The sequence below is a fragment of the Rousettus aegyptiacus genome, unplaced genomic scaffold, assembly GCF_014176215.1.
Source record: "Rousettus aegyptiacus isolate mRouAeg1 unplaced genomic scaffold, mRouAeg1.p scaffold_m13_p_1, whole genome shotgun sequence".
NCBI classification, from domain to species: Eukaryota; Metazoa; Chordata; class Mammalia; order Chiroptera; family Pteropodidae; genus Rousettus; species Rousettus aegyptiacus.
In genome coordinates this window covers 97,923,327-98,166,914 of record NW_023416284.1, presented here as the reverse complement: position 1 = coordinate 98,166,914, position 243,588 = coordinate 97,923,327, and the positions used below count along the sequence as shown (strand labels likewise).

At 42.8% G+C, this 243,588-nt stretch overlaps 10 protein-coding genes across 52 annotated transcripts; 5 read left to right on the top strand and 5 right to left on the bottom strand.

Annotated features, from left to right (window-relative positions):
• Positions 1–5,980: 5,980 nt before the first annotated feature.
• On the top strand, positions 5,981–17,048 carry TREML2 (triggering receptor expressed on myeloid cells like 2). Its single transcript, XM_016122950.2, has 5 exons — positions 5,981–6,818; positions 8,789–9,109; positions 12,355–12,766; positions 13,835–13,941; positions 14,243–17,048. Exons 1-5 carry the CDS (start codon positions 6,755–6,757, stop codon positions 14,425–14,427), a joined length of 1,089 nt encoding a protein of 362 aa, XP_015978436.1. The 5' UTR covers positions 5,981–6,754; the 3' UTR covers positions 14,428–17,048.
• Positions 17,049–17,442: 394 nt separating this feature from the next.
• LOC107499098 (trem-like transcript 4 protein) lies at positions 17,443–31,268 on the bottom strand. Of its 2 annotated transcripts, none has more exons than XM_016122954.2 (7): positions 30,847–31,268; positions 29,704–29,800; positions 29,139–29,459; positions 27,662–27,737; positions 26,248–26,363; positions 24,847–24,953; positions 17,443–17,697 (listed from the first exon to the last, which is right to left on the bottom strand). In XM_016122954.2, exons 2-7 carry the CDS (start codon positions 29,759–29,761, stop codon positions 17,473–17,475), a joined length of 903 nt encoding a protein of 300 aa, XP_015978440.2. In that variant the 5' UTR covers positions 29,762–29,800; positions 30,847–31,268; the 3' UTR covers positions 17,443–17,472. The 2 variants fall into 2 exon arrangements, with proteins under 2 accessions (XP_015978440.2, XP_015978441.2); XM_016122955.2 differs by lacking the exon at positions 30,847–31,268 and having other exon boundaries at positions 29,139–29,327; positions 29,427–29,459; positions 29,704–30,839.
• A 12,833-nt stretch (positions 31,269–44,101) lies between these two features.
• TREM2 (triggering receptor expressed on myeloid cells 2) lies at positions 44,102–48,087 on the top strand. Its single transcript, XM_016122956.2, has 5 exons — positions 44,102–44,251; positions 45,365–45,715; positions 46,636–46,726; positions 47,462–47,655; positions 47,751–48,087. The coding sequence occupies exons 1-5, from the start codon at positions 44,212–44,214 to the stop codon at positions 47,765–47,767; spliced, it is 693 nt and encodes a 230-aa protein (XP_015978442.1). The 5' UTR covers positions 44,102–44,211; the 3' UTR covers positions 47,768–48,087.
• A 2,172-nt stretch (positions 48,088–50,259) lies between these two features.
• TREML1 (triggering receptor expressed on myeloid cells like 1) lies at positions 50,260–55,214 on the top strand. Its single transcript, XM_016122952.2, has 6 exons — positions 50,260–50,526; positions 50,725–51,057; positions 53,133–53,253; positions 53,657–53,742; positions 54,248–54,300; positions 54,649–55,214. Exons 1-6 carry the CDS (start codon positions 50,484–50,486, stop codon positions 54,961–54,963), a joined length of 951 nt encoding a protein of 316 aa, XP_015978438.1. The 5' UTR covers positions 50,260–50,483; the 3' UTR covers positions 54,964–55,214.
• Positions 55,215–62,681: 7,467 nt separating this feature from the next.
• Positions 62,682–100,893, bottom strand: LOC107499090 (adenylate cyclase type 10-like). Of its 17 annotated transcripts, none has more exons than XM_016122931.2 (32): positions 99,858–100,893; positions 98,819–98,923; positions 96,110–96,148; positions 95,259–95,402; positions 90,786–90,991; positions 90,413–90,503; positions 90,231–90,319; positions 89,466–89,657; positions 88,658–88,779; positions 84,223–84,299; positions 83,931–84,120; positions 83,397–83,452; positions 82,505–82,658; positions 82,158–82,347; positions 80,801–80,887; positions 79,270–79,541; positions 78,610–78,746; positions 77,809–77,940; positions 75,280–75,552; positions 74,097–74,426; positions 72,743–72,806; positions 71,319–71,538; positions 70,821–70,946; positions 68,354–68,526; positions 67,606–67,762; positions 65,863–66,067; positions 65,677–65,773; positions 65,114–65,232; positions 64,733–64,850; positions 64,123–64,321; positions 63,429–63,642; positions 62,682–62,931 (listed from the first exon to the last, which is right to left on the bottom strand). In XM_016122931.2, exons 1-32 carry the CDS (start codon positions 100,012–100,014, stop codon positions 62,864–62,866), a joined length of 4,803 nt encoding a protein of 1,600 aa, XP_015978417.2. In that variant the 5' UTR covers positions 100,015–100,893; the 3' UTR covers positions 62,682–62,863. The 17 variants fall into 17 exon arrangements, 16 of the variants coding, with proteins under 16 accessions (XP_015978417.2, XP_036073618.1, XP_036073620.1 ...); XM_036217727.1 differs by adding an exon at positions 96,990–97,154 and having other exon boundaries at positions 62,816–63,642; positions 90,786–90,990; positions 98,790–98,923; positions 99,858–99,875; XM_036217692.1 differs by having other exon boundaries at positions 62,816–63,642.
• A 120-nt stretch (positions 100,894–101,013) lies between these two features.
• On the bottom strand, positions 101,014–126,527 carry NFYA (nuclear transcription factor Y subunit alpha). Of its 11 annotated transcripts, none has more exons than XM_016122934.2 (11): positions 126,392–126,527; positions 122,022–122,108; positions 120,718–120,865; positions 119,111–119,197; positions 116,221–116,367; positions 111,828–111,959; positions 111,553–111,658; positions 110,095–110,261; positions 105,632–105,805; positions 105,086–105,187; positions 101,014–103,608 (listed from the first exon to the last, which is right to left on the bottom strand). In XM_016122934.2, the coding sequence occupies exons 3-11, from the start codon at positions 120,790–120,792 to the stop codon at positions 103,555–103,557; spliced, it is 1,044 nt and encodes a 347-aa protein (XP_015978420.1). In that variant the 5' UTR covers positions 120,793–120,865; positions 122,022–122,108; positions 126,392–126,527; the 3' UTR covers positions 101,014–103,554. The 11 variants fall into 11 exon arrangements, with proteins under 11 accessions (XP_015978420.1, XP_015978419.1, XP_015978426.1 ...); XM_016122933.2 differs by lacking the exon at positions 126,392–126,527 and adding an exon at positions 126,030–126,274; XM_016122940.2 differs by lacking the exon at positions 122,022–122,108 and having other exon boundaries at positions 119,114–119,197; positions 126,392–126,513.
• Positions 126,528–126,803: 276 nt separating this feature from the next.
• OARD1 (O-acyl-ADP-ribose deacylase 1) lies at positions 126,804–132,500 on the top strand. Of its 6 annotated transcripts, none has more exons than XM_016122947.2 (6): positions 126,804–126,946; positions 127,732–127,811; positions 128,123–128,267; positions 129,260–129,318; positions 130,337–130,449; positions 131,831–132,500. In XM_016122947.2, the coding sequence occupies exons 2-6, from the start codon at positions 127,773–127,775 to the stop codon at positions 131,931–131,933; spliced, it is 459 nt and encodes a 152-aa protein (XP_015978433.1). In that variant the 5' UTR covers positions 126,804–126,946; positions 127,732–127,772; the 3' UTR covers positions 131,934–132,500. The 6 variants fall into 6 exon arrangements, with proteins under 6 accessions (XP_015978433.1, XP_015978434.1, XP_015978432.1 ...); XM_016122948.2 differs by lacking the exon at positions 126,804–126,946 and adding an exon at positions 127,024–127,136; XM_016122946.2 differs by lacking the exon at positions 126,804–126,946 and adding an exon at positions 127,122–127,235.
• Positions 132,501–134,347: 1,847 nt separating this feature from the next.
• APOBEC2 (apolipoprotein B mRNA editing enzyme catalytic subunit 2) lies at positions 134,348–145,219 on the bottom strand. The gene is made up of 3 exons (XM_016122945.2): positions 144,945–145,219; positions 136,903–137,466; positions 134,348–134,795 (listed from the first exon to the last, which is right to left on the bottom strand). Exons 1-2 carry the CDS (start codon positions 145,073–145,075, stop codon positions 136,923–136,925), a joined length of 675 nt encoding a protein of 224 aa, XP_015978431.1. The 5' UTR covers positions 145,076–145,219; the 3' UTR covers positions 134,348–134,795; positions 136,903–136,922.
• Positions 145,220–153,760: 8,541 nt separating this feature from the next.
• On the bottom strand, positions 153,761–156,685 carry TSPO2 (translocator protein 2). Of its 8 annotated transcripts, none has more exons than XM_016122925.2 (4): positions 156,641–156,685; positions 155,239–155,415; positions 154,727–154,868; positions 153,761–154,498 (listed from the first exon to the last, which is right to left on the bottom strand). In XM_016122925.2, exons 2-4 carry the CDS (start codon positions 155,409–155,411, stop codon positions 154,298–154,300), a joined length of 516 nt encoding a protein of 171 aa, XP_015978411.1. In that variant the 5' UTR covers positions 155,412–155,415; positions 156,641–156,685; the 3' UTR covers positions 153,761–154,297. The 8 variants fall into 8 exon arrangements, with proteins under 8 accessions (XP_015978411.1, XP_015978408.1, XP_015978414.1 ...); XM_016122922.2 differs by having other exon boundaries at positions 155,239–155,431; positions 156,641–156,675; XM_016122928.2 differs by lacking the exon at positions 156,641–156,685 and adding an exon at positions 155,996–156,634.
• A 114-nt stretch (positions 156,686–156,799) lies between these two features.
• Positions 156,800–170,400, top strand: UNC5CL (unc-5 family C-terminal like). 4 transcript variants are annotated; one of them, XM_016122963.2, is made up of 10 exons: positions 156,800–157,054; positions 158,612–158,669; positions 162,312–162,734; positions 163,218–163,518; positions 164,274–164,536; positions 165,248–165,349; positions 165,623–165,690; positions 166,607–166,707; positions 166,860–166,973; positions 168,438–170,400. In XM_016122963.2, the coding sequence occupies exons 3-10, from the start codon at positions 162,350–162,352 to the stop codon at positions 168,667–168,669; spliced, it is 1,566 nt and encodes a 521-aa protein (XP_015978449.2). In that variant the 5' UTR covers positions 156,800–157,054; positions 158,612–158,669; positions 162,312–162,349; the 3' UTR covers positions 168,670–170,400. The 4 variants fall into 4 exon arrangements, with proteins under 4 accessions (XP_015978449.2, XP_015978447.2, XP_015978448.2 ...); XM_016122961.2 differs by having other exon boundaries at positions 158,389–158,669; positions 162,216–162,734; XM_016122962.2 differs by having other exon boundaries at positions 156,800–158,664.
• Positions 170,401–243,588: the final 73,188 nt, after the last annotated feature.

Below are 243,588 nucleotides of genomic sequence, written 5' to 3'. Positions count from 1 at the left end.
TCTGGTTCATGTGCCTTTCTTGACTAGTCACCTATACAACTGGAAGGCACAGAATCCGCCTTTCTCTGAGAAACCCCAGGCATTAATGGGACTCTTTGAAAGTGTCTTTCAGACTCACTGCCCCACCTGGGACGATTGCCAACAGCTTTTAATTACCTGATTCACCATGGAAGAGCAAGGACACATTTGTACTGAAACACAAAAGATAGCTGCAGGAGGGAGGAGAGTTGAGGAAGCATGGGAACAGGTTGAGGAGGAATTTCCCTCCACTCGCCCACCTGGGGACACAATTCTCAGGCAGGGAGAACGCCATTAGATCGGTACCACCAGATTCTAATTGGGGGAATTAGGATGGCTGCTTGCCAGCCAACTAAACTTTCTAAGGTAACTGAAGTTAAACAGGGACCTCAGAAATCCCCTGGAGCATCTCTTGAATGAGGTGTGCCAGGTATACACCCCCACTGATCCTGAGGCCCCTGAGAACCAGCGGGCAATTAATATAGCCTTTGCTAGTCAGGCAGCCTTTGATATCTGGCATGATTGCAAAAATTAGAAGGTTTTGCAGGGATGAACCTGTCCCAACTTGTTGAGATAGCCCAGAAGGTGTTCAACAAGAGGGAAGCACTGGATGACCCCAAACGTATGACTAAAATCCAAAGCTACTGTCATCAACCCAGCCAATCTGTTGCCAGACCTTGACCCCAAGGCCCCCGTTCATGACTGCATAAATTTTACTGATGCTGTGTGTTCCTCACAGCCAATCTCAAAGACTCCCCTTTGCCTGAGGTCGACGAAATTCTGTTCATGGTCGGGAGCAGCTTCATGCAGGAAGGAAGGAGGTATGCTGGGGCAGCGGTCATAACTCTAACTGGCACCATCTGGTCACAAGCTCTTCCTCATAGGACTTCTGCTCAAAAGGCAGAGCTCATTGCCCTCACTGAGGCACTAAGATGGGGAAAGGATAAGGCAGTCACTGTATACACTGACAGCCGATACGTCTTTGCCACTGCACATGTACACGGAGCCATCTACAAGGAAAGAGGGCATCTGACTTCAGCTGGGAAGGACATCAAGAACAAGGGGGAGATCTTAGCCTTACTTGAAGCCATATAGATGCCTAAGGCTCTTGCTATTGTTCTTCGTAAAGGGCATCAAAAAGGGAATAGTCCTGAGGCTGAGAGAAACCGATGAGTCAATGCAGAGACAAGAACAGCGGCCACAAGGCCAGTGGGGCCCCCACCACATCTACCGACTGTTGCCCCTTACCCAGAACTGCCTCCATCTCCGACCTATACAGTGGAAGAGAACATATATTTTCAAGACAAGGGAGCCACTAGGAACCAACAGGGGTGGTGGATGACCCCAGATGGAAAAATCAGGCTCTCACGGGCCCTTAGAAGAAGTCTCCTCCCCCAACTTTACCAGACCACACACCTAGGGTGAACTAAGATGCTCCAAGCTTTAGACCGCTACTTTCACTTGTTAGAAGGGAGAACCGCAGAGGAGATTGCCTCATGATGCCCGGCATGTGCTCAAGTTAATCCAAAGAAGGGGAAGATACAAGAACCTAGGCATAGGGAAAGAGGAACTGATCCAGGAAGTAGATTTCACTGAGGTAACCCCAATTGTGGGGGGTACAAATATTTACTTGTTTTTATAGACACCTGTTCAGGATGGGTAGAGGCCTTCCCTACCAGGAAAGAGACGGCCTTAGTAGTTACTAAGATACTACTACAAGAAATCCTCCCTCAATTTGGTCTCCCTGGAACTTTAGGGTCGGATAATGGGCCAGCCTTCATAGCAAAGGTATCACAACAATTGGTTAGCTACCTAAATTTGCAATGGAAACTCCACTGTGCCTAAAGGCCCCAAAGTCCGGGTCAAATATAGCAAATGAATCGGACACTAAAAGAGACATTAGTCAAGTTAGGATTAGAAACTGGTGCGCCCTGGGTAGAACTTCTCCCCTTTGCTCTTCTGTGAGCCAGGGGTACTCCATATATTAATGGATTCACCCCATTTGAAATTTTCTTTGGAAAACCCCCACTTTTAGTACCTAGAATAGAAGATAAGAAAAAGGCAGAACTATGTAACCTTGTCCTACTTAAGTCTTTACAGGCCCTTCAAAGTGTACAGAAGGAGATTTAGTCCCGAGTTTGTGCTGCCCATTCAGCCCCGGGGGACAGACTTCCCCATTAGTTTCAGCCTGGGGACTCTGTGTGGATCTGGAAGTTCACTTCCAAGGGACTAGAACCCAAATGGAAAGGACCCTTCATTGTCTACCTGATGATGCCCACTGCAGTTAAAGTAGACGGCATCCCATCATGGATTCATCACTCCCCGTGAAGGCAGCACTAGAGTGGACAGCTCAGAAAGACGAGCCCTTAAGACTAAGACTCAAGCATACATAAGTCTAACCCTCTGTTTCTTCTTTTTTTCCTCTTTATCCCAGGCCTTTGACCAGCCACAAACAAAACCAGAAGGAGCATTAATAACTTTGCTAACCACAATACACAAGGTCTTAAATAAGACTACCCCAAACATAGAACACGATTGCTGGTTGTGCCTAAACCCAAAACCCCCTTACTATGTTGGGGTAGGAATTCCCCTAAATTTAACTGAGCTCAGCAGGCTAGAACTTCAAGTCGATTCACTAGCAGAAGTAGTCTTCCAAAATAGAAGAGGTTTAGGTTTATTATTTTTAGAACAAGATACATCATGTATGGCTCTAGGTGAAACCTGTTGCTTCTATGCCAATAACTCTGGAATAATTAGAAAAAGTACAGAGAAATTTAGATGCCAGGGAAAAACAAAGACTAGAATCAGATAACTGGTTTCATAGGATGTTCTAACAACCCTCCTATCTGCTATAGCTGGACCTTTAATCCTCCTCCTCCTCTTATTAACTTTTGCCCTACGTTTCCTCAATTTCTTGTTTAGATATATAAGGAAAAGAATTAATTCCACATAAAGAATCAAGGATTTGATTTTCCTCTAGGCCAGTGGAGAATGTGCTGGCTGGAAAATTACTGTTTGGCTATTGCCCATGGGAACATAACGCTCTAACAATAAGCTTTCTGCTTCTGTACCCCCTGCTTGCACAACTGACCTGTGGGTTGACAGTTAGTAAAAAGAAGAAAAATAGACTTGTGTGTTCAAACAGGATGAAGAATGGGGTTTAGGGCTTAAAAACCCTGTACCTCTACATTTCGGGGCTTTGATATCTGCGTACTCCTGGCAGACCCAGCTGGGTGAATAAAGAGTGTGTTTCCTATAACTCACTGATTTCTGGTGGTCCGTGTGTCTATTGGGGCCTGGCGGCTACAATAATACTATTTCAAATTTCTGGTCTCCAGAACTGTCAGAGAATAAGCCACCAAGTTTACAGTAATAGGGATCTAATACAGGGTGTGACTGCTAATGGATATGGAGTTTCATTTTTGAGTGAAAATGTTGTAAAATTGGATGAGGGCAATGGTTGTGTAACTCAGTGAAGATACTAAAAACTACTCACTGTACACTTTAAATGAGTCAATTTTATAGTATGTGAATTATATTTGAAATAAGCAGTTAAATAAACCTTTGTGACCTTAGATTAAACAAAAATTTCTTAGGTCGGACACAAAAAGTATGATTTGGAAAAATGATTTCAAAATTAAAAACTTTTGCTCATGAAAGATACTAATAAGAAAATAAAAGAGCAAACCACAGATTGTGAAAAATTGGTAATACACATATTTAATTAAAGAATACATCAGAATATATAAAGAGCTCTCAAACTTCAAAAATAAGAAAACAAACAAAAATGAGGAAGAGAATTGAACAGACACTATCTTAAAGAAGATATATTGATGGCAAATAAGCACAATAAACATGCTTAATATTACTAGAGAAATGCAAAATAAAACCGCAATGAATACTACTGCACGCCAATTAGAATTGGAGGATAAAACCAACACCTGACAATATCAAATGCTAGCAAGGATAGAGAACAAAAAAATTGGAACAAATGAGAAATGGCAATAGAGAAGCAAAATGCTGGTAGAAGTGCAAAACGGTGCAGCCACATTGGAAAAGAATGTGTCAGGTCCTTTGAAATTAAACATAATCTTACCATGCCGCCCAGCGATCCAACTCTAGGTATTTCTCCAAGTGAAATGGGAACCTCTGTTCATACAGGAACCTGTGTACAAATGTTTGTAATAGTATTACCTAGAATAACCCCAAACTGGACACTAACCTGAATGTCCTTCAACTGGAATATGGATAAATAAATTTTGGTTCGCCCATACAGTGGGATCTCACTTGGCAATAAAAAGGAGCAAACTATTGATACACCCCACACGTATCTTTAATGCATTGTGTTAAGAAAGAAGCCATATGATATCATTCTCTTTTTATAACATTCTGGAGAAGGCAAAACTATAGAGGGGGGTGGGGAACCAAGTTAGAGTTTGCTACTAACAAGTTAGAGTTGGACTGAGGGTAGGAAAAGGGGATGACTACCAAGGGACATGGGGAAACTTTAGGGGGTAATAGAATGCTTCTATATGTTGAAAATGGTGGTGGTTACAAATTGCTATAGGTTTGTCAAACTCCCAGGACCTCCCACTGAAGAATGATCTTTTCTCTATGTAAATCAAACCTTACTTTTTTAATAGAAATAGGAAGAAACAGAAAACAATAACATGGTATTAAATAATTTTGTACAAAAAGCCTAATGTATACACATTTTTAGAGATTTTGATAAATTCTTCCAAATTTCGCTTAAAAAGCATTGAATCCAGTTTACACCTCCTCTGTCAGAAGAATTGAGAATGTTCTTTTATACTTTCATCAACATTGCTATCACAGTGATGGCACTTTTCACAATGCTTCACTCAGTGCTAACCACACAGCGGCAGCTTAACAGCAGGTTTGATTTCAGGCTCACAAAGTCTCTGCCCCACTCACCCCAGGGATAAATGAGATCATGTCCCTCGAAGTCATTTAGTGGGCTAATGAAGGAAAAGAAGGAAGAAAGATGCCATGTGTGTTGGGAGGTGAGATAGCCTCTGAACTCAGGGATCTGAAAACCAGGAGAGAAGAATGAAAAAGGAAGAGTGGATAAGGAAAGCATAATAGGTCTTCTGGGAGCTGAGAGGTCTGAGGTGACAACTGTATCTCATTCCTGTAACCCCAACACTTACCACCATGCATACCATGTAAGATTGTAAGAACAAACATGTAAAGGAATGAACAAATGAGTAAGTTAAAAGACTGAAAGTTTGGGGTCAGCAAAGATGAAGCTTCTTTAGTTTGGGAATGGAGTTCAAACTCAGTTTAAGACTGTGGCCATGCAAATTTGAGGACTTTTTACTCTGAGTCTCATCAAAGGAGAAGAAAGTTGGCATAGGTGAATGGGGGAGCACAAATCCTCATGGGGCTCCACTTATATCCCCACATCCCAAAGGAGCAGATGACACAGCTCTTGGCTGTCAGACGTATATCCTTCTGATTCTCAGCCCTGGGGACTAAGTGAAGGGTGGGGTCTTGGGCCAAATGCTGGGTCATTTCAGCTGGAGCCCTGGTGGCTGTATAGGAGAGATAGGGTTGAGTGAGAGGAAGTTGAGTGGGCATGCCTGTGTGCTGGCTGGGGGCCCGAGCTGGGGGAAGAAGGGGCTGGGGGCGTGGTTTCTAGTGAAGAGTTGGGGGGAGGGAAAGGTCTGATGTTGCTTTAGGAGGCTTGTGAGAGGGAGCAGGAATTTCGAGAGAACTGGTGGGCGAGTAGGCAAGACAGCAGGGCAAGTAAATAGAGGGATAGAGAGAAGGAGACATGTTAGTAGAGAAAAAAGAGAGGCAGCTTGTGTGTGTGGTTGTGTGTATGAGAGTATGTGTATATGCATGTGAGTGTGTGTGCATGTGTGAGTGCACAGGAATCCCCTACCTCCAAACCCTAATTTTAAGCTCTGAGTTTACAATTTGCCTTTTTTCCCCCCTGTCACTCTAACTGTGACAAAAATAAGATTGCATTTGAGTGTGCAGTGTTTACTTGCGAATATGAGCATGAGAAATACTTCTGACCAGCCAGGAGTGAGAGAGAGAAAGGGAGAGAGAGAGAGAGACAGACAGACAGACAGACAGACAAAAGAGAGAAGGAGAGGGGCAAGGCACCAGAGTGAATGCATTTAGTGAAGGATAAATGAATAAATGAATGAATGTGAGTTTACAAGAACCTCCTTGTGAATGTGTTTGTAAAAAATGTAGTATTCAAGATGCCTTTCCCTAGCCACATAGCTACTACCCCTGGATCTCTGAGTCCAGAAGAATCCAGGGGAGTCTATACCTGAGGTTCTAGAAACTTCCTACCAGCATCTACGTGGATCTCCTCTCTCGGAATAGAAAGCACAACTATTTGTACCAGTTTACAGGAGGGAATCCAGAAAGCCTCTGGCTCACAGAGTCTTCTGACCTTGTGAGCCCTCCCAAGGCTGGGGGCCCAGACTGGGTGGAGCAGCTGCACCTGCCTGGTTTCGAGGAAGAGGGCGGAAACAGCAGCCGGCACCGCCCTCTCATAGGCTCTGTGGGCTCCTGCGGTCTGCTGGTCACACGACTTCTTCACTTCCCTAAATGGGCAACTTCACTTTTAGAAGCCCAGGTTCTTCTCTGGCGGACCCAAGTGGCCCATCCTGCATTGGCCTGGAGCCTTAATCTTGGATCTCGGGGGTATCTTGGCCCCCTGCTGGCCTCTGACTGACTGCAACTGGATGGAGCCATGGGTCCCCCATTCCTTTCACTGTTGCTGCTGCTGCTGCCTTGGCTCCAGGGTTGCCTCTCAGGTGAGAAGGCGGGTGGGTCTGGTTAGGTGGGAGGGAATGGCCTTTCCCTGGACTCTCCCTCCCCATATTTTCTTGCCCAATGATCTTATTTCATATTTTGCAGAGTGGATGGAGGGGGAGGAGGAGGTTGGGCTAACCTAAGTAGCTCCTTACCAGAGACCAGCAAGAAGTTTCCATCTGAATTCCTGGCCCTAGGCAAAGCTAAGCCAGATATCACAAACTAAAATTAAGCTCTGGACCCTCTCTGAGGATCCCTTTATCTACCATTCCTCAGGACCTCTGACCAGGGACACTCAAGTTCCTCACGCAAAAAGCCTTCTTCCCTTGGCCTCTGCCAGGAAAGCCTTGTTTAGTTGTTATGGGAATCATTGCATCATGTGCGTGTGCTTTGAACTTGCCTTTTCTCAGAACGCTGATGCCACTACCCCCTTTCCTGAGGGGAAGCAATCCCTGAAGCCCTCTTCCACTCCACAGCAGCTGATGTTCATTGAGGGGGGCCTCACCCAATTCTGCTTCCCTTGCTACCATGGCAACCAAGTTACCACTTCCTGCTCAATTCTGGGCATGGTGGGGGTTGGCAAAACCCACTCCTCACTGTCTGTGAGAGAGGTGAAAGGTGGACAGAAATGTACACAGTACCCTGGAGACCATTTCCAAGGTCAGCCCACCCATGGCCCTTCCCTAGAGAGGCCTTTCCTGTGCTGAGCCATCTTAGGGTCTCCCTAACTTCCCACCCACCAAATAATTGAGTTGGATCATTCTGTTTAGTTAGCCTGGGAAAAAGTGATGCCTGGGGAGGGTGTTACCTTACTCCAAGCCTTAGCTATATAGCAGCTGGGTTGGAAACTGAGGCAGATGTCTTGAGTACTAGGCCCTTGGTTATCACAGCTGTGGTTTCCAGTGGAGAAGTCTGGAGCAGCCTGCATTTGGGAAAAGGTAGCATGCACTGAGCACAATGAATGTACAATGTGTTCAAGGCATTGTACTAGGGGCATAGTCCTCACAGCCAACCTGAGACACACAAAGAAACAGATGTTAAGTGATCTGCTCATGAAATTAGAACCAGAGTTTTAATCCATGTTTATTTAGACTCCAAAATGTGTGCTTTCTCTTCTGTCCTACTGGGGAGTAACTTGTGTGTATGTGTTTGTTTGCAGAAGGCTCTGGGGATATCAAGGAGCAAGCGCTGAGCTTACGGCAGGCACAGGGGTGGAGGGATCCCATCCCAGCTTTCTCCCTCTCCCTGTCCCCTGATTCCCCACCGCTGAGCTAGCTCTACTCTCTCTCCACCAGACTCCGGATTAAGAAGTGTACGGACCATGTCTTATTCCTAGACATAGAATGCAGCATATTGCAAATGAACAGTGAATAATCACAGAATTTTTTAGCTTGCACACTGTCGGGAGTTTATATGCACTTTGGGGCATATTTAACCTATGGGTTTTATGTAACTAAGAGATTTAAAAATTAAACACCACATAGAATGGATTGAGACAAGGTGCTATTTAAAAGATGTCTGTAGTGAACCTATTTGTGAAATACATAACTACTCTTAATTTTTTAAAAAATAAGATTGGGTTTTCTTCTCTACCTAAGTTGTTTATGCTCTGGAATTTTATTACTTAGTGACTTGGGTTTGTGCCTGTGCATTTGTCTCATTGAGAGCAAGTCCTGGGACTTTTCCACAAGAAGATAGGATTTAGTACTCTCCCATCTGACTAGAAAATACTGTGAAGAAAGAGGCTATGTCTGATGGGGCTTCCTGTCTGTCAGCCCTGAGGACTATGCCTGTGTCTCCGCCATCTGACTGGGAATACCATCAGAGTTGGGCTATGTTTCTCCCTCAGACTATGAGCCCCCTAACAGCAGGAGAAGAGTCACCTCCTCTCTCTTCATCACGAGTTTAAAGTTTCAAGATGCCTCCTTCTCCTCTCTTGCCAGACCTTGCTTAACAAGTTGTGTTTCCCCAGGTAACCCTGTCGAGAGTGTGTACTCCAAAGTGCAGCATTTCGAAGGGGAGACTCTGTCTGTGAAGTGCTCCTACAAGAACCGCAAAAACCATTTGGGGGGCAAGGTGTGGTGCAAAGTGAGGAAGAGGAAGTGTGAGCCCGGCTTTACCCGCGTCTGGGCACAGGGGCCGCGCTACTTGCTGCAGGATGATGTCCAGGCCAAGGTGGTCAAAATTACCATGGTGGCCCTCACGCGCCAGGACTCGGGCAAGTACTGGTGCATGCGCAACAGCTCCGGGATCCTCTACCCTCTGATGGGCTTCCAGCTGCAAGTGTCTCCAGGTGAGCAGGCCTGCTGGGACACTGGGAAGGTGGGGGTGCCCTCCGTGCCCTGCGCTCCACTGACATCAGATACAGTAAGAATAATAATCCATGAATGGGCATATTGTACAGTAGGGTTTTCATAGTTCTTTTATAGACATTACCACCATATTATAGGTGAAGAAAATGAGATCTATAAACACCTACGTGCCTCTGACCTCGTCCAAGGTCACAGAGCTAGCAAGCAGCTAGCTTTGTTTTATTCAATCATCTGTTCTACGTATATTCGTTGAGCCCCAATTATGTGCCAGCCACTATTCTAGTCTCTTAGGATAAAGTGGTGAGCAGAAACAGACACAGTTCAGCTCTGTGGAAGATGGCATGCAGTAGCACAACATCAGACGAACAATTGCAGATAGCAATAAATGCTCTTAAGAAAATAAAACGGTGTTATAAACTAGAAAGTAACTTGGTGGGAGAAGCTTGCAGAGTTGCCAGGGTTCAGAAGAGACCTTCTTGAGTAGATGACATCAAGCAGAGCCCTAAATGAGGAGAGCTAGTCAACTCTGTTGAAATGCGGGTGCTTCAAAGGGCATTCCAGGTAGAGAGAACTAAATGTGCAAAGGCCCTGAGGCGAGAAGGAGCTGGGCCCCTGTAAGGCAGGCCTGTGTGGCTAGTTCATGTTGAGTGTGGGGGCAAATGATAGGAGATAAGTTTGGAGAGTCAAAGAGCAGCTCTGAGGCCCATGATAATGAAGTCTGAGTTTTATTCTAATACAATCCAGAGCTACTGGAAAGCTTAGAGGGGTGTGTTGTAGCTTATCTTTAGGACAATAATGGCTTCTGTGTGGAGGATAGATTGTGGAAAGGTAAAAGGGATGGGCAGAGAAACCTGTTGTGGGCATCCTGACTGGAAATGACAGTGTCTTGGAATAGAATGTGGGCCCTGAAGGTGGAAGGAAGTATGTGAGGCTCAAATCTATGATGGTCAGACTTCCTGCCCACCCTGTATGTGTTCGAGGTAAGACAGGATTTGCTCATATGGGAAAAACGTAAAACATAAAAACGAGAAATCAAAGATGACTACAAGGTATTTGGTGGTACCATATATTGGGTAGGGTAGATCCAAAAGAGGACCTAATTTGGAGGGGAAAAAATTAAGAGCTCTATTTTGTCACGTTAAGTTGAAGATACCTCCTAGGACCTCAAGTGAAGAAATGAAGCAGGCAGTTGATATATCAGCCTGGAGCTTGAGTGAGAGGTCAAAGCTGCAGATATATGGAAAAGTATCTCTATAAAGATAGTTTAAAGTAAAGGGGATTAGAGAAATCTGTAGAGACAGAAAGTGGATTAGTGGATCCTTAGGGCTGGGAGGAAAAATGTGTAGTAGAGGATAATGGCTAAAGAGCGTGGCATTTCTTTTTAAGATGATGAAACTATTCTAAAATTAATCATGGTGATGGTTGCTCGACTCTGTGAATATATTAAAAAAACCATTGAATTTAACACTATAAATGCGTTTATTATGTGGGATATAAATTATATCTCAGTAAAGTTCTTTAAAAATCAAGGAGCTATAATTCTCTCGAGTATAGAAAAAGAGAGGAGGGCCAAGAACCTTGCCTCGAGGTCCTCCCATACTTATAGATAGGAAAGGGAAAAGAGCCAATGAAAGAGCGTGGAAAAAGTAGCCATGATTATGAAATTCATTATCCACTTTTTCCTGTTCCTCTAACCCAACTGCGTCCCCATTTTCTGAACTAGGCAACTGCTCTCTCTAAGATGTGGAGCCAAATCTCATTTCGCCACTCTCTAGGTCTGATTTAGACCCAGGAAGTAGTCGAAACCAGTTTATCGAAGTCTTAATTTGTAGGGATAGTGACATGAAATGGTTTTATTTTTCTCTTAGCATATCTGCCCATTGTACTGTGTCAAATCTTACATTCCATCTCTTAATGAGAATTTGGGGAAATTCTAACTTTTCAGACTTTTTCATTTATTAGGAAATAAAAAATCCTCAGCACAATGAAAAACTTGAATCTTTTAGCAATATATGTATGTTTTTTTCTACTCCCTTCTGAAGACCAGGTTTCATGGCCCAAGGTACCTCAAGTGAGGAAGGGGTTTAGCCTGCTGCATAACTCCTCCTCCTTCATCTCAGTAGGTGGGGCACGGGGCGTGTTCTTCTTGGTCATCTTTTCCTGGTCCTCCCCCTCCCAATTCCTTGGTGTACTGGGGCAGGAATGAGGAGAAGGAAATGACGTGTGATTTGATCGACCCTTGTAGGAGTTCTCTTTTTGTAGGATGTCACTTCTTTTCTGCCCAACCCTTGAGATCCTCTATGAGGTGTGTTCAAATGCTGGCTCTCCTAAGGCACCTACGTGCGAGTTCTTTGAAGTGTCCATTGGGGCCCTCCCCACTGCTGAGTAGAATGATGCGGGAGATCTGGCTCCAGGTCGGTCTCTTCCCCTACTGCTCTCACCAGTGCCACTTGTTTGGGTTCCCTTGCCCAGAAAAACAGGCACCTTACATACTGACCACCCCAACCTCAGGAACGCTTCCTTGCCATGGGATGCCTCGGCCCTCTTTTCCTCACCCTGCCACCTCTCTCCAACTTTCGTGTTCCCTGCAGAGAAAGGCCCAGCACTGCCCCCTAGATTGGATCTCAAACCCCAACTCCCTTCTCCCTCATCATCTGAATTCCAGCTTTCTTCTAGAAAATGGGATGGTTAAGGGATGGGTTGGTGGACCAGGGTGGCAAGACTGTTTGGGTGTCTCTTAGTCCCCAAGGAAGACGTCTGACCAAGTTGTTTGCAGTGTGCTTTAGAATCTGGGCCTTTGATGTTTCCTTGTCCTCATCTCTGGACCCCAGTCACCAATTATGGAGTAACTGGAAAAGTCCCTGTTCAATATCATGGTAGAGAAATCTCTGACCCACAAGAATGAGGAGGGTCTGGAAGTGGCAGGAGGGAGATGGGGAGAGGGGAGGGGAGTGTCCTCTCGGCCCAGGAGGTCTGGCAGGGGAGGCTAAAGGAAGTGTGAAAGTTTCTCCTTTTTTTACTGTGCCTATTTCTTCTCCCCGACATCACCCTCTGAACAAACACACACCTGGTTACTCAGCAAACATGATTTTGGGTCCAAAGTCAAGGAGGGGATATGAGGACGGGCCCCACCCAAGCATCCAAAGAGCTGTGTAGTTGCCAGGATCTGCTTCTAGCACCAAGGGCCCCAACTTGGTCTAACATTTCTCCCTCTCTGTCCCCTCAGCCCCCACAACCAAAAGAAACACTCCTCTTACACAGCTGGCCAACATCCTCAAGCATGGAATTGTCGTCACAACAGGCCAAGTCCCTACCTCAGGCCCTGATGCTCATTTAACCACCAGTGTGATGATGTTCACATCTGGAGTCCTCACCTTGGCGAGACCTTTGTCCTCCACTGCCTCAGAGACCATCAGACTGACCTCTATGACAGGCTATAGCTTCACCAGCCCCTCCACCCCAGGTCCTGGAAGGATCACGGGACTCCAGACTGTGACTACTTCTCCCAGCAATGACAGAGCCTCCTCCTCTGGTCCAGCATCCATCTCTACCAAAGCAGGGAACCTGCACACCAAATTGCCCACCAAGAGAATGTACCATACCAGCAGCTCTCTCCTCAACAAATTATCCCCCATCAGGTACCCGTGGGTCCTGGGGTTGAACGACATTTGACCAGGCATGGCAACAGTTCTTGGTTGCCTGAATGGACCTCAAGGTGCAAATGTCATAGCCGGCTTCCTCTTTCATACCCCAGAAACCCAGTCTGGACTGTTGCCGAATTGGGAGGTGGGAGACTGGAAGCTGGGATGGAGATATTACGTAAGGGATGGCCATGGAAAACAAGGCCAGGGGATGGGTCGGCATAAGGGTCTGTGGATGGAGAGAAGAGGGTAGGGACAGGACAAGGAGGTGGCTGGGAGAGTGGGAAATAGGAAACGGAGGATGCTTTAATTTGAGTTTCCCCAGAAGCAGACTCCAAGACTAGGATTTCTGTCATATTTGGAACACTAACTAGGAAAAGCGTGGAGAAGTGAGACAGGGAAGGCGAGGCAGCTGACAGAATACTTAAGTGCTACCACTGTGGGCAGCAAGAGCTCAGTCCCACTGGGGAAACTCTGGGGTCCAGTGTCAAGTAGCCACCTGAAGGGCCAGGGAGCCGGGGTATTTATATACCTATTCCTGTTGGTCACTGGTAGGGGGCTGCCTGCCATGTCTGGCATGAAACGCACCAGTGATAAGAGAAAGTGCTTAGGCCAAAAAATATTAAAATGGAGGTGCTGACAACAGGTATACATGGAAGTGATACAGACAAGGAATATAGGTGGGGCACCTATAGCATCTGTTATAGATGACGAAGGTGGGAAGACTCATCCTGTCACTGTAAGGAGAACAAGAACTTTGGCCTCTTTGGTCACAAATGGAGGTCTGTTAGAGTCCTTGTCATCAATGATGAGCAGATTTGGGGGAATAATGGAGGAGAGGTGCTAAAGAGATGCTCCCCTCTACCTGGAGCCTTCTTCTCCTGAACTCTGAGTACCTCACTTCCTTTTCCCACAGCTGGGTCTCCAAGTGAGAGAGTCTGTCACACCCCGCAGGGGCTGGCAGGGTTTCCCCTGGCCAAACTCCTCTCGTGTGGTGTGCAGAAAGATGTGGGTCAGTGTGGGGGAAACTGGTGCTCACATGTCCATTCTGTCCCATCTCCTCAGGCACCAGAATCCATATCCCATTGTGCTTGTGGGGGTGCTGACCTTCCTCTCGGTGCCTGTGATGTTTGTCGTGGTCTATGGGTTCTGGAAGAAGAGACACATGGGAAGTGAGTAGAGCCCATCCTCCTAGACTTCTGTGGGCAGAGAACATGGGGCTTGACACACTTTCCAAAGCTCCTGTGTGAACTTGGTCCCCAGGTGATGTGTTCTCCAATGTGTCGAGTCAGGACTGTGAGGCAACCAGGTGAGGGAAGAGGGTGGGCAGGCAGGAACAGCATAGCAAAACCCTCCAGGGCTGACATGGCAGGAAGTGGTGGGCAGAACCAGAAGAGAGGCTGGACTAGCCCAGGTGCATGGACGTTGGTGAGCACAATCCCCATCCTTCATCTTTCTTCCTGGTCCTCACAGGCTACAGCATATGCAGGAATCCCGCTAGACCCTGGAAAGACCCGCCAGGAAGACCGGAGCCTCCCTGGAAGCCTAGTTGGTCTAAGGCCACTCATGGTGTTGGGGAGCTTCTCCCAGAGGGGCCTGTGGAAGCCAGAGGAGTGAAGATGGGGACCTGTCTGGATTGGAGCCAGGTTGGGGGATGAAGACTTATGCAATACTGGACTCAGGCCTTCCCAGAACCAGATGCTGCACTTTACCTGCTCAGTCTCCCTGGGCTGCCAGGAACCTGGGGGAGGGGCCCAGAGTGGAAGGCACTAGGCAGCTAGTCCTAGGGGAAGCCACCAAGAGGGTTCTGCTCAGAGCCACAGGTCCCCCGGCCCCCACATGGATGGCAAAAAAGCCCTAATGGTGCTGTTTATACATAGAGAGCCTCAGCTCCTGTCGGCCTCAGAACCCCTTACTGTCAAGCTGAAGAAAGTGAGGGTGGGGTGGGGTGGTGGACAGCTGCCCTCTCCCCACCAGAGCCCTGTGTCCTCAGCTTCCCTCTGTTCCTCTCAAGCTTTCCCATGCACTTGGGGAAGAAAGAGTACCTGAGGCAGTGTATGTCCCAACAGCCCACCATGGAGGAGTGACTAAGAGCTGGGAGTCCACAGAGGCATCAGCAGCAGGGGACCCCAGAGCTTTCCAAGTCCCCTCTGTGCCCAACTCCCGCCCCCAGGCCATTCCTTTCAGACCTAGCCACTTAAGGGATCCTGGGAGATGAAAGAGCCCACACTCACTGCTGCCACCTTGTGGTCTGCCTTTCCTGGGAAAGCTCTGATGGGGCAGCAGAGATCAACTGCAGGACCAACCTGTCCGCAGCCTGGGGTGCACAGGCTAAACTCAGGGATCTCTCCCCCCAGTTTCCATACCTGGTCTCCAGGTCTGAGCTCCTGGAGGGTACTGAGGGCCCTACAGAGCCCACCGAAGGGGGACCGTGACTCAGAGAAAGGGGGGATCACTGCATCACCCCTAACCTCATCCCCAAGGACTCATTTTCCCCTGGGAAGAGAGGAACCTCCTGTGATACAGCAAGCACAACTCAGAGCTGACCACAGCCTGGAGGACTGCCTGGTAAGGGTGGGGCGGGGAGGGACGAGGGGAAGGATGGAGCCAAGCAGCCTGGGCCTAGTGGCCAGAGGAGTCTGGTTTATGATTCAGATTGGCCTCTCTTCAAAGGTGAAGGTTGGAGAATACAGGCTGGATTCCTCCCCTGGAAGGTGGGGGTCCGCCAGCCTGGAGTAACTGAATAAGCACCTGGGGATAGAATAAGTACTCTTGGTTCTGGGCCAGGGACCTACCACGTGGGAGAGCAAACATCATAGTCAGGAGAGTGACACAGCTGGAGCCTTGGTGGAGCCAGGATGGATATGGGGGTGGAGAGGAAGGGGCAGGGGATAATCCTAGGGGACTGCAGGAAGGAGGCACTTCTTCCCTATGTCCAAGAGAGGGCACTTGAGGAGAGACTCAGATTGAGGAACTGACTGGCCTGGTGACAGGAAACATATCTATAGGGTGGGTGTGGCCACCACTTGGTGTGTAACTAGGAATCTTAACTCACCTAGAGGAAAGTAGCTCTCCAAGAGCTCACCTCTGTCCATTACCCTATAACAGCACCCTGACTGCCCTGCCTCCTTGGGGAGCAGGATGTCTGGTGTGGGAACACTGCAGAAGGTTCAGGACTGGGGCTCAGGGGAGCCACCTGTCCTGTGTGACCCTGTGCAAGTCACTAACCTTATTGGGCCTCATTTTTTCTCTCTCGTGAAAGGGGACACTAATTCCTACCTCAAAACTGTTTTCAGAATAAAATGAAAGAACAAGAACCTTATACAATTGTGTAAGTGCCTCATGATGGTTGGTCCTTTTCAAGATCCAATATTGCTTGTCACATTTTACTTTTAAGACCTTTGGACCCTATTTCTCTGTTTTGTCCTCAATTATAAGGGGATAGGGAAGGCGGAGGGGAACATGGTCCCCAGGTGCTGGACCCAGGCAGAGGCCTTGGCTGCGCCCGGATTTTAGACAGGGTAGTTAGGGTGACCACTGTCCTTGTTTGCCCAGGATGAGGGGGTCCTGCGACCAGGCAGACTTGCATGTGCTGCCTATTTGTGGAGCCTGCTTCCACATGAATCCATGGTACGAAAGGACCCAGGGTGCTGAGGAGGAGGTGCACACCCTGTGCCCTAGCTCCCCAGCTCCTGTGGGCCCGGGTGGCCTCTTTGGACTTGCAGGTCTCTGGAACATATTCTCCAAACCCTGGTCTCTCATTTCTTCCCTCCTCTTCTCAACCTTGTCCCCAAAACTCCAAGGGGACCCAGATCTTGGCGGATCCAGGGCAGGGAGGTACCGGGCAGGTGAGGGTTTCAGGCAACCCGGAGTTCCCAGTTTAGTCACTTTTGGGGGCACATAATAAAAAAAGGCTCCCTATCTCCAGAAACGCTCCATGAAAGTGTACTTTGGCGAAGAAGGAGGCCTCCCTCACCTGCTCTGTGTGACTGAGACACAGTTAGCAGAGGGATAGTGGTTTCTGTGGAAGACGGAAGAGCCCAAGCCAGTTCTGATGGAGCTATGAGGGCCACCATAGGGAAGGAAGCTCCCCCACCCTGCCCCGCCTGACAAGGCCAAGGATTAGGGGAGACCCTTGAGTGCTGGGCACTGCCCACATACTGGCAGGGTTGTTTGTGAGCATAGGTTAGAATCAGGAGGTTAAGAAGGAGAGGAGGAGCTGGGGTAAGGGAGATAAAACTTTTCAGCCTGGCTTCAAGGACCTGAGAGGACAGCTAAAGGAGGTAACAGCCAACAACAGAAGAACTTGCACAATCTGTCACAATTTAATAGCCCTCAGTCAGGAAGGAAGTGAGGGTCAGAGAGGGAGGCGAAGGTTGGGTTACTCAGAGGCACTGGGTCCTAGACCTTGTCTAGTTGTACTGAGTCCTACTAGCACTCCCTCCAGACCCTGTGGAAGGGAGCAGGCAGGTGTCCAGAAACCTCCTTTACGGTCCCCACAGCCTGCCCATTGCAGGCCTCAAAGCCAAAGCTTCTCCCCTCTGAGTTGACTTTCCTTCCTTTGCTCTCCTTCTTTACCTCCTTTGCAGGAAGGGATGACGCTTGCTAGTTGGGGACTGTCTCTGCCACACTGAAGTCACCTCATCGCTGGGAGAGCAGCCCTGTGCCTCACACAGATGCTCATTGCCCAATGAATTCTGCCTTCACATCCTGGGCTTCTCTTCCAGGACAGCCAGCTTGGAGGCCTGGGGTCTGTTTTTAGCAATGTTGGCATATTCCACAGCCAGAAATGGGTCAGGTATGGGCTTCAGGTTGGAGCGGGTGTTGATGTAGATGGAGTCCTCAGGGCTGAAGTGGTTCAGGTGAGTGAGTGAGGCATAGCGGATGTCCTCAGTGTCCTTACCAGTGCCCATATGCTGATCAGAGCCCTGGAAATCAAAGAAGACATATGTCCACTGTATGATCACAGCTGGGAGAGGTCAGTGGCCTCCTGGGTGCCCAGAGCTGGATGGAGGACAGGGAAAGGGATAGAGTGCGAGACAGGATCCTGCAGAGCCTCTGGGAATGGCTGAAGACAGCAAGGGCACTCTCACTGATCAGACTTAAGAATAAGGAAGGCTACACAAAGTGTGGTCGGTGGACCCGCAGCACTGGCATCACCAGGTGCTTGTTAAATATGCACAATCTCAGGCTCCCGCATCGGATCTATTAAAACAAAGCCTGAGGGTCTGGGGGCCAGGAAACTCTGTTTTTAATAAACTCTCCAGTTGACCATGGTGTATACTCAAGTTTGAGTGGCATTGAGCTAGAAGAGCACTCAGTAGGGATGTCATTTGTATAGTTAATTCAGCCTTACAGAGGGTTGGACCAGATGACTTTAGAGCCTCTCAATTCTGTGATTTCGTCTCCAATTTTTATTTTTATTTATTTTATTTTTATTTTTATTTTTTGGTGGCATCAGTTAAAGAAATCCAGTAAGTTTCAGGTATACAATTTAACAGTAAGGCATATGTATATTGCATTGTGAGTTTCCTTCCCAGTTAGATTTCTTTCTGTCACTACATATTTGACCCATTTTACTTCATCCACCTCCCTCTTCCCTGCCTCCCCGCCTCCCCCCCCCACCCCCGCCCTGTCCTCTGGTAACCGCTAGTCTATTGTCCATATTCATGAGTCTCTGTTTGTTTGTCCTGTTCGTTTGTGGCTTTTAGGTTTGTATCCCACATATAAGTGATATCACGTGGTTTCAACTTTTTCTGTATGGTTTATTTCGCTTAGCATGATTATCTCAAGGTCTATCTGTGTTGTCGCAAATGGCAGTATTTCATCTCTTATGGCTAAGTAATATTTCATTGTATATATGTACCACAGCTTCTTAGCCAATCATCTATCATAGGATACATCAGTGACTTCCATGTCCTGGCCACTGTGAATAATGCTGCCATGAACACTGGTGTGTAAACATCTTTTTGGATATGGGTTTTCAAGTCTTTGGGGTAAATACCTAGTAGAGTGATTGCTGGATCATATGGTAGGTCAATTCTCAGTTTTTTGAGGAACCTCCATACTGTCTTCCACAGTGGCTTATACACCAGCAGTGTATAAGAGTTCCTTTTTCTCTGCATTCTCTCCAACATTTATTATTACTTGTCCTGTTGATTATAGCTATTCTAACAGGTGTGAGATGGTATCTCATTGTGGTTTTGATTTGCATTTCCCTAATAGCTAGTGATGTTGAGTGTCTTTTCATATATTTGTTGGTCATTTGTATGTTCTCTATGGAGAAGTGTCTGTGCAGGTCTTTTCACCATTTTTGATGGGATTATTTGTTTTTTTGTTGTTATTGAGTTGTATGAGTTTTTGTATGTTTTGGATATTAGGCCCTTATCAGAGGTGTTGCTTGAAAATGTATTTTCCCATTCAGATGGCTGTCTCTTTACCTTGTTGACGATTTCTTTTGCTGTGTAGAAGCTTTTTAGTTTAATGTAGTCCTATTTATTTATTTTAGCTTTTACTTCCCTTGCTTTTGAGGTCAAATTCATAAAACCCTCTTTAAGTTCAAGGTCCTTGAGTTTAGTTCCTATGTTTTCTTCTATGTATTTTATTTTTTCAGGTCTTATATTCAGGTCCTTAATCCATTTTGAGTTACTATTGATGTGTGGTGATAGACAACAGTCTAGTTTCATTCTTTTGCAGGTGGCTTTTCAGTTTTCCCAGCATCATTTATTGCAGAGACTTTTCTTTCTCTAGTGTATGTTTACTGCTTTTTTTGTCAAAAATTATTTGCCCATATAAATAGGGGTTTACTTCTGGACTCTCGATTCTGTTCCACTGGTCCGTGTGTCTGTTTTACTGACAATACCATGCCATTTTGATTACCCTCATTTTATAGTATAATTTGAATTCGGGCAGAGTGATGACCCCAGCCTCGTTCTTTTTTCTCAGGATGGCTTTGTCAATTCGGAATTTTTTGTGCTTCCATACAAATCTGATGATTTTTTGTTCTATTTCCTTAAAAAATACCAATGAGATTTTGATGAAGATTATATTAAATCTGTATACTGCTTTAGGTAATAAGGTCATTTTAACTATGTTGATCCTTCCAATCCAAGAACACGGAATATCTTTCCATTTCTTTGTATCTTCTTCGATTTCTTCTAGTAGGTTCTTATAGTTTTCATTATATAGGTCCTTCACATGTTTGATTAGATTTATTCCTAGGTATTTTATTCTTTTTGTTGCAATTGTGAAAGGAATTATTTTTTTCCACTTCTTTTTCTGACACTTCCTTGTTAGAGTATAGGAATGCTATGGATTTCGAATGTTGATTTTGTATCCAGATACTTTACTGCATTTGCTTATTGTTTCTAGTAGTGTTCTTGTGGAATCATGTCATCCGCAAATAGTGACAGTCTGACTTCTTTCTATTTGGATGCTTTTATATCTTTCTCTTGTCTAATTGCACTTGCTAGGACCTCCAATGTTATACTGAATAAGAGTGGTGATAGTGGACAGCCTGGCCTTGCTCTTGATCTTAGAGGAAAAGTTTTTAGTTTTTCACCATTAAGTAAAACGTTGGCTGAGGGTTTGTCATATATGGCCTTTATTATGTTAAGGTACTTTTCTTCTATACCAATTTTGTTAAGTGTTTTGATCACAAATGGATGTCATATCTTGTCGAAGGCTTTTTCAGCATCTATTGATATGATCATATGATTTTTATTTTTCAATTTGTTTATGTGGTGTATCACATTAATTGATTTATGTATGTTGAAACATCCCTGTACCTCTGGGATGAAGCCCATTTGATCGTGGTGTATAATCTTTTTAATATGTTGCTGTATTTGGTTTGCTAGTATCTTATTTAGGATTTTTGCATCTGTGTTTATGAGAATTATTGATCTGTAGTTTTCTCTTTTTGTGTTATCTTTACCAGGTTTTGGTATCAGAGTAATATTGGCCTCATAACATGCGTTGGGAAGGATAGCCTCCTCTTCGATTTTTTGGAAGAGTTTGAGGAAAATAGGTATTAAACCTTCTTTGAATGTTTGGTAGAATTCACTGGTAAAGCCATCTGGTCCTGGACTTTTACTTTTTGGTCGGTTTTGGTGATTGTTTCAATTTCCATACTGCTAATAGGTCTATTTAGATTTTCTAGTTCTCTTGGTTCAGTCTAGGAAGATTGTATTTTTCTAAGTTCTTTTCTTATAGGTTATTAAATTTGATGCTATATACTTTTTCATAGTATTTTTGTATGATCCTTTGTATTTCTGGGATAACAGTCATAATTTCCCCTCTTTCATCCCTAATTTTGTTTATTTGTGTCCTTTGTCTTTTTTCTTTAGTGAGTCTAGCCAGGAATTTGTTAATTTTATCAACCTTCTCAAAGAACCACCTCTTTATTCCATTTATTTTTCTATTTTTTTTGTTTTCAATTTCATTTATTTCTGCTCTAACTTTGATTATTTTATTCCTTCTGCTGACTTTAGGAAGAACAAATGAAGCCTAAAGTCAGCAGAAGGAATGAAATAGTCAAAATTAGAGCAGAAATAAATGAAACTGAAAACAAAACAAAACAAAATTCTAGTTTTTTAAGATGAAGCATTAGGTTGTTTATTTGGGCTCATTCTTGTTTTTTGGAGATAGGCCTGTAATGATATGAACTTTCCTCTTATGACTGCTTTTTCCATGTCCCAAAAGTTTTGATACGTTGTACTATCATTATCATTCATTTCTATGCATCTCTTGATCTCTCTTTTTATTTCTTCTTTGACCCAGTTATTTTTCAGTAGCATGTTGTTTAATCTCCATGTATTTGTGTTTCTTCCTGCTTTCTTTCTGCAGTTGATTTCTAGTTTCAAAGCATTATGATCAGAGAATATGGTTGGTATGATTTCAACCCTCTTATATTTATTGAGGCTATCTCTGTGTCCCAATATGTGGCCGATTCTTGAGAATGTTCTATGTACCCTAGAGAAGAATGCAAAAGCAGTTGTTTTGAGATGGAAGGCTCTGTAAATGTCAATTATGTCCAGTTGATCTAATGCGTCATTTAAGGATGTTATTTCCTTATTAATTTTTTGTTTGGATGATCTGTTCATATCCGACAATGGAGTATTTAGGTCCCCTACTATGATAGTGTTTTGGTCTGTTTCTCCCTTTAGTAATTGCTTTACATATTTTGGGGCTCCATGATTGGGAGCATAGACATTAATAAGTGTTACGTCTTCTTGGTGCATGATTCCCTTTATCATTACGAAGTGTCCCTCAGTATCTTTCTTTACCTTTTTTTTTTTTTGGAGTCTATTTTGTCTGATATTAGTACCACTACTCCAGCTTTTCTCTGAATGCCATTTGCTTGAAATATTATTTTCCACCCTTTCATTCTGAGTCTATATTTGTCTTTGGAGCTATGATGTGTCTCCTGGAGGCAGCATGTAGTTGGGTTTTGTTTTCTCATCTAATCTGCAGCTCTGTGCTTTTGTATTGGTTAATTCAGACTATGTACATTTAGGGTGATTATTAAAATATGAGGTTTTCTTACAGTCATTTTATCTTTTGCTTTCTGGTAGTTTGATGTTTCCATTTCTTCCTTGTCCTTGTGTGTCTGTTTTTTATTTGTTTGTTTGTTTGTTTTTGAATTTTCCCTCTGATCCTTCTTGTTTTATGTTATATACTTCAGTTCTGAATCTTTGGCATGTGGTTACCATTATGAATACGTATAGTTATATATATAATGTAGTCCATTTTCTTCTGTGTGTGCCCCTTGTGAATTTAGATCTTTGAATCCTCCCCTTTTCTGTTATTGTTGTCTCAATTCGCCCCTATGTATGCTGAACATTCATTACTATCTTGCTATAGCAAATCTCTTGTTGTTTAAGCTTATAATGCCCTGTTTTTAGTAAGGGTTGCACTCTTCTGCTTCTATCTGCCTACTAGTCACCTTACTCATAATTACGTGTGTGTGTGTATACACACACACACGCACATTTTTTGTCATTTTGTTTTACGTGAGCTGACCCCTTTCAGTATTTTTTGTAATGCAGGCCTCGTAGTGGAGAATTCCTTCAGTTTTTGTATGTCTGGAAAGGTCTTTATTTCTCCTTCATTTCTAAAGAAGAGCTTTGCTGAATACATTATTTTTGGCTGGTAGTTCTTTTCATTTAATAGTGTGAATATTTGATTCTACTCCTTTCTGGCTTGTAAAGTTTGTGCTGATAAATCCTATGATATTCTAATGGGTGTTCCTTTACAGGTTACCATCTTCTTTTCCCTGGCTGCCCTTGAGAATTCTTTTTTTGTCATTAATTTTTGATAATTTTAATACAACGTGAGTTGGAGAAAGCCTTTTTGGGTTGAGATAATTGGGTGTTCTGTTTACTTCCAAGCTCCAGTTCATTCCTTAGATTTGGGAAATTCTCATCAACTATTTGTCTAAAAATGGTTTCTAGTCCCCACTCTTTTTCCTCGCCTTCAATAATGCCCATTATTCTTACGTTTCCCCTCCTGATGGTATCAGCTAGTTCTTGTATTTCTCTTTCATTATTTTTCATTCTTTGGTTTCTCTTTTCTTCTGATTTATTTCTAGATTTCTGTCTTCGATATCACTGATTTTTTCCTCCATTTGGTCCACCCTATTTCCCAAGCTTGCTATTTCATTTTTCAACTCTTTCAGTGTGTTCTTTATCTACAGAAGTTCTATTTGGTTCTTTTGAGGGTTTCAATCTCCTTGCTAAAGAACTTATTCTGCTGACCTGGTTGTTTTTTTCAATTCCTGAAATTATTGATATGAATTGTTTTGGGTCTCATTGAGTTGTTTCTGAAGTACTATCTTGAAATCTCTGTCATTTAAATTGTATCTTTCTATGTCTGCAAGTTTATTTTCTGGAGTTTTTTCTCTTTCTTTCTGTGATGTCTTGTCACTTTGGTTGTTCATGTCATTTAATGGACTATTTCTCTGCCTGGGCATTAATGGAAGTGTCTTCTGGTTTTTTTTTTTTTCCCCCAGAAAGATTTATTATATAAAGGTCTCTCTAGCCTGTTGCAAAGAAGGCATTTTTCTTTTGGTTTGCAGTAGGTAGCATCTTAATAAATAAAGTCTTAATAATACTTTTTTTTTTATTTTTTAAGATATTCAATCATGCTCACTACCCTCAGTTTTAATCTCTGTCAGTGTTAGCAACAGTTTCGGTAGCATTTGCTCATATATCCCTGGGATCCCAGTGTTTGATCTTGGAGCATATTGGGGGAGGGTTAGGGGAGGGGGTTGCAGTTCAACCTCGTGTTTTGCATCCATGTCTGATAATAATCAACTGTTGCTTCTCTGCCATCCCCACTTCCCTGCCAACCCCACTTTTCTGCTTTCCGCCCTGATGCCTGGGGACTGGCATCAGGCTGCATGGAGCTTACAGCTCTCCCAGGCAGGACTGTTCAGGGAACCTGCCACACCTTCTCTCCTTCCCCTCCTCCTACAGGGAGTTCCAGTGGCTGTGAGAGGCAGCTTCTTTGTTTGTCCCAGTCTACCACTTGACTCCTGGGGTTCTGACCTGTGGTAGCTCTTATGTGCAAATCCCACGCTCAGACATGCTGGTGTGCAGGTTGGGTTTTTTGTTGTTGTCATTGCATTTTATCTGTTCAGCTTATTGTTGTTTCAAGGGAAGGGATCTGGGGATATATCCCACTCTACCTTGTCTGACATCACTCTCAGTCTGTGATATTTAGTAAGACGACCTACCCAAGGGAAACAGTTCCTGATGAGAAAGTGCCTGAGGGAGCCATGGTGTTTTACTGTGTGATACCATTCTCCACAGCTGATTGGACCAGTGGTGGTTGAGCCACAGTCTGGCTTATGACCCTTGAGATGAATCAGCATGAAAAGCTGTCTCCCATGGGGATGAAGGTGAACAACCTGATTAGACAGCATCTCCCTCTCTCTAAGGGGTTTGAACTGGGAAATGTAGGGGAAAGGACACACTCAGACAAGGCATTAGGGACAAAAGGAGTCATGGCTGAGTCCTGATTCCAAGTAAATAGAAATTATGAGTGAGCACAAGCCAGGAAGTTAAAAATGAAGTTACCCAGGAAAGCTGAGATTCCCTCTGTTCTGGTGAGGGGTGCTTCCTGTGCACAGCAGTCTTGTTCTCATGGGCAGAAATGTCATAGACGTCGTGGGATTCTTCCTTACCTGTGAAAAAAAGTTAGGTTTAGAGGAGGGACCTCTCCCTACCCCCAACTCCCATGGAAATTTGGGATAGGGCTGGAGGTCCTGGCTGGCAGAAAGGACCCTGATAAGAGAGAAGCTGGATGTGGTTGGGAAACAACATCCTGCTTGGGAAGATCCCGGGTGGCCAGCACAGATTTTGTCCAGGAGTAAATCAAACTGACTGCCTGAGGCTAATTCTCATCAAACCAGTAAACTTAATCAATTCCAGGTTACTGAAAGTTCCAAATTTAAACATCAAATTCAAGTATAATCTGTTTGCTGATGAAGTTATAGATATAATGTTTTTCAATTTTTTTGAACTGGAAGCCACAATGAAAAACATTGTATCTTATTACCACAGAGTCTCCCTCTCTTTCTCTCTCTTTCTCTCTCTCTGAAAATAAAAGTTCAATGAAAAATTATCCTTCTAATGTGAAAAGAATATTTTCCTTTTCCATTTTGTTTTATAAAAATAACATTGTGATCCACTAAATCAACTTTACAGTTTGAAAAATACATATATATAAATTTTATAACCCATTACTACTTTAGGATTTTTATAGCTTGAAAATCGAAAAGCAGTGAGGTCCAAGATAACTCTGATCCTCTTCCATATTTCAATCTCATTGTCAACAGACACATCACTGGGTTATGTGGTTAATACACACATAGCACCTATGTGCTGAACAACGAACTAACCAACAAAAAAACAAGGTAGAAATCATCAAAAGGCACTAATCTGATAAATCTTGCAGAAAATGCTATAGATTTTCCATGTGAGCAAAATCTTAAAACTTGAAAGATTAAAAAGTTTTCAACAAGTGCTTTTAGGAAAACAAAATTTAAACATGACAGCAATAATTAAAAAATAATATCAGTAACCAAGAAGGTCTTTAGATAAGTTCGTTTTAAAAAATCCTTAACAACACAAATCCTTAACTATAAAAAGGTGACAACATATTTTATCCCAGATGAATACTAGAATACTGTTTTAGGCAAATTGGTATTGAGTTGAATTAGCTTTGGATGAGCTGACCTTGAACCTCTGAAGGGAACTGGTTCATTCTTAGCACTATCCAGCCTGCCACTCTGGCAAAGTGGGAGGCTCCATATCCAGGGTCCATTTGGAGATCCCAAGTAATCTTGACCACTTCATCTGTCAGGCCTCATGTTTCCTTGTTGGTAAAACGAGCACAATAAGCCTGTACCACTGGCCCAAGGGTGCTTTAGGGTGGTTAAGCATGTGGTGGTCTGTTCGGAGTCAGTAATGGTTTACCTGTCCCAGCTCTTCTTCGGGCTTTCCTGAGGTACAGGGTTATGAGCAACGTGAGTGCCAGAAGCAGCAGGAGGGCCACTATTATGCTGGAGATGATAGTCCAGAGGCCTGGGGGGCTTTGGAATAAGGACAAGCCAGATGAGAAAAGTTGGAGCTAACCTTCTGCCAGGAAACCATCCTTCCCCCCATGCCTATTGTCAGGACAGATGCTCCTACTGAGCTGGCAAGGAGGCAGCCCATGGTCAAGGGCTCTGCCCCATAGGCCATATAGTCTTGCCATGTCACCCATCTCTGGGCTCGTTTCTGTCTCTGTAAAGTGGGAATGCTGACGCTATTTCCTGACTTTGCTCCTCTTCCCCTCTGACTGCTGTTTCTTTCCTGGCCTTCTGGGCCCCTGTTTTGGGATCTGTGCCCACCTTGTCTGCATCTTTACTGCTGGCCTTGGTTCCAGCTCCTCACCATTAGCCCTTCACCGTGAGATGCAGGTAGCTCTCAGAGAATACGAATGTCATTTGACAAATAGCTCTGCACATAATAAATGCATTTTAATAGATCCTATCTTAAGTCAAAGGAAGAACACAAAGGTAGAGTTTCTTACTCCACAGCAGGCTCCTAAGAAAGGTTGCGGGGGTGCCAGGGTCACGGAGGTGAGTCAGCGGCTCTAGGGACAGCTCCACTGATCAACACCCACTGATTTCTAGTATAATGCCTTGAAGAATGAACTGTGGTTTGCAGGAGCCCAGGGTTCATATACACAGTGATGGAGAGTGGGAAGAACATAGACCATAAGAAAAACGGACCAGATAAGTCCCAGGGGCTGGGGACTGGAAGCCATCATGCAGAGTAGAGAAAAAGTCAGGCCATGGGTTGTAATAACTACAGAATATGCCCTTTCTCTAGACCCTGGTGGCTCTGGGACAGCACTCACAAAAGATAGAGAAGGGCTGGGAGTAGGGAAGAGGAAAAGGAAGCAACCCTGTTAGACCTGGCATTAGACCTGGCATTAGACCTTTGTGTTCTCCAAGGCAAACTTGTCAATATCTTTAGACATTTTTGGTTGCCACAACTGGGCATCTGGGGGAGGTCTGTGCTATTGCCATCTAATGGATAGAGGCCAGGGATGCTGCTAATTATCCCACAATGCACAGGACATCCCCTCACTGGTTCAAAACGTCAATAGTGTCAAAGGGAAGAAACCCTGATGTAAGGTAGGAATGTTATTCACCCCATTTCGCCAATGAAAACACTGAGGCTCAAAGAGATGAACTGACCTGAAGTGAGTGGTGTGACTCCTATTTTATCCCCTGAGAGCCACGTGTCCATGGGAATGTGGCAATTAAAGGCATTTAGCACAGTCAGCAGTGGGTGGGAGGAAATCGAGGCCTAAGAGGACAGGGGAGGTGGGTGGTAGTACCTGTCAATGACAGGGCTGGTGGCCGAGGTCCAGGTTGTGGTCCTCTTGGCACTCTTGGTAGTAGGCGGGGTCGAAGCTATAAAAGACAACAGCGAGGGAAGTGCTCCCATCTGTTTGCTCCTCCTCCAGGGCTCCTCACTTCCAGCCCCCAAGCCCGGGTAGGAGGAGCCCACACATGGCCCTGGACCAGGTGAAGACTCTGAGAAGCACTACATGCCCTGCAAATGAATGGGAGTGTTACACTGAGTTGTGTTGGATTTCCTTCACGGCGAAGTTCCACAGGGTAAGTGGCTTTAGATTTGGTATCACACTGTCACTTGCATATTAAATATATTCTATAGTCTCTTCTATTTTCTTTGTTTATGAGCATGTCATGCATTTTCAACTTGTAATGACTCCCTCCTCCCTCCCAACCCTTTTTGACTCCCCTGGATAAATTCATACTCTTCCAGTGAGGCCCATGTAGTTCACCTCCTCTGGGGAGTCCTCCAGGAAAATCCATACCTTCTCCAGCAGCCTGACCCCTTCCTTCGCTGGGCCTCCATCCAGTAAGCTTCTGTTATGCCACCTATCACCCAACATCATAACACTTTATTTAGGTGTTTGTCTTCCTGGCTGGGCTGTGGGCTCCTCCAACACAGAATAGGGGCTCTGGTTTATGATTCCCCTTTCAGATCCTAGCCCTGTGCCCTACATGGAGTGAGCAGTGAGCCAAGGCTTGGGTGGTGAATGATGGAGCAGCTAATCTGGGAGCTCCAGGCACCCAGCTGACCAAAGGGCTAGCCAGTGCGGGTCTGGGAAGATGACTTTCAACCTCTGACCATCACAGAGAAATGCAGGTGGTGGGGTTGTGTAACTCTGAAGTTTTCTGGAGGCATACCCAGGGGCTTCAAGGGTTAGGAGTAACCTCAAGCTCCCCACTCTTAGGCTTGAGGTCTCTCAAGTATTAGGGGCATGTCCAGGGTGAGGACCCGGGCCCTCTGAGCCCTCAGCCACTCCACCTCCCAGCCTCACCCTTGAAGTGTCACATCTGCCTCATTATCTGGCCGTCTCGTGTCCATCCACACTTCTTGACCCCCCTCCAGTTACCTGTGACCCATCTCGAGTGCAGCCCTTTGAGAAGAGGTGGGAGTTTAGAGTCAAGGGTAGAGATGCCCTGGAATAGACCAATAAGCCAGTCTTGTTCAAACCTGAGGAAGCACAATGATCATTACAAATCGACTGAGGAGTCCTGTTAATAGCAACAAAAAGGTTCAGAGAAATGTATGTGGTGAGGAAGGAAGAACCAACTGGAAGCCAGCAGATCTGAATTCTGGTGCTGGTTCTGCCTTTAGCCAGCTGGTGACCTTGAGCAAGGAGCTCCAGTTTTCAGCTTTGAGAGGGTTGAAAGAAATGACTTTTAGGGTCTTTTTCGGCTCTAACAGCTTATTAGATTCAAGGAGTCTGAGAAAGACTCATAAGAAGGGAAAGAACTTACCCTGAGATACCACCAGATGAATGGTTCTGTGAGAAAAGATTCTGGAAGACTCATAGATTCCACAGGCATAGAACCCTGAGTCCTTCACCTGGAGCTCAGTAATGGTGAAAGTGAAGTAGCCATATTCGGGGTAATCTTGGATGAAGTATCGAGGATTCTGAGGCACCCTTGAGGGCCTGGGAAAGGTGACTAACAAGGTACAAACAGATGCCGGTGTTAATCTGCAACAGGCTTTCGTCTTCAAACGTTGCTGAAGTGCGTACGAGCACCTCGCAGAGACTGTCTCACCTTCCAGTTTATGCAGCTGCTGTTGCCCAGATCCTGAGAATAAACCCTCAGGTCAGGGAGCCCCCAGCTGCCACTGCAGGGCTGTGGAATAGGGACTCTCTCCCCAGTAAGTCCCTTCTTCGTGTCTACACTCGAAACGTGCCCCAAAGTGGCCTCTAGCCACAGCACCACCCTTCCCTCTGCCCTTCCCTCCACATAGTCCCCTTCGCACCCACCTCACCTTGACATCCCCCTTCCTCTTGCCCTCTTCCATCTGTCCTCCTCCCTTATGCCTCACCTGAGGCCAGGAGCACCAGCAGGACAAGTGGCAGCAGGTATGTGGCCTCCCGGGCCATGGTTCCACTTCTTGAGCTAGAGTAGGAACAGGGAAGCCCCTGAGGAGAGAGAGACCGAGCTGGGTGAGACTCAGTGTAGCCAGCACAGTCTGTCTGGGAAGAAGAGCTAAAGAAGGCAAAGGCCTCTGGTGGGGAAGTGGGGGGCCTGGGAGGAGAGAGAGACCTTAGCCTATTGGTTAGACCTTCCCCCTACAGGTGCTATGTCTGGGCCTAGAAAGAGGCATCGGGGGACTCTATATCTACTGCTTGGCTCTCTTGTGCCCAGACTCTTCCCTGTCAGGCTGTTTCCCTCCCACTGGGGCGGGGGAAGCTGTGAAAGCCCCAGAGGAAACTCTGATGAAACAGGAACCTATTTCTCCTCCCTCTTTCTCCTCTCTATCCTACCACTTCCTCCTCAGCCTCAATTTTATCTTCTCCACCCAGGAAAGACAGGGTCTGAAGGTGAATGACAGAGTTAGTGGACCCTCTGGGGATCTCTAGTAGTCAGAGGCTTCCTGCTCAGGCCTCCCCGGCAATTGGAAAGTTCTATGGGGACTGAAGGGGGACAGAAGAAGGAGATAAAGAGTCATTTCTAGTAACAGAGGTATAGGGAAGGTCCCTGGCAAGGGTGGGAGAAAGCAAAGCAGGGCATCAGAGGGGAAGGGAAGAGGAAATAGGTGCAGAAGGAGGAGAGGAGGGCTCAGGAGAAAGGAAGTCTGCCACCAAGTCACCCCTGTGTCCCTAGCTCCCAGCTTGCCATTATCACCCCGTAAGCATTTGTTGAAAGTCCACACTAATGAAACACATTTAAAAAATAATTTGTTATTAGATGAGCTACAGAAAAACAGTTGTCACAGGCTGTTTACAGTTAATAGACAACAAAGAAAGAGAAAAGCTTATAAACATGTAATGTGGCAGGTTGTATTCATAGGGAGTAGACTTTGAGGTGGAGATTAGTGCAGAGCCTTTAAAGTGCTTTGGGACCAGGTTAGGAAAGACAAGGGCAGGAAGCAGAATGGCAAAAGAATGTGGGCTGCCTTCTGCCAACAAGAAGCTCAGCCCACACTTTGAGGCATTCTGAAGACAGGCTGCCCTTCATGACTTACCTACGTGGCAGGGGGTGCTGGGTCCTTAGTCCCCTGGGTCACAGTCAGGGTGCTGGGCTGCCTTGGGAGGAAGTCTTCCACCCTCACCACTCCCAGCAGCAGGTGAGCAGTCAATCAGATCTGAAGGAGGAGCTGGGCAGCACAGCAGAGCTTCTACAGTTTGATCCACAAAGGAAACCACATTTTTCAGCCATCTAGGAGAAGTGTGAACCTCAGGCTTACTTGCAGTTGTCACAGCATGAGGTGTCAGGTGCATTTGCTGGCTCCACTCAGAAATGCCAATATCCCAAACCTCCTCTGGATGTTTGGGTTTTTTTGGTTCTTTTCCTTAGTCACAACAGGAAGCTTGCTCAGGAAGCTTGGTTGTCTCACCCACTAAAGGCCATGTGGGTCGAAGGGTTGTGTCTTGCCACATCATGGGGAAGATGGCTTGGAATTGCAGATTCATCACTTTTCAAGGGTGACATTAAAGGTCATTACATGCAACTGCCAATAGAATATCAGAACTCCCTCTGTAAAATTCCAATGTCGCGCAATCTCTGCTTCAATCTCTCCGAGGACTGGGAACTCACTGCCTCTCACTGGGGCAGTTCCTTTGTGAATGTTTCTATTAGTCCCTTGCTTGCCTTCAGTCACAGTGAAACATCAGCTTTACTCATAGGATGGGACCTGAGGGTCAGGCTGTGTCATGGCCAGAAAGGGAGTGAGGGGTAAAAGAGGAGAAAGGTAGCTGTGGGTGGTTTGAGGTCTGGCAGGCTGGAGGAAGGTGGGCTAAGTACCTGTCACTTGTGACAGCTCTGCTGCCATGATCCACTTTCTAGGTTCCCAGAGTCGAAAATGTGGCTCCATGGGGGCACAACCATGCAGATCTATAAAGATAGACACTGGGTTGAGGGAGGCAGGAGCAAGGAGGGAGCAAGATGCTCTGAGCATCACGTTGGCTCCTCAGGTCTCTGCTCTGTCCTTCCTGCCACAGTCCTTCTCCTGCAGCACAGATCTGACTGCTAGACACACGGCAATTGCTGTTTCCCAACCTCCCTCAAGACCGGACCTTGTTCTGAGAAGGTTATTGGCATTGATGTACGGCCTCATTTGATTTCTGGTCTTTCATAGCTCCAGGCTCCAGGCAGTCCCTCTGTTCTTGGTCTACATTTTAGTCTAATACTGAGGAAGCCCCTCTTCACCATGGTCTCCCCAAATTGGGTTTATTGCCTGTACTGCTCCGGCTGCAGCATCAGGAGCCATCCTAGAGGTCAGGTTCCTCACGAATTGTCAAAAACCCAAAGGATGGACTTAGACTAGAGCTCCTGGAGTTATATTCATTAGGTAAGTTCTTATGAGCGCCTGCTGATGGCCAGGCACTGCTCAGGGTTGGGGATACAGAGATTAATTGTAGTAAACCAACATCCCTCTGTATGCTTAGTGGCTCAAACATCCCTATTAGGTAAGTATTTTCCCACATTTTACAGATGGAGAAATTGAGGCACAGGAAGGTTAGATAATTTCCCAGCCATACAGCTAGTAAACGGTGGATCTTAAATCCTGAAGTTTTAACCATAATGCTTCTGGGTCTCTGTTCCTGTAAGAATCTCATTGGTGTGTGTGTGTGTGTGTGTGTGTGTGTGTGTGTGTGTGTGTGTGTACACATGTACACAGTGGATAGATGTGTGAAAAAATAATAACAATACAAAGCAATCATGGCTAGAGCTAGAGGAACACTAAAGGTGACAGGGGAGGGTGGCGGTGGGGAGCATGACCTCTTCTGATAGAAATCTCCAGGAGCTGAGAGGGAACAGCAGGAGTGTGGCTGTCTGGGGCTGGGGAGTCAAGGGGAGAGGTTCTCAATCAAGAGTGGTCCCAGATAAGAGGACTCAGGTTACCTCTTGTCCACCTCACCCCAGCATGAGGGCTGCCCTGTCTGCCACTACCCAAGGCTGTAACCTCAAGAATGTACACCCTTCCTGTATCTCAGCACTGAAGCAGCCATGACAACCATGGGGTCCGCATGGCTGTGGATAGAGAGGGTGCCCTGCTTCCTGAACTTTGGAACACCAGCATGTGTTAGGCCCATTGCATATGTACGAGCTCCCCACCATTAGAGCTAGGGTGTCATCCTTCTCCCTAAAGGTCTGTCCACCCAATGCAAAGTGGGTCTGGCCTTCATTTTGCCCCCTCTCTACCCAATTTGTGCACATGATACAATATGCGAAGATTTTATTCATCATCTTGTCTATTTTGTCTTTGGTAGTTGCTTTAAGCCACTAAGTTTCAAGATAGTTGGTTACACAACGATAAGGGACCAAAACAAATAGCTAAGATAAATTGAAGAGTAAGGCCATGGGGAAAGGAGTTGGCCTTACTGACCAGAGATCAAGGCTTACCGTGAAGTTATCATAATCACAGTGCAATCCTGGAATAGAAAATTGGCCAAGTCAAAAGAATCAAGAATTGAGAAACAGACCTGTGGATACAGGGAAACGTGATATTTGCCTGAGCAGGCATTACAAACTGGGGAGGGAGAAAGAAAGAATATGTTATGGTTTTGGCACAACTGTCTCTCCACATGGGATAAAAGAAAATTAGATTCCTACCTGTGTCTTACACAAAAATCAATTTCAGGTGAGTTATAAACCTAAATGTCATTTGCCAAACAATGAAATGTTTAGACAAAAAAAAAAATAGTTTTTATGACTTCAGGGTACAGGAGGATTCCTTTGGCAAGACATCAAAAGCACAAACTATAAAGGGAAAATGTGACATATTTGACTATATTAAAATGAAAAACCTTAGTACGAAAGAAGACACCAGAATAAAGCGGAAGATGGGCCGAAGACAGGGAGATGGCAATGGACATACTGATGCCAGAATTTATAAATCAATGAAAGAGACAGATCATTTTTCATTGGCAAGTTATAGGTTTAAAAAAATCACGCACGAGAAAATTAAAAAACTAAAGTTGCATAAATAATGTTCAACTTCACTAGCTATCAAAGAAATTCAAATCTCAACTAGATACACTTGTACCAAGTATACCAGTAGGGAGTTTCAAATATGTCTGTAATGTTTTATTTAAAAATATATGTATGTTCATAGATACATAAATAGATAGATAGATAACCTTATATTTTCTTGTTCTGAGAGTCTATGATAATAATCACACACACACACACACACACACACACACACACACACACACACACAAATCTAGTTCTGTGAACAAATTTAGGGACCCCAAGTGGCATTTGCTTTATAAAAATATATATAAGGCCAATAGGTATATGTGGTTATTAGGTTTCTGTTACACTAGAGATTTATGCAACATAGAGAGAACGACAGAAAAACAACTTAAAGAAGGCTCTATATCTAAATTTTAGTGTTAAGTAAGTTTACTGTAAAATTCCATCTACTACAATATAAGAGATAACATATGCTTTTCGTTTTCTAGATCTGAACCACTTTTTCCTCTTTATCTCTTTTCCATCTTTAAATACAGTAAATTATTAATTTGACAAAGCTGACTGGTAAAAATGTTAGCTATGTTATTCTCTATCCGTTTCTGTATGCTTAAAATATGTCTTAATTAAAAAGAAAATAGCTATTACAGAAGGCCAGGTAAGAGTCGATGTGGATAGAGCCCTGGGCGCTGGCATTTGAAGAACAGGGAGGCCACTGAGGAGGGCTGGGGGTTACCACCCAGCTTGAGGAAAGAGTGAAAGCTGTGATGGAAGCAGAGGAGTGGGGATGGATGTGAGGAAACGAGAAGGGGGGCGACAGTTCTCTGCCTGGTGTGGAAGGTGGGGCGAGGGAGGAATCGAGGAACATGCAGTGGTGCATGGCCAGTCGGACTAGAAGAGCCAGTTTGGGCAAAAGGATAATGAGTTTAGGGTGAGAAGCATTTACAATTGCAGGACAATGAATTGGAGATCAGAGTCTGGAGCTCAAAAATGAGGTTGGGAATAGGGTCACTTGCTGACCCAGAGGAAAGTGGCCAGAACAAGTCTGACTCTTGGGAGATGTTTTTGTTTAACAATGAGAGAGAGATGAGGATCCAAAGAAGAAAACAGAGAAGAAGCACTGAGAAGCAGGAGAAATACCACTATTCCACAGTGCATCAGCCAGGGTAAGCTAGCTGCTGTAATCACAACAAGAACAACAAAGAAAAACAATAAAAGTTTATTTCTCACTCCTGTCATGCTGCAGTGCAGGTTGGTGAGAAAGCTCTGCTTCCCACAGTCACTCAGGGACCCAGGTTTTTTCCAGTTAGTGGCTCTGTTATCTTCTAGTGCCTCAAAGTCCTTCATTGGATCTTCTGCATCTGGGCAGCAAATGAGACGAGAGAGAGAGAGAGAGAGAGAGAGAGAGAGAGAAAGAGAGAGACAGAGAGAGAGACAGAGAGAGAGACAGAGAGAGAGACAGAGAGAGACAGAGAGAGAGAGACAGAGAGAGAGAGACAGAGAGAGAGAGAGAGAACACTGAAGACAGCACAGGAAGCTTTATGGGCCAGGCCTGGAAGGGACAAATGTCGTTTCTTCCAGAACCCAGTCACTTGCCACCCCTAACTACAAGAGAGGCTGAACGATATAGAAGGAAATAGTCTGGTGAACAACTCCTTAGTCTCTCCTAAGAGTCAGGACATGGTGAAATAAAAGTTCTTAATGTAAATACTAAATCCTAGGGCAGCTTCCCTGGGGTTCAGAAATTTGGCTCGTCTTCTCTTTCCTAGTTGCTACTACCTCTTCTCCTGCCTGAGCTTCTTTATTCCTAGATTCCTTAATGGACTTTTCCAAACAAGTCCCTTCTTCCATCTACTGCAGCTATCACACATATAACCAATATACAAAATGGATTTCCTAGTGGTTCTGTCTTTTGAGGCATTTCATTCAAGGAAATCTAGGCTGACTCCACAAAAAGGTATCAAAATAATTTGAAGCTTTACTCTGTTCCTCAAAGAAACACACAAAAGCACATTTTCAAAGTCTAAATTTATCTTGCTGTCAATACCTGGCAGCTGCCTTCTCGTATCTCCCCATCGAATCTCTTCTTGACCCAATTTTCCTGGCTATTCAATCCTTTGCTCACCCACGGTGTTCGGTGGTTGTTAATGTCTGCATTGAAGAAGTCATGTCCCCTCTGCCAAAAACTTAGAAGTCAACAAGTTGGGCTTGAGGTAGAAGAAAACATAGATCCTCCATATCTCTTTGATCCCTGATATTTTAGATCTTGTCTTTTAAGAGTTGAGATATTTGAGTTTGCGGGACAGGAGATTGATGAAAGTTGGGTTCTGCTACATGACGGTAGCCTTGGAATTCAAAATGAGGGGACCACAAGCTGAAGCTTACTACAGCCACTAAAGTATTTCGATTCACTCCTAGTGCTACATAAAACATTGTATTTTAAGAGGCATTAATAAGTGTCATGTGAAAATAATTCATTCTAGTTTACTCCAAAAAATTTAATGTAAGCAAAAGCAATTTATGCTTATCACAATTTGAAGGAGTCAACTCTTAGAAACTCTCTTAATGTCCATTAACAGAAGGTCCATTAAATAAATTATGCTATAGCCACATCAAGGATTATTATCTAGACATTACAAAGAATGAAGTGAAACTATTTATGTTCATATAGAAAGATGTTCTGTATATATTAAATAAAAAATTATATATAAAAAATTAAATATATGTTAAATATAAGCCACAACATAATATCTAGCATGAGTGTTTGTGTTTGTCTCTGTTGTTACCACAGAAAAACGATGGGATAACACACACCAAAATATTACTAGTGATTATTTTTAGGGAATGAGATTAGTGGAGTGGAGAACAATACCACTCAACAAAATAATGAAGAGGACTGGCCTGGAGCCAGATTACTTGAATCTAAATCGAATTTCCATCTCGTACTAGCCGTGTGATCCTGGACGAGTTATTTTATTTCTCTGGGTCTTTGTTACTTGGAACAATAATATTACCTACATCACAGGTAATGATATAACACATTTAAAGTATTTAAAACAAGGCCTATCACGTAGTAAGCACTCAATACAGGCTAGCGTGTTTTAAATGGTGGAATTATGAACAACTTTTACATTTTTAGAGTAAATTTTTATATTTTCATGTAAAAATTAATCGGATATCGTTTTAAAAAGATATTTTTTTAAATGCAGAGCACATTTCATATAGTTATTCTTTTAATAGATCTACTTTCCCTTTAATGTTGTGGCCCATGTAAGGGTGCCAGGCGGTCCTAAGGGAAATCGCCTGTGGCTTGAAGGCATGATGTTTCAACTGCACAAGAAGTATTTGTCAAGTCACTATTGATAATATTGATGTATGCTATCTACTTAATAAGCACTATTGTAGCTTGAGTCTTATAATTTCAACACTAGGTCTGTAAAAATAAACTATTTTTTCTAAATTGTAATTTTTAAATCTTTGTTTAAGATTTTTTGGAGAATTGATCGAATTTTGTGGCCACTAATTTGTCTTTAGGACTATTTTTTTTTTTCTTTCTACTCTAATCTAGACACAAATACTAACTCCAGAGCTCCTGCTGATGTCTCAAAAATTTAGAGTAATTTAAAAAAGTTTTCATGGTTATGTTAACATTTCAGATGTTAGAAAGGGCTGATTTAAATACACATCGGTCTCAGGATTTATTTCCTTGTTGATCTCCCATTGTCCAACGAGCTCTGGGTGCAGGAGAAAGGACTTGTGACCTCACCTAGGCCAGGGTATTCCAGGGGAACAGCGCCACCATGTGGGGTCCTCTCAGCACTGGGGCGGGAATCAGGCCCTTTGGAGAAACTCGTTTTTTCTCTTTGGAAAGGCTGCAATCCTCTAATAACCCTCTTTTATTTTTAGGGCATTATGCTCTCAGCCATGGGAAGACCTATCTTCGGTTCGTGGATCCCTGTGGTCAAAGCCTGGTCCCCCATTTCCACCCTGATGGGTATCCTGACTTCTCAGCTCACTTTCAGATTAGATGCCCAAATGTACCTTTTTGGCTGAGGTGGCCAGATATGTCCAAAACTCCCTCTGATTACTCAATTATAGGTCCCCTTTACTCCCCAAGCCCAAGACATTGACCTTCCAGAGTCCAGCTGCTATAGATTTACAGTAACATCACTTCTAAGTTCACAACAGAGGCGGCGCCTCTTCTGTTTACTGCACCTTCCCACCACCTGGCATGCTGACTGGCACAAGGTGAGTGTTTGGAAAATATGTGTGGGATAAATCAATGTGGCCCTGGGAAGAGTGCTTCAGGCTCTCCCATTCCCTTCTGTAAGAATGTAAGTAACGTTGAGAAGGAGGGGTAACTGAAGGCCAAGTTACTTCCAGGAACAGATGCACGCACAATAGGGTTCAATTGTCAGTCATTTTAATGGAGCTCTTTACAGAGCTGTGAGCAAGGCTAAGGGAACAAGCAAGGGACGATGACGCATCCAAAGATGGGAAGCTATTAACACCCCCTAGACTTGAAAGGGTGGGGAGAGAGAACGGTGTTAATGCAGCCGTGGAAGAGGGGCCGCTAACAGCTGTGGCTACAGAGGAAAGCAGCCAGTGTCTGAACTCTAGCCAACATTTCCCTTTGGTTAGATGGAGCAGTAAGCCAGTGGGCTGGAAGCCTGGGTGATGAAGTCCAAAGGGGTCATTCTCCCAGGGACAGAGCAGGACTGAGAAGGGACAGCAAGGGTTGGAGAGGTGGGGGCAGGAGTGGAGGATGACTAGGACAGTGGTCAAGGATGTCAAAGGCAGTAGAGGGGAGGGCTGGGAGGAGGCTGTTGGTGACTTCTGGGGATCAGACTCAAAGGAGTAGTCAAAGAGCATGAATAGCAAAGCTGTCCCTAAAAGTAGAAAAAAATACATGATAATGAAAGAGCAGCAGCTGAAGGAGAAACAGAGACAAGGGAGGAGCTTTTCAAGGCATGTGAGAATGTGCCCATGTGAATGTGGACGGAAAGGTGCTGGGCGTGGATGGGTAATAGAACTTGAAAACAATGGATGAGAGAGGTTGTAGGTGAGAAGGCAAGTTCCTGGGGATTGTCCAGGGGAGAGAGAGAAAGTGAGGACGGAGAGAGGGAGAGTGGAAGAGCTGGAGAGAGAGAGAGAGAGAGAGAGAGAGAGAGAGAGAGAGAGAGAGAGAGAGAGAGAGAGAGAAGTCATATCTTAGAAAAGGAAATGAAATTCTGGGATGGAGATAGGTAGGGGGAAGAAAGGAAGAATTTTGAGAGAAATATATTAAAGAGGGAAAACAAGAATACTAGCTACTTTTTTTCGAGCACTTAACAATGTGCCATAACTTTACATAGCTAGAGAGTGAAGCCAGCCTAGAGAATTAAGAAACCTCTCCAAGGCCACAAAGCTAGTAAATAGCAGAGCTGGGCTTAAGCAGAGATTTGTAAGAACACAAAGCCTGTGCGCTTAACCCCTACTCTGTAGTTCCAGTTTCTGGCCCACCCAGCCTTCCAGTCCTCATGCTTTGACCCCATGTACAGGCTTTACATTCTCCCCAAACCCAGCCAGACTCTAGACCAGTCCTGATCCAGTCAGGTGGCAGATGAGAGTCCCTACACTTGTGTCTCAGCCTTGTAATGCCTATGATGCCTTGTACCAGGTTCAGTGCCTGGGTCCCTGCCTGTCGGCTCCTGCGTTCTTGACCAGATCTTCCCTTCAGACCTGTCATCCTGCATCACTTCACTGGGCCAACCAGCTGCTGCCAGAATGGCCTGCTGTCTGCCTGCCTGTGACCCAATCTAATCCCAGGACATGCACATGTGCATGAGTGTGTGTGTGTGCGTGTACACGCGTGTATGCACATACATACACACACACAGACACACACACACACGCTCTCACATAAACTCCCTGGGATAAGCCCTGCTCTGAAGAGAGGAATCGTTGGACTTGGACAGGGCTAGAGATCCTCGACTCAGATAGTATGAGATGGTAAGGTGTGGGAGCTGCCTCAGCTGGAAGTGCCAGAGAGTGACAGTACAAATGCAAAAAGAGAAATGTGGGAGAAGGTCAGGTCTGCAAGGCATCAGAGGTGAGAAAGAAGTTGGGGCTTAAAGGCAGGGGCTTGGATTGAGGAAGGTGAGATCAAGTAAAAAGCAGGACAAGGCCAAAGAGAGAACTTGGAAAGGAAGTCTTAAGTGGCTGCTTATCAGAAAATGACATTCGTGGGCTATGGTGTTTGAGGTGGCCAAGGGATGGTGGACGCCACCAATTACTCTGTCTAGCCTACTTCTCAGGCAAGGCTGGGCAGGGTCTTTCCCAGGTTGGGCTGATGATGTGCCCTGATGGTTTCAGTTTTTTCAGCTTTGAGAAGCCTGTTTCCAAGCTAGCTGTTCCTCCCACCCAGTCCCCAGCCCAGTATAGGCCTGGGTGCTGGCCATGGTCCTTACCAGACTCATGCTTCTCTAGCCTCTCAGGTTGGCTAGACTGGGAATGAGAGGATAATGGAGGATCTGAAAAAGGGTGAGGATGCTCACACATGACAAACTCGATTTATTCCTAGGGAAGAGGAGGGAGGTAGTTAGAAGTTTGTGTTTGAGGGTGGTGATTTGGGCCAGCTGCTATAGGGAGTTTACTAGGCAACCTCTAGAACCTCTAGGCATCCTGAAAAGGATTGCCTAGCACCTGTGAAGTTTCAGCCCAAGGCAGACAACAAGAGTATTTCTTGTGTCCAGTCATGCTCCTGGTTCTCAGTAATGATCACCATCATATCCAGGAACATCGGGCCTCCAAGAGACCTAAGTTCTCTAGCACAGTGACTGGCACATCATAGCAGCTGAATCCATGCATCAGTGAATGATGGCATTCATATGTAATGAAAGAGGGAAAAAGATCTCTGTGCCCAAATGTGAGGTGGCAGGTATCTTGGAACTCAGATTTGGAAAAGAGAAAGGAAGGACCCTGTGCTTGGGTTTTGGGTGGCACAGAAATGTTTCTGTGCTCAGATATGAGGGTCAGGGAACTGAACCATAAGTTAATCCAAGCTAAAATATGAGAAAGTTTAATATGCATGTGCCGTGAAGAATTAGAAAAGATTTCTTGGCGCCTGCTCTTTGAAATGAGGCTAAAAGGAAGAAAGGAGACCTTTTCCTCTGATAGAGTAGAAAGAGTCAGAATGGAGCATGAATGTGCCAGAACATAAAATAAATATTCATGGGACTTCTGAGTTCTACTTCTGCCTAAGACATAGAAAGCTGGAAACATTTAAAATAGCACCAAGATCATGAAATACTTAGGTAGAAATTTAATAACATATGTGCAAGATTTGTATGCTGATAATTATAAAACATTGGTGAGAGAAACTGCAGAAGAAAGAAATAAATGGAGAGCTGACTGGATCTATGAATTGGAAGACTTATTAGCATTAAGATATCTAGTTGCTACCAAATTGAGCTATAGATCCAATATAATCCCAAACAAAAGCCCCACATGTTTTCATTTTGTTGGGGTTAGGGAGGAGAAATTGACAAGCTGATTCTAAAATTTACATGGAAAAGCAAAGTAACTAGGACAACCAAAACCATTTTGAAAAAAACAATGTAGTTGGATTACTCACACCGCCCGATTTAAACACTTGTCATAAAACTACAGTGTGTAGTCAAGATGGTGTGATATTAGTGAAAAGATAGACACAAAACTCAAGGGAACAGAATGAACAGTCAAGAAATAAACCTACACATCAATTGATTTGCAAAAAGATATTAAGAAAATTCAATGGAAAAAGGATAGTTTTCTCAACAAATGATGCTGGTACAATTGGACAGCCATAGGCAAAAACGAACAAACAAACAAAAACAAAAAGCCCCGGCACAAGTCATATTTTTCATGACATGCAAAAACTAACTTGAAATGGATCGTGGACCAAAATGTAAAACCTAAAACTATAAATCTTCTAACAGAAAACAGGAGAAAATCTTTGTGACTCTGAGGTAGTCAAAATTTTCTTAGTAGAACAGAAAAATATAAATATAAATAAAAATCAATAAATTGGACTTTATCGGCATTAAAATCTTCTACCCTTTGGAAAACACTGATAAAGAAATGATAAAACAAGCTACAGACTTGAAAAAATAGTTGCAAATCAAGAATCTGATAAAATACTTGTATTTAGAATATATAAAGAAGTCTCGCAACTCAATAGTAATGATAATAATAAATAATAAAAATGGACGAAAGATTTGAACTAATACTTTGTCAAAAAAGATAAATAAATGGCAAATGAACAATGAAAGGTATTCAACTTTATTAGTTATTAGGAAAATATTAATTGAAACCATAATGAGTTATCATCATAAACTGTTTTAAATGACTTAAAAAGAAACACAACAATATCAAATTTGACAAGTATGCAAAAATGGTACAACCACTTTGAAAAAACAGTGTGGCAGCTTCTACAAAGTTAAACAAATACTTACCACTGCTAGGATTTTATCTGAGAGAAATGAAAACGTATCCACACAAGATATATGTTCATGAATGTTATTGTGGTTTTATTCATAATTGCCCCCAAGTAACTCAAATGTTCATCAGCTGGTGAATGGATAAACTACCTGTGATTCATTCACACAGTAAAATACTTAGCAATAAGAAAAAATGAACTACTGAGAAGTGCAACTTCATGCATGTTGAATACATTATGATAAGTAAAAAGAAAGCCAGACTCAAAGGACTGTATTCTATAACATTCCATGTATATGACATTCTGGAAAGTGCAGGATGCTCTAGGAACAGAAGGTAGATCAGTAGTTGCCAGGGTCTGGACTGGAGAGGAAGGAACTGGCTAAAGGGAGCACAAGGGAACTATTTTTGGCCAATAGAAATGTTCTATATTTTGATTGCGGTGGTTGTTACATAGATGTATGAGTTTGTCAAAATTCATAGAACTGGATACTCTAACAGGGCATATTAAATTATATGCCAATAATTTTTATTTTAAAGACCATAAAGGGGTCTTCTACAGTGATCGTTAGGAAGCCTCAGACCCCTCATTCCTTAGGCCCTTAGGTCAAGTCTGAGTAGTTGAGTCTTTAAGTGAAGGACTGTCTTATATTCACCATTAATTCCCCATTTCCATGCACAGACCTTGTTCATATGGTACATGCATAATAAATTTGGGTAAATGAATGAGAAAACAAATCAACTAGTGGTTGCAAGAAATTAAAGTAGACTCTGATAACCTGTTAGCGCCAGCGAGCTCTTCCAGCCTCTCTCGCTACTTCCATTAGCACAGCTCAATGTCCTGCCCCTGGGAAGTACTTCCTCTCTCACTCTCCATCCTGATTCACCTGGCCATTTTACGCCTTTGTGCCCTTGCATATGCAGCCCCGCACCCCATGCCTGGATCACCCTTCCTAGGACCTGCACCTGTGGAAAAAGCACACCCCCGTCCCCAGAACTTCGGGAAATGTCACATCCTGTCTTGTCCCATAGGATGGTGGGGAGTTCAAGGTGTGTGGGCACAACATAAGGGCCACGTGAGCATGTGCACACAGGAGGTGTCCAGCTGTGCAAAGAGGACTCACCTTGGGCAGGAGATTCTGGGTGGCAGAGAAAAGTCTCCTTCTCACAGAGAGCCCATTTTCTCTTTCCCCTACTAAGCAGGGTAAAGGTACTAGTTAATTTTGTTGAGTGCTTAGGTGTGTCAGGCCCTATTCTAAAGCTCTTTGCCTATAGAAATCCATGTAATCCTCCCAATAACCCTATACAGTATTATTATGCCTATTTTCCAGACAAAGGCACTGAATGAGACACAAAGAAATTATAAAGGTGTGGCTGCACACACAGCGGGTGAAGAAGGAGGGACTTGAAGCCATGAAGCCTGGCTCCAGAGCTGCGTTATTTACTGTTGCCACACCACAGGAATGCTGGCCCAGAGAAAAGGACTAGAAGGTGCTGGGTGATAGTCCTGTCTTCCAAGGGGAGCAGCTGTTCTCTATTCCTTGCAAGGCTGGAACCAGAGAATGGCAGGCACTGCAGCTGGAGGAGGGTCTGAACATATCTATGAGGACAGTGATCCTTGGGCTAGGCTCTATATCCCTGAACCCCAACCAGCCCCAACCCAGTGGGGCCACCCTGGCTGGCATGGACAGTGGGCTGGCCTCTCGGAGGCCTAAGATCCTCAGCCTCCTGATGCCAGGCAGCAGTGGCTGGCTCCTCCTCTCCGCTCCTCTCCTCCCCCGCCCTACAACCCCTCTCTGAATCATAAAGCCAGACCCCCGTCCTGATTATTGCTCAACCCCCAGGAGCCAGTTCCTGTGGACAGCGCCTGACATTCTCCTTTCTGTAGTTCAAGAGAAAGACGAGAGATATTGCACAAGGCACCCTGCGTCTGCCTTCCACTGGGAAGGGTGACATGGAGCTTCCTCGGCTGCTTATCCTGCTCTCAGTCACAGGTAGGATCCCCTCCTTCCACCACTGATGCCTTCTTTCCTGCCCCTTGTCTTTTCTCATTGTGGGGAGGGTGACTCCTTCTCCCTCAGAGCAATAGACAAACTTGGGTGAGAGGGAATCACCCAATGGAGCCTTGCTCTTGCAGTTTCTTAGCTGGGATGGAGTGGGGGAGAGGAGGGAGGGGGTGGCCTGCATGGAGGCAGAGGGATGGATAGGGTGACAAGTGGAGGGGGTACTGTTCATCAGATCACTTTGGTTCCAAAAGGCGGTCAACCATTTCCCCAACCCTATCTTTCAAGTTTTCGTCACCATATGGTTGAAGATGAGATGAAGAGAGGAGGACCAAGAGAGGGGAAGTTGAGGCAGAGGGTTCTGGGTGATTCCCCTGTACCCCCTTCCCTGCAGTAGATGGGTGCTGTAAGCCCATCTTCCCCACCCCAAGGAGAGCCTCCAAAATAGCAGCCTCATGTCTCCCCCAAAATAACTCTGGGACAAGTCTCTCCTGAAAGGGGAACAAAGAGACAGAAATAGGGAAGCTGAAAGCTAAAGGCCAGAAAGAAGCTGGTACCAGCGTGGGCAGAGGTAGAGAAGGCAAACATGGCTAGGACAGGGAAGGGGTGTCCAGCCCCCTGTGGAACTAGCCCCAGGCCTGAGAGAGCCACTGGCCCTTCTCTCTTGAGATGGAGAAGCGAGAGGAGAGGTCTTGGTGCCATGTGATAGGGGGAGGATGTGTGCAATAGAACTGGAGAGAACTTCAAAACCAACTGTTTTTGGAAACAGGCCCAGAGGGAGTCAGTCCTTCAACAATGTCCAGAAAGTTCAAGGATGATAAAGTCAGACCCAGGCCCCAGGTTTCCTGGTTCCCACTTTTCCATAAACACCTGCCTGGGCCGTGCCACCTTCTTCCAACTTCTAAAGAACTTGAGCTCCTTAAGAGCAGGATTTCTGCCTCTTTTGTTCAGGCAGAGGCTTTCCTGGAGGGCACCCTCTGGGCAAAGCTCAAGGGTAGAAAGGAGCTCCATTGCCCTGTCTAACCTAGTCAAGCCCGTATGGAGTAAGTGTTTGGTGAATATTCGATATATGCATGAAGGCGTGAATGAATGTCTCTTCCCCAGAGCTGTCCCGAGCTCGCAACACCACAGTGTTCCAGGGCCTGGCGGGCCAGTCCCTCCGGGTCTCCTGCCCCTATGACTCCTTGAAGCACTGGGGGAGGCGTAAAGCCTGGTGCCGCCAGCTGGGCGAAGAGGGCCTGTGCCAGCGGGTGGTCAGCACCCACAGATCATGGCTGCTGTCCTTCCTGAAGAGGCAGAATGGGAGCACTGCCATCACGGACGATGCCCTGGGTGGCACGCTGACCATCACACTGCGGAATCTTCAGGTCCATGATGGCGGCCTCTACCAGTGTCAGAGCCTCCGTGGCAGCGAGGCCGACACCCTCGGGAAAGTCCTAGTGGAGGTGCTGGAAGGTGAGTGGGTGGCTGACTGCACCCTGGCCTGCCCTTGGGCTGGGGCTCACGTCTTTGGTGTCTGTGCACATCCTACCCTTCGGGCTCTTGGGGACTCTGGGAAAATCCACGGTGTGAATCTTGTCCCCACACAGAGGGCCACTGTGGATGTTTACGCAGGTTGCTCACTGCCACAACCCAGCCCTGACTCCTCTGTCCAGGCTGCGCTCCCTGGGGCAGGGCGGTGTCACCTGCAGGAAGGGGACCATTCTCTAATTGCACAAGGCACCTCATGAGCTGGCGGTCTGTGGTCCTGCTTCCCTTTCCCTATCCCTTTTTTGATTCCTCCCTTTCCAGGCTCCTCTCCTCAGTGTGACCAGTTATGATGGAAATGAGGGTTCAGTATGGTATTTGTCTAAGGTAGGGAACTTAAGGGGAGACTGCCCGCCATAGACCTAAAACCCCACTTCCACCGCTTTTCTAAGTAGGGGGTGAGAAGGCAGAAATTTTCATTGCTGTCTGGGTCTAAGGCTCAGCTGACTCCCAAGAGGGTGGCAGGAAAATAATAATAATTTAATAAAATAATAATAATAGTAATCCATAACTTGTATAAACGGCTTGGCAGTTCACAGAGGACTTCCGAATACACCTGTTATTCCATGTGATCTTCCCAAAGATCCTGTAAGATGGGAAGATGGGAGCTGCAGTTACTGAGCTCCTAAGGAGGTGTTAGGCGCTACACAGGATGCTCCTATTGAATCCTGAACACCGTTAATAAGGAGGTGTTCCTAACTGCCCCACTTTACAGGTGAGGAAGCTAAGGCTCGGAGAGGTTAGCAACTTGACCCACACAGGGCTGGAGCCCAGAGGGCCTTGCCCCGCCTCAGCAGGCTGCCTTAAGGGGTAGGGGGCTAGAAGCTCACAGGCTCTGTCTCTCACAGAGCCTCTTGATCGCCAGGACCTTGATGATCTCTGGATCCCCGAGGAGTCCCAGAGCTTTGGGGATGCCCAGGTGGAGCACAGCATCTCCAGGTACAGCGATAGGTCTTTTCTAAGATCCCTGGCAGACTTCTACCTTGTGGTGCCTAGGCATGGGGTGGAGGCTGGGGGTCCCAGAACTACAAATTCCAGTCAGAGCATGGAAAGGCCTGCATATGACCTTGTCTAAACACCATTGCAACTGGTCATTGTGTGTTGGTATGACCGTACCAGTTGCTAATATATTGAAATATTTTCATAACAGTTTGTAAATAGATATGGCTCCAAGACTCCTGATGTTCAGTCTCCTGCACCTTCCCCGGGGGCCCTCGGACATCCCTTCTAGTCAGCAACAATGAAAGCTTTAATACTTTAGTACAAAACTCGGATCCCCAGATCTCTGCCCCTTTGATGGGACCAGAATCAGTTATGATTGGTTCATACGTGTGTACTGGTGTTAAATGTTGTTAGTATGACCACAGAGCACACATGTGTCCACCTCCTGCACACATATGCACCCCACACCACATCATCATGTAAGGCAGGAACTACTCAGCGAGGGAAGGTAATGTGTTTAAATGCACTCAGCAGGCAGATTCATGGCTAGAACTCAGTTCCTCTGACATAGGCTCCCCAATCCCCACAAAGCTCCATCCCAGGGATGGTGCTGGGTGGTGGGTATCGTGAGTCCCTGGAAGCTCCTGGTACCTCTCCATGCCTTCTCTGAGGGAAGATTCCAGACTGTAGGCCACCTCAAGGCCTCCTATGTGCTCTCCTTGTTTTTCCAAGGAGCTTCTCAGAAGAGGAGGTTTCCTTTCCACCCACTTCCATCCTTTTCCTCCTGGCCTGCATCTTTCTCAGCAAGCTTCTAGCAGCCAGTGCCCTCTGGGCTATGGCCTGGCATGGGCAGAAATGGGGGACAACCCCGGCCAGAGGGGAGGCCTGTGACCAAGACCCAGGTTACCAGCTCCAAACTCTGACAGGTAAGCTTAGAGAGCACAGGAGCGGCTTGGAGTGGATGGGTAGAGAGGGTGGGGTGGGGCTGAGAGGGGCCCTGTAAATACTCTGTCTGTCGTAGGGCTCAGAGACACCTGAGAGGAGAGGACTCTACATGAGAGGAGAGGTCTTGGAGGTCTGCAAGGACCACCCCAGCCTGCACACTCACCCTTCGGCCACCGAGACTCCTGGTTCTGCTTTGGAAAAAGGCCACTCTGGCTGTACTCTGCTTCTCCTGGCCCCTGGAAGCAAGGGTGTGTGTGTGTGCATGTGTGTGTGCATGTGTGTGTGCATGCGTGCGTGTGTGTGTGTGTGTGTGTGTGCATGTGCGTTTGTGTACACCTGCATATGCCTGGGGGTGGGAAGGACATTCAACATTCTAACAAATAAATGCAAGACTTCGGGTTTAAATGGATCATTTTGGGTGTCATGAAGGTCTTCTCTTTTGCTACATGGCTGGGAGAATGAATTTGGATCTGGCTCCTTAGGGTCTAGGGTCTTAGTCTACCATGTCCCTCCATTCTCATAGGCTCCAAACTGGTCAATATTTTTATTCTTCTCTCTCCCTTTCCTAGCTCTAATTACTAAGTCCTGCCTCCTCAGCTGGAATTTCTCTAGCATCTAGTCTTCCTCTCCTCTCCCCTCTTGCCTCCTGTCCGTAAATTCCCTAGGATTATTGCTGGCCTCTCTACTTCCTTTTTTCCCCACCCCCTCGTCCCAAGTCCATCCAGGTCCCAGCTGACTCATCCATTCATCTCTTTAGATATTTGCTTCTGTCACGTTACTTCTCTTCCAGAGAAACAACAAGAACTTGAGTTATAGAGGGCAGCACGCCAGAGCTGGGAAGTACAGATCCAAGCCCCTCGTTGTGCAGAAGGGAGAGTGAGGCTCACAAGAGAAAGGACTTACCCAAAGTCCCCAGTACAGCCTGGAAATCCAAATTTCACTTGGTGTTCAAGATGCCCTTCTAACTCCCTCTAGCTCAATCCTACTCACTTCTTCATTTATTGATTCAACGGATATTTTCTGTGCCAGTACTATTCTAAGCATTGGAGACACAATAGTGAACAAAACAGGCAAAGGTTTTGGCCCATGCTGAGCCACATTCTAGTTGGAGGAGAGAGGAGACAGGCAATTAAAAAGTTAGTCAGATGGTCAGGAGTATTGGCAGTGCAGAGGGATGGGGATGGTGCAATTCTAAAGGGTAGTCAGGAGGTAGCACTTGAGAAACACTTGCGGGGGGGCGGGGGGCGGTGCAAAGAAGTGAACCATGAGGATCTCATGGGGAAGAGTATTCACTGTGAGGAAACAGCCAGGGCAGCTCAGGGAATTTCATCTCTCTCTTCAGTACACATACCACCCAGTCCAAGAGTGAGGGGGAACGACACAGACTTTCCCTGGGTGGGCTGTTGGGAAGAGGAAGAAACGAGTTGGCTATGTCCTTGGGCAGGAGTCACTCTGCCAGTGGCCACATGTGGCTGCTTTGACCCTAACCTGGGCATGGGCATGGGCACCTGGGGGTTTGAATACCTGCCCCAGCCCTGCCTTGCCCATGCCCCCCAAGGCTGCTCCGCTGGTCCCATTGTGTTTTTCTGGCCCTCTGATTCAGCAGCTCTTGAAACTTCCTCCTCTCTCGTCCCAAGCATTGGTCAAGACTGAGCAGAGCCCAACCTGGGCCCACTCCTGCCGCCCCCTCTGGGGCACCAGTGCTGATGAGATGATGGGGAGGCTCCCTCCCAGGCTGGGGAGGCCTGCCTGGCACTGCGGCACAGCCGGAGCTTTCTTTTCTTGAGAGCGTGACTTTTTCTCTATCCTGCTCTGCCATGTTGGAGACATCTGCCTGGGGATTCAAATTGCCACTGGACTCTCTGGGGACTCAAAGTATCTCTCAGATACTTTGGTTTCAAACTTCAGCTTTACCTCCTACTAAGAAACTTTAAGCAAGTTCCCTTAACTCCTTGGAGCCCCAGCATCTTCTTCTGTTAAAAACCCAAACAAAATAACCACCCTCATCCAGGGAAGGATGCCCTAGAGATTCGTCTCTAGACTGTCTCTAGCTCCTCAGCCATGTTTGCTATTCGGTCACTCTAGGAACAGACTTCGGTCAGTGTCTTTTGCTCAGAAGGCTCAGATCAAACAAAAATGTGACAATCTTCCTGAAGAATTATCTCTCAACAGAGAGGGTAGTGTATGCCTGAAACAAAAATAATATGCTATAAATAAGAAATGTTTGGAGAATAAGAAATCCTGTAAATTAAAAACACCTAGGAACAAAGATATAAAAGACAATAGAAGGGATGGAAGGAAAAAGATGAGAATGTCTTCTAGAAATCATAACAAGTGGACAAAAAGGCAGAAAATAAGAGAAAAAAGTTGAAAGTGAGATGAATACATGAGATCCAAAATCCAACTAATTAAGGAGTTTCAGTAAAACAAAGGAGGGGACAGAGAAAATGGGGAATTATCAAAGGAATAATGTGATTCCCAGATCTTAAGAACATGGGTCCGCATTGAAAGGATCCAGAGAGCATCCAGTGGAATAAATATAGGCCAGGCCCACAATTAGGGTGGGAATTCCTATTGTGAAGTTGTACCACAGGAGAAGAACTGTCTCCTGAAAGCTTAGGTTAGCCCTGAGCTAACCAGAGTTTGGGAGAGCTCCTTATCCCCTCCCACGGAGGGGCCCACCAGTGTCTGCCTCCCACCCCATAGTCACTGAGAGCCCCACGTGACTGAGGCAGATGTTTCCTGCCCCCAAGGGAATGCTGTGTCAGTGCCCAGGCAAGCCCCAGAGCTGACATCTTCCTGTTCAGCCATGGGACCCAACCTGTTCCTGCTGCTGCTCCTGGGACTAGCAGGTAAGGTTCAGATAGAGCTGAACTCTGGGCCCCATATATTCTGTTCCATGCTTAGAAATAATTACACTGTTGTGGCAACAAGAACATGTGTAGGGCCCAGAAGACAGAGCTCTAGATGCCTGTGCCCCTGTGCCAGTGGGTGGGCTGGGAGATGCCCCCAACTTCTGTCTAACATTCCCACATCCTTTCCCTCCCTAGGCCAGGGCTCAGCTGGCAGCATCCCTGAGGTGGTGCAGGCACCAGTGGGGGACTCCATTGTGGTGCAGTGTCTTTACCGACTCCAGGATGTCAAGGCTCGGAAGATGTGGTGCCGGTTTTCGCCAGAGGGGTGCCAGCCCTTGGCGTCCTCAGCTGTGGATCGCAGAGCCCCAAGACACGGCCGCCTGTTTCTCACTGACCTGGGGAGCGGTCTGCTCCAGGTGGAGATGATCGACCTGCGGGAGGAGGATGCTGGGGAGTATGGCTGTGTGGTAGAGGGAACCACCGGGCCACAGACGGTGCACAGAGTTACTCTAGACATCCTGCCTGCAGGTGAGCTATCCTAGCCCAGCCACAGTTCCTCTGACCTGCCCTCCCCACCCCCACATGCTTCTCTTGGGTCTTTGGTGGGCGGGGGGGGGGTGGGACGTCTGGAGGAGAGGATTTGGGAGGCGATAGCCTTTTGATGGCTCTACAGAGAACGGAAACCAAACTGGGTGAGAAGTCTGAGATAAAACAGCCAAGAGGCCCCCTTCCCCCTCCTGTACAAGTGGGTCTCCCCATAGGAAGGCCTAGACTCCTCTCCCACTCACGGCCTTGGTCTCCTCAACCAACATTTCCAATATACTTGAAGCTATTTTTTTTCCTTAGAAATATTTTAAACAAAATTTTAATTTGGGCATATCAACTTGAATTATTTTGTTATGCCTTCTAGTTTTTTTTCCCCTGTAATAATAGATTGATGGCCTAAAAATTACTAAATTCATATCTTATTTCATTTTATAAGTCTTCACTGAGCATCTAGTATATGTCTCACATACAGGCAGGGCGCAAGCAATGCCTGAATTACTTCAGCTCATTCAGTTTTAAAAATGGGAGAAGTGTCAACAATATTAGGCTAATCTTTTCAAACCTAATTTCTGTATAGAAAGCATTTTATTTTTACAGATTTCATTCACATAGCCTACAACTTTCTAATGTCTAAACATTAACTAAAAGGTATTAAATCTTTTTTTCCCCAGAAAAATAGGATGTTGTAAAAAAATGTTCTAGAAAGAAAATAAGCTATCTGCTGAAGCAGTTCTCTTACGGACGCTGACATTTTTTCATTTTTAGGTCTTCCTTTTCCCAAGTAATTTGTGCCCAACCCCCAGATAGTGAAATTAAGAAAGGCATTTTTCCTTCTCTTGATTTTTCCTTCTTCTGTTAACTAAGAGGATGAACTAACTTGTCATGGGATTCCCTCTCATCTCAAGTTCATGATTACTATTTTATATTATAAATATACTCCTGTTAATCCTAGTCATCTTTGTCCTCCTTCTTCCCTGACACTTCCCTAAGGTCTAAGAACTCGAGGTTATAATTCCTTCAATAGCATATGGTGACATGACCAGCTACACTGGAAGAGGGGCAGGGAGGCAGGTACCTGCAGTGGTGCAGGTGTGGAGGACTCCAACAGCTGTAGAGCATGGATGTTCAGGCGGGCAGGCAAAGCATGGTGTCCGGGGAGGATGTGGGTTGTAGCTCAGGCAAGCTTTTAGCTTCAGAGGTTCGTCCATGGTGGCTTAAAAGGCACCAGGAAGGCAGAACATACACAGCAAGATTGGGGCCACAGCATCTTTTATTCCTGGTTTGGCATGGGGTGGGGAGTAAGAATGGTGAATCTCTTAGAAACAGGTTAAGGGCCCCACCCCAGTTTTCCGAGAGTGATCCTCAGGCCTAGGGAAGCCAACTTTGAGTCTCACAGCCATAAGTCGAACACATTGTAGGGATGACAGGAGACTTGTCAAAAAACAGAGTTTCAGAGTCTGAACAAAGCTCTTAGCAAGGCTCAGTTGGCATGTATCACATTAGGGCTGACCCTGGAGTCCCTTCGATCCTTAGGGCAGAGTTCAGGTTGGGGCTCAGCCAGCCTGCAGTGGATCCAATGGTGGCAGGTATGTGGAGAGGCCTAGCAGGCTGTGCTGAGGCCCCTTTAGAGACCAAATGATGAGAGCCAGGAGCAAGGTCACCAATGAGGATGAGAGCGAAGAACCTATTCCATGATAGAGTGAGTAGCGATGTGGGCACAGATGACCCAGGAGGTATTTTTCCAAAGTCTGAGGCACCTGATAAAACCACAGGGGTGCGGGGGAGTGGCTGGTGGAGGAGAAATGCAGGGAGAAGGGAGTGGGAGCTTGTGGTAGAGGGGAAAGTGGATATATTCATAATCAGGCAACATGCAGCGTTCCATTCCCTGGCCCCCAGAATTGGAGACCCCCAAGGAATACACCAAGCCCTCCCTCTCTGTTTTTTTACTAGAAACCTCTTCTTCTTCAGCTCTACTCCATCATCTATCAAACCTCAACAGACCCTTGAAGCCTGCCCACAATGGGTACATGCTCATTAAACATTTCCTTCTGACTCAGCTCCTGGCCAGAAAAAGGAAGAAGAGGAAGAGAGCTATGGGATTGGCGGTCTGGCTGAAGACCCTTCGTCAGACCCCGTAGGCAGTGTCAGCCCTCTAGAACCCACCCAGGATAAGAAAAGGTACTGAGAAAAACTGTGTCTGGGTGGCTAGGAAAAGGGTGGTGGTGAAGATATGGCTTGTTTAGAGCCCTGGAAAAAAAATTAAAGGGGAGACTTATGATTCCTTCCTCCCTTGGGGAACTTCTGATCAGGCAGGTAGACAGACAGGCAGGCAGACAGACAGACAGACTTCTCTATCCCAGTTCAGCAATAGTCCTTTCATCCTGGTGGGCCTTCATCCAGGATATCTTGATAATGTGTTTCTTTTTTTTTTTTCTTCCCGAGCCTGCCTTTCTCATTCCATTCTAAAAATCTCCTCTCAACTGTGGCTCACCAAGAACTGCATCCTTGTGCCACTGCTCCAAGATTCCTGGCAAGCAGCTGGGTTCAGGACTAAGCTCAACTGTTCCTTTCTGTCCCTCAGCATCCCCTTAATCTTGGGCGCTGTGCTCCTGCCGAGCCTGCTGGTGGCAGTGGTGGTGCTGTTTGCTGTGCTGGCCAAAAGGAAAGGTAGGTGGCTGTCCATCCCCCTATCCCAGCGTGGCTCCATGGATCCTATATCAGCCAGTCTTGCAGCCAAGTCTAAGAGTCTAGGTCTGCACCCCTACAGAGGGGCTTGTCTGGAATTTGGCCAGGGCCCTGAGACCCTAGAATTACCATGGCTGAGGGGAGGAAGGGAGGAAGGAGATTCAGTGGGAGCAGGCCTGGGGAAACACAGGAGCTGGAAAGGGTGGGGTCATGGGGATGGAGATAGGGGGCTGGAGGAAGTGGGGAAAGTGCTCTGGGAGCTAGGGTGAGTGTCAAGCCATATTTGGAATGGAGCTGTGGAAGTAGTAAGTGTGTGGGGAGAGTCGGGGCAGGTTGGGCTGGGAAGAGAGATGTGGGAAAGGTTTAGTGGTGGGAATGGGGAAGGTGAGCCTGGATTCAGAAAGAGGTTTCTGAAGGGAGTGAGGAGGTGGGCTTTGGGCCAGCACAGGAAGCAGACAGACTGTGCTGCTGTCCTCTGTCTTCCCAGGGAACAGGCTTGCTATCTGTGGCCGATCCCAAAGCGATGGAATTTCAGGCACGGTAAGAGGCCTCTGCAGGCTCCCAGCCAAATTCCCTCCATCTACCATTCTCACTGAACGGTCCCAGGTTGATGGGGTAGAGAAAGAACTGGGACCCAGTTGGGGTCCAAACCATCTTCCGAAGTCCTATAAAGTGGGCACCAATGGTCTCCCACCTTCCCACCTTGGTATCCCACCTTCCCAGATTTGGGGAAAAACTCGGGGCTTGAAAATCTTCAAGAAGTCCTCTTGCCCAGTGACATACTCTGGATTCGAGAGGCAGAGCCAGCGTGGTCCTGAGCTTCCCAACGAAGGGAGCTGGGGCCAAGGAAGGTGTTCTCTCTGCTTGATTTGCTGGTTTTTGTTACAGGTGCCCTCCTCAGTGGTCCACCACATCAGTGACTCTGGACTGGCTGTAGATGGGCTGTCAGATGTACCATATGTTAGGCTCGACTCGCCACCTTCCTTTGACAATACCACCTACACCAGCCTATCTCTTGAGCCCCCATCAGGGAAAACTCCACCCACAGTCCCATCCTCATCGACCCCTCTGCCTCCTAAGGTCCTGATCTCTTCTAACCCTGTGACATATGCCACGGTGATCTTCCCTGGAGGTGACAAGGGTGGAGGGGCCTCCTGGGAGCCAGCCCAGAATCCTCCTGATAGCAAGACTCCACCTAGTTAAGCTGCTCACCACACTGTGTGCTCATAGAGGCCACTCCCAAAGTTCTTACTGTACATCCATCTGGAAAGCCAATGCCCTAGATCCTTAGCATATCAGAGCAACTAGGGATTTTAGGATTTAATCTAATGTCTTGACTTTTCTGAACTGGAAAGTGATGATTGGGTGTGACTGAGGTGTCTTGGGGAAGCACCCTCCTCCATGCTGGTTCCTCTATCATTACACCACTGGGCTAAATAAATTCTGAATGATGATATATGCGTTCTTGATGGTTGAGAAGAAGAGAAAGGCCTGAGTTTGACTATACATAAGACCTATGAACTGAAAAGGCTCTTATCTAGAGTTTATGCTGTATTATCTCCCCTTCCTGTCCTGCCAATGGAGAAGTGGTTTCATTCCTTGGTCTGAATACTGCAATTAAGTTTGATTCGAGGGGAACCAAGAAAGCTTCTTCAAAAGTATTTCCTGCATTTCTCGTGATACCTGAAAGTATAGATTCATTTCCTCAAGTCTAGAAATCTCTTCTGCTTTCTGTCCTACAGCTTGTAAACAAGTGACATCTTCTGACGTGACAACATATGATGGGAGGAAGGGGATAATGATTAAAGGAGACTCAGAATAGATGGGGTTTGAGAAATGGAGCTGAAAAGAAACAAGAGTAAGGACAGAAACTGAATTATGCACCAAGACTATTCCTTGGCAGTACAAAGGGTTTTCAAGTGCCAGGAGAGAAAAGACTTTTGCAGACATCAGTATTACCAGAGTTGGCTCTCTCTCAACTTGGTGGTCATCTGGCAACACCACTCCTTTTGGTTGGAAGTCTAGAGCTTGGGAAGAGCCCAGTGGAGAAAAGGCATGGAATTGGGGGAAGGGGAATGGATAGCAAGGCCGTGGTCATGAATAAATGTAAATGAAAACTAGTCCAGGCAGGGTATGGGAGGGCCTTTATCTTTGCTGGGATTTCTTCTGAAAACTGTTCAGTTTGAAAATATTTGGCCATATTGAGGTGAGAAACTTAAGTGGGAAGGATGAGGTGCTCGGGAATGCAGTTATCTTATAATCATGGAGAGCTAGGCATAAAGAGGTTCTTCACCATCTGGAGAGGCTCTAAAGCTTAGTCTAGGCACCTTAGGAGAAGGGACTGGGTGGGGGCTGTGCGCAGAACTCCAGCTGTGTAAGCCTAGTGATGCTATTTTTAGGGAGCTCTGGCAGGATGTTCTGAGTCACCCCGATAGTCTCAGCCTGTGACAGAACCTAAATTTACTTCTGTCCCTTGTGGAAGCAGCAAGTTGCTCACCAATTGATGAAGCCCTGGTTTTCTCTGGCTAAGATGACTGAGGACTTGACTAGTGGGGAGGTGAGGGAGTGTAGAGTTGGATAGAAGGATGGCAAAGGGCAGAATAAAGTCTAAAAAGAACTATCCTGGGAAAAACTTACCCTGGTCTAAATGTATTTTGAACATTTAGAGCCTGACAGAAGCAAAAGTATATCATCTAGTAGTACAAAAGAAAATGCTAAGGAAGATAATCAACTTGTTGGTGGAGAAGAAGGAAGGAGGGAAGGGAAATACATTAATTCCATCGTTGGTCATGAAAGTCTATGGATACCATCCAAAGTCATAGTTATATGAGTGACATTTAAGATGAAAATACTGACATAAATTTTATCATAAGAAACACATGAAAATAAAGCAAAGAAAATTCAGGCAACATTGTGAGACAATTACTTCATATCAGAACCTTTGGAATTCAGCTAAAGTAGTTCTCAGAGGAAAATTCACACTCTTAACAAGAATTAAGCATCTTATTTAAATGCATAGTTAATTTTAAAGAAGAAAAATGATGTAACTAATACATAAATAAAATTAAATTAAATAAAAAAGAGATAAAGTGTTAACTGACTTACTCAAAAGAAGGATGAAATAAAAAATGACAAGGGGGACTTAATCACAGATATAATGACAGTGAAAACTAATGAGAATATTTTGTGCTGGTGGAGGTGGTGGAGTAAGAACAACTGTGAGGGAGCTGGAAAGAATTTTGGGGGGGTGATCGCAATGTTTTCTATCTTGATTGTGGTAGTGGTTACATGTATGTATAGATTTGTCAAACCCATCATTAAAATAGGTACGTTTCCTTGAATGTAAATTATGTTTTGATACAGTTGATTTAAAAGTACTTAAAAGACCATTGGGAAACCATCAAAATAATCTTAGAGAGGAAAAAACTCTTTAAAGCCGTGGTTTTCAATATTTTTGTCATCAGGGACCAATGCTTTTATAGGAATCTAATGCCTGATGATGTGAGGTGGAGCTGAGGTGGTGATGCTAGCTCTGGGGAGCAGCTGTGAATACAGATGAAGCTTCACTTGCTTCCCCCCCCCCCATTTGCTGTGTGGCCTGGTTCTTAATAGGCTACGGATCAGTATTGATCTGTGACCTGGTGGGTGGGGGTGGTGGTGGTGGAGACCTATGCTTTAAAGCATTATACAAAACTAGAAGTCATAAAAGAATTCATACACACACACACACACACACACACACACTAAAATAAATTAAGAAAAGATTGATATGAAAATAGATTAAACATTCCAATTAAAAAACAGAGACTGGCAGAATGGATTAAAAAACACATAAGCCAACTATATGCTGCCTACGGGAGACAAACTTTAGATTCAAAAATACAAGAAGTTGAAAGTAAAAGATATATCATGCAAACTAACTAAAGATAGTTGGAGTGGCTATACTAATATCAGACAAAATAGACCTAAAGAAAAAAAAATTGTTACTAGTGACTAAAAAAGGACAGTTTATAATGATAAAAGTTCACCGAGAATATATAACAATTATGAACATATGTATACCTAACAGCAAAGTTTCAAAATACATAAAACAAAAACTGACAGAACGGAATGGAAAAATAGATAAACACTAACAGTTGTAGACTTCAATATCCCATTTTCAATAATGGATAGAACGAGTAAGTAGACTATTAACAAGGAAATAGTAGACAAGAACAACGTTATAAGTAAACTAGACCTAACAGACATCTGTAGAACACTTCACCCAACAACAGCAGAATACTCATTTCTTCTCAAGTGTATACACAACATCCTCCAGGACAGACCACATGTTTGACCATAAACAAGTTTTAATAAATTTAAAAAACTGAAATTATACAAAGTATGTTTTCTGATCATAATGGAACGAAATTAGAAATAACAGAGGTAAATTTTGAAAACTCACAAATATATGGAAATATATTCCTAAATATATATTCCTAAATAACAATAGGCCAAAGAAGAAATCACAAGAGAAATTAGAAATACTTTGAAATGAATGAATACAAAAATATGATATACCTAAACTTAGGGGATCAAGCAGAGTCAGTGCTTAAAAGGAAATTTATAGCTATAAACACTTATACTAAGAAGAAAGATCCCAAATCAATAACCTATCCTTCCACCTGAAGAAAATAGAAACAGAAGAGAAATCTAAACCCAAAGTAAGCAGAAGAAAGGAAATAATAATAATAAAGAACAGAAAAACAATAGAAAAAATAAAACCAAGAGTTGGTTCTTTGAAAAGATTAATGAAATTGAAAAACCTTAGCTAGACTGTCCAAGAAAAAAAAGAGAAGACTCAAATTACTAAATCTGAAATAAAAGTGGTGGGAGAATTTCTGACCTTATGAGATAAAAAGGATTATAAGAAATACTATGAAAAATTGTGTAACAAATTAGATAACCTTGAAGAAATGAACAAATTCCTAGAAAGACACAAACTACTGAAACTGACTCAAGGAAATAGAAAATCTAAGTAGATCTACATAAAACATTTCACTGGAGAATTCTACCAAACACTGAAAGAATTTTTAAACCAATCCTTTACAAACTCTTCCAAAAAGTAGGAAGGAATATCTCCCAACTCATTCTATGAGGCCAGTTTTACCTTGATGCACAAATCAGACAGAGATCATGAGAAAATTACAGACCAACATCCCTTATGAATATAGCCCCAAAATCCTCAACAAAATACTAGCAATTAAAACCCAGCAACAGATGGAAAGGGTTATCACCATGAAAAAGTGGGATTTATCCCAGGAATGCAAGGCAAGTTTGGTTCTACATATGAAAATGAACATGATCCTTTCAATAGATGACAGAAAAAGCATTTGACAGAATCCAATGCCCTGTCATGATAAAAACATTCAATAAACTAGGAATTTCAGGAAATTTCCTTAACCTGATAAAGGACATTCACAAAAAACCCTCACAGCTAACATCATATGTAAAAGTAAAAATCTGAAAGCTCTCCCTCTAAGACTGAACACGAGACAAGAATGTTCACTCTTGCCACTTTTATCTATCATTGAATGAGATGTTCCAGCAAGTGCAATCAGGCAAAGTAAAGAAATAAAAGTCATTCAGATTAGAAAGGAAGAAGTAAAATTATTTGTTTGCAGATGACATAGTCTTGTATATAAAAAATCTTAAGAAATCCACAAAAAAACTTTGGGCTAATAAATGAGTTCAGAAAAGTTTTAGGGTACAAAGTCAATATACAAAAATCTATTTTATTTCTATACACTAGCAATGAATAATTCAAAAATGAAAGTAAGAAAACAGTTCCATTTACAGTAGTATCAATAAGAATAAAATATTGAGGTATAAATTTAACAAAAGAAGTATAAGACTTGTACATTGAAAACTATAAAACATCATTAAAAAAATTAAAGACATAAATATATGGAAAAGGTATATGCTACTTTCATGGATCAGAAAACTTAATATCATTAAGATAGCAATTCTCCCTACATTGATTTACAGATTCAACACAATCTCTATCAAAATTACAGCTGTCCTTTTTGTGGAAATTGACCCTAAAATTTATTTAGAAATGTAAGTGATCCAGAATAGCCAAAACAATCTTGAAAAGAATAATAAAGTTGGAGGACTCACATTTCCTGATTACAAAACTTACTACAAAACTACAATAATCAAGACTGTGTGTGCTGGAATAAGGATAGACATAAAGACCAATGGAATAAAATTGAGAGTTCAGAAAGAAACCCATACATTTAATAAAACCATATATCAACAAGAGTGTCAAGTTATTTAAATGGATATAGTCTAACAAATTGTACTGAGACAAGTGGATATCCACATGCAAAAGAATGAATTTGGAAACTTATCTCACACTACATGCAAAATGTGTCAAAGACCTAAATGTAAGAGCTAGAACTATAAAACTCTTAGATAAAAACAGGACTAAATCTTTATGACCTCAAATTAGGTAATGGTTTCCAAGCTATGATACTTAAAGTACAAGTAACCAACTCAAGAAAAAAAAGAGATAAACTGGACTTCATGAAAACTAAATACTCTGTGCTGCAAAACAATACTGTCATGAAGGTGAAAAGACAACTCATAGAATGAGAGAAAATATTGGTTAAGTCTGGAACTCTCACACATTGCAGATGGGAATGTAAAAAATGTAAAATGGTACAGTAACTTTGGAGAATAGTTTGACAGTCCCTTAAAAGTTAAACAGAGTTTCTGTATGACCCAACTATTCCTAGGTATATAACCAAGAGAATTGAAAACATATGTTCATATAAAACTTGTACACGAATGTTTATAGTAGCATTGTTTATAATAGCCAAAAATGGAAATAACCCAAATGTCCATTAAGTGAATGGATAAACAAAATGTGGCATATCCATACAATGGAATGTTATTCAGCCATAAAAAGAAGTGCTACAACAAGGATGGACCCTAATAAGAAAGACTATGTATGCTAAATGAAAGAAGTCAGACATAAAAAGCCACATATTATTCCATTTATATGAAATGTTCAGAATAGGCAAATCTATAGAGACAGAAAGTACACTAGTGGTTACTAGGGGTTCGGGGAAGGGGGACTTAGGAATGGACTGCTAAGGGGCACAGAGTTCCTTCTGGGGTAATAAAAATGTTCTGGAGTTAGTAGTGATGGTTGCACAACTTTGTGATACACTAAAAGCCACTGAACTGCATACCTTAAAAAGGTAAATTTTATCTTAATAAAGTTATTTAAAAATTGCCAAAGGGAAATAAATGCCAAAAAAAAAAAAAAAGAAGAAGAAGAAGAAGAAGAGTAAAGGAAAGTGCAATACAGTATGCCTTTTTAGTACTATTGTGGGAAAGAGTACAGTGAAAGGTATAGTGAATATATACTATTGATTGCGTGTGCATAGCATAATTTTTCAAGGATATGCAAGGAAGTAGTAACACAGGTCTGGGAAGGGGAACTGGTGGCTAGAGGACAGGAACGGGAAAGACTTTCACTGTTATACACTTTTGTTCCTTTGGAATTTTGTGCCACACAAATGTATTATCTGTTTTTAAATATAAAAATTAAATTGATAATAATAGCCAGCATTTACTGAGTGCTTACTATGTCCAGGGTACTGTTCCAGCACTTTATATTTAATTATGAAATGTTCTTTTGCTCTATTTTTAATACTCATTTACAGAAAAGGAGGGTGAACCATAAAAAAGATAAATCATATGCTGAAATTAACACTGCTAATAAGTAGCAGAATTCGAATTTGAACCCAGACTATCTGGTTTCTAAGTTCTTTCTTCTGACTACTGCTCTATATTGCCTCTCAGAAATTTAAAGGAGTGGAGTACAAGGACTAGGAGTGTGGGTGAGAAAGAGAAAGGAAGGAGGGATAAGAGATGGAGGAATGGAAAGGGGAGAAGGGATTCAAGGGAGAGGAAGAAGGGTAACAAGAGGAAGGAGAAAAGGGAGAGGACGGGGAAGTAGGGTATGCACAGACTAGACAGGATGATTTAAAGGGCAAGTAGAGACCTCTTTTTCTCAAACATCTCCCTGTGGTTCCTTAAAGTTATGATCTTGGTCATTTGAACAGAATACTGAAGACTGGGTACAGAATAGCCTACTATAGGCTAGGTCTCATGAAAGCCTCTATAGCCTAGTGGTAAAGAGCATAGACTCTGGAATCAAATTGGAAGTAGAATCCCGCTCCACCATTTTGTGCCTGTGTTTCTTGGAGTAAAACCTTTCTAAGCTTCAGTTTCTTCATCTGTAATACGGGGATAAAAAAAAGTGCTTGCTTCACAGAGTTGTTATAAGGATTTAAAGAATGTATTTCAAGCACTTAGCAACAGTTCCTGGCACAGAGTAGTTGAATGATAAATAGTAGCTATCATAACATTAGTTAACTGCCTCTGTGAACAATAGACGATTGCATTATAAAGTGTAAAAATCAGTGAGAAGAGCATGCTCTGTGTAAGAAAGACCATCAAACAGATAAAGGCCAAAGAGAGCATCTCCAAAAGAGAAGAATAAAGAAGAGAGCTTGAGTCATATACCCTCTGGCAATTTCACAGTGTCACATAGGAATGCCCCAAACACACAGTGCTAAGGAGAAATAGATTCCCACTATGTACCTCTCAAAAGATTCTTTGACTTCTTAGCAGTCCATTTCCATACCTGTGCCAAAAGAGGGCAACACCAAAGCATTCTCACTGCCAGCCTTCCTTAGGTAATGACCACCTCTTTATTAGGGCTGCGTTTTCTATATGTTAATGGATCCTACCTTATATGAGATAGAATCAGTTCATCACAAAGCCTCTCAGGCCTCTGGTCTACCCTTGGTTTTAATTTCTCCACAGTTGTGCTAATGACAGTTTAGAGTTAAGAAAGATCTAAGTTTCACACTTCAAAAACATAGGTTTTTATTTTGACAAAGACATAGATAGTGGTGACTGTAAAAGGCTAGTATATTTAATATGTGCACTATAATGTATCTTAAAAAGGAGAATTTGGGGCATTTCTTTGTGTTATATACAATAAGAGAGTCATGAGCCCTTCAGATGATTTTTTTTTTTCATTTCAACATATACATTCTTGAGTTTCTTCTTCTTTTTTATTCTCCTCGACATTAGCCACTCTGTCAAATCCTGAAACATAGAGAATATCACAAACACAAAGAATGTTCTCAGCAATTACAACTTTAACTAGTGAAACACTGCTGGGTCCCAAGGCAAGGAACCATCTTATTTCCTCTCTTTTTCTTGCTCGTATCTTACCATTTACCTTCATAGACATTAGATTGTGATTTCCAAGGCCTTCTTTCTCCCTTAGTGACTATCCAGATACTCTAAGGGAACAATGTAGTTGTTTAACCTGGGACCAAGGAGTAACTTTCTATGCATAAGGATTCCAGATGTTGAAACAAAGGTCTGGGAGAAGCTCTTACATTATTTAACAATATAAGGGATCTCCAACTGTTCAGGCTGGGTCCAGAACTAGAAAGAGGGCAATAAATACCTCTGAAGCACAGACTAACTCCTTATATCTATGTGTCCCTTTTTACTCTGGAGGTGATTGCTTGTGTGTAAGAATCTGAGACTATCTTTATGTTTCTCAGACAAGGGTTCCAGGAAGGAATGCTTACTCTGTATTCTTAAATTTCCTTCAATGGAGTTGTCTTCCTCCAGGAATTCTCTCTCTTCCCAAATCCCAATCAGGCAGGTGTCAAAAGGTCTGATGATGTTAGTCAAGGACATGGATTCTCTCGTTCCATATCTCATTACAGAGGCTTTAAGGTCAGAGACCCACTGATGATAGACAGGGCAGGTCACACATCGACAGAAGAACTCCTTAAAGTACTGAAAGGAGAGGAAGGTCCATGAGCTCAGGGATCGGGACCTTCTCCCCCCAATCCACACTGTACCAAAACTTACAGCAGTCCCCACTCAGCATAACCACTCAGGGCTGGGAAACAGGAGGGACTACTGATGGCAAAGTAGGCCCAGACACTTGGTTTGAGGTACAGAGGGACTGGAATGTCTTAGACACGGAAGGCTGTAGTGAGATATATCAAATTATAATGTTTTAATGGTATTGGGTAGTAGCCGTGCCAAAGCTTCCGCCTTTGGAATCCAGTCCTGACATAAATGCAAGAATATCTGAGAGGGTACATGTGGTAGGTGGAAAGACTTTCTGGGTGGAGAAACCAAAAGGGTTCCGGGGTGAAAAGAGACAGAGGCAGCAAAGATAAGACTAAGGGAAAGATGTAGCTGTCAGGAATACTACAGGGTCAAAGTATAACTTAGGTGTTAGTTGAAGGACAGAGGAGAAACAGGTACCTTGAGGATTTGATTGTGAGTCTCTAGGGGAATATGCATGAAGGCATCCTCTGGCATTTTCTGTAAAATTAGCACATGGCACTCTAGGAATCGAACAAAGCCATGTGAACCAAACAGTGAAGCATTGGTTCTTTTCACCAACTGGCGAGCCTTGCAGAAGTGATGCTCAAACAGGCTCCATTGCGAGTCCTGGGCAAACCTAGAGGGAAAGAATCACCATGGCTCTTTCACAGAACCATCATTTCTTTAAGGCTCCAAGACCTCCTGGATAGTTAAGAATTGTGATGCTGGAAAGTAGCCAAGGCTACTAACTCACATGCAAGAGGACCAATGATATTGAGCCTTGCCATAGGTTATCTAGCACTTAAATGTACCCCTAAATTTAACCCTCAACCTATAGATCTAAACCTGTTAAGGGACAAGGATAAAAGAAGAATTCTTCTAATAAAGTAGCAGGGATAGGAGGTGAAAGTTCTTTAGAAGTGGGTTAGAGATATGAAATAGTTCTGCCTGGAGGGGTAAAAGGTGATAGCTTAAACAATTTCATGGTGTCCTTCAATTTCTACCCTTTCCCATAGACCCAGAGTAAGACTCTGGTACCCCATATTACCACATGGCCAGAGAGGAGTGGACTCCCAGCATGACATTGCTCTGAGAGGTTAGAATGCGGTTGTGCTCATAGTGCTGAATGAAACTCAGACACTCCTCAAAGGGCCGACACAACAATCCTGTGGACAGAGAAGGCAACCAGATTAGTTAGTAAAGCTGTCCACATAGGAACCTGTATGGAAGGTGTGTGGAACAAGAGAGGAGACAATATCTGAAAGGTGGACACCCTGAATCACAATGTGGTTCCTACACTTTATGGAGCCAGGGACTAGGAGCAGAGGCCATGCCAGAGGACACGCTCCTGACTGTCTGTGTTCCAAAACGACATCCCCATCTGAGGTCTGAATCCCTCTTGTGCAACAGAGCCTTGTACAAGATGTACCTTTTCCATAGAGCAGCAGATCCAAGCAAGCAGAATAGAAGCAGGCCAGGCTAAGGACTTCGTGACCCTGGGAAATGAGCTCCCACTGACTCTCCAGCACGTGGACACACAGGTCAAATCTGCCAAGAGACAGAGCCACTGGGTCCAGCTAGGGAGTTGGGAGGATGGTTCAGGAGAGGAGGAGATCTTACACCTTCAAAGCAGCCTAACATTCCCTGGATCTCCTCTCTATAGCTCTATTGATATAGAAAGCATCTGTGCCTGGGATCAGAGCTGTCTCTAAACAAAGGAAGTGGGGATATGCCTCTCAGACAGTTTTGAGGGTCTTGAACTACCGCAATTCTCTATCTCCCTAAAGAAAAAGAAACAAAAAAAGTACGTAGCAGCTCAGACTCTGCACTTTCTACTCCAGACCCTCACACTTAAGACAATGTTTCCTGTAGTGACTAGAGAAGAGACAGCCCCGGTTGTGGAAATGAACAGCTTCTCCCTCTCCACTCCAGACTCCTCATACCCTCCCCTCTTAGCCAACAAATACAAGTGACAGAAAATGATCTTAATACTTTTTCTTCAGAAATGCAGATCTGAAGAGAACCGAGAGAACCAGATTCTCCAGAGCTGGTTTCTTGAGATGTCTGCATATCTCACAAGCTTGAAAACCTAAGGAGGTAAAAGAGCATTGTGTGAGGTCTAGCTGTGAGCCTGGCCTCCTTAAAAGCCCAAGGCCCACCAGCCCCAAGCCCCATTACCCAGCTTGATGGAGAAGTCAAGATGGCCGAGGCAGAGTTTGGTGTAGGCCAAGGCCTGCATAAGCTGAGCTGTGGCAAACAATCCCTCCCTGGAGAACCAACATAGGCTGCTTTTCTGAATGGCTATCTGCTCACAGTGCAGCCACTTCTTCCTGTCACCCATGTTCTGAGAGAACTGGGAGAGAGCCACATAGGTAGAGACAACCTGCAGGGCGACAAACATGGGGCAAGATATTCTGAGCGTACATTCATGCTACATCTCCATCTTGTCCTTTTCTTGCATAAGTGTACCCTCTGGTGTCTTGCTGCTCACTCAGTCAGGACGCCTGGTGTCGCTGCCACTCACCTCCACTCCAGCTATGACAACATGCACCGTCTCACCCCTACATATCTAATTTGATCATTCTCACCGCCTGTTCTTTAAACAAACCACTTTCTCTACTTGCCCCTCTTCTTTTTCTCCTATTCAAGCCTTTCCCTTTCAAAACACTGACCAAAACTCTTCCATGTTTTCTCCAGTTAAGGACTCTGATTCTTGCTCTTGGAGCTCTTCAGAACTGCTGCTGTATCTCTATAATAACTATGTGCACATTTGATTTAGTTGATGACTCCCTTCTTGAAACACTGTCTTCACTAGGTTTCCAGGACATCACACTCTCTTGGTTTTCCTCCCGTCTCTCTGCAACTTCTTAGGTTCTTTTGCTGGTTTCTCATGACTCTGACCTCTTTACGTTGGAGCTGTTAACTCAGTCCTTGGACCTTTTCTCATACCTTTGGTGATATCACTGAGTTTCATGGCTTTAAATAACATTTACACACTGATGATTCCATATTCCTATTTCTAGCCCAGACCTCTCCCGTGAACCTCACACTTACATTTTCAACTGTCTACTCAGCATCTCCACCTGGATGTCTAATGGACATCTCAAATTAAACAAAGCCTGGCTCCCAATCTTCCCTTAAATTTGTTTGTTCTGAAAACTTCTCCATCCCAATTAAGAGCATTTCTACCCCTCTAGAAGTCCAGATTGCAAATCTTGGGATTATCCTTGACTCTTCTCTCTCACACATCCATGAACTGGCCTATGAATGAATCCTGATGGCTCTCTCTTGACAGAAGACCCCACTTCCTTACTTCTGAAATCACAATAATCTAAGCCAACCATTTCTTGCCTGTATTAATGTAACAGCTTCTTAACTGGTCTCCCTGTATCCTCTCTTGCCCCCTTCAGTTTATTCTCAATATAGTAGTCAGAATGAACTTATTAAAATATAAGTAGATCTTGTCACTCTTCTCAGAACCCAGCAATGCCTTCCTATCTTCTTGCGAAAACGAGATGGAGAGAGTGAGCGAGCAAGAGATACTACAATTAGGAAGACACATTTCTCTTTTTTCTTTTTTCTTAAGTCAGCAATTCTAATCCTTTATTAGATCATGAACTTCTTTAAGAATCTAATGAAAGCTCTGACCCCTTCCCTACCCCCACCCCACTCCCTAAATGCTCTTTTGAACAAACAGAAAGTTCTAAATTCAGTTCAGGAAGTTCACAGATAGCCTCATGCTTGGAAAACTCATCTATAAACTGCAAGTTGAGAAACCCTAGTCAAGCACATGATCAGTGGTATCCTGTTAAGTCTGGGCTATTGTGGAGCCATGCAAAAGTCAAGAATCTGGCAGAGTCTCTCTTCCAGGCATTACAGGTTTCTGAGTGAGGTCTGGAGGTAAAGCAGATACTTGTTTACCTGGGCTTCATTTGCGAACTCCTCGGCTGAATTCTTCTGCATAAGAGCAGCCAAGCAGGCAAACCTGCGGCTGCTGGCTGTGGCCTCCAGGTTATAGAGCTGCCAGAGCAGGGAGAGGCAGTGCACCTGCTGCTGCAGGGCTGCCAACTTCTTCTTACTATTGTGAAGCACAAGGTGGTTAGCATATCATTATTCTTTACCAGCGCCCAACCACCCCTCCCTTCCCCGCTCCAAGTCTACTCACCATGGGGCCATCTACACACTTCCAAACTCAGAAATGTTTCTGGGATCTCACTACTTCTAACCACATAGGCCTTTTAACTCATCCCTCTTGACCAGGAAGAATTCAGAGGGGTTTTTTAAAAAGCTTCTTTCTTTGAGTTGTTTTTTGGTTGAATATATTTCCTATAAATTATTATAGCTCTATAACTAGGTAGCAATGTTATGTTTTTATATATCAGAGAATATTAAATTGCTACCTAATTATATCTGTCTATCTATCTATCTATCTATCTATCTATCATCTATCTATCTATCTTTGAAAGAGACAGGGTAACACAACACTTTGAAAACAAAAGTTCTCATTCTGTTACATTTAATTGGCCAGGCAGTAAGGTAGAACTAGAACTGCCTGTAATATGGCTGAAAAGAGGCGTCTTAGGTCAATATGGCAAAACTCTAGTCTGGGTCCTAGTTTAGTTCTCTGTGGCCCTAAAAGGGACCAGGGCAACTTGACCAGGCTTCTCACTTCTCACTAGAGTTGTTAGGAGGTTGGTTCATGGAACAGGAATGCCAATATTTTTCCAGGAATGTTTGGAAAAGAACACCAAACCAGGTCCAAGGGAAATTCCTTTTCAGCAATCGAAGGCCTTGCCTCGCCAGTTTTTTGGCCAAGGTGAACTGTCCCATGTTGAAACAGACCTGAGATGGGAAAATAAGAAATAGTAATGTAAATATGGTAAGAGTACTGTGGACAAGGTTCTGGATATAATGCACTGGGCTCCTTCATTTTGGCATGTGTACTTGGGCTCACTGAGGTGTTAGGGTGAGCTGAGTTGGAGCAGAGCCTAGCAACACTAACAATCACCAGTAGAACCATGAACAAGTAAAGGACTGAGGGAATAGGATTAAGGAGAAAGCACCCTCCTTTTTCATCTCCCATACATTTGTCAGTGAGCAGTAGAGTAAAGCTGTGATTTAGAAAGCGATGCTTCTAGACTGAGATGGAATTATCATTTGGGCAGATATTCAGATGTTTCAGATGATATGAAAAGCATCTGAAATATCACCACATCCTTTCTTCCTAAACAGGCTGCACCACCATAGTGAATGTGGGGTAGGAGGTAGGGAACTACCTTGAGGTAATCATATACCTTCACAACTAAGGGTAAATCTTCCAAGAAAGTGATCAAGTCTATGGTGATTCCTGAACAATCTTTGGAAGACTGAAAAATAACTTCTTACAAATGAAAAGAAAAATATAATTTTGTTCCGAAGACCTCTTGGTGCAAGCACAAATAATGCAATACTGTGGACAACTCTAACATTCCTTTTGGTGTTCACAGGCATATACAGATTCATTTTACTCTCCAAACCAGATTATCTTTAAGGTTTACATTAAAATTAGTTTTTACATTCTTAATTTTTAAAAATTTTAAAGCTCAGCTCTCTAACAAAACATCCCCAGTTTTATAGAATCATTATTTATAAACTACTAAATAATTATCCCAACACAATATATTCCGTTGGATTTAATAGTAATGAGGCTAAGAGAAGTCGCTGAGCTATCCCAGAGTTATTCATTCACAATAAATAAGTGTACTCCCATATGTCCTTTGTAAACAAAGTGTCTCATGGCATGCTTTCCCCGGAGTTTCTCATTTCCTGAGGAAATGTGTTATAAATGATATATGATTGTCTCTTTTAAAAAAAGCAAGATGTGAAAGGAAGGAGAAGACTATATACATGTATGTATGCTGAGCTCTCTGGTAGAACACACTGAGATACATAACACTGGGGAGGAGACAAAGTAGCTGAGTGACAGGACTGGGAACACTTTCAACTGTGTTTTTTATTTTTTATTTTTATTTCTAGCTTTATTGAGATATACTTGATGCATAACATTGTGTAAGTTTAGATGGGCAAGGTAATTTTTTTTATTGAGATGTAACTGGCATTTAACATTGTATTAGTTTTATGTTGTATTATACAACATAATGATTCTGACATATGTGTGTACTGCAGAATAATCACTGTAATAAGTTTAGTTAATGTCCATCACCTTACATAATTATACTTTTCTTGTGGTGAGAACTTTAAGAATTACTCTCTTGGCAACTTTCAAATATACAATATCATATTATTAACTATAGTCACCATGCTGTACATTCCATCCCCAGGACTTATTTCTCTTATAACTGGAAATTTGTACTTTTTGTCTGCCTTCACCTATTTTGCCCACCTCACCCCAATATAAATTAGCTTATATATACTCCAATGGACAAAGGACAAGACCAGACAATTCATAGAAAAATCAATGACCAATAAATGTATAAAAATAATGTATCTTATTAAGAGACACACACTAAAATACAATATAACTTTCATCTATGCATTAGCAAGTTTTTAGAAAACTAATAATATCTGATGTTGGTTAGGCTGTGAAGAAAAGGAAGAAGCTTGAAATTATAAACTTGAATGTAAAATCATTCATATTTTCTGCGTTAGTATTTCTCCCTGTGGAAATTTCTCTTACTGAAACACTCTTAGAAAGGAAGAAGGAGATATTTACAAGTATATTCACCATAGCAATGCTTATTATAACCTGAGATGAGAGTAACCTAAATGTACATGAAGAAGGGAATAGTTAAGTAAACTCTGATATATGCATACGATAGAGTAGCTGGCAGCCGTAACTGTGATTAGATGTAGACCAATGTGCAAATATATTCAATCTGTACTATTAAAAGTCAGCTACGGAAGAAAATGAGCAATATAATTCTATTTTAAAAACAACAAAAACAACGATATGACTATGGGTATATAGCCGGTAGAATTTGAACAAAATTACTAATTATGCTGGGGGTGGCATTAGTAAGGACTCTTTCACTTTCTATGTATTATACATTTTTATGTTTTGAATTTGTGTATCTTTTATCACATTATCACATTTATAACTGCACACACATAGACTTCAAGGTCACCCCTGCCCTCACCTCTGACTGAAGACGGCAGAAAGTGGCCTCCTCAAACTGACAGATCTTCACCTTGTGCTTTTTCCAAAATGAGAATGCGGAGGGTTGACCCAGGAGACTACTTGCCTTCCTCAAATAAAAGAAGGCCTCCAAACAAGACAAGAGATAGAGAAACTGGATTAGAATTCGGATGATGCTAGGGGTGTGATAAGGATAACGACTGGAATAAGGTTATGATGAGGGTAAAGGTTTGCATTTGAATTAGGCTGGATTCCAAGTTAGAAGGTGGGGGAGCTGGACGGCACATGCAGGGGTCGGCGCAGGGGTTGGCGGGGCTAGCAGAGTCTGTGCTCTTTCACTACTACATTCCGTTTACATTTTCTCCCGAAGCCCTTCCAGCTCCTTTCTCTCTCCTACTTTCTTCCACTTTTTACTCCAGGTTACTTGACAGTAAGAAATCTCAAATGAATTTCCCAAGTAAAAGAGCTCAGCCCAGGGCAGAGAGCAGAGCTTGCTCACCATGTAATTATCTGACAGGTCCAAGGAGGCAGCAGCAGCCTCCAGCAGGTAATAAAACGCACAAGTGGTTTCACCAATGACCAGGCAGTGCTGAGTGAGAGGTGACAGCACTAACTTCAGGATTTCCTCACAGTGACAGGGCTTCATGGTCAACATGTCTTTCTCAGGGCTGGTCTGAGCCAGCTTTTCGGTCACTTGATCCAGGAACTCTTCTTCTGTTCTTTGTGGAGAGAAGATGAAGAACTGAGAGTGGCCAGGAAGCAGCTGCTTTCGTAGGGCATTACCAGTTCTCCAAGCCACTTTTTCCAGGAAGCTTTCCTTTATAAATCATTAATTCTATGTCTATCCTTCTTCTCCTTCTTTCTATAAGTTTTTGAAAGTCAGGGACCAGTTCTATAATGGCAAAGCCCTATGATGGACATTTAAAAACCTAAGGCCAATGTCAGTATTTCATAAACTAAATGGAGGAGTGACCATACCTGAAGAGTAAACTAACAAAGTGTCAAATAAAAACATAAAAGTGATTCAAAGTAATAAGTAACAATCCATTTATCTATAATTATATTTGAACTTTGTTATGGCACATTCGAATATTATTTTATCCACCATCAATCACCATCTTATTATACAACAACCCCGTCATTCAAGCAGGCAAACGTTATCTCCCTCTTACAGATGAAGAAATTGAGGCTTTGAGAGCTTAAGTGACGTATATGGCCTCACAGCTATTGAGCAGAACCAAAACTAGAGTTCACCTCTATGACTGCTAGTTCAGTGCACTTTCCACAGGCATCACAAATACAAAAGGGGTCAGGTCTCTCTCTGAGAAAGAATGATCGAAAAAAGTGCACACTGAAGAGGGCTTTGAAAAATGATGATCATTCTGATAAGCGGAAAGATGTAGAGGCCACTTAGTATTTTAAAAAGGGAGAAATGTTGAGCCAGCCCCACAGATAAGTGTGGAGTTGAGTTATGTCAAATACGAATAAATTTCTCCAGGATATCAAGTTGGATAAGAGAGATAGGAAACTACAGAGTGGCTGGTGAACTCAAGGCAGGGACATTTAAAATTGATGGGATAGGCATTTGAAAGTCAGAAGGTACATAGTTTGGAAATACAAATTCATTTTAATTTCAACTGGGGTCAAAAATAATTGAGAAGGTAAATTTCTAGCTGAAAAAAATCTATGTATACAATGCATTTAAGAGCTAGTAAAGTTTTTCTTAACCACTAAGAAATAATTTGTCTACAAAAAATCGAAAATTGCTTTTTGAAATCTCTATTAACTTGAATTTTGGGCTGAGTGAAAAGAGTCACTACTTTTGGGTGGTCCTGAAGGTGAGGTTAAGTGCCCTCAGTTTAATGGTCATCTTTGTCTCACTTTCTGGCCCCCTCCATGACCATTCTCGGCATCGCTGTCTACCTGCAGGGTTCATTTGTGAAGGCCTCCTGACTTCTGGATGGTTTTGTCTGGAACTGAAAACTATCTGTAGGGAGATAAAGATGATTATCTTTAATTACCCATGCTTGTATTAACTGAGAACATTTTAAATTCCTTACTACCTTTCCTCTGCAGCTTACTTCAGGACCTAACTGCCTCCCCCATTATAAAAATGATAAATTTAGGTTTAATATTTGCTACACACAAAATTAATATGGTAGATCACAAGTTCCTTAATGGAAACTATTTGCGATTCAAATAATAATTCCTTTCATTTTCAAACCTCCCAAACCTGTTCCTAATTTGCAGGAGGCAATCAATGTTTGCTAAATAAATGAATAAAGAATGTGTCCATAGAATACCCATTTTTCAGAGTTGTAGGTCTTAGGTTCTGTAGTTCACTCTGATCTGTTCACAAACCTGATTGAGACATATTCAGGGATTTCAACTGTTAGAAGCAGCCATCAAACCAAAAGCTGCAAGAAGGTAGATTTCACATTGATGAACGAAGAAACTTTCTAATATCTGTTGACAGTGAAACAAACTGTCCTGCAAGGTAAGCTAACTGAAATGTTAAAACAAAGATGAAAATGTTAAAACAACTCTTATTTGGGGTGGGGTATGGTAGAAGTGTTAACAGGCTTTGGAGACCATTTATACACTAATTCAACCTTCTTTAAGTAGCTAACTCCTACTTATCCCTCAAGTTTCACTTCTGGCAGTATCTCCTTCAAGCAAGAGTCCTCTCCTACTCATTCCCTGGGCTGGGCTAATGGCCCCTTCCCTAGGTTCCCAATCCCTGTGCATGTCATTTTCATCACCTTTACCATGTCATATTGGAATTCTATGTATGTCTGTGTCACCACCCCCCAACCCCGAAACTGATAATTTCAAGGACCAAGGCTTATTCATTTTGTATTCTTAATACCTAGTTGCAGCATCTGATACACATGGATTCTATATATGTGTACTGAGTGGAATAATAATAATAATAATAATAACAACAACAACAACAACAACCACCACCACCACCAAAATGTACTGTATACTATGTGCCTGGTACCATTCAAAGCAGCCCTAAACACGTGGTATTGTTATTTTCCTCAATTAAATGAGGTTAAGTAACTTACCCAAGATTGCCAACCAAAACAAGTATGATTAAAGTTCCTTTTATTCTGAGATTGCATTTTTTCTTATCTCTGGTACTTCAGGGATAAATGGCTCTTTTCATCTATATTCTCCCTTAATGTGATTTCACGTTTTGGATGAAGAGCTCCAAGTTTATGAATAAAGACAGGTGCTGTAAATATGTCCTCTTTCTGCCCCCTGGGTTTACCTTGGGGAGAAGGAGGCTGCAATTTGTCTGTGATCACTTGTGTCAGCACTGAGCCAGTATCTTTGTAACTGCAGAACCGGGAGGTCCCACTAGAACTCTTAGGAGAACATACGGCAAAACGGTGGAAGGGGACAAAATCCCCCCTAGGGCAGCTCCCACAGCGGCAGGCCAAATCTTGAAGAAAGCAGGCACATTCGAGGTGCAGGGTTATCTGCTGTGTCTTGGGCCACAGCTCCCAAGCAGCTTCTCGTAATAGAGGCAGTCCAAATTCCAGCACCTCAGTCTGAGGCAGGGATAGTTCCTCTTGTAGCCTGAGAGGATAGCCAGCATCTGAAATACAGAAAAATCTAAGTTAGAGTATTCTTTAAAGTCCTTTTATGCTACCGTGTAGCAAATTCCCAAGTACATGCTGCTAGTTCATAAGAAACTTCACTTACAATTCTTGTTTGGTATAACTGCCTACTTTGTATAAAGAGTTTTATACCAATCTGAGCGTGATGTTGACCATATCTAGTAAAAAGCACCACAGAGGAGGAAGGATTAGTGGTGCCGAAGTATACGGGATAGATTTCTTAGTTGTTCCTCCTAAAACGAGCTTTTATTTTTTTTTCTATAATTATTATAAATGTCAAATCATCAGAAATACTTTGCTCAAATATAAGGTCCAAATATGTTTCAAAACCAGAAGGAAATTATTGTGGATTATATGTGCTTTGGGTATTCTATGCCACAGTTTATTCTTTTATGTGGAGAGTTTGAGATTGCAAGCTACTTAATGTATATCTTAATTGGTTCATATCTGTTTTAACACCACATATATTTAGCTTCTTTGTGAATTTCTAAAATTAGTAGTTTATTCTTTTTTCTTATTATTTATACCTAGAAGCTAATAAAAGGTTAAGGCAATATTTTCTGAATCCAAAATCAAAACACAAATACTTAAACACATGTGGTAAACAAGGAGCTAGAATTCTTGAAATTAAGACAATTTTGAAAAATACAGGATATTCATTCACTCTAACCATGTTCCTTCATGTTTAAACTAATTTTTCCCCCATTTCTTAGCCATATGCTTTGAGACTGAGGCCCTTGATATACAATATTGATGCTCTGTCTCAACATAGATATCCCTACCCAAAGTTCTCTGTTCAGGCCTGAGAACAAGGGAGCAGCTATTCCTCACCTGATTTTTTCTTTTTCTCTTTGGTTTCTTCAATAATCTCGATAGAAGAAGGCACTAATATTGGCTCAGCAGGAGGCTCTTGGCTCTTGCTGCACCAGCGGAGCACGTGTATTGCTACAAGAGCCCTCAGCACCTTAAGTAGCTTATGTTTATCCCAGGTAGGCAGGAGGTGCTGCAGCAGATCTATGTGGAAGGAGTGACCAATGACTGCAGCACACTTAATCAGCAACTGTTCTTCTGGACTCAGTTGATCCAGCTGGCTGACTGCTACTTCTGGAGAGAAAAAAAAAAAAAATCCACAATGAATAAGCTTTCCACAAACGGTGAATACATTATGTTGATAATCTCTTCATTTAAAAAACTAAAAGGGCTTGCTTTTTGTTCACCTCTTCTCCACTCGGCCAAACCTCTTACAATATGTCCATGTCCCATTTGCCCCCAATACATTGTTCAACCAACAATAACCAGATTTCACCACACACAGAAACTGTTCTCCCACAGTCACCAAAGCCTTTTTTTGGTAGACCCAAAGCTTTGCTCTGAATCATTCAGCTATACTAACAATTCCTCCCATTTTCATGACTCATACTCATTCCTTTTCACTTTCAACTAAACACAAAGGCCAGGCTTCCTGGTTCCAGCACTCTGATAATTATAAAGATCTTAATTAACTCCAAGCATTAGAGTAAATCTCTCCGTATTCTGAATCATACATTAAAACAGTCTGTATCAAACCCCCATAAATCACCAAGCTTCAAATCTTCGAATAATTCTAAAAATAAGAATTCCTTTTCCTCACAACCAATGGGTCACCCACTCATCCTCCTTCTAAATGTTCTTGCATGCTTCTAAATAATTTTACTATGGTCATTCTCACCTGGATCACTATAGTAATATTTTGAACATCTCCAATTTCCTCTCATCCTTATACTAAAAACATATTAGCTAGCGGCAGAGTTATATATTTAAAGTACAAATGTAATCATGTCAGTCTCCTTCTTAAATACTTTTATAACTTATGTGGCCTTTCACTATCTAGCTTTGGCCTTTCATTTTAGACCAAAGCTTTGGACATTGAGCTACTAATTTTAGCTTATGAGTTAACAAATCCTTTTTCCTTCTCTGTGGACAATGCTGACCTTGGGTTAACTTTCTAGTTGTTTCCAAGGATCATGATAAAATTAGAATGTCAGCTGAGTTATCATAAAACATGCTTACACTAAGAAAGATCCCTGATTGAAACCTGAATTTGGATTAGGAAAACTGTGAATAAACTATAAATACCTGGTGGCAAGCCACAATTCTTGGCTTCCTTAGGTATAGTAAATCTTGTAATAGGTCATATCCCTTGCAGGGCCTAAAAACTATGCTTATGGGGCTGTTATAAGAGATACCAGTTCCTAGTTGGGGCGCATTGCTTCTAAGCACCCATTTATCACGGTCCCATGCCATCACACCTAAGATGTTCCTTGAGGATCCAGAGAATAGCAGTGGAAACTGCTGTGAAGACTCTCACTGAAGAAAACCGCCTGCTGCTGTTCTGCTAGCATGTTGTTTCCTGGTTTGTATCCTCCTAAGTTAGTAAAGCCATTGCCAAGTGTAGCCTATCGTAGTTGCAAGAGTATGAACTGTCTAGATGGACCTATAACCTCCGGAGTGAATAGCTTAAAATAGGTAACATTCATTGAATATGTATTATGTACCATGATTTATTTCATTTAATTCTCAACAACCCCATGATGTAGGAGCTATTATTACCCTCATTTGAATAATGAGACCAAGACTGACATAAGTTAGTTAATTTATCTAAGGTTCCACAGGCAGTAATGGAGCCAACAGGTTTTTCTGCCTCCAGAGCCCTGGCTCTTAACTACCATGGAGTTCTGTACTGCTATCCCACATGCATGTCTCACACTCTCAGCAACAGTATACTTGACTTGAAGGTATGCATATGCATCATCATCTCCCTACAGAGGACTTAATAAATAGTACACTGCACACCAAATACCTGAATAGAATATTAAGACAAACTCATCTCTAAAAAGAACATCCTTGTCTAATTATGTCCACCTAAATCTCCTTTATCTCATCAATCATTATAAACTTACTCTGTACTTTTTATTAAACTCTTGCTATGTGCATAACACTTTCTCTTCACTAGCACCATGGATTTTCTTAAATTTTAGCAACATAATCTCCCTTACTTGCTGTCTCCTTCAGCACAGGAATATGCACAAAGGAAAACCCAGGACATAATTTTTACTAAACAATTGAAAAACTTTTCCAGGTCATCGGCTAGCCCCAAAGAGAACAATGGGCTCACTTAAGTAAACCGTTACTCAAGTAGCATTACAAGTCTCTAAACAGCTCTTTAGGTAGCTCCAGAACTTATTTCTGGAAGGCAGGTTTCTTTTTAAGAAGCAAATGAAGCTAGAGTTATAATAAGAGACCTATACTCGATCGTCCACCAAATTACTAATTAAAAATGACATCTGTTATTGGTTCAATTGAGTTCTTCAAGGGACGTGCCTTTTAACGATGGTGGGAGCAGCACTGTATCCAAATTCACATCATCCTTGACTGTGCAGACATAAAGCTCCTTCAGGTCTTCTTCAGAGCTTGCAGGAGCAATACTACACATTGTGGACTTCATGGCATTGACTGTAGAGAAAGAAGACTGTGACTGAGGAAAACACTATGCTCAGTGACCATAATTTTAAAGACACAATAATTTAGTCAAGAAACTAAAAAGATGAAGATGAATGGAATATATTACATTTAAAGTGGTTTATCCCACCCATCCTGCCTGTTTTCTAATTTTCTCTAAGAAACTAACATTTCCTGCACTGCATAGTATCTAGCATTTTCACTCTTCTAATAGCCCTCACTTCTATTATATCACAGCTCTAGAATGCCTTTCTGGATTTACATATACTTCTACTCCTTTCCTCCTCTCCTACCTTCCTCCCTTCTCCCATTTCCCCCAATCCAAATCCTCATCATCACATTCTCTATTGTACTTTCATGTTTATAAATCTCCTCTAGCAGACTGTCATGTTTTTATAGATCCTATTTTCCTGTCCCCACCTCCTATGCTGCTTTAAGAGGAACAATAGTAGATTGATTGACTCAATTAAGTTATCTGAGGCAGGTATTTAGTGTTTTCACCATAGTTGCATATTATTTGTATAGTGTATTTAGGCAGGAAGGCCTAATTTGCCTATAATGTCAGCAAACAATAGGTATGTGCCTTATAAGGGCTGGGTGATGCCACGTGAAGATGAATTCCAGCAGCTAGACCAGGGAAGAACCCTGGGAAGCTACGCTTACCTGAGAGGGTCTCCCACTTGCTGTTCTCCTCTTCCACCTTTTGTAGGTCATGAAAGAGCAATATGTCCTTAGAGAGAAGGTCCTGGCATAGGACCTCACAGTAGAGGGGGTTTCCAAAGCACCTGTGGGTAAGGTAGCTGTAGAGAGGTAAGTAGGGGATTGCTGACTAAAGATGCCCACTTGAAGAGAGCCAAGCATAGGGTATTTCATAATAGAAATAGTTCATTATAGTGAGCTCTTGATACGCACTAACAGAGGGAAGACAGCAGCACAGAAATGTAAACAAAAAATTCTGATTGGCTTTAAAATGTATTTTGGCAGTAACTTTTCTAATTATTTTGTTTCTATTGATGTCAAAGGAATTCATGTCCCTTGCTAAAGGGCCTGGCAGAAACTGGCCTGACCATATATAACTGACATGTTAAGCAAGCCATCCAAGTGGCTAACTGTCCTATGAAAACCTGGGTGGAGAGCCCAGGGAAGTAGCCCCTTACTAGCATACCAAGAGACTGCCTACCCTTAAATCTAGTCTTGGGCCTCATCATGGTTACTAATACCATTCTCTTCCCCAACTCGGATAAAGTGAGACCTCAGCCTTCTCACTTATTATGGCACAGGATCCTCCCTTAATGAAGTGCCCAGCTAGCCCTAGCCACTCACATCTGCAGCTCTTGGGGGATGCTCACCACCCTCAGTTCCCAACATGCCATTCTCAACAGTGAGTTCGCTGCTAACTTGGAAATGGGCACCAGGATAGTCTGAGGGCTTTGCAGGAAGTGCTGGGCCCAGCTGCACGGGGTAAAAGTAGGCGTCAATGTCATCACCATGATGATGGGCGCACTGGAGAGCAATGTTTCCAAAAACTCCCAGGAAGCTGCATCCATATGCTGGGCCTCATCAATGAGGAAAATCAGTGGTGTTTCCCTCGCTGCCTGGAAATAGCAGCAAAGAAACAATGACAACCTCTGATTAGAAATAAAATCACCTGATTTGCAAATCTACTGTGGATTTCCCATTAACAATTTAAATAAAATGTCAACACAGGCTGGGGTTTTCAGAATAAAATGTATCTGAAGTCCAATATCCTAAGTAATATTTTACTTTATAAATATAAAATGTAGCATGCATATCTAATTTCTAAAGAAATGTACTGAGTTTCTTTGGACAAGAAAATATTCTAATGAAAAAATGAAATAAGCATCAAAATATTTTCCAAATCAAGCTTAAAGCTTTCGAATTTTTCATTTTGGCAAAAGCTTCAAACAGTGTGCTAATTCATAATACTTTAAACCAGTAATTTCCAAACCGGGATGCACACCAGAATCACCTGGGAGTGCTTGATAAAACTATCAATTACTATGTCCCTGCTCGTGGAGACTTAAAAAAAATGTATTCACTTTTATACACATTCCCACACCCATTCCACTCTCTAATGCCCCAGGTAACCATTTTAATGTTTATCATTTTTGTTTGTATTTTATTCTTATAAAATGTGCATAATTGTTTTGCCAAGAAAATAGCTTTTATATATATATATACACACACACACACACACACACACGGTACTGTATTACAGATCTCTCTCTCTCTTTATCCGGGACTGTTTTTAAGAGCACTCTGTGTTGCTATGTTTTCATCTATTTCCTTCCTTCTAACTTCCAAATTATACTCCGCAGTGTTCATCCATGAGTTTGTACTGATGCTTCCCTAGACTCTACAAACAAACTGCAATATAAAGACTCCCTGGGATATATATCCAGGAGAGAATTGCTGAGTTTAGAAGATGCACGTTGTTAAAATTTGGCTCATTACGTCTAGATTGCTTTCCAGAATGGCTACAACAGTTTCTGCTCATATAGCTTTTTGATTCTGTAATCCCGAGTTAGGGCCTGAGTACCTGAATTTTTAATAGCTATCCACCTGCATTTAGAAACCACTGTTTTAAATTAAACAAGATCAGGACAGAGCAAAGACCTTAGAGCAAAGATAGATTTTAGTTTAGTTTTTTTTTTTAAATTATATGCTGTGCTATATGATGGATTAAAAGTTAAAGATAGATAAAAACAATGAAAATATCAATAAATAGGCAGGTCAAGAAATGCCCAAGTCAAGGTGTGATGTGGATAGATTAAAATGAGCATAAACCATCTCCACATATTAAGAATTAATGGTATGTAGCAAAAGTACCCACCTCCTGTAGCACTTGAAAAAAAAATGCTTTAATTTTCCTTTGTCGGGCCAGGTCATCCATGCGTGAAACTTTGAAGGACAAGGGAAACTGACCAAGAAAATTATTCATAATTAGCATTAAAAATGACAATCTTATAAAAATTTACAGTTCTCCAAAGGGAATAGCAAATACTTCTACTTTGAGCGAGAATGGGTTTCTGTAGTATTGGGCATAGTGTTACAAAAATCAATATATAGTTCAGAGGGTGAGATTAAAGCCCACTTGTGGTTAAAGAGAGATAGTTCCTTTCCATACCAGCCTTTGGCAAATGCTTAAAGGGTCATGACTAAGGAATAAAATGACAAGTCAGACTTAGCAATGCCACTTTGGACAGCCCCAATAGTATCCCAGTTATTCCAAGTATACCAGGATGAATGTGTGCATGAGACTCATGAGAAACAATTGCAGTGGACATCTCCTAATACCGTTTCCTGTGCTAGGCCAAGGCACATTAGCTACCACGGACCTGAGAGCCAAAGTGGGGTTGCTCTTCAATCACTTTGGCCAGGGCCAGGACCAGGGCCAGAGCCCCAAACAAGGCCTGTCCTAGGTTAGGGCTCTACTGAGGGATTGGGCAGATTTTAGTCTTCTCTATTTTTCATTAAGTATAATGTCTTGCAGGCTGGGTAGATTAGGAGAAGTGATAGAAGATAAAAACCAACCCCCCCCCCCCCAAAAAAAAACACGAATTGTGGACCAGGGAATTCTTAGCCTACTCTCTATTGGGTACTACATACACCCTAGACCACTGGAAACTTTTGAGATTCAGATGCTTATTCAAGTGGCATACTCCCAGTCTAAGAAAAGGGAAGGTATGTTTAAAGAACAAAACATTGCAAACTGAGTCAAGAACACATGGAAAAATTGCTAGGGGTGCTCAGCTGGTCAGGATCATCTTGATGGATTTATTATTGTCACATTTACAATGCAATCTCTTACATACCATCTCCTTTAAAATCCACACAAAAACCATACAAATGTTATATTCCTCATTTAAAAGGTGAAAAAATTAAAGTGCAGAGAGGCTAAGTGATTTGTGCCAGGATATACAACTAGCAAGTGTCAGAGTCAGTTCTGGAATTCACTAACCTCAAAAAAGAGAAAGCCTGAGTTTTGGTGGCAAAGGGATTTCAAATTTCAATCCTGCCCTTGCCACCTATGTGTTCTTAGGAGAAACACACACACACACACACACACACACACACACACACACACACACACACCCCATAAGGGTTTTAGATTAAAGACAATCCTGGGTCTAACTACCCACGAAGTATAACATCAGTAATACAGTTCAGAAGGCCACTGCCTTCATTACCTTTACAAAGAAGAGGTCATTAAAAAGGCAGTGAAGTTGTTCCTCCACCATTCCATGGAGCTGTTTGTGTAGGTATTCCTGTCGGTAACAGGCTGGGCATGAATCAATCTCAAAGAAGATAGCCATGAGGGTCTGGATGGCATAGAAGTACTGCTTGGAATCTGCTTCCTTCAACATCAATGGCAACACCCTGGTGAATGTTACTATGGTCACTGGGAGTCTGGTGACCCATAGACTTACTCTTCCAGCCCACGGATGCTGAATCTAATAATACAAGAGTCTCACACCAGCAAGAGAAAGGAGCCTCAAGAGAAAGAGATGCTAAGTCAGAAAGCAGGAATCTTTACCTATGCCCTTCATTCTGGGCTAGAAAGTTTATTTCAGCCAACAGCTGACTTTTTCCATAGCCTCTTCCACCTTCATACAGAACTGCTTGTCCCTTCTTCTGGTGCAAACGCCCCTGCTGTGCCATTCGGAAGGCTTCCAGTTCTTTCTCCCGGTCTATAGAGAGACACGAAGCACCTAAGACTCCTGTGCTTTTTAGTAGGCACTCTATTTTTTAAAATTAATTTACAAAGTTAAGTCTCTAAATGACTCTTCCCACCCCCGATCCTTGGCAGAATCCCAGTCTTTGAAGAGGCTCCATTTCTCTTTCCAGAAAATTAATTGGACTATATAAACATGTGTGTTGGGCTTGGTGGTTTGCTTCAGAGCCTAAGTAAGGACAATGAGGCACCACATAGACATGAGGCTACTCTATCTTCTTAGCTTTTTGTAAAACTTTCCATAATAACAATTTAGTCTTTGAAGTCTGAAACTGCTATGTAAAGATAATGGACTAGCAGATAGAGATAAAAAAATATATATATATATAAAAATAGAGAATTTATAACATGTGTGGCAACAGTCTTGGTGTTATCTTCACTTTCTAAGGATGCAGGATTTCCCTCTAAAGATGACCACAACAAGCTGGTCAGATCTCAATAGCTGAACTCTGACTTACAAAGATTCTCACTAAATGTTGGTACTTTTTGGGCAAAGTGGTAAAACTCCACTTGAACTTTAGACATTCAACATGGAGAAGAAATGGACAGTCCTCTTTAAAATTACTATAAATTCATCAAGAAGGCTGCTTTCTATTTTTTAACACAAGCTTTGAAGCATTTAGTTTTGAATTTTTTTAAAATCACATTTAACCATTGACAGTGGAAAAAACATAAGGTAGGAAAGAAAACTCACCCAACAAAAGGTGATTTAAATTTTTCTCTCTGGCCAAATGTCTCTTCCCAAACATTCTAAGAAAAAAGACAAATGGAAATGTCTCTATTAGAAATTGATTGGGATAGAAAGGTAATAAATCACTAAATAGAGGAGAAATTGTTCTCAAAAGCAAGTATATTCAGATAACTCAAGAGATACAGAATTCTGTATAAAAAGTTTTTAAAAAAACTAAAGAATTTTGAGAGAAGGGAGGTGAGAAGTATTATTGTTTGTTCCAGGTTCAGGGAAGTAAATACATTCTGAAGCACATGTAGATTAATGACCTATTGCTATTCTCTTTGTTGGATAGCAAGAAGTTCACTGAGAAACTAGGTAAGAGCTAAACAAAAGCAGACGATCTCAGACACTAAACCCTCCTCTTATGCCTCTTATTCCAACAGGCCAATACTAGGAGCATCTTTCTTTCTAATTTCATACAATCAAACACTGATTATTCCTACATCTTGATTCTGGAAAAGAGATTGGAATGAAGTACCACACAATGACACTCACACACATCTTCTATGGCCAAGAAATTCATACATCTTCCCTGGGTTGGAGACGTTTTTCATCATTTTCTCTGGTAGTTTTTTGAAGTTGTAAGTAGGCAGCATAGATCTTAGATAGGTTACCTCATCACAGGACACCAAACCTGGATAAGCAGTTATCATTCTGGCTACAAGGCTCACTTTTGGGCCAATAACTGTGTTGAGGAGACAGTAAAAAAAGATAGAGAATTTTTGGATCACCTCCTCTACCTTTACCCACTAAGTTATAGAACCAACAGTCCAGTGTCCTATTCTACCTGTATATTCATGTCTTGCTACTGCCCCAACCACGCCACAGAATACTGGTCCATTGGTGATACTGATGGAAACAAGCCTGGGGATCAGAAAAGCAACAGTGAATGAATACACAGTCAGAAGCCTCTAGGTCAGGTACTAGATCTGCCACTACTTAGATCCAGAAGTCTAGTTTTAGAGCTCAGAATGGAAAAGACCAGAGATTGTTGTCAATCTATATCATGTGATAGAAACAAAATGGTCCCCTTACTCTAGGAGTTTTAGTTGGGGAGTAATTATTAGTAAAAAGACTAAAAATACCTTATATCTGTCAGATACTTTATATATGCTTTTTGGAGTACTTTCAAACTGATTACCTTTTCTGATCCTTTAAGGGATAATTAACGACAAACACATGAGGTGTGTAGGGTAAATATTTGAACCCCATTTGACAAAGGAGAAAAACTGAAGGAATTAACTTGCCTAGAGTTATACAGCAAAAGTCAATAGTAGAGTCAGAATGAGAATCTAGACCTCCTGACTTTTAGATCAATGTTATTTCCATCATATTGTGCTGCCTCAGATAAAACCCCTAATTAAATAGATCAACAGATGTCAGAATAGGGTTAATGGATCAAATAATGCTAGAATGTCAGAATAAAGGAATAATTAGAATACCAGACTGCTAATGGAAGGCTTTGTGAAACAAACTAGTCTTTAGAATAAGGTTTTTTCAAATGACTAATAGTTTTTTCCATTCTTGCATACATTCATTCATTTAATAAGCATTGAAAAAAAATGTATGTTACGAAGCACTAAGCTGCATGTTTATACAATATGACCTGTATAAAAATACCCTGCCCTGAATAAGTTTAGTCTGGGGTGAAGGGTGATAGGGACTGAAGGAGGTGGAAAGATGTATTTATAAGTTAGCAAGACAAATACTACATATGAGAGATTGGTATAGCAAATTAACAGAATAAACAGAAGGGACGCATTAACCGGAGAGTAGTAAAGGAGAGGATATAAGATGGGGTTTTGAAACGATGTACTGGCAAAGTGGGGCGACAGCATTCTGTCTAAAAGGAAAAGGCATAGGCTTTGGAAAGCCTGGCATGTTTCTGCAAAATAAATAGTTCAAAAAGGCTAGAGCACAGAAGGTGCTTGGAGTAGGGAGAGGTGAAGGGAGAAGTGGTTCTATCTAGGCCATGAAATGGAAAAGTACTGGAAACATGAATTATTTAAAAAGAGGGCATATCCCATTCCAGGTGAAGCAAAAGCTCAAAGGAAGCAATGAACAATTAATATGTAATAGAGAATAAGTAGATTTACTTGACCAGTGTGAAAATTTCTTGTGACAGATAACAAGATGTAGATAGAGAAAGAGGATGCCATGAGCATAGTTTTAAGTTAAATCTACAAATGGTCATAGAGCATGAAGAGTGGCAATGATCCTAACATTATTGTCTCTGAAACATTAAAATTCTTTTGGCTTCCTGTAAGGACAGGATTGAAGACTCACTATTCATTCACTGGGTGCATTGCTCAGGGCGAATAAAAGAGACACCCAAGACAAGAACCAGGCAGTTGGTTCTACTGCCATACTAAGAACAAGACTAAAAATCTTATCATATTTCATGATGCTTCCTTTGTCTAAAATGCTCTTTCCCACGTTCTCCACCTACTGAACTCCTTTCCCTTTCAACTTCACTCAAAAGTTAACTCTATAGTTAAGGCTTCCCTGGTACCCCTGATGAAAATTAACTTCCCATAGCACTTTGTTGTAGTTCCTACGGCATTTTATTCCTGCACTTAAATTTCACTGCATTAAAGATAATTATTTACTTAGCTAAGGAAGTAGTATCTTATTTGTCATCATGCCCATTACACCTAGCTTACTGTGTGTTTAACAAATGCTTGCTGAATGAGTGCATTTATACATGTGAGGAACTCAGTTATTAACAAGATGATGATAATGAAACAATACTTTTCTCACTTGGTTATTTCTTGTTTCTTTCTGTTGTACTTTATATAATCTCCTTTGCTCTTCCTACCAATCCATGTTCCTTCCTTCTTTTAAAAATGCTCTTCATTGATGAAGAATATATACTTTCTTCAATATATATAAATATACATAAAGTATACTATATAGAGAGAGGGGGGAAGAGAGAGAGAGAGTGAGAGAGAGGGAGAGACAGGAAGCGGGGGGGGGGGCGGAGAGAGAGAGAGAGAGAATGAATATGAATGAGAATATTTCTGGTGCTGAAAAACTATGAGTTTCTGAGATTGCACTCCATGGCTCTCATAAATATCCTAGAGAAAAACCCTGATCAGTCACTGGACACAAAAAAATCATCTTTCGTCTGTAAATGAGCTGAAAATTGAAGGTATTTCTTAGATTAGAAAGAATTTTGAAGATGATTCAAGGTGAAGAGGGTCATTGAAAAAGGAGACATCAGATGTGGTTTGGGGTCTGGAAGAGGCTGATAGGATGCAGCAGCATGAGCAATAGTATTTGCTACCAGTGTGACACAGGTACTTCTGAGACCGTGTCTCTGTACTTGAGTTATGGTGAAGAAGGCAAGCTTCAGCATCTGGTTAGCACAGCATTTCCCAAAATACGCTCCTCAGAACATTCATTCTTCTTGATGTTGATAGGTCTTTCTTGAGAAAAGTGTTTGGTGATCAAGTAAATTTGGGGCATATTGAGTAAAACAACATGTAATAAATTTATTTATTGTAAGACTACTTAGAACTTTTGATGTTAATGTCTATTGTGAACCTTCAAGAAGGAAAAATAAGTTTGCATCACTTCCCAAACATATCTGGCCATGAAACTCTTTTTTTATGAGTTATTAAGGGATTGATATTCTACCAAACATACTTTAGAAAATTATTGAACTAGTAATTATCTTCAAGGAAAAAAACACTGACCTTGAAACTAGTTTTCAGGCTCTGGCATTGTCAAGTATTTGGTTTATCAACATAACCTCTGGATCTTATTTTCCTTAAATTAAAGAGATCAGATTTGATGAACTCTAAGATCCTATCTAGCGCTACATATCTACTATATTCTAAACTAAATAAGACTAAAAGAACCAAGAGGCATAAGAGTCATAAAAGGCATCCTTAAGAGCATTGTAAGATATCCTTTAAAAGCCAAAGAAATGATTATCTCATTAAGGAGTAAGGGTCAAGGACAAGATTCTTGAAGGCCACAGGTCAATGCAGAATTTACAAGCAGAATAGACTAGTACTGGAAGGATGGCCCAGCACACCTATATTGCAGATAAGATTGGAAAGTAAGCTGTAGGAGTATCTGCAGATCCCACCCAGACTGAAAGAAGTGCCAACGAATGTCTGTCTTGGGCTAAGAGTCTGCGTATCTAAATGAAGCAACTGTAGCATCTCTTTACCTGTAGAATAAGGAGTTGGATCAGATAATCTAAATTCTTTTTCAGTACTAACATTCTATGAGTGTACCTCTATTATTATATTACATTAGTAATATATGTTATCCTTTTGGGGTGTATTTGTATTTTATAAGAGGCAGCTGTGGAATAATGAAAATGACACAGAACTTGAGGACAGAAGATCTAGGTTTCATTACCAGCTCTGCTATATGCTACAAGTGGCTTTACAAGTAGCAGAGTTTAAGTTTAGTTTCCTCATGTGTAAAAAAAGGATAAAAATTTTCACACTGGTAGCATATATTAAAGTATTCCATAAATGTTAAAATACTGTATAAAAATGTGCGATATAATTTTATTCACCTTGAATAAGTATAGCAAGAAAACAAATCTTTGACTCAATATCAGAAATAACTGTTTTTCGAATCCATTTTTTCTAGTAGGAAAAAAGGTCATTTGAAAAATTCCAACCCATCTTGTTATAGTGAAACTAGTGGGGAAATGAAATTTTCTATACTTTCATTAGGACTAGGCTTTTATAGAATGTGGGAGGGCAAGGGTGATCTTATCAATGTGAATTCCAGAAAAACCAATGAGACTGGGAAAGACCAAGAGCAAAAGCCAAAAGGAGAGAATTAACCAGCTGTGGTCCCTTCCTACCTAGGTAACTGCCCCACTCCTCCATTCCCTATAGACAGGCAGCGTTTGTTCTACATTTTATCCACATACAGATACGTGATTTATATTATATTAATTAACACATTTACTTGTTCTTTTGTAGTGCTCTTGAATCTTGCTATGTGTTCCTCCCCTTCTCCTACCCCATTGTGTGGAAACTCGTCTTCATTTATTTTTGGTATCTAGTACGTTGTTCTGTAACTAGTGATTGCTTAACAGATCTTGTTTTCTGGCTACCCTTAGTATGTTCTCTTTCCTTTAGGCAGATTCTGGATGCCCTTAAACTCTGCTACTTGTAATTACCTCCTACCCTGCCTAAAGAGGCCCCTGGGGCCTGAGAAGCTCCTCTCTGCCCCATCTTCCTCCTCACTTGATCTCAGCAAGACTCTCCCAGCAGAAGCTAAAGATGCTGAAGGAGCTCTCCAGGGCATATGCACACTCATCTGGCTTCTTTTCTCCAGGAAGGCCAAAAACACAGAGGAACATGCAGCTCTGGAACAGATGACAAAGAAAGAAAAGAAAGTTTGTCTTGGGAAAGAATATGGCTTGCCTTAACTGAACCCGCTTCCCCAAAGGAAGCCAGATTCTTTCCTTACTGGTCTTCTATTAGGAATGTTGGATTCTACATGATTCATGAAATGAACACTCTGGGCCACATCAATATGGAGATTTAATAAAGAAATAAAATATTAATTTAACTATTCAAAGAACTAAAATTTAAAATGTAAGAAAAATTAACGCCAAGAACTTTTCAAAAATTTAACCTCTAGTGTATGTCTTGAGCTAAGTCTATGTGACCACATTTTCTTCATCCATAATGCCAAGTATTATTATATTGCTCTCTTTCAAGCTCTTCAATTATCTAAATAAGATCTGATTACATTTACTTTACTAATAGAGCTAGAAAAACATTTTTATGCTTTCTTTCACAAGGATTTTCAACAATAATTGAATCAAAAAGGATATAGAGAGTAATCCTCAATTACCCTGACAATTAAATTAATTAGAAAAATCCCATTTCTTAACTATCATTAGTTGAAATTTTAATATAAAACAGCTTGTTACAAAATAAATAGCAGGGAATCTGTTCTTACGTTATATGAAAGGTAAATTGTCATACAAAACTATTATTCCTCATTCACCTTAAAGGCTGATGAGTCAAGTGCCTTTGTACTTACTTTTTCGAACATAAAGATCTGGATCAGCTGGCCACCCCCTTTCTCTACGACTGTGGAGATATATAATGCAGCCTCCTGGATAAGATGACAGAAATGCAACATCCATGCTGTCTTGTGGAACTCTAGGTTGACCAAAACCATAGTCACAGTACGGGATTCAGATATATACTCCATAGGCTGGCCTTCGTCAATCTACAAAGACACAGTGAGTTACCTTGCCCATATCTTCGACTCTCAGTACCATGTTTAGGAATTTTAATTCCATATTCCATAATGAGTATGAGAAAATAAGGGTGTCAGACAAAAACCCAGTGCACTTGGAATAAAAACTATTTTGACTTTAAACTTAATTTACTGATGACACTTGCCAGGCTATTATATTTTCTAAGAGTTAGTTTGATATTTCCAATTCCATTAGTCATTATAGCACTTTTAAGGTACTCATATATATTTATGTATATACAATCAGTCAACACATATTTACTAAGGATATACTTACTCTATACCCTGCTATACAGTGTATTAGTATCTTGAGGGACAAACTGAAAAGCAAATACGGCTTTTACTTTCCAGAATTGAGAAATCTAACTAGTGATAAGACATGCCATCACAGTAATTGATGCAGATGGGGAAATCTGCTGGTATTGCAATGAGGGCAGGAGACTAACTGGATCAATATGGAAAGACTGTCACATGTAAATGTACACATGTTTACATAAACACACACACACGGTCTACATAATGTCTCAAGAACTAGGAAATAACCTTCTTCAAAAGGTTTTTCATTATGTGCTTCCGCAGTGTTTGCTCAAGTGCAGAGTCTGGATCCAACTCCAGGGCAGTTCTTAAAGTATCTGAGAAAAGGAAAACACACAAAATGTCTCCAGCCATGTGGAAAATTAATCTTTAAAATTTGGGGCTTGGGGATAAAGGACAAAGTAACTTACCAGCACTTGTTCTGTAATGTGGCAGATAATTGAGGCACTTGTCAAAATGCTCATCGAAATCAAATGGGTCAATGATCCGCACATCTCTTAACTATAAACAAAAAAATGACTCAATTCTGTGCTTATCCACCAACTAGATTACCTTTGGTTCCTTAACAAAGGGGCTAAGGATGCCATCTCCCTTATTTAGCATTATATTTCCAGCCTTATTGTTCTGCCTCATCTATCTTTCCGGGAGAGTATCCACCACCTCCCTCCAAAATAGAGTTCCAATGGTTGTTGGTTTGGCAAGGCAGTATGTGACCACCACCAGAGGACTCCCTGGTGTAGTAGGCCTCTTTAAAACGTGCAATAGATAGGGCCAGCCTCCTACCTTCACAGCTTCATCCTCCTTCATGATTTCCACTTCAAACATGTACTGTTCACAGAGCTTCCAGCAGTTCCAGGACAAGACAATCTCATTTGCTTGTGCTAAACGCTGAGCTAACTGGACATCATCTACATCCTGCCCAAACACTAAGAGGTACTGTCGCTGCTCATCTCCAACAATAACCTGGGAAATCTGACCTGCGGACAGACCTATCCAGAAAAAGGAGACAAGTGGTGAACAGCTAAACTCAACTGGAAAACTATGCAAAAGGAAGGGTCTGGAATCCTTACATTGCTCTATGCATCATGCAAATCTTATTATTGCCCACAGTTGTAGAAGTATTAGGTGAGCGTACCTTGAAAAATAATACCTTGCTCCAGATTTCCTTCTGTCTCAAACATACCTTGAGATAGACATTGAAACAAGCTTGGGTTGTATGGATGAAGAAACAAGAGATCCTAAGCTTCTAAGAGTCTTGTCTCTAAATTGTTCTTCTAATGGATATCTAGAATCTGATGACAGAGACCTAATGGTTATGCTCAGAAACTGCTGTCCCAGTGACCACACCATTTCTCTTTACATGCAATCATATTAAACCAGACTTGGGCTTTGCCATATACTTTTATTCCACCTCCAGTCTTTCTTGCCCTACAGGATTGCCTACTGCAAATATAGCTGAAAAAATAGTGTTCTTGTTGGGGGAAAAGTGACTATAACCAAGAGAGGCCTACCCATAGCTAAGTCACCCAATCTAAGCTAAAAACAAGGGGAAAATAGTTTTAAGGGAATGGCAGAGACATAGGCTTCTGGCCAAGATGGAAATCAGGCAGTGAATTTACCACAAAGCTTGGAATAACTAATAAATTGTGAAAAATACATGAAACAATTTTCAAGATATTGAGATGTCAGGTAATGGAGGACAATGATGCCTGAGAAATGGGAAACAAGGTGAATGCCTGATACTCCAGCTTACTGTCTGGAGAGCCTCCCAGACACATCTCAGGGAGTGGAAACCTAGGTATAACCCAGAGGACTCCTGAGAAGACAGAGCTAGAAGTCGGAAGAGGGCAAGGTGGGTAGAGTTCACAGAATGTGAGTACTGGAGAAAAGTGTACAGAGAGAACTCTGGCAATCTGTACAGGGTCCCCACCTCAAGTTTTTCATTGGGCACAGATAGGTGCATTAATGTGAGGAACCCACCAAATGCCAGAGAAAGAACCATTTGAAAAGATTAGAAAGAACAACCCCCAATATCACACAGGGGCTGGGAACAGGTTCCCACTAGCCAGAGTGTCAAACTTAATAATTCATAGTACTCAGAAGGGGTTTGCCTCAGGAATGGGGTAAAGTAGCCCTAAATTAAACACAGCTCTGGTCCCATCCAACAAAGTTTAAAAGCAAAACCTGAGAGAATCAAGCTAACCATACTCCAGAATGAAGCTCAAGAATATTGTACTTAAAAAATCAGCACCCAATGAGGTAAAATTCACAATGTCTGGTACCTATCAGAAGTTACCAAATATGCAAAGAAAAAGGGAAATGTGACCTACGATGAGGATTAAAATCAATCAATCAAACTCAACTAAGGATAATACAAATGATAAAGTTAGTAGACAGGGACATTACGCAAGTTATAACTACATTCTATATATTCAAGACTCTAGGGAACCTAAACAAGTAGAGACATGGAAGATTTAAAAAAAGACCCAAGTCAAAGTTCTAAGGAAAAAATCCCACAAGGCTTGAGATGAAAAATACACTAAACAGGATCAAAGACAAATTAGACATTGCAAAAGAAAAGGTCTGTAAACTTGAAAACATATCAAAGACACTATCCAAAATGAAAGGCAGGGAGAAAAAAGAAAACAGTGAGGATAGCACCAGTGATTCATGGGGCAATTTCAAGCAGCCTAATGTGTGTGATTGGACAGAGGAGGAGGGAAACAGGAAAAATTATTTGAAGACTTGGGGGCTGGGAGAGAGGGTTGAAAGGTTAAAGAAGTACAAATTAGAAGCTGATAGATAGTCACAGGGATGAGAAGCATGGCATAGGGAATGTAGTCAGCAGTAATGTAATGGCTATATGTAAGCCAGAGGGGTGATACAGTAATTGGGGGGATGATTTCATAAACTATATAGATGTCTAACCAGTGTTCTGTATACTTGAAACTAACAATAAAATAAATGCCAAAAAAAGAGATAAAAGCAAACTTCAACAACAAAACAACAAAAATTATTTGAAGAAATAATAGCAGAACATTTTTTAAATTTGATAAAAACTAAAAACCAAATAAAAAAGGTCAATGAATCCTAAGCGCGCACACACACACACACACACACAAAATTGAAGAAAACTATACCAAGGCACATCATTATCAGATTGTCTAAAACCACTAATAAAGGAAAAATCTTAAAGGCAGCTAGAAGAAAAAAAAGACACATTACATACAAAGAAACAAGCTTAAATCAGATTTCCTGTTGGAAACATTGCAAGGTAGAAAACAGAACAGCAACTTTAACGTAAGAGAAAAAAATCCCTGTCAACCTAGAATTCTATACCAATGAAAATACCTTTCAAAAACAGAGGTAAAATAAAGATTCGTTTTCAGACATAAAAAACTGAATAAACACATCTCCAGCAAAGTTATACTAAGAGAAATGTTAAAAGTTCTTCAGACAATAGTAAGTATTGAGAATGACATAAAGAAACTGGAACCCTCATGCATTGCTAATGTGAATATAAAATGCTACCACCACTTTGGAAAAAAGATTAGCAATTTCTTAAAAAGGTAAACATATATCTACCATATGATCAAGACCTTCCACTCCTAGGTATTTACCAAAGAAAAATGAATGCATATGTTCATACAAAGACCTGCACACAAATGTTCATAATGGCTTTATTTCTAATAGACAAAAACTGACAATTCAATTGCCTATCAAAAGTGAATGGATAAACAAATTGTGGTATATCCAAACAACAGACTACTACTTAGTAACAAAAAGGAATAAACTATTGATATATGCTACACGAATGAATCTCAAAATAATTATGCTGAATTAAAGTAGCCAAAAAGTATATACTGTATTATTCCACTTATATAACTTTCTTTAGAAATGTAAAATAATCTCTAATACTAGACATGAGATCAGTGGTTCCTTGGGGATGAAGTGGGGAGTGGTGTGAGGGTTTATACATAGGCACAAGGAACCTTTTGTGAGTGACAGACATGTTCATTATCTTGATTGCGGTGATGATCTCGAAAGTATAAATATGCCTACATTCAGTATTAATTATGGATTACCCCCCAATAATACACTAAACAAAAGAATAAAAAAGAATTATGACAGGAGAGATGCTATATAAAACAGAAATGATTCTTCACTACTGCTCCTCAAAATATAAATAGGAAAAAGTGGCAGACAACTTTTGCCCTTAACTCAGAGACCCTTTGAGTTTTCTAAAGTCCTGTGAAGGAACTTTATGTATAGAGCTTCTCCTCCAGTACTGCCTCTTTGTACAGCTTTATAATTTTTATTGTATTTTAGATTATGTAAGAAAATAACATAGTTCAAAACCAAACTATATAAAAAATATACATTAAAAAGTCTTGATCCACCTATATACCCATCTATACTATTTTCCTCCAGTAGGTAAGTTTTATAGTTTCTTATATATCTTTATATGAATATAAACAAATAAGAAAGTCTTATGTTCCCTCCTTATATGAAAGGTAGTACACTAAACACAGTACTTTCCACCTTATTTTTTCTCAACTATATTCTGGAGATATTACTATAACAAAATACCTTTTTTAAAAATTGCAGAGAATCTAGGTAGACATATTAATATTTATTTAACCAGTCTCCTATAGATTGTTATCAACCTTTTATTATAAATCATATTTCAATCAATAATCTTGTACATGTGACATTTCATATATGCTTAGGTATAGTTATAAATGTTTACAAATAGGATAGTTGGGCTGAAGAATAATGCTTTTGTAATCCTAATAGAGATTACTGAGTTACCATCCATAAAATTGTATCACTGTTGATTCCCACCAGCAATGTATGAGAAAGGCTTACTCTTCACAGCCTCAACAACAATATGTTCAACATCTAAATTTTTGTGTATCTGTAGATGAGAAACGATCTCAGTGTACTTTCAACTGGTATTTTTCATATTGTGAAGTTAACTATCTTTTCACATGTTAAAAAAGATGTATTTCTTTGTCTATGTACTATTTATTCATATCTTTTACTCATTTTTCTCTTAGAATGTTAGCCTTTTCTTGATTTCTATGTGTTCTTTAAAAAAAAATTCTGTTCTTTCTGTATTAGAAAAATTCACCCTTTGTTTACATGAGTTGCAAATGCCTCCCCCCCCAATTTATCATTTATCATTTGAATATTTTATAGTGGCTGGGTTCTTTTCTTTGTTTTTCTAATTAGATCTCTTTTAGTAGATACTACCTATCTTTAGCTGCAGGTCCTGGCCTTCTCTGGTATGGTAGACTCCAAATTTCTCCTGTATCTCCAGACTGCATTTTGCGACCAAAGTAATGATGTCACTCAGCTGATTCTGTTCTACTGTCCAGAGTGCCAGGAGCACATTCCCTGCAGAGACAAAAGATAGGGTGACAGAGGTTAAATATCTGGACTCACTTGGCCAGAACAGTCTCCCATAATGCAGAAGATATCATGCAAGCTGTTAGGCAAGGTTTCTTGGCCCTATCCATTATATACTAGGTGAAAATATTGTTTTAGATCCTCAAAACCATTGAGCATATAAAAACATGACAAGGTAGAAGCTGAAATTCTCTTAAAGTTTAAGGACAGTTTTGGTAATCTTCCCTCCACCAGTATACTAAAAGAAGGGGAGGCTACTAGCAAAGAGGTTCACGAAATGTTAAGTTGATGTTTATATCTAATTTTATGGCTGGCTTAATTTAAATAAAAAGATAGGCCAACTCTGTGGCAAAAAAGCTTGCTAATGATCCTAAGATTTCTCCAGATAGACTTTTGACTCCTCTATATCTTACATTTAGCTTCTGCTACTAATGACCAAGTTTCTCATTGGTTTTCTCACAAATGCTTTATAGGTACGTGTTTTTCTGTCATTCAATCTAAATGAAATGTAAAGACTATCTGAGCTTAATATGGGCAAAGTTTTTCCATTAGATTGGGAGATTGTTTGAAGTAGAGATTGTGTCTTCTACATCTTTGTTTCTCCAGGCCCAGCACATAAACAGACATGCCAAAGTCCACCTAAATACAGTCTTCTTCACTTAGTCCTTTAAATATTCAGAAAAACTGATCAATACCTGTGATATTTAGGATATCCCCTCCAAAGCAGAGCACATCTGAAATTGAGTAAGGGAGAGAGAAGAAGAAAAGTCAGTCAGAGGTACATCAGATCATGGCAGAATCATATATGATCTAAAGAATGTCCTACTGAGTTTTTCCTCATATCTTTTCTGGTCTATTTGTGTACTCCAAGGTTCAGGCCCCTTCTTCTTTTTTCCTAGCTTCTCCTCAAATCTGTCTGTACTTACACTCATTTTCTCTAAAATGGAAGAAGTACTTCTGTTCTCTTCAAAGCTACTCACTTATTTGTGCTCTGGATCCTAGCCCTATTTACTCTCTTCCCTTATGTTCTTTCTACTGGATCATTCCTATCAATATTTTAAAAAACAAAAACAAAACACACCAAAATTAACCCTCCTGTTCTTGACTTTAACTTCTTCTGTAGTTATTAGGGCTTTTTCTCCTATATTTCCGGAAAAAAAAAATTCTCAAGGACTACATACAATTTTCTCCTGATATCCTATTCCGTCAAATTTTTACTCTGCCATTCTCTTCTCAGCTTACTCCAATCTGACTTCGATCTCTGCACTTCATTAAAATTATCAAGGTCATCATCTTGCTCAATTTAGTATTTTCTGACCTCCCTGTATTTGGTATCTTTCATTTTCAACCCAGTTTGCTACCACCCTCTTCTTCTAGAAACACGATATCCTCTTTGGTTTCAGGAATACCACAATATCCTACCTCACTGGCTGTCTCACGGTCTCTTTTGTAGGTCTTTTCTCCCTAATCATAATGCTCTCCTACAGCTCCTCAAATTTCGTTATTAGGCTCTTTCTCTTTATTTATACTCTCCCCATCAATTCACATTTTGATTTCTTTATTTGAATAACTTACTGGAATCTCAAACTCAATGTATTCAAAACAGAACTCCTGATTTTCTTTCCAAAGCCCAGACTTTCCCATTTCAGTAAGTGATGCCACCATCAATTCAGTTACGAAAGCCGAAAGCTTGAGAATCCCTTTCCTCTCCACTCCCCACTGAAATCCTGTCTGTTGAACCTGAAAAATATATTTCAAATCAATCCATCTCCATACGGCTCCACTTTGATATCTTTAGATCAACATTTTTAACCTTGCTGAACAATGGAATTGCCTTTGAGAATTTTAAAAATCCCTATTCCTGGGCCTACCTCAAGATAGTCTGATTTAATTGGTCTAGGGTAAATGCTAGACATCAGGATTTTTTAAAATCTCCACAACTGGTAATGTAATGTGTTGCCAAGATTAAAAACCATTAACCTAGACCAAATCTCTATCATCTCTCTACAGCTGCTCCAATTACCTCTTTCAGCTTCCATTCTTACTACCTACCCTCCACTAGTTTCCTATAATCTAACCTCTATGAAGCAGCTAAACAGCTTCTAAAAAATGTAAATCAGATCACATCATTCCCTTCCTTAGAATTTTCCAGTTTCCCTTTGTACAAACATATAATCCAAACTCTTTACTAAGGCCTACAGTTTGATGATCTCCAATCTGACCTCAAGCCGCTCTTCCCCCACTAGCTCTGCTTTAGCCACTCTGGCCTTCTCAGTTGACAGAGCCTGCCAAACTTTCTCCCACCTCAGAATATTTGTACTGGGCAGTCTTCCATCTGAAATGCTTTACCCTTGGCCCTTCCCTCTCATCATTTATGTCTGAGTTTAACCGCCACCTTCTCAGAGGAGCCTCCTATGATTGCCTTAAAACAGAAACTCTCTTGCTCTACAATTATTTTTTTACAACTACACCCTATTTATTTCCTTTGTAGAATGTATAATCTATAATTATCTTGGTTACTTATTATCTGCCACTCCCACTAAAATAGCTCCACAAGGGCAGGTATTATATCTTATTTTCCAATATGTTTCCATTACCCAGCAGTTCCTGATGTTCTAATTATCATATAATACATAATTTTTATCTCCCTCTTTCATTTAAACTTGATGAGAAAAATCGAAAGACATTTTATACTTGTTCCTCAGGGGTAAGGGATGAGTCAAAAAATCACATTTCTAAAGGAGATGCCACAAAGTAAGTATTCTGGTAAATCTCAGAACAATGGACATAACCATATGGGGCACTGTCAGGAAAGAAAGGGAATATTATACAGTACTAAAGGATGTAGGACCAGAGTAATTTCTGCTGGTTAGGCCTAACTAGACTGAAAGATGCTTGGGTCAGTTTTCCCACCCTCTGCACCTATTACAGTATGTCACAAAACAGGTACTAAAAATGTGTTCACTGCACAAATAAGCTTTTATGTTTTCTTTCATTCTTTTTAGGTAAATATCTACAAGCTTAATTCATGGCAGATAATAAAGAAAAAAGTCATTCCTACCTTACAGGATGCAATACTAGAATGGGAAAGTGTTTTGTAAATTATATCTGATATACACATGAGGCACATTACATTGGAAGAGACAACCTGAGGAATACTTTATTTTGAAATAAAATACAAACATGAAGTTAAAATTAGCTTTTCCCCCTTAGTCAATAGGATGTGAAACTGGGTACAATGGCAGATAGAAAGATCTAGCTTGTCAGTAGCAACCTGAAGAAGTTGAGTAATACTAAAAGACTGACCCTTTAGTATCCCTTTTAAAGTACCCCAGACCCCCTTCCGTTAAAACTCCCAGGAACCCGGTACCACACCTCCTTGCTCCCCTACAATGGTCACTCACGCTCCACGATGTCACTAATGTAATAACTGAAGATGTGGGCCAGTTTGTCCACGTCATGTTCCGACTTGCCGGTCAGGCTGAACCTGTCCATTAATGCTGTAAACCCTGACCAACAAGGCAGAAATTACTGTTAGCTGAAAATCCTAAATTTTTAGGCCCTATTCCCTCCATGCATCGGACCAGTGTAAAAGCAGCAGATCTCTTGGAGTACTCCCTTATCCCTTAACACGGTGTTACTAAGGAAGTACTCAGGGCCAGGCTGGTTGCTGCTGCCTCAGGGAATCCAGAGGGCCACCCTCTCCACGTTTCCACAAGCCGCATATGAAGAAGATTCACCCACAAGCCCCTTTTCATCTGAAGCCAGTGACCCCTCCTTTCCTACCATCCTCTAAGGCTCCTTGGCGGGGGGGGGGGGGGGGGGGGGGGGGGGGGGGGGGGTGGCGGCTATAGAACCTCTCCCACGTGAGGAATACAAAAACTACGGACAAGCAGAACGGATTAAAGCTTTACGGAGAACTCCTACTTTGAGCCCCTTGAGGGAAGACACCTTGTTATCACTCATCTTCATATCTATTAACATATACGCTCCATAAATATTTGTTAAATGAAAGACTCTCAAACTACCTGGTAGTTCTCTAACTCCAAGACCACACTTGTGGGCCCAAAGAATGAATTAATCGAGCGAATACAATAACTGCATGAGGAAATAGGCTTATTGAAAAATGTTCGGGCCTGGGAGAACCTTGGACTCAAAGCCTGCTGTGTGACCTCGGAAAAGTTTTTTTTCCCTTTTTGAGTCTCAATTTCACTGTTTTTGAAGAGAACTCAAGGGCTAAGCCAGATCATTCTTAAAGGTGTCCTCCTGTTCTGAAAACGACCCTCAAAGTTTTCCTGCGGAAGCAGCAACCTGTAGTTGAACAGCGCCTTAGCCCGTCCGGGGCCGGGGCCAGACCGTAAGCGCGGCAGCCTCTAAGAGCTGAGGACCAACGGCCGCCCCTTTGGCAAGCCGGGCGAGCGACGCACCTCCCCTCGCCCTCACCCGTCACGTGCACGCCGAGGAGGACGCCCTGGGCCGTGGCAAGTTCGGGTTCCAATCCCCGGGGCTTTCTGAAGACCAGCAGGTCGGGAAGCAGTGCCGCCAACCGAGCCTCCACAGACCACAAAAGTGGAACCCCCATCCGCTCGCCGGTCGCCATTGCGGCGGCGGTTGCCTGCTAAGCTACCGGAAAGAGTCCCTCCATTTTACAGCCAATCTGCACCGACGGCCCTGGCGAGGCCCTCCCACAAACCAATCAGGATGGGTTTCCTTATGGCAGTGTTAACCGAAGGCTGCGTGGCCCCGCCCACGTGCTTCTCACCTCCTTAGCTCTTGCTCTGGCTTCCTGGCAGGGAGGCAGGGCAGGGAAGCGCCACGCAGTCAAGCAGAAAAGTAGACGTTTTTAAAATCCTGAAATGTGATAGTGAGGCTACTTCTAAATTAAAACAGACCTGGGATTAATTATCAATAGGGTGGTCTTTATACCACCGGAGTAGAAACCCGGGTGATGGGACAAGTTCCATCGGCATCTAAGGCAAACTTGGCATGCCTTTTAAATTTAACACCATTGGACTAAGGCTATCTCACTGTCGGTCGGTTTCAGTGGTTAGGGCGAGTTTTTTCTATTTCTGTCGTCTGCCAGGGCAGGTCTATTGGGTCTCTCATTGGAGGGCTCCCCAGGCCGTTTTTCTGTCAATTCCTGGTTCCAAGGTTTGTATGATAATGGTACAGTTTAGGTTGCTATTTTGTTGCTCAGATTCATGGAGATCACAAAGCAGTAACAAAACGAGAATGTTGTGAATTCTTAATCAGAAAAGTACTTTTTCTGCAAAAATAAATAAATCTAAATATTACATCTTCGCTATCGACAGTTCTACATACAACACTTAATCAATGCCCTTTTGGTGGGCTAATTTTACTTGTGGAATTACTTCTTTGCATTTTGGTTAGCACTTCCAGTAGTAAGACCAAATATCTTCAGGTGACAGAAAATCTCTCCTCAGTAGGTTGGAGGGGCCAAAGGGAAGGAAAAGAGATTAATAAGTGATTAAGAGGCCTGGACACTATAAGTTTGACATTGTCCACACAAGTCATAATTTCGACATTGTAAACACAATTTAGAACCCAGGAAATGTAGACTCCTCCAAATACAAATCACTTTTTAGTATTTTTAAAAATTTATTTTAAAAAATAACAATTGCAATGACATCAATGATCAATCACCTGTACTCCCCCTACTGTTGATGGGGGGAAAACCTTCTGTGTAGTTGAGTCCCAAAGGAAAATCAAGACATTATTATCAGGCACCCAAAAGCCAGAAAATGCTGTTGGTCCAGTGGCATAGACACTGACATATTCAATGTACCAGTGTAATTAAAATATATATTTACAATTATCCTGCAAAAAAAAAAAAAAAAAGCACTCAAGAATTGAAATAACTGCATTAAACCAATTATTCATTCACTCTCTGCATCTATGGAGTCATCACTAGTCACAAGGACAAATGAATAAAAGAACTTTTAGTAACAACAAAAAAATCCAAACCTCAACCCACTTTGTGGGTTATTATGGGGTGCTAAAATAACCACAATCAAGGGCCATGAGTTAGTTGAAATGCAATGACAAAATGACAACTGACGTATGTCATCTCAAATACTCAAATTCAGAAAAAAATAAATTCTGCAACAATATGAGGTTGGTATTACTATGTACAAACTTACAGACACAAATAAATAGTATTTTAGAACTGCTGCTGGCTTAAGGACTAAAAATTAGGTCTGGGGACTTTCTGAACTCTGCATCTTAAAGACTCCTAAATAAACCAAGGGATATAAACTCCTCATTGCTTTTAGTAACCTATCTGAAAAACTTGGGGCTTACTGAATAAAATATCTCAAACTCATGTAAAGAGCCAGAAGTTTCTAGTGAACCTACGAAAGCATCATAAGCCTCTCTCGATAATTGGAAGCCAGGACAGATGATTAGATTCCAGAATGAGGAAGATACTTCACTTCCTGCTTCCTTTGCATAGCTCTGTACCTCTATCTATTTCTATCATTACAATGATTTCCCTTTGTGGTGTTTTCTTCAGAGCGTTTAGTATCTTTTCCCTCTTAATACAATTATTTAAAAAGAGCCAATCTTTACTCTTGGTATTTAAGTCGAACCCAAATGTTCTTCGAAAGAATTAAGTTTTCCTTCTTTGCTTCCAGAGAAGGCAGCAACTCTTCCGAAATATTATCTTACTTCTCCCAGGGTTTAACATGTAGAAAGGAAATAGATTTCTGAGGCACAATCCATTCTAGGAACTGTGGCCTAGTTCCTGACACTGCAGGAATCTCATACCGCAGGCACCATTATTTCCAGTCTGCAGTTTATCTTCAGAATGTGAAAACCTTTGTGCACAAGGTCTATGAGGAAAAGTGGGAAACAAATGGAAACTGGCACCAAAAAGTCAACTGCCATGGGAAGAACGAAAATGTTCAAAGCGCTGTAGGAGTGAAGCCAGCATCCATCTCAAGCTCTAGTGGGTAACCTGGAGTATGTCCAGGACAGTTCGACTGAACAGTGCTTTCCAGAAATTCTCAAGGACCAAATCTCAGACTTCTCCCTTTCCATGCTTGTTAAAAGGTTACTGTAAATGTAAATTAGTCTCTTCATCTTAATGATCCATCCTAGGCATCCATCCACTGGAGAATCATGCTATATGACAACACATGGGTATATATACTACTCTCTCTCTTCTTGTAGACTTAAACACACACAAACCCTTCTACTTCCCAAATGCTGTCACACCAAGCCTATGATTGAAAACCTGTAGTTTGGCTCTGTTTAAGAGTTATTACAAATGTCCTCAGAACTTCAGCAGAGAAATCATTGTACTGTTTTCTTCTCTACTTAGGAAAGGCAGTTTCAAAGTCCAATACTTTCTAAATTCTCTTAAAAGTAGCCATAGTCAGAACTATGGTCCAGATGACCTGTCAACAGATGGACAAGTAGACCACAACTTGTCAAAGCTAAAAAAGATTCAGCAATTATATTTTTAGTGCTTTAGTCTTTTATCATTCTATCTCCGGAATTAGATTTTTCTTGGTTGAAGTCCAAAAATGACAACCTATCATCTGGGCAGACAGATTCTTATTACCACAGATTAGATGAATGCATCTCAGAGAATTTATTGTTTCCGTATCATGAGATGGAACTTCCTTGCCTGGAAGTCATCTCTGAATACAAACTGTCCATTCGCTTAGCCTGAGATCCCTCATTAGAGGGATGGATGATGTTTAGATTCCATGGGAAGGAGAGGGCTGCAGCTTCCCTGATTGCAGTTTAGGTTGAGAAGGTTGTTCTTCCCTGTTGAGATGGCTGGCTGGCTTTACCAGTCAACGTAAGTGCTATGTGTGGTACTGCAGGGCTGGCATGGGTCCCTTGCATCATCCTAATCCATGAAATGTCAATGTCATCAACAGTCTAAAATAGGTCCTGACTGAAAGGGTGAGACAAAGGTTTGCAACTTCAATTTGCCAGATACCACTGCAATCATACTGAGCCACTTGTTAAAACTAAGAAGGTTTCTGTCCTGTAGAAAAGGGCAGAATGTTTTCATCGGTGTCCCATTGGAAGATCTGATCAATTTCCTAGAACAGTAGGAAACAGTGGCGAAGAACATGATCTTGTTCAGCTCCATCATGGCTTGGGGTTAGGACACTCGGATGATCTGTGTCATTGCTTCTTCATCTGCTTGGTTTGGATCCTAGAGACAAAGAAAGTATAATAATGATTACAGTTCTTTGCAAAAGCAACAGGAAACTTGTGGCTCTCACTATATTACCAAGGGAATAGAAACAACTTTGCCAAGTAAACTAAAGGCCTGTAATGCCCTGGAGTCTGCATACATGGATTAAAATGCAGCTCCATTAGGCAACAAGAGACAATACAAACACTCCAGAGTTGATGGTATATCTCTTTCCCAAGTACCTGTGTTATGCTTTACCCTTAAAATTTAAGGGTCCTTATAGGTGGCTTAAGAAAAAGACCCAGAGAAACCACGTCAAGCTGTATTTGTGTGTCATGTTTTCATACTTAAACACTACCACTTAGCTAGAAACAGACACTCAGATTTAAACCCAACCTAAAAGATAAGGTAGTAGCCATGAAGTTGGGAGTGAAAAGCTTTATAGATTGGCTATTTTAAAGACAAAGGTCCTAATGGCAGGAGACAGACCAATGAACAGTATAGGAAGAGCATAAAGACCAAGGAATAGGAAGAAATGAAGCCAGAGGTAGGCAGGAGCTAGATCATGCAGGACTTTACTATCTACGGTGAACACTTTGGATTTTAGTCTAAGTGCCAAAAAATAAGGAAAGGGCAGGAGTGAAAGGGGTTTACACAAGACAATGACGTGATATGATATACATTTTAAAAAGATCACACTAAGATGTGGATAATGGAGAGGAGCACAGAGTGGGAGAAGGGGGACCAGTAGGCAGCTATAATATTAATCAAAACAAAAGAAGAGAGGATTAGATCAGGCTGAGAGTGGATGGAAAGGAAAAAAGTTAACTGATTCAGTTATATTTTAGAGGTAAACCAAGAAGATTCTTCAAAAATTGGACAATTCTAGCTTTAGTAACTGTGACGATAAATATGTTACTTGTTGAGATCAGTGGCTGGTTTAGGCATTAAAAAGAAAAAAAAAAGTTCTATTTTGACTATTGACTCAGAAATGTCAATAAGATAAAATCACAGACTCGGATGTAAGAATCATTATAATAGAGTAGTTACAGAGTAAGTCTTGGAATTATACTGCTGGCTTTGAATTTCAGTTGTACCATTTTATTAGGTAGTTTACCTTAGGCAAACTGCTTAACCTCTCTAAATCTCAGATTCAACTACCAAATGGAAACATTCTGCCCTCATGGGGTTTGTAAAGATTCAGTGAAAAAAAAAAAAAGCTTATGAAAAGTGCTTAACATATTGCCTGACACATAGTGTTTGCTGCTGTCCTTTGAAAATCAAGAAAAGTGAGAATTTCTGACAAAGATCAAGGGGGAAAAAAACACTTTAGTATTTTTAAGATGAAAGGGAATATAAGAGACACAATGTTGCATTCAATTTAAAAATGTCATCAGTCCCTAATGAGAAAAGAATAAGAAGACACTGTAAAGGCTTCTTTCTACCCAAGAAAAACAAGGCAATAAAAAGAATGAAAAGTAGTAAGTCTTCTTACCTGCATATGAGGACTATCCTTTTCCTTTGGGGAGAAAAATCGTCCACCTTCACCACGCTTCCGTGCCATGGCATGACGGTGCCGAGACTCATGCAGGTATTTCTAAAACAAAAGAAATAAAACCATTCCTAGCCTAATTTGCAGGTAAGTGTGGCCATGTAATTAAATTTTGGCTGAGATGTATGGAATTAACCAAAAACTTCCTTAAAAGAGAGGTGCCTTTTTATTTCCTTTGCTCCTAAGCTAGAGCCCAAGCAGCCTATTTGGACTACAAATAGCATACTTAAGAATATTAGAATAAGATAGGAGGAGAATGGGTCTGAATACTGTGGAAATGTGCTACCTGCCCTGGACTTCTTTTATGTAAGAAAGAAGATCTTATTTAAACTACCGTTATATTTTGTTTTTGTACTAACTTTCACAAAAGACAACAGCTTTAACCTGCCCTTAATTGTTTAGAAGGTGCCCAAGGAACAAACCATGTAAAAGGTAATTCCAACAGTAATAAGTATTCTCTTCCTGTATCCTTCCCAATGACAGACATACCCTTCTTTCCTTTGGAATCTTCCCTTCTGCCTCTAGTTTGGCCCGGGCTTGCCTCCTCTTAAGTATGCGGTGGTACTGTTTGGCATTCACATAGAGAGGCTCTTCTTCAAGCATCTCTGCCCCAGGTAGAGGGATTCTTTGGATAGCAGGCACAGATCCAGCACCAGGCACCATCTGTGTAAAGAGAAAACTAGAGTTTATTAAATAGTAACATGACATATGGACATAGGATACAGTTTTCTTTAAAAACAAAACAAAACAAAACCTTTATTGAGGTATAATTTAGATACTATACAGCATCTACTCTTTAATTTAACCACAATACCTTTACTTACTATTAAGTATTTATTGGTATTTACACCTCAGATTTTTTTCAATTATTTACATTATATTGATTTCAGATGTACAACAGTGATTAGACATTTATATAATTTCCAAAGTGATCATCCCAATAAATCTAGTGCCCACCTGACACCAGTTATTACACTATTATTTTCCTCATGCTATACTCTACATCCCCGTGACTATTTGTTAATTACCCATTTGCACCTTTTCATACCTTCATCTTCTCCTATCCCCCATCCCCAATCCAGCAAACATCAAAATACTCTCTATATCTAAGTTTGTTTCTGTTGTTTATCCTGTTCTCTAGATTGCACATGTAAGTGAAATCATGACATTTGCTTTTCTCTGACTTACTCCAATCAGTACAATACCTTCTAGGTCCACCCATGTTGTTACAGATGACAAGATTTCATTCCATTCTATTGATGAGTAATATTCCACTGTATGTATATGGACCATCTCTTTTTTATCCATTCATATGGATGTATATGTCCCTTCAAAGAAGTGTTTTGGGGCTTGTTTCTTTAGATAAACACCCAGAAGTGGGATTACTGGGTCCTTGTCTCTTATTAGACCTTTTGTTTTAAAGTCTACTTGGACTGGTATTAGTATTGCTACGAAGTTTTCTTTTTCACATTTCCATTTTTATGAAATATCTATCCCTTTACTTTCATCTGTTTTCTGATCTGAAGTCTTTTGTAGGCAGCATACCAAAAAAAAATTGTTTCTTTATATATTCAGCCACCATATGTCTTTTGATTGGAGCATTTAATCCATTTACTGTGAAAAGTAATTGACAGATATGTAGCTGCTGCCATTTTATTATTCTTTTTTTTTTTTTATTTTTTCTTCTTCTTTAAGAAGTCCCTCTAACATTTCTTGTAATACTGGTTTGGTGGTGATCAACAACTTCAGCTTTTTCTTATCTGGTAAGCTCTTTATCTGTTCTCTAATTCTCAATTATAGCTCTGTTAGGTAATTTTGGTTGTAGGTCCTTGCTTTCCCTCACTCCGAATATTTTGTGCCAGTCCCTCCTGGCCTACAAAGTTTCTGCTGAGAAAATCAGCTGACAGACTTATGGGAGCTCCCTTGTAGGTAACTGCTTTAAGATTCTGTCTTTATTTAACCTTTGGCATTTTAATTATAATGTATCTTGGTGAGGGCCTTTTTGGTTCATCTTGTTTGGGACTCCCTGTGCTTCTTGGGCTTATACATCTACTTCTTTTGCCAGATTAGGGGCGTTTTCCGTCATTATTTCTTCAAAGAGGTTTTCAACTCCTTGCTTTCTCTCTTCTTCTGGTACCCTATCATGCATGTCGGTAAACTTGATGTCCCAGAGGCCCCTTAAATTATTTTTTTTTTCCTTGTTGCTGTTCTGATTGAATGTTTTCTGCTACCTTATCTTCTAAATCGCTGATTTGATCCTCTGCTTCATCTTAATCTACTGCTGATTCCCTCTAATGTATTATTTCAGTTATTGATTTCCTCATTTCTAAATGGTTATGTTTCTTATCTCTCTGTTAAAGTTCTTACTGAGATCACTGAGCATCCTTGTAACAAGTATTTTGAACTCTGCATCTAGTAGACTGCTTGTCTACCATTTGTTTCTTTTTCTGGAACCTTTTTCTGTTCTCCTCATTTTGGCTGCCTCCCTCTATTTGTTTCTATGTATTAGTGAGAGCTGCTGTATCTCTGGTCTTAGTACAGTGTCCTTATGCAACCAGTGTCCTATAAGGCCCACTAGCACAGTCTTCCTGGTTACCTGAGCTGGGTGTGCCATAAGTGTCCCTTGTATGAGTTGTGTGTGCCCTCCCATTGCAGTTGAGCCTTGGTTGCTGTTTGCATGGCAATAGGAGGGAATGACCCTCAGGCTGACTGTGAAAACTGACAGTGACTATAATAGGGAAGCTGTTGTGCAGGGACTGACCCTTTTACAAAGCAGGATTTGCTTTAAGCAGAGCTCTGGTACTTGCTGGTTCTGTCATTTGCGGAGGCAGCTGGGCTGGGTGGCACTCCAGCTCAGTCCAGCCTCCTGGGAGGGGCCCCGCTGCAAGCCAAGTTCAGCTGCTGCCCGCGCCCTGCCCAGTGCCACCTGGCAAGAGCTACAAAATACACAGATGTCTGCCACCAGTGCTTGGCTTGGAGATGCCGGGGGGGGGGCGGGGGGTGGTTAAACTGAAAATCGAGGTTGGCTGCCACTAGTACCTGGCTTGGGGCTGCTTAGCAAGAGGTATGGGGCATGCCGAGGCCAGGTGCTATTTGTTTGGGGTTTGTGAATCTTTCCAAGACTTCAGGAAATTTGCAACAAGACTACAGACAGGCCATTTTATGGAAAAGCCACTTGAAGTGGCTTGGGTGGACCCACAAGTAGGGTGGGGCAGGGTTTCGGGGAATCACCTAGGTGGGTTGACAGAGATTCAGATATGGCAGTTACATGCAAAGAGTGGGAAGGGCTCAGCAAGGAAACAATGCCTTCTACCAGCACTTCTGTTTGGGAGAAAGCTGCCCCTCAAGCACTTACCCCAAAGCTAGACAATTCAGTTCCTCCTTTTATGTCCCTGGCACCTTTCCTGTTGCTGCTCCAGTGCTGGACTGAGTCTGTCAGCAAGTCAATGTGCAGGCCCTTCTTTTAAGAGGAATGCCTGGGACTCCTGTAGCCCTCTGTCTCACTAAGTAACAAATTCTGTTGGTTTTCATAGTCAGAAGTTGTGCGGACTTGTCTTCTTGGTACTGGTGCTTTGGGCTGAGGGGTCTGGTGTGGGAGTGGGACCCCTCATTCCTTTGGGGCACCTCCATAGCCAAGATACCCCTCCTGATTATCTACCACCACACAGAGGTGTGAGGCCAATCCATTCAGCGTCTCTGCCCCTCTTACCACTCTCAATGTGGCTTCTTCTGTACATCCTTAGTTATAGGACTTCTGTTCAGCTAGACTTCAGGTGATTCTCAATGACGGCTGTTTTGTAACTTAGTTGTAATTCTGATGTGGTTGTAAGAGAATGCCAGCACGGCATTCACCTACTCCATTGTCATATGAGGAAACAGTTCCTTGACCCCTATTAATCTATTTTCTTTGGAGGTTAAAAAGAGTAGCTTTTATAGGGTGTTCAGTGAAATGTGGTTCCTGGGAAACATTTACATAAAATGTCTTCATTTTAACAAACGTTTCAGATGATTATGTCAGAGGGGGGCGAGGAACCACATTAAGAACTGACATAACCTGGTCCACATTCTTGTCCACCCATGGCTCTATTTTCTAGGGGTGTCTGACGCCATCTAATGGTCAGGAATAGTAATTGTAGAACAGTAAAACAGTACAAAAGGAAAAGAGGTACAAATTTACTGTGTTACTACAAATGCCTATAAGCTATTTAACTAATTAAATAGTTAGCTTACTATATAATTCAATCCTAATTTTTCTAAACCAATAAAAATATAACAGAGTACGACATTTATGAGGCAAGAAGTTACAGTCTCCTGTGCCTCACTCTCTCCCCAAATGTAACAAAAGTGAATGTCTGCACTGTTTCTTCTGGTAATTTCCCCTATCTTTGTGTAGGCTTCTATTACTTAATTCTTAAACTAACCATTTTTAATATGTACTAGCATCCTATTTGTACACATAAGGATATAGATTTCACACACACAACCCAATAACTCTCCTTCTCTATCTTCCCAACATATTTGTATCACACATAATTTGTTTTCTTTGATTACAATCTTTCTAATTTTTAGCTTACTTCTTATTTCATCTACTATGGACAATATATTTTCTAATTCCCAAAGATTAGTAGTCTAACACTCCCTTCACTATTTGAATTCTTCCAGATAATATAAAAACAAACACCTACATCTGTTTAACCAGTGTTATATCTCCATCACCGAGAATACCAATGGTACATGCTAGATACTCAGAATGAATTTTTAGTTTGTTGTAATGTTTATTGTACAAGTAGATCTCTGTAAATGCCTTAAGGATCAATCTCAATCCCAGGAGGTCAACATTATAAATAAGCTTTATGAGAGAAATCAAAATTCAAGTTAAAGAATTTTTCAAAGACAGAGATAAACAGAAAATTACAGATAAAAATAGTGAGCTGAAGAATCCATTTTCTTACCATGACCATCCCTCCTGAATTGACCACATTGCCTGCCACTGGTAGTGTCACAGTGACAGTCCCTTGTCCACTGCTGGTTGTATTGGTGTTGGCTCCTGTCTGAACAATCTGGGCTCCTGCCAAACTGGCTGCTGGGATGGTGATCATGCCTGAAACAGGGACTGTAACTTTAAGAAAATAAAACATAAAACAAAGAAAAAACAGGTACACAGAAAGGGAACACAGTTAGTCCCTCTTCTATCTGGCACATGCTCATTCACACTGGGAAAACATACTAAACAGCACAAGGGGAGAAAAAGCACTCACCCATTCTCTGCTTGGCTTACTACATAAAATCCAAGTAATCAATCTTTAAAATTCTATTAACTATCTGGGTTCCAGTTCTGAATAAATCTATCCTTGAATGGATACTTTCCTAGGCATTACAATAATAGTTTTCAATGGATGGTAAGACAGTTTGGAGGCTCCTCTTCTATGGGTCAGTCTGAATAGAGCTATATCCACTGTTTCTGTGCATGTGAATGACCTGCTTAAGGATGAAGATTTCAATAACTTATAATCTGTTTTATCCTAAACTGACAATGAGTCAGCCAGCTGCAGGACTAAAACAAAATTAAATCAAGCACTACATATCCCCAAACTATCAACAGCAGCACTTGAGGTTGTGCCCAATCCAGTGCAAGCCCCCTTCTGAGTCATATGAGAGCATACTGGTACTCTATTTGTATATTGCTAAGTTTTAATCACAAGTCAAATCTTTAGTCACAGAATCTAAGTGAGACGTCCTTTAAGATTTAACTATTTGACGAATCCTTCCGAAAGTTCTCAAGTTCAGATTGAGCCATCTCCTTCTCTCTGAAGTACATTCTCTTCTCAAGCCATATTTTATCTCTTCTTTATGCATCATCTTCTTCTTTACCTCTTCTTTATGCATCATCTTCTTCTGGAACATATCTCTATAAAGGCCCTGCACTATATTTATTTGTTCACATGCATGTCTCACTTACTAGAAGCCCTTTAAGAAAGCTTTTTTTCTTAGCAAAGTGCTATACAGTAGACATATAAGAAGTCTTTCTGAAATAAGCAATGAAGTGGCCCTGAGAAAAACAAACAAACAAAAAACCTAAACAGCAATAATATTCCAGGTGCCAATTTGACTTCTGATCTATTTCTCCCAACAAAGTAACTCATTTCCAATCTCCGAGGGATTAAAGTTTATTCAATCCCTAGGACTGCTCTTTTAACCACTGTAGGAATTGTAGTGGTTAATTAAATCAACATTGGTCATGTATTGGTGACAAGGAACCAACAATCAATAGAGACTTTTAGAGGAAATCTTATTTTGTGCTCAAAATTATGTCATGTTGAGGTCACTACAAAATTTATGAAGCAGTCATTTGCTCAATGGATGAAAAGGGTGTCCCTCAAAGTCCCACAGAAATGAATGAGCACACTTACCTTGCTGGAGAATGGTGCCATCTGCATTAACTGGCTGATAGACAATGGTCTGCCCTTCAGCAGTCTGTGCCACTTGCTGCCCCTGCACAGCAATCTGCTGCTGTGTCTGCAGGAAATAAATCATGACACATTTTACAGATTCCAGATACCACAAAGAAAAGGACCATGTAGTCCTTTATATAAAAAAAAAAAAAAAAAAAAAAAAAAAAAAAAAAAAAAAAAGAGAGAGAGAGAGAGAGAGAAAAAAAGAGAAAAAGAAAAAAGAAAAAAATTACCTGGGTCTGGCCAGCAGTGACGGCTGTCTGGGGCTGCTGGATGATGATCTGCTGGGTCTGGCCCTGCTGGCCCTGCACCTGCACAGCCTGCCCACCCTGGATCTGGATCTGTCCAGGTGGGACCAATTGAATCTGTGAAAGAGAACATGAAGAAAGGTTAGTACCCCACTGACACTGGTCTCTTTCGGTTCTGGAGTGTTACCCAAATTCCTCTTGAAAGCAGGAAAATACTCTCTATTATGAGATAACTTGTTTTCCACTTATGAAACAAAGGGGGAAATTCTGATCACTGTCTGGATACTGAATCATTAAGTAATCAATATCAGTTATTTTTAAAGCATGTTCATTTAAAAGTACATCCTGAAGTATTTTTTACAGATAAAATGATATTTTATATATTAGGAATAATTCTTGAGAGCAGAATACAGATGAAACTAGAAAGAAAATTGATTATGTGTTGATAACTGTTGACGGGTATGGTGATTCATACCATTCTTTTTTGTCCATGTTTAAAGTTTTCTATAATTATATTTTTTAAAAAATTAAGTTATTTCTAATTTCCAACTCTAAGCTGAGATCATATAAATATGTATATACAAAAGCCTTAAACACACAGAAAAGTAGAGACTACCATATCAGATACTCCTGTAGTCACCATGTATATTTAACAAGTTAACATTTGCCATATTTCTCATTTAACATTCCCTTCCCAACTAAAAGGTAATCGCTATAGTAAAACTGGTGACATTCCTTACAGAACATATTTTATACATGTATATCCATCCATAAATATACATGATACTGCTTTATATTAAAAAATTTCAAATAAACGGCACCATATTTTATCTTTTTACAGTTAGCATTGTTTCAAAGATATAGCCAGCTGAAATAGAATTAGTTCATTAATTTATTTGGTGTAAAGTACCACATTAAGTAATTATAATATAATTTATTCATCCATTCCCATTAATATTTGGGTTTGATACTATCCGTGGTTTTTGGCATCCACTAGAGGTCTTGGAACATATTACCCACAAATAAGGTAATATGTTTCTTGAATCTATGTCTTGGGTCTGTACTCCAGGTCCGTGGGACCTTAACCTAAAACTGCATGTAAAATTTTGCATATATATGGACAACTGCATCTTTTCTAAAGGCGGGGGGCAGGGCAAAGGTTTCACTGGAATGCTAAAATAGAGGATGTAATCCAAAAAATGTTAAGTACTCTCCGAAAAGAAATGGTTGTTCAAAAAACACTAATGAGAAGTGACTTCTTCTAAAAAGGAATTGAAACCTTAAGCATTCTGAGGAAGGCTATGGAATCTGACCTAGAGCCTTATATACGTTAACAGAAAATAATTCTTCCAGGATGGTTAGATTACTTATGGTCCTGCTTGGAGGAAGGAGAATAAAGAAACTTGCCTAAACTCTTAAAGGCCCCCTATATACAACATACATACATACATAACCATAAAAATCACAGAATTTAGAGTTGTAATGGACCCTAGAAATCATCTGATATAAACTGCATTTTCGAATGAGGAAACTGACAATCAAATGACGTGGTCAAGATTAGAAAGCTTTTAATGGCACATCTGAGAATGACAGTCAGGTCACTACACTTCCAGTATACTATTTTTAGCACTATACCACAGTGTCCATTTAAGAGTGGAGAGGAAGGTGGGGCAAGGGGGGACTGGAGAGGAGGCAATGAGGAAGGACAGAAATAAAATAGCTGTGTGAAATAGAGTAAAGTATACATACTGGGAATATATTTATAGTTTCATACATTTATGCATGGAGAAATGTGTAAACTATTTTTAATTCTAACTACAACTTTATCATGGCAAAAATGTGCCAATGGCTTTTAAATATATACAATGTTCCCACCCCTTAACAAATTGCCCTAAAAATGAATTCAACTGAAAAATAAAACTACCATGCTCAAATACATTTATAGTAACCTTACCATAAAAGCAAAAAAAAACCCCCAAAAAACAAAACAAAAAAATAAAACAAAAAAAAAACAAACAAAAAGAAAACTAAATAGTTTGCAAACTGTAAATTCTGATTCATCAAACTGATTGACCATTACGAAGGAATTAAAAAATAAGAAAATCATGTGGAAGTAATTTTACACAAAGAAAAACAAAATAAAAACAAAACTACATGCATGGCACAGCGGTGCCCAGAAAGTATGTATAACAATCACAGGGAATATGCAAAAATTAAGTTTGATTTATCAAGTAATGTGATCATGGCGGTTTCCCTCCTGCCCCCCAATATATGTAATTCCTCCAGAAAAACTAACACATTAATGTGATCATCCTGTTAAAAACAAAATATATGCATATAGTAAAAAGTCAATAGTTCCTCCTCATCCTCATTTCCATGCTAATAAACACATATACCCATAGGGGTTTGCCTATTAATTACAAAGATGAGATTGGTTTATACTTCTCTGCAAATTATTTTTTCCCATGTCACCCTTTTTAACAACACACCATTAATGTATAAATATGATATAACTTAACACAACCATTTCCTTACTCTTATTAATGGACATTCAGGATACAAAAAAATGTTTGATTTTTTTTGCTGGTACAATGCTGCAATAAATGTTTTTGTTTATTTCTTCCTACATATCTATGCTTTTCTTCTAATAGGATAGATTTTCAGAGATGGGACGGGTAAATCAAAGGTTTATATATTTAATAGTGAGATGCCTTTCCATAATGAATTTAGAATTTAAATTTAGAACTGGGTTTAATTATTCTTTCTTCTACATCCTTGTCTTGTTTACCTTTATTTTCTGCTTCTGAATCAGTCTTTCCAGTGGATTTATCTAATATCTAATTGATCTGTTTAAAGAATAGGCTATTATTTACCCTTTCTACATTTTTGTTAAGTTTTCTACTTAATTTTAACCTGGTTTTTGATCATTTTGTTCTTTTTCTCGCTTAAGAGATATGCCATTTTCGATTTTTTAAAAAAATAAAGTATTTAAGGTTATAGATTTTGCTCTAAATACAGTGTTAGGTGTGTGCAGTGGGTATGGACTAAAGGTTTTCTTTTTCATCACTTGCTAGATAACTCAAATTATAAATTAAATGGAAATGTTGCAGGATGTGGAGACTGCTGGTGGGACTGCAAATTGGTACAGCCACTTTGGAAAACAGTATGGAGGATTTTCCACAAAAAACTTAGAACTGATCTACCATATGATCCAGCTATCCTTCTACTGGGTATTTACCCCAAAGACTTAGATATTTGTACACTGATGTTCATAGCAGCATTATTCACAGTGGCCAGGACATGGAAGCAACTGAAATGTCCTTTGATAGATGACTGGCTAAAGAAACTGTGGTGCATATATACAATGGAATATTACTCAGCCATAAGAAGAGATGAAACACTGCCACTTGCAACAACATGGATGGACCCTGAAATAATCATACTAAGTGAAATAAGTCAGACAGAAAAGGTTGAAAATCACGTAACACTTATATGTATATAAACCTAAAACCAACAAGTGAACAGGACAAACAAAGACTCATGGATATGGACAATGGACTAGTGGTTACAAGAAAGGAGTGGGGAAGGGAAAAAAATAAAATGTTTTCAAAAAAATAAGCAAAAAAAAAAAAAAAAAAAAAAGGAAAAGAAAATTTCCCATGGCAAAGAAAAAGGAAAAACTAGTTTGTGATATTGTGTAAGTTTACTGTCAAATAGTAACCATTTCAATAAATAACCATTATAAATTTTTTTTTAAAAGTTCCCTTCTACTCCTATTTTTTATTTTATTTTTTTTTTTAGCATTTTCGTCATGCAAGACTTTTAGACTCTGTCAAATAAAATGCTTTTTCTGCATTGATTGCAATGATTAATTGTGGTTTTGCCCCCTTTATTCTATTAATGTGACTGTGAGATAATAGAAACTATATATATTTATTGGTCTCTGCCCCCAGTTCCTGGCACAGAGCTCCTAAAACCCTTGCAATTCCCTAAACAATAAACACACAGACTAAATAGAAAGAAATGAAAAAGGACAATATTTCTGACCAAAACCAACAATATCCAAAGCAGAATTCCCTCCTTCAGTGAGAAGTGCCAACAAAGGTCACACCAAGAATTACTGTTATTAAACCAGATTCTCATCTCTTTGTATTCTTTATATCGATTAATCATGCCTCATTTTTTTCTTACTAGGGAAGTACACTTTCTGTACAGTTCTGCTTTATCACTGGTACTACAAAGGTGGAATAGCAACTAAATGCAAATAGAGAACAGGAAGCAATTAAATGCAATATCAACTGTTAAAACGGTTTGCCATAACTACTCTTTAAAAACTTCTATACTGATATAGTCTAGACATTTTTTTCATACCACTCACCTGCTGCAAACCCTGTGTCCCAGATACAGGTACTTGCATGATGGTTTGACCTTGTCCACCAGGGACAGCCTGGACCATGATGGGTTGGCCAGTTGATGTGATTAACTGGCCTCCACTGACCTGTACCATTAATGGCTGCCCCTGGACCTAGAACGAAGGAAAATAAGGACAATGAAATAACATTAAGATACAAAATGGTTTTACTAAAAGACAATCACTGGAACTATTTCTCTGCCTTGCGAGAGAGAGAAAAGTTAGGAGAGACTCTAAAAAAATAAGTCTCAAGTACTTATCCTCAAATTCTATCTCCTTCAAACACCTATGGTACCTTTGACTAAAGGTCAACCTGACTCCTTTAAAGTCAGACATAATGGAGTATATCCAGTCTTTGGAAAGTCTCAACAGACCTAAAATATTTGCCACCAAATACAGGCTAAATCTATGAGTAGCATTTGATCAAAATGTCAAGACTATTTGCCTTTTGAGACTAATATTCAGGAATGGTGTCTATTAAGGGCTGAAGATAAGGTAATGAGAGGGGTAGCTGATAGTGCTGATGATGGTGATTTCAAGTTCTAAATAACCTGGAGGGAGTAAATCGAACTATACCCAGTAATGACTCCATGAGGCTGGGTAGCAAGCAGTTCTGGAATTTTATGTGGAAGACCCTTTCTCCCCATAGTTGCTCAAGCATAAATGAAATGTACATCTTTTACCCTCTTCACCTTACTCTGGGAATTCTAGTTTGGTTGTTCAAAGAGCCCACTAGTAAAAACTGCCTAGAAATATTTTCCGGTCAGTCTGCAGCATCTGTGGTGAAATTCCTCACACTGGAAGCACTCATTTTAAATTTAAAAGAAGCGTTGACAAATGTGAAAATTATAAAGAGCACTCGCATATACTAAAAAATTCCCAACTTTCAAGCTCCCATGAATAAACGGAATATTCTAGGAGCCAGGACATTGGACATTGTAAGTGCTCTGTTACATATGAAGTCCCAATATACCTAGCTAATAGAATGCCTACTAGAAGCCAAAAAATAAGTCATTTTAAAAGTGAAATGGAATATTCAACAGAAGAACTAGAAGTCAAAAACATTCATTTTCAGATTCTATCTTTGTTTTGAGGAATTATTTGTAACAGAACGAAATATTTGTATGATGAAAAATTCACTCTTAATGCCAGTGAAAGTAGGTTCAAATAACAAAAATTAGTTAAAGGACCAATCAGTCCTAAAGGAGATTAGATAGATATTAAGTAACCCCCCAACAAAATGTATCAGAATCTTTAGGAATATTCAAAACCCTAGCTTTTGTTAGACTGTTCATTGAGAAATTCCACTTTACTTTTAAGGACTTTACAATCTGATTCTCCCAATCCTAAATAGAATTCCCTTTGCTATACCAATGTCTGCATATGCTCTCTGAAGAAAGATTTTTCAGAATATTTATTGCATGAATACCTGAAAGAACTATTTACAATTCTCCAAAATAATGAGACCCCTAAGGAGCAGTTTCCATTATTTCCAGAAACTTCTTTTAAATAAAATCTACACAGGTAAAAAATACAAATTTTAAGGCATAACTTAATAATTTTCTGGCTAGCCAATCATCTTAACATCTCCACTATTAACATGCTAAAAATGCACATGATAAACCTTTTGAGACTCCAAGGAGCCCTCTATATTTACAACATGATTACAAGGACACATGCATCAGACAAGAAGCCATACAGTTAAGAGCATGTTGCATTCCCATTCCACAAGTGGTTAATGACAATACTGTTTTACATATCAATAAGATGAAGCATGAGAAACATAAATTACAAGCTATTGAACTCTGAGATTCCAATATATTTTGGAATAACCTACAAGCTTAGCTTCTTGCAGCCTAATTTAGGTTCAGCATTAGCTGTATATCACCATCGAACACTATAGGTGGCAGATGTGGAGGTGGGGCCAAAAGAGTAAAATAAAACGATTTCAATAAGGGGTAGTTAATTGTAGGATGTTTAGCAGCACTAGCAATAAAGTGAGTTTTGAGTTCTACATTCTAAGTCCTACTTTGAATCATTTCCATTCGACGATGAAAAAAAGGTAGGGTACCCCAAATCTTGACAGTTTCTCAAAAATATGGTCATTTTAGTCAAAGAAACCTACAGACACAACAAAGACTATAATTAAGAGCTTATCTTCCTAATTATATCCTTAGGATATTTAACTTGGCTATACATAATGTTAGGGAACTGCATTACTTAAGTAAGAATTCTTATAGTGGCTACAATACTTAAGACCTACAGAAAACATATCCTACACACGTCCAACCAAGAGGTATGGTAAAATCTTTGCAGATCTAATAAGACAGATTACTACTTCTCCAGGAAAGGTAGTAAAAAGGCAACAGTTAAGAGATTAACAAAATTTAGTCATTAGATAAACCTTGCCAAGTATAATAATTATTTTGCAGCTGATCTGCCCTTTTAATAAAAAATAAAGCACAATCTGGCCCAGTTAATATGCATATATATTTCCTCTACTATTATACAAATTCATGAAATTTTACCATCCAATCTGATTAGAGTTTGAGCTCTAAATAGGTTCTAATGTCGTTCCTAAGAAATTCTTCTTGTCACTTACACCTCTTCTTTCCAAGGCATTCCCAAAAAAACATACTAACCAAATGCAATTTTCAGAAAATTGACACTGGGGTCACTACATGACTTGACATGAAACATTAGAAAACCAGCATGTTATAAGCCTTAAAGACAAGTTAGCATCAAAGACATGCAACTAATTTTGCCATTCCTCCTTGAGATCCTACCACAAACAGCACCAGACATGAGGAAAGGAAACGTTCATGCAGTGCTTACAGAGAATCAGAGAGAGCACCACTACCTGGAGGGTCTGGACTTGCTGGCCTGAGGCGGATGCCACCTGGGCCTCAGTCTGCAACTGGACAGCAGTGACACCACCCTGCTGCTGAGAACAGGAACAGGAAGAGCTTGAAATGTGTCAGGAAGAAAATGTATGGTTCAAGACATGAGATCACCTTACCTCTTATAGGAGAGGGAGTGAGTCGTCTTTCAACAGCTCTACCCTATACAGGGCTGTGAAATTGCACAGACTCCCTATACTGAAGTTGTTTTATTGAAAGTAGTAGGATTAAAGATATTAATCAGCCCTTTGTCCCCAGGGTAGAACTCAAAACACACTTCTGTGACTTAGAAACATCAGAATAGTCATCATTAACAAAAAAAATTTTAACACAATCCTTCTCTCCAGAAACAGGAATTTGGTCCTTTTACCTACAAAGTTATCTTAATGCTCTTTTTATTTCCTCAAATGAGTTCACAAGAACAAAGGTTTTAACAGCTTTGAAGCTACAATGAAGAATTTCTGGGGCTTAAATGCAATCACCAGAAAAAAGAACAAAGCAATCATTGTGAACCAAAATCATTTTCATGAGGTCACTGCCCTGATGTCCCAAAACTAAGATTAGTTCTACTCAACTAGACTGCCTTAGAAGCAACATTTTCAGTGATTCAAGCGAATTTTTATGTCCTCTAATGACAAAGTGACAGAAAAAGAATTCACCCACCAGGGCACTGGTATGGATGGAATGCCCTTTGTGGAATCCTCTTTACTAAGGCAACTGAAGGAAGCTACCAGAGTCACAGCAGCTGTATGGAAGGAAAAGCCAGCAAGGAAGTTTAAATAATTATTCTCTTAATTAAGAGTAGCTTCCTCCTTTGATCATTAGATAGGACAACTCACCATCAAAACTTCTCATGCTCTCTCTACTAACCATTTTTCTATATTATCTAAGTTCCATTTTGGAAACAAAATAGTCCCAATTTTGGCCTAAGGTGAAATTGTTGCGTAATAGATATCTTCTAGGGAGAAAAATAAAATAAAGCCAGGTATAAAGCATCAGAAAATATAAACTGTGTATAATTCAAGAAAGCACCAATTTAATTAGGAATAAACCAGGAGCCAGGAATTCCTTTCTAATATGTGCTTTTCCAGAAGGGTGGCTGTCTATTATCCTCATGGTGAACTAGAAATTTTCAGAATAAGCACGGTGATGGATCAAATCAAAGAACAGAGGATTCCTTGGAAGCTGACTATCTTGGTTTATGTATTGTGGCCAAAGCCTTACTAGATCATAAACTAGCTTAAATCAAGAAGAAAAACAACCAAATTGAATCCATAATAAAACAAAAACTCCAAACTTCCATCTGAAAATAGACTAGGTGTTTTAACTTTTAATAAGATAAAAGGGGCAATTTACTATTAAAACAGGCTCAATAAAGAGTGATCACGGACTGGACACAGAGAACAGGAGAAAAAACGCAAGAAATTCAATCTCCAAAAGGTACTTCAGAGCAAGTCTTCGGACTCATTATTTATAAGATCTGGCACCTCAAATAATTCCCCAGTTGAGTAGTGCTGTTATCAGCTCCATTGCTTTGATGTTCAGAGCAGTTTTATTTCCATACCTGCTGCTGAATCTGTCCAGCTTGTACAACAATCTGCTCTGTTGAACTATTGCTGTTTGCTGTGTACTGCTCCATGGTCCCTCCAAATTAGAATACTGTACACGGTGAATTTCACACTGGAGATCCTAGAAGACTGCAAGATGCACTCCTATTAGAATTGTTGGGAAAGAAACAAGATTGTCAATAAAGGCCTTGGCAGATGATTAACCTTGATAACTTATTGCTATACGTGAAATCAGGATAAGATAATAAATGTTTATATCGGTATCATTTTTAACTAAGATTACATGGCACAATCATAACAATATCATAAAGCTATTTCATGTTTTAGAAAACAGTTTTAGCCATTTCTTACTGGTAACTTTACTTTTCAATACTACAACCTGTAGAGCAACACTTACACCTTTGAAATAATAAGCTACAATATCACTTTACTACAAGGCTTATTTAACACTGATTTTCAGGTCTGCACACATACTTTAGAGAATATACAGTTTCTTTAACTTGTAACGAACATTTGTTGCCCACCAAACTCTCCTTTGTCCATCATATACAGTAAACAATTTAAACCTTATTATTTAGTAAGTTATTTACTAAAGCCTGAAGTCAAACATTTTACTTATCAAAATCTCCATTAAGTAGTGCTAAGTAAGAAAGTCCTAGAAGATGATTTAGGAATTTGCATTTTAATCCAGAGTAAGAAATAAAAAGGAATTATAGTAATGGCAAAATGATTATTTATTAAAGGAAAAACTTTAAATGACATGATTTTCTCTAAAAAGAACTTCGTTTCCCCCAGTCTTGAGTTTGAATGCCTAATAAATATGCTACACACCCTTAATTTTAACTTCTTATTATGGCAATCATCAAATATATGTAACAGTAGCAAGAGCATTAAAATGAAACCTCCTGGCTGTCACCCAACTTCAACAATTCTCAACCCATAGTCAATCTTATTTCACATATATCTCATCCACTTTCCACCCACCCCTGGATTATTTTGAGGCAAATCCCAGATACCATATTATTCTCCAAATCCATAAATGCTTTAGCAGCTCTAAAGAGTAAAGATTCTTTTGTCCTTATCATTTTATCATGACATTGTCTCCAAATCATTTCAAACATTAAAAAATTAGTTAAGTCCTTAACATCATCAAATATTTAGCCAATGTCCAAATTTATCATTCTTCTACACTTTAACAGTTAAAGACTCCTTCCTTTTTGAAATAAGGACACAATTAGGTAAATAGAAATGGTATCTGAGAACTTTGAAAAGACTTGATAAAAAATTGTAGCGTATTCACCTTGGAAATATGGGGGAGGTACAGGTATATACAGACAAAATAGAGTTAAATCTTTTCCCTCAATTTTTCTCCAGATCTTCATAAATCCTAAAATTCAAATAATAAAATTATGTGAGCTAAGCTGCACATTACAATAGCAAAGCAAGGCACCACTTTCCATAAATCCACACGTGGTGGATGAGATGAATCACTTGTGAGGTATCTCAATATTGTGGGAAAGAAATCAAAATATATTCAAGTATATGCTCAAATATTGAGGAAGTGTACTAATATGTAAACTTTGAAATGTATCAAAAATAAGATAGATTATTGGATTAATGGGTGGAAAGATGGAGATAGCTGATAAGACAGGTACGGTAAATGTTAACGGTAGACTCTAGGTGGTGAGCAGACAAATGTTTAATGTAAAATTCTTTCAACTTTATGCTTGAAAATTTTTATACTAAAATGTTGGAGGAAAAAATCTAACAAAAATTAACCAAGCATATCACTCATAACCAAAATAGTATGTAGTTAAGAGTATAAGAGCCATAAATGACAGGTTGACTATGCCATCATAGTCATCTGGTCATATGGTCCTCCAACTCACTACCCTTGTTCTAATGAAATGCTCATCAAGCAAATATCTAACATCATTTGGATCAGCAACACAAGTAAATTTGATAGTTATTTTTCATTGCACACTGACAACCTGTCTTTCTGATTTTTACAGCAGTTTCTTCTGAATTGGTTGACTCAGTGAGCTCCAAAATGATAGTGGGAACAGTATAGAAAATTTTAGTTAGGTTTTCAGCCAGACCAAGTGGCTCTGCCAGAGAAGTAACTGGTCTTCTCTAAACTCTTTATCTTGTCTCTAAATGCAGTACACACAATACACTCAGGGTTCTTTCTAAACTAATAAAATTAAAGAATTAAGGGTTATGATACGAAAAACTATATATGATTCCATTTATATGAAACCCTGAAAAGACAAGAGTAATCTAGAGACAGAGAACACGTCGGTAGTTCCCTGGGACTGGAGAAGTGGTGGGAGGCAGGGGAGGTAAAACTGGGAGGTTGATTGATTGGGATAGAGTACCTGCAGCTTTCTGGGGTGATAAAAATGTTTTATATATTCATTTTGGTGCATAGATGTATAAATTTGTAAAAACTCACCAAAATATAAACTTAAAATGATTACCCTTTCCATCTATATCTCAATAAAGTTGATTTAAAGAAATAAGGTTTATGAAAGAATGTCCTCTTTATTTCGACACTTCCCCAACCCCCAAACCCTCTTACTATATGAGATTCTTTCCTGGACTAATTTCCAGAAATTTACAACTTACTCAAAGAGCATGGAAATTACTAATAAATATGTCATGCAGATTTTCTTAACTAGTTTAAATATAAAAGCATTTAAATACACTTTGAAGGGTAAAAAAGGAAGCAGCTTCAAATCTAACAAATTCTCTCACTAATGTGGAAGGTGATTCAGCTAGGAGCATATTGAGATTGTTAATGTTAAGTACTGTAATGCAACTGGCTTCAGCAAAGCCATATGTTCCTACTACTATGAGCTTCAGTTAGAACTGCAGTAAAATCTGACTGTCTTTCCTCAAGTGCTTCTCTGCCCAAGATTCTGACATTAAGTCAGCCATATTTAGTCTGTCTAGCTCTTGCTTCTAACTCAGTTTCCAACGCTTTTCCTTCAGAGACTGTGTGTTTATTCTGGCTAGCATGAAAATTTTATTCCTCACACTTCAAGATTCAGAACCTGAAATGTAGCTAACTACTAGGAACTCATTCTATGTGGAACTATACACACTTCAAAGATAAAACTTCCATGAAGTCAACTATAAGCATGTGAAAAGCCCCTCAAAATTACCATATTTGACCACTGCTACCAGGAAAAGCCTAGAATAGTAGCTTTCAAACTTCTTTGACCACATGCACAGTAAGAAACACATTTCCTATCACAAGTCACTGCACATGTAACATATTAAAGAGTCTTTAAGTTTTGCAAGGAGTAAAAATCTGTACTGGAACCCTAAGAGAAACACAGTAATATGGGAGTCTGAAGGATAGAGATTTCTTCCAGCTGGAGATAGATAAAACAAGGAAGGCTTTTGAAAAACGTGGCATCTGATCTGGTCTTAAGTATGAGAAAGAATAATATATGTGTGATGATGTGGGAGGGGGTGGAGTACTCCAAATGAAGAGCCAGCATTAAAAAAAGGGACAAATTTCTGCATATGAACAGCAGATTAAAAGGTCCCGTTAGTCAAGTGACTAGACAGAGGTCACACTACTCTCTCAAAATTCCAGGTAAAGAAGTTCTTTTGCAGACAGGTGGAGGCCCTAAAAGTGGTTAACAACGAAAAATAACCTTTACAATGTGTAGCAAAAGTGTTTGGTGGTTTTAAAGTGATCAGATATATAAATGCTTTTTAAAACAATCTAAGACACTACCCCATCTATTAATGTGGATAATAAGAATTAAATGAATTTTTTAAAATGACAATAAAAATCCTCACTCTACAAAGTGAAAATGAAAACTGTCTCCCAAGTTTTAGCAGTAAAAAGAACACTGGTCTAGGAGTTTTCTGAAACGTAGCAGTTGTATGGCCTCAGTAAACATGATTATAAAAATGGGCACCATATACCAAAGACCTACTCTCTATGTGCCAGGGGCTGCACTAGGTGCTTCACATAAGTAAAAAAATTTAAAGTCCTAGGGAAGAAATCTTCCTTTCTTCCCTCAAAGAAGCCAGCCACTGTTATGGGACTGAATCCCACAAGTCAGAAACTTGTTTTTCCAACCTGAGAAAATATTCTGTATTAAGATGTACAAGGGCTTTTACCAACTGGGCTGTCCAGCCTAAATAAACTCTCACTACTACTGCCCAATGCCCTGTCCTATCTTCTTCCTCAGGCACACAGAACAATTTGGTGCCTGTGCTCATCTCTTCTGTCGGAAAAAAAATCCCATTACTCTTGGAGGCCAATCAGTGTGGCTGTTAAGCCTTCCACCGAGGCTGCTGGTAGTTCACAAACCAGTACTGTATTTCACAGAACTGAACTTGGCCTCATTAGAGGTCTAACAGGTAGGTATCAATTAGTTGTTAACATATTAAATCACCACCAGGCAGGGAAGGTTCTTATTTACCTCTACCTACTCTCTTCTGAGCATACAGACTGATGCTTGGTACATACTAACTGCTCCATACTTGGTTGTCAACGGAGATTTCTTCTCGCCCTAACGAAAACCCCACATCTGATGAAGAAATATTAACATGGACAGTATGAGAAAAATAAATAAATCAAGAGATACACGTTCTAAGTGACACACAAAAGGTAGAAGAAAAACGAATCGCACATTCTCGAGGGAGAGCTCACTAGATGAGCAATGGATGAGACCAACAATATGAAAACCAAGTTGTGCAGCATCCAGGAAAGGAATGCTCAGGGCTAGCAATCTTCCAAGAGTGAGGTTCCCGGAACCGAATGGACTGGCCTTAGCGCCCAAGGAAGAAAGGGAGACCGCTTGGTTGAGCTCCAAGACTGAGGTGTGCGGTTCTGCCCTGGCGGGCGGAGAGAAGAGGAAATGACGAGCCAAAAGGGGGTGGTAACGGAGCCGGGCCGGAGACCCGGGCCAGGCGTGTTGGGAGGGGCTCAGCAGGGCAGCCGGAGTGGGCGCACTGGCTGACTGACTCCCCCCTACCCCCAGCCAGAGAGACAGCGTGGGCGGCCCCGCAAAGCGCGGAGGTAGAGACAAGCGGGGCGGCCCCCTCTCCACGCCGCACTCGGAGCCCTGTGGCCGCGGCACGCTTCTTCCCTAGGCCTTCCCGCCGACCCAAGAGGGCTGCAGACAGACCGACCCAGCTCTCGGAGGACTGGGGACGTGGGGCCCGCGAGAGGGTGGCTTCCTGTCCCGAGGGTCGGAGCGTGGAGAATGCAAAGGCAGACTTAAGTGTGAGGCCGGAACGACCAAGAGGAAACTGCCAAGGCGGGCGCGCGTGTGTGTACCTGAGTGCAGGGGCATTCATGGTAGACAAGCCCACCACTCCCGAGCCTAAGGCCTAAGAGTCTGGGGAACCGGGACGCATCCCCAACTGGCACTGTCACCGTGCAAGGGTCTGAACCCCGAGGTGCCTGCCCCCGGGGGCGCCATGTCCGCGCGGGGCGGCCCCCTGCAGGCCTCTGCCGGGAGTGTCCCGCGGAGCTCGCAGACTCCAGGCCGGGGCCGCCAGCCGCCCAGCTCGGCTAGGCTCAGCTCGACTCCCGGGGCTCGACGGGCGCCTGGGCCTCTCCTGAGTGGTCAGCAAGACCCGCCAATCGGGGCGCTGGGGCCGGCTCTGGGCCGCTGGATATTGGCTCCTCACACTCACCGTGCCTCGCTCCCCCGGTTCGCTGCCCGCGCTGATTGGCTCCAGTACCGGACTCCGAAACCCAATCAGAGGCTCCAGCCGCCGCTGCCGCCGCCACTGCCGCTGCCTCGCAAAATGGCGAACCCGAACAAAGGGGAATCGGGCCTCCCTCCAACCGCCTCCGCGCAGGCGCCTCTGAGACCACGCCCCCTAATCTCCTTTGGGCTCACCCCATTCCCAGTTGAAAGAGCACTGCGCAGGCGTCCCCTGAAGCCACGCCCACTTCCCTGATTAGCTACCACCCGCGACCTAAGGAATACGCAGGCGCCCTCTGGACGTACCAGACGCTTCGACTCAAACACCGCCCTGGACATAGTACCACGCAGGCGCTAACTAGCTCCTCTGCTAACTTCCCACCCCCTTCTCTGCGGCCACTGGAGATGCATCCCTGAGGCTAATGCGCAAGCGCAGTTCCCCGCTCGCGGTCGGCTGTCGCCTTACGCATGCCCGGGTGGCGGCGGGAAACTCCACGGAATTTACCGCCGGAAGTTCGGCGTACATCACCAAAGAGTGCAGGTTCGGCTAGCTAGCTAGAGGGGCTCGGTTCCGCGTCGCTCCCAGGTGGTGGGCGGCCATCTTAGATGCGTGCAATTAAGAGCTGTGGCGGGATTGGTTCCGCGTCTGGGCTCTTCTGCTGCTCCCCACCTACCAGGGCCGGATTTGGAGCCCTTCCCCGCGGGGCGGGACCTTCTAACCGCTGACTCAGGTGAAGGGTACCCTGGTTGTTGGGATTTTGAGCGAGCCTCCGCGCTCTTTCCAGTGGGATTCCAGGACAAGCTCTACATCCTCTGTGACTCGCCCTAGGGTAGGAGACAGAATGGGAGGCTCGCTAGACTCCTTCCTTCTACCCCCCAAAAGAGGGGAACGAGCCTTTCTTAATAGGCCGCCTTCCCTCTTCTCCCCGCAGCCTGCAGTGCACTCCCCCTGGCCCTACTCTCCCTAATCCTCAAGTCCCTCCTTTTTTCTTCTAGGCCAAACCCACTGAGTTTAAGGAAACTGTCTTAAAAGCGCCTGGCGCGGGCACGGGTAAAGGAGGAGCCGTGCCTTAGGGCCGCCTTTTCTACTTTAGTTGCGCGCAGCTCTCCAGGAGAGCGCGAAATGGCGAGCGCGGCACGGCTGCCTCAGAACCGATGCATTCTCCCCTTTTCTTGTCCCCAGATGAGGTTTGTATTACCTCCCAGAGACCGAACGAACTTACATTCAGCAATAAACGCTAGAGAAAGATTAATCAGTGGGTAATCAGGGCGATCTGAATATAATATATTCAGGCTACCTAAGAATTTCTACTTCCTTTCTCGTAGCTGAAGAAACATTTAAATTCTGGGGATAGCAACTCAGTATCATGGCCGGCAGCCCTAATGAAGATCCAGAAGGAAGCAGAGTGCGTAAAACTATTAACTTATTGGTGAACTGAAATTCTGAATAATTGAGGTCAAAAGCATAAACACTTTTTAATTAAACCAATAATTGAATTATCTGTTTTTCTTCTCTAGCCGATTTACTTCAGAAAAGCTGATACAACTTAGAGACCGTCTATGACTTTTTCACATTTTGTAATTCGTTTTAGTTAACTCCTTAAATTTTGAGGTTTTGGCTTTAAACCAAAGAGGGAAGGTAGAAGGGTGGGTGAAAGAAGTAGGTTAGTATTTTTCTGTACTAATAAAACAGTTTCTTTCCCTTTGCACATTTTAGATAACTTATGTGAAAGGAGACCTTTTTACATGCCCCAAAACAGACTCTCTAGCCCACTGTATCAGTGAGGATTGTCGAATGGGCGCTGGGATAGCTGTACTCTTCAAGAAGAAATTTGGAGGGGTGCAGGAACTGTTAAATCAACGTGAGTTTTGAAACAGCTTAACTCTTCTGCCCTGGCTAGAGCACCTTTTGACCACTTGTTATACAAGATAATATATGCAAAGAGGAGTTTCCTAACCACTGAGTACTTTTGGATTAAGTTTTTCCTCTACAGGAAAGGCCTCTACTTTGGGTCCTTAATCACACCAAACCTGAGTTCTTGTAAAAGTTTCGAATCTCTTCCTCCTCTATCATAAAACTTTGATAATACTCCACTTCTGTGAAATCCTTAACTCTGAATTGCTTAGCCAAGTCTGCAGGTATTAACTTGGCATTCAACAAACTGTTCACTCAGATTGTATTTAGGAGTTAGAATCCTCTTTACAGACACCTCCCATCACTTCCTACCAATGATTTCAAACCAGGGATATGTATTAGAATCATGTAGGGCTTCTAAAACAGTTGCTCATACCACAGTCTAGGCTTAATCAGCGTCTCCACTGGTGATTATGATCCCAGCCTTTAAAAAAGCAATTTCTTTTTTGCTTTGTATTGTTATTTGTAAACGTGGCACCACCTCTTGATTGAAAACTCATGATTAGGCACTGTTTTATACACCTGTGGTCCCCATAATGCTTAAATATTAGCTCTTTGTATGTGAAAAGATCAATATTAAGTGAACACACATTTGGCAAATAATGCAATATATTCTAAAAACATGTCATGGCAGTAGACATTAAAGATTTTTAGGTGGACAAGTAAGGGCATATTCGAAAATAAGGATAGGACAAAAGATAAGGTGTAAAGAAAACATGAATGAGAAAAACATGATTAAGAAAGCTGGAATTAAGGAATATAGTATTTAAGAAGGCTGATGGGCATAGTGTTCGTAAGAGACAATAGGTTTCTTCAGAGTTCAAAATTATTTTTAGTTCTGAGGTAAACTCAGATCTAAAGGTTTTTTTACATCTAAGAATGGAGATCAGTGTTTTGATTTCCTTTTTCCTTTCTACTATTAAATAACTCTTTTCTTAGAAAAGACATCTGGAGAAGTGGCTGTTCTGAAGAGAGATGGGCGATATATATATTACTTGGTAAGATGGGGCCAATTCTCTGCATTCTAAGGATTGGTGACTAGATAGATGGGCTGTGCCGAATTTGTGTTGATCATGATGTTCTCGACAAGGATGTCAAAAAAGCTTCTGATCTCATGCCAGCTCAGATCTAGTGGCGGTGGCTGGAGCTCTGAGTTAGAAAGGAACATGAAGCTGCATCCTAGCTCCATGGGAAAGAATACTGTGACATTAACCAAAGACTTGTGTTCTAAGACTTGCAAAAATTAGGGATGCCACCCATACTTTTAATTCCTTCATAGTCATAGTGAGATAGAAACAATAATAATGTCTCAAGAGACAGGTTGCTCAAATGAAGTTTTCTCTCATTCTTCCCTATGAAATACACTCAGCAGCTTTCCCACCTGCTGTCTCCATGTGGAGTTCTTCCACTGTCCAAAAGGTTTTTGTCCCCAGAAAGTGTGGCATTGTAGTGATGGTGCTGGGTGACTTAGAGCCAATTCACTATAAGCTTGATTGGGACAGCACACTGAGTGGGATCACGTCCAGGCCCCTTTGAAATCTGTCTTTAAGACTGATATGACTTCCAATATTTGGGACTACAAGTTTCACTCTTTTATAGAGAAACAAAAAGCAAGCAAGCACAGTTTCTAAATAAGTGGGCTTAACAGGAAATTTTCAGGTAGTATGTATGAGTTCTTCCTAGTTACAGAAACGTAGCTTATCTTGTGGAAGTGGCACAAAGATTTTCACCTACTTGCTTAAAAACAATACACAACAGGCACAGCCTGTTAACCTCCTGGGCTTCTTGAGTAAAGCAGAGATTGTTACATGGCAATGTCTGGGTTTCTCAGCCCCTTTTTAGTTGATTTTCCTGAGAACTTCACATAACTGGAAGTGACCCTGACATTTGTCATCCCTGCTCTAGACTATTCTGTAAAAATACATTTATTTTAATAGGTTGTTGGGAAAATGTGATGGTTTTTCTTTGGCTATAATTTTGGACTAAAAAAAGTTTGAATTCTTTCTTTGTATTCAGATTACAAAGAAAAGGGCTTCACACAAGCCAACTTACAAAAATTTACAGAAGAGTTTAGAGGCCATGAAGTCCCATTGTTTGAAGAATGGAGTCACCAACCTCTCCATGCCCAGGCAAGGAAATCCAGAGCCCTAAATGAAGACTTGATTGATGGGGTTTACTGTCTCACCAAAGACAAATGACTTAAAAACTTAATCGAAAATACAGACTTCAAGGTGGACAAATTTCAAAACATGAAAAAAATCACCAGTGAACCAGTTGTCAGACTCTAGGCCAGGGCATCCCCATTTCTTAGCCTGGGTTGAATGAATCAGAATAATTAACTTAAAAAACACACTTGCCTCAACCTATGTAGTAGAGAGGAGTCATTATTCAGTAACATTTGTTAAACTCCTAGCATCCTCTGCCTAAAGCATAGCCTCTGTTCCTGAAGCAATATAAACTTAAGAACCAAGACTAAGCTATTGTGATTTCCCTCTGGGTCATTTCTGGCTTCCTAAACCTATTCTGTGGAAAGAAAGTTGTAAATCGTTACTACCTTTTAAACTGCATGCTTGTTTGTGGTCACAGTGGGCAGTAGCCAGAGGATATGTCCCTAATGCAATGTCTTAGATCCTACCTGTTGGGAACTTAAGGAATGATGTTGGGGTTCAGTATCTCCTTTGCTTCCTTTTAAGGAAATAGGCTTGGAGTCACTTCTCTTCCTGTTAGTCTACTTTTGAGTCAGTGCTGGTCATCCATGCAGGTTTATTCTAAGCTTCAAGTTAACTTATGTGGCTACAGAGTCTCTCGTCTTACACTGGTCTTTAGTATATTTATGAATTATGCACCAGAAACTTTTTTAATCACAATTTTTTTCGGGGACTTAATCATCACATTGTATGAAATTAGCAGTTTTAAGCCCCCCCCCCCCCTCCTGTGTTGAGGATCAATAAAGTAACATCTTAGAAGAAGGGTGCTAAGTAGTAGAGTTTTTTGGGCTGATTGAGGTTTCTCACCAGGGCATTGCAAATACCTGAATTGGCAGTCAGCTTGGTATTTCTTAACATTCCCTCTTGACGACTTTCTTGCAGAGATCCTATCCTTTGTCTCCTTTTTATCTTCCTTAACTTTCCATTATCATACGTGTATTTTTAAAATATCAAACTTTTCCCATCTACCCACAACTAAATTTTCATCAGTAGACATGGAAGGATGGTGAGTCTCCCATGTCACAGCAGAGTTACCTGTTGCTAAATATAGCTTGAAATAATTGACAAGTGGTAACCTTATTAGACAAAAGAGAAGTGATAGCTGTGGGATGTTAGGGCTGTCTAGGAATAGCCTTGGGTGACTCAACAGGAGTTAACTTTCAAACTCCCACCCTGGCTGCCCTTAGGTGTCAAATGAGATATTTGTCCTTAGGCTCTGGATGAATGTGGCTTAAGGAAGAGGGAAGGAATGATTTCTTACATATCTTCATCACAACCAATGGAGATGTTTTATCTTTTTCAGGATTGGGTGTGGTCTTGATCGTCTGCAATGGGAAAATGTATCTGCAATGATTGAGGAGGTATTTGAGGCAACAGACATCAGAATTACTGTGTACACACTCTGAACAGATGAGCATTTTGGATATGTCCATGTTTTCCTGTGTCATCCCTACTGGGCCGTAGGACTGGGCAAACTGACCTTAAAATTGTTAAAAGAAAGTTTCATGTGAGGGAGTCAGTGTCATAGTCCAGGTTTGGGTTTCTGTCATTCTATGATTGGGCTGAGACTCTGAAGGAGGAATTGCTTGGGAAATGTTGCTGTGATTCCCTCCTCCCCCCCACCCCCCACTCCAGGAAGGTAGGTAATAGATAGCCTGATATTAGATAGGGAACCAGATGATCCCTGTTTTGCTCCAGGATGTTACCTGATTTGTTTGGCTTGCCACTGTGTGGCAGCATTGATTCTACTTCTCTGCTGTTTAAGAGAAATTTCAGGAAGGATGAATATTTTAATTTTGCATCTTTTATCATTTGTGCATTTACTTGATGTTATCCCTATGTCAAAATTCATCATAGAGAATTTTGAGGGTTTTTTTTGTTTGTTTGTTTAAACTACAAAAATAGTTTTTTACATTGTTAACAAGGAATTTGTGACAAAAATGGAAAAATAAATATCTTTTTCTTGGGCTTCAGTGGGGTTCTCTGTACATGCCTGCATTGTTCTAGACTTGGATAACTGGATTTACCTGCAACCTTATTTGGAAAACTCAGAGGGCGGGCGTCCAGTGGGAAAAGCAAGAAGGTGAGAAATCAGAAATGAGAATGGATGGGAACTGCTGACCAGGCAGGAAAGGCAGGTTGTTAAAAATCTGCTCGTGATGAACTCTTCTGTACACTACATAGTTTCTGTGACTGAACCTGTTTAAATTCAATCACGAAAAAAATGAAATAGTATATGTTAAATGCCTCGCAAAGTGTTTAGTGTGGAGTAATGACTCAGTTCTCAAAATTCATGTGCATCCTAAAGCCCCACTTCTAAAAAAATTCTAGTTTGGTAGTTGTGGGGGTTAGGGAGGATGGCCAGGTTTCTTTGCATTGTTAAGCTCCAGAGGATTCTGAGGTGTAACCAACTGGGATCAAGAACAGTAAATATTAGTCCCCTTTTCTTTTTAAGAGAACAGCAATTCGTTTGCCCTTATTTTTGTGATGGGAGAAGAAAGTTTATTTAGCCAGTGGGGTTAGTATTGGTTCTGGAACAACTAGTAGCATTTTCCATTTTTCCCTCCTTAACTGTGGTGTTAGGAGTTAAAATAGACCTATTACTGATTTTCTGCCTAGAGTGAATTCTGGGTCTTCACAGGACTTGCTGCTTTCCCAAATATAAAAGAACTAGATTTTAGAATGGGCTTGTTAAAATACCAGGAAAAATCCTGGTTAAATGTAATCTTTGTACTTTAGACTCATGTTCTTATCACATTGCAGCCTGATATGAAGCAGCAGTTTAAAAAGTATTTCACTTCCTTTGTATTTCTGTGTGGAACATACATACAGGTTCTCCATGTTGTTGGGATGGATTAGTGTAGGAACAAGTTCATTATCAAACTTTTAGACTGAAGCTTTTCTTAAAGCTTCACTTTTGTCCACATGCAGACAGTGAAAAGTTGAAGGGAGGAAATGATGAGAAAGAATGTCTAAATACACAAAACTGAAAATGAGGTGGGGTGATAAGGGGAAAGTTAAAGTATTTTGCTAACTGCAACTAAATCTTTAAGACTTGGGTTAAAACATTGGTTTTGTAGGCTTCTACATTGAGAGGGATTAGGGTGAATTTTTTTCATGGAGTTTGAACCTTGATTCTTTTAACAGCTTGGTCTCGCTGAGGACTGGATATAAGTGGAATTCTGGGACTCAGCAGGGATGTGATAAAGTGCTTTGTCATTTGCAGATAGTCTTGGGGTCAAATTCCAGTGATTTATCACACTCAAAGCCTGGGGAAAGGAGGTATTGGCTGATAATCAGAATGAACATGTTATTCCTGGAAACCTAGTTAGAGTTTGACAAATACCAAGAAATTCACATGTGAAATTTTACTTCTATATAGGCCTCAAACCTTTTAAAAAATAAGACTTTGACATTATCCTGCCTTCACCATTAAGTACCACATGTTGACTACTCTTACATTATGTGTATACCTCACCTTCTCTTGAATTAAGAGGCTAATTGCTTAGTAATTGGCCTTTGGGAGATAGATATCAACAAATTGTCATGCTTTTTATTTCACCCTCTGCCATATTCTTTGTCTTCAGAGAAGGGAAAGGGCACTCACAAATAATCTCAGAAGAAAATATTTTATGAAAGTTAAGACCAAGGTGGGAAGTCTATATGGGAGAGTTAGTATCCTGTGTTTCCTACACAAGTCCTGGTTTAAGTCACCCTCCCACTTTATAATCATGGCTTGGTTCATAGCTTGGGACATCCCTATTCCTGGGATTTGATTGCTCTCCGTAGCAACTTACATGAAACGTCCAAGTTCCTTAAATCTGGTCACAGAAAAGTCACACCACTTCTTTTATTAATGTCGCTGGGGTGTGTGTGTGTGTGTGTGTGTGTGTGTGTGTGTGTTAACCAATTTAACATAAATTGCATTTCTAGACACATTTCAAAGATGTGGGCAGATCTTGGGTCTGAGGCTCTTTGCCTTAAATGGCTCGTTTGGGGGAATAGGATCCTCGGCCCCACGGACACCTTGCGTCCATAATGATTACTATTTCTTCTTGCAACTCTCTTCTTTCCCAAGGACAGCTTTAGAAAGAGAGGCACAGCTAAAATGATTTACAGCATAAGAAGTGTATTTTGAGTCCTCAGAGGGCTTGTTGCAGTGGGATTGGTTGGTGTCGAATGCTGTCCAGCTCCAAGTGGTATTAGGAAGTCAGGCATGTCCCAGATGGCCATACATGTCACTGCTGTCTCGGTAGCAGCAGACACACCTTGGTGAGAAAACGGAGAGCATGTTACTGAGAACTCTGCTGGCCCAAACAATGAAGAGTTTTCAAACTAGGGTTTCCGTGTGCCCTTCCTAACAAGTCCCTGAATTTCTCTTCCATAATCTCCTGTGATTCCTGGTTTAGCCAGGATTGGATTTGTTTCATTCATGTTTTCATGTGGTTCACAGAGAAAGTCCCAGAAGAGATCTGCTTTAACTGTTCTCGAGTTGAATATGTTATTAAACCCTATTCCGTCATTTTTTTTTTTTAAGATGGAATAAGAAATAGGTAAATTTTCTTTAACAGATGCCCATTTTGGGGGAGTATTTTAATTAAGCAGATCTTTTGGGCTTTTAGATTACAACTCTTTCATGCTATCTTTTTTTAACTTGGCACATTTTAACCTTTTCCTTCAGGAACATGAGCAACTTGAATACAGGGAAGCATGTTAATGGGTCCGGATAGTACAGTTATATACATTACTGGAGGCTTGTAACGAGAAACATATCTAATAATATTTTATTAAGAATAATTTGACTTAGAAATGGACTTTTCCCTCAAACTGATTTACCTATTTTACTTATGTTAGATTACCATAAGATACAACCCTCAATTATCCCAAATTAAAAGCTCTTTTTAATCCTCCTTGAAATGCTTAATTTTTATAGCAGATTTAGTTATCCGATTATTTGACTTAATGGGGAAAACTGCCCCCCCACCCCAGGACTTGCTAGTTAGGCAGCTGGGAAGCTGGAAGAAGTGGCCAGTGACTCCGAAAGATGTTTAAGAAGAAAGAAAGTATACTAGGGTTAAAATTAAGTTACTAGTCATCATTCTGTAGAATCTGTGTAGGGTTTATAATTATAGTGATAGCACCTACTCAAATAAAATCAAGGAATTTAAAAGTTAATTTTGTATCTTCAGAGGTCACCCTTAGGTCTGTTTATTACCACTCACCACCACTCATATGAGCAGAGTACCACATGACATTACCTGACCATAATGATCTCACTGAATTCAGTGAATAGGTCCTGCTTCTTGTAAGAAATGGCTGAAAATTGTGTCTTTGTGGACTGAGGATTACTCAGCTGGAGAATTATCAGGCACCCTGAGTGCATGTCTGATATCGAATACCTGCTCCAGAACTGATATTTTCACAATATGTCTGTGAAGTGACAAGAGTATTAAGAGTGAGAGACACCACAAATGAATATCTTCATGGAAGCATACTGTTTTTGTGTTTTAGTGATATGAGTTGTTTAAGAATTAAAGTTGTTTAAAAGGTGAAGACTCTCTGTTACTGGAAGACTGACTGATCAGTAACTCAGAATTTTAACTTATTTTAAAGGGCTTAGTCATAGTATTGCTGTGGCAGCAAACTAGACCAGACCAAATTCAAAAAAAAGATAGTAAAGGACTATCTCCCTCTATCCTGGGAGTAATCGGCCTGTTTCTGTAAGAGTCTTAATTTACCCTCAGCAAGAAGCCAAATTGGCCTTAATTTTGTCCTAATTATTTGCTTAAACAGCTAATTTTTACTTCCAGCTCTCATCACATCTTGGTATCTGTAGCAAGTTATTTTTGAGCTGCTGCCTAATTTACAAACAGCTTTTTTAACCCTTCAAACATTCCTGCATGGAAGAACTTGTTCTATTATCCCCATTCCTGCATTTGGCATTTTTCTATGACTTATGCTGAGGTCTTCTCAGCATAAGAAAAATCTTGCATTATACATCCATATAGTAATTACTGGTCTCCCTCAAAGCAGAACCATTTTGAAAACATGAAAGCTGTTCTGGCCAAAAAACGTTGACTACAAACCTGCTTGGGGAATTTTCAGAAATACCAAAAATGAAAAAAAGAAATTGCCCCTGATGGAATGAAACACCTGCTTTAGAGAAAGATAGAATGGTAGGATTGCAAATGGGAGTGAGAGCAGAGCATCTACAAGGTGTCCAGAATTAGATGGGATCTTCTAAAATGTTTTTACAACCAACCAAAAGCAGGGAAATGAAGTTCTTCTAAAGAAAATTCAAACATACCACTCGATCCACCCGACCTGAAGCCTAACCAAGGTGACAGTTAATAGAGTGATAGTGCTGTAACTCACGTGAGGCTGAGCCTAGTGGCCTACTTCAGGATGTCTGCCAACTTCTCCTCATAGTACAGGAAGTTTTCCTGAATGTCCTCCCAGGGCTCAAAGGCCTTGGATTCTCCCTCTTCTTGCTCCACAAAATTCTTCCAGATGTACTCGAAGTCCTGGGACTTCATGATGCGCAGTCTGCAGCCAGCCTCTTTCAGCTTCCTCAGAGCAGCCTGGATCTCGGGTTCCTCCCACATGAAGAGGCGTCCTACCAGAATGAGCAGGCGCAGGTTCTTGGTCTTGCCGAGGGTTTTGATGATGCGGTCAGCGCAAGCCACACAGGGGCTAGAGGACACGTACCAGGTGACGTTGTACCGCAGTGCTGGGTCGAAGGTTGGCACAATGGTATTGAAGAAGGCTTCCTCTGCATGGGCAGTAGCATGCTCATCCTCCAGGTATCCCCGGGATGCCTGCACTTGGCCTCCCTTGTCCTGCACTTCTATCACATAGCAGAGGAAGGTCTTGTTTCGCCCAGAACTGTACTCCACATTCCGGAACTGAAACTTAAAGTAGTTGACAGGCAGCCGCTCTCTGTGGGTCAAGGAGACAAGGGGACAAGGAAGAAGAGAGAATGGTAAGTTCTTGTTTGTAGGACCAGCCTAGAGTGGATAGCTCTCCAAGAGCTCCTCAGACACACATTCGCTCTTACTTTTAGAACAGGCCTTGCCTAGATGACAAAAGAACAAGAAAGAATCCAGAAGTGTTTATCTGGGGGAGAGGAATTTGGAATGAGGTGCACTCTGGTCAGTCCATTAGGAAGGCTCTCTAAACACTCCAATCCTAACACGTAACACATATCTACATTTCTAAATCAGTGACTCTTTAACCTGGCTCTACATTAGAATCACCTAGAGGACTCTACAAACATTAATGCCTAGTGCCCAACCGAATTTAAATCACAACACCTAGAAGGGGTGCCCAGGCACCAGCATTTTAAAAGGCTCTGCAGATAATCCTAATAATTGGCCAGGTTTGAAAAGCAGTGTTCAAACTAATTTTGATGAGTAGCAAGCATGTAAAATCTCTCATGATGGAGTGAGACAAAGATTTTGCAGAACATTTCATACTTTCATTCCTCCTGTCACTCATGTACATTGTATCCCAAGATGGCATATACCTACAACTTGCAGTGTCATACTCTCCAAGTGACTCTTAAGCCTATCTTTTTCCCTCAGGTGAAAGAAGGGTTGTCACATAAGTGTCTAACAATTTTTATCTTTGAGGCCACACTACCTAAGGGCATCTTGATATGTTTGAGCTTGTATAAAGTATTGAGTCATTTCAAAATCATGAAAGATTTGGCCTCTGCCCTCCAGATGCTTATAATCTAGCAGTTAGATTCTAGCTGGATAGAGAAGTAAATAAGATAGTCGAGAACAATAGCAAACTGCTAAAAAGGAGTAGATAGAGTGAAAGATATGGGATAAAGTCTCTTGAAAATTTAGCCATGACTCAGGAGGCAGTAGAGAATCGTTACAGGTTCTTGAGTAAAGAAAGGCATAATAAAAGTCGTGTCCACAGAAGAGGACTGGTGGCTTTAAGCAGACAGAATGAAGCTGGGTAAAGCCTGAAATAAAGACAATCCACTTGGTGTCTTAGGAAACCAGACTTGGTGATGAATATGGTCAGTGGCTTCCAAGGAGAGATGGATGATTAGAAAAGGAAAGCAGCAGAAAAAGGCCAGTTTTTTGTTTTGTTTTGTTTTTTAAGAAAAGTTTACTAGTAAGAAGGAGATAAAAAAAAAAAAAAAGGGCTAGAGAGGGCATAAGAGTTGAAGATTGTTTTGATCTTTTTGTGTATGTGTGTGTTTTTCTAAATAGGGAAGATGTGTGCAGGTTCAAAGGCCAAGGAGAATGAGGAGGCTTTAACAGGAGAGATTGAAAATGCCAGAAGGAGAGCAGGGGATAAGTATCTGCTGGACAGGTTGAATGTTTTCTTTTTTCAAAATATAATCTCTGGCTGCCCCAAAAGATACCCTGTGGCAACCATTAACTCTGCTGTTGCTTCTCTCCCCAACTTCTGTTTTCTCAGGGAGGTCACCCAACTTCCCTGGGCTGCAAGGGAATCCCTGATGTCCCAGGGCCATGGCTTCTTAGGGATAAGCAGCAGGTGCCAAAGAGCTGAGTAAACTTGAGCTATTTTCCTGTGGTGCTCCCCTCCCCCCATCATCCATTTTTCTTTATCCAAGTTTCCATGTCACTTGCTGTCAAGTTAAATATCCACTGTGGAGATAGATGTGTTTGAGGACCGAGCCCCAGAGATTCTTTTGCATACTATACTTAGCTCTCTAAACCCCCTCTGTCCCTGGTTAGATGTGTTTATTATTTACTTAACATTTTGAGAGAATGGATGGCCTACAAATTCCCCTCTCCTTTCAATCCCTACCAGGATTAGCTCTCCCTAATTAAACTCACTCCACCAGACTACTCCTGAACTCTATAGGTTGCTACATGAATCCTTCTCTTCCCGGAGTCGGAGTTGCTTTTTCCTCCCGAGGAGTCTACCTTTCTTGCCCAAACCCTTTTTTTTTTGCTATTTAAGGCCTTTTGCCAGACCACTCCCACTCCCACCTCAAGTCTAATCCAGAGCCACCTGTATGATGGATTCTCAGGTGAAATCTTTGGAATTATAGGATATCCTTACTTAACTCCATCAATAATAAGTTCTGCTCCTTTAAGGGAAAAAACATATAAGGAAAACAATTTTACCATAGTCTAATGGATATAAATAAAGACTTAAGTTCCTATAAGATCTCACCAATGTTATAATGAAATGTCATTGAAGAAATGATGTTAGTGGAGAACCTGCTGTATTCATGAGTGCATGATTGGCTTGGGGGCTTCAATGATAGCGGCCTCCTATGTGGTTCCTCGGGTTTCCTTCTGGAACCCCCAAATGTATTGCTTCAACTTTGCCAAGTACGTCCCAGCTAAGAGTGTAAATTTGGCCCATCATGCAAATGCAAATTGGCTGGATGGTCTGAGATTGCTAATTTTCTCAGCCCCTCTTAAACTCTGATTTTTTTCCCCTCCTCCTCTTTCCTGGGCAAGGGTAGAGGACCCAGAGAAACATGAAACCAAAGGGAGAGGAAGAAAGTTCACCTCTCTATAAATATCTTTACCAACCACTCTGGCTAGCAGCCTTATGGTCTACCCTATCCCTCTACAGAGACAATAGAATAAGACAGAATAGGAGCCTCAGGAAGGGAAGTGATTTCAAGGGACAAAGGAAAGTCAGGGAAGTCTTGGCTCCCAGTCTTTGCTTTAGGCTTCCTCAGAGACTGAACTTGCTTGGCTTATTTTTGGTCTTCTGGGAGGAGCATAAAGGTTGAATGAGGTTTTTATAAGGCCTTCCACCAGAGAAATCAGGAGAACAGAGTGAGTAGGGGTCTGAAACTTCTTTATGGAGCTAAGACAACATGGTCATCTTGGGTGATATCATCAAATCACAAAATAAGTCAACACTATTATGCCTACTAGTAGAAGGAAAGAAATAGTGACATTAACTTCTTAGATAATAGACATCATTTTCTTTTTTTTTTTTTTTCCAGTAGCAAGTAAATATGGTATGCCTGAGGACCATATTTTCTTAAACTCTCAACCCCTGCAGGTATTTTACTGGGAAAGTGGGATGTGTGCTTGTCTGCCGAGTGGTGGTCAGGAAAGAGATGCTGATGGTAGAGTTTTTTACCTGGACTCAGACACTTCTTCAGGCACAGAGGTGGACACATTGTTCCTACCCCCTACCTTCAGGCTCAAATAGCACCTCTTTAAACATGACTTCCTCATACTTCCAGCAAACAAGGCTATTTACACTTCATCTGCTAGACCCAGTCTATTGGGCATTGCAATTCTCTAGGCAGGAAACTGAGATTCCTAATACCTAGAAAAAATCGAGAATATGGTCCACTTGCTGGAGGAAGAAGGGATGTGAGTAAATTTGTATGTGTACATATATGCATGTTTTTTTCTCACATTTACATTTAAAAACATTTGCACTTCCTAAACATAAATCTATACAGTGAAAAGAAGCAACCTTGAGGGCAGTAAAAGCTGGTCTGAGATTAAACATTTGCTCAAAGGTAAGCCATGGAGCAGAAAACTCACAGGTAATTGAGTGTTGACTCATTTTAGCTTTCCTCACTAGACCTTTCATGACATGCTCGGCCTGTGTCAAGTTCCTTTTCTCTTTTTCAGACCACTTTCAAAGTTGATGCTCAGGAGTGGGCCTAGTCAGAAGGAGGAGTGTAGAGAAGCAGAGAGTTCTAACAGACTGACTTCCTAGAGCTGAGAACGGGTTTGATGGACTGCTTACTCCAGGTTTGCAGTTCTGGATAGGATTCTGCCCAAGGCAAGCCTGGAGCCTGCCCCTTTTCCCTGGAAGGCACTATCTTTACACTGAGCTTTGACCCTCCACCAGCCCTCAGTGGAGCCCAGGGTGGTCAGAGTCAGTGGCTGTCTTCTATCTTTATGGAACAAACCCTCCCAGCATGCTCCAGAGTCCAGGGTAAGGGGGAGGGGCTTGTGGCATTAACAGTGGTGTTGAAGTTCCCTCATTCCTTGCCTGTCCCTTTCCCTCTGAACCTTACCTTGTCTGTCTATGTTCCTCACATGGTCGGAAGCTAAAGAAGTGGTTGGAAGGAGAATCACTGCCTGTGCCATTTATCTCTGTTCCATGATAACCCCTTTGAGAGCAGGTTCAGCTTTATGCAAAATTATGTACAATATAACTCAAAACAAACACACAGGTGTTGCCAGGAAGAGCCATGGTTTCTCATCCCTGGGATGGAGATATGGGGAGACAACCAATTCTGGTGCCTTAGAACTTCCCTAAAGCATACTGAGTCCAGAGGCAGCCATGAAACAGTGAAATTCTCTTCTAAGCTTTGTGCTGCTTGGATCGTCATATGTCCTGAACCTTTCTCCTTAAGTTCTCCCCACAATAATTCCCTTATCTCAATGCCTGGCAGAGAACCCAACACACAATAGTTCACTAGTTCATTCATTTATTAAAAAACAAATATTTATTGAGTACCTATTAGAGGCTGGGCACTATTCCTGGTGTTAGGGGTAAAGCAGTTAAAAGACAAAGTCCCTGTCCACATGGAAGTTAAACACTAGTTGAAACAGGCAGTAAAGAAATGATTCCTATTTTGTAAATATTTTTTGACCATAAAAAGACCCCTCTTTATGGTATTTTTTAGACACAGTGTGAATATTTGGAGTCTGACAGCTCTATTCCATCCACTAGCTTTGGGCGAGTTATACATCCCTCTAAGTCTTGGTTTCCTCATCGAAAAGATAGGTCGAGTAATCCAACCCTTCAGATTTTGAAAAATAGTCAATATTCACAAAATTAAACCTAGTATTAATGAGTGGTGCCTTCTCTGGGCCTCAGATCTCTTCCCTTAGAGTTCTATCTTAAGCACAACCAAACCTTGTCCCTTCTCTACTCTTCCTTTCATTTTCAGAGGATCCTCTCTTACAGTGGTGTGCTAGCTTAGCATCCAGTAAACTGACAGAAAGGAAAAAAAACTCTGACTTCTAACATTTGCTGATTTCTGTAAACACTCTCATTATGGAGATTTCAAGAAACCAATGTGAAGTAACTGAACATAGAGTTGGGAAGAGACGCACACAATCGACTTCCAGCCAATGTGAGCTGGCTTGGCTGCAGAGACATACCACTGCGGCTTTAGACCTTTTCCTAGCACTTTCTAACACATTATTTTGTTAACGTTGTTATGTCAGTTTCCTATCCTGAGTGCCCTATTTCAAACTAGAATCATGACAAGGAGGGCATCTCTCTCTTTGTTTCTAACCGATACTCCCTTCTCACCTTAGATTGTTTCCTGAAAGGCCTCCTGCTCTACTGCTAGTTTGTGGCCCAAATATACGGAGCACAGACCCATCTCCTGTGGGAGTCCAGGCTAAGAGAGGACCTGCTTGGGACCCCTTTGACTCCAGGGCATCTGGAGAAGGAAAGAGGGGCAAGCTGTTCCCTCATCCTGTCCCTGCACAGACACAGCTGCACCTCTGGGCTATTTTAAACCATCTGTTTACCCAGAGAGGCCCAGGAGACAGATCTCCACAGCTGTTACTTGTGGCTGGGAAACACTCAGGGCTCCACCTCCCTCCTTAGCTACTCTCAGAGGACCCAGAAAGCTGCCCTGCTGTGCCTCTTTTTCTGAGCCTTGGGTCAGAGAAGTCTCTGAACCTCACTAACTTGCAGGTAGAAATAAGTGGAGCTGTCTAGGAAACCTGGGACCGAGAATGAATAAGAGATCAGTGGAAAGGACGCTTGGCTATAGTCAGAAGTCCTGCAGCTTACTGATTCTGAGGTCTTGGACAAGTCACTCAATCTCCCTGACTAGTTTCCCCATCTGAGAGTGGCAACAATATATCTCCTTCTCCTAGCACCATGCTGAGGGTTGAATGAGCTCATGAATGTGAAAGTATGCCGTGATTATAAAGCCTCAGACATATCTAGCTTACATAAGGGGATTTAACCCTTTAGGATCCGCTGCCCTGGGACCCCAAAGCCTGTTCAACTCAGCAAACCTAGTCTAATTCTGTTCCGGACCTACCTTGCCCACGTGCTGGGGAGATTGCAACACTGCAGCATGGGCATGCACATGCATGTCTGTGTGACCAGGACAGCATGGGCCAGTGTGCTGAGGTGTTAGTAAAAGGATCTCCTTTCATAGACAGCAGTTGGAATCAAGGACTCTCCCTCCTGGTAGCCTAGGTTCTCCTTATGTCTATATTAACCTTATTAACCTGTGTCTGTTGTTTTTTTCAACCTTGCGCTGAGGGTGGCAGTTGGTTGGGCATGGGCGAATGCAAGTTTAGGGGCTCTACCCCGAACTCTTGCCTCAGGTTTTAGGATGCATTTTTCCCCTTAGGTTCTCTTAGAAATCACAAAATATCTGAAATGGAAGGGAAGTTAGGAATCAACTGGTGTAACTTCTTCATGTTACAAATGAAAAGCTGAGTCTGGGCCTGGAAAATCACTTGCCAAGCTAAAGGAGCAGGTCCAAATTGCCACCCAGGGCTCCTTCTCCCCTTGAAGGCATCACGCCTCCATTCTTCCTGAAAATTCTCTTAGTGTGGCCCCCACTCTGCCTGCGGGCTTTGCTGGAGACTCCCTGGAAGGAAACCTTGGTGTTCAGGAGGAAATGTGGCCCCATGTATCCTCTTCTTATTCTTTGCTTAGGAATTTAGCAGGGTCTTCTACTAAAGGGACACAGAGGACAGAGGAGGAACACTACTTGGTGTTATTCCTGGTGATGGCATGATCTGGACAACAGAGGGACCCTGTAGGCAGGGGGCCTCGAGACCCTTTGCTTTGGGTCCTGGTTGCTCCAGGCTGTGGCTGAGGGGGTTGGAACGCCTCTGTCCAGAAGCTCTGGCTCCTGGCCTGTGTTACCTGGACTGTAACTTTTTTCTCTCCCCAGGGGTGGATGTGGACAGCCCTGAGGAAACTCGGAACAGATTGAACAAGATAAAAAAATTGCTTCTTAGGCTTAGGAAAGGATGTGTCTGTCTTCCTTGCCTTAGGATCTTCTACTCCAAAGGGTAGCACTAAAGAAAGAGCAAGGGACATATAGATAGAGGAAAGGCCCATTCAGAAGCAGAGAGAGAAGTGAAGGGAGTAGGTCCTTTGGGGCCATATTTAAATGTGCTAGTGTCATTCTGTGTTCTTACGAAATCCCTGGGACTAAAGAGAGGCAAGTGATGTCCCAAGACCAGGAGGCCTTGGGGGTGGTTTCATTCTCCGGGCCCTTCTTCCAAGAAGCTCCTCCTACCTCCCCTGATCAGAGGGTCCATGGTGTCACCCCGAGAAGCCAAGACAGGTTCACTACTGTGTCCCTGGAAGCCCCTACAATGCATACCTGTGCACTTTCGCAGTTGGTCTTGACTCCTACTATTACCATCCTAACTTCCCCCAGCCTGACCCCAGCCCGTGCTCCTCTAGGGAGGAGGACCCTAGACCACACCAGCTCTCACCCTGTGACGATCTCAAAGGGTGGCAGCTCAATCAGCTCCTTCAGTTTCTCGGGGTTCTCCAGGTCCTCCAGATCCTCGCCATTCTGTGAGGCAGGCGCAGAAGCCTCAGCGGCCTCTTCTTTCTGGGCCATGGATGGGCTGTGGCTGGGGAGTCACTGAGAGAGAGGAGAGACAGCAGTCTGGGCCAGGGGCTGGCAGCAGAGTCCCAAGCAGCTGTCAGCAGCTAAATCTGCTGGGAGATGACAGACAGAGGACTGGGCAGGCCAGCCTGAGTGTGCTTACCCTCTCTCCACAGGCTTTATAACCAGAGGCCTCCTGCCCCTCCCCCAGGTCCTCTCCCTCTATCTTTTTTTAATTGAGTGACAGCGGGTGCCGGGATGGGGGGGAATGGAAAATCTGGCCATTAGTATCCCCTATTTATCAGTAGGCAAAAACAGGAAGCTGGCAGGTGGGGATGGCTTGACCTACTCTCCCTTCCCCCACCAGTTCACATGTAAATTCATATTCTCTCTCTCCTCTTTCAACTTTTATCCTTCCCTTTGTTTCCTATCCAACTTTCCTAGCTTTATTAGGGAGATTGTGGAAGGGGCCCAGAGCACACATCCTAAAATTTGGTAAGGAAGCTCTCTCAGAGATTTAAGCAGGGTGAGGCTTGTGTTGAGGTGGTTGCAAAGGCCAGTTGATTAGGGAAACAGGTTCAGGGTAAGATAAGAACTGCCAATTTGGAAAGGAACTGTGAATTGTTAAAAGGAGAAGATGCTGATTTGCCTGTTATGGATGCAAAATGCAACATCAAATCTACTGGGAAACTTCAGTAGTAATAATATTGCCATTTACTAAGCTTAGAGTTTTTGAAATTGGCCAGACAGTGAGTTTAGTGGTTTGCATGTGAAATTGGACTTAATTCTCTTAACAGTTCGGGAGGCGATGTATATTATCCCCATGTTACACATGGGAAAACCAAGACTCACGGAAGGTTAAGGACCTTGCTTAAGCTCATACATAAACCCGTAAGTGGCAGAGATAAGGTTAAAACACAGCTTTTTTTTTTTTTTTTTTTACTCCAAAGGCCATTCAATCACCCTGCTATGTTTGCTCTTAGTTGGTCCTTTGTTCATTTAACAAATATTTATAGAGCATCCGCTATGTACTAGGTGCTGTTGCAGGTACTGGGGATATGGCAAAGAATAAAACAAATGAAAACTGCCCTCATGGAGACTGAGGGGTTTGGTCAACAACAGGATAAGTAATATATATGATCTATTTGGTGGGGCTAACTGCTAAAGAGAAAGGCAGGGAAGGGGGATAGAGTGATGGGAGGAGTGTTCCATTTTTCTAGGGTGACCAGAGAAGGATTTGAAAAGGAGACAATTGAAAAAAGAGCGGAAGGAGGTGAGGGAAATAATCATATGGATATCTAAGGGGAAATTGTGCCAAGGAGGGGAAGAGCAGGTGGAAAGGGCCTGAAGTAGAATAAACAAGAACACCTGTGTATCTGGAGAGGCCTAGGAGATGCGGCCAGAGAGATAAATGGCTAAATAGGCTGGGGGGCTTTATGGGCTTGTTATAGGGACCTCTGAGTGAGATGGGAAGCTACTGTCTTTGAATAGAGGAGACACATGATCCGACATATGTTTTTACAGGGTTACCCTTGCTGCTTATTTGAGAATAGACCAAAGGTGGGAAAGAGCAGCAGCAGAGGGACCAGTTAGAAGCTAATTGAAACTGAGAGATGACTGGAGCCCCTAGAAAAATCCCTGAGTTGGAAAAGCATTGAAAAGTGGGTGGGATAGTTTTTGCAAGTCACAGGACAAATGCTTAGCAGGGGCCACAGGTTTTCATGTTTGGGGCAGTGAGAACACTCTAGGACATTCCTAGGGGAATGAAGGGATAGGGTCACGATCGCCTGGAGTTTGAAAGTGAGGAACATAAGAACATTGGGGAATTGGTCTGAATATAGCTCCCAGTGGACTTGGGTGGTGGAGAAGAGAAGGTAGGGACCCTTTATGTGGTCTGACTAGAGAACAGGAGTCAGGATGGTTTGGAGGGTCTGGGACTCTCTCCTCCAGAGAGTTCTGAGCAGCACAGTTCCCTAAGATGTCCAAGCATTTTGATTTGGCTAGGACAGTCATAATTTATACCTGTTGTCCAGGAATGATTACTACTAGCACCCCTTTCACCTCCAAAGTGCTCCAGCATAGACAATAAACTATATGGTCAGCCTTCCAATATATTGGGTTTATTACTAAAAGCATTCTTATCCAGAGATTTTTTTCCAGGCATTTTTCCAGGGGCGTAAGGCACTTATTATTATTATTATTATTATCACCACACAAACACATATTTAAACAAAGAGTTGGCTTCATTCTTTTATTTGATCCACATTTATTCCTATGTACCAGGCACTATAGTAAATACCAAGATTACAAAGATGAAGAAGGCACTGCCTCACCAGGAGCTCCCAGTCTTTATAATATTTGGAACACCATCAAGCATTCCAGCGTGCATTATGCATTTAGTGCTCACACCAATCTCACACGGGCATGTATCATTGGCCTCATTTTGCAGGTTAGTGACATACAGCTCAGAAATTGAAGGGATTTGTAAAAGGTTATGTGAGGGGTTAAATCCAGGTCTTCTGAGCCTAAGTTCTTATTTCCAGGGCTGCACCTAGCTTTTTCTGATGAATATATCACTATCGCATTATCAATGTGCATCCTTCTCCCATTTCTGAGTCAAAGCTACCATGAGGTACTTGGATCAAAAGAAGAAAGCAAGGAGGAGGGGTTCTTTCAGTCCACTGTTTGCTTGGGGAAAAACTTCCTCCCTGTGGACAGGTTCTTATGCTTGGTTGTCATGTATAACCCTGGATTGGAAGGAAAGAAAAAAAATCTATGTTTATATTCCTATTTCAGCCCTTGATTCACTGTATGATTTTGGCCAAATCACTTAGCATCTCTGGGCCTTAGTGTGACACAGGCTGAGCTATTGCTCTGTGTTCCAGGATGGTCAAAGGGATGGAAATGAAGAAGCAGGTCTGGCTCTCAAGGACCTGCGCGGTGGAGATGAACAGTGAGACGAAAACTTTCTGTCTCTGAGCAATGTTGGGAGATGGTGCAGTGGAGGTCCCAGGCTGGTTCTCTCTGAAAAGATGACCCCTCACCCCTACCACACCCATATACAGTTTTTCCTTTGACACTTGAGTTAGTGCCCTAGACCCTCCCTTGGACTGATGACTGACAGCTTCCTTTTTCCACTGTTCCTTTCCAGTGTCCCCCCCCCACCCCAACCCTCTGACAGCTCTGGCTATTTATGGCACCTCCTGGGGGCCTGAATTCCTTACTGGGCCCAGGCTTTTCTTTCCAAGTTAGACTAGTTTCCCCTGCCAGCCTCAGAGTACAACCTAATCTGGGGGATCAGGTGCCAGGAGCCTGACTCCTCCTCCTCCAGCTGCCACTATATTCTTTTTAGGGCAGGCATTCCCCATCCACCACGTTAGCATTACTGGGTAAGTTTCTATCAATATACCCCCTCCTGCAAAGGAGGAAACTGGGAAATAAGGTACCTAGTTTGACATATAAGGAGTCAGTGGGGTGCTGGGATTTGAACCCCGGTCTTTCAACCTCCAAGTGCCATGCTTTTCCCACTGTGTTTTGCTGTCTGGAATTCATCAACAGTGAGAGCTGATACTAGCACAGCCCTTACTGGGGGCCTGACACTAGCCTAAGAAGGTCACATAAATTAACTCGTTTGGTCCTCACAAGGGTGTTAGGGTAGGGAGTAGTATTAACCTTACTGTTCTGGTGAGGACAGTGAGACCAGAAAGGTTAAGTGACTTGCCCAAGATCACATAGCTAGTGAGAGCTATGTGCCTCCACAGTCATGCTCTTAACCCCTTCACCATTCAGTCCCTACCACTACCAAGACTAGAGAGGCTGGGCTTTGAGGGAGGAGGGGCAAGAAGGGGACTGGGGAAGAAAAAGTTCTTGCAGGGAGATTGGGCTCTGGAAGCAATTGGCATAAGAGGGAGGGTGTTTATGTGTGTAGGGGGTATCGGCATAAGGACACCAGACAGCTGGTGAGTGGGTTTGGAAACCAAAAAGGGAATTTTCCCAATCTGTGCCTATAGGCCCCAGCCCCCTCTGTCCAGGTGGCAGCGGCTGGAAGGAGTTGGGTTGGGCCCAGGAGAAGCCGCAGCCTGCCTCTCCCTGTCCCATTTCCCATGGTCATTTCAGGAAACATTCGGAGGTACTAGGAGGTTGCAGAGGAGGAGGGGATAGGGCCAGGCACAGCTACTCCTTGGGGCTGGATGCCAAGCTGACCTCACGGGGAAGGGAGTAGAGAGGCCGGGAGGGGGCTGGTGGAAAATAGTAGCCGCATCAGGGGGAAGGTTTAAATTCTCACCCTGTGAAAGAAGACACCTCAGGAGCACATTGATGGAGTGGGTGCTTTATGTGCAGAGACAGCTGGGATCCCAACAGCACGTTGCCCCAGAGACCCATGCCTGCCCCTTGGTCACTACTGAGACGAAGTACACAAACAACAGGCTAGACACCCCTTGGCAGGCAGGAGCCTGACCCTCCAGCAACCGCTCTGTTGACATAAACACAGTGGTGTCCAGAGCTTTAGCAGGGTAGGGGAAGGGGCCAAGGGTCTCCCAGAATTTAAGGCTGAGATAGGACAAGGAACTAGAATCACAGGGAGGCCAGGGTTTATAATCTCCTGTGCAGGACACAATGCTTGGCTTGCCATGCGGGACACGCTGCCTGGAACCAAATGGTGACACCCAGGATTTTAGTCCTGGTCACGGAGGTCCTCCATTCCAGCGGCCACTCCCAGCACAGCCTGGCTCCCTGGCACGGAGTCTCCGAGAAATGTGATTTGATAAGAATCATGTCTATTATGGTGACTAATAGAGTTCTTCTTTGAAGGAGTGTTTGCAGGACCAAAGAACCTATTTGGAGAAAGTGAGAAACTTAATCAACTTTTCAGAGGAAAATTTCAGCCATCAGAACGTTTAGTGCTTAGAAATGTGTTGGAGTAAGTGCAGGTGGAGGAGAGAGGGGCTTTTCTGGTGCTCCCCTGAGCAAATAATTTCTTGGGTTGCTAGGGATCTCAGAATATAGACAGAAGAGGGACAAATGAAGCTGAATAGACACAACTGCGGCTCCTGGTGTGACAGAGAGGGCTTCTTGTAGCTTGCACACTAGAAGAGGGACCTAAGTGTGTGAAGGGTCCTTGAAAGCCAGGGAAGTTGGGAAGGGGAATCTCTGGACTCTGCTTGAGGATGTAAGAGGGAGTCCAGATCCAAGGGGGTCTCGACCACAGCCAGGCTTTGTTTGGATGGGTAACTTCTTAGCTACTAATGAGGATCAACAATGCATCCTTAAAACAATAGGATCCTGTGCTTGTTTCCTAGAACTATGAGAAAGGAGAATTCTGGGAAGACTCTGAAACTGGGCTTAGGAGATAGAATGGTGGCGGACACCGCAAAGGAAGACAGACTGCCTCAGAATGACTTTTCATATCATCCTTCATGTGTCATTCCAAGGTTTCTTCATGAGTCATTCCAAGTTTGCTAGTCCATACTACAGTGCCTTGCAAAAGCACCACATGAATAAAGCAATAAAATTAGACTGTTAAAAAAAAAAAAAAAAGAAAAGCCCTAGTCCAGGCCTGACAGCACTCAGGGAGGCCTTACATTTTACTACAGCATCACCTCTACCGGCCCATAGGCAGGAGGGGCCAGAGATGCACAGAGAAAACACTTCTTGCATTTTGCATCACCCTCAGCCCAGACGAATAACCTTTGTCCACCGGACATATGCCTACCAGTCTGCCCTCCTCAACTTGCCCTTGGGCATCTCCATTTTGCATACGTGGGCACTAGGAGGAAGAATGAAGGACTCAGGGGAGGAAAGGAGGAACTAGGGTACAGTAGAATGAGACATACTGCCCCTGGGGCTGCTGTTTTACCTCGTGCTGCTCCCAAGCTCTCCAGACATTGGGTGGGAGAGCAGCACAGCCAGAGAAGAGCTGTCTTTCCCCCTCCCCACCAAGTGAATCATCTTCAGACACTATGTGCCCACTCAGAGGCAAGTGGAAAAACACTGCCCAAGGACAGAGAAGCACACACACACATGATTTGGATGGTGGAATCTTGGAACACATCTGGCAAAGACAGAAGGCAGCTTTGACTCTATTTAGGCACAACACTAGGTAGGAAGAGAGGAGGGGTTGAGGGCAGCATGTGCTCCAGGCCAGGTTTGCAACTGGGAGGTAGGCTAGAGGAAGAGGCCCAGGTAGACTGGGGGATTAGAGGCTCCCACTCAGAAACCAAGGAACTGATGTAGAGGGAAATTTTAAGGACAATTTTGGCGTCAGAGGATGCGGGTTTGAGGTTGGGATCCCGCCCTTTCCAGGGATTTCTGCACAAGGCCAGGAAGCCCTTTAGTTTGGCTCATGCCATATCAGGCATCCATGCTATTCCAGGGCTTGGGACAGTGCCCAAATCAAACTTCCTTCTAGGCACATGTAGAAGCATCTGAACCCCTGGGTTTGTGGCATGCGCTCACCCTGGAGAAATCAAAGTCACACCATTGGCATGGTGCATCTTCTTGGAGGGTCAGTTTAACTTTTAAAATTAGTAACATGAATACAATTTGTAGCAAATATTTATAATGCCAATATGAAATGATGATGATAATGATAATGACAAATACTTCTAGGGTATTCACTTGTCTAAGGTCATACAGCAATAGTGGGGCCAAGATAAGAACTCAAGCAGTGTGGCTCCCAAGCCCATCCGCAATCAATATTTATAGGTTATATTTATAATTTAAAAGTTACATGTATAAACGGAGTTATAACTTCAACTAAAACAGCTCTTAAAAATTGAGTTGAAGACAAAATCCACATGAATGTGTAAGGTAAAGAGCCAGTCATTTTGCGTGTTTGGCACTGATCAGGCCAAACAGAACTAAGTTCACAGAACTAAGAAGCTGGTTTCTCATTCTTCTGGCTCTTAAGAGGTTTGGGAAGTACTGCTGGGGCCTCGAAGTAGGGCAGATCTCCATCTGTAGCATGAATCAGAATCACTCATGCTTTTTAAACAGGTGGTCTCCTGGGTTCCCCTTCTAGAACAGCTAACATTTATTAAGAACTTTCTCTGTGCCAGATACCTTTTTACTCATTATCTCATTTATTCTCCCCCAACAATTCTATGAGGTCCCCATTTTACAGATGAAAAAAAACAAAGCACAGACAGTAAATTATACCAGGTTACCAGTTAATAAATAACAGAGCCAGTATCCAAGTCCAGGTCTGTCTGTCTCCAGGGCCAGAACTGCAAACCACTGCATCCTATGGCCCTCATTCCCCCAGATGATCTGATTCACTAGGTCTGGAGTCCAGTGTCCCTGGAGGTCACTGGGCCATACTGAGAAGCAATGCCCTGTGGCAGCTGTTTTTAATCTGATGGCACATTAGAACCACCTGAGAAGTTTCAAAAACTATTAATGCGCTTCCCTCCTCCAAAGAGAGGCTTTCTTAATTATTAGAGTGAAGTGTTGGTGGGTGTGGGCTGGTATTCTTTTAATGGGACAATGTATTTATTCATTCTATCTGTCTGTCTATCTATCTATCTATCTATCTATCTATCTATCTATCTATCTATCTATCTATCAATCTATCTATCTAATCGCCTATCTATCATCTATCTATCTGCAAAAATGTGTGAACACCTGCTCTGTGCCCTTTGCTGCACTGGGGCTAGAGACACAAAGGTGAGTGGGATGCTGTGTGTGTTCTCCAGGCGTGCAGGTGACCGACCTGCACATTGAGCATGCTTTCAGTGTGGAGGCGGGGAAGGTGCAGATTCCTTCTCACACGTTCTCCCTTGGTGAGCTCCAGAAAGAGCCAGTTTCCTTCTCAAATGATGATGTCCTTCTGGCTTCTCCCCCTCTATGGTCCTTGGCCCCCACCTGAGAGGATACAGAACTCAGCTCACAGAACCACAGGTTTTCAAAGTGAAAGGGCCCCAAGAGACCCTCCAAGCCTGGAGCTCTCAAAATTTAGGCAGCAGCTGACAGAAGTGTTGGGAGCTTATTAGATCTAAAGATGCCTGGAGTCCACCCCACAGTTCTGATTTGTAGTTCTTGGTGGGGTCTGAGGAATATGCATTTTTAACAAGCTTCCAATGGCTCTGGTACACACTCAGCAACGGTTCTCAGGGCTGCACCTGAGGGAGCCCTGGGGAGTTTTAGAAACACTGATGTCCCGGTCCATCCCTAGAGAGTCTGGTCAATATTTTCTAAAGCTTCAGTGCTAGAGTTCAGGCTAGCTTTCAGCTGGTTTTGCTGAGGATTTGGGGAGGCAGCCTAGGGGCAGTCACTACTTGCTACCTTCAGGGCTTTGAACCAAGAGAAGAAAACAAGAGACCAGAATAGAAAAAAATGCCAATGAGAAGGTTTAAAAAAAGAAGGCTGGACAAGAAGCTCCTACTGAATTCACTTGTCAGCAACAAAGCTTACATCTTTTTTCAATGCTTTTTCTTATTATAATAGTTATTAATCAGTGTAAAAAACTAATAGTATATGAAAACAAAAATAAAAGTGATCTATAATATTACTTATATTAATGATATAAGGCCTTAGTATGGCATATACAATGTATAATGTAATATATTGTATAACCATATTATACATTAAATATAGTTAATATATTAATTAAAATAAGTTAATTAAATAAAATTAATATTATAGTATATACTATATAAGAAAAATATAGAAACTTGACATGTAAAATTATCCTTTTTTTGTTATTCCATTTTTCTGTTTTGCTTTTCTGTGACTTTTCAAAAAGATTTTGTTTTTCAGATAATTAAAAACCTAAGCCCTAAATTTTTCAGCCCGATTTTGGAGGGCGCGTGAGTGGAGTGGATGGAGATGGTGCGTCACCCTCCTCACACATGCATTTGCATGTTCATTCACGTGTGCACACTTACACACATATACGGACACTTCTATTACCACATTGCCGCCCTAGACGTCATACCCTCAAAGTTAGTAACAGAATTTTATTAACCGATATTACTAAATTAATATTTATTAATACAGGATTTGTTAATTTATATTAAGTGTAAAATAAATTTCCTTCGTCTTTCCTATTTCTCTGAATTCTAATGAAAACTGGCACTAGGGGACCCAAGACAGTGGCCACATTGGAGTGAATCACCTTCAGGGGCTCGTCAGTCCCTGGCCACCTCCCACTCCCCCGTCTCCCCACCCGAGCCCCACGGTCTGCCTCTTCCACCTCTGTCCAGGCCTCCTCCTCCTCTCCTGTGCCCTGGTGCCTCAGTCGCTCTTCTGTCCCATGGGCTGAGGCTGGTGCTCTGAACAAAGGCTGTCCCTCCACAGGTGGTAGGCGATGGAAGCAGTCACAGTGAGCCAGGCCAGGTAGGGCAGCAGGAGCAGGGCGGCCAGCTTGTTGATAGGGTGCCAGATCAGCGCCGTGCTCACGACCAGCCCGTAGAGCAGCAGCAGGTGAAGCAGGGCCTGAGCAGGGGCAGGACAGACAGGAAGGCTGCCCTGAGGACGGGGCCCTCAAACTTTCTGCAGCACCCTGGACCCCATGAGCCAAGTTCCTGGGGCTCTGTGCACTCCCCCGGAGCGCAGAGAAGTCTGCCCACCTGTTACCTGCCTGCCCCTGATTGATCTGCTGTTACTGCTTCTGGGAGTCTCACCTGCCCTTATATTAATACTGCTGAGCACTATGCACCTTACCAGGCCAGGGGTGTGGGCTGCGAAAAGGAGAATCAGGACGGTCCAGCTGATGGCGAGCTGCACAGCATAGAGGCCAAGAGGCAGGGCCAGGGGCCGCCCAAAGCCCCCTCCCAGGTCTTTCCACACCAGGTAGGAAGCATAGCTGTGGAGGGATGGTGGCAGAAATGCTCAGAGGGAGGATGCTCCATGGCAAATGGAGGAAGCCCTCTGACATCAGGACTCCTGGTTACAAAGAGGAAACCCTTGTGGGCTGAAATGGGGGCAAGTGGGTGTAAGCATCATTTGAGGGCCAGGGGTGGGGGTGATGGTGGGAGCGGTTGGGCATGATGAGGTGGGAGGGGTGGGAGACTTGGAGAGGATGGAAGAAGAGGGCTGGCTGGAATCCTAGGCAGGCACAGAAGGGACCCACCATAAGAAGCAAGGTGGGGTGCCATCCCTTTGCAAGTCAATATGCAGTAGTAGTTCCCATCCCAGTGGGTATCAGGGCCATACCCTGAGAAATGGGTGCTCACCCCATGACAGAGTAGATGGTTGTCCACACAAGCAACAAGACTTTGTGGGGTGGGCACCAGGGCAGCTTCCTCGGGGCATCACACCAACCAGATATCCGATGAGGGGCAAGCAGCCAGACCAGGACAGGCCCCAGGTGGGGCAGGGCCACAAAGATGGCCCCTTGAGGCCACATTTTCCTAGAGGAGGCAAAATCTGTGGAGCAGAGAACCTGCTAACAGTGAGCCTTCCGCTTAGTCCCTTCCCCTTAGTCCCTCCTTTCTGAAACTATTCCTTGGCCTGACTCTTACCCCACATCGTAGGAGGCATAGGCATGCTGATGCTATCTCCTGTCCTGCTCCTGTGAGCCCATTCTGCCTTGCCCCTTTTATGACTTCCCTGGACTTATTTTTCCCACACCTTGCATTTGGCACTCAGAGGATAATGTCAGATATTGGTAACTGAATCTGAATGAAAGTCTCCTTACCCCAACATGTATCTGAATCCTGGTGATGAGGTCTATGTATTACCATCTTTTCTACCTCCCACAGCAGGCTGCACTTGGCCAGGTACATAGTAGGCCCTCAACGGGGATGGTACCTTAGACTGAACTCAACCAAACTGACAAAACCCACCTGGCAGGAGACAGAGTTCCCTGGGGGTATTTCTAGTCAACAGTGGGCCAGGCCATCTGCCCCAGGCTTATCTCACTATACCAGACTGGCAAACTCCAGGGGCCCACCCAGCCTGAGCTCCCGTTCGAATTCAAACTCAGCCAACTGGCGCTGCAGGTTGTGGTTCCGTTCTCTGAAGCCTCAGGTCTCATGTACCCCTCAGGGGCTGTGGGAGGTTCCCCTACATCTCTCTACTTCCAGAGGGTAGGGGCTGCAAACACACATAACCAGATTTCTTGTGGGTTGACTCTTCAAGGAAACAACTGCCTGGTCTTTTATTAAGAAGCTGCCATACTCATTTGCATGTTGTTTTGGATGTCATTTCCATGTGGGAAGATGCACAGACCCTCCGCCAACCAAGGCCCCCACCCAATATCATTCTTCTCATTTGCACATGCTAATTTGGCCTCTTCTCCACAAAAGACATATAGGATTGGAGAGAGAAAAAAGATGGTTATTCTCAGTGTCCCGGAGTAACTGCCTTCACCATCCTTTCCTGTCAAGGGCCCCTGACCATGTCCAGGAGGTTCTAGGGTCAGGGCTGACCAGCCTGCCTGCCTGTGCATCTTTTGTTTATCTTTCTCTGCTCTTCACTGTTCATTTTCTGCTTTTCTGCCTCTCTATCTCTGTGTTTTCTATTTTCCAGCCAGTGTTGGAGACCCTCCTCCTGCCCTACTCCTTCTCATCCTCTTTTCTCCTATTTTCCACCACTCCCGGTGCCTCCTTCTTCCCAGGTCTGTGTTCCCCTTACCTCAGGCAGCACACCTCCCAGACCGGGTGCCCAGTGATATATGATGTGTGGAAGGCAGAGGAGGGTGGGGGGTGGGTGGGAAGGGTGGAGCCGGACTTGCAGCTGGCCGGCCTGTCTCCAATAACAAGGGTGGTGACATTGGCTGGGGAGTCCAGTTGCTGCCTGCATGGCCCTGAAGGGTTCTCTCAGCAGGGGTCCCTGGTCTGCTAGGCTTGGCTTTCTGGAGGGGCCCCTTGATGGATGGTTGAAGCTTTGGTGCTATGATACCCACACCTTTTGAGACTGCTCAGCCTCAGGCTGCAAGACTACTTATGCCTGTGATCTCTGCATTCTGTGAACCAGTTTTGTGTCCTTGGGGTTTGTGGGAACCCTGAGATTTCCCCGGAACCTTTTTGCCACTGGGACTGTACCCAGGTAAGGCAAGCACAAGCTTTGGACACAGCCCCTCTTTATAGCCTGCTAGTGTAGTTGGCTTGGAACTTGAGCTTGACAGGTCTTTTACAACCCCCCTAGAACTTTATGACTCAGAGGAGAAGGCAGCCTCCTGTGTGACTCAGACAGAGCTTTGTACAGCAAAGATTATAATCTCCCCTTTTCATCCCCATACGAGTTCTGAGCATTTGTCTTTGCTCATCCTTTAAGGTCCTCTTCCTGGGTTGGCTGCCCTTTGCCATTCCTTTGCCCTTCTCTCTACTTCGGGGACCCTGAAGGGTATTTACTCCATCAATCTCCTCTCCCCTAGGGAAGGCAGCAGAGGGGAGGCATTGCAGTCAGGGAGGAACAAGAGGCTAGAGAATCATTAACTGAGATGGAAGCAGCAGCAGTTACTTATTTTTATGGGAGATAATGACTAGGGGAGCTCACCCCTGTTCCTCAATTGCAGGAGGCCAGATCATGGAGGTAACAGCTACCACTTATTGAGCACCCATTTCGTGGTGGGCGCTTTATATTTATTAGCTCAGTAATGACAATAATTACCCCTCACAAGGTAGATACTATTAACCACACTTGACCGACAAGAAAAGTGAGGCTCAGAGAGGTTGTGTAACTTGCCTAAGATTATGGAGCTGACAGATGGGTCACCAGAGTTTGGTGTTGGCAGTCTGGAACCAAAATGCATCCTTTTTTCTCTCAGTTGGACTACCCATTCATTCAACAAGTATTGTAAACACTTGTGCGGATCAGGCTGTAACAGGAGCTGAGAATACAGCAGCAAACATCTTTAAAAAAACCCATCTCTTTTCACAGGAAGTTGTCATTCTAGTGGCAACATCTTCCCTAGGCAGAGTTTCTAAGGAAGGATTCGGGCTGGAAATGGCCTGAAGTTCAGCTCTCCAAGTGGCAGTGTCCCTACCAGCTCTGAGTGTGGGCAGTGGGAAGAGCCTTGGACAGGGAGCAGACATGGGCACACCCAACGCCACCAGCAAGTTGTGATTTATTGCCCATCTCCGTGCCTCCTCTGCCATCTCTGTGCAGGAATGGGGTGGAACTACATACTAAGCTCCCTGGACCAGCCCCATTGGAAGCACCTGGGAGCTTCTTAGAGATGCAGAATCTCAGACTCCACCCCAGATCTACAGAATCAGAACCCACATTTTAACAAGATCCCTAGGTGGCTTGTTTGAGAGGCTCTGTTCTGGCTAGGGACAGCCACTCACCAGTAGAGGGAATGATAGGAAGGGCTTTCACCCATACCCAGGGGCTGCATCTGTATGGAGGTTGTCTCCTCTCTGTCCCCTCCCTCCTAGACCCTACACTGGCAAGTCAACTGACCTCTGGGATCATTGGCTACTCCCTCACCTTGGCTGGACTTTGCCAACAGACAGGGGCAGGCTGCGCTATTCTTCTGTAGGGTGGCTGGGAGGCAGGACTCTGCCGGGAAGCACCAGGCCACTCCTGCCTGATTCCCCGCCCACCTGCAGTCGTCTGCTGGCCTGGTGACAGGGTCTGGCTGACCTCTCTGTTTCTCAGAGAAGAAACTACAATTCCCGGAGAAGCCACCAGCCTTTGGAAGCACCTGCATGGTAAGGTGAGCTCACCCCTGGGGCAGCTGGGGTTGGGGTGGGCATTGCTTTTGGGCCCCCTGGGGTCAGAGAAGTCAGGTCAGCTCAGCCAGGCCTACCAGAGAGTGGAGACCCTCTGCTGGAGGAGGAGAGGAAGAAGGGGCTTGGTAGAGGCCTACTGCTCTGTAGGTGCGAGGACCCAAGTGGCAGTGGGATGATTCTCTGCACTGAGGACGTGTATGCTCTGCTGATGAGTGCTGCCTAGGACTGAAGTTTGAACTCAACTGTCGGGTACTTTTTATGTCCTTCAATAGCTGGAGATCTGTTAGGGTTGAACAGGCATGGTAAGAACCAGTGACGTGGGAGATGGTTTGAGCGTTTCCTCAAAGGGGATGAACAGAGTTTTGTAGAAGGAGCATGGATCTTTGTGTTAAAGGAGGTGATTCCCTAGGGACAGCTAATGGCTGAATTCCAAAGGACCCCTCATCATGGGGAACTGGTACCCAAGATGATCTGGGATTTGGGACAAGGCACACTGGAGGCATGGGTAATAATGAGTCAGGCATGGGGTTGGGAAGCTCCACTCTACATTGAGCTGGTTGCCATGCTGTCAGTATGGGACCCTTACCACTGCTGGGGCAAGGGAGAGGATAGAGTGAGGGCCAAGGCAGCCTGAAGAGAGCTGTCAGCCAGGGAAACAGGGGCTGAGCTAGGGGAGGAGTTAACCTGCTCCAGGGCTCCACATGGGAGGCTCAGCAGGGCTTTAGGGCTTGTAGATTACCAACTGCTTCAGGTTGGGAGGCTGGGCAAGGGAACTTGGCTGAGCCACCTAATGGGGTGGAAGGGATTTGCACTCTGGTCTTTTGGGGCCCCAGGAAGGTGGTTTCTACAGAAATAGCGCAGAGCCTCTCCTTTCACATTAGCTGGCCCATCCTCTGCTGCTGGTGCCTTGGTGGGCAGGGGGTGAGGGTAGGGCAGTTATCACTCACTGAGGAAAGAAGGATGTGCCTTTATTTCCGTATATTTATTTTTACTTTATTTTTGTTACTTTCTCTTTGACCTTCATTTCTTCTAGAAGGGGAAAGGAGGAGACCTAGGGGAAAAAGAAGGGCCAGGGGAAAAAAGCGAATATTTCTAGAAGTCTGTGTCATCCCTGCTCATTCTCCCTTCTGCTTTAGTTGCAGCTTAATAATCCCCCATCCATCTTCATTGTAGCGAGAAAACTTGGCTTCCTTCTCTGTGAAATGGAAATAAATATAACACCTAGCCCGAAGGCTACTGTGAGGATCAGATGAGCGAGGCCACCTAGAGTATTTTAACTGAGGTGCAGAGTAAAGCTCTGTAAATATTAGCTCTTATCATTACAGTTATAATTTCAGGTATCTTTAGTGTGAAACAACCCAAAGGCATGGAGGGGATGTAAAAGGAAGCTTGTTGCTCCAACCCTATTCCCATCAGAGTTGGGGCTTGGTCAACTCAACTACTTCACATGTGTGCCCTTTAGAGGCCTGCTGTCCTGTCTGCATGGTTGGGTTCTAAGGCAAAAGGAATAATGCCGACCTTCCCTTTCTGTCTACATTTTCAGTGAGGACACAGGGAGACAGATCCTGTCCCAGTCCTCAGTCCTGAAGATACAGAGGAGCTTCTGCCCCTGTCTGGGAGGAGCTAGGAAGGGGGCTTAGACTTTAGGGGTGCCAAAGAAGGAAGGAGCAGGAGGCTAGGGTTGGGGGGAGGCAAGGTCTCAGCTCCCTGTGTGTGGTATGGGTGAAGGGAGGGGGAGGCATGGATGCCAGAAGTTTTCTAGTGCAGAAAATCACCCACAGAGAGAATGAGTCCCCTTCCCTCAGAAGCTCCTTGAGATCCGAATAAGATGCCATCTTCAGCAGGACTGAACTTCCCACTGTGCCTGGTACACAGCTGGTGCTCAGAAAACATTCATCCGAGTGGGTAAAACACACATGACAGTGTAATTAAAAACCACTCAGTATGGTGGGATGGCAATGAAGAGAGATTTTGGAGGCACGAGACCGCCAAGGGCTAGCGAGCTGGAGGCGTGGTGGGATGGGGCTGCCCCTTGAGCAAGAGGGATTCAGGTGGGGCAGATGAGACAGGTGGGAGCACAGGTGAGGACTGAAAGAGAACAGCATGAGCAAAAGCCGAAAGCGAGAATTAACAAGGTGTGAGGACTCCAGTCTGGGGGGTGTAGGTGGTGGAAATTAAGGGAGGAAGAGGGAAAGTAGGAAGGAGAGGTGGTAGGCTCTGGAGGGCCTCAGGAAGAGCTGACATCTGTGCAGGAGGCCGTTGGAAGGCCAAGGTCCCAGTCTGAGGCCCCCGCTGGGTAGCCAGGTAGCCAGGTGCACAGGTAGCCAGGTGCACTGGCAGTCAGTGTATGCTTTTGCCCTGCCTCATTCCAGCCTCACTGGAGGCCCCCACTTTTGTTTTTCTTTCTCTTTTTGCTTTCACTTTTAACTTTTGTTACTCTTGTATTTCATGCATCCCTGTAAGCTCTCTTTCAACTTTTCTGGCAGAAGGAGGGGCACAAATAAACAGGCGTATTTGGACAGTGCTTTATCATCTTCAAATGCTTTTCGCATGCTCTCACGCCATCCTCGCGATCACTCTGAGAGGAAATTTTTTTTCACTTGTAATAGCTTTTGAAAAGAATTGTAAAGTTAATAAAAAACACATGCCTGGTGTGAAACTTTCAAAGGCTACAGAAAAAAAGAGAGTTTAAGGCATTTGAAAACCCTGGTTCACACCTTCTACCCTCTCAATTTACCATCTCTTTCGGTAATGACCAATGGGAATAGCTTGGGGTATATTCTCCCAGATCTGCAAGGCAGGAATCACTAGCACATGCGGCCACCAGGGACTTGAAACAGAGCAAGTCTCAGGTGCGATGTGCTGTAAGTGTAAAATACACATGGGGTCCAAAGACTTAGTGTGAAAAAAGAATGTCAATCATTAATGACTTTATATTGGTTAACTGTTGAAATGATACTATTTTAAATATATTGGATAAAATAAAATATATTATTAAAGTACATTTCTACTGTTTTTTTCTTTTTTTACTTAATGTGGCCCCTGGAAAGTTTAAAATTATGTATGTGTTCGTATTATATTTTTATTGCACAGCACTGCTTCAGACCTTTCTCTATAATTTACATTTATATACCTATCAATGTGTATCTATACTTGTATATAGTTTTGTTATTTATATTAATGAGGTCAGAGGCTGTCTAAGCGCTCTGTGATTTGCTTTTCCACTTAAAGATTTTTTTCTATATAAGCACATGGAGATCAAGGTAGATATTCTGACAGATGAGGAAACTTATTCACATTAAGCAATGCGACAAGCTTGGCCAGTGACCAATGTGGTGTCTGAACTCTCAGTCCCTAACTCCAAACCCAAGCTCTTTTTGCCTCAGGGGAGTTTAATTTGATGTTGAGATCACGAAGGTCTACTATAGATTCTTACATAAGAGGGCTAGGTGAAGTTCTGTTAAAGGAATTGATCTGACTGGAGTGGGCGGGGGCCACTGGAATAAGGACAGTTTGCTTCCTCATTGCAGCTGCTTGGAAGCCAAGTCTTGGCCTCCATGACACTGAAAAGGCTTGGCCTGGCACTGACTCCTCCCCCTCCCCGCCCTTGGCCTTGGCTGGCACAGGGGTGCAGGCGAGCTGGCAGCATCGAGTGACCAGGCCGATGTGCTCCCATGAGAGTTCCTTCCAACCGGCCCAGTTCCTGCTGTTGGTGGGAGTTCCAGTGGCGAGTGTCCTCCTTCTGGTCCAGTGCCTTCGATGGCACTGTCCTCGCTGGCTGCCGCGGGCCCGTTGGAAGCTGGATAGCCAAGAGGAGCCAGTGTCTGATCCTACTCCCTTACCAGAAAATGAGTCCCCAAGGCAGTGCCCGCCGGCTACCCTACCGGAGATGGCTGCCTTCTACCAGGAACTGCACACGCCCACCCAGGGCCAGACCATTGTCCGTCAGCTGATGCACAAGCTGTTGGTGTTTTCGGCTCGAGAGGTGGATCACCGTGGAGGCTGCCTGATACTCCAGGATATGGGCATCTCTCTGCTCATCCCGCCAGGTAACAGCGCCCAGCTCCCTTCTCAGCACGTAGGTGTTCAGATTGTGCGTTGTATGAGGGCACCACATTGAAGGGAGCATCATCCACAGACATCTGCATAACTTTGAAAATTGTTCATACTTTTAGTATGACTTTATTAACTCCAAAGATGGATATATTACGTATTTTTATGACAACTTCCTGGTAGGTGGAAGTAAGGTGCTTTGAACAGTATGTTGTGACAGTCTCCAATAAAGGAAAATAAAGTAGACAAAGAGCACGATTTGCAAATTTACGGTAGTCCTGGAAGGAAGGCGAGTGACTGGCACAAGATGACACCACACGTCAGCTCACAATCATCTTGCTCTCCTTCTGTACTGCCTTCCTATGTGTGTATCCTCTCTCCTGGGCGCCTGCTCCACCTCCCCTCCCATCTGGCCTGGCCTCCCCTGGGACAGGGGTACACCTGCCTGCCAGGCCCATCTCAGCTCTCTGTCTTCCCAGGTGCTGTGGCTGTGGGCCGCCAGGAGCGAGTGTCACTGATTCTGGTGTGGGACTTGTCGGACGCCCCGTCATTGTCCAAAGCCCAAGCACTAGTGAGTCCCGTGGTGGCATGTGGCCCCCACGGGGCCTCCTTTCTGAAGCCCTGCACCCTCACGTTCAAGCATTGTGCCCAGCAATCCAGCCATGCCTGCACCTACAGCAGCAACACAAACCTGCTCGATGCCAAGGCCTGGAAGCCTCTGGGGCAGTCAGGGAGTCACACCTCCCTGGACGAGTGTCGCATCCACCTCTCCCACTTCAGGTAGGCAGGAGCCCAACAGCCTGTCCTTCCTGTTCCTTTTCTCTGTCTGCCTCATTATCTGGCCCAGATGGCCTGCAAATCCCTTATTCCCATGTGTCGCTTCTCGGTCCTTCTATGCTGGTGTCTATGGCAGCTTGTGCCACTCCAACCCTGACCGAGACTGAGCATCTCCCCTTGGTTTCTCTGCCTGTCTAGAGGGTCTGACTCAACCCCAGCCCTCTGTCCAGAGGGGGCCTGTCCCACCCCTGCCTTTGTCTCTCTAAAATTGTCTATGTCCTGTGCTCCGGTTCAGGACTGTCCCCCAACTCTCTAGGGCTGTTTGTTCCCTCCAGTTCTCTAACACGCCATCCCAACTCTTGCCTGTCCTCACTGTCTTCCTAGAATCTTAGGCCCTTATTCCTCTCATTCTCCTTGCCACCCATTAACCAGAACAGTGCCAGCCATCTGTGGGACCCCTCCAAAGCACAGTGGCCCTGAGCCCACCTTTCCTCTCTCCCACCCCAGAGGATTTTTGCTGGTTCTTTGCCCACTCTGTGATGGTCACTGCATGTGACTCACTTTTTGTCCCTCTCTCAACTCCTCCCTCCCACCCCGTACCCCAGTTCCTCCCTATACATGCCCTGGACTGCTCTCCTCAGCTCCTGGGAGGGCCTCCACAGATTCCCTTGGCACAGCAGGAGCTGGGCGGCCGGCGCACTGGCGTCCCATTTTCTCCCACACCCTGTCCCTGCCACCATCTCCCTTCTACTCTGCAGCCTCTACACCTGTGTGCTGGAGGCACCGGTGGGCCACGAAGCTCGCAAATGGCTGCAGCTGGCTGTTTTCTGCTCGCCGCTGGCGCCGGGGCAGTCCCACCTGCAGCTGCGAGTCTACTTCCTCAACAACACGCCCTGCGCCCTGCAGTGGGCTCTGACCAACGAGCAGCCCCACGGTGGGCGCCTGCGCGGGCCCTGCCAACTCTTCGACTTCACTGGGGCCCGAGGGGACCAGTGCCTGAAGCTCAAGTACATCTCTGAGGGTGAGGGAGGTGGGGGGCCTAGGGACAGGGCAATAGGGAGCACCACTAGAGGGAGGGGTCTGGGCGTCCCTCTGGGGTGAAAATCTGGGATCCCCAAGTTCCTTTTGGAGACTCCTGGGCAGGCAGCAGTGTCTAGGCAATCCTCTGGCTTCTGCTACTGCCTCCAGGAGTCTCCAGGCTCTGCCTACTTTCTTCCTCTGTGGCTCACTCAGCCCTGGTTCCTCCATGGGAGGACAGTGATGCAGGATGGGAAGAAAGAGAGGTTTGGTACCCCTAGGAGGAAAGGGGAGGCTTTTATTTATTGTCTCATCTGGATGGAGCTGGTGTTGGAGGAGGAGTTTCACACTTCCGTGCTTGGGCCCTCTTTCCTTCATGGCATGGGCTGTGGGAATTTTCCATGGGGCCCAGGACACTTGTGTGGGTGTGGAGCAGGCACACACTCATGGCTGCTCCTCGGGGTAGTGGATGGGAGGGTGAAGATTGGAGGGGAGGGTCCAAGAGTGGGAAGGCATATGTGTGTGTGTAGGAGTGTATGGTGGTAGAAGGAAAGCCGCTTTGGGAACTTTCGCTCACTTGAGACACCATCCAGACTTTGCCCCCTCAGTGTTGTTCACCACAGCACCCTGTATGGCGCCTGCCACAGAGTAGCCTTCCTTACACACTTGTGGAGGCCCTGCTCTCTGAGGCCCTCTGTGTCTGTCTTCTTTCCAGGTTGGGAGAATGTGGATGACAGCAGTTGCCAGCTCGTCCCCCACCTTCACATCTGGCATGGAAAGTGCCCCTTCCGCTCCTTCTGCTTCCGGAGAAAAGCAGGTAGTCCAGGAGCCCAAGTCCACCTCCTGCCCTCTCCTCTTCTCTCCCTACCTCGTCACCTTGGAGCTCTGCAGCTCCTCATTCAGCCATGCAATACAGACTTTTCAAAGGTGAGGAACCACAACGGATCTTTGCAGAGAGAAAGATGGTGCAGGCTGCTCAGCTTCTTCAGATTTCCAAAGCCTCACTCACTGTAGAGTCCTTTTCACTTCTCCTGCTCTCGTATGCCAGGCCTTGTCCTCTCTCACCTGCCTTGTCCTCTCCTTTTTGCAGCCAATGAGAATGAGGACTGCTCAGCACTAACCAATGAGATCATCGTCACCATGCACACCTTCCAGGATGTGAGTTGGAGCTGAGGGGCAGAGGAAGGGCAGGGCCTGGGGGAACTCCTAGGCAAAGTTGGAGAGGGGTCTGGAGCCCAGTAAGTATGGCCCTAATTAGATAATCAATCAGGTGAAGATGGCACTTGGCCTCCAAGTTACTTTTCATCCCTGACTCTCTCTTGTCTCTCCATGGATGAATTCAGTAGGAGGGTGTTCTCAGAGGGGAGAATCAAAGACACCCAGTCTTTGAAACCAAACCTTACATTAACCCCTTCTCTCCACCCAGAGGAACTTGGGCATCAAAGAGAAGTGGTTTCTTTCTAGGCTGATTACCTGCATCTAAATGATGATGTGTATTTTTGAGTGGAGATTGACCACGAAGGGGGTTTTTAGAAGGTGGGGTGAGAGTTAGATATCCTATTCTCCCAAGGAAAGGTATGAAGGAATCAGGGTTGAGAGTCTTTGGGGAACCATATGGCATCTTAGTGGAGAGTAGGCAGATACCCCTCATGGGTGTCACTTGGGGAGGAGGAACCAAAGAAAGGAGGAATGGAGGGAAGGGGACACGTATGCCTGAGTGTTCAGTGTCTCTGTTTTTGGATGACCTTCCCCCAGCCCCAGAACCTCCCTCCTCTCCACTCTCCCCCCGCTACCACCGCCGCCTCTGCGAACTTCTCCTGGTATCTTAGTTATACACGCTGTTTGATTTTCATGTCCCAGGTCCCAAAGAGCTCAGGAGGCAAACTGAGGGTTTTGGGGGCAGCAAAGCAGAGGGTAGAGGGTCTAGCATGGAGTGAGGCTGAGTCTCCTGGTAAAGTGGCTTTGGGTAACAGACTTAAGGAAAGACACGAGGAATGAAGATGGGTTCCCAGCTTCTTGCTCAGGGGATGGCTTATGATCCCTAAGTGTGTTCCTGGCCCCTCTACTGGCTCAGGGCTTGGAGACCAAGTACATGGAAATCCTCAGATTCCAGGCATCAGAGGAAGAATCTTGGGCAGCGCCGCCCCCTGTCTCCCAGCCGCCCCCATGCAATAGGTGAGGTGAGGGTTGCTTGGGCTGCTTCCTGGGGGGTGTTCGGGATTCCTGCCCAGTGCCTATTGGGCAAGTATAGCATTTGGGGTATGTGTGGATCCAGACTGGGTGTCTTTGATCCTCCCTTCTGCGAACACCCTTTCCCCTGGCCTCAGGCTGCCTCCTGAGCTCTTTGAGCAGCTGCAAATGTTGCTGGAGCCAACCAGCATCACTGGCAATGACTGGCGTCGACTGGCCTCCCACATGGGCCTCTGTGGCATGAAGATCCGGTAAGAGGGGTGATGTCTGCGAATGGGAGAGGAGCGGGGATCTCAGGACCCTAGATAAGAGAGCAACTTAAAAGGCAGAGAATGGCTTTTCCCACCTTACTCCTCATAAAAGGGAAGCTCTTTCTATTTATCATTGTATTCTCAGTACCTAGGACGATGCCTGGTTTTTAGTAGGTGTTCAATAAATACTTAAAAATGTATCAGTTAACATGTAAGTCATCTGGTATATATTGAATGCCTGAAAAGCTGTGCCCTGAAGGGTAGAATGACAGACTATAAGATAATGCATATAAAGCATGTAGCTGAGCAACTGGCACATGTTAATTCAATAAATGTTAGCAATAATAGGGATGATATAACCATGGTCTCTGTCAAGAGAAATCAGTAGAAGAATAAGTCTGAGCTAAGCCGCAGAACCCTGACTATAAGTACAGTGGTCAGGGAAGACTTCACCCAGAAGATGGGACTAGAACCGCACCCAGCTGGAAGCAGGGTGGATTTTAAAATCACCCATTTATTACACATTTATCAATACCTACTATGTCTTGGAAAACTGTGCTAAGCTTAGGAACACAGGATGAATGGTCCTAGCTCCTGGGAGCTCACACTCTAGTAAGGGATACAGAGTGCTTAACAGAATAAAGGCGGATGTTCCTTGAGCCATACTGTATGTATCCACTATTGCAGAGTAAACTGAAAACAGACAGAGACAGAAAAGCAAGAATAACGAAGACATGTGGAAGTTATGATCAGAAGTCCGAACTGAGGGGTGCGGAATGGTCTCCTTCCCCTGGGAGATGGAAATTAGAAAGGGCTACAGGGAAGTGGGAAAGACAGCCCAGGGGCCCAGGCGTTCTGAAAGGGAGGAGTAACGGAGTTGGTTGTGGGTGGGGCATGTACAAAGTGGGAAAGGGATAGGCCTTGAAAAGTAAGGTTCAGGATGAGAGCAGGTGGAAACGGTTAGAAAGAACAGAGTGAGGCCAAGTGGTAGATGAGCCAGAAAGTCAGGGGCGTGGGTTTGGTTAGTAGGCAAAAGAGACTGGAATGTTTTCGAGCAGGGGAGAGTCTTGCTAAAAGCCATGGTTTAGAACAACTGTTTGCCCAGTAGTGGGCAGGCAGGATGTCGTGTCCTGGGAGACAGAGAGGAGGTGGAGAGAGTGCGTTTAAGGCAGGGAAGGTAAAGAGGGCAATTACAGAACATCAGTGCTGACAGCAACCTTAGAGGTCCTCTCATCCAAGCCCTGGGTGTACGAAGAGGAAACTGAGGCTTGGAGAGGAATTGTCTTTGAGCCAGCGCAATCTCGGGTTTCAAAGTCCTGGGACCTTATACCCATAAGTCTCCTGGAAGGCAGACAACAGCAGGATACAGACCAGAGCTTGGGGCCCGGGGGATGGAGGTGGGGGGTGGAGGATCTCACTGAAGTCCCTCCCTCCTCTCCCCTGCTCCCACCCGCTCCTGGCCAGATTCATGTCGTGCCAGCGCAGTCCCGCTGCGGCAATTCTGGAGCTGTTTGAGGAGCAGAACGGCAGCCTGCAGGAGCTGCACTACCTCATGACCCTCATGGAGCGTTTGGACTGCGCCTCCGTCATCCAGAACTACCTGAGCGGGACGCACAGTGCCAGCCCAGGCTCCGTAGTACGTGGGGGCTCCTGGGAGAACCGGGGCCTGGAGCTGGAGCTGGACGAGAAGTTCTGAGCGCCGCGTTCGGGTGGGGCAGGGTGGGGTGCAGTCTGCAGCACTCTGGGCGCTGGGAGGCCGTGGGGTGTGCCCAGACACCTAGGAAGGACATAGAAGCTGTTTCTTGCTGTGCCCACCACTTTATCAGAACCCTTGGAAGGTGCCGGGGGCCCCCGTGAGGCTGGAGTGCCGCTGTTAGCCTCCCCCGGTCAGGACCACCTTTGCGACCTGCTTTGTCTTCCTGCAGATCCCCTCCTGGACAGCAGGGGGCGCAGGAGCCCAGGAGATGGCCCAGCGTGGCCAGACTCCAGAAAGCTATTTACGAATAGACTGAGGTTGCCCTGTTGGCACCCCTTAGGGGACTGGTCAGTACATAAGTATTCACTGAGCATTTAGTGATAACCAGTATTGGACTGGGTATCATGGGGAATCCTGGAATATATGAGAAAATTTGGAGCCTTGACAAGCCCACAGTTCTCCTGTGAGAGTCAAGATATGCTCACATGAGCTGAGGACAAACTCTAAAATGATACATATCCTGAGGTTAGGGGATGTGGGTGTGGTATGCACTGTACTGCTTTAGGAGTTGAGGAGGGAGGGAGCTGAGTATGGGCTGGAGCAGTGAGAAAGCTTCATGGAGAATGTTGGAGGGAAGATTTGGACAGGCAAAGATGGGTTCAGAGATCTTTAGATGAGGGTAGAGGGAGATGGTTGGTTGGACCCATGTTAGGAGCCAAGAGTGAGTATGGAGTGCTGAGGCAATAAGGAGCCCGGTTTGGTGGGTGTGAGGTGAGGATAGCACAAGGGTTCAAGGCCAGATCTAAAGATGAGCAGTAGTACCTTTGCCTTCCTTTGTCTCCTTATCTGTACCTTGTCTTCCTTTCTTTGCCATAATGTCTGCTATAAAACATCGAAGCTGAAAAGAAACCATTTCTGTCCAACCTTTTTTTATCTCTAACTGTGAGTTTTAAGTCTCTCTGACTTCATTTTGCTGTCACTATCTTCTGCAATCTTCCATCCCTGATTCTGTCTCTTTGTTACTCTACATTTTAGCATTGTTTTGTCTCTACCTCAGACTGTGCCTGCATTTGTGTGTTTCTTTCTCTGAAACCCTCAGTCATTCCCCTCAGGCAGGTGTCTCTAAACCAATGTTATGTATCAAAGGCTATTGAAAGACACTGAGCCACCCTAGGGATGGGTGGGTGGGGATTTTACCCTATAAATCAAGGTCCAGTTGAGGGTCAGGAAATATAGGATAGGGATTAAGGAACACCCCAATCGGTCAACAAATATTTGTTTAGCTCCTACTATGTGTTAGACACTGTAGAGAAGAGATTAATAGCTGGGTCCTGAAAAGAGAGCAAATGGTTTGATTCAACTCTAGCATTCTTTTGTTTGCAAACGGGTGTTAGTTTTTTCAAGGGCAGGTGAACAATCTCTCCGGCAACACTAAATAATTTGCTTCTGTATTTAATTAAAAATATTAAGCCTTTTCCTATGATGAACATTGTTGTATAATAAAATATGAAAATTGCTTTTCTTTGTTGCTAACTGTATTATGCTGATTGATAAATTTGGGTGTTGGTATGAATGGTTTTATTTGGTAACACTGTACTGATGGGGGCAGGATGGAAGAGGCATTTTGGAAGCAACTTTCATGCTTCCAGTCTGGCTCCAGCATGGTAAATCATGGAGGTTCGCTTCTCTTTCTACTAGAAGCAAGTTGGGCTCTTCAACACTCTCCCTCTTCCCTCAGCTTCATCCATCCTCTCCCACCCTTCTAGTTACTGCTCCCACCCCACCAGGGGCTGGCAGACACTCCAGATTGGTGCCTTGGCCTCCTCTCCCTGCACTTGGCTCAGGATTGGTCTGCCAAGAGCATCTTTCTCCCCTGGAGTCCCAGCATGGTTTTCCTTCTTTCTCCCATCATCTCTTCCTTGCTTTCCATGCCAGCCAAAGGCATCTTTATTTTGTGTTCCTCCCTACCCTGGAACAATTTAAGTTTCACTTCTTCTGGAATTGTGAATAGAAACCACAAGGGTTTCTGTGATGGGATGAATGCCTTTTGAATCCCTGCCGTAATTCCTCAGAATGGGCTTGCAGTGCTGGGAAGGGGAGGCTTGGAAATCTTGGGGTAGGTGGCAGGCTGCCTGATCCCTGTAGAGCGCATCCTGTGTTTCCTAAATCAAGCCCATTTGGCATGTATTTGTGGGCGCCGAAAGCTGAGAGAGAGTGTGTTCTGCGGGTGTTAGGAGACTTAGTGCTCAGCCTGGCTTCAGTGTATTTACCCTTGGAATGAAACGACCACGTTCCAAGCACTCCAAGGGCCTTTTGATTCCATGGGCCTAGGCAGAGATGGCACACTGGTGACCCAGGGGACAGTCACTTGGGAATTTATTCTTTGCACATAGCCTTTAAATAGAGGATTTGGTCACTGCTCCGGCCTTATCTCTAGCCTTTTTTCATGGTAGGTTATCTACGTGGTCCCTAAAAACTCCAAATTTGTGACTTCTGCTCTTAACACATGTTGAAGAGGCCCATGACTAAACTTCCTGTTGGGTTTAGAGCTTAGAGGGGAATAAGCAGGAGATACCCAGCCTTGGTCTGTATGTTTAGAGGCTTCAGTGCTTAGACGTTATATGTGTCCTTGGTACCCCATTTGCCGGCTGAGTGACATTCATGTCAGTGTCCAGATCCATGCTGGCCAACAGAAATACAATGAAAGCTGCATATTTAATTTTATATTTTCTAGTAGTAACATCAAAAAATATATTAAAAAAACAGTGAAGTCAGTTTTAACATATATTGTTCAACCTAACATCCAGAGTATTATGATTCCACATGTGACCAATATAAAAGTTATTAATGACGTATTTTATATTCTTTTTCTCATAAAGTATTGAAATTTGGTGTGTATTTTGCAATTATAGCACATCCCAATTTGTGTCAAAAATGTACTAAATTTTCATTGGAAATATTTGATCTGTATTTAGCTTTCATAAAATTTACAGAAGAAAAGTACATTTACATACACAAGCTAAAAGTTTTTCAAATATGAAATTAAGTATAAATTAGAAAAAATTTTTTTTTAATTGCCTACAGCACCTAGTCTTTCTAGGTGGTCTCCCATCCAAGTACTAACCAGGCCCGACCCTGCTTAGCTTCTGAGATCAGACTAAATTTTAAAATTTAAATCAGTTGCAATAAAATTAAATAAAAATGCAGTTCCTTAATTGTACTAGCCACATTTCAAGCGCTCGGTAGCTATATGTGGCTAATACGTACTGTCGTGAACAGTGTAGGTATGGATTATAGATCCACCTGGGCATAACTTTATAGTGTACTCAGTCATTCATTCATCAAATATTTGCTGAATACCCATCCTGCACAAAGTGTTGGTGATAAAAATTCAGTGAAGAAAAGCATTCTTGTTTTGTAGGAGCTCCTGGAATGGTGTCAACCAGAGAGAAGGGCATTTCCTTTCTATCCTTTTCTACACATCTCTCAAAAAGGAAATGAATGAGGTCCAGTCAGATCCACTCTGCTACAGGAATGGTTCATACTGAGGGTAGTGGAGAGGCCATGCATTCAGAGTCAGGTGTTCTTGGCTCACCCAGCACATCAGGTAGGGTTTGGTTCCCGACAATAGAATTGACTCTGGATGGTTGAGGCAGACAGGGGATTTTAAACTAAAGGATAAACATTTGGAGGCCTGAGAAATAGAACTAAGGTAAAGTTTCCAGTAATGATGACCTAACTAAACTGTGCTGTAGAACCAGCCCAAAGTTGTGGCCAGGGGAGTACTGGCATATTCATGGCTACTGCTGCTGAGAACTAGATCTCAGAAACTCAGCTTTACTGCAGCCGTTCCTGCCCCATTGCTGCCATTTCCAAGTTGGGAACCAGACCTTACCACCCATCTGAAAGCTGAGGCCTCTGCTGCCATCCACGTCAGCAAAAATGGAAGCTCTGTATACAGCACTGCCTGCTTCTTCATGCTATCTTTTTCTGGAACCACCTCAAGTGTGGGCATCAGCTTGTCAGAGCCCAGATCACATGCTGAATCCTAGCTGCAAAGGGGTCTGGAAATTTGAATTCTGACTTTAATATTGGGGAAGTGGGACTCATTACATGAAAATATTCCCAAATATTGAAAAATCTACTCAAAAGTTGATGAACAGCCATGAATAGGACAGATTTCCACTATGCCCAGGATGTAGTTAATGCTCTGGCCTCAAACAGCAAACTCTTCACAAGAAGAATCATGACTAGAGCAGGTATTGGTGTTATTCCCCTGATCTTCAGAATCTTCTCAATGAAGCATGACTATACACATCCCTCAAAACATACCTCTGATTCCACAGTCCAGTATCAGACCTCAACACATTTCATGAGAATGCAGAAAAAGCTCACCAACAGTAGTTAACCGATTTACTCAATGCCTTCTCCAGCCTCATGTGACTTCTTGTCCTGCAGAGGCTAAAAAGTCGACCTACATTTTCCAGACTCCTGGGCAGATGGGGATCTAGATTGGTTCTGCCAATAAGCTGAACTCATGTAGGACCTTGCTTTGGTATTAAATAGTGTGGGGAGCTAAACAGGGCATGTGGCTGGTGGTTATTTTGAGGCATGTGACTGGTCTGGTAGCCAATAGCTATGGCAGCATCTTCCTGACTTGGCAGCTTCTTTGGTGGCTTTTTTCTGTGCTGTGGTTTGGAGAAGTTCTCCTCAGAGTCTGTTCCTTCAGCCCTTCCAATGATTCTATGGACTATCTATCTCGGTAATATATTGTTCTCTGCTTAAACTAGCTAGAGAGGTATTCTGTAATGTACAACTAAGAACCCTATCCTGTGTGTCCATGATTTTTTCTTTGGAAAGACTGTCTCTTATTCTGTGATCATACTTTCCCTTCTTTGTTGGTGTCAAGGGGTCTATTATCTTATGAAAGGACAGTAATAGAGATGATAGTTTTATTAACATGTCTTTACTTAGCAAAATAAAAAGGTAGTTAATCCTATATTGATTTCCTCTTCCCAAATTAAAAACAAAACAAAAAAATTATTAGTCTTTGAACTACAAAAGCCTGAGAAATCTCTTTTATGAGAACTGCCATCCTTACTCATCCTTTTTAAAGCCTTACACAGGTATGTTTATTCATCTGCTCAGCATATATTTGACTACTTATTATGTGCTTAGAATCATGATGTTCTCTCATTTATTTTCTCACCTTCAGGTAATCTTTCTCATACTGTCTTCATTCTAGCCTATGCTAGTTTCTTGTTGGGGGACATGTTATAGCTCCTGGACAACAGAAAGCGCACGTCAATACTAGCTGGTTAGTATCATAATATCATAAAGACATTAGCCCGAGGACAGAAATGTGCTATATTAGCTAGCAAACTGCAGGTGAGAGTAGATTTCTTTTCCAAATAAACTAGGAAAAATGCAATAAGAAAATTACTAATATTTAGGAAATGCTGAAGTGGGTGAAAATGGGATTTCAGAAACATTTCTTAGTGGAGTAGAGAGTAGAATGGGGGTAAAGGAGAGGCTAACACATGATCTGGGGAGGAATCAGCTATCCTGCCCCTAGAAATACCAGAAAAACATGAGGAGAATATGTATCAGAGAAGGAGACTCAGTGACATCAATCATCTCAGAAATCTACCAGGAAAACCTTCGCATATTGCTTGTGCCCATTGTATACCCACCCATGGGCTTCCCCAGAGTTGGGCTCTTGAACTGGAGCTGAAGATGCCTTCTGTGGCTAGGTGGCAGAAGTGGACAACTTTCAGTGTATACACTCTGAGTCCCTGGGAAGCTCCCATTTCTGAAGACTCTTTTTTTGTGGGTGCTGTTCTTTCTGCCTGTGACTACCCCCTTCTTTCTGGGCCAAGCTGGTCAGATAGTACTCTGGTAACTTCCCCGCTGGGAGAAGACCAGGCCACTTCCTTACTTTAGCCTTTGTCTCTTTCTTTTAATGAACTCCTTTTAAATTTATTTGGTTCCATCGAAGCAGAATGTGGTTCCATTTCCTTGAGCTCAGTCTTGAAAGCCTGGTAATATAGGTCAAAGTAAGGACTCTGGAACCCCACAAACTTGAACTTAAAAACAAGCTCCATCATTTTCCGTGAAGACTTGGGCAAGTTACTTAATGTGTTTGAGGTTCCATCTCTGTGTCTGGATGATGGGGATGATAAAACCCTCTTTGAAAGACGTTGTGAGAATTAATGAGGCCGTGAATGTAAAAACACTCAGCCTACTGTCTACACATCATTTGGCTCAATAACATTTGAGGTCTTCCTCTTGTAGAACTACGCAGTGACCCCTGGGCTGGACATTTATTGGTTTCCACTGCAGAACATCCCATCTCCCTCTTCAATAGCACCCTAATTTCCTTTCAGGAATCATTTCCCCCCAACTGGAAGTAGTCTTTAGAGGGAAATGATGCCAAAGAGGCAGATCTTTTCTCTTCTGCCCTTGGTGTAGCCACAGGGCTGAGACATGACCCATGCCATTGTCACTCCAGACATTGAATCCCGAGAAAGTAGATAGTAGATAGTGCTATGCACTGAATGTTTGTGGCCCCCTAGAATTCATATTTTAAAATCCAAACCCTCAATATGATGGCATTAAAAAATGGGGCCTTTGGGTAATTAAGTCATGAATGAGGTCATGAATGGGAGTAGTATCCTTATAAGAAGAGGCATGAGAGCTTTTGCTTCCCCTCTCTCTGCTCTGCTCTCAGCCACATGAGGATACAACAAGAAGCCTGTATGAAACCAGGGAGAGAGCTCTCTCTTGACACCAGATGGCTGGCACCTTTATCTTGTACCTCCTAGGCTGTAGAATTGTGAGAATTCAATGTTTCTTGTTAAGCTACCAAGTCTATGGTATTCTATTATAGCAGTCTGAACTAAGTCAGATAGGATGTGTTAGTGGCTCTTCAGAGCCATGGAGATGCCAGGGGCCCCTTCCAGAAAATTTCTTTTTGGCTTATGTTAGCCAGAATTGGTTTATTTTGCTTAGAACCAAGAGCCCAGTATAATACTTATTAACCTTATAAGCCATGAAATAGTCTAGACTCTGTATGAGCAGTTATCTACTGCTGTGTAACAAATTACCCCCAAACTTAGTGGTTTACAAAAAACAATAAGCCATTTATTAACTCTCAGTTTCTATGTAGTTTTTGGTTCAGGGTCTCTCTTGTGGTTACATCACCTGAAGGTTTGACTGAGACTGGAGGATCAACTTCCATAGTGACCCATTCACATGGCTGGCAGGTTGGTGACAGTTACTGGCTAGGGGTCTCAGTTCCTCTGCCCATGGGGCTCTCATAGAACTTCTGAGAATCTTCACAGCCTAACAGTTGTGTTGTTGATTCTAGATGTTGTGATGGAGTGTCAGAGATAAAAGCAGCCGTGACCTCTGGGGCTTGGAACTGTTTTCTGCCAGACAAGTCAACATTCTTCCTCTGAAGTTTCTAAGTAAAAAAGGTTTATTTTAACTTTGGCTACTCCTAACAGTTCTGTTCTCCAGCTGCCTAAAGTATGATCATCTTAGGAAAACTTGGAGCAATACTGTTTAATCCTTTTTCATAAGGTTTTGTAAGTTCACAGTACTCCTTGGCAACCATTTCTCAGTAGGTCCTCACAAAAACCCTATAAGGCAAACAGGGACAGATGCAGTGACCCCATTTCACAAATGAAGCTGAGGCCTATGGTCAATAGGTGTTAGTCAGGCCCAGTGGTTAAAGGAACAGTGTCTGGAAACAGAGAGGGCTGGATTTCAAATCCAAGTCTGCCATTTACTAGCGTGACCTTGAGTAAGTTGCTTCACATCTGTCTGCCTCTGTTTTTGCCTCTGTAAAGTGGAGCTAACAATAGTTGGTGCCAGTCTTCAGAGTTGTTAGAGTTAAATCAGATTATGTGTGTAAAACACATAGCATAGTGTTTGGCACTTCATAAGCACTCAGCAAATGTGAGTTGCTGTAATGAACATTAGCTCAGGCTAGGCCACATTATACGTTAGTAACCTGCACAGTGAGTTGGTTTGTTCTCATTGGCAAACACACTCTTTGGTGCTTGGAAATTAGGATAATGAACCTCTCTTCAATTCCCACCTACCTCGCCAATGGCTTCTTCTTCTCCTTCTTCCTCAGTTATCTTTTATATTACCCAAATATTTGAAGAAGGCAGGGTTGTAAAAATTTATAGGGTTCCTGTGTAGTATCCAATTTATAGCAGGCCTTCAGGAAACTGTTCAATAAGTACTTGTTAACTCAATCAGAAATCAAGTCATCCACGTGGGTAAATGATTAGCTGCCCAACTGGCTGAGCAGTGCGCACATGCTCCTGCCAAGCTCCTTCTGGCTCACCTGTTCATCTTAAACCCAGACTGTGGTCAGTGCCACCTGTGGCCTTCCCAAGAGGCAACTTTGGTGGTAGGATGTGCAGGTCCCCTCAGACAAAAAATAATACCCGCCAATTGACAACACTTCTCAGCTTAATAGGCCACGCCACTTTCATTATCTTCTTGGATTCTCTTTTACAGAGAACTCAGGCCTGAGAGGTTCAGTGATTTTCCTAAGCAAAGGCTCTAGACTCATATTCAAGCTTCCTTTTCCTAAATCCTGGACAGTGATGTCACTTAAAAAGTCTACCCAAGCCAACACCCCTGTTAGAGCCAAGTCTTACATCTTCATTAGATCCCTGTTAATAAAACATGCAAAACACACATTTTATCTGAAGGGGATCCAGCTCTACTTCAATAGTTAAAATTAGTTTGTCAGAGAAGATCACTATTATCTAGGGTGAGCATTTATCCATATGATCATCTTTGGGTGTGACTGACTGGAGGCTGAGAGCTGTCTACCAGAACACATTTCCCTCTTCGTCGTTGTAACAGAATTGTGTTGGGAACACATTTCCTAGTCTCACTGCAGTTAGGCTAGGCCATGTAATGAAGTTCTCACCAACAGAATGTGTGTGGGTGATATAGGAGACTTCTAGGCCCAGTGCCTTAGGGCAATTGGCATGCTTTCTCCATGCTCCCTTTCTCCTTCCCATTGACTGAAAACAAACATGCCAGTGACCCAGCTTACACCATGAGAATGAAGACCATGTTTTAGGGAATGGCAGAGAAACAAGCTGGTTGGATCCCGGGTCACTTACTCTCTGCCTGAAGCAGAGCTATCTGCTGACCAGGAAGGCTTCCTCAGACATTATATGAGAAAAAAACCTGTAACTTCTTTAAGCCACTGGATTATTGATGGGTCTCTTTGTGACAGCAGACTACCTACCTGTCGGACTTATGTGAGTTTACACACATGAACTGCTTTGCATAGAGACTGGCACATAGTAAATTCTCAGTAAATGTTAGCCCTTACTATGCTTTACTTGTGTATTAGAGCTTTGTTTCATTGCTAAGTCTGAGTGGAGAATTCAGCAGCAGTTTTCACAGGGGCTCTGTTAGACGTGGCTGCTCTGCTCTGGTGTAGGGCACTGGGGTGGGCATCTGCTCTCCTAATTGCATGGAACCTTGCAAGGCTCCAGGCAAGAGGAGTCCAGTGGACTTGCTTAGGCTTGCTGACATCAGGAGGTAGCTTCTTGAATTCACTCCTTAGTGACCTTCACCCCTGGTAGAAGGACCCCAGTGAGGCAACATCCTGGAGTAACTGACAACAGAGGGCATCTACAGATGGGATAGGAGTGAGGCACAGAATACAGCAGACAACCAGTGGTCTTGTGGGAGAAACCTCCAGAGGTCCCCAGTAATAACTGGGTGAAATTTGGGGTGAGGTAGGAGCTCTGTAATAGTGAGTAGGGGCAAAAACTGGTGAAACATGGGTGACACAAGTAATTGTGAACCTCTCTGTAGACAGGTGAGGCTGGAAAACTTGGGTTACCCTGAAATAAAGTTACCCTAAAATAAAAACATCTACAAAGTGAGAGGGCATCTATGACATTTTATATTTATCACGTTTGAAACAAAGGCTCCTATTGCACTATTCATGTTTTTGTGCTGTTCTCTACTTGTTAGGAACTATTAAGAATCTCCCCACCCCCATGCTGGCCTTATATTTTTAACAGGATGTTTCTATATGTATTTAAATTTTTTTTTTGTTTAGTTTTTTACTTTGAAGAAATTGTAGACTCATAAGAAGTGGCATAAGGAGTCAGAGAGCTCTGACAGCCTCATCATCCACACCCCCCAGCGGTGGTATCTTACTAACTATAGTGCCTCGTTGAAACCAGAGAATTAGCGTTGGCATAGTACGATCAACTAGACCACAGACCTTACTCGAATTTCATCAGTTTTGGCAAGTACTCATTGTTTTGTATGTCTTTGTGCATAATTTTATATTTTATCACATTCATGGATTCCTATAACACTGCTATCACCACATCTCAATATCTTTTGCTTCATAGCAGCAACACATATATTAAAAACCTACAGTGCAGTGAGGAAGAGCATGTGAGCTTTGTCAACAGGCAGACCTGGTTTAGAATTTTGGATTTTTCATGTGATAGTTGTATGACGTCAGACAGGAATGAAACTTAATCTTTCTGAACCTGTTTCCCCATCTAGAGTGGGGATAATACAAATAGTACCTGCTCCCTGGGTTGTCTTGGAGATTGAATGGGATTTTTACCAGCAGAGTACATATTCTATGTTCTGCTGTTATCAGTATCTTGGTGTCAGTGCCTTTTGACTTTACGACTCAGGGTTGTTGACTCTGCTTCTGGGATAGTTAAGAAAGAAAAAAAATGTAGGCGAATCTGCATGTGATGTCCCCAGCACACTGGGGCTATACTTCTCAGCTCCCCTCCTTAACACTTGCCTGTGATAACTGCATGGCAAGGTCCCTGCCATCAGCCTTGCTGACACATGTCCCCTTGTGGCCCCTCCTGATGGATGCCATGGAAAAGAAGTTTCTTAAAGGCCCCATTTGACTCTCCTCCATCATTCTTTATCTTTGAAAAACCTCTCCTGTTTTGCATCTGCCTTATTACTTTTTCCCCTTCCTTCCTCCCACCTCCTTATCTTTTAATCATGGCCAATGGGAGCAATTGCCATTGTACACATGAGACCATTATATACAGAAATACACATGTGATAATGAGGACTTTATTTAAGGAAAACTTGGTTGAAGAGAGGTTATATACTCACATTAACATCTCTCATTAGGCTGTGAGCTCTTTGAAGCCAAAGATTCTTTATTTGAGTTGTTAAGGCACTTTTTGGGCACTCGTGCATGCCAACCCGCCAAATAATAATCCAGCACAAATAATGATAGCTTCCATTGGCTGAGCCCTTACTATTTCCTTGTCAGAGTGCCTGAAGCACTAATTCATATAACATCTTACAAAGTAGGTATTATGATGATCTCCATATTGTGACTACAGAAACTGAGTATCAGTACAATTAAATGACTAGCCAGAACTTGTTCTGTTTTCTCCCCAGAACAAATGCACTCTATACTTTGATATGCCACTTCTCCATTCATATCTGCTTGATTAATAGCACAAAGACCCACTGCAGTTCCCTTTAATAGTGCCATATATAAAATGGTGTTATGAGACTTTGTTTTGTTCATGTCACAGGATCCTTAGTGAGAATCCAATGATCTGTGATGTGGGGACTGCCCACTGAAGGGACTTGCTGTCTTCTGCTATTTGTAGGGTAGATACTTCTTACTTTTATTTCTCTTTTATTCCACCTACTGTCAGTTACTAACCTCACCCTGCAATGTTCTCCTAGGCACAAAGGAAAAAATAAATTCGGATGCATCTTATAGACATCAGAATGGTGGGTACGAGAGGAGAAGGGGTGGTGGAGGGTGAAGAGGGTAAAGGAGGTTAAGCACAAGATGATAGAAGGAGACGACTTCAAGTGAGGAGCACATAATAGAGTATACAGATTTATTATAAAGTCGTACACCTGAAATTTATATAATGTTATTAACCAATGTTACCCCATAAATTTGATAAAAATTATAACTAAACAAAAGAGCAAAAAACCCAATAAATTCAGATTCTTCTTACATATACTGAAAACTTTCTTTGCTGTAGCCACTTTCACATGGAGTATATATATTTTTTAATACAGTCTCAGTGAATGCTCCTAAGAACTCTGAGAAATAGGTATTATTTTCATCTTTTATGTATGGAAAACCAAGGCTCAAAGAGATTAAAGTGACCCACCTAACATCACACAACAGGAAGATTTGAATTTTTAAGTCAGGTCTATGTTCTTAGAAGTCTATGTATTTTCAATAGTTTTAAAATTCAAAATGTACAAAAGACAAGTCAGTGACCATCTGGTCTGTTGGCCTCTTGGTTCTCTTCCTTAGAGATAGTATTATCATTTCTTGAGTTTTCTTCCAGAGTTATTCTAAACATAGTAACAAGATATGGGAGCATATTTCTTTTTCTCACTTTTCCTACATTGTTCTGCATTCTGCTTTTTTTCACTTTACAATAGATCTTGCGATCTTTTCATAATTGACTTATAGAAATTTTAAAATATTTTTCTACAATTGCATAATATTCCTTTGTATTGATGGACCACAATTTATTGAACAAATTAATGAATATTTAGATTGTTTCCAATCTCTTCTGTATAAATAATCCTGCAGTGCATCTTGCACTTACATCATTCTGCTTGTACATGAGCATATTTAAAAAAAAAATCACGGAAGTAAAATTTGGGGTCAAAGGGGAACACGCATTTGAAAATCGAAAAATTCTTAGCATTTTGCTTTATGTAGCGGTTATATCAATTTACATTTCCCCAGTGAGCCTGCCTCTGCATTATGCCATCTCAGAAAATTTGCCAAGCTCAAGGAAAGTGGGATGTGCTATTGGGACATGTTCCTCTTGCTCTGCTCCCTGGCACAACTAGGCTTTCTACCTTCTTGTATTCAACCCTCTCCTCTACCAGGGAAGTCACTAGCTATTTTACTGCTGAAGAAGGGAAGATGTTTCCCCCTCAAAAGAAGACACAAATGTATGTGTTTATAAGTGACTCACACCCAGAGCATCAATGAATTCTAAGATCTTTGAAAGACTCCAAAGGAAGCTCACAGCTGAAGATGCTGGTGGTGGAGACAGGCCACAGGCTTTAGATAAACATTAATTATATTGAACATATATTGTGCTTTTCTTCAGTGCTGGGAAATGTGCTAAGCACCTTACATGGGTTATCTCGCCAATGCCTCTAGATGACCCTACAAAATGCATTCTGTCATTATCCCCATTTTAAGAATACAAAAGTGGAGATAATAGGATTGAGTGTTTCTCAAGAGCACATTATTAGCAAATGGCACCATTGAGATTTGAGTCCCCATTCTCAGATTTCACACTCAATCACTATCCCAGACAACGATTCCTAGAAGAGCAGAGAATGACCTTTCTGACTCTTTCCCTCGCTTTTGCTTAGTTTCCATCCTTTCAAGAGACATTCTCCCTTTTCCCCCTCCTCAGCTATCCCAGGTTGCCTTTTCTCTGCTGAGACTCAGCTTATCCCGTCTCCTTTCCCTCCACCAGCACAATTGATCTCTCCTTTGTCTCAGTTCCCGCCTTTTAAATCCTAGCTTCAGAGGTGCAGTGTTTATATTGATAAACAATAAGAATTACATAGGTCTCCAGTGGACCTTAGCCTGGTAGAATTCAGATGCCAAGATAAGCCACTCGGAAAGATCTTTTTGAGATGGTGTGTGTGTGCGTGCATGCGTGTGTGTGTGTGTGTGTGTGTGTGCGCGCGCGCGCGTGTGTGTGTGTGTGTGTGTCTTTTCTGTCTTAAATCATATTATGTGAGCAGCTGTCACAGTGAGAATGTTGGCTGAGGGGCTGTTGGCAAGGTGAGGAGTTAGTTCAGGAAGGCTCTGCCTCTGTAGCAACAATGGCTAACAAAGAGCTCTCTAATTGCTGGCCCCAACCCTCCACCTATTGGCCTGAACATCCCATCAGCCAGCTAAGGTGATGTTGGGAAGGGCAGAGGGCAACGCCTAGGTCAGCCTGGTGTCAATGGAGCAAAAGACATGGAAGGAGATGGCAATGTTGAGGGTGGTTTCGTCTCTATCTTCCAATATTCCTACATCTATCCTCTCCTCCCATCAATGATGAAAGCTTTGTATAGTGGTTGAGAAAGGCCAACTTTGGAATTTATTGACGGTGTGGCCTCTGGCAGAATGGTTACTCATTGTAACTCAAAGTGGGCTTTATAATGCCATTCTCACAGGATAGCCAAGGACGGATTGAGCTGAGCTGAGCTAAGACAATATCAATACATGTACTGCATTTGACCCAGGGCCTGGCACAAAACCAGAGCTGAATAAATGGTTGTTATTGTGGTTGCTATTATGTTATTCAATGAGTTTAATTCTTTCTTCTATTTTAGCCAAGTCCTTCCCTGCTCCTGAATATTTTTTCTTCTTTCCTTTCCTTTGGTTAACTGGGAATCCTGGAATGCTTGCATGACCCTCTCGTTGTGCAAAGCCATCAAAGCCTCACTGGGTACATGTCCTGACGTTCCTGAGAAAGAAGGACTCTCGGGGGGATGGTGGGCTCACCACCACTCTGGAACCTAGAGTGAGGGCTTGAGAAGTAGGAAAATCCTCTGCCTTGTTCCCAGTGATAAACAGAAGGACATTTCTTCCCCAGTTTTACTGACAAATAATTGACATATGTCACTGTAAGTTTAAGGCATACATCATAATGGTTTGACTTACATATGTTGTAAAATGATTACAATAGGTTCAGCTAACACTCATCACCTTATATAGGTACAACAAAAGAAAAAAAAAGAGAAAAAAAGGAAAAACTTCTTGTGATGAGCATTCTTAGAATTTACTCTCCTAACAACTTTCCTATGTATCATTCAGCAGTGTTAGCTCTGGTCATCAAACTGTATATCACTTCCCTAGTACTTATTTATAAGTACCCTTTTGACTGGAAGGTTGTACCTTTCAAGCACCTTTCTTCATTTCTCTTCCCCCACCCTCCACCTCTGATAATCACAAGTCTGATCTCTTTTTCTGAGTTTTGCTTTCCAAGCCCAGGTACCAAATGTAAAAGAGATCATATAGTATTTGTCTTTGTCTGTGTCTGTCTTATTTCACTTAGCATAATGCCTTCAAGGTCCATCCATGTTGTCACAATACGTAGGATTTCTTCATTTTTATGGCTGAGTGATATTTTAGTGTGTGTGTGTGTGTGCGCGCATGGTGTATAGTCACATTTTCTTTATTCATTAATCTACCAACGGACACTTAGGTCACTTCCATATCTTAGCTACGTAAATAATGCTGCTATGAACATGAGGGTGCAGATAGCTTTTTGAGTTAGTTTTAAAATGTCTTTTGGATATTTTCCCAGAAGTGGAATTGCTGGATCATATGGTAGTTCTATTTTTAATTTTTTGGGGGAATCTCCATACTGTTTTCCACACTGTCTGTTCTAATTTACATCCCCACTGACAGTGTACGAGGTTCCATTTTCTCCACATCCATGCTAGCATTTGTTACTCTTCTCTTTTTCATGATGGCCATTCTAACAGGTGCGAGGTGATACATCATGGTAGTTTTAATTTGCATTTCTCTAGTGATTAGTGATGTTTAGTGCATTTTCATGTACCCATCGGTCTTTCTTATATCCAGAAGGACATTTTAACTGATTTCAACTTAGTAGGTTTTGACTGAGAATAAATTATGTGTGCAGGAGACCCAGAGACAAAAGAAACACGAACATGCCACCCTTATTTTACAGATAAGGAAACTGAAGCAGAGAGGCTACACAGCTTGTGTGTGATAGCCAAGATCCTAGCCCTGGTCTGTGCTCAGTCTGCCTGCCTCTCCCCCACCTCCAGACTGGGCATCTAGGAAGGTTTACGGAAGAAGCATTTGAGTTTGACCTTGTGTATGGATGAGCCTCATCCTTAGCTACTAGGAGTTATGAGGGCCACCCTCTCTGCCCAGCCCACTCTTGGCAGACACTACCTTGGAAAAGAAAGCCAGACACTCGTCACTTGGAGCTTCATTTTTCAGGCCTGGAAGCCGGAAAAGACCAGCAGCTCCAGTGTGAGGTTCTTTACTAGCTGCTGTTGCTGGGGGAGGGGGATTCTAGTAGAATAGACAGCCTTTCTTCCTGGGCGTTTTGCAGGCTCAGGTAGTGAGGAGAGCAGCTTGGATGCAAGTAGCATGTTCAAATGCTATGGCCTGAAGGCTGTCCCCCACAAAACTCAGATGTTGAAGTCCTAACTCTCAATGCGAGTATCTTCAGGAAGTAATTAGGGTAGGGTGGGTCATGAAAAGATTAATGTCCTTATAAGAAGAGATGCCAGAGTGCCCTCCTCTCCCCACCTGCTGTGTGAATGTACCAAGGAAAAGCCACATGAGCACGCACCAAGAAAGCTGCCGTCTTCAAGCCAGAAAGAGTTCTCATTAGAAACTGAGTTGGCCAGCATCTTGATCTTGAACTTTCTAGACTCCAGACTGTGAGAAATAAATTCCTATTGTTGAAACCACCCAGTCTGTGGTATGTTCTTATGGCAGCCTGAGCTAAAACATCAACTGTCTCCATTTGCTGGGACTGAGGGTTTCCCAGGGTATGAGACTTTCAATGCTAAAAGAAGGAAAGTCCTGGGATAATAGGGACTAAGTGGTCACCCTAGCTATGTGTACCCCTAGCCACAGTGTACTGGATGGGGGGTGGAAGGTGTGTGTAGACTTTTCTGCCTCTCTTTTCTCAACCCTTCCTTACACACCCCCTTACCCCACAAGAAGGCAAAGTTTTCACACCTTTAATTGGGGAGGTCTGTGTATAAGAGCAGGCCTCTGACATGCCCTGGGGACACGCACAGTTCTCTTTGTACATAGGAAGGCTCCAATATGAGCAGAGAGATTTCTGGCAACACACAGCACTTGGGATGGGGAGGCAGCAGGGCTTTTCAAGGGAAGAGTGCAGTGTAGCAGAAATTGGCTGAGGTCCCAGAGACTGGTTTCAAATCCTGAGACCATTGCTTATTGGCAGTGTAACCTTGGGTAAGTCACTCTGGGTCCTGCACAGCACAACTCTGGGGGTGTATCTGGTCCTTTAACAGACTCTGTTTGCCATTTACACAAAACACAGTGCAAATGGTGGTGGTACCTTTTAGCCTTGTGTAATGTGACAAAACTGAATCACTTTATGTCAGAGTCCATTTGCTGAGCTTCCTCAGAAGAAAAGAGCTACTCCCTGAGTTTGCAGAGAGATTTCAACAAGATAATGTCTTAGTAGGTGTTTGATAAATATTAGCTTTTGCTTTCCTTCCCTTTCCTTAACGTCCTCTCCATAGTCAGTAAGGTACAGCACACTGGTTAAAACTGTGGGCCCTGGTTCCAGATTGCTAGTGTTCAAACTGTGTGATGATGGGTAAGTTAATCAATCTTTCTGGGCCTCATTCTGAGCGGTGTAAAATGAGGGTGACAGTAGTACCTACTTCATAAGCCTGGCCTTTGGGTGGCTTTCATGAGATATCACCAGTAGAGCACTACTGCAGTGCCTGCGCCCTTTAGAAAGGGCCAACACAGTGTGGGCGATTGTGACTCTGTTCTTTGCGGAAGACTCTTCCATCCTACATTTTTCTCTTTTATTCTTTGACTTTCTGCCTCTGGACTTTTCTGGAGAAAATAAAATTCTTTCTTTAAGATCATGTGCTTTTTCACTGTCCCCCACCAAGGGATGCGGTACGAATGAGCTTACCAGGCTCATGATTACTTAAAGCGTATCAGGCAAGGCCCTCTGTGTGAGATTAGTGGGTAGAAGACACAGCCTCAGCCTAGAGGTTCTTAAACACAGCTCTGAGGGGCAGCATGAGGGAGTGTCTCAGAGAGCAGGGGCCTTTTTGAAGGGAGAGGCCTTCCAGTGGAAGGAACCAGGAGAACCTAAATGTGATAAGGGTTCCTGTGTGAAGTAGAAGCTTCTACAAACTCTCTCCTCTGCCTGGGCTTCTGAGTCAGAGCTGCGAAGGCCAGCTGGAGACTCAGATGCCACTGTGACCTTTAAGGGACCTATTGCCAGAGTCCTTGGATGCTGGGGGAAGATGGCAGGGGTGAAGGACGCCATGATGAATAAAGTAGGTCAGGGTTTTCTGAAGAACTAGAGATTTTGATTTAAATATATACACAGTAGTTTTAGAATCACTACACGACAAATACTACAAACAACAAACCCACTAAGTTAGATCTGAGGCTTCTTTGTAGTTCTTTTTTCTTTAGAATGTAATCCGTTAAGGGTATATAGTCAGGGTACTGTGTTAAAAAGTACTTGAAATATGTTTTTTTTTCTATATGATTTTATATAGAGTTAGTTGTTGGTTTAAAATTATTTTTTAAACATGCAACACATTTAAATAATTGAAAATTAAAAAAATATGAAAAAGAATATATGAAGAAAAGTCTCATTATTTCCACTACATTTCTACACACCTCTTAAAGGTAATTATTTTCACTAGATTGTCATTCCTGACATTGCTGTTGTCTTAAAAAAGCTTTGATCCAACCGAAGAGGGAAAAGGGGACTTCAGTTGAAGAAATTGGGTAAATCTCTCTTATGGTCTAGATAAAAAAAGGATAATACAAAAATAGAAGGAAAAATAGCAGTAGGAAATGGGCGTATATATAAGATAGAAGCCATGGAACCAGGGGTTTGCTCAGGTTAGGGGTATCTCAAAAATTCGGATGACCCCAAAGACAGTTGCCTGGGGGCTAACCTTTCAGGATGTAAATGCTTCCTGGGGTCAGGTGGGTCTCCCCTCAAGGTGATAGAAGGGGTCATTTCATGAGCCCTGCCCTCAGGAATGAAAGCTAAGGGGATTGAAGTCTGGGCTGAGGATTATGGCTGAGAACTATTTAGTCAGGCTCTTAAAAGGGGAAACAACAAGGGATAAAGGAGGAACAGTTATCGGTAAGAGAAACAACAGGCTGGGTTCCAAAATAGTGGCCCTGGAGGTTAGGTTTTTATGAAATGGCCCTCAGGGTCTCCTAAATGACACAGGATGAGGGCTATACCCTGAAATGTGTCTCTATTTAAGACCCAAGACAGGAATTCTAATGCCTTGGATGAGAATTCTATGAAGAATGCCATTTATCTCTGTTGAGCATGCAAAGATTAAGGGCAGGCATTGCTTGGACAAAATGAGTTAATGTTCAGGGCTAAAAACAAAGTAAGAACAGTGCTGCCTAATTACTATTTTACTTCCTTCTTTGCCAGAGAGGAAAAAATGGTCTTCCACTTAGAAAGGGTAAGGACAATGCTGCAAAGAGGAGATTGAAGTTAAGGACAGGTGTGGAGGCAGAAAAGCCAGCTGAAGCAGCTGTATTAAACTCAGGATCTGAGACTGATGAATTATGTCTTGTGGTTTTGGAGGAACTCGACATGTGATTTCAAAGCCACTGTCATTAATCTTTGATAAATTATAGAGGAGGGGAATTGTGCTCAAAGACAAAAGATGGGCATATGTTCTCTTAACATTCAAAAAGGGGAAAAGAGTGAATCCTGGAGGTTGCAGTGCAGTGGGCTGAAATGTTCTCACCAGAAGAATTCTGGGAAGGTATGTGTGCCTTCAAGAAAGTTAGTTTTGAGTCCCAGCTCTGGTCCTGGACTGGGGCCAGGGCAGGAATTTGGAAGTTAGGTCCCCACTTTCAGGACCAGGGAGGTCTGGAAAGGGTCAAACTAGGGGAAAGATGAGCATGTTGAGGGTATTCTCATTGCCCCTTCTGTTGTGATACCTGATTTACCACTGTGGCTCTCTGGCAGCCATGTTTGTCTATCTCAGGTTGGGTACCCCAGAAGCAGACTCTGAGTTGAAGGTTTGTGTAAAAGTGTTAAGAAAGGTTCCCAGGAAAAACTCAGTGGGGGTGTGAGGAAGTGGCATGGGGCCGAGAAGGGAGTATAAAGCAAAGTCCCATGGAAACCTTAGGTCATTTCCCCAGGGGGAACTCTCGAAATAGTGTAGGTCTCACTTTGGAGTTGTCTTGATTGGAAAGGGGACTGCAGTATGTTTACTCCTCATTTTGTCACTTATTGATTAATGCCCTAGGGTGATGTGAATTCCTTGGGGTGAGGCAGCCTGAGAATAGTCCTCTGACAAAGAGACTCAGGTGCTAGATGAGTCAGGAGGACCACACCAGGAGTTGGTCAAAGGCTCTGAGGAGACGTAGGTAGGGCACCGACAGTCTTCACATACTAGCAGACCTGGTCAAGCTAGTGAGCCTGTGAGAGCACCTGATCCAAGTTCAGCCAATCAGATATCCTCTCCTGGCAGCTTGGAGCAGGGCCGAAGATCTGCAGGGTGGAGACTGGGCTCTGCGCGGCAGCCATGCTCCGCTATTTGGGTCCCAGAGGCATGTGTCATATCGCCTGACTGCTTGGTGCCTTTTGAATACTGTTCTTTCTAATGCTTGCTGGAGTTCCTGATGTGTGGGACTGCTGTCCAAGGCACAACCCAAAAGAAGTGGAATTTTTAGCATCCTTTGTAGCTGTGGCCAGGCATGCGACTCAGGCTGTGCCAGTCAGGAGACCCTACACAAGACTCCAATTGGAAGTAGATACAGAGCTCTGCATGGGATACCCATTTTACTGGTGCTGCTGATATGTCAAATTCCTAACACAGAGGTGGCAGCAACAAGGTTGCAGTAGCATTGAATTCCTGGCATCCAGGGCTAATCTAGTTCCTTTTAAGGGAAGCATTAAGAGTGAAAGATCTGAGCAATGCTGTGAGTAGAGGCTCCTTGGGTTCCAGAGAGACATTTTACCAAGTGTCATGGCCCTCCCAGTGAACAAATGGTGGAAATGTGGTGGGCTAAACACTGGTTCGACCATATCAACGGAAAAAAGTGACTAATATGTTGATAGTGGCTGGAAAGGAATCTAGTGGATCTATGTTAGCTGTGTCCTTTCGAGATTGCTATCACTGGCCTAAATGAAGACATGGAAGGTGTGCTCCTTGACACCGTGGGTAACACAAAGCTGAGAGGACTGAAAAATGCATCAGGTCACAGAATCCATTTTCAAGGCAATCTTGATAACCTTGAAAACGAGGATGAAAATAAAACCTAATGGACTAGGCATTAGTTCTACACTGAGTTAAGAAAAAGGAAGCAAGGGCGTAAGATAGACTTGATAACCGGGTGAAGAAAAATCTTTGGAGGCAGAGGGAAACAGTATTCTTCTTTATATATTTTACCCCACTTATTTCACAAAGAATTTTAGGGGGCTCATAAAAATATGTGAAATGGAAAAAGTTGAAAGATAGCTGAGAGAATTGTGGCAGAGTTAAATGTAGAAAAATACTAAAAGCACAGTTAAAAAGAAGTCCCAGATATGCATATCCCTCGGTTCTCTGGATGTTACAGGAGGTCCCCTGAGGTCCCCTGTGGCTGAAGCAAAGAGGGAAACTTGATCTAATTGGAAATTTTCTAGTACACTTGAAAGATGAACAAACTATTTATCCAGTAGAAGCACTGCATTTCTTTAGAGTGAGACCTGAAAGTTTTTCTCTGGGTCTTCATAAAAAGAACACCTTATAAGGCAGGAAATGACATCCTTAAAAGGCAGGCTATCAAAGCAAATTCAGTGAAAGCAACTCTACTTGGATCCAGAAAAATGTTGTCTAAGCACCACCTCTAGATTGGGTGGAAATGTCTGTCTAACTCATTGCTTCTAAACTTTTCCTCATTGTTACTACCCTCAGGAAATAGTTTCACTTTATTTCATTTTTGTCTACCTTACATAAATTAAATACTAAATATTTTAGTGGACAGAGCTGAATATTTTAGGATCACAAAACTTTGAAAATATCTAAGATTTTTGGCTCTCTTTCTCTAAGAACCAATTTTCTCCCCCATGGGGGCTGCATTGTCCCTGGGTACACACTCTAAAGGCATGGGGACCACATGTCACACGTCCTTCAGCGATCCTCCTCAGTAATAGTGACTCAAGGCATACACTCTCTAGAAAGAATTTATTTATTTGGTAAATTCCCCTTCCTGGTTTTTTTTTTTTTTTTTTTTTTTTGGTATGTTTGTTTGTTTGTTTACTGATTTGACTCAATGTGGTATAATTAGGATGTGGCTTTATTTTCTCCCAACTCTTATTTTCAAGTCCTCCATTGCATTTCGCTTCCTCACCCCTTGACCTTATCTCAGGCAGAGCCCATAGTTTTTGACCTCCTTCAGTTATACTAACTAGCCTTATTTTGGCTGCTTCAGCTCTATTTCAGTGAAAGGTCCACTACAGGTTAAATCAAAACTTCAGTTTCACACCTAACTCAAGGCTTGTCCTTGCCACACCCCTCAGCTCATGCCTGAGCTGGGACTTGCCTTGGGCAGGAGGCACAGTCTGCTTTTTACACCATCTCCCCCACACTGCCTGTAGTTTCTGGGCTTCTTTTTGGGTGGAAGTGTTATCACATGCCTGGAGGAAGGAATATATGCTGCAGAGGCCATGTGGTCCAGTTGTCACACCAAAGGATGAGAGGGGAAGCGGCCCCCTTGTCCTCTGATCTCTGCCACTGCAGGTCACTCTAACCAGGTTCCCACATTCCTTATGGTTCTCTGGGCAAGAAGCAAGTGCCAGCCTCCCTGTTCCAGACCCCGGAGGGCAAGGACGAGGGCACTCCCCAAGCTCCTGTCCAGTGTGAACACATGGCAGCCTATGGGTTTCTGTGGCTGAGCCAGCATCTGGCTGGGTATTAGACTCTCTCCCTCCTCCTGAAGGCTTCCCAGCCTCTGAGCTCTTCTCCTGGGCTTCTATGCTTCCCTGGAGGGCTGGCAGAAGCATCTCCTTCTCTACCTTCATGGGGAGGGGAGGGATGGGAGACACCTCATTCTTTTTTATTAGGCTGGCAACTCTCTGTTCTCAGAAATGCCCCCTACTTCAATGAACTCTCTGAAATAGTCGTCTTCTCTTGGGGTGCTAGAGGTGGGGGTGGCAGGACTGGATCACACACCTGTGAATGAATCTTGCAGGTATGTTCTGATCACTTCCTATTTGAAACGAGGGAGGCACTTTTGCCCACTGTCCTCCATTTTGGGACATTATAGCAAAAATTCTGAGACTGCAGGAAAAGTCCCATTTAATATCTCATTAAGTGCTCAAACTTCCTCTTTGTCCAGTCGCTCTTCCCAGAACTCGCTTGGCAAGCCGTGTCCAACCCATGGCTCAGGGCAGCCCCCTCCAGTGGTTATAGGAACCAGAAAAACAGCTGCAGCCACAGCTGCTCCCTGGCTTAGTGATTGCTCCAGACCCTGCCTTTCCACAATTTCCCAGCGCTGTTAAGGTTCCACAACTTCCTCTCTGCTGCTGCTGTTAAGGCTAATTTCCTACTCGAGCTTCTCCATTCTGCTGTGCATACCAAGTTAGTTACAAACAAAATACTAGAAGAATTTAGAGCCTTTTCTTCTCCTGCGCTCATCTAAGGAGGTCATATGTTGGCTCAGCTCCCTTGACCAACCCAGCTGATTGGGATGATGTGTAAGGAGGATAACCTGAGGAAGGTGAGTCTAGTAATACGTGAAAGAGAATGATAAGAAAGGAGTTGGGAAAATAGATGGTGGGTGAGAAAGCCAGACCTTTTTTTTTTTCAAATTAGAATCTTCTAAAGTTCTAAATGTAGGAATAAGATTTGGTTTCGTCATTTTGTTTTGGGTTAAATTAGAAACGGTGAGTTAGTTCCAACCTGGCATTTCTGTGCCGGTTCTAGGGTACCAAACCCCACCAAGTAGCAGGGCTGCAGAGCCTCCAGCTGTGATTTCCTAGAAAGGAGAGTCAGCTGGACACCATGTCTGACTCTAAATTGGCTGTCGTAATGACTTTCCCCTAATGGTGAGACTGTGGCCAGGGGGTGAGAAGGCTTGAGTAAGGACATCTCTGGCTACATTTTAGTCCCATGGGAGGTGCATTAGTCAGCTAGGTTAGGTTTTGCTGTAATAACAGCAAACAACCACAAACAACCACAAATCTCTATGGCTTACAACAGAGCTTTATCTTTCACCCATGCTGCATGTCCTGTGTGATCCAGTTGCAGCTTCGCTCCACGTTTTCTCCTTTTGGAGACAAGGGCTGTTGGATACAGCCCTATCTAAAACATTAACGGTCCCTGGGATAGCAGGAGAAAGAAAAGCCAGAAAAATGTGCTAGCTCTAAGAACGTATACCCAAAAGTCACATGTGTGACTTCTGCTCATTTCACGGGCCAAAGCAAGTCATAAGGCCATGGCTACATACAAGAGGGCGGAGGATTATATTTCCCCCACAGGGAGGGGCAATGGATATTTGCGGCGATAATGCAGTCTGTCACAGGAGGCTTCCAATTCTGCTTGATACAGAGCAGTTGCTTGCCATTGCATGTCTGACAAACAAGACTGTCAGAACAGATCTGAAGGAAGCTGCCATGTGGGGGATTGTATTTTTTCCTGCTAAAGATTACTTCATGCTTGTTGGATCCATCATATTCTGAAATCCTTTTGCTGCCCAACCAGTATTGATGGGTCGAAACTATTTAGTCACATAACTATTCGCCATATCCCTCTATAACTCCTTGACATATACCTACTGGCTGGCTTAATTTTATCCCAATTTCTGTGTCCCTGAGTCTCCATTCTCCCCCAACACCCCTCCCCCTTTTTTGTCCTCCTTCATTTCTTTTCCGATCTCCAAAACCCAGAGGACTGTGACTTCTCTGTATTCATCGAAGCTTTTCTGACTCCCCTCTTAGAAGCTGATAATTTTCATTGGGGGTTTTCCTACAATTTGTCCAGCTGAGCAGTGGGGTCTCGAATTCTTTCTGTCCGAGGAGCTGAATTTTTACTATAGAGGTGATTCACTGGCAGAGAGAAGAGCATGCTTTTTTTTTCTCTTTATTTTATTAAATCATCTGACCAGAGAAGACTAAATGACTAAAAATTATAGCTATAAAAGCACTTTAACAAAATAGATACCTGGGTGCTTTTCTCATGACTTCTTCCTTTTGCAAGCCCCAGCTAATTCTCACTCTTGATTTCTGTGAGAATTGGATACCGAAGTGTCTGTCGTATTCCTGTAGGGCCAGCGCACTCTGTTGAGGCTCTAGGACCTCTCACTAGCAGCAATCAGAAACCTTTCCTGGGGAGAGGCTTTTGTTCTACAGGTAGGGATGTTTCTGGGCCACAGCCACAGGCAGCCCATTCTCTTCCTGGTGCATGAAAGAGGCAGTTCTATTTCACGTTTTTTGCCTCCTTATCAACTGGGACAGTTTGTTTTTCCCTCTGACTCATAGATACAGAATTTCAGGACTGGAAAGGGGCTCTCCTGCTGTTTTCTTCAAGTGACAAAAACACAAAGGTAGAGTGTAGCTACCTAGTGTGCATCATTACATTTCAGTGTGAAGAATGTTTATAATTGTCTTTTCCAATCAGACATTTTCCTAGGCAGTTTATTTACCTTATTTTGATTTTGAGGAAGCCCATTTCCTACCTCGTTTTTTTTTTTTACTGGCCTTAGCTGTTTTTTTTTTTTTTGTAAGCTGGTAATTTGCTCTCTGGTCTCTTAGCAACCAGGAACTTTTCCAGCTCACCACTGAATCAGACTTTGGAGTTACAAAGTTTATAAGAGAACCTGCTGAAAGACTGTATCTCTGCCAGAGCTAACAATTTTAAACCAATGTTAAACAAGAACATTAACCAGGGTTTCAGGACATGTACATTCATAAAGGCAACAACTAAGAAAACACATGCCTGGCTCTCCAGAATGGTCCGATTCTCTTCTGGTCTCAGTCTCAGCTGGCTGAGTTCTCTCCAGCCTTCTTTGTCCCTCACTGCTGCACAAGGCATTTCCCCTCCCTGGCTGTTGGGCTGATGGGAAGCAGATAAAGCCTGCCTGGAGAGGAAACAGCCATGGAAGACAAGGAGGAGGTCCTGAGCCTGCTGATCAAAGGGTCTTGGTCAGTTTCATTCCACACACATTGATATTTTTTGAACTGTATGGTAACTGTGTTATGATAAATTGGGTAACCTTTTTTAAATAAAAAATTATTGGAGTGACATTAATTAATAAAATCAAATAAGTTTCAAGTATCTCATTCAACAGTAAGTCATACATGTATAATGCATTTTGTGTTTACCACCCAGAGTTAGATACTTTTTCCGTCACCAAATATTTGGCCCCCTTTTCCCCCGTCTACCTCCTGCTGCCCCACCTTCTCTCTGGTAACCAATAATCCACTGCCTGTGACCATGCCACACACATCGATCTTGTGCTCTCTCTGTGTGAGGCACTGGCCTAGGAATGCACAGAATACAGCTGTGCCCCCTGTGCAGCTCACTGTCTAGTGAAGACAGACAAAAATAAATCAGTTACTATCCATCGTGGTGAGCCTGACATTCACGATATGCACGAAGGACTGCTGGAGCGGAGAGGAGAACTTGGCCTGGAGAGTGGGAGGAAAGTGTGAGAATGACTGTACTGGAGGGTGGGGGGCCTGAGGTGTGAGGAGGCAAGGGCTACCTCTCTTACCTTCTGCATGTGTGCTGTGAATCACAGACTTCTGGCACTGGTCACACAGGGGCAGGGAGCCCCGAGCTCAGTTATTAGCCAGTGTGAAGGTTTATTAATTATCTATGGCTATGTTAAAACCACACCCAAAAGTAGAGTATGAAAAAGCCATCGTTTTACTGTGCTCTCAGATTCTGTGGGTCAGGAGTTAGGGGTGTGAAGGACGAGGTGGGGGGGCCTCCAGTACCCCCGCCATTCAGGTCCTCTCCCAATACCCCTTGGTGCCTAGGGTATTGGGGGAGGACCTGAATGGTGGGGGTGCTGGAGGCCACTTCCAATATAGTTTTTTCACTCATATGTCTGGCAGCTGGGCTAGGCCAGTGAAGGCAAGGGCATTGCTGAGACTGTTGTCTCAATTGTCTACATGTGGCCTCTCCAGCATGGAGGTCTCAGGATGGTCGGACTTCTTTCATGGAGGTTCAGGGCTCTATGAGCAAATAGCTGTTCTCTGAGGGCAAGGCAGAAACGGCATGGCCTTTTTCGTCCTTGCCTTGGCAGTCACATAGCATGACTTCCATGTTCAGTCAGTTCTCACTTAATGTCACTGATAGGTTCTGTGAGTTTAAGCAAAACGACATATACTAAAACCAATTTTACTATAGGCTAATTGATACAAACAAGTTAAGTTCCTGTGGCATCTCATCAACGTTATAACAAAATGATGTTGAACAAATAGATTGTTATTTGAGGACTTCCTGTACTCTACTGGTAGAAGCAGTCAAAGTCCCACCAGATGAAGAATAGGGGACATAGACCCACCTCTCAAAGGAAGGAGGGTCAAATATTTGCAGTCATGCTTAAGACACCGCATAAAGAGCCAGTAGTCATGAGTTTAAGGCTGGCTCTGACCCTCACTCACTGTGTAACCTTGGGTTAGCTTCTTCTCCTCTCTGGGCTTGACCTCATCAACTGTACAATAGAGGATTCACCAGGTTAATGAGGAGCAGCTGCATAGCAAGTACGCTTTCTTACCCACTGACAGGAGTGAACTAAATTTAGTTATGGAAATGGGTCTCCAGTTGAATCATGTGGATCATTAGGTACATTTGATTTTTAGAATTTTGACACTGAAAAGGATTTCAGGAACCATGGTCTAGCTCTCTTATTTTACAGATGAGGAAACTTATATCTAGAGGGGCTAAAGGTCTAGTAGCAGGTTAATAATGATGGACAGTAACTGAATAAGAGAACTTGGGTCACAGAATCCATTTCCCTGTGTGTTTCCCACTCACCTATCACATCTGGAATTACATGTGAAATTTCATTCAAACATCTGCCTTTGGGAAGACATCTCTTACACAAACTGAAGAATATCTGTCAGTAGCTGTCTCAAACTTTTCCATTGTGTCCAACCTGAGAAATTGATTGGGCTTGAGGTTTGTTGGCCAGATCCATGCTCACTGGTTGGCCTTCTGGGGGCATTGGCCCTGGACTGGAGCAAAATGGCAATGGAGTTGGGAGGCGGGTTGAGAAGAGGTGAGTTTGCTTCTGGTTTGGATCCTACTTTTTTTTTCATACCAGCCATATTCAGATAGGGTTCTTGTGCATATAAAATAGGATGATTGAGTTAAATAACAAATGACAAGAGAGGCCATGGGAGGTGGTAAAGCAAAGGCAAGGGAGAAGTCTGATTTCAGCTTCAATTGGAAAGGACACTTTGCTGCTGAGAGAGGGAGATGGGCTGATAGAAGGGCCTATGGTAACAGGAACACAAAGAGAACTGGCTAAAAGAGCCATGTAGATCTTTATAGCCCCAGGAAGGCTGAGAGAGAGGGCGCAAGCTCTGTGTAATGTAAACCGATGTCAGGCGTTAAAAACACAGAGGACCTCGAAGTCATATTGAGTGCTAGGGAATAAAGAAAAAACGGAGTAGGTCATGAAGTTTTGAATCATTACGATAATGAAATTTCCTGAACTGGGTCAATCACAAACATGGCCTTAAATAGGGTCAACAGGGCAGGGCTGATTTTATCATGTTGCTGGCCATCGATGGAGAATAAAGCTCATCCATACTCGGCCATCAGTAGGGATCCTGGGAGGATGGAGGACAGGAAACATTGAAGAAGCCAGCTGGTTTTTATGGAAAGTGCCTGATTCCCCCAGCCCCATTCTTAGCTCACGCGAATCCCATCCATTCTTCTCTAATCCATCAACTACTGTTCTTGCCACAATTCATGCCAGACCTTCCACCATCCTCATTTCTTCTCATCCATTCCATTCTAGTTCCAATCTATTACAGCCTTTCATAATGATTTTTAACCAACCCATTCCCATCTCAACCCCTCATTTTTATCTTCTCTCATTTTAATGACAAGTCCCTTTATTTGGTGTTCATCATTGTGATGGTCTAAGCTCTTATAGGCTTAAACTCTCAAGACTCTAGACCTGAGGGGCCTAGGAATTTGATACCCCTAATGCAGGACTTTTCAGCTTTTTTCTTCTCAAGAATACATAGAAAATGATATTTGTACAGCCCATTGGGGTTGAGGGCTCCAGCTGAATCCAAGACCCACCATGTTACTCCATGGGCTGAATTATCTAGGCAAAGCTGAAATCCATTTTCAGCGCACTGTTTTGGAGGCTCTACGAAGGACTGTAGGATATTGCATATTTCCAATCACAACATATGTTCCCTATAAGGTTGTATGTTGCTTAATTGCCCTTTAGCTGCTCAAAAAATGACAAGAGTTCCGGCGACAGGAAGGCCTCATCCCTCTTCTGGTATATAAGGTAGTGGAAAATGGAACAGCTTGGTGGTGATGTGGTTCACAGCAGGACTGGCTCGTTTGCGTTAGTCAGGAAAAAGCGGCCGTGGTGTTCAAACACATTTTGAGGAGGGACACCATCTTGCTAGTTACAGAGCTAGTAACAGAGCTCGGATCTGAAAGGGAGACAAAAGGGAGTATCATGTAGTCCCTGCCTTTGTGAGCTTTCATTCTAGTAGTAGGGATGAGACAGGTCTGGGAGGACTGTAACAGAAACCAGGGCAGAAGAGAACCATGACAGAAGTTCACAGCCCCTGAGAGTTGAAAGGAGGCAGAGGGTCTGTCTGTTCAGCTGGGAGTGAAGCCGATAGAGCTCCACCAAAGTCACCTCATTTCAGATGGGCCTGAGGGAGGGGCAGGATTTTCTCAGGAGTAGAGTGGGATGGAAGAGTACATTCTAGGCCCAATGAGGAACATGAGTAAAAGTACAAAGGGGCGAAAATAACAGATGGGGTAGAGAAAACCTCATAGTGCAGAAAAGATGAAGAACACATAGACTCTACAGGGATGGCACAGAGAAGTGAGTTGGAGGCATGTTGTGCAGGACCCTGACTCCAGAGTGAGGAGTGGTGTGGGGTTAGAAGGCAACAGGGAACCACTGATCCCACCTCCCCTCCTGGATTCGTGGAAGTCCAGGGTGCTTGCTGTGAGAGAACAAAGTAGATAAGGACTGACCTGGAGGATGCAGAGCCCAGGGCATGTAGAACCAAAAGAGGAATTTAAACAACTCCCATGGAAGCATAAATTCAAAGAGATGCAGGTGAGAGGTGGGGTCCAGGTAGAAGACAAAAGTCTGAAAAGCTGTAATGCTAGACGAGAATGAGAGGATTCCACTCAGAGGCGAGAAAGTACTTGGCAAGCATCTGGGAGGGAGCGGTAGGCCTCAGCCATAAATGGGGAAGGAGTGATGAAGGGCCCTGAGGCAGCTCAGACACCGCTGATACCTGAGGACTTAGGTGACCACAGCCATAGAGACTGGAGAACTAGCTGGAAGCTGCATGCAGATGTTGGGAAAGGCAGTCCACCATGGACTTTGAGTTTGCCTGCATGTTCTTGCTAAAGGCTCCAGATTGCAAGGCTTTTCTGTCTCCTGATACTAAGCATACAGGTAGCTGGTCATACAGGTAACTAAGTAGGTCAGGTGACTACGGCGTGGCTAGTGCATAACTGTTCCCACCCCAGGAAGAGAGAAAGGGGACTATCTTATTTGCTGCTTGCTGGTTTTGGGGCCCTTGGCTTTGGGTTCTTTTTCTACAATGTAGCCCATTGTGTATGCAGGTGCCATATGGGCACGTTATGTTGTCCTTGTGAGACTTGAAGGCAAGGGGAACCCATGCAACTATTATGCTTGTGTATCATGAGTAATATAGTCTTTTGCCTCTGATAGAGAACCTTGTGCCTTTTGCCATCATCCAAGCTAAGTTGTTAGCTTGTAAGTAGAGTAAAATCTAAGACTTCATAGTTTTTGACAGGAGGATGAATTTGAAGGGGAAAAGATTGGAGCTGTGGAGAATTATTAGGAGGCTATAAAATAATTAGGATGCTTTTGGCTGCAAGTGAGACTGTAACAAAGGGTAGCTTAAACAAGAATGATTTCACATTAAATATGAGATTAGAAAATTCCAGGATTCATTAATTTGGAAGCTCAACAATATCAGATTCTAGATTAGCTTCCAGAATGATTCTATCTATTCTGTCCTCATGGCCCCAATATTGCTGCCATAGCTCCAAGCATCACAGCCTTATCTGACAACAGATATTCTTGTCCCACAAAAAGTGTATATTTTGGGGAAAGAGTTTTCTCTTTGCATGGCTCCCTCTTTCTATGAGGCAGGAATTTTTCCCCACGAAGTCCTCCTGGAAGACTTCTTCATGTTTCATTGACCAGAAGTGGGTCACAGGCCCATTGAAAACCAATCACTAGCAAATGGAAATGAAATGATCATGATTAATTTAGACCAGTGTTTCTCAAATTTGAGTGTGCTTGTTAAAACTTGGAGGGCTTGTTAAAACACAGATCTCTGAACCCCACCCCCCAAGATGCTGATTCAGTAGGTTTGGGGTGGGACCCAAGAATTTTCATGTCTAACAAGTTCTCATATATGCTGAAATACAGCTAGTCTGGGGACCATACTTTCAGAACCAGTGGTTTAGAGTGATGCTTCTCAACACTGGCGGTTTAGTAGAATCACCTTGTGTGTGTGTGTGTGCGTGCGTAACACACACACACACACACACACACACACACACACACACACACACACAAGATGCCTGAGTCTAACATCTGACTTACTGAATCAGAATTTTAAGCAATGCGGCCTGGGTGTTGGGAGTAAAAATAAACAAACAACCTCACCCCCACCCCCCGCCCCCCAGTGATTCTAATATGCAGTCAGGGTTATGAATGCTGGCCTAACCAAAAGGAATTAATTCCTGTGGGTGGGCACATCACTGCCAGTTATCTAAATAATGTCGAGGTTCTCTGAACAAAGAATAGGGGTAAATGGCTTTGAGTAGCCAGCCAGTAGTGATTGCTTCAGGGAATATTATAGTGGTTTGAACAATAAATGGAAGAGCCTGGGGAGGAGAGGGGCTGGGGAATGACAGGGAGAAGGAACTCTGAAGGCTTTGAAGGGCAGTAGCCACCATCCTTAGTGACAGATTGGATGTTGAAAGAGAGGGAGAGCGAGGATTTGATGGTGGACTCAGAGGTTTATGGGGACCATTTTGAGGAGAATTAGAAAAACCCGCAGGAGCAGGCTCTGAGAGAATATAATAGTTCCAATCAGAATGTGCCAAGCTGGAGACGGCTGTAAGACACTTAGTGGGAAAAGTTTAGCAGGCAGTCGAACGTGATTCAGGTTGGAGATGCATGGTTAAGAGGGGATGGTTGAAGGTGGCCAAAATCATAGCAGTGGTCTCTCTCTGGGGATACCTCAACCAACCTCCAAACCAGTTCTTGCATTCAACTACATGCCTTCGGGCCTCAGCATCCATAACTTGGATATTTCAGTAAAGCCCTGCCTGGACTCCCTGACTCCAGTATCCTTCATTTCCTATAGTCTATCTTCTGCCAGTGGTCCCCAACCTTTTGACACCAGAGGCTGGTGTTCCTGTGCGAATACAATATCTGATGATCTGAGGTAGAGCTGAGGCAGCGATGCTGGCACTGGGAAGTGGCTGTGAATACAGATGAAACTGCTCACCCACTGCTCAGCTCCTGCTGTGTGGCCCAGTTCCTAACAGGCCAGGATTTGGGGACCCCTATCTACACAACCTTTGGATTGATCTTCCTAAGATAGAACTGTGATTATTTGACTCTATTTCTTATAGCATTCCCACGAATTCTCGATTCCATGGCATGGTTCTCAGCTCCTCTGCCACCATGTCCTCTGACTTTCTGATTGAATTACTGTGGGATGGTGCCTGGGCACTGGTCTTTTAAAAATGTTCTTTCATAGAGTCCAACATGTGGCCAGAGTTGAGACTGTTGACCCATGGGATGAAGTCCAAACTTCTGTACTTGGCATGCACGCCTCTCCCTGCAAAGCTGCTTATCTTGCCTAACATGCCTCCTTCTGCTGTTCTTTGAGCTCAAGCCATCTCACCTGCCCCTCTCTGAAGGCACTAGGCAGTTTCACGCTTCTGCAACTTCACACCTGCTCTTCCTCTGCCTGGAAAGCCCTTTCTGCTTGCTGACCACTTAGACGTCTTTATTCCAGGCTCAATGAGCCTAAGCCTCATCTCCATTTGGAGAGCTCTCTTGGCCTTCCAAGGTGGAGTGGCTGCTTTCTCTTGGGTGCTCCACCTGGTCCTGTTCCTCCATTACAGCACTCACGAGTGGATGGCATAGATGCATATTTATCTCTCTGATAGACTTTGCTCACTCACTCATGGTGTGGACCTCAGGCAAGTTCCTTCACCCCTGCAAGTCATCACCTTAGAAATAAAAGGGTAAGTGATATCCACTGTGTGAGTTTATTATGAGGATTAAACAAAATGACTCGTGTACAATATAGAGAGTATGTAGAGCAGAGGGCCTGGCACAAGGTGAGCCCTTAATAATGGTAGTTGTTATATCTGACTCTACCTCTAACCCAAGCACCACTCAATAGAAATATAACATGAGCCACAAAATGAGCCACATATGCAATTTTAAGTTGTCTTATAACCACATTAAAAAGGCGAAAAGAATTAATTTTAATTGTATACTTTATTTAACTCAATATATCTCAAATATTACCTTTTAACATTTAATCAGTATAAAAACGATTAATGTGCTATTTATACCTTTTTTCATATGTCTTTGAAATCCACTCTTATTTATAGTACTATCACATCTCATTTCAGACTAGCTACATTTCATGTACTCAATAGCCATTTAGAGATAACCAACCTTATCCAGCGACAGAAAGGTTGGACTTATTTTTAGTAGAATCTTGGGATCACTATGGAAAAATCAGTTAACTACAGATACATTCCCAACTAGGCTGAACAACAGTGAATAATTATAGAAACAGATTTGTGTTTGAGTTCTGGTCCTACCATCAATAAGCTGCATGACTTTGGAAAACTTACCTAACCTCTCTGACCTTCTGCACCAGTGAAATGCAGAGAAGAACAATGGCATCCAGCTCTTGGGTTGCCTTGGGTAGATCATGGGCTGTGGCCATGTCTTGAGGAGATCATATGCTTCTGACATGGCTCCCAATAATCCCCACCTCCTGGTGTTCACCCCCTCTGTATCCTCTCCCTTTGAGTGTGTGTGGGTCCTAGTGCTTTGATTCTAACAAATAGAACATGAGAAAATGATGGCATGTCACTTCCATGATTAGATTATAAGAGGCTGTAATTTCCATCTTGCTATCAGTTTTTCTCTTGCCCTCTCGCTTGCTCTGATGAAGGAAACTGCCTTGTTATGAGATGCTCTGTGGAGAGATGCACATGGTAAGAAACTGTGGAGATCCCGGGCCAAAAGTTCATGAGAGCTCCATGAGGAACTGAGTTCAATGGCCAAAATGGAAGTAAATCTTGACAACAACCATGTGAGTGAGCTTGGAGGTAAATCCTTCCAATTGAGTCCTGAGATGAGACTGCAGACTTTTGAGAGCCAGAGGACCCAGCTAAGTTGTACCTGGAACAACAAAAACCATGAAACAATAAATGTGTGTTGTTTTAAATTGCTAACACTTGGGGAGATCTGTTACACAGCAATAGATAATTAATACATGCATGCAACGGTTTGACATAGCATCTAGAATATGGAAGGTTCTTAGTAAGTTTAAATATTACTCTTAGCAGTGGTATTGGAAAATTCTGCTATTAGTAAGGGAGTCTTGTCTTATACCAGAGAAAACCTCTAAGCGAGGAGCCTTCGTGATCAGCCGAGATTGAATCAGTCTTGCCTAAGTGGAGTTATAGTTTAAAAAAATTACAGTTCATTCCTTTGCACTGGAGTCTGCATTTGTCTGCTCACCAGGGCATGGTTTCTACTGCATCCCATCACATCCTGTTTGCAACTAGTGCCAAACAGACACTGTGAGGACATGAATTGAACCCTTTCCTGGAATGGAGACCCACAGTCAACTTGAGGGCCAAAAGCAGCGACAAACCTGAGAATAAGGCATTAACATTCCTCAGGCAGAAGAATGCCTCCCCCCTCATGTTCTTTTTAAATCTTGGCTGTCTTCTGAGAGAAAAACTAGCAAGAAGAATCCATGCATCATGGAGTTAAGCACCTGTGATTGTGAAACCTAATCAATTGTGAAATCTAATCGATCACAATGTGCCTTGTCTAAGGAACAGACGTGTTAGTTAAAGGGGAGGGGGTGGTCTGTGCATCGTCTAGGGGAAGGGAACCCCCAGGAGCAGTGATTTGTCAGTGTTTTTCCTGGGCTGTCCGGAGCAACGGGGCCCATCTGGCTGACAGAAACATCCACTCTACTTGACAGGCAGCACGAGAGGAGCCAAAGCATCAGGCAGTCATAACTCTCCGATGCGAGCCATTAAGATCATCCTGCAGCTCTGTGGCACTGAGTCCTTTCTTACCACGTAAACTTCTGATGAAAACAACTCATTTCCCACGTACATTGGTCTCCCACCAATGGATACAGGTTCTGGTTTTCTCAGAAGTTATAGTCCTCACTGGAATTAACAAATTGATGTTCTGGCTTATTCATGAGTCTCTTGAGAGTTTGGACAGCCAGAGTCAGTCCCCAACCTCCTGGGCACTGACCAAATAGAACTGCTGCCTCCCAAAGAAAAGAGCATGTGCCTGGGACCTAGTAATCTCCCTCCATTCCTCCCTCCCTTCTAGTCTTCTTTTTCTCTTTTCCTTCTACCCTGGCTCACCTTTATCCTGACACACACACACAAACACACACACACACACACACACACACACACAGACACTGTCTCTTGCATGGATCATGGGAAAGCTTTTTGGTTAAGCTAATGGATTTTGGAGCTGATTGGGTCTGAGTCCTGGTTCTGTCACTTCATAACTGTGGGCTCCTGGGCAAGTTAACTTAAGCACTCTGTGACTCATTTGTAAATTGGGAATAATAATAGCGTATGCCTCCTAAGGCTGATGTCAAGATTAAATAAATTGGGGCAGTGCCTGCACTCGTAAGTACTCACTCACTCAGTGTTAGCTAAATAATGAGTACTGAGTGCCTGCCATATGCCAGGTCTGAGCTTGGGGCTGGTGATGGATGATTAGGAGGCCAGACCTGCCTCCAGGGCACTTACTGGGAAGAGAGCGAGGCTGGGACAGCAACGCGTCATTTCAAAGCATACCCTGGCCAGATGCTGGCTCACTGCAAGCACTGGTGTCCTCCTGGGACATTTGGGCCTCATTTTTCTATTTCCTTACTATTTCCAAATTTCTATTTCCTTACTGCCACAGGGACCATTGCCCAGGGCCAAAGGGGTATAGCATGAGGATCAGGGAGCCAAGGTTTGCCTCCGTCCCAGGCTTCCAGGCATGCCTCTTGTTGGGTGATGGGACAGGGTGTCACACTCTATACCTGTTTGTTTACTACCTGCTTGGTGATGAGGGCTTCTCTTCTGGTTTATGGTTTATAGCCTTGGTGTATTTCCCAAGTGTGTTGATAAGGATGTGAATACCACAAGATCCCAATGAATCTGTGTCAATATTGTTGACATGGGGACTGACAGTGGTCTGATTGCTGAGGCTGACAGTGTCCAGGGAGACCTGATGCCATTACCAAGAGTACAAACTGCCAATTATAAAAACAGTCACAGGGATGTAAAGTACAGTATAGGGAATATAGTCAAAAATATTGTAATAACTATGTATGGTTCAGATGGGTAGTAGACTTTCCAGGGTGATCATGTTGTAAGGTATATAAATATCTAACCACTATGTTGTATACCTGAAATTAATATAATGGTATATATTATATTGAAAAATGGTATATATTGAAAATGGTATATATTATATTGAAAAAAAAAAGAATGCATGAAGAGATACAATTGCCTCTTTAGAGTTACGTGAAGGGAACCATAAATGTCACACCATTCTCTCCCAGGGGCTTTGTGCCCTAGTTCCTTGAACCTCCCACTAAGGGATTTGCTGTCAGAGTCTGCTCTCTTGGGGCCTCTGTCAATATTCTGTTCTCAGTTTTGTCAAATGCATGAATTCTGTGTCTTTGCTAATAGGTGTTGCATTTTCAAACAATTTAAAAAATTCGTTTCATTTTGGGAGAGGTGATGTGTTGGCATGCATAAAATTCAAAATGTACTAAAGGGTATGCAAAAAGTGTTTCTCCCATCCTTCTCCCTACCACCTGGTTCTTCTCCTCAATTAGTGCTAACCATTTCTTATGAGATAGTGAGATATTTAGATAAAAAAGACACGGATTTATAAGATTTATATCAATTTGATACTTTTTATTTTTTGAGCATCAACCTGATGCCAGGAGCTGGAGATCCAAAGACTAAGAGGGAATGGTCTCCGTTCTCTTGAGAGCTCACAGTCCAGGATGGGAGCAGCCAGGTCAGCCAACAATTATAATCTGATTTTATTAAAAGAGAAATGGAGATATGTGCGAGTTGCAGAAGTGCACCAAAGAGTGGAGAAAGGAAAATAATCTAGCAGTGGGGACAGAAAAAAGTCTATTAACAACACTCCTTTGAGATTTCCACATCCACCAGGACAGGGATGTTAAAGAATTTGCTCTCTTTCTTGGTTAATTACTTTTTGATTCTTTCTCTTAATTTGGTCTCATAGAATTGAAGTCTGTTTTGATCTTCTGCCAAGTATTTTTTTTTTTTTAAACAGCTTTACCGAGAGAGATAATTTACACAGCAGGCAATTCACCATTTAGAGTGTACAATTCAGTATCTTTTAGTGTATTCATGGAGCTGTGCATTAACACCACAATCAATTTGAGAACATTTTCATTACTCTAAAAGGAAATTTTATACCTCTTAGGTGTGCCCCACCAATCTTCCCTTCCTCAGCTCCTGGTGATCACTAATTTACTTCCTGTCTCTTATAGATTTGCCTATTTTGGACATTTTGTATAAATGGAATCATACAATGCGTGACCTATGTGTCTGGCTTATTTCATTTAGCATAATATTTTCCAGGCTCATCCATGTTGTAGCATGTCGGTGCTTCATCTTTTTTTTTTACAGTTGTATAATATTCCACTGTGTGGATGTACCACATTTTCTTTATCCATTCATCAGTTGATGACTTTTGGGTGGTTTCCATGTTTTGGATATTATGAATAGATCTGCTATAAACATGCATATACAAGTTTTTGTTTTGGAAACTTGTTTTTAATTCCTTTAGATATATGTCTGAGAGTGGAATTGTTGAGTCATAAGGTAATTCTATATTTAATGTATTGAGGGACCACTGAATTATTTTCCATAGCAAATATACCATTTTATATTCCTACTTGTAGTGAATGAGAGTTGTAATTTCTCATTTTCCCACTTTTAAAATTAGATTTTTCTCTATGATGTTCCTTCTGGAATCACCCACTTAACTCTTTACTATGCTGCCTGTGGACTTGTGGTACTCCTGACATCGCCCCAGCCCTCTTTGCCTAGTTATTTGGTAGTAGATCTAGACAGAATTACTAAACGGTATTTATCTTTAAATCAGCAGGATTTATTTACATCTAATTTTTCAATTAGGTGTAGAATAGTTCATTTGTTTACTGCTATTTCATCTAAAACTCATGTCCTGTCTGCTTCAGTAGATACTTTGAGAGCTAGAAAACACCCTCTTATCCTTTTTCATCTACCAGCAGATGGTTTTTAAGGTTGGTTATAAGCTAGGCCATGTATTAGATGCTAGAAAAAGCAAAGATGTAGAAGATATAGTCCCTGCCATCCAATAACTTAGAGTCTGGTAAGAAAAATGATTGAGTTAGGAATGCTTTCGGCTACAAGTAATAAAAAAATTAACTAAAAGTAAGTTAAACAAATAAGAATTTATTTTATTTTCATTATAATAAGTAGTCTGGATGTAGGTGAATGTTGATGTTGGTTTAGCTGCTCAACAATATCCTTAGGGATTAGACCCTATAGGTCCATTTTTAGTAACTGGCTTCTCATCTTTGTGCTTGTCGCCTCATGGTCACAAAATGGCTGCAGCAGCTACAACCATCATGCTCATGTCTGAGGCAGGAACAAAAAGAAAGGGTAGGTACCAACTGTTTTTATCTCTTTTCTTGGAAAAAGTGCTTTTCAGAAACATCCCTTCCCCACTTCCCAAGACCATTGTGCATGACTATCATTGGCTACATTTGTGTCACATGACCACTCCAGCAGTAGAAGAGGCTGGGAACCTAAGGAGTTGGGTTTCCAGCCTCTTTGGTGGATGTAGGCAAGGTTGGAATGGGTGTTTGGCCAGCCAGCTGACAACATCTGCCTCAGAAGGGAAGCCATAAACATGAAAATGTCACTGACAACCTAAGGCAGTTTCTCTTCTCCCCACCACCCCAAAAATAAATATGTTGGCTAATAGGCAGTTTCAATGCCAAGGAGTAGCACAGATTCAGATTCAGGAAATCATTTATTCTCCTAATTTTTTTTCTTACATGGAATTCAGAAAAAAAAAGAATTCATGAACTGGGGTTACACATGAAACTTGAGTTGTGTCAGGAAGTTCGAATGAGAATTAGACATTGTTGGGTCATGGACATTCCAGACTAGGGAAATGATGGACTAGTGATGGGGATGCCATATTGAAGGGAAGTGAGCATGGAGTGGTGGGCTCATAAAGAGGAGAAAAGTGCCCCCAGAACTAATTTTGGTTAATTTTCTAGAAGCCTTTGTTAGAAGCTGCAGCTTGCCTTACATGCTTGGAGAAGGGTAAGCACTATGTGGGGAGCAAGTGCCCAGCGAATTTGACGTCATATTGACCAACATCAGCCTATGGGCTCTGAGCAAGCACACTTCTGACCTGCTCATGCCTAAAGGCCTCTTTGGCCCCCATTCCTGCTTCCAACCACCTGGTTCTTGTTTCTGGATCCCACCACCTCACTTCTCATCTCTGCAATCCTTTCCGTCTTCAGAATGATTTTGTTGCACTGATCCACTTTGGATGATATCCTTCATGCACAGATGTTGGCAATTACATTCCCTCTTCAGATTTAACCTCTTTTTGACCATTAACAACCCTACCCAAATTCAGTTAGCTCTTGACAACTGGTAACCTTAGCCTTCATGCTTGAAATCTAATTTTGGCCACCATCTTGGCCTGATCCCTCAACTGTATTTGGCCAAGCCATTTGTTCAGCCCTTAGCTAGGGCTCAGGAGCTTTGAATTCCAGGTAGTGTTCTATCTAATAGGCACAACGTAGTCATCGAAAGCTTTGGTTGGGAGAATTTAAATCAGGGAAGGTGTTGTCTCCCTTTGACAGTGGCATTATAAGGGGCTGAGGAGAGGAGATTCAGTGATGAGCAATCAGGAAGTTGCTAAAGAAGCCTATAAAGATATGAACTGGGTGAGGGCAGGGGAAGGGCCTGACAGAAGAAAAACGTGAAAGGATATGTCAATAGTATTTGAGATATGATGAATTTGGTTTGGTAAGAGAGGAAGAAGCACAAGGGGAAGCAGAACTGTTATTGGAAATAGCAGATGAAGAGCCATTGAACCAGTTTTGGTTTGTTGGGTTGGTTTTTAAGAAAATGCATTTTGCTTTAGTAAAGTTTAGTGTGAAGTGGCAGCAGGATTTCTAAGGGGCTGTGTCCAAGAGGCAAAGGGAGAGGTGGCAGCTGGGAACAGGGAGAAAGTGGGGCTAGGTAAGAGCAGGGAAAAGCAAAGAACCTTTGGAGCAGGCGCTGTGTGGAGTGGCGAAAGAGGAAGGAAAGTAGGAGAAGGAGCAGCAGTCAAGCAGGACATTTGAGGGCCTAAGAAACCAGAACAGGAGAGAATGGCCAGCAATGGCAGGCCACAAACAACTTCTTTCAAGGTAAAGAGTTAGAGTCATTTTGCCAGGTCCTTGTCATTTATGAGTCCAGTCCTGGCCCCATGTTAATTAAGTGCTCTCTCCCACTCATCAGTTTTCCCCCTTGAGGTGCTTATTTTTGCTTTTGAAGTCAAGTCAGATCTTTTAAGATGCTTTTCCAATACATTTTGACCCAAGACAATTCTGATTTTTATCTGCTTGCCACAATGAGTGAATTACTCCATTCTCCTAATTTAAATATTTCTGTTTTCAGACATTTTTAAAACAAAGACAGACATCTTATGGAGTTTGGTAGTGGGTTTTTTTTTTTTTTTTTTTTTTTTTTTTTTTGCTTCTTGCTAAATATTCTCCCTGGGCTTCCTGAGAGATGCTAGCAAAAGAACATTCTTTAGGATTCCTGTGATCTTTTCCCTTCTCTCTACTCTTAACTCATTCTTGTATTTTCCTAGTTCTCACGCCAAAGCCTGGGGTATCTTATTATGGATTTCTTTTCTCTCAGATGGTTCGAGTTAATTTTGTGTTATAATGTTAACAACAGCTAACATTTTTACAGTACTTTATAATTTACAAAGCATGTCACATACATTTTCTTATTTTATCTTTATAGCAATTCTGTGAAACAAGTTAGGTACAATTGTCCTAACTTTACAAATGAAGCTGCTGAAGACTCAGTTGGTAACAGAAGGAGCCAGGACTGCTTTCGTTTCTTCTTTTTCTTTTTGTCTTTATTGACATAGATAATTAGTTGCTTGTATTTACATTGTACAATCCAATGAGTTTTTTTTCAATCGTAGTTGGCATACAATAATATACCAGTTTCAGTTGTATAGCATAGTGATCAGAGATACATACAACTCACAAAGTGATCACCCCACTAAATCTAGTACCTCTCTTCCCCCTTACATATTTATTACAACATTATTAATCATCTTCCCCATCCTACACTCTGCATCTCCATGTCTATTCTGTAACTATCTATTGTACATCTTAATTCCTTTGCCTTTTTTTTGTCCCCCCCCCCCCGCCAATCCCCTTCCCATCTAGTATCCTCTAAATATTCTCTGTATCTATGAGTTTATTTCCGCTTTTGTTGTTGTTGTTGATTTTGTTCTTTAGATTCCACAAGTATGTGAAATCATGCAATATTTTTCTTTCTCTATCTGACCCATTTCATTCAGTGCAATACACTCTAGGTCCATCAAAGCAATATCTTTTTCCATCCACTTCCTTTTAGTCTGTGTGTATCTTTTAATCTGCAGTGAGACTCTCGTAGGCAGCATATGTAGGGGTCTTGTTTTCTTATCCATTCAGCCACTCTATCTTTTGGTTGGAGCACTTAATTCTTTTCCATTTTTAGGTACTTGCTAATAGAAATGTAGTAATTACCATTCTTTATTCTTTTTTTTGATACAAGTTTTTTCTTCTTAAAGAAGTCCCTTCAACATTTCCTGTAATACTGACTTGGTGATGATAAATTCCCTTAGCTTATTTTTGTCTGGGAAGATCTTTATCTGTCCTTCAACTCTAAATGATAGCTTTGCTGGATAAAATATTCTTACTTGTAGATCCTGAGTCTTCATCACACTATATTTATAGTGTGCCAAGCTCTTTTGTTCTGCATAGTTTCTTTTGAAAAATCAGCTGCCAATCTTATGGGTGCTCCCTTATAGGTAACCAACTGGTTTATTCTTGCTGCTTTTAAGATTCTCTCTTTGTATTTAACCTTTGGCATTTTAATTATGATGTGTCTCGGCATGGGCCTTTTTGGGTTCCTCGTTTCAGGGACTCTCTGAGCTTCCTGGGGTTTTATGTCTATTTCCTTCACCAGGTTAGGAAATTTTTCCATCATTATTTTTTCGAATAGCTCTTCAACATCTTGTTTTCCTTTAAGTATCCCTATGACATGGATATTTTTACCTTCAATAGTGTCCCATAGGCTCTTAAATTATTCTCATAGTCTTGGCTTTTTTCCCCTTGCCATTCTGATTGCGTGTCCTTGGCTTTCCTATCCTCTATATAGGTCATTTGATCCTCTTCTTTATTCACTTTGTTTATTCCATTTAATATACTTCTCATCTCAGATAGTGTGTTCTTCATTTCTGAACTGGTTCTCTTCTATAATTTCCATTTCCACTTTTATGTTTTTTATCTCTTTGTTGAAGTTCTCACTGAATTCATCTACACTTCCCATAACTTTATTGAGCATCTTTATAACCACCGTTTTGAACTCTACGTCTGTTAGCTTGCTTAACTCCATTATTTCTGGATCTCTGTTCTGTTCTCTCATATGGTTCTGTTTCTTTGTCTTCCCATTTTGGCTGCCTTTCCATGTCTGTTTCTATGTCCTAAGCAAAGCTCCTTAGTCTACTCTTGTGTAGTAGGTGTCCAGTGGAACGGTCTTGAGAGAGGTTCGTTCAGCTGTAGGCAAAATTTAGTCCAAGCCTGTGTTCCTCCAGGGCCACCTGTTAAGATTCAGCCAGCAAGCCATAGATACTGTGCTTATAGTTGCCTCAAAAGGCCACACCAGAAACTAAAGCTAGGTGCCACCAGTGTAAGTCTAGGCACTGCTCAGCAAGGAGCACCTGACTCGCTGAGGATACACCTGGATGTGGCTTGCATGAGCCCGTGAGTTGGGAGAGGTGGAGTTTCAGGGAATCCTCTGGGAAGAGTGACCTCTGTTATACAGTTTGATTACTTCACAGCTATGGAGGCTCTGAGTCCATGCACTGGGAGAGAGGAGGGCTCAACAGAGGAACAATGGATACTGCCGGTACTTTAGTACAGAACAAGTCTCCCCTTGGCCCTCACTCCGACCACTCAGTGTCCCCTGGTAAGTCCCTGTGCAGATGGACTGGCACTGGTGCTCAGAGTGAGCAGGTTCATTACTGCGAAAGTCCGCTCATGGACACGGCCCCTTTAAGAGGCGTGTGCAGCTGCTGGCTGCTGCCCCCGCAGCCTCCATCCCACTCAGCTGCTCAGGACTGGGCAGCCTTGTGTCCCTGCCCCGTCCTACCTTCTGTTATTGCAGGGTAATTCCTTAGGTTTCTCCTTATTTGTATGGCTTGTTCATCTAGATATGAGGCAATTTTTCCTTGCTGTTTGCTCTTTGTTTCTGTCACAACTTTGATTTGGTTGCCAGAGGGATGAACAGAGCCTCTATCATCTATGCCATTTTTCTTTTTTTAGTCATAGTACTGCGTATTTTTTTCCCCTCCAAAAAATTTAAAAGAGACAATACATAATTATTTTAGGAAATTTGGCAAATCTAGGAAAGACCAAAGAAGAAATAAACATTACTGGCCACTCCACTATCAAAGAACCGCTATTATCAGCACTTCATGGTATTTCTTTTTCAGTCATATTTATATGAATTGGTGAAGACATCTAAAAACTTTATATAATTAAAAGTCTTCACCAATTCATGAAAATTAATGTTCACCCTGAATTTTACATGTAACATTACACAGCGAGCATTTTCCCATGCCATTTACCTATTTCAAAATCGATTCTAGCATGTGAATGTATTAATTATAATTTATGGAACCATTCCCCTCTTGCAGGACTTAGAAGTTGTTTCCATTTTCGGTTCGTACAAAAACACTTCGATGACCATCTTTATACCACATACACCTGTCTGAATCTCAGTTCTAAGCATCAGGGTGAAATGACTGGATAAAAGAGCATATTGTTCAACTGTACTCTGTATATGCGCCAGTTTTTATTTTAACAAAAAGCACACATTTGTGTCTATCTTACTACACCTTTTCCAGCATTGAGTATTGTATTTAAAAATAATTGTTAATATTAAGGGTGAAAAACAAAATTTCATTGCTTTGCTTTGTATTTATTTGATTGCTTATGAGACAGAATGTTTTTCCTTTGTATATTGTCCATTTGTATTTCTTTCAGTAATCTTATTCTTGTGCTCTTTGAGAGTCTATGATGCTTTCAATTTTGTCATTGCTATTTATGAGTTAAAGGCCCCCTAACTCTTGATGTTCCTGTAGGCACTCCGTGCATTCATGCCATCTATGTCTACCACAAAAACCATCCTGAGAAGGTGATTTCAGCCCACTATTTGAGGAAAAACGATTAACTGAATCAATTCATACTGTAATAAAAATTGCGTATCTTTCCCTCCCATCTTTCCTCTCAAGACCTAGTACTTCATGTATGATTAGTAAAGATATAGATATGTACAGGTATGCTATAAATACCTGGATGAATAAATTCACATGGTCCCAAGTGATTAACTTGGATTAGGATGTGGGCGAAGGGGGGAAGCTCTGCTGAGATAGCTTTTAAATCAATATAATCTTTCTAATAGACTCAGTTGCTCAAAGATGAAATGATCTACAATGAGCAATGGTGCGATACCCTGGTAGGGACATCCTGGTCTTAGAGGAACTTTAGCACCATCTCTGGGACTAGAATAGATTATTCCAATGCCCTAGTGATTTCCTCTCTGCTCACAGATGCAGCTTAAAACATTTTATAAAATTCCTCTGGGTACCATTGTCATAGGTCAGGAATGGCAAACATATTTCATCCCATGTACCAGTTCCTATGGGCTTGTAGTGGCTGTCTAAAGAGCTAGTTGAGTAGTAGTATACTGTATCTTTGGGTTCCACAGAACAGAACACTATGATAATGAAGATTTATTTCTGGACCTTTAATTATGTTCCATTGGTCTATATGTCAGACATGGATGGCATTTAAATTTCTTCTCACATTCTGGGATTTTTGAATTTTCTTCATAGACTTCTACTCGACCATGCAAGAGAATTTGTTTTTCAATTTATCTGGAAGATTCAGTCCATAGCACCTTGATAAAGTTTGTGGTAGGCAGACTGATGTTTACCTGATAAAGCTTTGGAATGACTTTGTCTGTGAGTAACAATTCTCCTGACTGAAACTGGCTTAAGAAATATAGAAACTTAATTGTTTCTTATAATAAGAAACCTAGAGGCTGGTGACTCTAAAATTGGCTCATTTAGAAGCTCAGTAGATTGACCTCAAAGGTGAGGGAAGTAAAAGCAAAAATAAATGAATGGGACTTCCTCAAACTAAAAAGCTTCTGCACAGCAAAAGAAACCATCAACAAAACAAAGAGGCTATCTTTAAATGGGAGAAGATATTTGCAAATAATGCCTCTGATAAGGGGCTAATATCCAAACTATATAAAGAACATATACAACTCAACAACAAAAAAACCGAACGATCCAATTAAAAAATTGGCATAGAACCTGAGCAGACACTTCTTGCAAGAAGACATACAAATGGCCAACAGACATATGAAAAGATGTTTGACTTCACTAGCTTTTAGAAAAATGCAGATCAAAACCACAATAAGACAGCACTTCACACCTGTAAGAATGGCTATTATCAACAAGACAAGTAATAAGTGTTAGAGAGGTTGTGGGGAAAAAGGAACACTCATACACTTCTGGTGGGAAGGTAAGTTGGTATAGCCACTATAGAAAATAATATGGAGGTTTCTCACAAAATTAAGAATAGAATGATCATATGACCCAACAATCCTTCTTTTGGGTATCTACTCCCAAATTTGAAAACATTTATCTGTAAAGATATATGCACCCCAATGTTCATTGTGGCATCATGCATGGTGGCCAAGACATAGAAACAACCTAAGTGTCCTTCGATAGATGATTGAATAAAGAAGATGTAGTAAATATATACAATGGATTAGTCAGCTATAAGAAGAGATGAAACACTGCCATTTGTGACAACACGAATGGATCTTGAGCTTATCATGCTAGTGAAATAAGCCAGATGGAAATGGTTTGAGAACCATATGATTTCACTTATATGTGGGGTATAAAACTGAAAGCAACAAATGAACAAGACCAACAAACAAAGACTCATAGACACAGACAATAGTTTAGTGGTTACCAGAGGGAAAGGGAGCAGGGGGAAGGTAGATAAGTGTAAAGGAGGTCAAATATATGGTGATAGAAGATTTGCCTTTGAGAGGTGAACATACAATGCAATATATAGATGATGTACTATTGACTTGTACCCTTGAAACCTATGTAATTTTATTAATCAATATCACCCTAATAAATTTAATTAAAAGTAAAAAAAGAAGCTCAGTAGACTAGAGTCCAGAGCAACAACTGGTGAAACTCAATGAGAGCAATTCTTTAGAACCTGACCTGGCCTAAGGGCTGGTTTTCATGAGGTGGCAGGCACAGAATGTAAGTAGATAGATCTGGCTAAAAGATCCAGGTTTAGGGCACATCATTTGTGCTCAGCACTTTTAGGCAACACAAAGATGTCTGGGGCTGTCTCCTGACTTCAAGAACTTTTAATCTTACCATTATCCAGGAAACATGATTGACAACTGTGAAACAAACAAAGGCCATTTCTGTCTTAGCCAGGCTGCTTCTCAGTGCAGCATGAGTTCATGTCCTGTCTCAAAAGTTCTGAGTCAGAGGAAACTAAATCCCTCTAGCAGCAGATGTTAGCCCCAGGGATGCCATCTTTCATGATTATGCCCATCACCAACATTTATTGGACATTCACTATTTGTGCAATTCTAATAGTTTCTTGTGCATTATTAAAGTTTTCAACAACTCAGTGGAACAGATACTTTTATGGTCATCCCCATTTGACACATGAGAAAACTGAGTCACCAAAAGGTCGATCAGCTTTCTCAAGGTCTTGCACAGATAAAAAATGGTGCGTCAGGCATTCAACTTCAGGCAGCCTGCCACCAAAGCTAAGGGCAGCGCAGCACTGCTTCCCAAGCACTGACACATGTTTGCACAAGAGATTCTTGTGTATCTAAGACGGTGCAATGCACCAATGTTGAAAAGGTGTGCTAATCTTTGCCTCTCTATGCTTCAGTTTCCATGTTTGTGAAATAAGATGGTCACCTCATAGTCTCTAGGTCCCTTTTGAAGCAGAGGTCTGTGAACAGTTTTCTAGAAGGCAGGTGGCCATGGCCAATGCATGGGAGAAGTTAAATTCCTTCAGGCTCTTAAATCTTAGCTTCATTGGATTCTCACAGACAGTGACAAAGAGCATTCAATAAAACACACACACACACACACACACACACACACACACACACACACACACCTCAAATGCTGTTTAAAAGAGCTGGGGTGATTCCCAGAGGGAGGACAGGGCAAGAGGGAAGGATGTGATGAAGCTGGAACCAATATGTGTCTCTCCTGAGTCCTCTTCCTTTGGAAGAATCAGGGAGCATGAGCAGGCTGGTTTATTTTAAGTATATTTATTGTATTGATTTCCATTGCTTTAATGAGAGAACTTCCAACAGGAGATGTAAATTGCTTTGGGACTTATAAATCCTGCTACATAGCCCTGGCATTCTCAGACCAGAGCAACTAGTGTGGTGATTTCTTCTCCTGTGAATAAGTGCCTCTGGATTTTGAAGTGAAGAGGGAGAAGGGCCCAGGGTCATGGGATGGGGCAATCTGGCCATGTAGTCTTGTCCTTGGAGATTCTCCATTGGTGGGGATCTCAACTTCCCAATCTATGGCTATAAAAGCTTACCTCCAGCAAAAGCTGCTATAGGTCAGACAGCTGGCTGTCTTGACTTTGAGCCAGATACTTAACCTCCCAGCCTCAGTTTCCTCAGCTGTGACATGGGGATAATAGCCGTAATTATCTCACAGAATTATCATGGAGAGTAAATGATTTACTTCACATAAAGCACCTAGCACAGAAACTGGTCAAGGTAAAGCGCTATAAAAGTGTTGTCTCTAAAAATGTTTCTTTGTCAGACTGGGAGCTTCAAAGGGCAGAGATCTTGACTACCTGGTTTGACTTCATGCACACAGAGCCAACCACAGTGTCTGGTCTCTAAGACAGCCTCCCACATATATTTTTTGCATAAACGTTGAGTGAATGAGAGTGTTTTGTAAACTGGTAAGTGCAACACAAGAATCTGACAGAATTATTATTTATTATTAGTTGTCATCACTCAATTTCCTTCGGGATTCTCTTATAGCTTAGAAACTGGATGGTACAGGACACTTCAGGTCTGGTTCATTGGTCTGAGGCTTCCTGTCATTAAGCTCTTTAGGGTACGAGGGACCCAGCTACTAATAGTCACTAGGTAGGGTGTTGAAGACGCAAAGTTCAATTGAGAGGGAGAAGGCAGTGGCTCAGTATTGTAGACTCGGTGCATGTGTTTGGTTGGAAAATGCCTTGTTTAACCAAAGCAGGCATCTGAAATGCAAAATCTCATAAAGGCCAGAGAGATAGAATTGGGAGCTTGGTATTGCATTTTTGCCAATGCTTGTTTGGGCTGTTTGTTTTGAAACACACACACACTTAACATATTAAGCCTCTATGATTACTCTTCATTTCCATCAAGAGTTATACTCACTCATAATATCTCGTACTATGCTATCTTGGTGGTTCAGACTTGGTTTTCCCATTTCTGATACACATACTGACATAGAAACATGTGTCCTCACTGTTAGAACAGAGGAAGAGGCACCATGATAAGTGTCACCTGGTTCCCAGTCTCAGGTGGGGACTGCGGCGAATTGGAGAACACGGCCCCTCTCAGCTCTAGCCAATAGATGCCAGTGAATACCACACAAAACCATGGGGCCAACATTGCAGGAGCTTCCAATTTTTCAAGAAAAGATAAAAATCTGGACCCTTAGATGATACCTCTTAGTGTTAACACAACAAATGAACAAAGTTTGAAGAACTCTGTGAGTCAAACAACATAGTTCTGCATCCCCATTCAGGCTGCAGCCTCAGTTTTTGATTCTGCCAGAGGTAGGAACATAGTTCAAGTTTAGAAGCAGCTTAGGGGATGCTGAGCGTAGTCCTACTCTCCATTGGTGGAGCTATTCTTCTTTAAGCAGTCGAAGGGGATCCTAGAGTGTATTGTCTCATACTTGGTTTTAAAGGAATAATGATATAGAAGAGGTAACTGAAGCTTGGAGAAATTGAGAAACTGGCTCAAACCAGGTCTTCTGACATCAAACCAGAGACCTTTTGCTCACAGAGTCAGTCCTTTAGTATTAGCACACTTGGTGTTGTTCATGAGATGCAGGACTGGTTAGAGCTCTGCCTCCCATGGGACGTGTATGTGTGATCTCCGACAAGTGACTTTCCTCTGAGTCATGTTTTTTTAATTTATAAAGTGGACTAGCAATAAAGCCTACAACCCAAGGTTGTTGCAAGAATTACATGAGGCAATGCGAGAAAAGGGCTTAATTTAGAACCTGACATGAAGAAAGTGTGTAAGCTTTTGTCACCATGTAACCCCAGTGCTGTACATTGTGTGCCAACTGTATGTAGGGACAGATCCTGCACCAGGGTGGGGTCAGGGAAACAAATGCCTTCTCTTAACAAATATTTACCGAGGGCCTACTATGAACTAGTCTCAGTGCCAAGCACTCAGGAGACAATGATGAGCAAGTGGGGCTGATCTATTAGTCCAGCAAGACAGGCAACCCCATTAGTGGAATAGCCACCCAGAAAAGATCATTACATATGTGAAGGAAAATCTAGGGTGCTTATCAAAGAGAGGTCAGGGAGGTCCTGACCCCTCTTTGAGATATATATATCTGTCTATCTATATATATCTATATATATATGTATAGATATAGATATAGATATTATATATATACCCCTTCTTTTATACATACAAAATATAAGATTTAAAACATATAGAATTCTTAAATTTAACATATATAAAACATAAATAAAAACAAAATATAATGTTTACTATATATAAAACGTATACAAATATTTAAAACATGTATAAAATAAGACTTGAAGGATGCGGCAGGGCACAGAGGATAGGAGCCTTACTGTGGCTGTGTTGAGCTTGAGAAGTCTGGAAATGTCCACAGGGTGTGCCAAACAGGTAGCTAGCTCTGCGATTAGGGAGCTCAGTGGAGAGGCTCCGGCTGGTGACAGAAATGGAGTGTTGTCATCACACAGGTAAGATTTAACTCATAGGGCTGGATGAGCTCACCCATGGAATGAAGAGCTAGAAGAAAGAGGATCATACAGAAGAAATATAAGAAATATGAGACCTGGTCCATCCCTCTGTGGGAGCTTGGAGTGTAGTCAGATGGAGAGTGAGTTCCCACACTTGGACAATAGCTAGAGGCAGACTGTAAGTAAGGGTAAACTAGAAAGCGAAGAGGCAATTGGAATCCAGTAAATTAAGGAAGAATAGAGAGGGGCATGTTTTGCCAGTTGGGGTTAATCAGGATAAAGAGAGGGTGAGGCCAGGCTAACAATGCATAACGCACCCTGGATCTCTGTGTTGCCTCCAGTAACAGCGTCTACAGGCTTTCTGGTATCGAAGAAGACTGATGGTGGCCAAGGAGTAAGCACCAGAGGCAGATGACTGTGTGAAAGCCGAGTGCTCTCGGGGTGTGTGCGCATGTGTCTGTGTGTGTGCGTGTGTGCATGCATACATGCACATGTGTGTGCATATTACATTTATTTCAAACAAAATCTCGCTTTGAACCTTTTGATGTCTAAAATGTCTGCTCTACGTGTTAATGCCATGAAAGCTCAAAGTGCCCTTAATTTGAAAGTGTTAGTATCTCCTGCAGGTGCTGTTTTGGTTAAATACATTTTTCACCCCCTCAGTGCCAAGTGTTTTCATTTTTGGAAGTCTCCTGTGCCTGTTTCAAATGTTTGTTTTTAGATCACTGTCAGAGTTATTTGGCTTAATGAAAAAATGTATTTGCAAAGCAATCCCTGAGGAGTAATGATTTTTATTGGCATTAGGCAAGGTTTTTAGGTAGTCTTTCATTCATTCATTTATTCATTCATCACTTATGATCTAAGTACCTACTTCATGGGCAAGGAAAAATTCTAGAAACACAAGAAGGAAAAAGCTCAGGTGGGAGAGTTTGGGATATAACGATAAAGGAGTTGCAGCCTAGGGAAGAAAGAACAGAGTAGCATAAGGATCAATCACAGTTAGCTATAAGAGAGTACCATGACAGGTAAGTGCTAGAGGGTGAAGGTAAGAGCTGGGATGCTTTTGACTGCAAATAACAGAAACTTGACTAAGAATGTAGTAAGCTAGAGCTTTAACTTAACAAGAGGGCTGGAGGAAGGCCATCACAGTGCATTATTTCTACTCAGTTTACCCAGGATTGTGGTTTATTCTGTTCTTCTGGTCTGCCATTCTGCTTGTGTCTGTGATGCTTCGTGATCTCAATATGGCTGCTATGTCACATTGTTGTAAGGTAGTATCCCAAGCTGGGAAGAAGGAAGGAGGATTGCTCTTGGAATTGCTTTTCTTCCCTCTTCTACTCAAAAGATTACTCAGACTTTGGGGGCCAGATCAAATGCATCCCACTAAGTCATCCCATGAAGAAAGACCACTTTCCTCTATATTCTGGTAGTATTTGGTTTGCTCCACTTTGTCTTAGTGTACACACAGTGCTTCATGTTTAAATTACTTGTACTTGCAAGCAGATTTTTTTGGTTCCCTTTGAAGACTCAGGAAACAAACTGTTTTGAACATAATGAAATCTTTCTCTGGTGAATGAAAATCTTAGAGTAACTTAGAGCCATCATTCTGGAAACCTATTCCTATGGGCTGGGCCTGGAGGCCTGAAGGATCTCAGATGAGAAAATGTTACATATGGAATCCAGAAAGTTACTGGATAAGAACAACCTCTTCTTTTATCCACTAGGAGATTGAGATTTGGAAGATTTAGAAGGCTTTCTCAAACATATCCAGCTTCATTGGGATCTAAGCCACAGCATACCCTGTATATTTTGCTTTTTAAAAAAGTGCCAAAATTTGTCTTATGGTTAGCCTTATTTTTGCAAATAAAATCTGGAGGGAAAAGTTACTAATGAAATATTCTGGTTAGTTGGCAAGTGATGATTAGTATGTTATTGTTTCTCAGGTATTTATGTGAATTATCTTTCTTTGATAGCCTAAGTTCCTTAAGGCTCTTCACTAACACTTTCTTCTCTCATACTACCTAGCAACTTGCCAAGCACATGATATGTGCTCAACAAAGATCTATTGGATGAAATTATACCCATAACCCACATATACATCTCTTCTTCTATATTCCTCAATGGACTCAGGTGACATGCTTAAATTAAATGACTAAGATTAAAGATGGAGCCCTGATGAGTAAACACAGTAATGTATAATGGAGGGAATAATTCACTAGTTTCCAGCTACCAAAGTTTAGCTAATATCCCTGTAATGCCATTTAATGTCATAAGATACTCAACATATGAAAAAAGCCAGGCCCCTGCAGTGAATATGAAAAGAAGATAAGGTCACTTGGTGTTCTAGGATTCTTATCAAGTGAGGTCCAGAGAGAAATATTTCTCCTTAACTGGCTTCCTTGGCCTAATAGCTTACTCATTAGGTATGTTTGGTCCAGATATATTTGAATGCACAATTGATACCACACTATTCTTCCCATAGAAGTTGCTTTATTTTCTTTTTTCTTAATTCATTGTTGTATCATTATTCTTATTCACCCATCCATCCATCATCCATCCATCCATCATCCTTCCATCCATCCATCCATCCATCCATCCATCCATCCATCCATCTATCCATCTATCCATCCACAAACTCATCTATCCACCCAGTAGCTTGCTTTGAGTAACATTTTTGTGTCAGGAATTGTTTAAAAATAAAAATTCTACACACTCTGGCCTGTCCTTACCTCAACTCCTACCACTTTCTCCTTTTCTTTGCTGAGTGTCACAGCAGGCATCTTGGTATGCCTTAAACAAGCCAAGATTGTTCCTGCTCCTAGAGCCTTTGTATTGAGATTCTCTGTGACCAAATAGTCTTCTACTAGATCCTTGCATGTCTCATTCTTTTATTTCATTCAGGTTTTTGCTCAAATGTCCCTAGTAGTACTTCTACCTACCATTACATTTACTTCTGCTTTGTTTTTCTTTGGAATGCTCACTTATCAATACTTGAAATTATGGTACTGATTTACTTATCATTTGTCTCTATCCCTAAAATGCAAACTCCATGAGGACAACAATTTTCTCTATCTTTGGTGCTGTATCCTTACCACCTTAAAAAGTGCCCTGTACCCAGTAGATAGATGTTCAATAAATATTTGTTGAGTCGTTGAATGAGTATGGCCTTAATTTTGTCAAAGAATTGAAAATATAGTAGTCTTCTCTTATCCATGGATTCACTTTCCTTGGTTTCAGTTACTTGTATCAACAGTGCTCTGAAACTTTTAGGTGAAAAATTCCAGAAAGAAACAATTCATAAGTCCTAAATTGTGCATCGTTCTGAGCAGTGTAATAAAATGTTGCATCATCCAGCTCTGTCCCGTTCAAGATGAGAATCACCCCTCTGTCCAGCATATCCACGCTGTATGCCCCACACGTTATTCATTTAGTAGCCATCTTGATTATCAGATCAACTGTTGCTGTATTGCAGTTCTTGTGTTCAGGAAACTCTTATTTTACTTATTGTTGTTAATTCCTTATTCTGCCCGATTTATAAATTAAACTTTATCATAGATTTGTATGTATAGGAAAAAACATATACAGGGTTCAATACTATCCATGGTTTCAGGCATCCACTAAGAGTCTTGGAACATATCTCCCACTGGATGAATGCGGACTATTGTATATCTGGGGAGACAGAAAAGGTATCTAAGTTGATAAATAAAATAAAAAAGGTGACCTGCAGTAAAAGCCAGATAAATGGTTTCTGACCATCAGAGGACAGGATGATCTTGTTTACTGAGAGTGAGGAGATCTTGGAGGGCTGGGAGCATTTAGACAGTGGCATAGCTGGCACTGTGGCTGCCCCGCCCACCTTCTCTCTGCCCCACTCCTGGTTCACCTGCATCTGTGATAAACAGTGGCTGCGAACACTGGCTCTTCCTATTCCTTCATTATTTGTTTGTTTGTTTGTTTTGGTCCCATGGGAGTTTGCTTAGCTGGGTAGAGGGTGACTCAATGGGCCTAGAAATGAAAGCCCCTGTAATGAGTAAATAAATACTTCTGCTCTCCTGTTTAGCAATGGGACAACATGGAGGGATGGTCTCTATAGTCCCTCCTGGTGGAAATGAGCACAGGTGTCCAGAGCAGTAACCCCTTCATTAACACACCCCCCATTTTGTCTTTCCTCCCTCCCTGTCTCATTTCTTCTCCACCCCATTTGGTTGTCTTGGGACCACCACTCAGATTAATCACTAGCACCCACAATCTTGTCTCAGGATATGTTTTCAGAAAACCAAAACCAAGACAGGCAGGGCGAGGTAGAGGTATACCAGATACCTTAGAAAAAAGTCAGTAACCCAGAGATTTCCCTGTGGCCTCTACTCCCCAACAATCTGAGAGATCCCCGCCTTTTGCTGGTGCCACTGTCCACTTGCTCAAAAGAAAAAGGAGCCACTGATCCCTGGTAATTAGGGGGTAGCAGAATGTAGGGAAAAGGTGAGGGTCTGGCTTGGAGACTCTTAGGCTCTGTTTCGGCCCTGCCAATTACATGCTGTGTTTCCTTGGGCAAGTGCATTTCCCCCTCTGGATCTTAGTCTTGTCACTGGCCCAGTGAGGTGGTTGGGCTATCTAATCTCTAAGCTTCCTTCTGCTCTGGGGCTGATAACAGCCTCAGGGTTTGCTTTTCTTTGTTTTTCTTACCCTCACACTCACTTTGTCTGCATTTGTCTCTCTCTCAAGGTCTTCATGCTTGGCCCAGTTTTGAGGAAGCTGGTGGATCAAATACCAACTCTAGTTGTCCCTGGTAAGGACAGGTGAGGCTTAATCCATGCAGCATTTGCTGGGATCCTGGAGAAAACCATTTTCTCAATGTTCGAAGTGTCGTTATTGTTAATAATGATGACATCAAGTTACTTCATCAAGGCCTGCGAGTGCTTAACTAAGAAAAATGCTTTTGTCACCATTAGTAAATATAATATGTGCCCACTCAATCAGAATGGCACCCCCAGATGGACGAGTCCGCTCCTTTCCCCACACCCTGACTGCTCATTTGCAATCCTGCCCTTCTTCAAACGACAATGTTTATTTTTTATTGATGTTTCAGCACTTTGACAAATACATTTTTCCATGAAGAGAAACATAATTAACTTAAGTCATTTATATTAATCACAAGGGGGGAAAATCATGCAAAACAGGGGTAATTTTGTATTGAACAAGGCACGTTATCTAATGAATATAGATGATGCTGATTTATGTGTTTATCCAAAAAGCATCAGTGGGGAAAAAAAGCCAATTCCAAACCCCACCCCATTCCCCTGAAAAAGCTGAAAAAAAAATCCCTCAAGGTCTATTTAATGATGCTTCCTAGTTTGGTGGCATCCTGCCCACAGATTGAAAAATAAAATGACTTTTCAAGTGTTTGTGGAGCTTGAACAGCAAGAGAAATTCTCTTCCAGCGTGGGTGTCTTCTGCATGCTTCTCAGGGAAGCTATAATTACTTATTCCTGTGAATACCGAGGTGATGTGGCTGGGTCTACGCAGGTAGATGGTGTGGACTGCTTCCCACTATAGCTTTGGGACAGGTCCTGAGGTCCCTCATTGCAGGGTGTGGTCAACAAGGACCCAGCCATCATTGTTCAGATTTCCCAGCTGTGTCAACCAACAGAGTGGCTCTATCTGATGGGAAAGTAGAGTTGGAACAAATTGCCACGGTGAAAAGGAGTGGTACTACCTCCCATTTGTATAGTTCTCTCTTCCCCGCACACTCATGAGTAAAGCGGTTGGCTGGGGCTCACAGATACAAAGAAAGGTGAGTGGGAGGAGACACGGAAGCATCACAGGAGTGTCACTAAATCATAGAATGTTCACGCCGGAAACCCATACATGGCATGAAACTTGCCCCTTTATTTTCTCATCGAAGAACTGAAAACCAGAGAATAACAATGGTTGGCATTTATATATCAGGCATTTTTCTAAGTGTTTTTCATGTTTTAATAGTTTTAATTTAATGGGATACCTGCTATCATTGTCCCCATTTCACAGCTGAGAAAGAAGGATGTTTCTGCAGGGACCCCCAGTAAGGGACCTCATTCTGTGGTCTTTCTCAGACCCTCATCCAGAATGAGAGGGAAGCAGGTCATCCTGCCTGTAGGAAAAACCCATGGGGAGTATTTGAGCAAGATTTTGGGAACTTTTTAAGAGCTCTGTTCTCTCTTCTTTTTGTTTTATGTAGTCTGTTCCCTTTGTTGTCACTAGCCATAAACATCCCTATAAAATCTCAGAGGACTGTGAGCTTGCCTTGAGGACACAGAGGTGACAGTTCAATAAGCTATGTGATGGTACTCCAGGGGAATCCGAGTTGGAATTACTAGGTGGAGGCAGAGAATGTGTGAAGACAGAGGAGCCAGTACTGGGGTTCCCAGAAAAACAGAGAGGCCAGCATTGGAGCTGGTCTGGGACCCAGAGAGACTGTGCAGTAGCAGCTGCTTCCCATTTCACAGGTGGAGAAACTGAGGCGGGACAGCCTGTTCCTGATCACTCAGCAAGTGATGAGCCTGGCCGGGAAGTTGTACCTTTAATTTTTTCTTCCTGTTGTCTGTCCTTGACCCACAGTGATATCTTCTTCATTCCAAACCCCCAAATAGTAGCCCCCAGGGGTAGTGGGCTCTGGACTCGGACTGTCCGGATTCAAATTCTGCCTCTGACACTTGCTGTGTGATGTTGCAGGAGACCCCTAACCTCTTGGGCCTCAGGGGATGGCTGTCAAGGAGTCAGGGTATGCTCAGAGTTAGACAGTGAAGTGTATGTGTCAGCTGTTATAATTATTATGAAAAGAACCCAAATTCCATGAACACCCAACTCCTTGACTATGACTACACTCACGCCCTAAACAGACTTCAGGTGTAGGTAGTCCTGGCATAGTGGGGAGAAGCGGGGAAAGAGCAGGGAGGGCCAGGAGGGTGTGGGAGGGCTTTCTGGCTGGGAGTGAAGGGGCAGGACAATAGGTGCGTGGTTCCTTCTTTACTCTGCGCCCTAAACCTCCTTGCTCACTGACCAGGCTGCATGCAATTTGTCTTTTACTAGGTCCATGGCTCCCTGGGCAGCCAGGCCAAGTGGGTGCCAGGGCCCCATCCATCCTCAACTGTCTGGATGGTGGTGCTGGAGAGCACATCTGTCACTGTCTCCAGTGGCATGGATGACTGGCATGTCATCTTTGACAAATGTGTGTGCCAGCAAGCTCTGCACGCTGTGAGTACTTACAGACGCTGAAAACTCACAAACACAGACAGGCCGCTCCATGTGACAGCAAACACAAGTGAGGACCTGGCTGCTATGGATGGAGGAGTGGGAAGGCGGGGGACAGAGCACAGGGCGTAGGCTGGAAAACCTAGGCCCTTCTCACTTTTCATGAAATTTTGGGCAAACCACTCCCTCTCCCTGTGCCTGTGTTCCCTACCCATGAAGTGAAGATAAAGGTCCCTGCCCTGTCCTCAGCAGTGTTTCAGGAACCAGTCGTAATTTTCATCACACTGTTGGTGATGATACTCGCTAACCCTTATCAAGCACCTGCATTGGTTTAGGCATTTTGTACATACATTTATTAGCTCACTAAATTCCCCAAACAAGCCCATTTTACCAATGAGGAAACTGAGATTTATAAACGCAACTTACCTGGTGTCCCAAAGCAAGTAGCAGAGCTGCCTTAGGACCTGGGCAGCGCATGTTCTAGGCTGGGAGCCAGCAGCCTCGATCTGTAGAGGGCTAGAAAGTTCTATGTGTGCTTTGCAAGCATGTGGTCTCTGCTGCATCTGCTAAACCCTGCTATTGTTCTTTGAAAGTCAGACAATAAATAAATGGGTGTGGCTTTGTGCCAGTGCGACTTTATTTACCACAACCGTCAGCCAGCCGGATTTGTCTTTGGGGCTCGCAGGTCACAGTTTGTTGCTCTCCTGCTCTTGGCTTGCAAATAAAAGGGGACGATTATAAAGAAGGGCTGTTTACACTTCAGAGAGTATCTGGTGTGTTCGAGAACTTGGACTTGGGAGCCAGACTGCTATGTTTCAAACCTAGCTGGGCCACTTACTGATTGTGGGACCTTAGGCAAGTGACTTAATAGCTCCATGCCTCAGTTTCTTCATCTGTAAAATGGTTGTTGTGAGACTTAAATGATTAACCACGTAAAACATGTAGAGTGGTGCTTAGTACCTCATGAACACTGAGTAAATGTCACCTATTATCACATGCCAGGGACACTTATCATCAACAACTGATCGTCTAATGCCCATTTAAATGGTTGGGTGGGAGCTCCTGGTTCAGCCTCTCTTGGTTTCAGCTTTCTGGGGGTAATGCCTGCTTTGGCTCCTAGCCCCTAGGATGCCAGACAAAGAGACTTTAGGGATCAACTTACTTTTTATGATTGTAAGGACACTGAGGTTCAGAGAGAGGAAACATCCTGCTCAAGGTCACACAGCCTTCAGGTGTCAGATTCAAGTCTCCCCAGTCAATAGTCTTTCTCAAAGTCAGCTACCTTCCTTCAGATCAGTTGTCCTGGCTTGGTGGAACACAAGGCAGCTTCCTGCGATGAGGTTATCCTCGAGGAGACAGCAGTCTAGTGCCTGGATCTGGCAAACAGGTGTGAAGGGCAGATACAAAGAGTAACCTTGTCCTATTCAGACACGAGCCTTGGAGATACTTGAGCCCAGTTCATCCCCAGAGCAGGCCCCTATTTCCTTGCTGAAATGTCACCATCCTCTGCCTGTTGAACACTCCTTAGGGAATGGCTGGAAGTAACATTTCCTGGAAATAGCTGAGGGTAGACAATGTATAGCATATGTGAACAAATTACCCTTGAGTCAGGGGACAGTTGAGTTCCCTAGTAGTTAGTATCTGCGGTTATATATTGAGAAAGAAATTCCCCAGATAGTTGGCCTGGCAACTATTAGCTAAGCCCTAGTGGTTTCTGTTGAATATAAAGAACTTCACACAATATCAGCATCAGATCAGATGAAGCTTCTTCTTCACCATAATGCAACATGATAAACACAGAGATATTATGAAAACTCTAAAATAAATGAACATTCTTTTCTCCCAGCCAACACAAGTGGCTCCTCTTTCTTTACCAATGACAACTCTAGATTTGCTTAATTTCTCTTGCCTCCCAGATAACAGTTATTAAGACACCCAGTCAGAAAAATGCTCCTGCTTCCTGACAGCACACAATCTGGAACAACCCTCTCCAAAATCACACAAAATAAGCCCAAACCCTGTAACAACCTCTTATTGAGGCACTCCATGATTTCCCATGGTATATGCTCTCTCTGCTGCCACCAGTTAATAAACCAAATTTTGTTTGACTTTGAGTTGCTTCTAGTGATCTTTGGGCATTGGGATTTATCAACATATTGATTAGCATTGAAACATAAATAAAGTGGAGGAGAAGTGTCCAGTAATGACAAAGGAAGGTAGAGAATCATAGAAAACCAATTCTCAAGTCCTACAGAGAATTAGCTGCTTTACATGTAGTTCATAGCTTTTATAAGGTGGATCCTGCCATGAGAATTATTTCATTTTATCCTTTTAATAACCTCAGTGGAGTATTTACATTTCCATTTACAGACAAATTTGAGGCGTAGCAAGCTTAAGAAAGTTGCCTGCAGCTCTTCAGCTGCTAAGTGGTGAGACCGGGAGCTAAGAGTCTTCTGATACTGACCCCACTGTTGATGCTTTGATACCAGGCTGATATGTGGTCTACACAGCAAGAAGACCCTAGCATCATCTCGTTCTTACCATTGATAGCACCGACGACCTTAAGATGGGTGGTCTCTAGAACATGTCAACCGCATGGTCAGAATCAATGAAAGGGTTTTGATGGCCATGGTCTCTCTATCTTCAGAGCAGAGATTAGCCTCTAAGGCCAGTCTTCCAGCTCATCTGATCTAAAGGATGCAGCTTTTGCTCCTGGCCCTTAACTGGGAATTGAAGGGCGTGGAGGAGCCCTACTGATGCCTTTTCCTTAACTGTGATTTCTGCATCTATTACTGTACGTTTACTTTCTTTTTAAAATGAATTTATTATTATTATTTATGCCTACAGTATCTGGTCTTCTAGGTGGTCTCCCATCCAAGTACTAACCAGAACTGACCCTGCTTAGCTTCTGAGATCAGACATCCAGCTTATTCAGAGTGGCATGGCCATAGACCATGGACTGTGGCTCCACTCGGGCATGAACCCAGGACCTTCTGTGTGTAAAGCAGATGTGCTAATCATTACACTGTGGAACCATGTCTACATTTACTTTCTTAAGCTATCTTTTCTATAGAGAGAATATACAGAAGGGAACAAATTAACCTTATCAAAAGATGTCTACAGCAGGGTGGTAGGGATCATACATGTCTTCTCGAAGCCCTTTTTCCAGCAATTTAAAGAGGCACAATTCCCATTAAATTCTATGGGCATGCACCCATGTGGAAGAGGGGATGTCTGTAGGGTTGCATTGTAGAAAACAAAATAGGCAGAGGAAGGAAGGAAAGGAGAACTCTAAAGTGCCCACTTCACACGAGGCATTATGCTGGGTACTTTGCATAGTCAAGGGAGAACTGAATTTTGTTTTAGTGTAAGAACTGTCACTTGGAGGCAGCTGATAGTGTGAGGATGTTGGACATTGAAAGATACGTTCATCTTTGAAGCCCACTGCCCTCATTTTAGGAAAACCAGCAGGCTGAACCCTTGGGTAGAGAAACATAGACCAAGTACCCAGCCATTGTTCTTGGGGAAAATGATGATGTTACCCAAGTTTGACTGTCCATTCTTTCAATAGACAGAGAATGTGTTCAGTCATCCATGTAAATTTGGTGTATTCTGCCTATCTGTGCCCTTGCAGAATTAGAAAATGTTTCTCTAATTATACAGATCTTTGCAGTCCCTGGTATAGTATGGTTTCAGGCTGAATAACCTGGACTGTGGTTATGTCAGCTATTGTGATAGTTTTGCATGGCCTCAGGAGTCAGCCCAGCCCTGTGGATTCAGGTGTGTGGTTCCCCTAGAAGAATGACATCATCTCACCTTTCACTGGGTCTGCAGGTTCTATTGGGAACTCAGGGGAGGAAGGGGTCCAGTGATTCTGATGCAAGAGTTCTCAGCTAGCCTGCCCTATGGCATCTGCCAAGGGTGGGCAGAAGCCCTGAGCTGGGGGCAGGGCCCGTGGGCTCAAGAGTAGCAAAGTCCTGTGGCAGCATGTTACCTCTTTGTTTCTGCTATGCTACAGGTGTTCAGTAAAGCTTTGTTGAACACCCATTATCTGGTTGAAGCAACTAGATGATAACTATCTTGTCCTCTATAATCCCATGGAACACTGGCCTTCTTGAGTTGTTTCTCTTGGGTGTGTGTGTGCCTGTTCCAGGGTCTTCACACTGCTGTTCCTTGTACCTAGAATGTCCTTCCTCTTGCTTTCTCAGGTGTCACTTCTTAATCACTCTGTCTGAATCTAACTCCCTATCCCCTGCTATGATTTTTCTCCTTAGCATATATCCCTAAGATAATACATACTTTCCTTATGTATTCTGCATATTGTCCACCTCTTTTACTAGAATATAAGCTTTCTGAGGACAGGGAATTTTTCTGATATGGTCACAGCTACAATCTTCAGGGCTTAGAACCTAGTTAGACACATAGAAGGCACTCAAAACATACTTGTAAAAAGAATAAATGAATTTCTTTTATTTCTAGTTTACTTAGAATATATATTTCATCAGACGAACACTTTCATTGTTGATATAATCACATTTTCCTTTGAATTTGTTGGTGTAATTAATTATGTTAATTGATTTTCTGTTATTAGGATAAATCTATAAAGATATTGATCATAAAGACATTTTACCAGATTTCATTTACTAGTGTTTGACTTTGAATTTTTACATTTACGTTTAGAAGAACAATTGGTTGTTACTTTCCTTTTTCTAAGAAATCTGTATCAGGTTTGGTACTAAGGCAGTAGTCTTCATAAAGTGAATTGCAGTGCTTTATCTTTTTCTATGATTTGGAAGAGTTTAATTAACATTAGAATTATTTCTTCTTTAAAGGTTACATAGAACTCAGCTGTGAAACCATCTGTTCCTGGTGCCTTTTATAATGGTTGATCTTTAATCACCTTTCCAGTCTCTTTGGTGGTAATTGGCCTTCTCATTTTCTACATCTCCTTGGGTCAATTTAGGTAATTTATATTTTGCTAGATAAACAGCCAGTTTGCCTAGATTTCCTATTTTCTTGTAATCCTTAGTGCGTCTATGCTTTTGTCTCCTTTCTCATTCCTAATTCTGCCTCAATTTGTTCTCTTTCTTCTCCCTTTAATTAGGCTCCTGACCAATTTGCCTGAGCTCAGGACTTTGGAAAAATAGAGAGATCTATATCCACACCTGGAACCCATAGGTTCTTGGAGAGAGAGGTTCCTGTAAGAGTTTGACATGAAGCAGTTCAAGACGGTGGTGGTGGCAGGACCACAGAGGGTTAGGGAAAGTGGGTGGTGCTGGTGGCTGGGTTTTGACTCCTGGCTCTCCCACACCCTGGTTGTGTGACCTTGGTAAGATATCTCGATTCTCTGAACTTTAGTTTCCCTATCTGTGAAGAGGATTGAAGGTAGCTGTACCTAGCACACATGGGTGGAGAAGAAGACTACATGATTGTATATGTGAAAAGTACTGAGCACAATACCTGGCAGAAACTAAACATACAATTGACATCAGCCTTCATTATAAAGAGGACACAATGGACAGAACAAGAGGCCACAAGGATTCCCAGAAATCACTGGGAGTTCTGTAGAATAGACTTTGAGCTCCCATTTTGCAGATATTTGGGAGGAGTTGTGATTAAGGTACTAAGGGGATTGTGACCTTTCTCTGCGGTCCCAAGCTAGTTAGATATGTGGCCACAGCAGTGATACATATACTCTCACTAAATCTTCTCCACAACCCAACAAAGTAGGTATTCAGTGGAACCTACACAAATGCCAATATCTGACCATTTTTAACCTAAGAATTATTTGTTCTTTAAAGGTTACATAGAACTCAGCTGTGAAACCACCTGCTCCTTTGCCTTTCATGACGATAGATCTTTAATTACCTTTCCAGTTTCCTCTGTGGTAACTGCCTTTCATGTGATTCAGTCTAATGTTATCATTATCATCTCCATTTTTCAGTTGATAGGTACAGAGGGTTTAAGCAGCTGTTCTAAGGTCACACAGCCTGTGGTGGAGGGTACTTTGGTCAAACCAGGGCCATTGCAAAGATATGCTGCAAATCCAGTTTGAAAAAGGTGTCCAAAATTGGTGGCTGAGAGATGGTAACTGAACATCGAGAAGGCTGATCTGAACAGAAGAGGAAGAGTAAGCCTCCAATGGAGAGAGCTCCTGGGTCTAAAAACCCAAACTTCAATGCTCAGGCCCGTGAATGGTAGCCACTGCCATTCTAACATCTATTTAGGGAACTATATCAGCAAGTATATTAAAGAGCGGGTAATTTATTTGCAGGAAACTCCTGGATTCTGCAAATAAATGAAAGGCAGGGACCCTCTCTCTCATTTATCTTGTAACCGCTGTACAAGTAACAGTTTCCTGATAGATGGTCAATTGTACAAGTTTTAGTTTGTTGCATAAGGGACTGCTCTTCCAGAATTTTTGAGACAGAAGGATGGATGCTGTTTACTTAGTTTTGCCCAGTATGGGCAAAAGAAAAGAGACTCTAACAGTCACGGTCTATTCATCCAGCGGTCCACAAATGACAATACCAAGGGTGGGCCCTTAAACCTGGGGCTTTATGAAGATAACAAAGTGATTCATTTCTACGAATGTCTGGAATATCATGAGAATGCATACTGATGTATAGTACATGTGTGCATACCATAAACTGATAAGAATATAGAGGGGGTGATGTCAGTCTTTGGGTCCCCTGCACTAAGGAACTAGGCTGATCCTTAAGTAAAAGAGCCAGGATGCTAGCTCCATGGTCCAGCCTATAGCTCTGTGCTGGGATAGACACCCTCTGTTCTAGGCGCCTTCTTTTGGAGCCTCAGCTGCTGCTTATGCTCTTATTCAAATACTCAGTAAGAGCCTGAAGAACCTGGATCTCTCAGTTGCCTTCCAGGGGAGGGTTGCCTCTCCCCAGCACATTGCAAACTTCTGACTCAGACTGGCAGCCCTGGCCTCCAACCTAGAAGCACCCAGGGTGCATTCCCTCTGTTTCAACCAGTGAGACTCTGCCCAGGCATTTCTATCTGTGCTCACGGGAATGGTAAAGAGTCATTCATCTCAGTCTCATTTTCAGGGATGATGATGGTTCTCAAACTCCAAACTAAGATTGGAGTGTCCACTTGTGGAGATCAGTGTGCCCTGCCAATCCCCTTTGGTACTCTGGTTTCAGCACACCCTGACAGCTTCCTACTGCAATTACCTGGTGCAATTAGCAAAGCTCCAGGGCTTTGTCTGACTGCGGGAGAGTGCAGCTCCAGTAGGGGACAGACTACAAGTTTCAGGAAGTTAAAGTGTATGGGAAGTGCCTTCAACCCGTAATACATGAGAATTCATGGATGAATACCTTGGTTCCTTGCTGCTCAGATGGGACAAGTTCTATACAGTAGCCTGGAGGGTCCCCAGTGGAATTAAGCTCATTAACTCACTATTTCCTTTTCTCACATACTGACTCTCCTGCTGGTGCTTTCCAGACTCACTTCCCAAATTAACTACTTGCAAACAAATCCTGTCTCAGGGGCTGCTTCTGGGGAGCCCCACTAAGCAACCCTTAAACAACCCTCCTCAAACAAGCAGTCCACATGTACCTGATGATTGCTTGGATGATCCTCTGCAAACATCAGCAGATAGCTTCCTTCCTCTTAGCTAGTTTGTCCTATTTGTAGCTCAGGCCTTTGGGGGCTGTTCATCCAGAGAACATTAGTTGAACATGCTCATTCTGCTGCCTGAGCAAGGCTAATGCAAACCCATATCAATCACTGCACAGCAAGTTTCCCAGCGAGCTCCCAGGGGGTCTTAAAGGACGAATGCACCTGGGGGAGAAGTTTACCTTCACTGGTATCTGGACACACGGTGGGCTTGAGATGAATATCGGCCCACTATTATGCTGGCTCTCTTGCCTCTGTGCAATGTTGTCCCAAGGACAGTGTGGAGCTTTCTCATTGGCAGCCCTACCTTTCCCACATGATGGAGTTTTCTTTTCCCTTCTCTTCTCTTCTCTTCTCTTCTCTTCTCTTCTCTTCTCTTCTCTTCTCTTCTCTTCTCTTCTCTTCTCTTCTCTTCTCTTCTCTCTTTTGTACATATTTGAAGAACTAAGCATAAATTTTGAGTAAGAGAATTTCTGACTTGAAGAATGCCAGATAAACTAACATTTATTAGAATTTGTATAACTTATTTGAAAACTTAATGTTGTGCTTTCTTAATGATGGACCTTTAACATTCCCAAGGTTGTGCGACTGCCCTGGCACTTCTGTCAGTCTTCAGTCGAAAGCAGTGTATCTATGAATCCTCAGGTTCAAGGCGTGGCCCTGCCCCACTGACCTTGTCCCTGAACTGACTCTTGTATCCACCGCCTCCTCTTCACTTTCACCTGAACATCTAAAGGCATCTCATGCCACAGGCTCGAACTGAAACCTGTTCTCCTGCTGTCTCCTTCAGTATGGTGAATGGCGACTCTTTTCTGGTGACTTGAGACAAAACCCTTAGGGTCATTTTTGACTCCTCTCTTCCTCTTACACCTCACATTTTATCCTTTAATGAATACTGTCACCTTTACCTCCATAATCCTCCCAACTCTGTCTGATCACATCTCGCCACCTCCACTGCTGTTTCCTGGTCCAAGCCATCATTATTACTTGTGTAGATTTTTGCAGTTGCAAAATATCTTACTTTGGTCCCCCTGATCGCATCCTTGCCACCCTCTGCCTATTCATAAAGCAGCCAATTAAAACCTAAGTCAGAGTGGGTCCTGTCTCTGTTTGGAGCCCTCCAGTGGTGCATCTCCCATGAAAGTAAAGGTCATGTCCTTATAGTGGCCTTAAGGCCTCATAAGAACCACCTCCCACCCCCTTCACTTCTCTGGCTTCAACTCCTAATACTTACCTCCTGGCTAAACCCACTCTAGCTACACTGCCCTCCTTCCTTGGTTTTCTTTAAACATCCAGCCATGCCCCTGCTTTAGGGACTTTGCACTTTCTGTCTCCTTTGCCTGGAATATTCTTCCCCCAGAAGAGGCTACCTTGCTCTGGCTGGCTTGATGACCAGGTATATCTGTTAGGTTTTTTTATTCAAACGTTCCCCTGCTTAAAACTGCCCCTGCCTCCAAAGCACTCTCTATGCCCCTCCTCTACTTTATTTTTCTCCCTGGTGCTTCCTGCCCTCTGACATTCCATATACTTTACTTGATTATCTTGGTTATAACTGACTAGAATGTAAGCTCCTTGAGAACAGGGACCATTCTTGTTCACCGCTATTGTGAAAGAACCTGCCACTGGAACAAGGCTGGGCATGTGGTGGACGTTCACTTGGTGTCTGTTGAAAGATAAATGCATGTAAATCCTTCTCCTTCGCTAAACCTCAGTGTCAGGGTACAAGCCACCCTAGGTCATTTCCAAGGTCCTGTTCCTGCTCTTTGGTTTTATGTAGAGGACTCTACTCTGAGTAGCTGGCTCGAAGACCAGGGAAATCCCCAGCCTTTGTCAGCCATATCGGGACTGAGCTTTTGGCTTTCTTAGCTGTGGAGCAGAGGAAGTGGACAGGGTCAGAGGTTTATTTACCCTATTTATCTGTAGGGGTATACAGGAGACGCAGGGATCTTGCGTCAGCACTGGGGGCATCTGAGGTCTGTGTTCACCTGGTCCCTTTATTTAACTTACTCTAACCCTGGAGTTGAAAATTTAAGTTTTCTTTACATGGCAGACTGGTGTGTGTGTAAATGTGTGGGGCAAGGGGTAAAATACCCAATAGCCTAATGAATCAGGACTCAAGAGTATGAGCCAATGTCACACTGGCAACGAGAATGCAAACCTCAGCGCTGATTGCCCAGCCCACTCCCAGAACCCTGGTCCCCAGCCATTTCAGGCATTCTGACCCCTCTTCCCACTACCGAAGGTCTGCCATCACAGCTGTGTGGCTCCTTCTCTCTGGGAGTGGGGCTCACCCCTCTTTCCGTGGCTCCTATGCCAGGGTGTCAGTACGCTGAGCCCCTTCCAACCCCAGGACCCTGCCCTCCTATGTGCACTGCTTTCTCTCTGATGTGGTCACAGCTGTTCCCTGGAGGTCTGAATGGAGGCTGCACACACCAGTTGGGGGGCTGGGCTGATGGTGAAGTGGTTGTTGCAGGAAAGGAGGTGTCTCCCATTATGGCATGGATGTCTGGGGACTGAGTGGGGCTAGCACCTCTCTCCTTGCTCTGGCTGGGTTGGCAGTGCCCCCTGCGCTGAGCTGGCCACCCATCTTCCTAATCCTTTCTCCACAAGCAGCCAGAGTGACATTTCCAAATAATAAATTTGCAATGGTTAATTTTATGTATCAACTTGACTGGGCTAATGGATGCCCAGATAGCTAGTTAAACATTATTTGTGTGTGTGTGTGTGTGTGTGTGTGTGTGTGTGTGTGTGTTTTCCTGGAAGAAATTAGCATTTGAATTAGTGGACTAAATAAGGCAGATTGCCTGCCTCACTGAGGGTGGGCATTATTCAATATGTCTGAGGGCCTGAATAGAACAAAAAAGTAGAAGAAGGTTAAATTTGCTCTCTGTAGGACAGCTACAGCTGAAGTATTGATCTGCCTTTTGCTCTCAGGCCTTCAAACTACACCAACTTTCCTGGGTCTCCAGCTTGCCAATGGAAAATTGTGGAACTTCTGTAATCATGTGAATCAATTCCTTATAATAAGTCAATCTTTCTCTGGAGAGAGTGGTGGCCGTGGGAAGGAGGAGGGAGGGGGGAGGGGGAGGGGGGCGGGCGGGAGAGTGAGAGAGAAAGAGAGAGAGAGAGAGAGAAAAAGAGAGAGAATTGATTCTGTTTCGCTGAAGAACACTGATATGAAATTCAAGAATGTCGCTCTCCTGCTTGAAACACCTCCATTGTTCCCACTGCCCTTAAGACAAAATCCAGTCTCTGTAGCATCGGTTTGGCACATAAGGCCTTTCACACACTGGCCTCTGGCTGCCTCCCAGCCTCCCCATCCTCCCATCCATACTGGGGCAGCATCAGGCCTCCCTGCTCTGCTTCTCAGTGCCTCCATGAGGCATCTGTTAGCCTATCACAGCATGATTTACACTGCATAGTAATTGCCTGCTTTCACATCTGGACCGTGAGCTTCTCAAGGGTCTGGACTGGGCTAAATATTTTTTGAATTTTTGACTTTTGGCACAGTGCCTGGCCCATAATAGAGAGCTCAGTGTGTGTGTGTGTGTGTGTGTGTGTGTGTGTGTGAACATGCGTGTATGTGTGCATGTGCACGCACACACACACACACATGCATGAGTATGTGAAATGAATTGATGAAGCCAAGCCTCACAGGGTCCAGGATATGAACCTGGCTTTCTCTCCATTCTTGCCTGCTGTGGGTGGAACTGGTCGGGGTGGATCCTACGGTTCCTTCTCTAGCTTCCATTCCAGGGCCACAGGCTGCCTGCTGCTTCTCCTTACCAGGCCACTGCAAAACTCACTACATCTCCTTTTAGTCTCTGTCACCCATTCTCAGACAGCTGGGGTCTCCCCTTGCTTCCTGAGCCCTATTCCATCCACAGGGCCAATGGCCTCTTTTCTGCATAGCTCTGTAGTGATGCAGTTGGTGCTCTGCCATCAACTACCTATGTGACCTTGAACTAGTCACTTAACCTGAGTCTCAGTCTCAGGGTGGCCACACAAGGCCCTCAGGTTGAGCACTGCACAGCATGATAGACTGTGCTCTCCATTGGATGGTGCTCCTGGATTGAGCAATGCAGTGACCTGCCTCAGTTTCCACTCATCAAGGTGATAACTCTACTGTGAGGGATGACAGATTTAGACACAATATAATGTGCAGAACGCCTAACAACTGAGCACGTAATAAGCACTCAATTAAATGGCAGTCTTTAGAGTTGCATTATCATCATCATCATCATTATTACTATTATTATGGCATAATGAATGCTAGCCTCCCTCTCCTCTAACCCACAAGGTGTGGTTGCAGCTTCCCTATGGGCTGGTGGGAAGTCAAGAGTTTCAGTCTCACATGATGTTTTCTCCAGGTGAATCAGCATGGATTGCTTCATCTCATGGAATATGTCTCTATTGCCCACCACTCATGTGGGAACCAAGGCTGTTTCCATTGCTGCCTTGGCTGACTCTTTAGCATCAGTTTGGCACATAAGGCCTTTCATAAGATTGCCTCTAGTCGCCTTGCAGCCTCCCTATCCTCTCCTGCAATTGTATGACCTCGAAGTGAGTGTCTTTTAAAATCGTGTGTCCTATGCCTCACCCTAGTTTGGGCCTTGCTTCCATCCTGCTGATTTTCACCACCCTTGGCCTGGTTTGTGAATCAAAGCTGTTCGGTTCCTTTACTTAAGATTTCTTAATCAACAGCTGGTTTCTCTCCACACGAGGAAGGTGGGGAAAACACTGAGCCTCAAGGAAAAAGGCTGTCTTAGTCGTTTTGGGCTGTTATAACAAATATACTGTAGACTGGCTTAAACAATAGGCATTTATTTCTTATAGTTCCAGGGGCTAAAAAGTCCAAGATCTTCAAGGTGCTGGCAGATTCGATGTCTGGCAAGAACTCTCTTAGTTTGCAGATGGCAGAAAGCAGAGCAGAGGGAAAGAAAGCAAGCTCTCTGGCCTCTTGTTATGAGGGCACTGATCCCATTTAGGGAGGCTCTGCCCTTGGGTTCTAATTACCTCCCAAAGGCCTCACAACCTAAAACTATCACATCAGGAGTTAAGATTTCAATATAAGAATTTTGGGGAGACACAAATACCTGGTCCATAGCAGAGGGGAAGGAACCCACTCTGGTGCTCCTTCACACTGTACTATAATTGGAATTTTTATTTGCTTGTCCTCAAGTATCTGAATCCAGGTAGACCATTTTGCAGCACAAGGCTGGTGTCTCTGCCAAAAACTGTTTCCATCATGCACAGGAGAGTCCCATTCCCACTGCTGCCATTCCTGACTTTATTATGCTTAACATTACGTGTGCACCAGGGGCATCTAGAGGGCTTGATAACAGATCTCCAGGCTCCATCCTTCTGAATGTCTGAGTCAGTAGGTCTGAGGTGGGGCCCAACAATTCACATCTTACACTTTTCAGGTGTAAGTTACACTGATGCTGCTGGTCCAGGAATCACATTTTGAGAACCATTGAGCTAAAGGAACCTTTGCCCCTCCCCTGGCTTTGAGTTAAGTCCTCTTCCGTGAACTTACACCTGAAGGCAGGATTCCTTGACTGCAAAGTGTGTAGGGAGTGAAGGGAGAGGGAGGGCATGGAGAAAGGTAGTTTCCCCATGTTATTATAATTACAATTGGCACACAAAAATGTTAGCTATTTACAGGCCCTATAATGAACAAGGCACTGTGCACCAATACAACTGAGATGAGATTTCTGTGTTTAACAGAGCACAAAAATACCATACATTATTAGCGCAGTGTTTTGTAGGGAATAAAAGGCTTCTACATTCTACTTGCATTTTCTAATTTGATCCTTAGAGAGACCCTGTGGGCTGAGCAAGGCATATATCATTACCCCATTTAACAGGTGGGAAATCTCAAGGGGAATTAGCTTTTGCTTGCCTGCTGTGTTCTGGGCAGATCACATGTAGCAGCTCATCTAGTCTTCACAACAACCCTCAGAATAGGTATTATTACTTACTGTGTAGATTGAAGCTGGGAAGCTGAATGATTTTTTCAAAGATTGTGCATTTAATTAGCAGCAGAACCAGAACTAAAATCAATTTCTCTTGACTCATCATTCAGGACTCTTTCTAAGACACCATATTTTTTTGTGTGTAATCAGGTGAAATTTATAACTAAATAAAGCAAATTTTGTTGTCATTTCTGATTTAGTCTTTTCTCTCTGAGTTTAGTTTTTTCAATCTAGTTTTTAGATCTTTTGTGACACAGAATCAAGATATTGGGAGAGAGCATTGGAACCAGAGAGACAAAGTTGAATTACACAAAGAAAGGGGGAGAAGGTGTAAAGGAAATGGTTGGGGAATGCTTTCTGGACTAAGTGTTGAAAGTTTTGTGGGCTTGGCAAGTGGGAGACTCCAGAGCTGTTGCCAGGTGGGAACTGGGAGATGAGAGGGAGAGGATTTCATTGAGTTCATCTGTAGAATTTAAATTGGATTCCTATTACTATTCTTTAAGATATGAAGAAAAAATTGACGTAGATGTAAAATTACTTTTGGCTACAGGACTGGGCTCATTTGTACATGTTGCTGTATAGAGAATAGGTCACATAGAACCCCAGCTTATAATAAGATTACTTATGCATGTGTTGGAAAGAGAAAATGTTTGAATGTGAAAGATAAGGTGTAAAAAACTGATTCAGTGACAGGTACTTAGGCTTGAAAAGAAAAAAAATAAGATGAGGAGAAACAAAAGAGAGATAAAGAAGAAAGAAAAAGGGGAAAAGTTATCAGAAAAATGGACAGATGGGATAAACAAACAGAAAAGTACTGGGAAAATAGAGACTGAGAAAAGTAAATTTGTTTCCTACCTGAATTTTGCAAACCTTTTTAACTGTGATTAACTAAAAAGAATATATTTCCATTTCTACTCACTATTTATACAGAAACACAGCTGAAAAAACTTTTTATTTGGAACTAATGCTTACCCTGTGGTCCCCAATGAACCACATCTACCAGTATTCATGCCCTATGTAGTCGCCTCCCACAATAACTCAGGTGACTGGCTAGAGTCAGCAGGACATTAGGAAGAGTGATATAAATGGAGGCCCAATAAACTCTTACACATTGGGGTTTGTCTTTTTGGAAGGTTTGCACTTGAGATGTGCCCCTGGGAACCCAGAAATCATTTTATGGAAGCCCAGACTAGCCATATGGAGAGGCCATTTGTAGGTGTACCAGGGCCCTAGCTGACCATCCCGGTTGAGCTCCCAGCTGATAGGCAGGACCAACTTGCCAGCCATGTGAATGAAGCATCTTGGAAATGGATCCTTCAGTCCCAGCTGAGCCACCCCAGCAGATGCCCATGGAGCAAAGCTGAGCTGTCTTCGACAAGCCCTGCCCAAATTTCAGAATAAAGAGCAAGTAAATGCTTTAAGCCCACTAAATTTTGGGTTAGATTTGTTATGTAGCAATAGATAGCCAAACATTCTTATTATATGCAAGACACCATGATATTTTATATTATAGTCAATTCTATTTCTATTTTTCAAAATGCTAAATTGATTTCATGACCCACTAATGATCCACAGTTTGAAAAGTGCTGCTCTAATCCATGGCAGATGTGTTTGAGATAATCTGTCCTCCGACCTCTCTCTTTGAACTGTTGCTCTTAGAATTGTGACATAGAAGAGTTGAAAGATGATCTTAAGATGTCATCCAGTCCAGGACTGTGTCTCAGAAAAGGCTGCACTTAAAGTCATCTGGGTCTCCAGGTAGACAATTCTACTCAGTAGAAAGTTTTACTCAGGGAAAGTATTTAATTCTTTTGCATGGCTGGCTCAGAACTCTATAAGCAGTTTACAACCACGCATGGTCTACTGGTCTACCATTTCTGCCTGATACTGAATTCATGCTCACAAATAAAGGAAGAATATCACCCCCATCCAGATACCCATCCTTATGCCCCTCTATTTCTCAAGTCTGTGTGTGAAGCTGAAGCAAGCATCTTCCTTTGGCATTCAAGATTCCACCAGGGGAACTTGTCAAATGAAGATTTCCAGGCCCCACTAAGAGATACGGTCTCACAAAAATCTTCAGAGAGTGGTACCTGGACATCTGCATTTTAATGAGCTCCCCAGACAGCTCTGCTGCGCAACGATGTTTAGGTTCAACAATTCTAAGGACTAAGGTCTGAATTAGTGCCTTTCAGCCTTTCTTACCTCAACTCATAGTAAGAAACACATTTACATTCTGTCCCCATGCACATGTACATATAAGGAAAGGAAACAGAAGTTTCATCAAATTCTACATTGGATATATACTGCACTCTGGCCTTTCTTATTTTTTAAATGCTGGTTGTAATTCATTAAACTGATTTTATGATTCACCAATGGGTCACGCTGTACAGTTAACAGCAAAGCTGACCTAAGCAAACACAGGCTATGTGTCTATCCAGCAGCCACGACTGAATCTCTAGAATTTTGCTATAATAATGATTGTTTGGAGCTGAAAGCCTGGTCTCCATCTTTTTATATGTGCCTTTTGATTCTACTACTAACAGGGCTTACGTTCATGTAGCACTTATCTAACCACCTTCCTCTTTATTCGTGCAGGGTCTCCAGGTGAGCTCAGGTTGGAGATCAGGATACAGCTGAATTGGGGGCCTGGGTCTCCCTCCAGGGCTCATTTTGCAAGAGCCAGTACCTCTAGGAGCTTTTGGTTGAGGGGAGAAGAAAATAGGATGGGCAGGACAGTGCAGGGTTATGATACTAGCCTCCGCTTTTTCTCTGTGATGGTTGTTCCTGAGTCCTCAGGAAGCAGGAGTTTGAGTTCAAAGCCCAAGAGTGGGGTCCATGAAGGGCCATGTGAGCTTCCTTGCAAGGGCAAAGCTTCTTCAGTGTCCTGCACCTGCGCAGCACCTCTTGGGAGTTCCAGGAACAAACTGGAAAAGACGAGGCAGAATGTTGAGTGCCTTCATTTGTGTTATCTAATAATTTATGTGACCTTCTCTTGAATTCATATTTTCATCTTATATCACTTTTTGGGCTGAGAAGTTCACAAAAGTTCACTGCCTTCTGTGCGAATAGCCCTTGTTTATCCACTTTTCAGGTGCAAAGTGGTACCAGTCCCCAGGACTTGGCACTGGTGTCCCCTGTACCGTCCTCCCTGGGCCTTTAACCTGCTTCTGTCTTCCTCCTTCAGCCTGACAAGGCCCCATCTATGTCTGTCCTCAGACTTCAGCCTCTCTATCCCCTTCATCATTTTTGACATTCGAGACAGCCACGGAAACTGAAACAGTTTTAAAAATGTGCCATTTATGGTGTCCAAAAAAGCCAAACTGATCCCAAAATGATTG

Bases quoted from the DNA above. Each gene is read 5' to 3' on its own strand.
- TREML2 (XM_016122950.2), top strand. From the start codon at position 6,755: ATGGGTCCCCCATTCCTTTCACTGTTGCTGCTGCTGCTGCCTTGGCTC. The intron at 6,819-8,788 runs GTGAGAAGGCGG...GTGTTTCCCCAG, and splicing joins GCTCCAGGGTTGCCTCTCAG to GTAACCCTGTCGAGAGTGTG. The intron at 9,110-12,354 runs GTGAGCAGGCCT...CTGTCCCCTCAG, and splicing joins CCAGCTGCAAGTGTCTCCAG to CCCCCACAACCAAAAGAAAC.
- LOC107499098 (XM_016122954.2), bottom strand. From the start codon at position 29,761: ATGGCCCGGGAGGCCACATACCTGCTGCCACTTGTCCTGCTGGTGCTC. The intron at 26,364-27,661 runs GTACTACCACCC...CTTATTCCAAAG, and splicing joins ACCAGCCCTGTCATTGACAG to CCCCCCAGGCCTCTGGACTA. The intron at 17,698-24,846 runs GTAACTTCATTT...TTTGATTTCCAG, and splicing joins GGGAATCTCAGCTTTCCTGG to GGCTCTGATCAGCATATGGG.
- TREM2 (XM_016122956.2), top strand. From the start codon at position 44,212: ATGGAGCTTCCTCGGCTGCTTATCCTGCTCTCAGTCACAG. The intron at 44,252-45,364 runs GTAGGATCCCCT...TCTCTTCCCCAG, and splicing joins TATCCTGCTCTCAGTCACAG to AGCTGTCCCGAGCTCGCAAC. The intron at 45,716-46,635 runs GTGAGTGGGTGG...TGTCTCTCACAG, and splicing joins CCTAGTGGAGGTGCTGGAAG to AGCCTCTTGATCGCCAGGAC.
- TREML1 (XM_016122952.2), top strand. From the start codon at position 50,484: ATGGGACCCAACCTGTTCCTGCTGCTGCTCCTGGGACTAGCAG. The intron at 50,527-50,724 runs GTAAGGTTCAGA...TTCCCTCCCTAG, and splicing joins GCTGCTCCTGGGACTAGCAG to GCCAGGGCTCAGCTGGCAGC. The intron at 54,301-54,648 runs GTAAGAGGCCTC...TTTTTGTTACAG, and splicing joins GCGATGGAATTTCAGGCACG to GTGCCCTCCTCAGTGGTCCA.
- LOC107499090 (XM_036217692.1), bottom strand. From the start codon at position 100,014: ATGGCGACCGGCGAGCGGATGGGGGTTCCACTTTTGTGGTCTGTGGAG. The intron at 84,300-88,657 runs GTGAGGAGGAAG...TCTGATCCCCAG, and splicing joins GAGAGTCTTGCTGAGATCAA to GCTTGTTTCCATCAGTATCA. The intron at 84,121-84,222 runs GTAGAATAGGAC...TCCTCAACACAG, and splicing joins AGCAAGACATGAATATACAG to TTATTGGCCCAAAAGTGAGC.
- NFYA (XM_016122934.2), bottom strand. From the start codon at position 120,792: ATGGAGCAGTACACAGCAAACAGCAATAGTTCAACAGAGCAGATTGTT. The intron at 111,960-116,220 runs GTGAGTGGTATG...TCTCTTTCACAG, and splicing joins GGACACAGGGTTTGCAGCAG to ATTCAATTGGTCCCACCTGG. The intron at 103,609-105,085 runs GTAAGAAGACTT...CTTTGTCTCTAG, and splicing joins AGGATAGTCCTCATATGCAG to GATCCAAACCAAGCAGATGA.
- OARD1 (XM_016122947.2), top strand. From the start codon at position 127,773: ATGGCCGGCAGCCCTAATGAAGATCCAGAAGGAAGCAGA. The intron at 129,319-130,336 runs GTAAGATGGGGC...CTTTGTATTCAG, and splicing joins GGCGATATATATATTACTTG to ATTACAAAGAAAAGGGCTTC. The intron at 130,450-131,830 runs GCAAGGAAATCC...TATCTTTTTCAG, and splicing joins ACCAACCTCTCCATGCCCAG to GATTGGGTGTGGTCTTGATC.
- APOBEC2 (XM_016122945.2), bottom strand. From the start codon at position 145,075: ATGGCCCAGAAAGAAGAGGCCGCTGAGGCTTCTGCGCCTGCCTCACAG. The intron at 137,467-144,944 runs GTGAGAGCTGGT...CTTGACCCACAG, and splicing joins CCCTTTGAGATCGTCACAGG to AGAGCGGCTGCCTGTCAACT.
- TSPO2 (XM_016122920.2), bottom strand. From the start codon at position 155,790: ATGTACCTGGCCAAGTGCAGCCTGCTGTGGGAGGTAGAAAAGATGGTA. The intron at 155,432-155,702 runs GTAAGGAGACTT...TCTGCTCCACAG, and splicing joins GGATTCAGATACATGTTGGG to ATTTTGCCTCCTCTAGGAAA. The intron at 154,869-155,238 runs GTGAGCACCCAT...ATCCCTCCACAG, and splicing joins ACCATCTACTCTGTCATGGG to CTATGCTTCCTACCTGGTGT.
- UNC5CL (XM_016122963.2), top strand. From the start codon at position 162,350: ATGTGCTCCCATGAGAGTTCCTTCCAACCGGCCCAGTTCCTGCTGTTG. The intron at 163,519-164,273 runs GTAGGCAGGAGC...TCTACTCTGCAG, and splicing joins ATCCACCTCTCCCACTTCAG to CCTCTACACCTGTGTGCTGG. The intron at 165,350-165,622 runs GTAGTCCAGGAG...TCCTTTTTGCAG, and splicing joins CTGCTTCCGGAGAAAAGCAG to CCAATGAGAATGAGGACTGC.